The 276,052-nt window shown below is 46.6% G+C and overlaps 3 protein-coding genes, 1 long non-coding RNA gene and 2 pseudogenes across 9 annotated transcripts; 4 read left to right on the forward strand and 2 right to left on the reverse strand.

The window, feature by feature from the left end:
- Positions 1-11,801: 11,801 nt before the first annotated feature.
- LOC125390269 (tRNA-splicing ligase complex subunit RTRAF pseudogene) lies at positions 11,802-13,931 on the forward strand (annotated as a pseudogene).
- A 14,581-nt stretch (positions 13,932-28,512) lies between these two features.
- LOC125390268 (protein SET-like) lies at positions 28,513-29,605 on the forward strand (annotated as a pseudogene).
- A 17,791-nt stretch (positions 29,606-47,396) lies between these two features.
- Positions 47,397-159,624, forward strand: Ppargc1b (PPARG coactivator 1 beta). 4 transcript variants are annotated; one of them, XM_087896022.1, is made up of 12 exons: positions 47,399-47,725; positions 125,643-125,816; positions 132,253-132,468; positions 136,055-136,171; positions 136,797-137,886; positions 138,621-138,657; positions 139,189-139,250; positions 140,236-141,022; positions 143,997-144,072; positions 145,363-145,487; positions 151,335-151,489; positions 152,436-159,624. In XM_087896022.1, exons 1-12 carry the CDS (start codon positions 47,648-47,650, stop codon positions 152,534-152,536), a joined length of 3,018 nt encoding a protein of 1,005 aa, XP_087752148.1. In that variant the 5' UTR covers positions 47,399-47,647; the 3' UTR covers positions 152,537-159,624. The 4 variants fall into 4 exon arrangements, with proteins under 4 accessions (XP_087752150.1, XP_087752148.1, XP_087752151.1 ...); XM_087896023.1 differs by having other exon boundaries at positions 47,402-47,725; positions 145,366-145,487; XM_087896024.1 differs by lacking the exon at positions 136,055-136,171 and having other exon boundaries at positions 47,397-47,725.
- On the reverse strand, positions 132,726-136,888 carry LOC148119979 (uncharacterized). Its single transcript, XR_015734694.1, has 3 exons — positions 136,775-136,888; positions 133,627-133,803; positions 132,726-133,102 (listed from the first exon to the last, which is right to left on the reverse strand). It is a non-coding gene; the product is annotated as an uncharacterized LOC148119979 (long non-coding RNA).
- A 2,633-nt stretch (positions 159,625-162,257) lies between the features above and the next one.
- Pde6a (phosphodiesterase 6A) lies at positions 162,258-225,203 on the reverse strand. The gene is made up of 22 exons (XM_087896026.1): positions 224,422-225,203; positions 216,122-216,274; positions 215,277-215,366; positions 214,409-214,549; positions 209,637-209,711; positions 204,032-204,096; positions 199,671-199,737; positions 194,173-194,220; positions 193,557-193,706; positions 192,931-193,074; positions 190,142-190,207; positions 189,864-190,010; positions 188,883-188,990; positions 185,796-185,905; positions 183,359-183,446; positions 183,093-183,193; positions 182,453-182,560; positions 168,777-168,840; positions 168,465-168,539; positions 166,402-166,485; positions 164,759-164,906; positions 162,258-163,043 (listed from the first exon to the last, which is right to left on the reverse strand). Exons 1-22 carry the CDS (start codon positions 224,893-224,895, stop codon positions 162,967-162,969), a joined length of 2,583 nt encoding a protein of 860 aa, XP_087752152.1. The 5' UTR covers positions 224,896-225,203; the 3' UTR covers positions 162,258-162,966.
- A 17,259-nt stretch (positions 225,204-242,462) lies between these two features.
- On the forward strand, positions 242,463-266,188 carry Slc26a2 (solute carrier family 26 member 2). 3 transcript variants are annotated; one of them, XM_087896028.1, is made up of 5 exons: positions 250,566-250,679; positions 254,535-254,655; positions 255,212-255,338; positions 257,751-258,473; positions 260,033-266,188. In XM_087896028.1, the coding sequence occupies exons 4-5, from the start codon at positions 257,775-257,777 to the stop codon at positions 261,551-261,553; spliced, it is 2,220 nt and encodes a 739-aa protein (XP_087752154.1). In that variant the 5' UTR covers positions 250,566-250,679; positions 254,535-254,655; positions 255,212-255,338; positions 257,751-257,774; the 3' UTR covers positions 261,554-266,188. The 3 variants fall into 3 exon arrangements, with proteins under 3 accessions (XP_048275276.3, XP_087752153.1, XP_087752154.1); XM_048419319.3 differs by lacking the exons at positions 250,566-250,679; positions 254,535-254,655 and adding an exon at positions 242,463-242,638; XM_087896027.1 differs by lacking the exon at positions 254,535-254,655 and having other exon boundaries at positions 250,565-250,679.
- Positions 266,189-276,052: the final 9,864 nt, after the last annotated feature.

Genomic DNA, 276,052 nt, shown 5'->3' on the forward strand with positions numbered 1-276,052 from the left:
TGATTTCCCCAGGAAGGCCTTGCCTGGTCAGGTTTGGTCTCACCACACACCGTGTTTTCCACTTTGTGGACTTTAACAAGGTGCTCTTGAAATACATGCCAGAATCACTCTGTTACGCTCTGCAGTTCTACCCGTAATGTAAGCATGAACTCACGAGAGTATTCACGCAATTGAACCCATCCCCCACCCCCACCCATAGTAGGTGCTCAGTAAGTACATGCGAATGAAGGACTGACTGTGGGAGCCAAGGATCAGTTGAGCACGAACTGGATCTGGCTGGTGGGAAGCGGCAGCCGGGTCGACAGGAGTGAGGGGGACCAAGGAGACTGCTGTGAGAGACAAGGAACAGGAGAGGACTGAGCAGTCTGTAATGGACTAGACCACTCTAAGACCCCCACTGGTGTTGCAGAAGTCAGGGTCACACTCCCTAGGTGCCCTGCCCTCCACCTCCTGTTATCCCTGAGCTGTCAATCAAAGTAAACTTCACAGTGGTGGGGCAGCAGCTAATAGGATTGCTTTGGAATGATGCCGGTAAATTCCTGCATTCTCCTTTATTCTTTGTATATTTCCATAATGACTCCTTCCTCCTTCCTCTCTTTTTTCCATTCAAATGTATTCTTTCTTCTGTATAAGGCGCTCTTCATAAAGTTATGACATAGCCGTGGTTCCCCTATAAGAACTTGTACAGAAAGGAGAGAACAAGGAGTATGGGTGTGTTTGGCTGAGCTAAAGCAACGCCATCATTGCTTACTTCTAATTGTCTTTATCTTTTCAACTAGCATGCAGTGAAATTGACTTCTTGTGCTTACCCAGTTCTATGAGTCTTGATACAGGGTGTAGTTTTTGTAACCTCTACCGTAATTGGAATATAGATCTGTTTCTGTTAGCTGAAAACTCCTACAAGCCTTTCGCAGTCCTACCACCGTGAGATCTTCATTCATCCCTCTGGCTTTACCTTTCAAGGTCGTTTTGTACAGCTGGGTGGTGATGGCTCTCTATGTAGCTCTGACTATCTAGGAACTTGCTTTGTAGACCAGGCTGGCTTCGAACTCACAGAGGTCTGCCTGTCTCTGCCTCCTGAGTGCTAGGATTGAAGGCGTGCGCCACCATGGCCTAGTTAGAGTTCTAATTTTGATGAAGACGATTTTAGTCGATTTTTTTCCTCTGCTAGAGTATGACTTTGACGCCATATTTAACAGCTCACCTGTTATCTGTCATGATCGTTTTTTTGCCTGCCTATATCACATGGCCAACTAATAGTTACTATAGTCCTGGGAACTTGGCACTGTTTCTCTCGAACTTCAAATACTCCAGGTGGTAAAACAGAGGCACAAAGAGCTGAAATCAATTCCCCAAGGCTCACCCAGCTTTTACCAGCAGACCCTGGGGCTCAAGCCTATACTCCTTACCTCTAGATCAAGATGAGATAGGGCAGTAGTAACTCTCCTTGGGAACACATGAGGGCCAGAACCCAGTGACAGTCATTCCTTCTGGAGTGCAGTTCTTAGCTTAGATGTTACCGTGTTACCACCTCAGGGATCGTCCCTGCCTGCTTCTACCAAATCATTCCTTTATCTCTCCTCTCCACTCCTCGCCTTCCCTCCTCTCACTCCTCCTTAGGAGAGTATGAACGTCTCTGGGTGCGGCATCCCCGTCTGGAATTGGTTAAGTCCGTCCTGTTACTCATTCTCTTCTGCATATTTTCTTTCTCCCTCACTGGAAGGCCAACAGGGTGAGGGCAAGAACCTTATCTTCTCACCTCTTTATCTCCAGCCTCGAGCCTTGTACCTGGCACAGGGCGAGTGATCAATGAGTCCTTACTTGTTTGCAGACGTTAGCGGGCAGATGAATGGGTGCATGAGAGGGTGGGTAAGGTTCCTTGTGGTTGGGGGTTGGCTTCTTGAAGGAGTTGTAGCCTTGGAGCTAAGTCAAACTGGAAAGAAGGAATGGAAATTGCCTCACACTCATCTACGCGAGTGCATTTGTACGATTGTAAAGATAAGACATAGAGTATCTACGTGAAGTTCTTTGAGAAATCAATTCCAGAAGCTATAGCACCAATTGTTTTCCAGAGGAAGAACCAGGCTAGGATACTGGGAGAGAATGAGACCACTTTTCGTTATATAACCTTGTGATATTTGAATTTCTATCATGTGCGTATCATCCATTCATCCATCTATCCATCTATCAATCCATCCTTTTTATTTCCTCTCCTTTCCTTTCTTCTTTTTCCCTTCTGCCCTCTTTTTATTTCTCTGTTTCTCTGCATCTCTCTGTGTCTCTCTGTCACACACACACACACACACACACTACCTCAAGGCTGAAAGTGAAACCCAGGGCCCTGCATGCACTAGATAGCTATACCGCTGTGCTATAACCCAGCATCACATATTTCTAAGATAATAACAATTTAAGGTTTCTTTTCTCGAGGAGCTGAGCAGCAGACCGAGGCAAAATGTTAATCAGGAAGGCACTGAGAAAGCAGTTAACTCCTTTCACCCAGGCCAGAATTTGTAGGGACTAAAGCAGGGCAGGAGTGAGTGCAAAGGTTTCTCAAGACTGGCTGGGTAGAAAACACTGTAGCCATTGCCAGCTGACCACGCTTATTGGCAATACAGTCTGTACTCCTTGCAACAACTCAAACTTGAAGGGGAATTTGAATCCCATCAAACTCCTCTTACACTAGAGGATTTATCAGTTACTAGAAAATTTATCACCCTTATTTATCTTTATGTGTTCAGGGTGATATGTTGTTATCAAACCACAAGTATCCCGTCGCTCTGTCTCTGTTTCTCTCTTTCGGTTTTTCAGAGATAGGATGCATCTTTGTATCTCTGGTTGTCCTGGTACTCACTTTGTAGACCAGTCTGGCCTCAAACTCACCAAGATCTGACTGCCTCTTCCTCCAGAGTGCTTGGATTAAAGACCTGCGCCACCACCGCCTGACTACTCTTCAACATTCCTTTTCCTTCAGGTGTTTTAGTGATGACCTTAAACTAGAAAGCATGGAACTACCCTATTTGTTTTAGTAGCTACACAATATACAATAGGATTGACAGAAGTTTGGTCTTTTCTTGCTATTACAGAGATGTTGCAATGCATATAAGTCCTTTAACTATTCATCATCCATTTATCTACCCAGCTACTTACCTACCTACCTACTTACCTATGAACCAGTCTATCATTTATCTGTTATCTATCTACCATGTAGATCTATCTTCCATCCACTATTTGCTTATGATCTATCTGTCTTTGGATTGGTCTATCATTTATTACCTATCTTTGTATATAATTACTTCTATTTCTGAAAGTTGGCATGCATCCCTGGTCCTCATACATTTTTTTCGTGTGTGATGATATTTTGGAAAATTTTTGTAAAGGTTAGAATGTTTCACAGCCTAACAATGGATATGTAAAGTTATTTCATGCTGCCATCAGTCATAAATGTTGCCATTTTCCCTCTTGTGAGTCTTAGAAGACGTACATGAGCTCATTATTTAAGTTCTGCTTATTTACCACTCATTTTCTTTTTTTGTTTTCTAGTTTTTATTACATGTTATTGTTTATATGTGTGTGCATGTGTGTTCACGTGTAGATACTTGCACGCAGGTGCCACGGCACACAAGTGGAGGTTGTGGGACAACCCGTGGGATTCCGTCTCTCCTTCTACTGTGTGCATCTCAGGGATCGTATTCAGGTCATCGGGCTTTGGTGGCAAATGCCGTTTCCTGATGAGCCATCTTGCCAGACCTGTTTGTTTTTGAGATAGGGTCTTGTGTATCCTACATTGGCCTCAAACTGAAGATCACCTTCAATTCCTTATCCTTCAGCCATCGCTTTTGGAGTCCTGGGAATATAGGTTTGTGCTACAGTGCTTTGTTTCGTGTGATGGTATGAACTGAACCCAGGACTTGGCTGGGCAAGTGCTCTACTAACTGAATTAAAGCCCTGGGACCTGTTCTTCTGTGCAGTTGAGGCTGGCCTCTACTGATACTCCCAAGTTTCTTGTGTCCTGGGATCACATCCAGACTTGCCACCCCTATGCTTGTTGCCCATTTTTATTTCTTCTTCTGAAGACATTCCACAGTCTTTTTCCTATGCTCCCCGTGGGCCATTCATGGTTCTTCCATTTATTAAGTTAGAACATGTTCATACCAGAGTAGTAAATCTTGGCCATATAAAGTTGAAATATCTTCTTCTGCACTCTGTTTTATCTTTTCGACTTGTTGGCAATGTCTTTTGCCATACAGAATGTAATCAAGTCTTTTTCCTTTACAGTTATTAATAGTCACAGATGTTTGTGTAGTGCAGTGACTTCCACACCAGCCGAACCTTATGATTTAATGGAGATGAATGGAGATCTATGGTGTGGCGATTGGGGTACGGCTCACACTAATTCTCTGGCCATTGATCTTGTACTTTGTATTACCTTCTGCGCCTGAGTAGAGGAGGGCCTAGCTCTGGAGCTGGAGTAACTGAGCCAGTCACTGAGGTTCCTAGGCTTTGGTTTCATCTACAAAATGGGAATTTAGGATAACGTCTGCCCCAGGATTATGGCTAGGCTTCAGTGGCAATGTGTGTCCATGTATTTCTGCTTGGTCCTTCTGGTTCCTGTCTTCCTGAGAGGCCAGCATGGTCATCTGTGCTTTAAGGAGGAAACTTAGGCTAGACGGGTTAGATAGAGGCCTAAAAGCATGGCAGGGAGATAGCAAGTGATGGAGTTGAGATTTATAACTTTTTCTCTGTGTTACATCAAGATCATCATCTTGTGTGTGTTTGTGTGTACATGATCTATATGTGGAAATGTATGCTATGCCATGTGTACAGTGGTCAGAGGACAACTTTGTGGGGTCAGTTCTCTCCTTCCACCTTTGTGTAGGATCCCGGGATGGAACTTGGGTTGCACCTTTACCCTCTGAGCCCATCTCCCTGGCTCTGACTTCAGACCCTTGGTGGTTATCTGATCCATAGTCTTTGCCACATGATGCTCACTGGGTACCTTCTAATGTGCCTGCCCAGCACAGGTGAGAATGGCAGTCCCAATCTGATGCTGTCTCCTGGGCAACACAGCGATCAACAATCACTTCTAGTTGTGGTTGAATGCCTTCGAGAGACATTAGTGGTGATGACTGCTTCAGATTGCCTTTCTAAAGCAGCTTCACTGACCTCAGACCTAAAGTGTGAGCAGAGCAGGCCATATGGAAACTGGTGTGTCCAGTTGGTGGGTTTTAGGGCAGAGAAAGAGCTCGGCTGTCTCCAAGACTGGGAAAGTCAATGTGAGGGCTTAAGTATGAAGTGCCCTAAAGGTTCATGTGTTGAAGGCTTGACCTCAAATGCTAACACAGTTATTGGGCGATTATATAGGAAGGCTTGAAGAAGGCTCTGACCTCCTCCTTGGATTAATCTATTGACCTCATAGGCCAATGGGCATCAGGAGGTGAAGCCTCGTTAAAGGAAGTGCGTCGCTGGGGCTGTGTCTTTGAAGGCTGTGTCTTATCCCCGACTCCCCTCACCCTCTGCATCTAGGCCACCAGGAGGTGAACAGCTGTGCTCTGTGATGCCCTTCCCTATGCCATGCTGCTCACCGCAGGCTCCAAGGCAATGGAGTCTACCAACAAGAGACAGACACTATGAGCCAAAACAAACCCGTTCCCCTTTAACTTATTCCTCTCAGATATTTGCCACAGCAGCAACAGCAACAACAAGCTGACTGAGAGAGTCAATATGGCTGTAGGAGGGCACAGTTTGAGATGGGGTGGGGTGGGGTGGGCATCAGTGGGACAGGCAGAGACATTTTCGGAAGCCTTGGATCTGGGACAGTTCGCAGTGACCAGAGACAATGATTCTAGTGGTATCCTTGTTCTTACCTCCTCTGGGGAACGTAATGGTACCTCTCTCTTGCTACATTTCCTCAGGACTCTCCCCTGACCCTGAGGTGAGAGTTTTTAGTGTAGAACACTACATCAGGTCAGGAAGGGTTTGTCAACTCTACTGCTTTTAGCCATTGGTGGATTCTATATTTAAACCTCGTGAAACTTTCTGCCCATTGGCTGCCCTAATTCTTCCTTATTTCTAGCTAGAAACAGGCTTGGTTCATCCTGGCCTTCCCGGCATCCACCTACAAGCCTCAGCTTTCAGGAAGGTTTCATAGAGCAGGGTAAGCCACCAGCCTCACATGACCTTTACTCTTGCCCTCACCTATTCTTTGGCTGCAAGCCCAGGGCAGAGGGGACTATGTGTGCCTTCACCCTCATTGCTCCCCTAGCACTGGCCGGGTGTATTGAGGGTTGATCAACTTGTCCCCTGAGCTCACAGCCCTGCTCCCTGGAGTCACGTCAGATGTGTCCTCTGAGCCATGTTCCTTCTCCATCTGGACTAAACCCATGAGTGCCAGCCAGTGACCATCCAACTTTGTCCATAGCATACACTCAGCAAGACCAGAGTCCACTGGGCATTTAGGGACAGGCCCCATGTTTACGGAATCCCTTGAAAATCCGCGTGACCACAACTGACCCCACACCTACTTTTCAGCTGAATTTTGGGCACAGATACAGGCAAATCAGATACCAAATCTGCACCCTTCTCCCAAAGGACCAACAAGGGTCACACACAGCAGTAACTCAGTTTAAAATGATGTCGCTGCTTGAAGGCCTGAGGGAGGGAACAGTCACTGGGCATGGAAAGCCATCAGAAGCCTTTCTATGTGAATGTCTTTTGCAGAACAATCCCTGCCTAGGAAATCATTCTAATGGAACAACGTGAATGAGCGAAGAAGAATTCAGGAAGAAGTCTCCAAAGCGCTGCCCAGTACAGTCAGCATTCCCAACAGCAGGGGATTGACCAACTATGGAAATCCAGACACTACCCTCCTGCTTATAGAGAATTATGCAGTTATAGTCATGGGCTTAGGTCCACAGCATGCTGTGCACCTGCTAGGAGCCCCCAGCAGCAAGTGGCAGGTATTCTTCTCTGTGAGGGATGGTTTGATGGCACAGGGAATCTGAAGGCAAGTTGGAGAACCAAGGAGGAGGAGAAGCCCAGTGTTACCAGACCAAAAGAACGCTTAAAATCCAGGGCTTTCCAGGACATCTTCTCCATCAGCTGTGTTTGCCTCTCTGTGCATGCTAGCCCCCTTTCCTTATGGCAGACCACAGTGTCCATCAAGGCTGGAGACAGCCAAGAGCATCTACCAGAAGCTCTCTCTAATAATGCAGACTCCACAAGTTCTAAGTGAGAAACACACTGACCACCTCAGGTTGAATACTGACCTGTGAGTGGAGAAGTCACGAGCTATGATTGGCCCAGTGTGAGTCAAGACTCTCCTCTGTACCAATCAACTAAGACCAGGGGGTGGGGCTGCTTTTACCTAATATGGGAGATCCTACATTAAACCAAGAAGGGGAAGGACAGTCTCTAGGAAGGTGACTTGGGAGATCCTCATGATTCTTCTGTTCCAAGGGCTCTCAGAGCTCCCTCTTCTGTAAAGAGGTGAGTATGGAGGGAGATGCTTAACAGGAGCATCTGAAATGGTGTCCTAAAATATTGAGTGCTTTTCCTGAGTGAGATGCTCAGCTGGTGAATGCTTTGCTGTGCAAGGCTGGTGACCTGAGTCAGATCCTTGGAATCCACAGTGGAAGGAAAGACCGGATTCAAGACTGTCCTAGGACCTCTACAGATGCACCCTCCAATAATAAATAAAACAAAGAGACTGTGACTGTTATTTTCTCCACAGTGAACATCAATTATTTGGGAGACTAAATACTTGGAGTGTTATGTGGGAGCACCCTCTCAGACAGCGACCTGCAGGTGGAGTCTTGTGACAGCCTGTCTTCAGGCAGCCATTTAACCAACAAGTGGATATTCATAGGGGCCAAGTAAGTAACAGGAGGCACCATGCACTGGAGACATAAGGAACAGCAAAGCCAGGCTCTTCCCTTTAGAGACTCATGACGTGGTGGAGATGGAGCACACAGGCAGCCATGTTAGAAGACACTCATAGCATACTGGACAGTGGTGACACATGCCTTTAATCCTAGTGTAGCAAGTTTTCTTTTGGACCACCAACCAGGCCCCAAATCATGACATGGAGACTTATTATTAGTTATGGATGCTTGGCCTTATCTCATGCTTGAACCACTAGCTCTTATGACTTAATTTAACCTGTTTCTCTTCATCTGTGTTTTGCCTCAGGACTTTTTACCTTTCTTTCATTCTGTGTGTCCTACTTTTTTGGCTTCTTCCATGTCTAACTGACTGAGGACTGCCTGGCTGCCTGGTCCCTGGAATTTCCCTCCCTTCTCCTTTGTTCTCTCTCCTGAGCCTAGATTCCTCTTCTTATTCTCTCTGCCCACAGCCCCGCCTATCCCTCCTCTGCCTAACTATTGGCCATTCAGCTTTTAATTAAACCAATCAAGTGCCTTAGGCAGGCAAAGCAACTCATCTTTACATTAGCAAACAAATGCAATATAAACAAACAAAACACGGTTTTGCATAGTTAAAATAATATTCTGCAACATAAATAAATGTAAAACATCTTTACACAAAGTAATGTTCCACAATATTTGCCCCTTTTGTCCGAATAAGAAGAAAGGTTTTAACTTTAACATAGTAAGACTATGTATAATAAGAACAATTGTCAACAAAGAATTACATTTACAAGCTGGTTGGTTGTGGCACACACCTTTAATTCCAGCATTCAGGAGGCAGAGGTAAGCAGAGCTCCATGAGTTCAAGGCCAGCCTGGTCTACAAGAGCTAGTTCCAGGATAGCTAGGACTGTTACACAGAGAAACCCGTCTCAAAAAACAAACAAACAAACAAAAATAAAAACAAAAACAAACCAGAAAACAACAACAACAATGAATTACGTTTACAATATCCAGTCCATTTGTATTGGGCAAGTTCAGAGAAAATACTCCGTTATTTATTAAACAAAAATTCTATTCTACAATATCTCAGCACATGGTAGGCAGAAGCAGGCTGATTTTTGTGAGTTCAAGTCCAGCCTGGTCTACAGAGTGAATTCCAGGACAGCAGGGCTGTTACACAGAGAAGCCCTGTCTTGAAAAATAGAAAATAAACTCAAAAGCGGAGTGTGAGCACTTTACCAGGAAAATACAGATCAAAGAATAACATTCTCCATTTAAGGGGATCTGGCAAGATGGTGTTAAGATGTTGGGTTTTCAATTGGGCCACGAACTTTGAATGTGCACCTTACTCAGTAGGAGAGACAGTGCATGCAAAGGAGAAGAGGGCTCCCCAGGAGGACTTGGAGTTGACAGGTCGTTAGTATGCAGCAAAGCATGATGGGACATGTAACAAGATTCCACTCATTGACCGTTTGGTGAGCATCTGCTATGTGTTAAGCTAAGGACTGGCTTAGGGTAGGGAAGCATTGCCATTTAAATCCTAAGGGCCTTGAATTCTGTTCTATCTGTTTTCCAATAAAGCTGAGATTAAAATGTAGGTTTATTGCTGGGTGTGGTGGTACATGCCTATAATTTCAGCACTTGTGGGGTGGAGGCCAGAGGATCAGAAGCTCAAGGTCCTCAACTATATGAGTTTGAGACCAGCCTACATGAAGTCCATCTCAAAAAACAAAAGAAAAAAAATAAAAGAAAACCTAAAACAAAATAAAACAAAACCCAAACAATTAAAATGTGAGTTTCTTTTAGAAGAGGTCACTGTCTTCCTCATGTACAGTTCTGCAGGGCCTACAGCTCACACATGTGTGTATTTAAAGAGGAGGCAGGAGACAGCGAGTGTCTCAACACCTTACTTCCTGGGTTCACAACTGTGGTTTGAATGTGCAATGTCTCCTATAGGCTGACGTGCTTGGTTCTCAGCTGTGGTGCTTGGTTGTATAACCTTTCAGAGGAGGAGCCTAGCCAGAGGAAGTGGGTCACTGGAGGAGGCCCTTGAGAGGTTTTGTTTTCAAATCTGTCTGTCCCTGTATTCTACATTCGTGTACTTACCATCAGAGACCAGAAGAGGACATCAAATACCTGGACAGGTGGTTGTGAGTTACTGTGGGTGCTGGGAACAGAACTCAGGTCCTCTGGAAAAGCAGCAAATTCTCTTAAGTGCCAAAAGTCAGCTCTTGAGAGTCTGGGCCTCGAGTCTTTATAACCTGGTCCCATTTCCTGTCAGCTCCGTTTTCTGGCTGCAAGCACAATATGACCAGCCATCTCTTCCTGTTGCCGTGCCTTTTCCGCTATGATGGTCTGTATCTTTCATAAATGTTGGGAGCTGTAAACCCCCAGATCCTGAATTTCTTGTAAACAATGAGTTATGCTTGCAGCTGCTCTGAGCACGAGACCCTCAGGAGTTCCTGATAGCAGGAGAGTGGTTTCTGGTGGGCTTGGCTGGGGCGTGGCTATCAGTTAAGGATTGCTATATAAGCTGCCTCTGGCTACAATAAAGGCGGCATTCTTGGGGAATTCCTATTTCAAGGATGACTCGTGTCTCTGTCTGTGTGTCTTTGTGTGTTGCCCGGCTGGCGAATGGTCCTGTAGTGCAGACTCAGCACCACAGGAGTAGTACTGTATTGTCACGTAGTAGTACGGACACCACACATAATCTGTGGTTCAAAACAAACCTTGGTATTGGTTTGAACAAGACATGTTCCCCATAGGTTTGGGTATTTGAACCTAGTTGGTGTCGATGTTTGGGAAGGTTCTAAAATCTTGAGGAGGCACAGGCTTGCTGGAGGAAGTACATCAGTGGGGGTGAGTTTTGAGAATGTGTAGCCTTGGCCCACTTCTAGTTCAGTCTTCCTGCTTCCTGTGTTTGCACTGAGATGTGAGCTCTCAGCTTCTTGCTCCTGCCTCCCTGCCTGCAGCGTGCTGCCCTGCCTCCCTGCCACTCCTCTCCCTCTGGAATTTTAAGAATTCTAAGCCAAAATGACCCTTCTATAGTTGCTCTTAGTCGTGGCATTTTGTTATAACAGCAAAAAGTAACTAATACAGTTCCCTTTCCTGTTGTTGTGACCAAACAGCCCGACAAAACCAATTTATGAGAGAAAGAGTTTATCTGAGCTCACAGTTCCTGGCTGTATAGTCTGGCGGAAGGGACCGGAAGAAGCAAGTCAGGTCCATAGTTAGGAGCGTAGAGTAAATGAATGCATACCTATGCTCACATTCACCTTTTTAAATATAGCCCATGACCCAAACTAAGGGACTAGTGTTGCTTCCCAGTTTTAAACTAACCCATTGCACAGTAATCAGCACAATCAAGAGCATTTCTCACAGATATACAGGCTGGCCTGATCGAGACAAGTTTTCATTGAGCCTTTCTCCCCTGGTAAATCTAGATTGTGTCATGTTGATAATTAAAACACCCTTCCTCTTGTGCATTAGGAGCTATTTGGTCACAACAAGAACAGTAGTTTAATATAGAAAATTAGTACCAGGAAGGGGTTATTGCTGTGATAAATCTGACCATATGGTACTTAGGTCTTTGGAATTGGTTTGCCAGAGGAATGTGAAAGAATTTGGAACTGTAGGCTAGAAAAGATCTGGAAGACTTAATTGGCCATTCTGGTGGAAGTTTGGAAGACCGGAATAGGGAGAGAAATATGGACACTGAAGACCTGATTCATGAGATTTCAGAGAGGAACAAGGATTATATCAAGAATTGAGCTAGAGTTATTCCCACTGTATTCTGGGAAAGAATATGGCTACATTCTGCCTCTCTACTGAGAACTGGAATGAGGCTGAATTAAAAGGTAAGAAATTGACTTTTCCTGTCTTGGCATCTAGGTGACCAGTGTGAACATCAGGGACCATACTCTGATGCAATCTCACAGACCTGGACTACCACAACCCTATGAACTTCAACTACAAAGATGAAACAGAATTTAGAAACTGTATTGTTTGGCTTGAAAAACTGGAAAATCAAACAGATGGAAGATAGGAGTAATGAGAAAGAGCCATAACAGTGACTGCCAAGTTCTCTGAAAACTGTCCTTCAAGATTCGGGATCTGCAGTGAGTTGACTGGCTGCTTAGGTTAGCTGTGAAACTTGAATATGGAGACCATACTGAAAAATACAAAGGCTTAGCACACGATAATACAAACAATATTGACACAGAGCTAAACATGCAGAGTCATTGATCAACCTGGTCGTAAATAATCCTGATTTTAAGTGGGTGTAATGACTCTAGCTAACAGGGTCAGATTAATTACCTGAGGATGCTTAAGGAAATTTGCATTTTCGTTCAGGGGTGTCTAACACAGAATGTAATGGCCAATGCACTCCAACAAAAGAAGACTTACCTGTTGTTTTAGACAAACACATTCTTGGTTTTAATGCAGGAGCTGCCACGGGGGAACCTTGGAAGGTGTCACCTGAATAAGACAATGGGAACTGCGTACACCAGCAAATGTTTGGAAATCCCATGTCACATATTCACGGGAGGGATCCCAGAAGATGGACTAAGTTCTGGAAGTTGACCAGCGTTGCTTTATTTCTTAAATAAAGTTTGGGAACACAGGCGGCGAAAAAGGAAGGCACTAATTTGTTTGGCGGAGGAACAAGATACGAGAGCACGCAGACTGGCATTGTCACCGCTCTCCGCTCTTATCCATGCACACAACAGAAAGAACAACAAATGGGGTAGAAAGTTATGAAAGATGCGCAATTTAGCAGGAGAACGAGAGATTTTAAAGTTCCAAACAAGTTTGGTTCAGATTTAAAAGCAACTCTACTTGCTGAGGAGGTTTTGCAATGTCAGGGATAAAGCTCTCACTCCGCACTGGGGCAGTAGGAACGCTGCCTCGAGGGCGCAACTTTACAAGTTCATTTGAGAGGAGAGACTCAATTATCCCTGAAGGGGTCCTTGATCAAAATGCAGCTGTTAAGGAAAGTATTTTAGATTCTATCTCCAAAGGTAAACAAAAGCCACTAAGGTGTAGGCCCAAGGGAACACGGGTACATCTCCATCCAGCAGCAGAACTTGGCGACACTGTCTACAGGGTACTACTGCTTTTGTTGGTACGAAAGATGGAAAAGTAAGTGGGCCATGGACCAGGGAGCTGTCAAAGCCAGGCGATGTGTGGCAAGGCCGGAGTCTCTGCCAGGAGGCTCCATTGTATGAAACTGTGAAGGTAAAAAGTTGCAACTCCAGCATGTTGGAGATGCCAAGACTATGGAGCATCAGCCGAGGAAAGCAAGCTGCAGGCATGGAGTGTCTGTTGCTGGTGGTAGAGCTGGAGGGAGAGGACTTAGGTAACCCTTTGGAGCCCAGATGATTCCATCACAAGTCCTGGCTGCTGGACATGGAGCCGAATGATTTAGTATTGTTGCTGTAGGGTTGTGGTCTTGCTTTTCACCTGAGTTTTCCTTTTGCTCTTCATTTTCAGAATGGGAATGATACTCCTATGCTATATAATGAACGTATGTAACTTGCCGTTTGATTTTACAGGGGCTTACAGTTGATTGGTTTGAATCTCAGAAGAGACTTTGGGTTCTTGAACAATGTTCGGACACTATAGGAACTTTTGAAATTAGAGATGCATTATGAGATGGCCACGAGTCTATGGAAGCCAGGAGTGGAATGCTGTGGTTTGAACGCAAAACGCCCCACATAGATGTGGGCTGGCAGATGGTGGCACTGACTTGGACAGTTGTGGAACCTTTTGGAGGTGGCGCCTTGGTGGATGAAGTGGTTCACTGAGGGGTGAACCTGAGGTTTTATAACAAAGCTCCAATTCATGTTTACTCTCTGCTTCCTGAATATGGACACAATATGGCTAGCTGTCTTACTCCTGCCTTCATGTCCCCCCACCACTATGGGCTGCATCCTTTATTGTTATTAATTACTGTGTGCATATGTGTGGGCATGTGGACATGAGTGCATATGGCCATGGAAGCCAGACATGTGGAATATTTCTATGCTCTGTGTGAATATATGTCGCTGGGATGGGTTTAATAAAGAAGATGACTGACCAATAGCTGAACAGAATAAGGTTGTGGGGGGAGAGCCAAACAAGAGAATGCTGGCAAGAAGAAGGGGTGGAGTCAGGGGAGTCACGAGAAGCAAGATGGGTCTGCTGTACTGAAAAAAGTACCAAGGCACATGACAAAGCACAGATTAGAAATACGGGTTAATTTACATATAAGAGTTAGCTAGTAATAAGCCTGAGCTATTGGCTGAGCACTTGTAATTAATATTAAGCCTCCTTGAGAATTGGCAGGCAGAGAAGGAAAGGCATCCGATGAGATCCCCTGGAGCTGGAGATACAGACAGTTGTGAGTTTCCCAAAATTAGTGATGAAAACTGGACTCAGACCCTCTTCAAGAGCAGCAGGTTCTCTGAAACACTGGGTTATTTCTTTAGCAACTGTATCCCTCTTTAAAGTATATTTTATTTTTATTTTTGGTTATGTGTGGTATGTGTATGTCTGTGTGTGTCTATGTTGAGGTGTGCACGTGAATACAGTGCCCGCAGAGGCCAGAGGCTTCAGATCCCCCTAAAGGTGGAGTTATAGATGTTTGTGGGTGCTAGGAACCCAGGCTTAGGTCCTCTGCAGATGCAGTATGTGCTCTTCGCCACTAAACCAAATCTCCAGCCCCTTGTATACCTTTTAAAAATGCAAACCAAAGTAAGCCTTTCCTGTTTAAGTTGCTTCTTGTTATGTGGGTCACAGCAGCAAGAAAATAAGCTTGGGGGGGTGACAAGATGGTTCAGTAGGTCAAAATGCATGCTGCGAAAGTCTGATAACCTGGGGTCAATCCCTGGAATCCACATAAAGGTGGAAGGAGAAACCTGCTCCACAGAGTTGTCTGGCCACCATGGAACATACTTATCATAACCCCTCCCCAAGCAATAATTTAAAAAAATGTAAAAAATGACTAATGCAATAGCCTATTCAGGTTCCATGGCAACAACAGAGGAAGAGAGGTAACCTCCCAGGGAATGCTGCATGACTTTGCAGCGAGGGCCAGAACCATCTTGAGCACGCACGTCCCTCCCCGTTCTCTCTGAAGGGTCCCCAGGGAAGGGGATCACTGGTCGCTCAAGTGTCTTTGATGAACTAAGTTCAATGACCTTGGCCTGGATTGCTGAGGGTCATGTGAGTGTAGGTAGCCACTTGGTCAAAAATAGCTTTGCTGTTGACTCCAGCTCAGAGAACAGCATCCTAGCAAAGGGAGCTAAGCCCTTGAGGGGCAATCCCCTCCTTGCTTCTCGTCAGTGGACAATTATTTCAGCATGCTAGGGGGACACAAGGTGCTCTTCTGTCTAGCTGCAGGAAAAAAAAATGCATTTTGCTGCAGCACAGACACCAAAGGGACTGTGAAGATAGAAACGCCGAGGAAAACATTAGAATAAATGTCAGCTCGTAGATGGAGCAAGGAGGAAGGAGTTGTTCCCCTTGTCGACACTCCAGGGCTAGTCATACTCATTTCTTCAATTAACCAACAGGGAGCAGCCGCTGTGTTGACAAAGACCATGCTGCCATTGGAGATACGGAAAGGGAAGGTACTCTTCCCGCCCTCATCCCTCATTGGTCTGGGTTGCATCCTAATGATTACTTTTACATGTTATGCGAAATGCCCCAGCCTGGGTAATTTATAAGACATGAAATCCACACAGTAAACAAGCCAGAGAGTTCCTGGCCCTTTGCTGCTTGCAGTCTGGAAGGAATAATGGACAAATGACAGACAGAACCCAAAGTCACAGGCAAACTGTCTTGGCACTAAGAATCCCAAGTGAAACTGGATGAGGGTCCTCTCAGGCCTGAGAGGAGGCTGCCTCTGCTGATGAGGAATGTCACTGCCTGCTTAGACTTCCTGGCCAGTGAAGCAGCGTTTCAGGGCTCCCAGTCTGTAAGTGACATTGGGGGGAAAAGGTATCTGGGTTCTGCTTGGGCAACAGGCATCTCCAAATGCTGTTCAGAGAAGGTGATGTTCGGATATTTTTTGAGAAAAATTTGGAAACATTCATCAAAGTTTTAAAAGAATGTCTCTCCTTTGACCTAATAAATTGGGTTCTGGGAATTAATCCAAAGGAAATAATTAGATAAGAGCACAGGGATGTACATTAGCAAGATACTCATTACAGCCTTATTTCTGGTAGTTTAAAATTTTGAAGTGATCAAGATAGTTAATTATCAGAGATTGTTGAAACTAATTGTAGTACATCCAGTGAATGACATAAAACGGTCCTTTTCCTTCTTTGCTAATATAGAAAGATGGCCATTATCAGCCCAGTAAGAAAATGCTGGTTGAAAGCACTGTATAGAGCACTGTGTAGAGGAACACCCTCCACTCTAGAGGCGGAGACAGGAGGATCACAAAATCATCCTTTGCTACACTGTGAGTTTGAGACCAGCCTGAGGCACATAAAATTCTGTCTTATAAGCAGCAAACAGGCCAGGCAATGGTGGCGCACGCCTTTAATCCCAGCACTCGGGAGGCAGAGGCAGGCAAACCTCTGTGAGTGATGTCAGCCTGGTCTACAAGAACTAGTTCCAGGACAGGTTCCAAAGCTACTGAGAAATCCTGTCTTGAAAAAATAAAAAAAAAACCAAATAAACAAAAAACCCAAAAAAAGCAGCAAACAAACAAACCAGCAATTTAGAGTCCAGAGGAAATGCATGAATGTGTGCAGTTGTGGTTGCTTGGTCTTCAAGCAGGTACCTCTGAGGCCACAGAAGAGAGAAAGAGGAGTTTCTTCAACAAATAGTGATAAGCTAACTGGATAGCAAAAGCAAGAGAATGAAATTGGACCTTACCTCACACCATACACAATACCAACTCAGGAGGCTAACTGAAAATAGAGACACTCTTAGAAGACACCAGAAGAGTAAATCTTGATGTTGGGCATACTTTCTTAGACAAAAACCATTCTCTCTCTCTCTCTCTCTCTCTCTCTCTCTCTCTCTCTCTCTCTCTCTTTCTCTCTTTCTCTCTCTCTCTCTCACACACACACACACAGAGAGAGATAAATCAGACTTCATCAAAATTTAAAATTTTTGTGTATAAATCACTTCTATTTCAAGGAAACTCACAAAGTGGAAGAAAAGTATTTGAAAATTGTGTGTTTGAATAAGAAAGCTCTAGAATATAGAAGAACTTTTACAATTCAACCAGAAAATGAAAACAACCAAAGGCTTGAATAAATATATTCTCTAAGGAAGATAAAAATGGTCACCACGGTTGTGAAAAGACGTTGACTGTCATGGTCACCAGGGAAGCACAAATCAAAACCACAGGAAGACACCACGGCCTGCCATAGCAAAGGACAAGCAGGGCTGGCAAGGAGCCCTGTGCATTGCTGACAGGAAGACAAAAGTGGCCCAGCCATTGGGCTGACTAGTCTGTGGCTTCCTCAGTAAGTTAAGCATAGATAGACCATTCCAGTCAGGAATCCCACCTCCACTGTAAACCCCTAGGACTAAAAATGGCATTCCAATAAAAGAAAAAAAAAGTATACAAACATGTTTGTACAAACTATTCACAGGAGTTCCAAGGTGAAAAAATGTTTCAGATGTACCTCAGCTAATGCGTGGAGCAGTGCAACGCGCTGCACCCACACCGCGGAATATTCACTGGCTCTAAAAAGGAACAAATAAGAACCGACTCTTGCTGTAGCAGGCCTTGGTGGTGAAGACATTACTCTACGTGAAGGAAGAGAAGATGCAAAGGGTCACTCATGTGAGACACCCAGCACTGTGATCCATGAAGACAGATAGCAGAGGGATGATTGTCAGGAGCTGGGGACAAGAGGGATTGAGAGTAGCACTAACAATGCAGTTTCTGGGTGGTGGTGGTGTGTGCCTCTAATCCCAGCACTTGGGAGGCAGAAGCAGGCGGATCTCTGTGAGTTCGAGGCCAGCCTGGTCTACAAGAGCTAGTCCCAGGACAGACACCAAAACTACAAGAAACCTTGTCTCGAAAAAAACCAAAAAAAAAAAAAAATGTAGTCTCTTCCTGGAGTCCCGAAAAATATGTCTAGTCTAGAAAAAAAACAACTGTTAGCTGACTACATGTGCCGGAGTTGCGGCTTCTCACCCTTTTCTGCAGTCTGCGCAGCTGACAGTAAGTATGCTTTGCATTAGTAATCAGAGTCGAAAAGAAGACATGACAAACTTTTTATCTTAAAAAGCTAGAACAAGGCATCAGGAAGGTGGGACCGTGGGCAAAGAGCTTGCTGCGCCAGCCTGATGCCATGAGTTCAATCCCCAGAACCCACTGTAGAAGAAAAGAAACTCCATCCAAATGCTGTCTTCTGGCTTCCAAGAGCATGCCCCCTCACACATTAATAAGAAATAAAACAAAATAAGAAAGGTCAAGAACAAGTGCTGGAGAGATGACTCAGTGAGTGAAATGCTTTCTGTGCATGAGGAACTGCTTGGATTCCCAGATGTTAGCAGCTGGCAGGACGCTCCTTGTCTTAGTCACCAAGACCACAACAACTTTTATAAAAGAAAGCATTGCACTACAGCTTGCTTATGTCTTCAAAAGTTTAGTCCATTACCCTTGTGGCAGGGAGCATGGCAGCTGAGAATTCTACATCGGGATCCAAAGGTGTCAGGAAAAGAGAGATGCTGGACCTGGTTTGAGATTTTGAAACTCCAAAGCCCACCCCAGTGACACACTTCTTCCAACAAGGCCACATCTCCTAATCCTTTTTGGTAGTACCACTCCCTAGTGACTAAGTATTCAAATATATGAGCCTATGGGGCCATTCTTATTCAGACACTACACTCCTGTAATACTAGTGCTGAGGAGGCAGAGACAAGAGCCTCCTGGAGATTTGCTGACCAGTCACTCCACAGAGAGAGCCAGCTCTAGGCAAGAATTCCTGTTTAGAAATATAGGGTAGATAGCCACTTATAAGAAGAGAAAAACATTATCTGAATGAAAGCTTCATTTATGTATTCTGTTAATTATTTAAGTTGATCCTAGAGAGAAAAAAAAACCTTAATGGTGAAAATGGTACAAAATAGAAATCATGACTTTGGCAGGTAAATGGAACAAGAAAATATTACATCAAGTGTGGTAATCCAGATGCAGAAAGACAAATGTCGCGTTTCTCCCTTATTTGTGGTTCCTAGCTCCAAATCTCCAGGTGTGAGTATATGGCCTGGAATAACCACAGAAAACAGGAAAGTAAAAAGAGACCATGGCGGGAGGAGTGAGGGGACCTGGATCTGATGGCAGGGTCGGGGATGAAGGCTAGGAAGGGGGAACGGTGAAAGGGGTGGGATTTTACCTGAAGAGGGGGAAAGGGAGGCAATACAGAGGGAGAGGGGAAGGATAAATAACACTAAAGATGTTTGAGAGACCCACAGGGAATCATATTGTTTTATATTTACCTAAAATTACATGTAAGTGTATGTGAATTACATGTATGTGTACGCCCACACCCACTCCACAGTTTCAATCAAGTTATACCACATACGGCCATAACGATCCCCTCAAGAGCCATGGGCTACCTAACCAAACTCTGGGTACCAAGGCCAAGAATCATCCCTTTGAGTTGTTGGTCAGCACCCTCAGTTTCCTCCCAGAATTTGAAGGTAAAACCGACCCTATTGCTTAAAACACCGTACGCTTCAGACACAAGAATCAAACTGGATATGACCCCGGAGCTGCCTCCCTGAACTAATTTTCATGGTACCAGAACATGAAAGAACACAGGGAGGAAGCTAACCAGTGTGCTACCCAGCTGTGACACCTATGAGCTACAACAATGACCAGAATATCAAAGTATTAGCAAAGATGCCGTATATTTTGGGGGTAGTCAAGAACGGTCAAACTGGACTCAAGACCCCGCCGCAGGAGGGAATCCATGCCTGGTGCCGTAAACAGAGCCAGCTGCTCCTGGCTGGTGAGGTCACGGCACCTAAAAGAAAACCTGCCACTGCCAGTTTGCAAAGCAATTTAATTCCCAGATGCATTCTAAATGCTTATCCTTACACCCACAGAGCAGCGTAGCTCTCACCCCTCATCAGAGAAGCTCCTTCTCCGCAGCAGACAGAGGCCATTACAGAAAACCACAACAGGTCAAAATACAGACAACCACTGACCACGGGGGTGCCCAGCCCCAACTCATACATTTACAACACAACCCCTACTCTTAGGGCTCTGGCAACATCTCCGAAGAAGAGGCAGAGAGATCGCCAGAGTCAGAGGACCAGAAAATCTCCGGGGAGACAGTGTCTTCTATAAATGACAGGAGAACTGTGCCCATGACATCTCAAATATGACTGTCTATGTAAGACCTGAATAATGACAATACCGGCTGACGCGCCAATGTGGATGAGAAAAATCTCACAAAGCCCCACTCCTAGACGAAAAGCTACAGGTAACTAATGACTACTGAGGTGGAATTGGTCTTCCCCAGGGATGAGCCCCCTACCTGATTATCTGCTACAAAATAATCAGCCCTAAAAATGTGTGTGTGTGTGTGTGTGTGCAACACTAAATGGACTCAGCAGGTTGTATTTATATACTTATTAACTTATATATAAAGTTAAATATAATAACAAATAAGTATAAATAAACAATTATTTTTAAAAGGCCATGAATTTAAGAGGGAACACACAGGAGGGGGTAGAGGGAGGAGTGGAGAAGTGCTATAAACATAGTACACATATATGAAATTTTAAAAATTAATTTAAAACTTTTAAAAAGGAAATGAAAATATAGAAGGTGACAGAGAAAGGCTGTCACTGGTGTTGACCTCTGACTTCCGCATGTACACAGAAGGGTGAGCACTCCCTCACGTGTGCACACACACATACATACATTACATACGTAAGAAAAAAGAAAAGCAAAAACAAGAGAGAAAGAAGGAGGGAGAAAGAAAGAAGCCAAGAGGAAGGAAAAAGAAAGCCAGCCTTTGAACTGCACCCCACCCCATCCACAGAGAGATGAAGGCCTTGCTGATGGCAGGCTGGGAGCTGTAAGGGTTTTTGATAGCACCAGGAAGGACTCTAGATCAGCAAAATGAATTCCCAACCGACACAATTCGACATGTCCTATGGAAAGATGCCCCAAGATACATGTTGGCATAACTCAGTGCCACAATTAATGAGACCCACGATAAACACGCAATTGCTACAGAGCAAACATGCATGCACTTACCAATGCAAAGATTCTCTACACATGTGAATGAAAACCACCAAGAATGGTTTTCCCAGGCTGGCAAGGCAGAGGTCAGCGGGTAAAGGTGTTTTCCTCCAAGCCTGACAACTTAATCCCCAGAACCCACAAGATAGAAGGAGAGGACCGACTACTGCAGGCTGCTTTCTAACCTCCGCAAACGTGCTGTGGTACACACACACACACACACACACACACACACAACACACTAAATAAATAAATAAATAAATAAATAAATAAATAAATAAATAAATGTGAAGAAAAGGAGAAAGAGGGGAAGGAGGAAATAATAGTAGTTTTCCCAGGGTGTGATGGTGTCTTATCAATCCCAGCACTCAATAGAGGCAGAAGCAGGCAGATTTTTGCGAGTTTGAGGCTAGCCTTATCTACAGGCCAGCCAAGGCTACACAGAAAGACTGTCTTTAAAAACTTTCTTTTTCTTATTCTGGTCTGGCAACTGGGAACAGAGAGGCAAGGCCAGCGTGGCGGCCCCATGGCCCTAACGGTATTCGTGTGGTAGTGGATGCTCTGCACACATAGCTGCTAGGATGAACCCAGTCTTTTCAAACAGACTCATTCTTTGCCAGAGCACCTGTCTTATGTAATAAAACGAGTCTCTCACCCATAAGATCAAAGCGATTTAAGTGAAAAATGTTTTTCTTGTCGCCGCCCTATTTCGCATCTGCCAGATTTTTATAAGACATTATTTAACACACGGAGACAAACAAACAAACTGTTGCGCGTGGAAACAACCGGGAATGTTTGCAGTAAAAACAGACCGCTCTGCCCAGCGTCACATACAATATGCCAATTCAAATGTTCTTAACAGAGAATCAAATATACATATAAAATAAAGAAAAAATAAGCTATTAGGGAAAGCCCTCCCACCATGCCTAAATTTTCTACAGACAGACTTGAGTTCCAGGCGGCTGGCAGGGCAGTGCCCGGCTGACCTTGACCCCTACCAGTCCCCTCTGGCCCCGATCTCTCCAGCCTCCTTGGCACAGGCCCCCACAGTCTCATTAACCTCCTGCAGCTGCACAGCCTCCCTGGCAGAGCCCTGGGGACCCCTGTGGAGTTGTTTGGGCCTTTGGACAGCTTCACGGTCTTTTTGGGGGTACTTGGGCTGTTTCGAAGCTCTGTTTATCCAACAAATACCAAGCTTGTGTTTTGATATTGTGTATAGATCAGAAAAATGATGGTTTTGAAACAAAAAAAAATAACTTTTTTTAAAAGGGTTGGCAGAAGGGTGTGACTCACTGGTGTGACCACCATGGGATGCGCCTGTCCATCAGCCTCTCTGTGTCCAGACATGTCACGGAAACCTACCTTGAACTCTCCTGTGACCTAGACCCTGCGGTATGTGTCATGTCTCCTGGGATTATTTTCTGAACTTTCCCTCAGGTTGCTTTCTCTATTCTGCTGCTCCTTGCACACAGCAAGGGAGACTCTGAGTGAGGTGGGGGTGGCCAGTCAAAGTTTTCTCAAGTGAGAAGGTGGTGGCCCACACCTTTAATCTCAGCACTCCAGAGGCAGAGGCAGGTGGATCTCTGTGAGTTCAAGGCTGGTCTGGTCTACAGAGTGAGTTCCAGGATTGACCCCCCGAGGGTCCCACTATCTGAGAAACATTTTTTTTCTTTCTTTCGTTTTTTTTGAGACTGAGTTTCTCTGTGTAAAAGTCCTGGCTGCCTGGAACTCACTCTGTAGACCAGGCTGGACTCGAACTCACAGAGATATGTCTCGTCTGCCTCCACCTTCTGAGTACTGGTATTAAAGGTGTGCACCACCACTCCCTGACTTTATTTTTTTAAATAGAGTTTTAGGAGGCTGCCTAAGCCATCTCAATGATTCTCTTCCCCAGCCTCTGAGCCCGGGGGTAGTCACGCCCAGCAATTTCTATCCATTGTTTTACAACAGGAGACAATGTTGCTCTAAGTCTGCTCTCTGGTGTGCTGTAGCTGTAAGATCTTGGGGGAATCTCTTTGGGCTGTTTTCTTATCTGCAAAATGGGGATAATAGCTGTGTCTACCCCCAGAACTCCTGTGGGGAGCCAATGTGATAAGGCAGGCAAACTGCTTCGCCAGCAGTCTAGGGTCATAAACGTCAATATTCCCCTATGCTGTGCTGAGTTTGCGTTACAGGATGTGCAGATAATTCCACATCCCTATCCCTTGTCCACACTGAAGATTTATTCCTTACAAGAGGTTCCCAGGAACAGAACTGCTGAACGCAAAGGGTCCGGATCGTTCCCGAATTCTAGCCAGGGGAGGCAGAATCCTGGCTTTTGGTGTCACTTTGTCTTCTGGGGTAGGACATTAAGTCTTGCTATCCACAGCTTCAATGGGTATGAGTTCAGGAAGCTTCCTGCCCAGAACAAGGACTCTTCGCATCTTCTGGGGCCTCCTGAAATAACCCTGAGACGTCAGTTTTGCTCTGTAAATCTGAAACAAGGATCTCGCTCAAGGTGTGGTCAGGAACGATCAATAGCTGATGGCTGGAGCTGACTTTTGTCCCCTTCATCATGAAAGACCTTTGAGTTGCTTGGCCACTTCTGAGATTCTGAGGAAAATGATAACATGAGGCCAAAGTTCATACCAGTTGGCCAGGCTCCCTCTCTCCAGGGCCTGTGAACTGCAGGGCGGGAGGGAGTGACCAGTCCCATGAGTGTAGAAAACAGGTTCACTGGAATTGGGGTCACTAGGGGAGAAGCCATCTCCCCACTGACCTTTCCATGCACCCCCACCACAGAAATGCCCCCGTGAGTTGTTTGTCTCCTATTTGTTTGTCTGCTAATTGTTGATCTGATGACATGGGTGAGATCTGGCACCCAGTGAACAGAAGACCCAGAGGTACAGTGAGGGAGGCGATCTTCGGCCAGACATGACAGGAAAGATGCAAACGAAAAACAAGAGTCGCCCTTTGTGGTCCCTCTCCAGCATCCCACAAGCACTTTCCCAGAATGGCTGACTTGAAGTTCTCTGTCCCTGAGTCTGGACGTCTGCATCGTGTCCTCGGAAGATTGTATCATGAAGCAAATCAACTGAAGGAACACAGGGATCTACACGCCAAGTCTTATCTGCTCAGCTTTCTTCTGGGTTCAAACACAGTCCCCTACAGCTCTGCCCTGCAGAGGAGGGGAAGCCTGAGGTCCTAGTGTGGTGTTCAGGCCTCAGTTTACTTTTGCAGACATCCCTTCCCCCAGTTTTCCCCTACTTACAGTCTACAGCAGGCTACGGGTACCTGAATAGACTAGAGGCCTTGCTTTGCGACTCTGGTAACTTTGTGAAAATTCTTTCTGCCATTTAAGGTCCAGCATGAAGGTTCCAACTCTAGGAGTATTTTGTTTCATTTACGCAGGTTTGTGAATTCCCCAAGTTTCTCTCTATCATTCATTTCTGGTTCCACGCCATACTTATCAGAGACTATACGTTGCATACTTTGAACCTTTTCAGTTTATCGAGATTTCTTTTATGGCCTAGCACTCGGTGTATACTGCAAAACCTTCCTTGGGCTCCAGACAAGAATGTGTGTTCTGCTGGGTGTGGTGGCCCACCTCTCTAATCCCACTACTTGGGAGGCAGAGACAGGCAGATCTCTGAGTTCGAGGCCAGCCTGGCCTACTGACTGAGTTCCACGACAGGACAGGCTACACAGAGAAGTCCTGTCGCAAAGCAAAAATGAAAATAAAAACTGAGGTTGTATGGAAGCAGAAAAACAATTTCAGTCCTTCCATGAAGCAGCAAGCAAACACCTCCTTTGAAAGCTGATGGCGCTGCCATTTAGAGGTTAGCTTTGGAGGCCGATCTATTCCAATTGACCTGGCCCCCAGTTTAATCCCTGCATCTCTGTGTGTATACATATGTGCAGGGGCCTATGAGTACTTGTACATGCATGCCTGTGCACATATATGTAGGGCCCAGGTGTCAATCTCAGATGTTCTCAAGCAATGTCCACTCTCTTACACTTTTAGGGGCCAGGGCCTCTCAAGGGCCTGGAACTTCAGTTGACCAGTCAGCAAGCATCAATGATCCATGCGTCTCTGCCTCCACAGCATGGGAATGGCAAGTGGGCACCATGATACCCAGCTTTTTAGTTTCTTCTTTTGAACTCAGATCCTTGCACTTAAAGAGCAAGCCCTTTACCAACTGCGCTGGTTCCTTTGTCACCTTGACACCAACCAGGAGGGACTTCGGTTAAGGAATGGTCTCCACTGGACTGACCTGTGGGCAGGCCTGTGGGCATTTTCCTGATTACTGACTCACGTGGGAGGGCCTGGCCCGCTGTGGGCAGTGTCCTCCCCGGGAAAGTGGCCCTGGGGTACATAAGAACTCAAACTGAACAAACCCTGAGGGCAGGCCTGTAAGCAGCAATCCTTCATGGCCTCCGCTTCAGTTCCTGACTCCAGGTTCCTACTTTGAGTCCCTGCCCTGACTTTCTTCCGTGACGAACTGAAATCTGTAAACTGACATAAACCTTTCCCTCCCGGAGATGCTTTTGGTCATGGTGTTGTAGTCATAGCAACAGAAGCCAGACTAGGACTTCAAGGGAGCGATCTCCTCAGCCTTCCAAAGTTACTCCTTTTCAGATCAGCAGACTCCTCGTGCTTCTGACAGCTCCATGCCTAAACCACCCTGGGCACGTGACTCTTTCGAGGGGTTCTGGATGAGTCAGCTTGACTCTGTTCAACCAAGCAGTGGTTCCCCTCTCATTTTTGACTGAGCTGCTGTTCTGTGTAGCCCCGGTTAGCCTTGAATTGGCAATCTTTCTGCTTCAGCCTCTCGCGTCCTGGGATTCCCGGCGGGCCCATCACACTTAGCCCTTCCTTTCCTCTCTATTTCCTGCTTTCTCTTACTGCCTTTTTTTCTTTCCTACGCATCACCGTCCTTCCATCTAGCCATGTTGTTCTTCTTTCTTTCATCTTGTCCGTTAATTTGTTCCCTGCTGACTTTTCTTCTTTCTATTCAACCGTTCTTTTGTCTTTCCTCCACCCCTTCTTTCTCACTTCCATCTATCCATTTACCTCCTTTACTGCTTCCTCCACTTCCTGCCAATCCCTTTCCTGTCTCCCCTTTATCTACCCACACCCACCAACCAGGCTCCAACAACCTAAAAGACTGGAACTCAAAGCAAGCATGTTGAGAAAGGCCTTGTGGTGAGCTGGAGCAAAGGACCCTTGTTTCCCGTCCCCACTTTGGCTCTCCAGGGTGGCTAAAGATGTTTCTTTACTTAAATATTTTTATGAAATACCTGGTGCATTCTATAGACAGTGCTACGTACCGTAGGGGTTAGGGTGGGGAAACCCGTTCTTCACAGGCCTGGAGACTGACACCAGGAGCCTAAAGGGACCACAGTACAGAAGCCTGCGGTTTTGAGAGCAAGGGTTCCAGGAGGTACTTTAAATGGCTTCATGGAAAAGTCAATGCTTGGTTAGGTCTTAAAAGACAAGCATTTGGGAAAGGGGGTGGATTTCAGAATCAAATGTGAAACTGTGACAGAGATGGGCAGAAGTTTATTGTTAAGATAGCCTGGTGAAAATGATTTAGACTAATTACAATGATTTCAAAATGATTTAGGCTAATTACCATTGGTCCAAAGCAGTGGCAAATGTCTCTGCAGGCTTCAAGACTGCAAGCCGGTTTTCTGTAGCTGGAATCTCGCACTCAGGGCAACCCGCAGAGTGAGGGCTTTGATGGGAGACCAACTTCGCCCCAAGTCCTGCTGCCACTTTGCTGTCTTCATACTCCTCTGTGGAAGAAGGGTGCGGCCAGAGAGGATTATGTCAAAAGGCACGCCGAGAGGAGGATGGCCCATGGCGTGTGCAGCTCCGGCTGTGCTGGGGAGAGGTGGTGGTGGCACAAATACACATTTTTCTCTGGAAAAGATGCTTCTGTTCACTGTGAAATAGCCAAATGTGTAACCGTAAGACAGGTATGGTCTTAACATGACTGTAATCCCAGCACTCAGGAGCAGAGGAAGAAAGATCAGGAGTTCAAGGCTGGCTGTCGCCTCTTCCCTTGGTCTGCCCTCTTCTCTGGAGGCTGCACTTTGCTTTTGCTGTCTTGCCTCCTAAAAATTAACCTCAACTATTTTCCTGCTCTAGAGAATAAATTCAAGGTAATTCTCAACTGTATATTAAGTCTGAGGCCAGCCTGGTCTACATACAGTGTTAGTACAGTGGGCATAACTCGGTGAGACTGTCTCAAAAACGCAAAACAAAAACGAACGATGACAAAGCAAAAATTTTAAATATAGAATATTTAGGATACTTGTTGGATGGTGACCAACAAAGTCTTCAGGGAAATGTCTGGTGTCTGCCAGCATGTGGGACTATATGCATTTGGAGGGTGAACTGAAGCCTGGAGAGTGACCTCAGCTAGCGAGAATCAATGGGCATCCAATCTCATCACAGTACCAGAGTGTAGATGGGAATGTAATGACCCGAAAAGAAGGTCACAATATATTGTGAAATAAAATAATTGGAAGAGGCAGTGCAATGTCAACCACAAGCTAGTGGAAACAGAAGGAGCACTTGCTTATCGTGTCCTGGTGGCGAATCAAGGGAGTTCCCCCTTGCTTATTTGTGCTTTGTGCTTCCCTTTCATCTACGTCTACTGCTTGTACCATTGAAACGGATGCGAGATGCTGGATGTGCTTGAACTGAACTTAACTGGATCTGACCAACTGCTAAAGGAACTGAGTTAGAGGTCAAGCAGCATTGTCAAGGTCTAGCCGAGCCCGGGCAGTGCATGGAGCATTGATTTATGGCCAGGTCCACGACTTTTCCCACTTGACCAGAAGAGAGCATCTCCCTGGCAGTGTGTTGAGTGCCTCTGTTAGAGCGGTAGAGCCTTGAAAGGCTGGGCCTTGCTGTCAACCCCCTGCCTTCTCTCACTCCTTTTTGCTGTTTACAGAAGACAGGCCCTGGCTATAAAAGAGTTCTGCCCCTCTCCTCCCATCTCAAAGGCTATTCACTCACCAGGATTCTTTTGCACCTGAGGTCGGGACCATGAGGGACCATGACCGTGGGGCTGCTCTAGACAGAGAATCTTCTCAGCAGAATGGGCAGTGAAGCCTCCTGCAGATTGAGCCAGTATAATCTGTGACTCACGCGTGCAGATAACAATTTTGTGTAAAGGTGTCTGTTGTGTGATAAGGGCACATAGAGGAAGAAGCAGACGCAGCAGGAGGTGTCAAATAACACCCAAGGAACTGAAAGGGTGCTTAGAGAGCACCTGACTGGTGCCAGGTGACCTGGGAAACTGAGGCATCTGTTAGCCAGACAGGACCAGAAACCAGGCGCCTTTCGTTTTTTAAGAATTTCTTCTGTGTTCCTGTGAGTTTCTTCCTGCTGTGTGCATCGTGTCTCTGGCCTCTGGCTTCTAGCCATTCCCCTTGTGCCATGGCCCTGAAATGGCAATCTTTGCTCCTGCCTCAGTCCAAGAAACCCAAATTGGCTCCTGCCCGGAAACTGGAGGACAAGGTGGCCTCTCCCTGCCTGCTGAAGGGAGAAAAAGAACAGCAAGAAGCAATTGAACACATTTGACGAAGTACAAAATGAAACAGACAGACTTAATGAACAAGCCAGAGAGGAAATTTTGAAAGTAAAACAAAAATATAACAAACTCCACCAACCATTTTTTTCAGAAGAGGTCAAAATTGATTGCCAAAATCCAAAAATTTTGGGTAACCACTTTTGTCAACCATCCACAAGTGTCTGCACGGCCTGGGAAGGAAGACGAAGGGCTCAGCATCACCTGCCCAGAGTGAGAGAGTTTGAAGACATTAAATCAGGTGACAGAATAGATTTTTATTTTGATGAAAATCCTTACTTGGAAAATAAAGTTCTCTCCAAAGAATTTCATCTGAATGAGAGTGGTGACCCGTCCTCAAAGTCCACGGAAATCAAATGGAAATCTGGAAAGGATTTGACAAAACGCTCGAGTCAAACACAGAATAAGGCCAGCAGGAAGAGGCAGCAGGAAGATCCAGAGAGCTGCTCTACCTGGTTTTCTGACCACTCTGATGCAGGTATGGAAGAATTAGGAGAGGCTATCAAAGACGACATTTGGCCAGACCCCTTGCAGTACTATTTGGTTCCTGATAAGGGTGATGAAGAAGGAGAGACAGAAGATGAGGAGGAGGAGGAAGAAGGTTTGTAAGGTATTGATGAAGAAGGGGAATGAGATGAAGGTGAAGATGATGATGATGATGAAGGGGAAGAAGATGAAGATGATGATGAAGGGGAAGATAAAGATGATGATGAAGGGGAAGGAGATGAAGATGATGATGAAGGGGAGGAAGGAGAGAAGGAGGAAGGCAGGGATGACCAGCACAGAAAACTGATGGATTCCGACGCTCTTTTTTACTTGTTAAATTTCTCCAGTCCCTGGGAGCAAGTTACAATCGTTTCCCCACCTTCCCAATCCCTCCTGTGCTCAGTTGCCCTGTTTTTGAGGTCTCCTCAACACCATGGTTCTCAACTTATTTTTTGAGAAGTATCTTGAGCAAAATACAATGGGAAAAGAATCTCTGCTATTCTGTTCTAAATTCATGTTTATCCTTTTTTGTCTCAAACTGTGGGTTCAACACCACCAGCAGCATGCTCTGTGAGAAAAAAGAAAAGTCCTCCAGCCCCTTTGGCTGTGCTGGAGGCTGAGGGGTGCTAGGCCCCTGTGTAGTAGTGAATAGAATTCTAGGTTTTTCCTTTCTCTGGATATTGGGCTCAGAGATTACACTGTGTCTATGTGAATACAGCTAGCTAGCATTAACTAACAAGTATATTTCTACTTTCTCTTGTTTATAGAAAGAAAAAAAAGAAAAAAGGAGGGTATAGCAGGTCAGCAAGGGTGGGTTTGAGGTGTCTGGGGGGGTAAGTGGGCACTGTGACAACATGGCTTCTCCTTTGGCATGTGTAATTGTGATATTTAACGGACATCCTTACAGTTTAAGATGACACTTTTAAAATAAAATCTCTCCTAATGATGACTTGAGCCCTGCTCTCAGTGGCAGAATCAGCAGAACCTGTAGGGTTTTATTTGGAGTTGACATTCTCTGTTGTAACTTTATTCTTAAATTTTCTCTCTTTCTTTTTTGTTTTTTACTGGAAAAAAAAGATTCTCATTTTAAATGTTGACGTGTACAAGTTGCTACAATAAAACCAATGTGTACACAAAGGAAAAAAAAAGAACTTCTCCCTTTTATTCTTTTCTGCTCCTCCTTCCTGTTCATGCCTATGGGATACTACACATCCCTAGCTGATCTTTCAATATATGTTACGTAAGACCAGCCCCTTGAGCCATCCTGAGGACTCCGGACTTTAATATGAGTCCTCGAGGCACCATGGAAGAATGGTGAAGTAGGAGCACACAGCAAAGGATCTGGATCTCAGATGCCAACAACAACCCTCTTCTGCTGCATGCAGAGGGAACCAGAGGCAGTTAGTGCTTCCCCAAGGAGACCACCAAGGAGGCTGCTGTGGCTGTTCAAGCAAGAGGAGGTAGTGGGCCTGGACGGAGGCAGCTGCAGCAGACGCGGAGGTCATCAGGGCTAGTCCCTATGACTTCCTTGAGTCACATCCAGCTCCTCCTTTGCCACCAAGTCAGGAACCATCTATATAAGGTAAGGCCTAGCTTGGGCTTGCGTCTAGTAGGATTCTTTTAGGTGCGGCTGTATGCAACTCAAACCAGCTCAGGCTTAATTCTCTTGTATAGTAGCAGGTGTTTGGGGGATGAATGAATGAACGTATGAGTGAATGGCTCTTGACTTCTGGACCATTGCTCTTTCTACCGCACATAATACTGGCTTTGTGCCTAAATTCCATAATCTTGAATGTTTTAGAGGCCATCTATTCTCATTTGTCCCCAATTCAGGAATCTCCTATATGATATACTTGGCAAATACCCATTCAGACTCTCTTTGGAATTCCCCCGAGACAGGAGAATTGCCTCAAAGAGGAATTCAGGGCTGGTGCTGGTGAAATGGTTCCTCAGGTGAAGGTACTTGCTACCAGCACTGACCACCTGAGTTCCATCCTTGAGATTCACATATAGAAGAAGAAAACTAACTCCTGGAAATTGTCTTTTGACCTCCACGAGTATACCCAGTCCACACATCTGAAAAATAAATAGATGTGATAAAAAATTAAAAAACAATTAATATATATAAGCAAAACAGCAAACAGGTACTATCTGTATTTTAAACATTCGTTTCACTGAGGTTCAATTTGCATCCAATAAGATGCGTCTGTTTTATTGCATTGGCGTTTGACAAGACCAGACAGTCCTACCACTCACACAATGCAGCTTTAGAAGATTTCCATCATATGAGAGATTCCCTGGGCTACTCTGCGGCCAATCTGCAATTTATTTTTCATTACCATAATACTGCTTTTCCTAAAATTTCATTTAAATAGAATTATGCTCTATATAGTCCTCTGAGTCTGGCATGTTGCGCTTAGTGTCATATATTTGAAATTCGTCTGTGCTGTTGTATGTGAGTTGATAGTATGTTCTTCTATTATCGCAGGATAGTATTTAATTGAATGGACATGCCACCATTTGTCTACTCATTCACCAGCTGAAGGACTAGCTTCCAGTTTTTGATTATTATTAATTGGGTCGCAGTGAAGGTTCTCACACACATTTTTTTTTTTATGTAGACATTGTTTTAGTTTGCTTTCATAAATACCTAGCCTGGGATTTCTGTGTCATATAGAAGATAGATATTTAATTTTATTAGAAACTGAGAAACTATTTTCCAAAATGTTTATAGTATATTTTCGTTCCTACAAATGTTGCACGAGAGTTCAAGTTGCTGCACAATATCACAAACAATTGGTGTTGCTGGTTTGTGATTGTATTCACCACGGGATATGTACGCCGTGCCGTACTGTGCTTTTTCAAGCGTACTAACGATTTTCCCATGTACTTATCCACCATTCATATGATGCGTGCTGTAGTTATGTATACAGGTGTGCATGCGTGTTTGCAGATCTGTGAGTGGAAAACAGGGCCTCACTCATGCATGGCAGGCAAGTGCTCTGCCACTGAACTGTACTCCCAACCCTAAGTATAGTTGTAAAGTAGTGGCCTTTTCTGTGAGTCACACTGCAATCCCAACACTTGGGAAGTGGACAGAGGGTCAACCATGGCTTCAAACTTAGGAAGCCAGCCTTGGCTACATGAGACACTGCCTCAAAACAGAGGGAGGGAAGGAGGGAGAGAAGGAGGGAAGGAGAGAAGGAGGGAGGGAGAGAAGGAAGAAGGAAGGGAGGAAAGAAAGAAGCAAGGGAGTGAGGATGTGAAGGAGGGAGGGAGAGATGAAGGGAGAGAAGGAAGAAGGAAAGGAGGGAGGGTGTGAAGAAGGGAGGGAGGGAGGGAGGAAGAGAAGGAAGAAGAAAAGGAGGGATTGAGTAAGGGAGAGAAGGAGGAAAGGAGGGAGGGAGGGAGGAAATTTTCAAATTTTATCTGGACATACAGGTACACTTACCTATAATCCCATCACTTAAAGACCAGCCTGAGCTGCATGAGACACCACCTGAAAAATAAATAAACAGGCAGATGAGAAGGTTGGCTCAGCAAGTAAAGATTTCGCTGCTCAAGCCTTAGGACCTGAGTTCAATTGCTAGGAAAAAAATGCAAGGAGAGATCTAGTTTCACACATGTACAGTATGGCAACACTCCCTCATCTTCTTATACACCTCACTATTTACAGTAATAAGAAATAAAGTTTAAAAATAGTAAACAAATAAACAAACAACAAGAAGAAATCTCTATGCCCTGTCTAGTGGTCCCTTTCAGTCGCCGTGTGTTTACAGACAACTTTCCCTGTCCTGCATCCAATACTAGCTGAGAAGCCTGATGCCAGCAGTGCTGGTCTTGCTGTTTTCACTTCCTGGTGGGGAATGGATACTTTGAAAGGTTTCTCTCGGACTGTCTGGACATAGGAGGTAAACCCAGACCAAAGGGAAAATGAGCAAAAGCATCTACCTAGCCAGGGGTGATGGTAGGTATTGGAGGTTGGGGTGTGACTCAGTCATGCTGGGATTTGTTCATTGAATGCTCGCTCAGTACCGTCTATGAACCAGGGAGTGCTTCATGGTGGGCCTCCATGACCTATGCAAATATCACCACTTGCTTCCTTTCCTTGGGGTAACTTGTGGTTTTGCTTTTGTTTTTTCATTTTAATCTACTTATTGAATCGTTACAATTAAAAAACACCTAGACAGGTTTATGTTGCTTGTCCATGCTATCTAACTTCACATGGATGCTTCACTGCGATTTTTAAATCAAATATGCATTTATCCAGTTCTCTCAGGGGTTACCTCACTTGAGTTGCATGATTGATGACAGAGGTCAGGATCACTGTCTTCGACTCTGAGAGCCGGGGAGCTAAGATCTGGCCCAAAGGCGCTGAAAGTAGATGTCTGGCTCTAAATCCACTGCATTGTCTAAGTACCACTGGTATATTTTTAGCACAATTTTAGGATTAAAGTACTAACCCTAGTCAGTTAAAATTAAGGTCCAAGGGATTGTGGTTTGGATTATTACCCAGGCTTTTCTAGAAATCTACTGAATCCTGCCTTGGTCTGGGAAAGGCTCAGCATGAGTCAGAACCCAGGCTGAGGTTTCCTGACTGAGGCCCTGAGAGCAATGTCTCTGGGCACATTTCAATTGTTTGATCAATCCCTGTTTATTTATTGGGTTCCCGAGCTTCGGGAGCAGCATTCACTGCTCCAGGCCAGTGTGTCAGGGTATAAACCTCAGCTCTGTCACTAATCTTCCAGGTCTCAGTTTCCCCGTCTGTGAAGTGAGGAAGAACACCGGCACCAAAACACAATAGAAACGCCACAAGCACCATTGGCTGTCTAGGAAGGCGCCCCTCGAACTCTGCCCTTTACTATTTATGAGATTACGAGGAAACATAACTCTTCGTTCCTTGTTGATGCTATAGTGTCACTGGGCAAATTACAAGAGGGCTGGTGTTTCTACTTAGTAATTTCACTAAATAGAAGATTTTTTTTATCATGAAGATCAAATTAAAGGAAATTTTTAGCAGAGAACATTATCTCTAAAATCTAACCTCAAATATATTGTTTCTATTTCTCCATCTTCTTTTTTAATTCATAAGATCACCCTCATTTGGGAATTTCATTAAAATCATTTATTATTAAGAAATTGACAACATTGTGAGTACATTGAGTTGGGGATTTTTTTAAGATTTATTTATTTATTATGTATACAGTGTTCTGTCTGTATGTATGTTTGCAGGCCCGAAGAGGGTGCCAGATCTCATTATAGATGGTTATGAGCCACCATGTGGTTGCTGGGAATTGAACTCATGACCTCTGGAAGAGAAGTCAGTGTTGTTAACCTCTGAGTCATCTCTCCAGTCCCGATTTTTTTTTTAAATTTAAAACAAGCTCTCACCCTGTAGCTCTGGTTGTCCTGGAAATAGATAGGTGACCTGGCTGGCCTTGAACTCACAGAAATCAGCTTACCTCAGCTTCCAGAATGCCGAGACTAGAGGTGTGTGCCGCCGAGCCTGAGAGATTACATTTTATGCAATCCGCAGAACCACTGAAGGTTTGCTGTGTAGACTGATCATCACCACAATGAAGTACTACAGTTACCTCATTTTGTAGACGAGGCCCCGAGGTGCAGCTTATACCAACACCTTGCCAACATCTATACAGCCGGCACTTCTGTTATCTATCGCTTTATTTAAAATATTGCCCCCAGTAAAGCTGTTACCATGAACACACAGGAACTTGAGTTTGAATCCCCAGAACCCACGTAAACCTGGCCAGGGTAGTCCCAGGGCTCCTGCAGGTGGGAGATGAGACAGAACTTCTAAAAGCAGTCAGCTGGTTTGGGGGCCACGGGTAATGAACAAAGAGACCCGGTCTCAAATAAGGCGGGCGTGAAGGTTGTCTTCTGAGCTACACTTGGATACTTTGGTACACATGTGTCCACATTCACAACACACACAAACAACACACACATATGTGTGCATGTATATGGACAGCTTGCTCCCAAATTAAGGGGTTTAAAAGCCATCGGGCTGGAGGTATATAAGCACTTGCTTAACATGTATGAGAGCCCGTGTTTGATGCCCAGCACTACTAAATAAACAAATAAATAAAATTATTTTTCGGAGCCACGATAACCTCTTACTTGGTTTGAGCAGAGCTCAGGGGAGTTGGTCTCTATGGTACTGACGGGCTCTGATAGGGTAGCAGGCCCTAGGCGGGAGAACCCATAATGGGCTCAACCAGATGCCTGCGCTTCAGCAGAAGGAGATATGGCTCAAGGTGCCTGTGTTTTTCTCACCTTCCCACGGTGGCTGACTTCCCAGAGAGTAAAATCACATGTAGCCCAGGAATGAGCAGAACACACCTTCTGTTGCGGTCTTCTGATCAAAGCAAGTCATAAGGCCTGCTTGGAATTATAGAGGCAAGAAGCAGAGCCTACTTTCGATGCCTAGAGGAACAGCACACCCTTGACTGGGGACAATGGTGCTGTGTCCTTACACCTGGAAAGCCTTTTCTCTCTCACACACTTTTAGGGTAGACTCCTAAGAGCTGGAAGAATACCAAGAGACATTGCTTCTGTGACGGCAATACTCTAAACACCTGCATATATAAGTCTCTTTTCCTCTTTCCTTTTCCTTTCTCTTTGCAAAGGAGGCCCAGCTTTAATTTTGCCCACTCTGTTGTTGTTAACTCAGATGGTTTAGTAGGAGAGATCTCGGCTAGCGGGAGGGGGCGGCGAGCGCGTGCTCGGGACTTCTGGGTAAATAATAAAGTCAGCAGACGCTGGTCAGCAGTCTCAGGAACACGTGGAGAAAGCGATTTGCTACATCTGGCTTCTCACAAGACTTGGAATAAGTGAAAAGATGGCCATGTTTAGTGTTCTCTCTGACATGCAACCTGTCTTTTCTTGTTGTGCCTGCTTTTGCCTACTGTCCCATGTCCGGTTCAGTTTAGTATTATTCCGAGCATGGATCCAAAATTGGAGTACACTCCAAATTTATGATCACCTTTCCTGACACTTGGGCAAACAGTTTTTCTTCGCAGAGTCTCAGCTTCCTCATCAGGACCCAGGGTTTTCTGCTTCTATTACAGACATGGGGTTCGCTCTTCCTTCAGCCTCATCTTCGCCATTGCAGGCCCTGGGCTGTGCCCCGAGAGAGACTGCAGGTGGCAAAGCAAGTGGTCTCTGGTACTACCACATTGTTTGTCACACGAATAAACCATCAACGTCTTTTCAAAGATTTAATTTATGTCAGCTGGTCAGGGCAGATACCTGAGGACATGAGCTCATACACATACACATACACATACACATACACATACCATACACATACACATACCATACACATACACATACCATACACATACACATACCATACACATACACATACCATACACATACGCATACCATACACATACACATACCATACACATACCATACACATACACACACACACACATACACATACCATACACATACACATACCATACACATACATACACACACACACACACACACACACACACACATACACATACCAGAGGATGAAGGATATGAACAGGCTATGAGGGGTTGTGAGGAAGAGCATTCCAGGTCAAGGGAACATGGAGCACAAAGGCTACAAGACAGGAACAGGTTAACCCTGGGAACTGAATGGTGCCCATGGGTGAGGCCATGTTCTACCCCGGAGAAGCTACAGACAGAGGAGTCTTTATAATAAGCCCCCTCCAAGTGGTTGTGAAAATAGTCTCACATTCTTTATCACAAATGATCCTCAAAATAGCGGCAGAAAGGTTGGGGACATAATGCAGGTATCATATTAATCTTGGTTTATGAGCCAAAACTCCTTATGAACTCTCTTTGCAGACTTTCCCAAAATGGTCCCACTCTCCTCCCAAGCTTAAATGTAGTTGGATGTCTCTATTACCCTTTATTGCTTTTGATGATTGGAATCTTTTGGGAATCGACGACATCTTTACACATACATATCTATCTATAACGATATTTATCTCCTGCTAATTTATCAGGTGTTTTAATTTTCATCTGTCTTTATAAGAGGCATTGGTTTAGACTTGTTACGTCTTTGTCTTGTCTTGGCATCCGGATAAGGTGGCCTGAGAATGAGGTAGCAAGTGTCCCCTCCTATTGGCTCTCTTGAGGAGGCCATGAAGAGTGGTTGTTAATACTTGACATGTTCAGAAGCGTTCACCAGTGAAGCTATGTGGATCTGAGCTTTTGTCAATGGATAGATTTTATTTTTAAAGTGTGGATCAGAAGGCTGTGTGCATGCCGCAAGTGTTATATGATAAGCTGCACCCCAATCCTGGTGTTTTAGGTGTGGGGGAGTTGGCTTTTTTTTTCTTCTGAGACAAGGTCTGATTGTGTAGGTCAGACTGGCCCTGAATCTGTGCCCCCCACCCATTGTCTCTTCCTCCTGAGAGGTAGGATTATAAGGAGGTCCCACCATGCCCAGCACCGTGCCCAGGACTTTGTGGGCAGGCTTTTCATTACCAGTTGAACCTCTTGTTTCAGGTCTATGAAAAATTCCATTTCTTCTCGAGTCAGTTTTGGTGGGTTTTTTTTTTTTTTAGGAATTTGTCTATTTTATTTGTTTTCTAATTGCTACAATCTTCTTAATCAGAGTTAAATTGGTAGTTGTGTCCCCTGTCGAACTTCCAACTTATCATGAGTCTCTTTGTTTTTCTTGATCAGTCTAAAGCAGTGGTTTTCAACCTGTAGATCATAATCCCTTTGAGGATTGCATATCTGATAGCCTGCATATCAGACATTTGTATTACAATGCATAACAGTAACAGTAGCAAAATTATAGTTACTAAGTAGCAAAGAAATAATGTTATGGGGGGAGGGTCACCACAATGTGAGGAACTGCACTAAAGGGTCACAGCGTTAAGAAGGTTGAGAACCACTGATCGAAAGTTTTGTTAATTTTGTTGGTTCTTTCGAAGCATCAATTATTAATTTTGCTGACCTTTCTCTATTCTCATTTTTACCAATGTCTTCTCAATTTTCAGTTACTACTACCCTTCTCTGTTTTAATTTGTGCTTTTTTTATTGTCTTAAGGTAGCTAGCTCATCAATTGGAACATTATTTCTTTTTTTTTTTCCTGTTTTATTTTGTTTTGTTTTTTTGAGACAGTTTCTCTGTAGCTTTGGTGCCTGTCCTGGAACTAGCTCTTGTAGACCAGGCTGGCCTCAAACTCACAGAGATCTGCCTGCCTCTTCTTCCTGAGTTCTGGGATTAAAGGCATGCGCCACCACTGCCCATTTTTTCTCTTTTTAATTAAATTTTTTCAATATATTTTTGTCTTTTTATCCCTCCTCTCCACCCCAGCTCTTCCCAGATCCTCCTCACCTTTCTATCCATCCTGCTTTATGTTTCTCCATCTAAGTTAGCAGTCTGTCTTAGGCTGAGTTAGACATGGAAAGAGACACCATGACCGTGAAGATTCTTTTTTTGTTTGTTTGTTTGTTTTTTCATGACAGGGTTTCTTTGTAGTTTTGAAGCCTGTCCTGGAACTAGCTCTTGTAGATCAGGCTGACCTTGAACTCACAGAGATCCACCTGCCTCTGCTTCCTGAGTGTTGGAATTAAAGGTGTGCACTGCCACTGCCCAGACTGGCAATCTGGCAATTCTTATAAAGTGGTCTGAAACACTGGGCGTGATTTGAGCATATATGAGACCTTAAAGCCGGCCTCCACAGTGACACACTTCCTCCAACAAGACCATATCTACTCCAACAAAGCCACACCTCCTAATAGTGGCACTCCGTTTGGGGAGCATTTTCTTTCAAACCACCACAAACCTTGGTTTGAGTAATTTGTATAAACCCTCTGAACTCCTGGATTTAGAATGCATGCAACTTAATTCTGGCCAATCAGAGCAGGGTTTGGCTAAACAATGAGCTTTTGCGCCAGACTGACACAATCAGTGAAGTCAGCCCAGAGTGGGTGGGGGGAACAACCCAGACGGCTCCTTTGCTACATTGCTAAGAGGACTAGACCTGGACCTGAGACAAAACACCTGGACATCCACAGTGGCGAGCACATTGAAGCACAGCTGAGGAGCAAGCATCCACTCTTACTGACTGTTCTCCCTTGGGTACGCTTGTTATGTTGGTAAGTAAGTTATCCGTGGGAGCCAGTTTGTGTAGGGTTTCCTGCTCACTGCACTGGAAGAAGCTATAGCTAGTATTTTCCCACTAAATAAATGTAGCACACCACAGAGTAGCCTGTTTACAACAGGATGATGAATAAACTTCAAATAATGCATCATGGTTAACGTTTACTAGACTCTTCTATCAGATCTCGCTTGACTGTGTATTAGAACACCGAGGCTCAGTATAAGCGTCTCACAGGCCTTTGAAGGTTTAACAAGTAAAGGACCTCATCCGTTCCCACTGTTTTCTTAACCAAGTTTACATATTCTTTAGTAATGTGTCTGGGACTAAAATGTCATCTGGAGAAAATAAATCTGGTATCACAAGGGATCCATGGTTACAAAGCAAGTTGATGACACATTTACATGGGGCAGTGAGTGTCACAGCACTTGTGTATGGGTCACAGGAACTCTTGCGAGAGTGAGTTCTCTCTTTCCACTACGTGGGTCCTAGGGATTAGGGGTAATTTAAAATAGTGTACAATTTTAAAGTGAAGCAATGAAATGAACATGGATGCTCCCTTTCAACTTGTCCACCCCCCCTCCCAGTTTACTATGGGATCTGAGGGATTCTTGAGGAAGCTGGAGAGAGGCCAGTATCCACAATACTGCTGCACTGAGGACCCACCATGCTTTGCTCCTCATGATGGTGTGTCATGCCTGGAGGCCATGCTCTCCCTCTGGATCCTGTAATCCTCTTGGCTGCTCCAGGGCCGAGGAGATTCCTTTTCATATAAAACACTCCTGGGGTGGCCTACTGACCTGAATTCTCCTTTCAGCATCCTGACTCCAGCTGCCTTTGCTGCCAAACTATACACGACCCAGATGACTTCTCCCATGAGCAGGAGTTAGAACATCCGGGGCCGAGGCCCTGGAGAAGAGCCTGAGGCTGGTCCAGCTCAAGACCATCATTGTGCAGAGTGGGAGTCGAGGCTCCATAGAGGAAAGAAATTTGTCTGAAGCGGTCCTCAGCCCTTCCAGCTTCCAGGGAAGAACTGGTTATTTCTCCTGACTTGTCTGCCAACTCCTCACCCCTGCACACTGTCGAACCCAGAATATTGAAACTACCTGACAGCAAAAACTGAAAGTGGCCGCTATTTATGGTCCCATAGCAAGATGCCAGGCACCCAGAAGGATATAGAAATTTTGTTGAATCAAAGTATATATAAACATCATGTTGTAATTTCCTGTCTTTTGAATCAAACTTAAGGTCTCCTATAGGAGCATTATTAATTACTCAGAGCCATTAGTATTGAGTTCAAAGCCTTCTCTAGTGTGAACTCGATTCACACAAAACTCTAGAACACATCGGAGACTTAGAATAATCTTCGAGAAGTGATTTCCCCAAGACCCCAAAGCCAGAAAATGACAGAGCACTCAGTTATCCTTTTTGTCTGATACATACATACATACATACATGCATACATACATATATATACATATACATATATATATCAAGCCAGATGTAAACTCTGTTGCCTTTTAATGATTTATTTTTATTTAATGATTTATTTTTATGTGCATTGGTGTTTTGCCTGCATGTATTTATATGTGAGTATGTCAACATCCCCTGGAGCTGCCGTTATAGATAGTTGTGAGCTGTCATGTGGGTGCTGGGAATTGAACTTGGGGCCTCCAAAAGAGCAGCCAGTGCTCTTAATCACCAAACTATCTCTCCAGCCCCATCATGTTGCCTTTCGAATATTGTCTCTTTAAATGTCACTATTCTGATGTATGCATATATCATTCTAATAGTTGTATAAATATAGATATTATGTATATGTATATATGTATTTGGTTAATTTGTTTGGTTGTTGTTTATTTTTGGTTTTTCAAGATGGGGTTTCTCTACATAGCAGCCTTGACTGTCCTGGAACTCACTTTGTAGACCATGCAGACCTAAAACTCACAAAATCCCATTTGCCTCAGCCTCCCGAGTGTTGGGATCAAAGGTGTGTGCCACCATTGCCCAGTTGTATTTTTTTTTTTTGAAACAAGTTCTCTTTATGCAGCCCTGGCTCTCCTGGAATTTTCTATTTAGACCAGGCTAGCCTTAAACTCTAAGAGATCATCCTGTTTTAATTGAGTGCTGCAATTAAAGATGTGTCACCTGTGCCCTACTGGACTAGAGTACATATTGAATAATAACCTAGGAAGGACACCACATCTTCTGTGCCTCTGTTTCTTCACCTATTAAACAGGCATAGGAAGAATCCTGCTGAAGACTTTTGCCCTGTAAACAGATAAGAGAAAGCAAGTTTCTACCTCTTCAAAGTTTTTCTACCTCCGTGTTTAGTTTTGTTTGTTGTTTGAGATTGAGGGTGGTGAAGGGCAGCCCTTATAAAGTCAGGAAGCAGTAAGAAGCTTGACAGCTACTTAACACTGCTCACCTGGTGATCTGAAGTCACTTGCTGCCCATGAACAACATGAACTGTTGTTTCCGCCGGTGGCACCAACGAAGTCACGGAATGCACTGCCAGAAGACAGTGCCTTGTTCATCCTGGGCCTTCAGTGAAGCAGCAGAGGCTCCCACCCTCAACCCTAAGACCTTGAAATGGAAACATCCAGGTGATTTCTGGAACTCTGACTTCCGGTCCTGTCTCTGTCACAAGGGCTTTGTGACCCAGGTGACATCTTTTGCCCCCCTACAGTTCTGAACTTCTGTCACTCAGTGGAAGACAGAGATAACGGGTCCTGTCCTGGCTTCCTTCAGTGAGGGACTACCTTGTGGAAGTGTAAGCCAGATAAACCCTCTCCTCCCCTACTTGCTTTTGATCATGGAAGCAATAAAAGCCCTAACATAAATTGGTACCAGGAGTGGTGCTAGCACTGACCATGTTTTTGGAAGGATTGTGGAACTTCGGGTTGGAAAGTCATTGAGTGTTGAGATCTCAGTGAGGCATTTTTTTTTTTTTTTTTTTTTTTTTTTTGGAGTGCAGACAACGCAGGCCTGGCTTGGGAGGTTTCAGAGGGAAGTTTGAGAGTCTCTTAATGACTCTATCAGGATTTCTTGCTATTTTGAGTTAATAATCTGTGGTTCTGGTCATCTGGGGCTGAAGAATCTGCTGTGATTAACAGGATACCAGAACCACTGAAGCAAAACTTTTGCTTTTCTGAGACACTTGCTGGTCAGCTGGAGCCGTGAAATCAGTGGCAATTCAGAAGAGACCAGCATCACTGAGGTAAAATCTTTTGGAAAATCTTTCCTCTGGATCTGCACACACAAGCTGTGCTCAGAGGTGACCCAGGTTGTACCTTGCGTTTGCAGCCAACTTGGTCACGTGTAAGAGCCTCCCAGGTGGTACTGGTTTTGAAGGCATAAAACGATCATAAAAAAACAGTCGAGGCTTGGTACAGTGAGAGGCCAGGAGAGGCCCTTGGTGAAGGCACAGCTGGAGTAATAGTGGTGGAAGCCCCAGGATGGAAAGGGTCATTGAGAAAAGAGAAACCCATGGGTGGTCTCTTCATGGACAACATGAAGAGAATCCAGGAGAGGAGACCTCCATGGCCTCTGCATCAGGCTTCTGCCTCTAGGTTCCTGACCGGTTTGAGTTCTTGTCCTGGCTTCCTTTAATGATGAACTACAATGTGGAAGTATAAGCCAAATAAACCCTTTCCTTCCCAACTTGCTTATGGTCATCATGTTTCAGGCAGCAATAGAGTCCCTAACTAAGATAGGGACTTGAAGGATCCACTGTACAAAGGCGCTGTCTTTTAAAAGTTCATCTTGGCCTTGGACACAGAAACTGGGACACAGAGCAGCATGTAGCTATGTGGCACCATAGCTTTGACCATAGGCTTCCAGAAAGCCTTACTGCCTGTTAAGACCCATGTCCTTGGGCTGGAGAGATGGCTCAGCGGTTAAGAGCACTGCCTACTTTTCCAAAGGTCCCGAGTTCAATTCCCAACAACCGCATGGTGGCTCACAACCATCTGTAATGAGATCTGGTGCCCTCTTCTGTACTAAAAATACTGCATATATAATAAATAAATAATTTTAAAAAAAGACTCATGTCCTCCCTCCCTCATTGAACAATAGTTTGCTTAACAGTTGTGTTGGCCAGTATGTGGGCAGGAATGGCAGATGTTCTATAGGCACTGGCTTATGTGTACACCAACTGCAGTAGCTGGTACCTAGCAGGTGTAACTTAAATATCTGTTGAATGATGGACAAGCAGAGTCACCCAAGGGACCCTGTTAAATCTGGGCCCACTTCAGACCTACGGAATAGAAATCTCTGGTGACAGAGACCAGGGGACTGTCATGTCCTCAAGACTTTGGGAAGCAGAGCTGCAGGGTCTGAATAGATCTCTCTCCTAATATCAGGAGAAGAAATGCTGATGGTCTCACTTGGAGTATTTGCAGGCGGGAGAGAGGCTAAAATATTCAAGTCCAATCAGATAGGTTCCTTTTCCTCGAGCTACATCCGAGGAGCCTGGAGTGCTCTTGGCTTTGGGCTGGGTTGGACTTGCACCACGCTCACTTTCACTACTTCCCAGGGAGGCAAGGCCAATAAAACAGCAGAGAAGGTAGACGTGGAGCCTCGTGAAGTCCAACTCTGGCAGGATTATTGCCCTTCCCTTGAAAGTCATAAACCAAGAAATGTGCCACCGTTCTGGCTTCCTCCAGGTGGCCAGCTCTTAGGAGCCACTTCTAATTCCCTTCTAGGGGGCTGTCACTTGGACATGTACGCACCTAAGCTTGGTCTACAGCTAACCACTTCTTCCCTCTTGCAGAGAATACTGGAGGTTTAGCCTAGGACTCTTAAGTGTGCTAGGCAAATGTTCCACCACTGAGCTAGATCCCCAGCATTAACCCCCCTTGAATCTTTCATTTCCCTGGGGATAAAATGGATAAATTCATCCTACTGAAGCTTGTGGGAAGGATTAGAGATGACGCAGCTGAGATGCACAGGAAAGCTGGGAGGTTCCGCCAGAGCCCGAGATGCTTACAGTACATTTGGGTCAGGGACTCTGTCTGCACAGCTTGATCCAGTGACTTTTTCATTAGCTGGGCAGAAGACCAGCAAACAACCTGAGATGCTCCGTCACCTTGGGTTTCTTGAGGACTTTTCGTCTCTTTTTTTGAGAGGAGGTCTCACTATGCAACCTAGGGTGGCCTCAGACTTCCTTTGCAGTCCTTTTGCTTCAGCCTTCTGTGTGCTGGGGTTGCAGGCATGAATGGTCACTCAGCGGGCTTGACGACTTTCTCAAGGAAGAACTCCACACTCCTGCAAGGAAGCAAGAGAGTCACGGGGCCCGAGATTGTGAGTGCCTTTAAGGAAAGAACTCCTGAAAAGTAAGCTAAGCTGCTCAGGTGGAGGTTCATCCTAAATGTCTTGGCAGCCACAACCCAGTCAGAGGGTCAATGATAAAGTCCTTAAGACTGGGCAATGGGTAGTAATTTTAACAATGCCAGAGTTTTAAAAACAAAGTCTCTGAAGGAGTCTCTAGCAAGGCAGTGAACAGTGCAGTCACTGTGCACAGCCATGGTCAGGGACGGCTGGATGGGGAGGGGATCCAATGTGTAGCCCTTTTGCTCTAAAAGGCACAACAGCAAAGGGCCAGACTAGAATGGAAACAGTTCTGGAAACCGTTTCATAGGACCCCTACCTGGTCCAGGAGCAGCAGCCTTGGAGCATTCGAGTCCTTGGTGAGGATGAGGATGACAATGACGGTGGTGGGCACTTCCTGTCTGCTGGACCAGGGCCAAGCAATTTATTTTACACGTACTATTTCACTTGACCCTTACAAGGGCCTACGTGAAATAGCGCCACTGCTGTCCCCATTTTGTAGATGAGGAAACTGAGGCTCCAAGAGGTTAAGCAAGTGACTTTGTTGTTGTTGTTGTTCTGTAAGTCAGGGTTTCATGTAGCCCAAGCTGGCCTCAAGCTTGCTACGTAGTCAAAGAGGACCTTGGACATCTGCTTCTATGTCCCCAGTGCTGGCATTATAATACACGCTGCAATACCCAGTTTTATTTGGTTCTACGGAACCCGGAACTTCATGTGTGGTAGGTAAAACATTCTATAAAGTGAATTATGTTCCCAGTCCTTGCTTCATTTTTTTTTTTTTTGAGGCAGCACTTCACGTACTCCAGGCTGGCCTATAGCTCCTTATATAGCCAAGGATAACCTGGAACACCTGACCCTCCTGCCTCCCCTTCCCAAGTGTTAGGATTACAAGCTTACACCATCATGCCCGACTCGCCCTTTTACTTTTAAGTAACACTAGCACACAGTTGTTGGTATTAGGATTCAGACCTGAACGGAGTACAGAGTCTGTTTAAATTGGAGGGAAGGTAAGTCATAATGGCCAGCGCCCGTAAGGGTATTTTCTCGTATTGGCCCTGTGCCAAGCACTTTACATATTTTATCTCCTTATCTTCATAGCATCTTTATGAGTAAGGGATTTTACTATCCCCATTTGTAAAGATGAGAGACCAAAGCCTGAGATTAGATGACTTGCTGGGGTTCAAAACCAGGCAGCGACCCTGACTGGAACAAGGGACAGTATGAGCTGAACCAGAACCCAGGACTCCTCTGAGGCTAGCCGTACGTTCTCTGTTGGCAGCATTGTTCCTTAAAAGCATGCTGGCCTTAAGCCCAAAGAGTGAAATCACACCCTGCGGTTCTGGGAACCTCAGACTGAAGAAGAAGGAAGCTGTTGCCGTGTGGCTCAAGTCTGAGCAGGTGTGCTGCGGCTCTTCCTTCTCTGGCTGGAAGGAGCCCACTGGCCGGGCAGGGTGGGGCAGTCGCTTGCCAGTACCCTGTGGGAGGGAGGTGGCAAGAGGCAGGTGTGCCCAATAAACAGGTCCGCAGTCTTTCTGCCTTGCAGCCTTTATTCAGTCCCAGCCCCCGCTCCCCCCACACCCCTCCCTTGCCCTCACACACCTAGATGCCTGCTTGGCGAGCTCGGAGCAATGAGAGTTCAAGGTTGAAGTCAGAAGGTTTGCTTCCTGGCTCTGGTTCAGGACTCTCTTGGAGTGCAGTCCTGACCTACAGTTCCCTCATCTGGTCGAGTATGTGGTGGTGGTGGTGGTGGTGGTGGGGAACAGAGTCCTCCAGACTTTTCAATGAACACATTATTTATTAAATTCCCCTGGTCAACCGAAATCATAACAAAACAAGATTTAAGCCTGGTTTCATGTGTTAGACTCTAGCAAGGACAGATTGACTCAAATCACTTCTACACCGAAGCCAAGGTACAAGGGCCGCTGAGATATCTCTTAAGGGAAAGGGTTGCATAGGCTTGGGGTTGGGATGCAACAAATGGGTTGGTACTTACAAGGGTGATGGAAAACCGGGCAGTGGTGGCACGTGCCTTTAATTCAGCACTTGGGAGGCAGAGGCAGGAGGATCTCAGTGAGTTCGAGGCCAGCTTGGTTTACAAAGTGAGTTCCAGGACAGTCAGGACTGTTACACAGAGAAACCCTGTCTCGAACCCCCCTCCAAAAAAAAAAAAAAAAAAAAAAAAACCACAAAACCCAGGATAATGGGTAAGTGTGCCCTAAAAATACCCTTATTCGGTGAATGACCGATCAGCATAGTGACTCCTTTCCAGAAGGTTCATATTAAGAAAAGGGAGAAGGTCAATGGACCTGGGAGACAGGCAGAAGCCTAGACAATTCAAGACACTGTGGGCTATGGTAAAGGGCATGATTGGGGGATGGTTAAGCTTAACAGGAAATGGGGAGCGGGGAGGCCTCAAAGAAAACATACTAATGCCGCCCTCTCAGAGAAGCCTTCTCTGATTTCTTTGCCTTTGACCTGTGCCTGCCTTCTTCCCTCTCTGGTCTTGAACTCTGGATAGAGAACTTGGGAGACCTCCGAAGCTTTCTCTTTTGCTGTTGTAGCAGACTGCGGCTTCAAATGCCGTTCCAAACCTCCTGGAGCCTCAGTTTCCCCAGCTGTGTAGAAACAGGAGCCTCAGTTTCCCCAGCTATGTAGAAGCAGGTTGTCAGGCAAGGGCCCGCCCAGCGCTAACGCAACGTGATTCGCTCTAGCAGTAAGGAGGGGGTGCCCGCATTGCTGCGCAGGCACCGGGCTGCTGGCCCGGGCACCGCCACCTGGCTGCCGGCGCTTTTTATCCCTGCGGGGGGCTGCGAGACCTGGTCGCCGCGACAGACTCTGAGCAGGGAAAGTGGGGGTACGACCCCAGGCTCACGCGGCCCCGCCCCCGCAGCCAGCCGGCCTGCCGCAGCCGGGGGCCCGAGCTCCGCCCTCCACCCGCCCGCCGGGCTGCCTCCTCCCTCCTCCTCGCTCGCTCCCTCCCCCGGGCGGGCTCGGCGCTGACTCCGCCGCACGCTGCAGCCGCGGCTGGAAGATGGCGGGGAACGACTGCAGCGCGCTGCTGGATGAAGAGCTCTCGTCTTTCTTCCTCAACTATCTCTCTGACACGCAGGTACGGCCAGCGGCCAGAGCAGGCCAGACACCAGGGTGCAGAACCGTGGGGCTGCAGCGGCAGCTGCGGAGCCAGGAGCGCAGCGGTGGGCGTACCGGGGCGATCGGGGGGTTCAGGCTGCAGAGCCCCCCTTCCACGTGCCTTGCGCTGCGCTCCGTTACAGGCGTAGCGAGCTGCAGGTCGCCGGCGCATGCTGTAGCATTGGGGGACACAGTCATCCGGGAGGGTCTGGTCAGAGCTACCTGGAGTCTATGGTTCCCCCACCGGCAAAGTTGAGGGGTACTGCGATTCCTTGGGCAAGTAGAGTCTAGCCAGGGTCGGAGGGACCCCTAAGGCTGGCTCTGGGTGCTGTAGGCGCGTCATCGGCGCCCAGCACTTGCTGCCGTACTTTCACGTGCACTTGTGGCGGGGTTAAGGGAGGCGGCCCGCAGCCCTGGAGTCCCCTCATTCTCCAGCACCGGGTACCCCAAGTACTGCCACTGGTTTGTCCGCAGCCCCCCACCTGCTCCCGCAGCGCAGAGTTTCCTGTCAGTTGCCGACTAGGGGAATTAAGGGTCTGCGGGGCACGTGGACATGCGGGCGGAGACACTGTCTATCTGCTTTCGCTATCCGGAGGAGACCCTCTAGGCAAGAGCAAAGCTGAATCGGGGCGGAAGGACTATCTGGGGGGTGTCTGGGTCCCCCTGCGGCGCGCGGCCTCGGCGCGCGCTCCACGATGCAGGGGGAAGGGAAGGTGAGGCGGCGTCCCGGGTTCTGGCTGAGCCTGGGAGCTTCACCGGCTACATGCTCGTGACAGGAGTGTGCTTTGGTGTTCGGGAGGGAGGAGGAGTGAGCTGCTGGCTTGGAGACCAAAATGGGGATTGCTGCTGGGGCAAACAGTTGCGAGGAAATGTGCACGCGGCGTGCGCGCCCCCAACTCCTCCGTTTCCCCCGGCCCATGCCTGTTGCAAGCCTAAAGTTTGGCTCCCGAGTTAGGGCTTTTGCTCTCGGCTCTTGGCTGCGTGTCCCCGAGAGGTTGGGGATGCGGTGGAGCCTGGGAGGAGACCCCGGATGCGGGGACACGCCTGGGTACGGAGCCCGGCTGACGGACGGAAACCCGCGGGACTCGCGGGGACGGACTGAGTACCTGGAGTGGAAGCGTTTGTGCCGGTCCGTTTTGCATAACACTGGGAGGGAGGGGAAGGCGGAGTGGGGAGAGGGGTGGGAGGAGAGAGGGAAACTTTGCTTCTGGTTAGAATCTACCAGTCTTTGGGCGGTAGCAGCTGTCATGGGACCGGGTGGGCGGGGAGAGGCTTGCAAGCTGACTCCTGGCGGTGAGACGCTACTCGGAGGGGACGCAGCGGCCGTCTCGAGACGTTCTGCTCCGGGAAGACTCCTGGTGGCGACTTCAGTCTGGCGATTAGGATAGGCGGCCGAGCGAGGTGTCGCCTAGCGGCAACCCGCCACGCACGGGAGACGGCGGGCCGTAGCCCTCTGCAAACGCCGCTGCGTCCCGGAGCTGCGGGGCCGCGTGGTGCGGCTGGAGCGCTCGGGTGGGTTCGCAGCAGAGGCCCAAGGGGACTGTCGCGAGTGATCGAGTGATCGCGCTTCCTCAGGTTGGGAGGGGGTGTTAATGATTGGGCTGTGCGCGCGCGCGCGCGCGTGTGTGTGCCCTGCGCGTGTGCACACGCCGCGCGCGCCGGGCGCGTACCTTTACCTCTGACGAAACTGCGGTGGAGCTCCCGGCAGCGTCGCCGGTCTCGGTCACACGCCCGGTGTTTGTGTCTGCCGAAGTCGGCCCTAGCCTCAGCACCCCAGCAGTAGATAGCCTGGGACCAGGACTGGAGGTGGTGGGAATTTGGTTTGGTGGCCCCCCGAGAAGACCTGCACCCCAGATCTCTATTGCCTGGAGTCGTTTCCATATTTCTACACTTAAGAACCTAGTAGAAGAGACCCAAAATAGCTAGTGAGACTTCTTCACCCATACCAAGGTTGTTTGCTCTGGACGTGACCCTGGCCTTTAACTTTAGCTTTGGTGTTTGGCTCACCAATAATTAATTGTTTGCCCTTTTAGCCGCCAGCCTAGCTTACTTAGTAAGGCTGCTTCACCAAGGAAACTAGAAAAAAAAATTGAGAAAGCAGGTGTCAGCAGAAGCAGTGCAGTGAAAGTTAATTTGGGACGTTTGCGCCCCCCCCCCAACTTAACCACGTGACAGGCCGAAGATCTCTCGGTGATCTTTGCCGGGCCAACTTGGGAAATGTAATTGATACCAGGAGCTTTGCAGCCGCCCCTAGAAGGATCAGAGCTGAGCGGGAATGGGCGGGGCAGCCCGCCGCCTCATTTTACAGTTGAGGAAGAGGCTGTGAGGGGTGAGCTGCTCGTCCACGACCACTCAGCCAGGGGGTGACAGAGCCACCCAGGACTCCTGACTCCAGGTCCTGTGTGTTACCTCGAAATAGCACTGGACTTGGAGTCAGAAGGCCTGAGTGGAGTCACCTTCCCCGCTCTCTGGCTGGGTGATCCTGGAGCAAGCCATTTTGACTCTCCAGCCGGGTTCCTCCATCTGTCCAATGGGGCCGGTGGTGCTGCCGGAGAAGCCAGAGGCCTGCTGGTGGGGTGAGCCTTGTTTGCATGTGAGATATCTGGCTGTCCCTGCTGTTGCTTCCCCATAGCCCTTCCCGGACCCTCCCCTCCCCCCAGCTCTCCCCTTGGGAGGGTTGGGGAAAGTGGATTGTCTTTTGTCCCCAGTAGTTTTCTGGTTGTCTTTGGTGGCTAACCCAGGCTTAGATTAAAGAGAACTTCTGTTTCAGAGACTTAACTTTTCTCCATTGTTGCCAGAGTAGACGTTTATCAGAACTAGGGTTGTGGCAGCTTCTTGGAAATGTCTGAAGAACGCATCTGAAAAAGCTGTGTGCTGGTTTCAGCTTTGCCTAGACTGTCCCCCTTGCCTGGTGTGCCCATGCCCACCATCCCGCATGGCTTCCTCCCTTAGTACGCCCTCCTGCCAGCTTGCCCTGCTCTCTCTGCTGTCTCTCATAGGGAGTTATAAAACCAAGCATTGTGTGTCTGAGTCTATCCAGTAGGATCTAAGTTGTGCCTTTTATCTCTTTGTGCCCGCATGGCACCTGCCAGCATGCTGAGCAATGTTCCTTTGCCCAGTTCTTGATGGGGTACATGGATTACACAGAGGGGTACAGTTGAGCCTTGCCAAACAGAAGCTCCTGGGCTGACAGGGGAGACAGCTGGGCAGGGAATACGTGAGAGAGGGATGTACAGGGTTACAGCTGCTAGCAAAAGCCTTAACTCCAATGGCCACGTGGGAAGCTCAGTAATAAAGGGGTTATTTAAAAATCACTCGAGTGCTTGGAGTGACAGTCATAGCATCAGAGACGACAAGGACGTTATACGTGGTCTAGTCTAACCCTTATTTAAAATTTTTAACATTGTTAGAAAACATCACCAAGCCTCATGGAAAAAGGTGACATATCTAATATCTCAAAATTGTTTAGTTTTGTATGAGTGTCTGCATGTGTGTGCTATGGTATGTGTGTGGAGGTCAGAGGACACCTTGCAGATCTCTGCCACCAATTGGGACATGGAGGATGAACTCGGGTCATCAGCCTTTCCCTGCTGAGCCATCTCACCAGTCCAGAAATCTGTAATTTTGTCCAAAGAGAGCTACTCCAAAGTCATCTGTATCTCAAAATCTTTCCTATTCATATAGATCACTTATTTTGGGGGGGGGAAAGAACAAATGGAGTTATTCTGTTGTACTAATTTGTAAGTTGGAAGCACACTGTTTTGTAACTTGCTTTTTTCTCCTCCTCACAATATGCTGTGAACATCTTTTTTATCAATAAATATTGTGCTTAATATCTTAATGGTTGTATAGTATTTCATGGAGGGTTGAGCCAACACACATCAATCAGTCCTTGGTTGTTACTTGGTTGTTTGTATCTGTCCTACTGTCAGCAGTGCTGAAATGAATATCTTCGTGTACATGTGTTCTTTCCTTCGTTTAAATTCCTAGAAGTAAAATTGCTCTATCAAGGGAACCGTTCAGGCATTTGGTAAACACATATCAAAATTGTCTTCTAGGGAGATTGTATTCCTTTACACGCTCATTAACATTGTGTGGGAATGCCTGACGGGTCATACCCTAGTTGTTCATACTATTTTCACTATTATCAGCTCGGTCAATAATACACTCTGTTACTCTTGCTGTTCAATGTGTATTTCTTGGGTAACGTGTGAGGTTCACTGCTTCCCCCTTGCATGGCTCTAGGGACCTGACCTGACTAGGGCAATGGGGGTATAGAGAAAAAACAGACACATGGAGACACAGCAGTAACTGGGATGGGGTATACTGGTTAGGGTTAGTGTGGACTGGGCACTCTCTGATGGAGAAAGCCTCAGATGCTCAGTGTTTATTGTATACAGTTGCACAGGGGGGTGGGGTTATTGCACACAGATAAAAAAAAGGGGCAGGATTTAAGTACTGCTGGACAAGGGGTTAAGTTTAGTTAACTTAAATAGGAGCCATCTCTGTAGGGGAAGAGTCTTCGGTCTATAAATATCCAGGGGAAGAAAACTATGGTGGACATTTTCTGCCCTCATTGTTGGCAGTCACACTTGGACTCCCAGAAGGCTTTGTGATGTCTCTGAGCTTCACTTTGGTGGTGGTGGTGGGGTAGGACTCTGCCGTTTTCCTGTGGGTCTGAAGCCGTGCCCAGGCCAACACTGTCCATTCACTCAGGGCTTTCCTGGCTTCCTATGCTCAACGCCTTCCCAAAGAGAATCACTTAAGCTGGTTCCATACAGCACCATGGTTGTGAGCTTGTCCCATTTTACAGCTGGATCTTCGTCTCCTCGTCACTGTTAAGCTGGAACTGAGCACACAGAAGGGGCCCTACACGCAGGGAGAACTGAAGAAATGACTTAAAGTCTTAGTGCCCCTTGATGGGTCTGGGACACTCCGTTGCCCTTGAAGCCAGGGCCAGCTGCTGTCCAAGTCAGAATTGCAGCTGCGTCCAGCAGGTGCCTCTGCCCACCTTTGGCCTGCATGAGACCAGGGGAGGGGGGACAGGGTCACTTTTTCATACGAGTACATCTGGGCACATGTTCCCCAGAGGCCTGAGCTTCACTCTCTGGCCTCTCTGACTGATGCTGGTGGTGAGCATGGGTATAATACCCAGGAAGGGCAACAGCCAAGCAGTTGGGCCCCTGGGGCTCATGTTTCCCCTTGCCCTGGGGCCTCTTCTCCCCAGCTGGTGTAGGTCAGCCAGGAACTCCACTATGCTATCCTATGAGTCATCCTTTTCCTTCCCTCTCATTTGAAAGGAACACTGGCTTGAGTCAGAAGCAGCCCTGCAAATGGGGCCTCAGGCTTGGTCATGACAAGAGCATTGCAGGGCGAACAGCTGCCTTCCCTTCCCAGGCAGCAGCAGCAGCGGCGGCGGTGGCTGCTGCGGCGGCATTTATAGCCTATCCCCCAGGTCACATGTTCTTCGCTGAGCCTCTGTTGGCACCGTTCCATTCCTCCCTCACGAAGATCTGTACAATCTAGGTGGTGTTTTACAGTTTTCAAGATTCCGTGGTCCCTAAGAACTCCCTGGCTCGCTACTCCACTTACACTGCTTTGGAGTAAAGGAGGAGGTGGGGATGGTGGTGACATGCCTGCACAGCCTGACTCTTAATGCTGCCTGAAGATGGACTGTCCTCTGTGCTCACGGTTGTTCCTCTGGCACCCTGCACAAATGATGACCCGCTGAGAGGGAACAGAGTCTAGAGTACTTCTGGTGCTTTGGGCCTCGCTTTCTCAACCTGTGAAATGGGGATAGCAAAGCCTGTCAGGAATGAAATAATGGACTGTAAGCTGTGCATTGACCTGCTGCCTAGACAACTTGGAATTTGCTCACCAGAACACTTTTATGGGACAGGATTAAATTTAGAGCTGGTTCTATGTGTGCAATCTTTGGTTTGTGGTACTGGGGATTGTGCTCAGGGCCTTGTAAAAAGGCTAGGCAAACATTCTACCACTGAGTTCCAACCCAGCCCTCTTTTTACATTTATTTATGTATTTATTCTCATTTTATTGAGACAGGGTCTCTCTATGTACCCCTGGTTGTCCTGGAACTCAATATGTAGACCAGGCTGGCCTTGAACTCCTAGAGATTTGCATGCCTCTACCTCCAGATACTAGGATTAAAGGCATGTACCACCACCCACCCGTCTGTAGTCATTCTTATATAAAAAAGAAAGGAACATTGGAACTATGTGAAGGTGACAAGAATCCTCACAGCCAGTCTCTGCCAGTCTCTGCCAAGGCAGCGGACTCGCTCATATCCATCCTGGGGACACCTCTAGGATGTGGAATGCATTGTGCTGGGTTGACCTTTCTGTGTCCTCTCCTTCTTGCCAAGGTCCTTGTCCCAGCCCCAACTAGAGTCTTATACCTGCTACCCGTCTTTGCCACACTTAGACATCGCCTTCTCTCATTTGTCCTTGGTCTTGGGCACACAACTGAGAGGAAGGAACAGACATTTTTCCATATAATCTTGCCCCCGACTTGCACAGCCTCCCCGTTATCAGTACTCCTCACCAGAAATCCACTGTAACAGTTGATGAACCCACACACACCAGTCATGATTGCCCAGAGCCCCCGGAGCTCCCCCTCCCCGGTGCACAGCGTGGGTCACTCCTAGAACTGTGTGTTCTGTGGATCGGGACAAGTATGTAGTAATAGTACGTTATAGCATTGCACGCCTGTTCCGTGCCCCAAGAGCTCTGCGCTCTGCCCTTCCACCCCTTTGCCCTCGTTGCTGCCAGCTACTGGCATTTTTTACTGTGTCCATAGGTTTGCTTTTTTCAGAGTATCACGGAGCTGCAGTCATGTGGTATGTAGGGTGTATTTAGGTAATAATGCAATTTAAGATTCCTTCATGTCTTTTCTTAGTTTGATGGCTCATTTCCCTACTACTTTTTAATTAACCCCCAAACTTGAAGTTTGATGTGCAGGTATTGGGTCCTTGAAGTTGGAACATAGTCCCCGAATTTATCCCGAGTTGCTTGCTTTTCCTAAGTTTGAAATCAGGACTTAGAAGCTCCATGACCTTGAGCAAATGTCTGATACCCTCCCCCACCCCCCACCTCAGCTTTTTTTTTGTTTTGTTTTGTTTTGTTTTTCAGGAAAGGATTTCTCTGTGTAACAGCTAGCTCTTGTAGACCAGGCTGGCCTCGAACTCAGAGAGCTCCACCTGCCTCTGCCTCCTGTGTGCTGGGATTAAAGATGTGCACCACCACCACCAACCCGGCACCCTTAGTTGTTTTTTTGTATATATAAAATTGGGGACAGCCATACATTCTTTTGAGGCTCATCCCAGAATGTGCTGTGAGGTTTCCTCCTGGGACCTAGGTTCACGCTGTCTGCTGTTGTCTCCTTATCTGTCTTCCACCACGTCTGTTTACCTGCAAGAGTCAGTTCTCCTGGCTGGGCTGTGTCTGGACTCTCCCATCTCTAGACCCAATGGCTCCAGTCCTGCTTCACAGTGTGCTTGGCCTGCAGAGCCCTCTCTGTAATTAACCTCTACTGGATTTGACTCCTGATCTGCAGTTTGTCTGCTGGGAAACCTCCCCAACCCCTGGAGGTCACAGTCCCACAAGCTTCCATTCTTTAATATTATTTTTTTTTCATACAATATGTTTGATCATGTTTTTCTCCTCCCCTAGCCCCTCCCAGATCACTTCCCTGCCTGTGCACTTTTGTTCTTTCTTTCTATCTCTCTCTCTCAGAACAAGCATCTACTGTAAAAATCAAAACAAAAACCAAAAGGACAAAAATAACAAAACAGAAATGAAACAAAAAGTCCACAGATGCAGAAAAGAAAATGGGATTATGTTGTACTGGACAGCTACTCCTGGACATGGGTCCAGCTCTGGCGTGTGGCTGATATGCCCAACGACACTCTGTTGGAGAGAACTGATGTTTCCCTGTGCTAGCAGGTCTTGATTATGAATCGCTTGTTTCCGGGTGGGAGACTGTGTTCTCCCTCTCTGTGCTGGGACCCCCATCGGGCTTGAGGCTGTGCGGGCTCCGTGTGTGCTGCCACAGTCTTTGTGAGCTCACGCGTGCATCAGTCCTGCTGTGTCTGGAAGACACTGTCCTTGGAGTCACCCATCACTCCGACTCTTACACTCTTTCCGTCTCCCCTCCCACATAGATCCCTGAACCTCGAAGGGAGGCGTTTGATGAAAATATCCCGTGTAGGACTTAGTCCTCTAAAGTCTCTCCTGCTCTGCATGTTTGGCCAGTTGTGGGTTTCTGTGTTAATTCACCATGTCACTGAATACAGAGAAGCTGATCGGGTGCCCAACTCTAAGTTGCAGTACTACTGACCAGCCAGCACTCATGGTGCTGGAATGTACTCTGCATGCCACTGGAGAAGAAGGGTAATCGTCAGTATTATGTAGCCACAAACCCTGTGACCTACAATCTGCATGGAAGATGCACTGGTGCAATAGTGTTACAAGTGCCATGGGGAGCAACCACTTTGTGATCGGACTTAAGGCCCACTGCACGAGACAGAACCTGTACCGGACACTGCCAAAGTATCCAAGAACCTGGATCTAGATAGTTCATAGGCCTTGTGGGGAAAATCTACTATTAGTCTGTTTTAAAAAATAGCAATAAGATGGCTCCGAATGACGTATTACGCCATACCCACAGATCAGTACTCTCATTAGGCAGCTTCCATTCTTATAAAGGGTAGATGCAAATCAAACGCCAGCATGAGTTTACAGCACCCGCTTGTCTGGGGGACCAGTGCTCAAGTCCCTTATAGAGGTCACAGGCAGTGTTCCTTAGGAGATTGTTCCTGGATAGTCAGCACTATGAGGCTAGAACTTTTTGTTTCAGTTACCGTTTTCTTCCCGAGAGAACAGGCAAGCCCAGCGCACAACAAAGATTAGTGCCCCCGTGAGTGGATGCGCTCTTCTGGGAGCAGGGCATCCACTGGTTGTCACTGTGTCTTAGAGTTTGGAGAAAGGCCATGGCCCTTGCCATCATCTTAATGTCTCTATAGCCAACCTGACCTGTAAGTCCTTGCCCGAAAGCCTGTCCTCTTTGGTCAGTCATTTATGCCTCGTTCACTGAGGCACAGTTTGCTGGCTGCCGTGGTACCTGGACCTGAATTCCTCCTTGCAGCATTACTGAGGGTTCTGGGAGGGTAGGAAAGAAATAATCGCCTTCGATGGGTGGTGGTGGCGCACGCCTTTCATCCCAGCTCTTGGGAGGCAGAGGCAGGCGGATCTGTGTGAGAGCCTTGTCTACAGAGTGAGTTCCAGAACAGTCAGAACTATTATATAGAGAAATTCCATCTCAAACAAAACAAAACAAAACAAAAAACAAGCAAACAAAAAAGAAATCGCTTCCTCCCAGGTCACCGGTGTAGTCATCCATGATGAGATGATGAGAGGAGTTGAGGCAGGGTCCCCCCAGTCCTCAGCACACACTGGTTCTCTTGTCAGCAATATGAGGTATCATTTCATATCCTGCACACCATGTCTTTCATGTGAGTGTTTCGGGTTTCTCTGGACAGATGGTCATGACCGTGGATGGACTTCCTGTAGAGATGCTGGAGGTTGGTCGCGTGTTCTCCATTGGGTGAATTCTGAAATGGAGGCACAGAGTTGGGTCAGTCCCTCACCGTCTCACAGCTGGTCCAGGGGCTGGCCCAGAATTTGAACTTTGAGCAGGCTTTGGGAGGGCCCTAAGAGAGCATCATATCCAGCCTGCATTCCACGGCAGAGGGGGGCCTGAGGTGCCCAGAGGTTCAGGCTCTTCCTCTTCAGCGGAGTCTTGTCTAGCCCTAGGACTTGGTCAGGGGGAGGGGCTATCTTGGCTCAGAGGGAGCTGAAGGCAGGAAGTTTTCTCAGGAATACTACTGACTGAACTGCTGGCCTCAGAGTTTCTGTTGGACCCCGGATTAGGATTTTCTCCCTGTTTTCACATTCATCAATCCCCAAGACCACATAGATCCTCTCACTAGATAGCTGGACCCTCCAGTGAGGGAGGCGAGGAGAGCATGAAGAGGCATGCGGGAGGCTCTGGTTCACAGAGCTCCCACAGGCAAGTCTTGCCTTGAGGTCTGGTCTGCAAGCTTTAGGTGTCAGCTGGACTCCAGAGACCCAGCTCTGCCCTTTTCTAGGACACGGAGTTGCCACCTGATTAAGAGAGAGACTTATACATGGGAAAGGTAAAGTCACTGGTTAGTTAGCACCACAATCCCGCAGTATTTAAAACAGGGCACTAAGCGGGCTAGAGAGATGGCTTAGGGGTTAAGAACACTGACTGCCCTTCCAGAGGACCCAGGATCAATTCCCAGCACCCACATGGCAGCTCACAGCTGTCTGTAGCCACAAGATCTGACACCCTCACACAGACATACATGCAGGCAAAACACCAATGCAAATCAAATAAAACATGAATAAAATTATAAAGTCAAACACAAACAAACAAACAAACAAAGAATAGGCCGCTAAACCTTTGCTCTGATTGTTCCAGAAGCGGTGTGCTCAGAGTTCTGGGATTGAACTCTGTGGACAGTGGGCCCTTCGGCCTTGGCAAAAAATTTCTTTTTGTCAGCATTTTCGTCTACAGAATGGGGTTGGTAGTAGCAGGCAGTCGGGTGCTTAAGTTAGTCTCTGTGCAAATGGCCTGAGGCCATACCTGTGAGGTGCGCAGAGATGTTTAGGATATAGATTACCTCCAATGAAGAGACAGACCTTGGGATAACCCCCCCTCTTCCTCTCTCTAGGTCTTTGGTTCTGCCTAGGCCTGAGGTTCTTCTGTCTAAGTAATTATTTTCCTTCCTCAGTACTAAATCTAAAGGAATATCCCATGGTGCCTTAGCAACTGTTGCCATGCTGGCTTGTATATCTTTAATTTCAGCACTCAGGAGGCAGAGACAGGTGGATCTCTGAGTTCAAGGCCAGCCTGGTCTTCAAAGCAAGTTCCAGGTCAGCCAGGGCTACACAGAGAAACCCTGTCTCAGAATATGAAAAAGAAAAGAACAAAACAAAACTAAATCTAGTTGGATGCCACTTGAAGAGAGATGATTGGAGGAATATTTTACCCTGGCTAAGAGCTCTTGGCTTTGGAGTTTAGCTGCATACGTTTTAAATCTGGGCTTTCCCACTTCTTAGGTTCATGGCCTCAAGCAAGTGTTATGATCTCTCTCAGCCTCATTGCCTCAGCGGAGGATCAGGGAGGGGATAATTGTTTGGCCTTCTTAGGAAAACATGACATAACTGCACCGGACCCAGAAGGCTTACCGCACTGACATAGTGAGCGCTTGATAAATGATCGCCGTATCAGCGATGGCAATAGCAGTGATAGAAATGTGAATTATACAAATGTCATCTTGAGCTTTGCGGGGAGTTCGGCGTGCCTTGGGGATCACCTTGCTTAATTTTCTTTCCTCAGAGTAAGGAAACAGTCTAAGAAGAGATGACATGTCTCCAGGTCACACAACAGAGACAGGATGGGGCCCTGAACTGTCTTCCTCCCATGGCTAGCTCCCCAGAGCAGGGATTCCACTTCCTGGGACCCGCTGTCTGGACACTTAGCTGGGTAAGCCCTGCCTGGCTGAGATGGATGCTCCCCGACAGCTCTGCAGCCTTGTTTTTTCCTTGTGATTGCCTGGCAGAACATAGTCATTTAGAACCAGGCCCTGAGCAGTTGCAGCAGCCGGCCCACGAGTCCCTCCCTGATGTTGCCATGGCAAACAGCCTTGGCAACGTGGCTGCTCAAGTCTTTATTTCTGGTCTCGGGATCCTTGTAGGGAAATGTGGTACCCAGAGCAGTGAGAAAGGCTCTGCTGTGGCTACTTGGCACTGAGGGGAACCCAGCCTTCATGCTGCTGGTGACCTCAGGTCGTAGCATCTTCTGATCAAAAACCTCTGCAGCCGTGTGTGTTTCTGTATGGCCTGCAGAAACAGACCTCTGGATATGACCTTTAAGGTCTCAAATGCCCATCTAACCTCCTCTCCACCTGTCAGTCAGCTACTGCATGTGTGACCGGCTGGGATAAGCAGAAAAAAACTGGTATTTGGAATGTGATCTCTGGCTTTAGATGCTTCTAGACTGGCCTCATCTTCAACCCTATCCTTCAACAATAGAGAGGAAGAAGAGAGAAGGCACTAACTACTGTCTCATCCTTCTGAGAGCTTATTCGGCCCTGCGCTGAATTCTGCCCAACCAGCTAACCTCTGAGGAACCCCATGAAGCAGTCTCTACCAAGCTCCATTTCACAGTTGGGTAGACTGAGGCTGACAAAGAGTCGCCCTGGTGTTGTTCTATAATTCCTCCCCCCAGGTTGCTTTGGAGAGACGCTCCCATGAGGGGTCTGCTCCTCCTCACTGCCCTCATCACCACCTACATTCTTTAGCACCCGGCTCAGATGCCACCTGCTCTAATTCCCACTCTCAGAAGTGACCTTCCCGTTGTGACCCCACAAGCTGTTGTACTTAATGTTCCTTGGTTTTGCGCTGTATTCTGTCATCCTGAGGAGTTTTTTGTTTTATTTTGTGTTTTGGTGCTAGGGGTGGAACCTAGGGCCTCAGGCTTGCTAAGTAGACACTAACAGTGAGTTCCACCCCACCCCCACCTTTCCACCTCAAACATCCCACATGAGGAGACTGACTAACTAGGAAAGCTTTGACTGTCTAATCCACGTGAGGGGTTTGGCTGTGTAGGCCTTAGAGTCAACAAAGGGGTTCACTATCATTGTTATCATTATAATGGTCATAAAACAGCAACCACATAGACTGCTTGATATGCAGGAACCCAAGCTGGGACCTTGAGGGGGGGCATTATCCTTTTAATCCTTCAACAGTCAGTGAGCTTGGTACTCTAATGCCTGAGAAGGGAATTTAGCCACTTTCCCCAGCTTACTTGATTCTGGCTCAGGTTGACGGGGCTGGAGGAGGAAACTAGGTATGTCTGCAGTATAGCTAATCCAACTGGACACAGGAAGCATTAGAATAGAGGGGGGTTGGAGGCTTCTGAGCAGGCAGTGGTAAGGTCAGGAGAATAAATGAGAGGGGACTTGGCTTGAGAAATAATTTCTATAGGAAAGAAGCCCTTCAGGGCCCACTGTGTGCCACTCTGTCCCTACTCTTGGCCTTGCCCAGAGCCCTGGTTTCTGCAAAAAGGTGGCCTCCACCAGCTGCGGCCTTTGTGCTTGGAGTTGTGCTGTGATAAATAGGTGAGACCTACAGAGATAATGCAATAGCCCTTGCAAGGGACCAATGCCCTCATCACCAAAGATACGCCTTGTACACGGAGGCCTCTGGAACTGTGTCAGAACACACCTTCAGAGGGTAGGTCCCCATGGAATGATAAACCCCTAGTAGGAATTCTTCCACTTACAGGGCATGGCTGTGGTCCACCAGGGAACATAGGGATTCTGAGATCTTTGTAACTCAGGCAAGTGGCCTCACTCTCCGGACAATACAGTATGCTTGAGGCCAGATTGGGCCTATGTGAGCCGCTGTCTCTTCTCCCAAAGGAGAAGCAAAGATGTGTAGTACAATTTGACAAGGTCTTTGAAAATAGGAAGTCTAGCTGGGCAGTGGTGGTGGTGCATGCCTTTAATCTTGTTCAAGGTTGCCCTGGTCTACAGAGTGAGTTCTAGGACAGCCAGGACTATACAGAGAAACCCTGTCGTAAAAAGAAAAAAAAAAAGAAAGAAAACAGAGAGAGAGAGAGAGAGAGAGAGAGAGAGAGAGAGAGAGAGAGAGAATAAAAGTCTGTCTAAGCCAGTCAGAAGTTTTAGGCTTCTTGTAACTTTCCTTTGGTACACACCTGTTGTTCTTTGGTGCTCCAGATGAATAAGGAGCTAGGTTGGCTGTAACCCTTTCTTTGAGAATTTATGTGGTCTGAAAATAAGGTATCATCTCTCATCTTTCCAGGGCTCCTGGGGATTGTACAGAGAACACAGGCTGGTTGATAGGCAAGCACTGACTGCCCCCAAGACATGGTATAAGCTTGGGGACTCATGGACTCGGGTCAGCCTTAGCACTGTGCCTTTTAACTGTGTGGTTTAAGAAGTTAGACAGCCACTCTGTGCCCTTGTCAGCGAGCTCCTGCATAAGCATATGTACAGATAGGGTTTACCTTACAGGCTAGGAAGCTCGTCACTGCAGTTAGCCACGTTTGTGCACCAGAACCAGCTGATCCGTGAAAACATCCTAATTACACATTGGCCACTGTGTGTGCAGGCCTCAGGCTTCTGTGTCTTTTATTCCTTTTGTTTGCTGACGTTTCTCTGTGTCTCTCGTCTTTTCTCTCTTCTGTGTCTTAAGAAGCTTTCTCGGATGACGTCCTTACTCCTGTCCTAAAAAGTCAAATACTGTTTGAAGCGCGTCTGGCACTAACTAGGTGGTCTTCCTCCACACTATCTTTTCTTGCTTCTGTTCGGAGCACAGGGTACTTAGCACTTCACGTACAAATGGACTAAGGATTGGCAGAGGGCCCACTGTCGTGGTCTGGCTTAAGCACGTTGGCTTCCCTAGAGTAGCGTCTCTCCTTACTTTTCACGCCCGTTCCATTTTGTGGATGGGGGCATGGAGGGCTGGTGCCTGAAGAGAACTTGCTAGAATGCTGCAGTTTAACCAGTTTCAATATGCATCTCCTGGGCCTGGAGAGGTGGTTAAGAGCCCTGACAGCTCTTCCAGAGGCGCTAGACTCAGTTCCCAGCACCCACACGGTGTCTCACAACTAGTCATAGTAACAGTTCCGGGGAATCGAAAGCACACTTCTGACCTCCCTAGGCACAGACATGAACAGGGTGCATAGACATACACGTAGGTAAAATACACACATAAAATAAATCTTGGGGGAAAAAGTTAAAACAAACCCCAAATACCCTGCATCTTTGCCCCACATCTGCTCCCCTCTATCCTCAGGCACACCCCCACATGTGGGACAGCTCAGAAGGTAGGGGTTATTTTAAGAGATGAGTGGGTTGGAAAGGAGGAAACCAGAGGAAATGCATGCTCTCTGCAGCCCCTCTGCCTGGGGCTTCTTTGATTGTCAAAACCCTTAAAGATCGTAGGATGCTGGTCATGGTCACAGCTATACAACAGTTTAGGGGAACTAGGGATCAGACTCCACATCTGGTGTCCGGTGCACTATCTTGCCAGCCCTCATATGCTGCTTCTGCCAGTGGGCATGATGGGGCCCAAGTCAGGACTGAGCTGTGGGGCTTTTGTGCCCACTGTTCCCTCCCCCTGAGTGGTCGGTCTTCCTGTAAGTCTTTCTTATCCCTAGGCCCCCAGGGACCTTGTCAGGTCGGCTGTCTCAGACTCTACTCTTCTTCCCATTGATACCATAGGACCCTGTCTTTTCTTTAGGGTATGTGGCACCTGGGGGCACTCTGATTTATTAATGGTATCTTCTTTTTTTAAAAAAACATTTTTTTTCCTCATGAATATGGGTGTTTTGTTAGCATGTGTATATGTATGCCACATGGTGCCTGGTGCCCACAGAGTCCAGAAGAGGGCGCTGGATCCCCTGGAACTTGAGGTACAAAGTGGCTGTTTGTCACCGTGTGGGCGCTGGGAATACAACATGGATCCTCTAGAAGAGCAACCAGAGCTTTGTAGCCACTGAACCATTTCTCCAGCTCCAGTGTATACCTTCTTGCCTGCCCAGTTACTGCTCTGGAGCATGGAGGGGTTTACAGGATTGATGTCGCCAGGGTGGATCCCTTGGACCTAGACTAAAGCTTGACACGTGTTCCACACTCACCCAGCGTTTCTTTCTTCCTTCTCTTTCCTCCTTTCTTTCTTTTTACTGTAGCAGAATACAGCTAAAATTTAACTCTCTTAGCTACATGTTCAGTGACATTAAATGCTTTTTTAAAAATCATTTTTGTACAACCCATCTGTCCACCTCTGTAGTTCTTTTCATCTTGTAAAATTGAAACTTTGTACCCAGTAAACAGCAGCCTGCGACTGTTGTTTCAATCCTCTGGATTTGATTACTGTAAGTTCCTCATGTAAGTGGGTCAGATAGTATGGATCCTTTTCGTGGGACTGATTGTTTCACTTGGTATGATAGCCTACCCTCAGAGTTCACCCATGCGTGTCAGAATTTGCCCTTTTTAAGGCAGAATAATATTCCGTTGTACGTGTGTGCCCGCATTTGGCTTCCCCCCCTTCGTTTGTTGATGGCTCGTTGGACTGCTTCCCCCGCTGTGGCTGTACAAACGATGGGGCCGTGAGCACGGGTATAAAGATAGCTGCTTTTGAGAATGTGCTTTGAGTTCTTTTGGGGAGATACAGAAATGGAACTGCTGGATCCTGTGTCAATTCTATTTTTAATTTTTGAGGAACCGCCACACTTTTCACAGCAGCTGCACCGTTTTCCATTCCCACTGACAGTGAGCATGGGTTCCAGTTTTCCCCCAGGCTGCCCCACCGACTGTTTCTTGGATTTTGATAGTAGTAGGCATACTAGACAGAGTATCTCCTTGTCATTTTGACTGTATTTCCCTCCCGATTCAGCATCTTTTTGTGTGCTTATTGACTATTCAACTATCTTCTTTGGAGAAGTAGTATTCAAGTCTTTGTGTTTTGGAAGAAGGGTCCCTGTAGCCCAGGCTGGATTCAAACTTACTACCTAGGCAAGGTTGACCTAGAACTTTGATCCTGCTGCCTCTCCCTCACAAGTGTTAGGTTGGTAAGTGCACATTCCAACAGCCAGCTCTTTTCAGATCCTTTGCTTGCACTTGAATCAGATTGGTTGAAGTTTATCGCCTTCGTTCGACTGTTTTCAGAGTATTAATCCTGAGCAGACTATGGTGGAGCATGCCTTAATCCCAGGAGGATCTGTGAGTTCCAGGTCAGCTTGGCATATATAGTGGGACTGTCTCAAACCAGATCCAAAACCAAAGCAAAATATTAATCCCTTATCGGGTATATAATTTGCAAATATTTCCTACTTTTGGGGGGAGCTTCTTTGTTCTGTTGGAGTTTACATGAGATGCAGTTTGTCAGTTTCTTTTCTGCCTGTGGCACTGTGGAAAATAAATTATGGTTACTCCAAATCCAGGGCTTTTGCCCCTGTCTTTTCTCCTAAGCATTTTGAAGTTTTAAGCCTCACCTTGAGGAAATTGATTCATTTTTAGTTAACATCTTTATGTTTGGGGTTAGATGGAGAAACGCCTTCATTCTTGTAATAGTTCTTGAATGAACGAGGAAAAATGAATGAATGAATCCCTCAAGTCACCCTGGCCCGTGTGGCCCATGAGCTCATTCATTTCTTACCAGAAGCCCTAGTAATAAATACCTCAACCTTGTTTTTGTTTGCTTGCTTGCTTGCTTGCTTGCTTGCTTGTTTGATTTTGCTTTTTCCTATGAGGGCCTGGGTCTAGGATGAATATCTCTCTGGAGATATGCAGCGCCTTTGTTGATTGAGCCTTCAGGGCTCATTAAGTAGGGTGGCCAGAGCCCTGCCCCAGAAGTCATGCCCCAGTGCCCCAGTGACCTCGGGCTACCTTCTCTCCAGGGTTAGGCCACCCCCACCCCATCCTATGGGCGTGGCTGTACCTGCTCTGCAGCGCCTAGGGCTTTTGGCCTTCTTTAGCACTTGCTCTTTGTCCTAGTCACTGAAAGAGAGGCCACCTGGCTGATGCTTCCTGGTCTGTCCCTCAATAGGAATGTGGCAATGCCCCCTATAGCTTGTGACTCTGCCTCCGTGGTGTTGTATGTAGGGGGGTGGTGGGAGTGGTTGTGGGCCAGAGGTTCCCCCTCTTAGAATCAGAGAGTAGATTCCATATAGGCCTATTTCATGCTCAGACTGGCCTCTGAAGCCTGGGGGTCACCATGGGTGTGCTGTAGTGTGGGGTGAAGAGACAGTCAGAAAAGGCAGTGGGGTAAGAAAGCTCTGCTATGCTCAGATGATCTGTTAGTTTTAACAGTGTGATTGCCAGGTAGTCAGACTAGCAAAGGACCAGTATAAGCCGGTTCCTGGGGAGGAACCCAGCCTGAAAGGCAGCCTAGAACTGATTCCGAGCAGGTCTGAGCTGGGTGAGTCCAGGATCTGTCATTTAGTGGTCAATTAACTTGGAGCATATTGCTTGTTCTGCCTGGGTCTCAGTTTCCTCGTCTGTGGGATGTGGTAACATTATACATGGTAACTGAATTGCTTCACTGACAAGGGCATTTGTCAGTGACTTGGTTCGATGACACCTTGGTGAAGAAAACTGTTATGGAACTGTGGACAATTATTATTAATTATCTTTTTTCTCCGTCCGTGTAGCAGTCATTCTCACTATAAGCTGGGTTACAGATTTCAGCAAACTGCACTCTTTGCTCTGGAAACAGGTCTACCTACAGAAGGCTCTGGAGAGCGGTTCATGGGGGCTTTGGAAGCAGAGGGTTGTGGAAGGAGAAAGAGTTGTCTGACGTGGTGGAAGAAGCCTCTTAGGGCAGAAACAGCCTGCCCTGGTGTGACAGATGCCCTAGTGTGACTGGGTCACATATGTGAGTGGCCACAGGCTATGAGTTTGCTGAGGAAGGTTCTGGAGATCCACAACAGGCAGGATGAAGGCATTGTCTGCCCGAATCACAAGTATCTGGAGGAAGCCCAAGGAGGAATGGCAAGATATCTAGCAAGGAGGACGAGCTGCAGGCTACTCTGGAGTAGACAGGCTTGGGATGGTTCCCGAGGGAAGGTGGCTTTGGGTGACTCGATTTTCCCAGGGCCACACAGCAGGGTGGAATGAATGTTACCATCTGTGGTCTGCACAACTCAGCCCCAGGCCTTTGGCGTGGAGGAAGCACGTGGGGATTTGCAGGCAGGAAAGGCCAGGGGATAGTTCTCATCTTAATCCGAACTGGAATCCTTGTTCAGTCAGGATTTTCTCATGGCCTGGACCCACCAGGTACCTACCTGACGGGCAGCTTTGTGGAGTAAGCCTGCAACAAATTTAGCAAGAATGATGATTATTGCCATAATAATTATTACCCCTCTTTTACTGTCAGGCCCTGTAGCATATTGCTGTGACAGACCATCTCACATCCAGAATTCACATCCTTATAAACATTTTCATCACCATGTGCAGGGTAGCCCGAAGTCTGGGGATGTGGAAGTGACTTGCCCAGTAAGAACACTGGTACATGAACTTGGCAGGAATGTGTGACTTGTAACTCCCACCCCTAAATCTGCCTAATGAGAAAGAATGGTGTTTGAAAGGGGCAGTTTCATGTCTGTGCCTTGTCTAGACTGAGTTCCTAGATTCTCTTGAATTCTCAGGGACGATTCCCAGTCTTTTTGAAGTTGCAACATCCACCTATTGTGTGATTTTGCAACAGTTGCAATGGAGAACCTCCCCCAGAAAAGCATAACTTCCATTGTTTTCTCTTTAGTTGTGAGGTAGGGAAGGGGAAACACATTCTTAGCAATTATTGCTCCTGCTTGGTGATTGGAGTGCTGTAGAGGGAACGTGGGTTCCCTGGAGTCTGGAGGCAGCCTCTTTTGTTTGGTAACTTTGACTCGATCTGGACTCCTCTTGGGGCTGGTATGCCTTGATTTCTCTTTTCTCTACCAGCCTGTATCTCATAGATTTTCAATTGTGAGGGGTTTCCTTTTAAATATCACATACAGCAGGACCACCAACTATTGAACAGAGCCTGAGAAGGTTCTAGACACAGATGGAGCTAGGGCACCATCTCAGGTGGGTGGTGTGTGTGTGTGTGTGTGTGTATGTGTGCTCCCCACATTCCCTTGCAAAGCCAATTGCAGGTGCTTAACTCCCCAGATTGTCCCGGGTGACAGGGACTGACTTCTCTTTGAATTGTAAGTTGGAAGAAATGTGTCATAGGATCGTGTGGCTTAGTGAGTGGGTGGGAAGGAGGAGAAGGTGGAGGAGGAACTCCAAGCTAGAGAATGCCTGTTCCCAACCTCCCCAGCAAATCACAGAACATTGGATAAGTCATTAACGGGGGTGGCAAGGTTGGGTGAAAATTGGGAACTTTGGGTCAGATTTTTTTTTATTTAAAGGAACAAATCATTAAAAAAATCCTTTACTGACAGATGTGTATACACACACACACACACACACACACAATTTTATCTATCTGGAATCATTTTTTTTTTAAAGCCCACAGACAAACTGCTTATAGCTTTGGGATCTGGTTTAACTAAAAAGTGTTTTAACAAGGGCGCTGATGCAGGAGAGTTCCTGGATATCCTGGGGTCAGCAGACCTCACTCTGGGTGGCCTCTGAGTCCCAGCATAGTCATTCTTGGGTGTTGGTTTCTGGTGTGTCCCACAGAGTTGCAGCTGTTAGCATGAGGTCTGTAATTATTTAAAGAAAGCTCACATCAAGTGGAAAAAGAGCGACCGTAGTTACCATACCATGTGGCCAGTAGGCAATTCAACACCAGAGTCACCCAACTCCCTCTGAGCCTCTTCAGCTGCCGATCGGGTAGTGCAGCCAGTGGATAAAGTGACCAAGGAATGACAGACAGGACCAAGTGTGCACAGTGGGAGCCCTTGTGGGCCCAGGCTTAAGCCAGGAAGACTAGGATCGCCTATGCCTAGGGAGACTGTTGCGCTTGGAGTCTCACAGACCGAGACAAGGCAAAGCCATCTTGTCAAGAAAAAAGGGAGCTAAGGATTATAAAGTTCAGTGTGAGACTGTTATTGCAAAAACTCAGACATTAGTTTAATTGGGCTGAGTTGTGTAGCATTGGTTCCAAGACGTTTTGGAGAAGTCATTTCTTCCCTTAGATTCCTTGATTTAATTAAATAGTTAGTTTATTAAGAGATGGTCCTGCTATGTTGCCTAGACATGCCAGGACCTCTGGCCCCTGCTTCTCCAGCCTCAGTCTTCCTGAGTGTTGCACCATACTGCACTCCTTTGAAAAGTTTATACACTTTTAAAATTTTATATTTTGATTGTTTTGCTTAACAAGTGCTATATATATTCAAATTGCCATTTAAAGACATTCTAAAAGTTGTATTTTAAAAATTGTCAGCATTAGGGACTAAGCTGTCGGAAAAAAAAAATGAGGCTGACTATTCATTCCCACAGTGTCTTCTCCTTGGGGGAGGGGAGCTACTCTTCGTGGTTTGGTCTTCAGAAGCCTATCAGATGAATATGTCATTATCTTTCCTGTTTTTATGTAAGGTGTGTGTGTGTGTATACAAGGAATTGTACTTTTGAAGCAAGTCTTCATCCCCCCCCCACTAAACTGTATATCTATATAGTTTTCTTTTTAAAAAGTAATACATGTGTGAGCTGCAACAATGCACATGTACAATCCCAGTACATGGGACATAGAGGTAAGAAGCTTGTGAGTTTGAGGCCAGCTTTGGAAAATACAGTGAGACTCAGCCTTGAAAGTGCATGGATGCATGCGTACATACATACATACATACATACATACATACATACATACATAAAATAAAAGATGATCATTATTAATTTATTGAGAATGAAAATAGACAAAAGAAAAAGAGGGAGAAAATGACCCATCACAAGCAGTACTCAAAAAATATACACATAAATAAAAGCCCCATTGTAGGCTCCACATTTGCCAAGCTTCCCTCCTTGGGTGTGCACACTTGGTCTTGCCTCCCAGGCTACATTTATGGACTGACTTCTGCCTATGACCTTGAGAAGGAAAGCCATAGTTTTAACTGTAGCTTACCTCGTGACTGCCTGAGCCTCCACTTCCTACTTTAAAAAAAGTGGGAACAGCTCCTCCCTGGGCAGGAACATCCACAGTGGGCCTGAGAGCTGCGTCTAAGCCACCCTCTCATGTGGAATGAGCCGGACACAAGCCTCTGTGACTGACTTCACAGGCCTGCACACCCCTGTGCAGCTCCCTCCCCACACATTTTAACTCAGTGTTTGATCATCTCCAAGTATTTCCCAGGACCTCCGGCCATCCTGTTGGGTTTTAGTCACCCCCAAGCATCTGTTAATGTGTACGGAGCAGGGTAAACACCTCTGCTGGCAGGAAAGACATTTACACCCAAGCTTCCTGACTTAGACTCTATTACTCAGCCAGGCCGGTGGAAGTGCTAACTGATCTGTCTTGTGATTCAGGCTGCAACTGGAGCAGCCCCGTGGGGCAGCTGCTGGGGAGGGTCAAGAGAAGTCGGCCCCTCGCCTCCAGCTGCCTGGCGAGCTGGCTTCCACACTGCTTTTGTGCCGCGTTGTGGTTCCGTGAGGAAGAAATAAATGGACTTCCTTGTGGATGTGTTTAATGTAATAAAGGCCATGGTTTAACAATGGCAAAAGTTATAAAATGGAAGCCCGTCCTGTGTTTCCATCCTTGTGTTTGCCTCCCCAGAGCAATTCTGACCAATTCCTCCCAGAAGTGAATGAACAGCAGTAGATGGTCTGACTTCCTGCCTCCATCCCCCCCCTTTTTTTTTTTAGCACAAGCAGCGCCAAGCTAAGAACACTGTTATGCAACTTGCATTCCCCCCACTTAATAGTTTTTGAAAATCCTTTCATGTCAGTGTGCAGAGATCGACTTCATGTTTTGACTTGACCGGAGCTTTAGTTGTCTGTCGTATTTGGGGTATTCCTGATGGAGCGTGCCTGGTTTGAATGTCTCTGCACGGCTGTTATTCTGCACACGCATGAGTATACGCACAGCAAGAACACCTTGAAGGGGACTTGCCCAGGATCAAGGGGTGTGCAACTTTCAGTTTTGGGGTATATCGACACTTTCCTGTTCTTAACTAAACTCTATCCATTTGTTTTCACAGTAATGAATGGAAGTCTTTTGTTTCCTCATCCGTAACACCAATATGTGATGCTATTAAACTTTTTAAAGGTATTTATTTTAAATAACATTATAATAGCACCATGTAATTGATAATTAAATAATCACGTTTTATTTGGGTGTGTATGATATGTGAGTGTGAGCCTGTGTGCTTCGATGTGCACTTAGAGGCCCTAGGACAATTCTGTGGAGTCAGTTTTCCCCTTCCCCTTTTATATAGGTTCTGGGCTAGGTCCTCAGGCTTGTGGGTAAGTGCCTTTCCCCTGCACCATCTCACTGGCTTGTGTGGCCATTGTCTCACTGGCCCAAACCAGACAGATGTTTGTCTGGTATCTCTTAGGGATTTGGGGCCTCCATCCTTCTCAGGATTGAGGCTTACCTGTTTCCATTTTGGGAACCTGCCTGTCAGATGACTGGGTTTTAGCCATCATTGTGGAAGAGCTTGCTGTTCCTTGCATTTTCTAGTAGGATCTGGGCCATTTTTGTACTCCCCCTTCCTCTGGCAGCTTGGATTGAAGGAGAAAGACTCCTCTGCTGGCTATGGGCTGCCGGCCTGCTTCTGCCTTCTGACTGCTGTGGGAGTGTGTCTAAGTCACGTGACCTCTCTCACTCACTGTCCCCTGCTACGTATGTGTGTTTGTTGGGTTACGAGAGATAACCGATGTAAAAGTATTTTTATAAATGTCGGGAACGGTCACTCATAGCATCACACTTGAAGTTACTTGGTTTCAAATGAGCGGTAAGTAAGGTTTGAGGCCCGAGAGACCAGTGATCTGGTTAAACAGGTAGATAGACAGCCTATGGCCTTCTGCAGCTGCCTGTGAAGGTTGGGGCTGACAGGTGGCCACTTGGCCTGGCTTGCACCTCGGAGCCATCACGACAGGCAGCTTATTAGGAGCTCCCTTAGTTTACATGAGAAACAGCTCACCTCCACGAGGCCCTTCCCCTTTGGGCTGAGCCTTCACAGCTGGAATTTCTTTCTCTGGTGTTAGCTGTGGGCCTTAGACAGGGGACAGCTCACACATGGCCTACTCCATGGAGGACACAGGGCTGTAGAGAAGGCCAGAGAAACTCTGGCTCTGTGTGGGCTCTTGGTGAGGCAATCTGGGTTCAAGGCCTTGCTCGTCCCTCCCTTGCTGCTTGAGTGTCCTTGGGCACAATTCCTGCCCTCAAGGATAGGAACGGGAGTCTTGCCTATTTAAAGTCCCATCACTAGATATGGTGGTTCATGACTGTAATCCTGGCATTTCGGGTGGGAACCGGGGCTGAGGCAGGAGGACTGCCATCAGTCAAGGCCATCCTGGGCAGTGAGTTCTAGTACCGTCTGGGATATAACCTAGACTATTGCCAACAAGCACAAAGTCACTGGGCTTTGAATAGAGAGGCTTTGAATACAGTACTTAGGAGGTACATATGAATATGCTATTTAAGTAACCCTCACTGAAATGCTAGTTAATAGAGAGGCAGGATCTCTAGCCTTGGAAACCAGTGTCCATCTGATGTAGATTCTGCTGTGCCGCTCCTGTGAGCTATAGAACACATCCTGAGGAAGTTTGGGGTGTTTTCCAACTCCACAGACCCTGCAGATTCCTTCCTGTGAGCTGTTCTTTTTCTATAACCCTAGGAAACCCCACATCCGGCTTTCTTCCTCCCCTCCAGGGTGGGGGGTGGGTTACCTGGCTGGACAGAGCAGAAGTTACTTCCTGAAATGGGCTGTCTGGTGGCTTGTCCCAAGTTCCATGGAGGATAGATCTGGCTTCTGGAATATCAGTCTTGAGTTTCTCTAGCTTATACGTTCTTATGCCAAAAGGACTGCCCTTCTCCATCAATGTAGCCCATGGTTAATGCCTATTTTCTGTGTGCCAACCACTGGGCTTGGACCGGGGGACCCAGGAGGAACTTGACCTGGGACTACCCAGGAAGGCAGAAAGGTCAAAAGGGGATTTCAGAGGGTGACAAGCTTGAGAAAAGCTATCAATCTGCAAGGGTGTGTGGGAGACGGGGTGGGGGGGGGTGGCTGCAGCGGAGAGGGTGATCCGGGCCACCCTTAGAAGATGTTCGTCCTGGAGGGTGCTCATCTGAATGCTGAGAAGTCGAAAGCCTTTTGGGGAAAGTGCCAGCCAAAGGCTTTGAGTTTCAGCCATTGTCGTTCTACTCTAAGTGTACACACACACACACATACACGTACACACACACGTACACACACATGAGAGACAGGAGACCATACAAAAGACACACACACACACACACTAGGAGACTGTGCAAAGACACAAACAACAAGAGGTCACACAGATACACACAGACATACAAACACACACACACACACCACTGAGCCCCCCACATGACAGGAGACCATTGCAAAGACACACACACACACACACACACAATTTGCACACACATACACACACACACATAACACCACCACCACCACCATCATTACTATCACCACACTTACAATACATACACACACACACTTGACAGGAGACCATTGCAAAGACACAAACAAACACATACACACACAACACACTGACCCCCGCATGACAAGAGACCATGCAAAGACACACACACACATACCACACTGACCCCTACACACATATGACAGAGACCATGCAAAGACAGACCCCAGGCTAGAGCCGCATGTGCTGTAGTTACTGCAGGGCCTCACACTGAGAGGATGGTGGCCATAGTGAGGTGTGCAGATCAATGCACTTTAGGCCGCCGCTGGAGTTACAGATTCTACTAAAGTAAGGACATTTTTACATCCTCTCTTAAGTTGCAGAATCGTGGTTTTCTGAATTTAGTAACCCTGGCAGACTGTCCTGACGGACGAAGTCTTCCTTACTGGCCCTCCGTCTAATGGTGTCAGCATCCACAGCCACCGTTGACATAAAGTCAATTTCCACTTTTGGATCTCCTATTTAACGCCCGGCTGCTTGGAGAGCCGCGGAGAATGGAGGTCAGAGGGGCTAATTGGGTTGCTTAATAAACGGGCAGCTTCTCCAGCTGGAATAGCCAGGCCCCAGGCTGGTTCAAGGTGCAGGGAATCCAGCATGGCCAGACAAGGGACTAGACTTGGGGTGGTGGTGGTAGGGCCTGGGCTGGAGTCCTGATCTAGGGAAGTCAGTCACCACCACCACTACCACCACCACCACTACCATCACCAGAGAGGCAGGGACCAAGAGCCACTGCCCTGGGAGGGAGACCTTGTCTCACTTTTTGGGCAGCTTAGCGTATTTCCTGGCTTGGATTAGTATCTCCTGCTCATAGTCTGGTAGTATACATCTCTCCCGTTTTCACTTTAATCATGACCTTTGCCAACCAGTGCCTCATGTGTGGTCAGTGCTAGCATGTGTCTGTGATAGCATGATGACCATATGTGAGATACGGGTAGAGTTCATTCAGTCAACCTGTGGTGCTGGCTGGCTGGCTGGCGAATGGCTTTGAACAAGTCTAGCCCCCGCCTTGTTTCAGATCAGAAGTCACAGGTTTATCCGTTCACTACTCACTGTTCAGACAGAATCGGTTGTACACGCTCCTTCGTTTGTTTAACCAGAATCTACTGGCCCAGTCTGAGCTGAGCTGCGTGTTTTCGTTAGAGGCCAGACCATTCCTGCACCCTTAGGGCTCCCTCTGGGAGGAGGACAGTAAAGCCTTAGGAGTGATGTGCTTGGTAGTATTAGGATTTTATTTGTCACCAATACCGTGCAAAGCAGTCCCTGTTGGCAGACGTGTCCTTACAAATGTGTCCTGAAGGCGAGCTGTGGTCAGGAGTCTCATAGACCTTCCATGTGACCTTCTTTGGGAAACAACACTTAGGTTTCCCAAAGCCAGGAGCCAATTACCAAGGGGTTGAAGATGGTTTAGACTTCTATACCCACACTCTGGAACCTTCCATCCAGGCTTGTAGTGTGCTCTTTTTCTACTTTCTGGTTGTATCTTGCTTTATAGTCATTCCAATAAACACTTCTTATAATTGTCAATTTTTTAAAAAATATATTTTGGAAGATACAGTGTCGTAGTTACTTTCTCTGTTGCTATGCCAAAATGCACTGATAAAACCAATTTAAGGGAGAAAGATTTGTTTTAGTCCACAGTTTGAGGATACAGTGTTTCATGGTGAGGAAGCTAAAGCGGCAGGAGCTTAAAGTGGCTGGTCACAATGTATTCAAGTTTAGGAAGGGGAGCTAGATAAATGAGAGCTTGTGCTTGGTTCACTTTCAGCTTTTCATACAGGCCAGGAGTCTAGCACAGGGAACTGTCCCCACCCACAGTGGGTGAGTCTTCCCACATCAGTTAACCTAATCAAGGTAAACCCCGCCCCCAAGGCTTGCTGGAAGAGTCCTGTCTCCTAGGTGACTCCGGATCTCATCAGATTTGACAGTTGAGAGTAGCCATCACATGTAGTTCAAGAATCAGTCGTCAATTTTATATATTTGAAATGTGCAGGCATCATGAATATCTTTTCCTGCTTTCTTTTTCTTTAAAAAGTTTTTTGCTATCTTTATTTATTTGAGACAGGATCTCTAGGCTGGCTTCAAACTTCTGTAGCTTAGAATGACCTTGAACTCATGACCCTCTTGTCTCTACCAACTGTCATGATTTGTTTTTTGAAATAAACTTTGTTTTTAATTTTCCTACAATGTTTATTGAAGAAAATTAAGGAAGTTCAGATAGACTTTTCCAAAGGAAGCCTGCCTACTCTGCCGTCATTTCGCTGTTGAGAAACATCACCTGAACACATTTTCCTTCCCACGGCCATTTTCCCTCTGGAAAACTCTCTGCTCATTTCGTCTTTGTGACGTTGCCACTTACCACTGATGGTGACTGGAAGAGGTGCTTCATGACCTGGCTCAAGATTGCTTTGTGGTTTGTTCTTGTAAGCTACCAATGTCTCACTCCTGATTCTGGCAAGGGACTGGTTCTTGTCTCCTTAACCGGTGACACGGGGAGACAGCTGTCCTTGTGTTGTGGACCTGGTGTAGTTGCCACCAGGGAAAGGGCAGAGGTGCTGTCATTTTCTATTCAAAGACTATGGAATGGCAAAGAAATGAAGACTGGGCAGGGTGGGTTATGGTGTACTGCAAAAGCATCCTTCTTGTTCTTACCAACCAGAGGATGTGAGGATTTTGTTAAGAATGGCCCCCACCATCATCAGGCATTTCTAGCCAAGGAGCTAGGGAGGAGCCTGGCGGCATATAGCTCTCAGACTGGGGTCCCTGCATACCTGGTCATTGAGGCTCAGCGAGGTCAGATCGTGTCGGCAGAATGGCGGCGCTGGGATACGGAGTGAGGCTTTTCCACTGCATTCTCCATGTTCATGCTCGCACAACCGGCTAGAGTGTGCATCGTGTGCAAGGAGCTCCGAGGTAGACCTGACCAGGGAAGGCGAGGGAAAAGACGGCGTGCAGTGTGGAGAGACTTCAGCAGCCCAGGCAGGAGTAAGGCTGTCCACATACTCACCTCTTCAGCACGCACTCTGCATCTGTGGCTGCGGGCAAGATGATCACGTGGACTAGCCGACAACACTGTTGGAAGTTCTAGGCTGTCTGGTCCAGTGGGTCCAGTGGAGTACAAACACTGCTGAAACTTGGCACGCACTTGGTCATACTATCATGTGCCTGCCATGCAGCAAGTGAGCTAGGTGTGAGGCCCCTGGGGAGAAGAGGAGGGTGTTTTTTTTCTTCAGGGTGTTGCAGAATTCCATTCCAACCAAACCTCTGTGCATTCAAGTAAAAAGGACAGATTTGTGGTATGGAAGACAGACTACTCGGGGTTTCATCCTGCCTAATATTTTCTTTTTCCAGATTTTTTAAGGCATTCTTTATTTGTGTGCATGTGTATGCACACACGCACATGCATGTATACCATGATGTGCTTTTGGAGGTCCGAGGGCATTTTGTGGGAGTTGTTTCTCTTCTGCTATGTGGGCTTCAGGGATTGAACTTAGGTCATCAGGCTTGGTGGCAAGGACCTTTATATATTAAGCCGTCTTATTCATTTTGCTACTAACAAATCAAAGAGTAGAGACTTAAGGCCCATGTAATGACTTGGTACATGTACATACTCTAAGATGATCATGATCAAGATAATTAATATATCATCAACACAGTTTTGTGCATGTGCACACGCACGTGTGTGTATGTGTGTGTACTAGGAATATGAAGGTCTTTCCCTGAAGAATACAATCATGTTTATTAAAATCACATTATTGACTTTATATCTCTAGAACTTAGTCTACCTGCCTAACTGAACCTGGGTCCTCTAGCCAGAATCTCCCTATTTCTTCATCCTTGGACCCTGGCACAACTGTCTACTCTCTGCTTCTCCCATTTCCGGATGCATAGCTAACAGAAATGAAGCAGGCCCTTGAAGAGGTAGCTGCACTCCTGGGGTACAACATCATCATTTACAGTAGTAAGTTACATAAAGAACCCGCGAAGTCGATGAGTAAAGAAAGTATGATGTACACTAGGAAGGAATGTTCCTCAGCCGTGAAGAATGACATCCTGGCATTTGAAACAAAATGTGATATGCCTGGAGATCCCAATGATCGTGACATAAGTCAGATGCACACACATACTTCATGATCTCACACAGAGACTCTTGCAGAACAGCCCCTGACATTCAATTGACAGACTGTGGGTCCCCATTGTCATAAGTCTCCTCATCTGTAACCTAGAAGTCTGTGAGAGACCACATGGCTAAGGAATTCTCAGATTGTCATGTGGATTTCTGCCAGATCAGTGCTGGCCCTGCTGTCTAGAAGCCCGAGGTGCTGCCTGGCCTCCTCTCTGACAGGATGCTCCTCCTCGCAGGCTCACATGTGTATTTGAGAGAAGGGATTTGAGGCACAAGGGAGTGAGTGACAGCAGAGAGGCGGAGCAGAAGGCTTGTAGAACCCGTGTGTTGGGGCTGGGTGAACTGGCCAGCACCCTCCCAAGCCTAGCTTTCTCTTTGTCCTGAGGGATCATTCCAAGGTGCTCAAGAATGGAAAAGAGGACCTGTTACCCAACATTCTTTCTGGTGGGCTTGGATTATCCACCTACTGGCGGCTGTGTGTCCTGGCCCTCTCTGAAAGTTGGCCATCTGACTGTGTGTGGAACTAAATCTGGTTCCCATCTTTTGCTGCTCCATTTTACAATAAAGTACTCTGGAGAGACACTGCTATTCTCTGTGCTGTCCTGGTCCTTTCCCTGCCCTGGTCCTGCAGGTCCCACTACGGAATCTGCATCAAAGTCCCTGAGCAGACGCAGTCTCTTCGAATCATTCTGATTCTTCTATTGAAAGAATGGTATGATTGGCCTCTTCTTGCTGCCGGGATGTTGGTGAGGCAGGGTGCAGTTCAGGGAAACAGGGGTGTTTGAGTCCCTCTTGGTGATCTGAGTTGCTCTGTCTGGGTGTGGCCGAGTGGAATGTGTGAAATGGGATTGCCAGAAGGGCCTTCAGATGTTGCTTTACCTCCGCTTAGTTATGAGCCCCTGAAGGGAGATTCTGAGATAGTTGTGGACCCCACACGGAGGGATACCAATTTGAGAAAGGTTGCGTGTGCTTTCACAGAACCTGAAAGCCAGGCACAGGCCTAAAGTAAGGGCTACCATTCTTTCCTTCACAGATAGGGAGACAGCCCTAGAAACAACCTGTGCTCATAGTCATGAATGGGAGGGCAGCTGGGGCCTGGGGGAAGCTTGAGTAGAGCAAGAGCAGAGAGAAAGAGAGAGAGAGAGAGAGAGAGAGAGAGAGAGAGAGAGAAGAGAGAGAGAGAGAGAGAGAGAGAGAGAGAGAGAGAGAGAGAGACTGACTCACCATTAATTCTTATCTTCAGGGTCTCCCAACCCAATGCTCCTTTTGAAGGCTGGAGAACAAGCCTGGCCCAGGGCCTTAAAGCCTTGTGTGGGATTGCAGGAGCTTTGGCCAGCTAAATTCTGAGACCTAGGGATGCCAGGACTCGGGCTAAATGACTTCAGACATGCTACTTTTATAGTATGTGACAGAGGAGGAAACTGAGGCCCAGCCAGGACAGGTGACTAGAATCGGGTCAGTACATGTGAACGGCTTAATCAAAGCCTCCATGTGTGGCCTGGGGAGTATGCTTGGTATTTGGGATGGAAGTGACTTAGTTTGTTTTGATACTAAATGTTTATTTTTATGCTCGTGGGAGAATATACTGCTAGAAATATCTAACTTATTGCCAAGGAGAAGTTTAAGAGGAAGAACTGAGTAAAAGGCCTTTTTTTAAAAAAAAAAAATTAGTTAATTTACTATGTGTACCAATGTACTACGGCGTGTATGGAGGTTTTGGAACTCGCAGGAATTGATTCTCTTTTTACCATGTCATGGGGTTGGTAGTTGGCACTTTTATTCCTCTGCCCCACCACCACCACCAATAAGTAAATAATTTTTTAAAAAGTCCATCTGAATTCATGATAAAATTAACCCTGGCTGTTCCCTGAGTTCCCATGGTGACTTTTCTTAGGGTTGAGGTACACAACCCAGACACTCTTGTTCCCTGCATGCTTATCGGAGTGGGCCTCCTCCCTGGGACAGGGCAGAATAGGAGGAGTCTGGGAAATGATGTCACATTCCAGAGATGGTTGTCCCCCGGGACTTTGCTCAGACTCCAGCGTAAGTAGAGCAGCATCTTCAGCCTAGAAACACGTGGGACCAATCTCAACGGTCTCAACTCTAGGCTGTTTCTAGCTCTGTGCCTGGGAGGATGGAGCAGACTGTGCTCTGCCCCTGCTGATCTGCAACAGATGGCGGCTGTGTGGCGCTTGCCAGGTGATGGGCCAGGGCTCAGGGGGTCCTAGGGTGTCTCTGTCCACCCTCCTGAGCCTCCTTTCCAATATAGGGGAAATACAGCCCACGCCTTTGAGAATAGCCTTAGAATTGAGTTTAAATGTGTCGGTATATTTAAAGCCCTTGACAATACCTTGCACACACTCAGTTTATTTAAGGCTACTATTTTAATAGGGCTTTTTTTTTGTGACTCCTTATAGAAGTTCTGAGTTCTGTGTGACACAGCACAGATGGTGTGACACACCTGAATCTGCAGAGCTTCTCTTTGACCTGCCACCAAGCAATCTGCCACCTGGTGGCAATTTGCCCAAATTGCAAGCTCAGTGTTTTTGTTTTCATTGTTTGTTTCAAGACAGGATCTCACTATGTACACCAGGCTGGCCTGGAACTGAACTGATTGTCTCTGCCTCCTAAGCTGGGATTAACGTCTGGCTAGTCCATCCCCCCACCACAAATCTTGCCTTCTTTAGGGTGATGATGATGATGGTGATGACGATTGTTACTTGCGAGGATGAGGTAGTCTGACATAAGGAATCAACCAGAAAATTTAAAAATTATGTAGTTGTGGAGTAATGTTAAGCTGAGTGTCTTTCTAGGCGACAGAATACCAGTCCTGGTGGGGCTTTAATGGCTAACGATCCATATATTCAAAGTTATCACCTCTTAGGCATGTTCTATACGCCAGACAATTTGGTTGGCACATTGACTCTGTTCTTTGTAAACCACTCTGCGTAGCAGGAACTACTTGTGCTCTACTTCAGAAGGAGAAATTTGCTGGGCGATGCTGGCGCACACCTTTAATCCCAGCACTCAGGAGGCAGAAGCGTGCGGATCTCTGCGAATTCAAGGCCAGTCTGGGCTAAGAGCAAGTTTCAGGACAGCCAGGGCTACACAGAGAAACCCCATGTAAATCATCATCGTCGTCATAACGAAAAGAAATTGTGGCTTAGCAATAACTCGACTTTCCTGATGGCGCCCAGCTCGTAGGTGTGACACAGCAAGAACCTGGGCCGGACGGGATTTAACATTTTAGTAAATAAGTAACTAGGTAACCTTTCACCAAGTCCAGGCCAAAAATCTGCCCCACTCCTGGGCCCCAGAGGGTTCAATGGGTTATGTGTGCTCTTGGTCTCTGCTGCAGGGCTGGGTTTGTGCCCTAAGAGCCTTTTCTGTGACTGTTACGAAGCACAGTGGCATCCACGTGATTCCTTGCGTCCCGCCAAATTTCTGGGATGATTGACTTGCCTCTTCCCATCCAAATCCACTCTCTTGAGCAGTTCTGAGGAAAGCAGGGGTCTGACATGCCCTTAGAGATGGAAACACCCCAGAGAGCGGGAAGGAAGGAGCAGGAAGCAGAACCAGCAAGTTCTTTCCAGTCCTTCTGACCCGGTGGTACTTGCCCGGTTGGCTATCATGAGATGAAGACCCAGGTCCCTTCACTGAGCGAGGACAGAGCTGTCTTGTCCTTGGCAAGGCTGTCCTCTGATGCTAGGGGGGGAGTTTTGTCTTGTACTGGAGCACAATAGCCCTCTTTCTGGAAAAGGGGCCATCCTAGCCCACTTCTCACGCTGGCTTTTTTGAAGGGATGGGTGTGGGGTGAGAGGTGAGCTCTGGGGTCTGGGTTGGGGGTGGCATCGTGCAGGGAGATGCCAGTTCCCCACACCCGTGTTTCTCTGCCGCTGGCCTTCTTCCCAGTTCTAGATGATGTTGTGTGGTGAAGTAGGCTAAGAGACCTCATGTTATCAAATAATTGTTCAGGAATGGTGGATTATTCAGCCCCGTGCCCCAAGGGAAGTCTGGGTCCAAGGAAATACTAGAGGGCTCTGAGGAAGAATGGCAGGAAGTCCTCATATGCTCACAGGCATGGGTCTGATCGTGATAGTGTCAGGTTTCGAACTAGTGAGGAAACTAGCGACTTGCTCTAAGTGTAATTGAATTCTACAAGTCGCAAATCATGAGTTTCCAGCTTTCTCTTGGCCTGTCTTTGCTTCCCTTACACGAAAGCTCCCCCCACAACATGGCCTCTGTGGTTGCTGCTGTGAATCTAAGCATTACAGTTCTGGGTGGGGTTGTTATGACCACATTATGGCTTCAGCGTCTCCCTTTAGGGAGCTGAAATGACTCCCTCTGGCCTTTCTCCCCACTTGAAGGCCCTAGCCATCTTTTTCCTGCTGCTGGGACTTCCTATTGTCACGTTCCCAGCGAGCTGGGGTTGGGTGCGTTTTCTGGTGTTGCTGTAATAAGCCATCATAGACTTGGTGGCGTTAGGCTGGTGTTGTTCGTTCAATGGTAAAGTCTTTCCTTGCCTCGCATGCTTAAGGTCCTGGGCAGGTGGGAGGTGGGAGTAGGGGAGAGATGGGTACCATTTTTAACTTCCATGCATCAACCTGACTGGCCTTGAGCAAATTTCTCCTCTCAGACTCAGTTTCTTCATTTGTTAAATGCGAGTGTTAAGACTCTTGTGTTGAGAGGAGGAGTAGGCGAATATTAGGAAGACATAAAGATTCATTGGGACAGTGTGGGGATTCCTGAGCAGCACAGAGGCTGGGGCTTGGGTGGTTTGGTGTTACACAGCTGTTTCTGGCAAGGCTCACTGAGGGTCCGTGGGAGGAACTGCATTGGAAGCGATCAGACCCTGTAGTTTGAAGGCCATCATCTACCTCCTCCAAAATCTATGTTCTAGAACTCTGAAGGCACTGGGTAGTGACTTTGTGGAGCCAATGGCAAGGGTTCTGGGGCCTCTAGCCTGTGCATGTGCCTTGTTGAACACACCATGCCGTGGATATTCCCAACAGGGCCAATTTCTGTCACTCCTGTGACGCCACTGGATGACACAACTCTCTTCAGCGCCTTGTCTGCACAGTCTCGTCACAATCCCTAGGCAATTCTAGAAATTATGTTGTGTATTGCAAGGTCCCATACAAGACCATGGTCAAGCCAGCACCCTGCTGTGACATATCACCCTTATTGTGTGATAAGGGTGGGCCTTATATGGCACAGATCGGGTGTGGAGTGGGCAACCAGACCAGGCAGGTCATACAGCATGCTCTGCTACACTTTGGAGGAGGAAAGGTGCCAAGGGACACGCCATCCTTCAATAAGTGACCCTAAGAGCACTTTAGGTATGGGGCCATGCTTGACTTTCACAGCGTCTGTGGTGAAAGCTTCCCTGTGAGCTCACTGGGCAGACTAAGGTGACCTGATGCTATGAGGTGTCTGGCAGGGACATGCTAGTGCCATGCCGATAGTGGGCTGGGTGTGATGGCATTGTTGGTGGCCTGGTTGTTGTGGGATGTGGTTTGTATGAACCGTGCAGCCAGACATGATTATTTTGGTAGTGGTGACGGCACTGTAGTACTTAGAAATGTATCTTCTCACCCTTCTAGAGGCTAGGCAGCCATCAGAACTGGTTTCCCAGTCTCTCTCATTGGCTGTAGGTGGCTTCTCTCTGTGAACTTCTGGCCATCTTACTGTGTTCTTGAGTGGCTACTGGTCATGCTGGCCACCGTTGTGTGGCCTTCTCCTGGGGAGATAGCAAACACCCGTTTACTCTAGAGAGAGGACTGATCACAGACCAAGGCTCCTTGTGTCTAGCTTGGTGGACCAGTGGTTCTAATGGGGTTACTAATGAGCAGCTACACCATTGAAGAAAACGTCTCGCTCTCCCATCAACTGCCCATAAATCCACAGAGACGGGCAGGGCTTATGGGAATCTCCCCAATTCAAGATAAATGAGTGAGCCCGATTGTGTGTCATCGTAGCTGCTGACAGTTCAAAGAGGGCACCAGCGTGTCACAGCCAGGGACTGCCTAACCTTAACATCCCCCCTTGAAGACCCTCTCCAATACTTCTGAGGAAGAATTTAGCTCTTTAATATGAGCTTGGAGTGGTGTAGGGCTGGCCTCATGGGCTTTGCTTTCTGTAACTCTAACTGCTGTGATGGTGGTGTTGGGAAGGTGTCCAGTGACCTTGTGGAGCAGTTAGCATGTTCAGTGTGGTGGCTTCCCATGAGCACACTTAGCTGTAAGCATGATTGGCTCATGGAGTGATGACTGGCTAGGCTGAAGTGGACAGCTGGATTTGGTGCAGTGGTATTTTCTTCAAAGGATTCTATACTACCTACCATGTGCTGGCAAAGCTTGCCCTTGGTGTTTCTGACTTATGCCTTCTTGGTGTTTGGGATGACGGCATTAGTTAACTGTGTGACTCGGCCACACTTGCCATAGGCGAAAACACACCTTCGGCTCTTGCAGGCCAGAGGGCAGGGGTAGGACAAGGCACCATTTAGTCCACAAGGTTGCACACTAGCCTGGCCCTTGCCTAGGTACTTCCCGTTCCTTTTTGCTGGGCACTGTGGCAGCCTGGATACCTCCCCTTCAGGCACAAAGGAGGTGCTCGGCAGCACATTCAGTCTCGATCATTTGTCCATTTGAACCCGGAAAAGAGCATCGGAGGCACTTGTTTGGTGGTATCCTCTCAGGGGTGGCCTGAGTGTTCTTTTGAGAGAGGCCATGGTGATATAGGCTTTAGCTTTAGGAAGTCTACAGGTAGTGCTTTAAGGTCAGGAGTATGGTAGAGCCCTGTACCTGTTTTGTGGGGGGACACTGTAGTAGAGCCCTTCAAAGTAAGGACACAGGACCTGTTAGTTCTGCTGTGTTTTCACTGTGTATGGATCCCATTCTGTTACCTGGGAAACAGGGACAGTGATGCTGTGTACCCAGGGACCATGAAATGCAAGTGAACTGGGACAGGTCACACTTTTAGCTGGGTCCACAGTTAAGGGCCCGCCAGAGAAAGGCTTGCTGTTTGTAGTCTCTTTCTTGGTTCTGATTCTGTGTCCACCACCTGGACAGAATTTTCACGTTCCTAGTGTCAGAGTGGGGGAAGTTAGGGAAAACCCTCTGTCTGGCCCTCGTTCATTCGGCATTCAGGCCACGTCTGCTAAGGAGCAGGCCCTATTGGGGGATCCAGGCTTTCGGGGATGAGTGTCATGAGTTTCCTGCCCCCATGTGTGATCTAGCTGCTGGACTAGACCTGGATTTTGTCCCTCCTGTTTCGGCCCCTCTGCTGACTGTGGATATTCCATTTGCAGCCAGGTCCCTTTGGGCCTGAGTGACTGGGATTCTCCAGGACCTGCTGGAGGAGTCATGGAGACCAGATGAAGCTGCTGGTTGGGACTTGAATAGTCAGTGACTGGGCTCTGTCCCTTCTGGGATTAAGCTGCCTTCTTCTGGGACAAGCTCCTGCTGTCAGAGAGCAGGCATATTCACCGTGGGTGCTGGGACAAGTCCCCTCTGTCAGAGAGCAGGGATATTTGCCGTGGGTGCTGGGACAAGTTCCTGCTGTCAGAGAGCAGGGATATTCGTCGTGGGTGCTGGGACAAGTCCCCTCTGTCATCTCCAGTGGCTGTTGGCAGGTGCAGATGGTAGGACTGTTCTCAGCTCCACCCAGAGTCACTTCCCTGCCTTTGGTGGGTGTGTACCAGGCTCCTAAGGTGTGTGAAAGGGGTGTGTAGGGCGGGTCAGGACACAGCCCAGTGGTGAACTCTTACCTCTTTGGGTTTACTGCATAAGCCCTATCTAGGGTAGGGAAATACGCTTCTGAGTTATGGGAGGAGTGAGGGAATCAGGTGTTTGTCTCAGTCTGCAGCCTGGACTCTTGCAAACTTTCTCCAGTCCCTTCAAGGGGGCTCACTCACCTGGTTCCCTCAGAGGACACAGCATGGCTTGGCCAGTGGTGGCTTTATGAACCCTCGCCCATAAAGGTGGGGCTGAGGTGGCACAAGGACCCATGGCAGACAGCCTATCAGCTACCTCACTTTCACCCCTGAACTTGGATAGACCTCGGGCACTTACAGGGCTCTGATGTTGCTTATAGGTGGATTAGCTGGCATCTCAAAGCACTAGTTCCAGGTCTGGAAGGCACCTGGGTATGAATAACCTGTTGTGACAGCTACTTCCCTTCCTCTGGCCCAGGAGTACCCAGGGGTACTCAGGGGTGTGTGTGTGTGTGTGTGTGTGTGTGTATGTGTGTGTGTTTCGTGTAATCCAGGCTGACCTCCAACTCACTGTGTAGCTGAGGAGGACTTTGGACTCCTAACCTGCCTCTGTCTTTCCGGAGCTGGGGTTTTAGACATGTGCCACAACACCTCCTCCATATCACCCTCTCCCCACAAAGCCTTTCTCCCAGGCAACTCTGGAGGAGCACTGAGCTGTCTGTAAGGAAAGTAAATCGAGAGAGACAGAAATCAATATTCAATACAGTCTTTTCTATTTCTGCTTTTCCTCAGTGGCCTCCTTTTGGCGTTGTTCCAACATAACCAAGCTGTCTGAGGCTAGCACTGCCCCCTGGTGGTTAGCTGTCAAGACTTTGCTGCTGCCCTTGGCTGTTGGTTCCCATTAGCTTCCTTAAACAATTATGTTTCTTTTAGACCCTTTCTGTACCATGCTCTGATTGTCATTCATAGGCAGTACTATATCTATATCTATACACGTTTATGTATATATATGTAATGTATACATAAAATCAGTAGGGAGATGGTGAAGGCACCAGTCTAGGAGTAGAAAGCATTGAGCTATGTGTAGCTTCATCTCCATTTCCAGGTTGTCATGAGATGGGGCAGATTCCTCTTTCTCTCTGGGCCTCAGTTTCTCCATCTATACTATGAAAAGTTGGCCTGAATGAGATGTTCTCCCAGTTGGATGGTTTTCTGTGGTGTGGGATTATCCTCTTTCAGACATTAGTACGGAACAAGATTTCATTCCTAATGCTTACTGACCATGGCATTGCCTGTGGCTGGCAACCCTGGGCTTCCTGAGACTTTGAATGATGTACATATTGGTTGGGGAGAGCTGGGTAGCTTGTTGGTGGCAGCTGTCTTGGGGTTGAGATGCAGGCCACCAGTGACATGTCCCACCCAGAAGTCACACTATAGAGTAATGGAGGAGCCCCTGTGTTCCATCTCTGCCTCGCCCCTGGCTAGCTCTGGACTTCAGACAATTGAAGCACGATGGCCTATGTGGCTCTCTGCTAGTGGTGGCCCAGGAACCTTTTCCCTTTGGCAGTACCTTCAGATTAGGGTGAGGCCAGGCAAGCCTCTGAACTCCACACGGAGGCACACACGTGTGCGCATACCCTTATGTTGCCCCACCTGCTTCCTTGGAGGCCCGCCCTGCCCCCTCAGCTCTTCCGTAATAGTGGTAGACTTTCCCTGGCTGGTAGAAAGAACATTTTTTGTTGTTGTTGTTGTTCACAAAAGGGAGACTGTAATTTTCATTTTGCAAATGCCAGCCCGAGACTGAGACAGGGGCCATGTCTTACGCAGAGCACTAAGACCAAGGCTGGAGTCTGTGTGAATGTGTCCTGCATCTTGTTGCAGAGGCAGGTTTGTGGTTTGTTTCATCTTCAGTTCATCAAGTACTTAGTATGTGCCCTGGACAACAACAACAACAACAACAACAACAACACACACACACACACACACACACGCACCCCAATTTACAGATGTAGAAACGGTTCTTCAGAGAGAAATCCAGAAACAGATATCCTAGCTATATACCAGAGCTTCCTTGTCTCCAGAGTCTGTACCCCACCTACCTTCCTAACCCCTTTCAAAGGAACGCCCGCCACCGCCCCCGGGTCATTAGCTGCCCCTGTGTAGTAAGGAGGGGCCTAAGTAGTGCTGACAGCCAGGAGTGGGAGGGGGCCCGCCTGGCTTCCAGCCCAGGAATGTGTTGGGAAATTCCTCTATCCTCCCACACTTGCATGCTGGGCCGGAAGAGTTAAGTGGCTGCCTTGTGCCCATGGATCACAGAGGCCTCTTCACTCCTTTTACAGCCCGACTCTTCTCAGGAAACTGCTGGGCAGTGTCCCCTCCCCCGCATCTGGACTTATTGCCTTCTTTGGTCCTCTTTCCCCATGAGAGCCGCAGAGCCCTGTCCTCCTCCCCGAGCCTCCAGCTTCCCAGGAGGGGACCCTGAGAAGTAGACATTTTAAAGCTCGCTTCCCAAAACGTGTGCGTCTTGCCCAGCCTCCCACATGTCTCAACCAGCATTAGGTTGATGCCTGCAGGTGACTTGTGTTTCTAACCGTGTTGAGGACCAGATTGCTGGCCAGGACCTCAGCCTGTTTATCTGTTTCCCCAGCCTGCAGCTTGGCAAGAGGGCCAGGTTGATGAGTTTCCCTGACTTTGTCTCCATCTCCAGTGATCAGAAACACCTCGGAGAAGACGAGGAGACACCCAGAGTAGAAGCCAGGCTCTTGGACTCGCTAGGGCTAAGCTAACTGAACGGCTGTGTTGTGGAGAATGCTGGCCCACCAGAAAGAGCCTGTCTTTGCACACGCCACACCACAGAGCCTCCCCTCCTCCCAGGCTGCCTGTGACCATCTTTGGGAAGTTCTGACCATCATCCCAGCTTCTACCCAGGCTCTGGGCTCAGTTTTGTGGACTTTCATAGACTGGGGCTCACCTTCCTGTTCTGTCAGTCACAGCCCCATTCCTAGTTACCTCAGGAGCCCTGGGGACGGCCTGGCTGCAGTGGAGCGGCCTCAGTTTCTGCGTAGAAAAGTGGGAAGCTTGACAGACTGTCTGATCATGAACCATCCCTTCAGTTCCCAGGATTTAAGGAAGGAGATCATCCAGAACGTTTCTGAATTATCTCCTAGGGGCCATCCATGGCCTTTGGGGTAGCTCAGCCAGTCTTTCAGAGAAAAGAGGTCCCTGAGAGTCATTGCTCCCAGCAGTACTGGATTTATGAGCATTACAAATATGAACTACCCCCCCCACACACACACACACATCAGTCCCTCAGGTCTTCCTAGAGTTTCTATAGGAAACCAGGCTGGTTCCAGAGTCATCAAGACCAATATCCTCTTACCCAGGTAGGTTGCTTACTGCCTGCTCAGTTCTCAGTGCAGCCCATGGGGACAGGGGCAGCTTGGCAACCCAGTTCAGACAGATCCCTGACAAAGCCTTTCTGAATGGGTCTTCTCCATTCAGTTAAAGTGGCGAACGAACAGCTCCGTGACAGAGCATTCGCTAACACGCCTGAGGCCCTGGCTTCTATTCCCAGTTACTAGGAAAACAAACAGACAGACAAACAGCCCTTTGGGGATCATGAACTTGAATGTGTATATCATTCACAAATTCGACTACAAGCTTTGTTCGGAAGTGGGGTGCCTCTCCTGTCCTAAAGGTCAAGTTTTAGTGCCTCTCACAATCCCCAGTATCCCTGTACTGCCTCAGGCACCATGGCAACATTGGTGTCTTCAGGAGGTTTTTATTGAGCATCTATTGTATACCAGAAGTCAAGGGTCTACTGAAGACCAGGAGCTCTGGCGGCAGAGACAAGGAGGCGGCAGAAGATGGCGGCAGGCTGTGGAGAGACAGGGAATGGAGGCACAGTGAGGAGGCGCTTCAGGAACACTGGCACCAGCTGACTCCTGAGACTGCTTGGCAAGAGAGAACGCTGAAGAAGCCTGGGGGAGTTTGAGAGAGTCTGGTGTGGTGAAGGACTAGAAAACTATGGAGGACAGAGAAGGCTGGGGTACAGCAGGCAACAGATCCTGGCTGGGCCTAGAATGGGATGCCAGTGCTCGCTCTGTGGCACTTGATAGAGAACCAGAAGGAAGCCTTTCTCAAGCCCTCCGTGCAAGTTGGCCCAGCCAGATTGCTCCCATGGCATGGCCGTGTTTCCTAACACCCTCTGCCTGGCAGGAGCCACTGCCCCCAACCGGAATAGCTGAAAGGAGATCTGGGTGAAAGGGTGCCTGCCCATCCCAGGCTGAGTGGAGGGGTGGGAACCTGGGATGAACTCCCTGGGTGATGTTAACAGTTAACTGCCAGGTTAACTGTTCCCGCTGCAGAGTTTGGGGGCAGCTGGGAAGCAGAACTCTCTGAGGAGGAGCCTTGTGAGTAATGCACACCAAAAGCTCTTGCCCCTCCCATTGCAGGAACTACTGTGGCCAAGGCCTGGCCTCAGGCTTTAGGGTCCACATTTCTCTCCTCACTCGACACCAAGATTCAGATGGCCTCACTTAGCCTTCCTGACCTTGAATTGGGTACAAGACTTCAAGGCAGGCATCTTCTGGTGTTTGATGGACAGAGTCAAGCCAAGCAGGGAAGAGGCTGCCTGGGATCTGGTCTGGCTTCACTGTGGCCCCCTTGAGACTGACAGGATTTTCTTCCTGCACAGTCCCACATTCCCCGTTTGTACAGCGAGAGGTTTGAACTAGGGTCTCTATGACAGCCGGTTCTTTCTGCTGTCCTATTTTGGAGCTCTTTGCCAGAGGAGTGGTTTGGCCGAGGACAGGTACAGGGAGCATAATGAACCCCCAAAAGGGATCAGTACTTCTAACACTGGGCTGCATTAGTAGACGTTTGGATGGAGACCTAGGCAGAAGGGGATTCTATAGCCAAGACAGATACACCCTCTCAGAGTATCTGCGGGCCATAGCTGTAGAGACGCGCAACCCAGAGGGCACAAGCTTGAGGGGGCATGAAAGCCACCATCTAAAAATCTCTGGCATGGAAAGGGGTAAATGAAGATCTTAGTAGAGATTCCAGTGTGGGCTTGAAGGGTCTTTTCCTGGAGCTGGCTCTGGGTGGAGTGATCTGCCTGTCTGGAGTGGTAGTTTCTCTCCAAGGAAGGTATGAGAAGGCACATGGATGGACACCTGACAACTGTTCTTTGTCCTCTCGGGCACTGGACTGGGTGATTTCTGCTGGTTCTGGATATGTGCCATTCTGTGAATTGACCTGTGGGCTCCAGTGCCAGCCTGGCAAATAACATTGGGACAGTCATGTGAAAAGGAGACAGAATGCCTGTGTGACTTCTTGAGGGACAGACGGTAGAGTCCTCATTGTGTTCAAGGGAAGTGACTATCCACATGCCACCATGCTGGTACTTAGACGGTATGCACCGAAAGAGGGGAAATCTATCTTTTCTGAGCTTACGGCATCTATCTGGTCTAGACAGCCAGATTGTGGCTTTCAGAACTTTAGTTTTGAGAACGGTGATGTAAAGGGTAGATACTAAAGCAGAGCTGGCCGTAGTGGTGCATTGCCTTTAATACACGGACTTGGGAGGCCAAGGCAGGAGGAACATGAGTTCAAGGTCATCTGGGACATGTAGTGAGTTCTAGGCCAACCTGGGGTACAGAGCAACTTAAGGCAAGCCTGAGATACATAGTGAAAGTCTATCTTAAAAAAAAAAAAACAAAAAAAAAAAACAAGGACTGGGGATGTAATTCAACGGTAGAGCACCTGCCTAGCATACCCAAGATCCTGGGTTTGACAGCTAGCATCATAAGGAACAAACAAACAAAGAAACCAGTGAGCAAGCAGGGATAGCCAACCTAGGCATGTGTGGGCAGCGAAGGCATACCGTCAGTCCATTGCTGTCCTCTCCTGCTGGCTCTCTGGCCACATACTCCTCACCTGTGACAGCTACTACTTACTGATAAGATTGACCTATGAGGTAGACTCTCTTTGCCACTGCTGAATAAAGGAAATAAGCATGGATGCCAATCTCGGTCAGCATTAAGCAAGTGACTCAGCCAGTCAAGGGGAGTGTTCATGTGTTGGCAGGGAGTGAATGGGGTTTGGGGCAGATGTGAGCTGAATTAAGTTAGGCTGGGGTGCTCTGTCTCTTGATGGAGGTGGTCATAGGACAAACCCGAGAAGGGGAAGGAGGGAGGCTCAGGTTTATCGCTGCTGTTTTTGCAGAGACCATCACCACCAGCCATGCTCGTGTGCGTACGCCAGATTTCATTCTCCTAAGCACCAGGCTAATGATTGCTGTGGAGGTGGCAGTCTGTGAAAGCGAGATCCAAATGGCTCAGAAATGTGGGGGCTGGAAGCAGCAGCGACACCAGCATAGTTACTGAGGAAAGAAGCGAAGATGTGGGCTACAGGGGCCTGCACGCCTGACAGATGCCTGCATTTTTAGAGACTAGAATCACCCCCACCCTCGGGTCTGGAGAGAGTTTGAGCCCGGAGCAGAGCAGCTGGCATCCAGGCCTATGAGCCACCACAAGGCACCCTTTCAATCCCGTGAGAGGGAGGGGAGCCGATATGGGCAGGGACTGACAGGTTCTCGTATATTTATAGCTGGGATTTGGGGTCATGTGGCCCTGGGTACGGACATGGCTGAGTGCCTCACCTTACAGCCTGTCCAGGATTGCTGGCTTCGGTGGCCTGCAGATTAGCAGGTGCCCTAAGGTGAACCCACGGGGCAGAACTGGATTCCTCCCCCTCACGAGTACTCCATACCCCAGGAGGCCAAGAGGCCCTCTGGGACAGAGGAGGGGAATACAGGGAAGGAAGGGAAAAGGGGCCTGCATGTAGCAGCCAGCAATCCTGAGCCTACAGGGCAGAGTCCCTGGGGTGCGCACTGACACACCCAGGCTCTGAAGCCACACCGGACTCAAAGAAAGAGAAACTGTTGGCTCCTTCAGGTCATCCTCATTTTAGTGCACACTTGGCCCTTTGTGACATACTCAGCACCCCAAGTTTGTTACTTTCCTGAGACATGCACCCACCAATGAGACTGTGCCTTGACCCGCTAGCCCACTTGTCCTATTTGCTCTGTTGAATCTCAGCTAAGGCTGTACAGGTTTTTCTTCTTCCTTCCCCCACTTTCTCCTTCCTTCCTTCCTTCCTTCCTTCCTTCCTTCCTTCCTTCCTTCCTTCCTCCCTCCCTCCCTCCCTCCCTCCCTCCCTCCCTTCCCCTTCTTCCCCTTCCCCTTTCCCTTCCTTCCCCTTCCCCTTCCCCTCCCCTCCCCTCCCTTCCCCTTCCCCTGTCCCTTCCTTCCCCTTCTTCCCCTTCCCCTTCTTCCCCTTCCCCTTCTTCCCCTTCCCCTTCTTCCCCTTCCCCTTCTTCCCCTTCCCCCTCCCCTCCCTTCCCCTTCTTCCCCTTCCCCTTCTTCCCCTTCCTCTTCCCCCTTCCCTCCCCTTCCCTCCCCTCCCCTCCCCTCCCCTCCCCTCCCCTCCCTTCCCTTCCCTTTTCTCCTACCTTGAGGCAGGAGCCACACTATGTAGTCCAGGCTAGCCATAGACTCATGGTCTTCCTACCCCAGCCTTCTGAGTGTTGAGAGCACAGGCATACCTTCATGATCACCATGAAGAAAGTGTCAGGCAAAAGGGGTCGGACAACCATGACTACAAGAGGCTAGAGAGACCAAATGGACGGAAGTCATGAGCTTGGTGGATAACTCTTTTGGGTCTTGGGCTCCTTATCTGTGCAGTGGGGAGAAAAGAGGCCTCCCAGGAAAGTTTGGTGTTTCCGAGAGAGAGAGAGAGAGAGAGAGAGAGAGAGAGAGAGAGAGAGAGAGAGTCTATCGTGTTATATAACAGGGACATGACCAAGGCCAGATTCATCATTGTACCATGCCCTCTTGTCTACCTGTCTCTGCTGCACACATGCATGCGAGGCAGCTTAACCTGAGCAAGGTGAGTGTGAGATCTTCTGGTGTGGCTGCTAGGGCTGATGGCTCAGCTTGCCTATGTCTAGGTCCTTCTGCCCCAGCCAGTCCAAACTGGGGCTCCTCAGGGCAACCCCCACCTAGGTTGCTGCATGCCTAAACCAGAGAGCTCTCCTGATTTTTTCCTGCCCACAGATACATCATGAGGAGACTCCACCACCTCTCTTCAATTTACTCCCCTCCCCCATGCCCCGCTGTCACATACTGGCCTATAGAAAAGCCACCTGATTGGGTCGTCTGTTGTTTTGTTCCCTTTCTGTGTGCCAGTCAGATTGTAACCTTCCTGTCTCTGTGCTGCATACCCCCTCTGTAGACCCATGGTATTAGGGCAGCAGCCAGCCTCACCACGACCTGAATGTAGTCCTTAGTACTTGACCCTCATTCCCCAGGCCCCTGCTGTCCTCTCTAGCAAGGTGAGTTCCTCACAGTTCCTTCCCACGGGTCCTAACTGCTTGGTCTGGTGGCTTCCTGCTCAGATTAGATAGCAGGGTTATCTTTCTCCGACTGCTCTTCTTTCATCTAACCTCAGATAGGGCCTGACATTGCTTAGCCTCAAAGCCATGGTTCTCACATAGAAGAGTTCACATGCTCTCAGGCAGCCTTGGCCTCTAATGACAAGGAATCATTGCATTGACATTCAGGATCGAGGCCATAGGAAAAGATGTCTTCCCTGGGGCAGTGGGTGCCCTGAGTCCCAGGTGGGCTTTTTGTTTGGGGTTAGCTCCTCTCTGGTCTTTCATGTTTAATGTACCAGAGATTGGGCCATCTGCTGGCATCTAAGGGACCCACTAGTTCTAAAGGTAGCATAGGAAAGAGGCAAAGAGGCTGGGTTATCTTGGGCCTCTAGACCCCTAGTTTCTTCATCTGTGAAGAGGGATGAGATAGTTGTGTTTCTTTTTCAAGGTGCTGGGACAACCAAATGAGACAACATGCTGATACTTTGTAAGCACAAGAAGATCGTACCCATTTCTAATCTGGTGATGGACCAGGCAGTCCATATGTCTCCTTTGTCTTGATTAGCATGGCTGTTTTGCTCTCCTCCCCTATCTTGTGGTACTGGATGCTCATAACTGCCTGTCAAGCCATTTTTCTGACTCCTGAGACTCCAGTCTCCTATGTAAAGGCAAGATCCTTTTTGTCTTTTGAAGGTGCCGCATGACTATTCCAGGTACTTCTAGGGGCCAGAGCTGTGACCGTCTGGGAACCGATGGGACTCCAACCCTGGATGTCACTACTGGGACCAAAGAACTTGCTTATTTTTCCCCACATCTATATGGTTAGCTCCCCAAGGCTTATGCCATGCTGGTTCAGAGCAAAGGCAATACGAAGGTGTAAGCCTTAGGAGAATGCCTGAGGCCGGAGCTGCTGGGCAGAGGCTGGCGTCTACACACTTGCTGTCCCACACCTGCTTACACCTTACAACAGGACTCCTATTGGTCCCTGCCGTGTGCATGCTGCCGACCATCTGCAGAACTGAAGGTTGAGGGTTTGGCAGGACTGCCTTTGGTAGCAGCAAAGTGGACCCCTAAGAATGGGGACCATCAGACAGCAGCAAACGATGGCGAATAAGTGAATATCTCTTTCTCATAGAAGCAAAAGTCTCTCCTATGCCTGAGAGCAGAGCGCTAAGTCACTTGGCATCCAGGGTTACTAGTAGACAAAACTGCATTAAAGGTAAACCAGTGGGTTAAGGTCTTTGATTCTCACGGCTCTTCTTACATGCATGTTAACATGCATGTTAAGGAGCCAGGCTTGGGGACTAGGTGGCAAGATGGTGAAGTTGTTGAAGGCTCTTACCTCCAAGCCTGACAACCTGAGCACAGTTTCCGGAAGCCACACGGGAGTAGGAGAAAACCAACTCCTGCAAGTTGACACACGTAATAAATTACAAATAAATGTAGGGAAAGAAATAGATTTAAAAAGCCAGGCTTTCTGGCCTGGGCATCAGTGGCAGGAATGGAAGAAGCCATAGGAACAAGTGCCCATATTGAATTTCTTTCCCTCCCTCATTACAATATATTTAGCTGTCAGGTCTGTTTTGGTTCTCAGTGCCGGGGCTGATTCATAGCCATCTCCTTCCAGAAGAAACCAACTGATTCCTATAATTGAAGATGTGGATCCATTGGATGCAGAAATACCATCTCCCAAACCTTCTTTTATGGCACCTTTGTTTTTCCTCTGACTCCCCTAGTCAAAGGAGAAATGGCAAAGCATTCTTTCTTTTTTAAACTCCTGGTAATAGGGGATTGAACCTAGGGCCTCACAGATGCTAATCCTGTACACTCTCTCATGGCTTTCAGTTTTTATGTTGAAACAGGGTTTCACTTTTTAACATGCCACTTAGTCCAGGATAGACCTGAATCCCGAAGCCCAGGGAGGTCTTGAACTTGCCCTTTTCCTGTTACTGGCCTTTCCTAATGGTGAGAGCCCCCACGGGGTTTCTTTTGGGTCAGCTTGGTGGTGGTGGAGAGAATACTTCTTTTCCAATAACATCTGCCTTCTTTCCTGGGTTAACTCTCATTGTTTAATAGGTAAGCCCCGAACCCACCATGGTAGCCGAGAAAGATGTTTGCTCAGGACCCGTTTGCACACCACTAGGCTAAGAAGAATGTGTCTACGGCTCGGCTTCTCTTGACACAGCAGTCTTCAGCTAGGAGGGTTGTCTATCAGAGGGCTGATGAAGAGATGAAGACCCAATGCCCGTAGAGACTCCCCAGCTTTAAATATCGCAATCATCTTCCCAGTAAGGACTTCCCTACTAGTAAGTGTGTCTGTTGACAAATTACACCCTGCTAGTGTCCACAGCCATGAGGGCCTTGCTGATGCAGAATGCTGAGAACACCTGCTGCTGTGGCTTGATAGTCAGGAAGGTGAGGTGTCGGTGTTGAGCAGTCAGGATGTGGAGGAAGGATGCCACTGTGAGAGTATTCTACAAGCAGGGCACTGTGATTTGCCGTGTGTTCTGCAGGGAAGGTTAATGTATATAGGAATATGGACAGGGCTATATGGCCATCTCCTTGTCATAACTGGAGACAGAAATATCCTGAGTTCGGGGGAAAAAAGATTCTCTCTATGGAGTGGAGAGGTTTGAGTTTGATCATCTTCCATTTGTGCTTGATTGAGAATAGCAACGCGTGAAAAAGTCAAAGCTGTGCTCTGGCTGAGCAGCAAAGGGGCCCCTAATGTTGTCGATTAGTGATGTCTGCAAGGGCAAAGGCACTAAATGTGGTGGGTGTGTTCATTGTGCAGGAGCCATTCCTGTGCTTGCTTCCAGATCTTCCACTTTAGACATAATCAACAGAGCAAAATCAAGAATCGCCTCAGGGCTCAAAATGTAGGGTAGAGGCTTTCTTGGTAGGTGACTTGAGAATTCCAAGTTCTACCAACTGGGTGTGTGTCCTTGTGGAAGGCATGTTCCTCGATCAGTTCCTTTTCCTCGTCTACTGAACGGAGCAAACCATTCCTTATTGTGAACTAAGCAGGGTCGTTAAGGAGAATGAAATGAACTCATAAATGGGAAGTCATTTTGTCCTACTTAAAATAGCAGCCAGCAGTTTTATGTGCTAGCCTCTGTTCTAGGCGTTTGTTTATATCCTCGTTAATCCTCAAAATAACCCTACGAAGTATTTACTATTGTTCTCTTTGGTTTGTAGAAAACGGCACCTGGGCATAAATGCCAAGTCACATGCCCCAGATCAGACAGTTTATAGAGCAAGGTCTGGGTCCAGGTAGCCTGGCTGTGGAGTTGATGTCCTGGACTCCTTCATCATGGTGCTCTTCACGACAGAACCATGCTTCTAGAAGGGTCGTGCCCTTTCTTGCTCAGGAAATGACATTATGAATTCAATCATTCATTGACACCCATGAAATTGAAAATGGTTTTTCTTTTATCTGTGCCTACCTTGCAGGGCTTTAATGACACTGTTCCCAGACTTCATGGATAGTAAGAGAGGGGACACAGAACAAAGTTAAGGATCTGCCTGATCACCAGTCACACTCCCCAGGTTCACCAACTGGGTCTATGCCTTCCTAGCAGGGTTACCTTGTACATGTTACTTAAGGTCTCTAAGCATTAGTTTACTGTCTGCGTGTGAATGGCCATCCTATGTACTATCCATGGACCAGGACCTGGCAGCAGCATTGTTTGTAGTCAGCCGTGAGCAGATTTCTCCTTTGTTGGGAATGGGAGGAAACTACCATTCTCCCAACCACAGATCATGGGATTGCTGACCCCTGCCGTCATCATCTGCCACCTGGATCCTGTCTTACGTCTACAACCCCAAACCAGTCCAACCCAGAATGAGCTGGAGGACAGTTTGCATGTGCTTCCTGGAGGCCTCTCATGCTTAAAAGATTGTATGGTGAGGGGCAGATTGAAAGGGCCTGCTCGTGGCTCTGGTGTGAGGAGCTCGCAAAGTGCTTCTGATTGAGCAGAGACAGATGATAGCACCTCGTGGGCCCTTCTCCCACAGGTCACAGTGAGTGCATTCTTTCTGTTGGAGATCACAGGGAGTCCGACTGTGTATCAGGGTCTGGAGTTGTGTGTGTGTGTGTGTGTGTGTGTGTGTGTGTGTGTGTGTGTGTGTGTGTGCATATTCACACATTTACAGTAATTGTTACTTCACTGCTTAGGGGCTTGGATAAAGTACAGATTCTTGGACCTCCTTGAGATGAATTCGGCACCTCTGGGGTCCATGGAATCCCTGATTCTGGATCTTTGTTCCCCAGGAAAACTCTGCAATGAACGGCTAGGGACCAAACTTGGAGGAATACTGACGGAGTCAAACCTTGTCGAGCAAGCCTGCCGAGGCAGGGAGATAGAAAGTTCAAAGCCTGCCTGACCTGTGGAGCAAGTTCAAGTCCAGCTTGGGAAATTTAGGGAGACCCTTTCTCAAAATGAAAAGTACAAAAAGGGTTGGGGGAGCCAGCTCAGTGGTAGTATGCTTGCCTAACAGGGTCGGGTCCTGAACTCAAACCCCAGTACTGCGCGCGCGCACACACACACAGAGACACTCACTGACCGGGTGTGGTGATTTCTCCCACTCTGTGTAATCCTAGCACTCAGGAGGCAGAACGGGAGGCTCACAGTTTCAAGGCCAGCCTAGCCCCAAGAGCGAAGGACACAATGTCCAGCAGTACCTGCCTGCCTTCTTGTAATGGTTTATAGATTAAGATATTGAGGGCCTTGTCCCAGGGCTGCGTGCCTTTTCCTGTGTGTATGTGAAAGGGCTTTGCTCACTAAGTAAATACAGGACTAATGAGCTTTTCCTCAGCCCAGGGTACATATTATAAATCCCTGCCTTGAGTCCAAAGCTTCCTCATGGGAAAATAGTGCTGAAGCCTCTGGAGGGGGTACCAACAGGGCACAGGTGGCAAGTCAAAGAGAGAGGACGATGAGGAAGTGCTGAGAGCAATCACCTGCCAGGACAGGGTGGGAGGGAAGACTGAGCCTGCTGGTATTTGGAGTCAAGGGTGAGGATGCTGTAGAATAGGAATGGCGAGTAGACTTTGTGTCAGGAGCTCCCACAGGAGACCCATGGTCCTTTGGGAGCAGAGTGGAGGATGAGAGATTAGAGTCTCTACCCTCCCCTCTGCACAGCATCTTCTCAGAGGCCAAAGGGGCCAAGTAACAGCAAGGACCTTTTCCCGGAGCCAGGTTATTCCATGTTGGGGCCTGGCCCAGGCAAGGTGGCAAAGAGAGAGCCAGAGCCTCGGTGTTGTTTAAGGAGTGGTATTCTATTTATATCTGTCTATGAATGACAGGATCTCATGTAGCCTAGGCTGACCTTGAACTCTGTGTAGCTGAGGATGATCTGAAATTCTGGTCCTTCCTCCCCTACCTCCCAAATTTTAGATTACTGATGGACACCAGCACACCAGTTTGTATGGTGCTTGGGATGAAACTCGAGGCTTCAAGCGAGCTAGGCAAGCACTCTATTAACTGAGCTTTGTTCCTCGCCTCTGGACTGGGTTTTGTGTGGACGCTAATGCTTGAGGGCTCCGAATTTGATTGACGAAGATGGCTGTCTACTGTTCCCTTTGAGTTTTGGCGTCTGTAAGGTGGGCTAATGCTAGCTCCCACCTCGTGAGACTGATTAACGTGAGCCAGAGCAGATACAGAGGCGCTTCACTGCGTAGTTGTACTTTCTCATTAGATGTGACTATGCTGCTCTAGTCACAGGTGCCATGCCGCCACCCTTGGGATAAATCACAGCGAAAAGGAAACAGCTTGAGTTTAACTTCCTCCCTCGGGAGATTAAAAAAAGGTGCCGGTCACCCACTGATGTCCTGCGTCCGCCCTTAAGACCCCACAGCAGAAGTCTTCCTCTTCTTGAACTGTGCTGATGGCATGACAGGCCAGACATCCTTAGTCACCCTCTCCAGCTCATCTTGCCATGGTTCTCTATGTCTACCCTTGGCGGGTCCTTCGTTCTCTCTGATTTCCGGGGTGGCCGCTACTGTTCTTTCCTCCTGGCCTTCCTGGGGACAGGTGAGGGTGCCATGCCCTGCGTAGGCTGGAGTGTTGCTGCCCGCCAGGAGGAGTCCCTGACTCAGAGGAAAGGAGTCCTGCCAGCAGGGAGAAGTAGTTCTAGGGGAAAACCAGAAGGACGTTGGCTCATCCGGGCAGCCTCTGTTTCCTGAAAGATCTAGCATGTTGCTTAAAGTTGTGCCCAGCACCACCCTGCTTAGCAATCAGGCCACAAGTGTTTGTGGGAAGACAAGGCACACCCCAGCTTCCCTACATGTCCCACACAGCAGCCTTGCCTTCCTGAATCTAGTGAGCCATTTTGTTGGGACCATCACAGAGACCCTAAGTTGCTGTCCCCAAAGTGATTTTCCTTCAGAGCCCAGAGACTCTCATTTTAGATTCAGCCTCTGTTTTCAGGGGCGGTGGGCCAGTCTCTGCAGGCCAGGGATAGCACCTAAGCAGGGAACTGTGGCATTTCCGGAAGACAGTGGCCTCATTTCAGAGATGTATGTTCATTGGAAAAATTGTAGCTAGAAGAAGCTCTACCAGAGTGGAAGTAGCCGCCCTAAAGACCCGGTGCCTGGAGGGCAATGCAGGGCAAAGAGAGGACCTACTGTGTGTAGAGAGATTAGCACGATGGTGATTCCAGGGGCTAGCAGACTTCTTACAGCCTTGTAGGCTAATGTCTGTCAGCAGCCTGGTTTTGTAAAGAAAGTTTTTTTTAAAAAAAAATTATTTATTCATGTATTTTATGTACATGAGTGCTCTGTTTTCATGCAGCCCAGAAGAGGGCATCAGATCTTATTATAGATGGTCACAAGCCACCATGTGGGTGCTGGGAATTGAACTCAGAACCTCTGAAAGAGCAGCCAGTGCTCTTAACCTCTGAGCTCCCCCTCCGGCCCGGTAAATAAAGTTGTATTGCAACCCGCCACACACATTTCTTTATGTGGAGTCTGGGGCAGCTTTTACCACACAATGTGGAGTAGTTGTAAAGAGACCTTCTGGCTTAAAAGTCTAACCAGAAAAAACATGTGAGCACCTTTTGATAGAAGCTATCAAAGGGAGGCCAACCGTCAACTTTGGGTAAAGACGGCTGAGAAGTCTCTTGGAGCCTTCCCAGTGTGCCATGGGAAGCCTGTCGGGTTCAGTAGAATTAGCAAACTTTAGGTCAGAAGCGATGATAGGCAGTGCCTAGTTTGACTCTTGCATATTCATGTGGAGAAACTGAGGCCCGTGGAGGCAACAGGATTTGCCTGGATCATGTCCAGCAAAGCTAAGTCTCGGAGAAACCATTTCAGAGCAGTTTGCTCTGAATGGCTGTTTTATTGTACACATGCATGGATGCACAGGCAAGCAAGAGAGAGAGAGAGAGAGAGAGAGAGAGAGAGAGAGAGAGAGAGAGAGAGAGAATTTTAATCTGCAGTAAAATGGTAGCGATATGCTTGCCTCCAAAGGGCAGTGGCCCCTTTTGTTTCTTCCGCGCTTATTGCCTTTGTGCTAGCAGAGTGGGCACGGATTCCCACTTTGCCCTATATAAGGCGGCTGTTGTCCTGGCCAGGGCTGCCCCATGGCAACATGGCTAAAATGGTCACAGGCAGTTCTACTGGAGGCCAACTCCTGCATAGCAGCTGCCCCCTCGACTGCTGGGGCACACTGTCTGCCCAGCACCTGCCCTCCCTGCTGTCACCATGTCGGAATGCAAGCCCTATCCATTAGGCCTGCTTTCCTGGAGTGTGACCCTCGTGGGGCCAAGTGCCCCAAGGATGTATGACCCCTGTGTTGCCTTGACTGTGTTCAGGGCCATGGGGACACACGAGGTAGCATAATACAGCTCAAAGGAATGTCAGATACTCCATCAAAGATTTTCTCAGCCAGGCACCGTGGCACAGGTCTTTAATTCTAGCTATTCCAAGAGACTGAGGCAGGAGGACCACAAGGTCAAGACCAACCTGGGCTACCTAGCGAAAACCCCTAAAGAGCTGTTTCAAACCAAAAAAGACAAAGAGGGCTATGGCTATGAATTAGTTGTAGAGCATTTGATTAGCAAGCGCAATGCTCTAGCTTCAATTCCGATTCAAACAAAACAAAACAGAACACATCCACCACCAGGCCTCAGTTATTTCCTACCTTCTGAGTTAGACCTATTGAGGCAAAGGTTTCCTCTCCCTCGCTATTCTGTAATTCTTCCTCCTGGGCGTCCCTGGGAACAACTCTTAAACAAGAAGGGTTTTGTTTTATTATAGAAGAGAGGTTAAATGTCATGGCGTAGGGTGTTAGATGTCTGGTTTCCTCACCTAGTTCAACCACCTCCCTAACTGGCATTTCCAAAGGAAGTTAGTGGACCTCCCTGGAACTCAGGCGCCCTCACCTGTGCCACAGACATAAACGGCTCCTCCCATCAGCACCTGCAACTGCTGTGGTTCTAGCAATAGGTAGAGGCTGAACCTCCTGGGACTCAGCAAGTATCTTTCCAGACCCCCAGGCTCTCAGGCAGCCTTAACTGGGCAGCTTCCCAGGCTGAGGACACTTCAGAGCTCTGGAAACCTGACCTGGAGATTAGAGGCCTGGAATGAAAAAACCCAAGGAGCAGGGAGCAGTAGGAAATTCCCACGGCTCTACATGCAAATGTGAGTCTAAGAGTGGGTACCACAGCCCTGCCAGCTCCTCTGAGTACTGTGTTCAGGAGGCAGTGGCGTCTGAGCAGGATGAGGTTGTAAGCCTGGAGTGCTGTCCCTTTAGTCCCATCCTTCTGCATTTTTCCGTATGATTCCCCTTCCTTCTCTTTTTAGGATTGGTGTGTATGTGTGTTGAAAGCAGAACAATACAGTGACTAAGAACCTGTGTTTGAAGGCAGACAGGGGAAACTCAGTTTCCTCCTATACACAATGGGCATGATGCCAGGTAAGGGATTAAGTGACATCATGGGTGGAAGGACTTAGCTTGCTTTCCCACACACAGTCAGCCCACTCAGTAAAACCCGAAGAGTGCCAACTGTGTGTCGAGTAGGAGTTCGAGGGAAGCAGACGATGTTTAGGGGCTTCCATTTCAGTGGGCTTGGAGAAATAATAACTGAACACAGCGATGTGTCTCTGGAAGAGAGTAAGTCTCAGTCAGGGTCACAGAGTGTGACAGAGCGGGAACAAGTGGCCACTGCAGAGCCAGCTGTCAGGAAAGGTCCCTTGAAAAGGGTGTCATTTGATGTGACGATCAAGGAGGAGTCAGCCACATACGTACAAGTGGCTTGTGCAAAGGCTGTGGGACAATGACCAGCAGTTGAGTTCGACATGAAAGAGTTGGCACTGTTAGCAATGCCTCGCGAGCCTTAGATGCTTGGGCTCCTAAGCGCAGTGAGGGTCTTCAGACAGTTTTGAGCTGCAAGTGAGGGGCTGTCATCTAATACGCAAATTTTAGAGAGAATTTTGGCAGCTGTGGGAGGATGGTGGGCACATGGGAGACATGGTAAGAGTCTTTCCCCCTGGGCTGGAGAGGTGGCTCAGCGGTTAAGAGCATTGCCTGCTTTTCCAAAGGTCCTGAGTTCAATTCCCAGCCACCACATGGTGGCTCACAACCCTCTGAAATGAGATCTGATGCCCTCTTCTGGCCTGCAGGCATACATGGAGACAGAATGTTGTATACATAATAAATAAATAAATATTTTTAAAAAAACGCTGTGTACCACTAAGCTCAGCTTTGTTTAAAAAAAAAAAAGTCTTTCCCCGACTCTGTAGGGGACGAAGGTGGCATCAGACCAATGTGGTGATGGAGACCACAGGATGTCTGGTGTCCTTGTCCTGGAGGGAGGCGCCATGGGGGCAGGATGCAAAGGGCTCTTTCCTTGTTTGCAGGTGTAGGCAAGGGCATGGCTGCTGCGGCAAAGGGTGCAAGCTGTTCTTGTAAAAAATACTTTATGAGCTGGGCATGGTGGTGCACACCTTTAATCCCCAGCACTCGGGAGGCAGAGGCAGGCAGAATTCAAGGCCAGCCTGTCTACAAAGCAAGTTCCAGGACATCCAGGGCAACACAGAGAGACTGTGCCACTAAACAAAATTGCTTATTTACTTATTTATATTTGTCAAGGCAGGGTTTCTCTGTGTAACCGTGGCTGTTCTGGAACTCACTCTGTAGACCAGAGGCTGGCCTTGAACTCACAGAGATCTGTCTGCCTCTGCCTCTGCCTCCAGAGTGCTGGGATTAAAGGTGTTTGCCACCAAAGCTTTATTTACTTATTTTTTAAGACAAGATCTCACTATGATGTAAACCAGCTGCCTGGAACTCAAGAGAACCACTTTCCTCTGCCTCCTGAGTGCTGGGGTCAAAGGCATGAATCACCACACCTGAAACTTTTTTTTTTAAAAAATGTGACAAGGTCTTCTGTAGCCCAGAAGACTCAAGAATGGCCTTGAGTTTCTGACCTTGAATTCATCTTCCAAGTGCTGAGACTCTAGGTACCTGTGATCATGCCCACCTTATGTAGCATAGTGTTTCAAAGCCAGGGCTTCACACGCGCTAGGCAAGCACTTCCCCATCTGAGCTACACCCCAGGGCAAGAATGCATTTTTTTCTGTGCTCAGAGACAGCTGTGCCGATGTTTAATGGAGGCTTAACCCTCTTCTGGCCTAAGCTTCTGGATTATCATCTTTGAGGCCCTTACCCAGCCACTTCGTATTATAGCCCACATCCTACCTTGAGCCCTTAGGACCCAGAGCCACACAGCATTCCCCTGTACCCTCACTCCCTTAGAAGACCTCTGTGGGCATGAAGGTGGAACCTTGGGTCCCGTTAGGTCTAGGAGAGTGCCCGCCTTTCTGTAAAATACTAGACGATCTCATGCTTAGGAGGTATGTGAATCTGGATGAGAAATTATCTTTGTTTAACATGTACTTTAAATATGAATGTAGGTGGCAGAAAAAAGTAGTAGTGGTGCCTGTGATTTTTGTCACCCAAATCACAGATATTTTCATATCACTTTATAGTTGTCAACGTTCTCTAGAAATATTTGGGTTTATTGCTAATTAGAAGTTGTAGATAATTACTAGACTTGCCACTAGCTGTTATTACTTAGTGTGTTAATAAGGGAAAACACCATTAGGGTAGAAATTCACTCTTTTAGATATTTTTTTTCGATTTTAAAATCTGTGCATATGTGATGTATATGTATCTATGTGTGCTTGTGTGCATGCAGATGCCCATAGAGGCCAGAAGAAGGCATTGGATCCCTGGAGCCGGGGTTACAGGCAGTTGTGCACGACTTGGCAAGCTCTTCAAGAATAATACATACTGTTAACCACTGAGCCACCTCTCCAGCCCACCTCCTCAGTATTCTATAAATGTGTGTGCTGGTTTGAAAGAAAATGGCTCCCAAAGGGAGTGACACTACTAGTGGGTGTGGCCTTGTTGGAGGAAGTGTGTCACTGTGAAGGCAGGCTTTGGGGTCATATATATGCTCAAGTCACACCCAGTGAGAGAGTTTGCTTCCTGTTGCCTTTGGATTGAGATATGGGGACTTTCAGCTCTAGTACAGTATCTGCCGGCATGCTGTCTTGCTTCCTGCCATGACAATAAAGGACTCAGCCTGTGAACTGTCAGACAGCCACCCCAGTGAAATGTTCTCCTTTCTAAGAGTTGTTGTGGTCATGGTGTCTCTTCACAGCACTAGAAACCCTAATTAAGACAGTGTGTTTTGATAATTAACTACTTTTCTTTCTAATCTTGTATTTTGTTTTTTTTGCTTTATGCATTCACAGACATTCTGAGGAATTTATTGTATTGTACTAGGGGCCCGTGGCTCTTTCCTCTAAGTCATGATCTCTAAGTCATGGACGAGCAGAGCTGAGATGCAGAGATGTGAAGATCTCATCTTGGTGACATTCACAGAGTTGGGTGAATATGCCCAAACCTACGAAGCTCTTTCTGTTTCCAAAGTGCTCTGTCTTTGTGCATGCAGGGATGTATACCCTCACATACATGTGGAGGGCAAGGGCAGTTAGTGGGAGTTGGTTCTTTCTATCATGTTGTGGCAAGGATTGAACTCAGTTTGTCAGACTTTGTGGCCAGCCCCTTTACCCACTGAGTGAGCCATATTGTTGGCCTCAAAGATCAGTATTCTTAGCAGTCTGTCAGTGCTTCCCAGTAGCCCCATCAGCTAAACCTACAAGGGCTCTGAGGAGAGTCCACACCGTATTGCTTCTCAGCCTTTAGGCTAAGATCAGTTACAGACTGCGTACCAAAAAGGAGGATGGGAGGCTGATGCCAGAAGACACATGCTTATACTCCCAGTGCTTGGGGAGATGGAGACAAGACCATCTCTAATTGGTGAGCTCCAGACCAATAAGAGACCTCATTTCAAAGGAGGTAGGCAAGATTCCTGAGGATGATACCTAACATTGTCCCTTGCCTTTACACATGCATATGAGTGCTTGCAGTTGAACACACACACACACACACACACACACACACACACACACACACGCTCATACACACACATACATGTGCACACTCATGCATGCACGTAAGCACACACGCTTCCCAGACATCGTGGTTTGTGCCTTTCATCCTCATACTTTGGGGTAGCAGCAGGAGGATCATGAGTTCAAAGCCATCTTTAGTTACATAGTGAGTTCACAGCAGCCTGAGCTACATGATACCCTGTCTCAAAGCAATGGCAACAGAAAATAATAATACAAATGAAAAGGAAAGAGCCAAAGCAGCCTTCTCCACATCCGATTCTGTTCCCTGTAACAGAGGAATGCTTTCCTTCCCAGGGCAAGGGTCTGCCTTTTTGCTGGGCATGTTGTTGGCACACACCTTTAATCCCAGAATGTGGGAGGCAGAGACAGGTGGATCTCTATGAATTCAAGGACAGCCTGGTCTACATAGTGAGTTTCAGGTCAGCCAGGGCTACACAGAGAAACCCTGTCTCAAAAAAATCCAAAGAGGGAGAAGGAGGAGAAAGAAAAAGAAGGTGAGGAGAATCTCTCATTCTGCTCTGGCGGATCTCAGAGTGAAAGGAGATAGAGTATTTCTTGCCGCTACTTCGTGCCCCTGTTGAGTGTGTGATTAGAGAGAGAAAGTAGCCTGGGCTGAATACTTTCAAGCAAGCAAATAAATAGAATGAGGTTATGGGTCCAGCCTACAGTCCCACAGCTCTGGCCAGCAAGCTCCAGTTCAGGCCTTTTGCTGGTTTGGTCCAATCCTGAGCCCGGTAGGATTGTAATCTTGAGCCCATTATCTCCTGTCTCTAAATTCCAGATCATCCCAAGATGAGCAGGACACTCTATCTGCCTTTACTTGACTGTCAGGTGGTACAGTAAGGCGCCTTGTAAGACACCTCAGACCAAGGGGTCCTACGAGGACAGTAGTTATTATGATGAGATGGTCCCCCACTCTCCCAGCTCTCAGGGAAGGGATGGACGCCTCCTTGCTGGAGAGGACATAACCGTCAAGCTCCTGGTGAGCCGAGGAGCACTGTGGACGAGCCATCTGGAAGGACGGTCCTTCAACCCTGTCTCTGTCCCTGCCCCAGGATGAGTAGTGGTGGCTCTATTTTACGCACTTTCTATTTAATAAGCAGGGCCATGATGAGTTTTGGTGACTGTCTGTTGGCAGAAGCCACGCTTGAGTCATTGCTCGGGGAGGAGAGCTGGGCTGGTTGCCAGCAGTGGAATTTACCTCAGATTCTCTGCTTTCTGCCTTCCCTTCTCTCCCCAGGCTCCATTTTAGTGCTTCTGACTTATTTGGCTTTGCTAGGCTGTCGGCCTAGACAGAAAGCCAAATGCCTGCCTCATGCCCTACCCCAAGCAGAGGGGGATGCAAGTCCTGACCCAACCACTGGATGCCTGACTCCCACTGGGGAGGGCCCTAAGATTTGTCCATACAGAGGAGAGACTGGCCAGCCCAGATGACCAGAGGAAGAATAAGAGGAAGGACAAGCCGGGGAAGTCGGGGTGGCTATATGTGGGTCGTAGGAACTGGGTTTCAGAGAATAGATTGCAGCATATATATGAAAGCCTTCCAACTGCAGAGGATGTTAAATGGGAGGAAAATATTCTCTCTGGCCTCCCCCTTCTTCTAAGCAATCCTTCATTGCCATTCTCTCAGGCTCTTAATATTTCGGTGTGTCCTGCTATCAGTCTTATGCAGTACAAAGGGCTCGTCCATGCGTCCGTGTAGAACCACAGGCGGAATCATTCAGAGCTGGCCCTCCTTTCCCACAGCTACTGTGGCAATGGCTATGCAGATGGAAAGGGTGTTTTGTTTTTAAATGGACTGCATCTTAAAATTGCTTATTTATTTTTATGTATATGGTTGTTTTGTCTGCATGAGTGTCTGTTCACTGCTTGTGTGCCTGGTGCACTAGGAGACCAGAAGAGGGAGGTGGATCCCCTGGGACTGGAGTTACAGATGGTTGTGAGCCACCACGTGGGTGCTAAGAACAGAACCCGGGTCTTCTTCAGGAGGGACAAGTGCTCTTAGCCACGGAGTCATCTGTCCAGCCCCGAAGAGGGAATGTTTTTTTTGATCAGTAGTACAGGAATGGTGGGGACCATTGAATGTGGCTAGGAGGGTGTATCCAGGTATTCAGAGACGTGGGGAACCCCTACAGTGTGCAGAGGAACTTGGATGGAGCTAGGAAGGAACACGTTGCTAAATGGTGTGGACCTGGTTTTTGGCACTGGAAGATATGGTGTCAAGTCCCAGCTCCATTCCTCTTCGCCGCATTTCCCAGCTGTGCCACTCAGGACGAGTTTCTGTCTTCCACTCTTCTTTTCTTTTCTTTTTAATTTTTCAATTTTACTTAATTTATGTATATGAGCATTGTATTTGCATGTCTACCTGTGTGCCAGTGTGCCTGGTGCCCTTGGAGGCCAGAATTGTGCAATAGATTCCTTGGGACTGAAGTCACGGACAGGTGTGAGCTGTCACATGGGTGCTAGGAATGGAACCTGGGTCCTCTGCAAGAGCAGCAAGGGCTCTTAAACCCTGAGCCATCTCTCCATCTCTAGGCAAGTGTCTTTTTTACCTGAGCCCATGTCTGCACCGCTACAGCAATCTTCCCTTGGGGTTGCTGGTGTGTGTGTGTGTGTGTGTGTGTGTGTGTGTGTGTGTGTGTGTGTATGTGTGTATCAGTGAAGTCCCCTACTCCCCCCAGGGACACCTGAGCCACAAGAACAGCCACCTTATTTCTGCTGTTGTCATCCGTGACTGGTGGGTGGGGTTGGGGAGCTGACCCCTGCCTGACAGGTAGGCCAGGTGAGTTCTGGGTGTTTCGGGAGTAATATTTGGAAGGAGGAGAGCCAGCCAATTGATCTGCAGCTCAAAATAGCCTGGAAGTGCAAGAACAACAATAAATAATGGGTTCCGGATGCTTTTAAATCTTGGCATTTCCTGATCTTGGCTCAGCTGGGCCAGACAGCTTCATCAGCGTTTACTGTCGTGGCCGGCAACACACGCCTCCCCTGGCTATCATCCAGGCCCGGACTGCTTTCAAGAAAATCAGATCTAGAAATGTTTGAACCTCTGGCACAAAGCCTTTGGGTCCTGGATGTAGACTAGAGAACAGGCAGTGTCTGGACTTGTGTCCTGGGTGGGACTAGAGGATAAGGTGAGAAAGGAGCCCCAATTCTGTGGAACAGTGAGTATGATGGACAGGCTCCTGATTTCTCGGAGTATTTATTGAACACGTACTATATATTAGGTTCCAGGGATACCACACAGATATATGTTTAATTTCTCATTATAAGTTCTAGAAGCTTCTGGGTCCAAAAGGCTATGAGAGGATACAGTTGGGTTTTGAATGTGGTCTGCAGGTTCAAGGAAAGCTTCCTAAGGAAGGAAAACTGATGGGCGGAAAGGAATTACCTGGCTAAAATGTCCATGCTGGAGCTGTGTTCCGTGGAGAGAGGATGCCATGTGCAAAACGTTATGGGGAGAGATCCTGGGGCTTGTCAGGGACAGAAAAAGTCAGCCAAGGCTGAGATCTGAGGCAGGGGAGTGCTACAGCAAAATGACCCAGGAAAGGAATACAGGACCCAGACCCTACAAGGTCTCTCCAGACAAGAGAGGATTTGGTCTTTCCCTGAGAGGGCCCTGGGGGTGATTTGGTGATCTCAAGTCTTCATCGTAGGGTGATGAGGGCAGCTGCCTTATCCAGCAGCCTGGAATTGCCTTAAGCTTCTTGAAGGAGCCCAAGTGGAGGCAAGAGGCCATGGCTACTCTGCGGTGTGAGGGGACTCTACTGCAGACCGGGCTGGTCTCAGAACTGCAGGTTAGCACCATGCCTGTGTGGTGAGCAAATTGCAGAGCCATCCGTCACACGTAGCTGCAGCTGTTCCAGCAGTTGCTTCAGGACGGTGTTGTGGTCTCACTAATGACCACTGTCATTTTTTTTTTAAGCTTTAGAAAGCATTAAGTATGTGTTTGTATGTGAATATGTCTACACGCGTGCAGGCCCACAGCGATGTTGGATCTCTTGGAGCTGGAGTTACAGGTGGTTGTGATCTGTGTACTCTGGACCTCCGCAAGAGAAGCATTCATTCTTAACATCTCTCCATCTGTTCTATCTTTACAGTCCACGCCTTGCCTTCTGAGCACTGACTTTGGACCAGATACCACACAGCAGAGTCCTTCTCATTAAATTCCCATAAGGATCTGAGGGCACCGCGTAGGACTGTTAATACTCTGGAACGTAAGAGGGGTTAAAACAGCTGGCCAGAATTGCAATGCAGGACCTCTTATCCCATTGACCCTGCTTGGGGCGTGGCCCATAGCCCCAGGGTTGATCTGTTGATCTGGTTGATATCTACTGACCCTTGGTGTTACGTCTCCTCTAGCCACCAGAATCCTTTCAGAGCCCAGCCTAGAAAGAAAGGCATTATCATGTATAGCGTGAGGGAACAACAGCCTTGTGGTTCCTCTTGATCCTTGCGCAGGCCTGCTGGCTTCTCTGGCCGTGCGCCTGCTTTAGCGTGTGAGCCGAGCAACGGTGTCTCTGGGGATTGGATGGTCTCTGGTGCTTGTTTTTCTTGCTGACTTCCTGTCCTCTTTCCTCTCCGCTCCCACCCTGTCCCCATCTGTTGCTGCCCGTGGGGTCTCGGCCTCGCCTCCCAGATGTGCAGGCAGGACTTGGAATTAAAGCAGAAGCCGCTTTTCTTCTGGCCCCGGAGGAAGGAGAAGAAAATGTAATAGTTTGAGCAGCTGTTACCTGCCAGGCTCCTGGTGCAGTGGTTGGCCTCTGGGGTTTTACCAAGCACTGGGCCGGACCTAGAATTACCATTATCTTTGCATTATCTGCTCTCACTAGACGGGGATTGCCAGCCGGGAGAATTTAGAGGTGGCATTCAGTCACGGGCTGGGGTCACTTCCCAATTTTATTTAACACGTTTGCTTCCCAAACTTGAGCGTGCATGTGTGTTACCAGGGGAGCTTGTTAACTGCAGGGTCTGATTCCTGAGGTCCGGATCAGCATGAAAGGCGGGCATCTCAGGTGAGGCTGTTGCTGCAGGGACCCCACAGTGAGGAACCAGTGAAGAGATACCAGATCTCTTACCCTTAACCCATGATTCATCCCATGACTCTTGGTCCCTCGGTCCTCATGCCCTTCCTGTCTTCCTCCTCACGAGGAGCTGTTTATGGGACTTCTGAGGCTTTCTTCTGTGCCCAGGGTGTCTCTTGGTGACCCTCCATGTACCAAGACCCAGGTGACCTCTGGTCTCTGAGGCTGGCCAGTGTTGGGATATGGGAAACAGGCTCAGAGAGACAACCAGTTCAAGGTCCATGCCACTGCACAGAGAATAACAGTGTTCCTGGCTTCCCCCTTGCTGTTCTCTGACTGCTTCAGGTAGAAGCTGGAGGTCGAGAGGATGGAGTCCTCTTCCTTTCTTAGACTTGCTATGTGGCTTTACAGCCGTTGCTTCACCTCCTGGCACCTCAGCATCATGACTGGAAAAATGTTTTAACTTCTACCTTGTTGGAATAAGCAGAGGGGAGAATGCCCGCTTTAGAACTAAAGAATCCTTGCAAGCTCTGCAATCCCAAGCCCTGGCAAAGAGACCAAAGGGATTTGCTCTTACTGCTGTGTGGTGTGTACGAGAGCTGCCAGCCTCCTTTTTCAGGCCTGAGTGGCTTCTGCACAGCATGGGCAATGCCACCCCTGCCCTGGGTCACCTGCTTCTTAAGAAGTCAGTGGGCACCTGTAATTGAGTGGCAGATCTCTTGATCTGTTCAGTTCCTCCCCCTCCCGCCCAGGACGTTCTGCAGAAGGCAGACCCCATTATGACTGAAAACCCATTATCAGTGGAGCCTACGTAGCCTCCCCGGCAGAGCAGCCTGCCTGGCCTCTGGCCCTCCCTAGCCACATGACCAAGGAAAGCCTATGGGACCAAAGAGAATCTCTTTTTCCCACCAGCTTTATCTGGGAGTCTGTGGGTCTGGATTTCTCATCTGACCCACTGAAAAGGAAAGAAGTTTCCATGGGGAATAAATGGATAGAGAAGCCCCCTTTCAAGGGGGAGGGGGGAATGATGGATATCATAGGAATATGAGACTGAATTATCAAAACTGGCCAGGGGAGTGGTGGCTCTCTCCTCAGCTCCCCTCTACCCTTCTACAAAGGTTGGGCACCATTCTAGGTGCTGGGAACTATCCCAGAGAAGACAGAGCCGGGACCATGTTTCTGTACAGTAGAGACAACCAGGCCCTGGGTTGGTGCTATGGCCAAAGTACAGCTCCATAAGCCTCAGAAAAATGCGTGACTTGGAATGTCAGGGCTCTCCCTGAGATTGAACGGTAGGGCAGTAGCTGAGACATAGCAGAGGTCCAAACTTCAAGAGCTGTGTTCCAAAGGAAGGAAGACCACTGTCCTGCAGTCAGGGAGAGGTGGAAAAGAGAGGGCTCCTCTGGGCAAGCTAGGTTGGAAATCCTATGAAGCTTTGGTCCAAGTAGGATTTTCAGCCAGATAGTATGCCCAGCCTGGCTTGCTGGAGTGCTGGTAAGTCCTGAACTCCCTACCCTGGGTACATTTCTCCCAGGTGTTGCCTGGGTTCTGAATCAGAAAGGCTCAAAGGAGTCAACAGGCACTGGGAACGTGCCCTCTCTCCAGTGCTTCCAAAGCTAGCAGCCCAGAGTCAAGCAGGCCTTTCTCTGCACTGCCAGTCATACTGTGGGACAGCCCTATTAGGGCGACATGCAGTTCGGGCTTAGATGGAGACGCACATTCCTGCTCAGCAAACCACATTACCCTCAAGCCTCAGATTCTTTCCTCTCTAATGGAGCACACCCACTTGGCTAGGCTCTCATGGGCCACTCAGACCCAGTGATGGAGAGAGTCCTTCGGGAGTGGTTGCTTAGTATGCAGTCTGGGTCAAATTAGGCTCATAAAGCCTTTAAGTCACCCTCAAAGTGTGCTTGTGAGTAGTGTGGGTATGTGTATGTGCAGTCAGACCCCAAATGCAAAATATGTACCCCATTTTTCAAGTATAGAAAATAGAAACGTGGCCATTTCGTTTTATTTTAGGGTCAGGCATATTGTGTTGAATTCACTAAGGTTAAATACTGAGATTGCTTGCCACTGTATAGCTCTTAGCTAATAAAAATGGAAAATCTAATTAACTCCCTCGGAATTCCTTTCTCTTCAAAGCCTAAGGCCTTACTGGGGCTGTGGGGGAGAAAAAGAACAGGCTGGGGGTTCCCCAGGGAGCTCAGCATGGGAACCACAAGACCAGATGGGCCATGTGGCCCTCCAGCTCCCACACTGTGTGCAGCAGGGGCACTGGTGGGTTAAGCACTGCCTTAGTCACACTCCCTGGGTGGGTTGAGTGGAGGGCTGGCCAAGAAGCCTGGGCTGGTGTAAAGACCTGGCTGGTTCAGTCTGCCAAGGCTCCAGCCTGCTAGGAAAGGGGCACTCCTCGAGGGTCCAATCGCAGCTCAGAGCCCCCAAGGAGTCGGCCCCCTCAGGGCTGTCATATTAGGCAGGTCACAGCAAGGCCTCATTCCACCTGGGCAGATGGGCTAAAGATGTGAGCATGCACCTTGCTGGCCTGTCGAGTATGACATTTCCTCAGATGCTGCATGGGGCTGCCTGACCTTCACTCTTCTGCCAGAACCCCTTTCTGGTTATTTATAACAGTGCTAACAGGCAAAGGGCTTTTCAGATGAGCCCTGGTCAGGCGCTGCCATCTCTGCTGCCAGCTGGGGCAGGAGACAACATGAACAGAACCAGAGAAAATGGACTTCCAGGACTCCAGTGAGCCTTCAGATGGGGTGTGTGGCTCCCCCACCCCGCTTCTTGGTCTTTTTTAGTCTCTGAAAGTTTGTAACATTCTTTCTGCTTTTATTGTAGTAAAACAAAACACTATTGCATACAAAATGTATGCAAAGGTGTATACTAATGTATACAAAACAGAGGCATTAAATGCATTCGCCATGCTGTACAATCTCCTCAGTCTCTATCTCTAAAACGTTTGAGTTTTTGGTTTGTTGTTTGTTTGTTTTGAGGCAGGGTTGGTCCTTACTCTGTTGTAACTCTGGCTGTCTTGGAACTCACTGTGTTGACCAGGCTGGTCTCGGACTCACAGAGATCTGTCTGCCTTTGCCCCTGGAGTGCTGAGACTAAAGGCATGCACCACCATGCCTGGCTGGTCAGAATGTTTCTGTCATCATCCCAAACCAGGTACTTCTCAGCTGTCTAACCCAGGAGGCTCTAGCCGAGCCCCAGATATACTCTTATTTGGGGAACTCTCTTGAATGAGGGAAAGAGCGGTACAGAGTGTTGTGAGGATTTCAGGGGTCGCCACTTTCAGCTGCAGGGGGGTAAAAAGGCGCATTTCCCAGTTCCAGCAGTATGCCTAACTTGCCTTATTAGTAAGTCAGAAGGCGAGAGAATGCCTTGGTTTGGGGAAAAAACAGGAATCTTCTCTCATCTCTCATTCTATCCCCTCCAACCAAAAAACTTATTTACGTATTTGTTTATTTTGAGGGGTAGGGTTATCTGCCAGTGCCACGTGAAGGTCAGAGAACAACTTTAGTAGTTTTCTCTCTTCTACCGGGTGGGTATCAAACTCGGGTCCCCAAGCTTGGCCGCAAGATCCTTAATCCACTGAGCCATCTTGTAAGGTCTCTTATTCTTCTTAAATGAACGCTAGTCATTTGCCAGACTTCATTCCTTTCTAAACAGTGAGTATTTATTTCACAGTTCACTTAATGACAGACAGCACACCCTACTGGTGCAGGCCCATAATTCCAGTTATTCAGAAGGCTAAAGAGGATCCAAAGTTCAAGGCCCACCTGGGCTACAAAGCACACTCAAGTCTAGCCTGGGTAGCATAGTGAGGCCATTTCTTAAAAACCAGACAAACAAGGGCTAGCGAGATAGGCAAGATGGGTGGGGGCTGGGGGAAACACAGTGTCATGCAAAGGCCAGACATAGAAGTGGAGGGGGAGAACCAACTCTGCAGAGTGTTCTCTGACTTCCACACATCTGCTGTGACACACATGCCTACAGAATACGCACATACAGTACTAATAAATATAAACACAAACATATATGACTATAGATATGTAGATGCATCTCCATGGTAGAAGCCTTTTCTAAAAGTGTGGGCTGTATCGAGAAAGAGACAGAGATAGAATAAACAAACAAACTTCTGTCGGCCAGATGTGGTATCGTGTGTGTGTGTGTGTGTGTGTGTGTGTGTGTGTGTTTATATACATAAAATGCCAGTCTTCAAGAGGCTGAGGCAGGAGACCAAGAGTTTGAGTCCAATCTGGGTATGTATTGAGGACCTGTCTCAAAACCCAAGCCCCAAACTGAACGGTGCTTACTACTCTAGTTAGTCCTTTGGCTACTTTGAGAAGAATTTAATAGCATTTCCTATGAAGGGCATTTTATAGCTTCCTCAGATGCTTTTCCACACCAAACAGGCTAGGGCAACTCCACAGCCAGGGAAGGCTTAGAGGTCCCATTGCAGAGAGATTGGAGTGGGGAGGTCCCAAGGCTCAGCTAATGACATGGCCTAGGGCACAATTCCATTTTAGTCTCCTATACATACAGTAACTCCTTCATTGTATTCCGCCAGGGCCAGGGCAGGTGTAGCCAAGAAAGCACTTACTACTGTGCAAATGATTCAGTCATCAAAATAAATTGTATTTCAGTTCATTGTTTTTAAAAAAATCATCATAATCTGTATAAAGACACCAATTTTAAAATAAGGGCAGGAATTTGGGAGAGCCAGGGTGGTTATACCAGGGGCAAAAGGGTAACACAGTGAGACCTACCCCATCTTTATCTAGAGTGCTGGTATTTTGTTAGCCATGGATGGATCGTTTGTCTCTTCTTCTCCCTCTTCTTCCCTCTGCCCCTTCTTGAATTTTAGAATATGATGGCCTTGGCTGCCTGGCTTTCTGATGCCTACGTTACTCTCTTCTCAGCTATGGCTCTGCCTTCCAGTTTCTGTACGCTACTGTGACACATCCCCCGCCCCCCAACCCCTGCCAGCCCCGTCACAGAGCCTCCAAGGCCTTTCAGCCGCTGGAGTATCAGAAGAGCAGCTCCGAGTGGCATTTGATCCTAGCAGTTTATTTTTGGGCCTGCCCTTCAGCCACCGATAAATGTTGCGTTGGGCAGAGAGGCTGGTGCTGAAATGGTGAGTGTTGATGCCAGCTGGTTTGTAGGATCACATATCTTGATTCTTGACCTCACAAAGGAGCCTGGAACCGGGAAAGAACAGGAGCATGGGGCAGTTTGCCCCCCTCCCGCCCCCCACCCCCCACAAGGTTTCCCAGACATGAAATTATTATGTGGTTAACTGAGGCTGTAAGAGCAATGGAGCTTTGTTTGGGAGTTGTCTGGGAAAAAAATTAACACGTACTCTTTGGCTCTTGCTCGCTGCCCTTCACAGTTCACAAGACACTTGTTCCGTTTATTACACACATCTTTATTGAGCAGCTACTGCATGCCAGACATTATGCTGTGCACTGGGGGAATGGCGGGGGTGGGGGGAGCAGGTCAGGGCCCTGCTGCTGGGGAGCGCCTAGTTAAGGAATAGATACATTTAAAGTAGGGGAAAGTTCAGGAAGTGGGTGGTGTGATGGTTGCACAACAGCGTGGATATAGTTAATGCCTCTAAATTGTATGCTTGAAAGTAGTTAAAAATTATTCCAGAAAATGAAGTGCTTATTGAGAGAATCTCGGCACGGCGCTGGCAAAGCGAGAGTCACGGTGGTCTGGTCAAGTGGCCACAGGTTAGAGACCACGAGGGAAGCAGCCGCTGGCAGGTGAGGAGTGCCGGCACAGAGGGCCCCAGGTGGGAGCCCACATGCTCCCTCCCTGCTGCATGCCGGAGACTCTGGAGATGCTCAGAGGCACAATGGCTGCCTATGAATAGCAAGACGCGGCCAGGGCCAGCTCTGCCTCTGGATGTTCATACACGCATCACTTGGCAGTCGAGCAAGTGTCTTTCCTGCCACTCTCGTGGGAATTCAAGAGACTCTTGAGTTCAAGTGCATGCAATCAACTGCAAGGACAGGCCAACACAAAGTACATAGCCCAAGTCACAGCATACACTAAGCTTCTATTGTTTAAAAACAAACAGTGCCTTCCTGGGCCTGGGTATTAGTGTGCCTGCTGAGAGGTCCTGATGTCACCGACCAGTATCCCTGCTGCCCTGGGTAGAGAAGAGAGTACCACCCCTCAGACCCAGGTGCCAGACAAAGGGAGTTTGGATTCCAAAGGCCTGCCTGCATCAGGCCCTGCGGAAAGTTCCCCGCCCCCAGGTAATCCCATCCCGCCCAGCAACCCAAGCTCACAGATCTCAGAGAGATAAGGAACTGTTTGGAGGCCACAGAGAGGAGGGAAAATGAGGACGAAGCAAGATAGCACCTGCCCTGTGGACTTCTGCTCCCTTTCCCTTCTCTCTGCGTGGCAGGCAGAAATCTGACCCGGAATTTCCACGGCCCACAGCTGTTGAGGAAGTGACCTGTCATTTTGCAAAGGGCTTAGACAGGGAGATCCTAGTTGTCCGACCTTGCTAGGAGCTAGCTGTGTGGATCTTGAGAGACGACCCCTTGTCCCCTTTCTGTGAGTCCCTTGATTTCTTCACATGCAAGATAAGAGAATCATCTGGAAAAGTGAGGCAAGGGACCATAGCAACGCCCTACCTGCTGTGGTGCCCCTTAGCTGATACAAGGCTGTTTCTGGGACAGTGGAGGTGGAAGAGGTGTACAGCAGTCACGTGTTATCTGATGGTGGAGAGAGGGGCTGTGGAAAGGGCGGAAATTCCTAGGAAAAGGCCAGACAAAGCATTGAGTCATGGAACATTGTATATACCCTCTTAAAAAGCCCTGTGTTCTGGGCCTCCATCTTGCCTCTTTGACTAGAGGACTGTGGTACTGAGAGTCCCCATCATTCCTGCATAGCTCCCACCCCAGGGCCAGAACCCCAATGTCTTGCTGGGGGAGCCACCCAGTTGGATCTGCGATGCCTGCTAGGCAGTCAGTACGGAGGCCTTGCCACTGTCTCCTCACCTTTGATCGAGAGAGATCTCCTTCCTCATCAATGTCTCCTCTTTGATCTGGATCTCATCCGCATCAAATTTGACAGCAATTCTGTTTGTTTGTTTTAGCAACTCAGACTTACTGGATCCTTCCACAGCCCACACTTAAGTTTTCCCCAAACTCTCTTCTTTTCTACAAACATTTTCTACTTAGGAACTCTTTCAAGTTTGTAGGGCTCGAAACAAATGAGTGGGAAGAAGTAGTCCCTAGCAGAGCAGAGGCTCAGGGGAGCAGGTGGATGAGCAGTCAGGGTATGCAGGCTAGGAGCATGCCAGCTAACCTGCTTGGCCAGTCAGCTGGAGACTGCATAGCAGACCAAAGGCCTGACAGGATTAGGTTTGCCTACAACTAGCAGAAACACTAGTGTGGTAAGAAATTCTGCTAGGACACAGAGGTTGCTGTCCAGGGTGCCCCTGGGGCAGAGCTGTTGTCCCAAGCACACTGCTACCTCGGCTCCTTTCTCGGCTCCTTTGCAGCTGACAGGAATAGACTCATGGCCAGCGCTGCATACTGGACCGGTGTTGCTCTCTGAGCTGGAGGATCCATTCTTTTTTTTTTTTAAATATTTATTTATTATGTATACAATATTCTGTCTGTGTGTCTGCCTGAAGGCCATTCATCATTTCAGATGGTTGTGAGCCACCATGTGGTTGCTGGGAATTGAACTCAGGACCTTTGGAAGAGCAGGCAATGCTCTTAACCACTGAGCCATCTCTCCAGCCCTGGAAGATCCATTCTTATGAGACCTGGAGACCTTCTCTGAGGGTCCCTGACCGCTTGTTTGGCTAGAGGTTGGGGGCCTGGCTGTAAAGGGCTGAGCATCGTGTTACAGTCAGTTGACCCAAGGCCAGATACTTCCATGGTTGCCTGGCCTGAGGCTTTAAGGCTTGAGTGTTTCGGGGTAGGCCCTTCCAAGGATCTATGATTTCAGGCAGTTCTGTACTTTTCAGACTGGGCTTCGAGCGCCTTCATTTCATCTATTTATTCTTCCTTGCATTTGTACTGTTTGTGCGTTATTTCTGATGATGCTTTAAGTATTTGGGGGAGGGGAGGTAAAGCTTTTTTACGCTCTTTACCATTCTTCTAGACTCCTCTTTAGGAGTTTTGTATTAATTTGGAAGACAACAAGAAAATTGGATTTTTTTTTTAATGTAAGAGAGATGAATTAGCCATCACTTTGTCATTGATAAGTGAGGCAGGCTCCAACGCGCACGCAGTTTAGAAGGGGGATTTATTCACTTGCACAGCTGGACGGTGCAGGGACTCACTACCTTCAGACCCAGCTGGTTTCAGGGTGTAATTTATTTTGTTAGGATCCCTCTCTCCTGCTTCACCCTGCATTGCCCTAGCTTGCAGCAGTCCCGGCTGCTGTTCTTGGGCGCCGGCAAAGATGGCTGCCGGGCTGTCTAGAATAGCTGAGCCCTCTTAACCAAATGCTCCACAAAACCTGTATCCAATCCTTCTTACTTGGGCATTCTTGCTTATTTTAATCACCTGGCTTTAGGGGAAGAGCAGGTTCCCAAGGGTAATCGGCAGACTTCTCTCCCTTGGGAGGGAATGGATTAAGAGGCAGACCAAAGGAGGGATGTCAGAGAAGAAGGAAACACATTTGGGAAAGGAAATGGCTTTTGTGGGGAGCTTGTGTGTATTTCCTTCCTTCCTTTCTTAGAAAGGAGCGGAGGCTCAGGATCATGGTCTGGACTAGGCTAGTTGTAATGGATTAGTAATGGCTGCTAAGGCTTTCTGTCCTAAGGACACTAATCTCACTCACAAGAGCTCTACCCTAGGTATGACCCCGTCACCTCCCAAGTGCCCCATCCCCTGACGTCATCATCCTTTACCTTGAGGATTAGGATTTCAACACACAAATTTGTGGGGTCACAACGTTCAGTCTGCAGTAATCAGAGATACTCACAGAGAGCCTGGCATGTGCCAGACACTTGGCCTATCTTCCTTCCTTTTTAAGAGGCCTGGGAGGTAGGACTCTCCTTGCTGGCAGTGTTCGCCTGTAAAACCAAGTGGGAGTTCCTGTCTTGATCTCAGAGGCGTACAGGCAGCAAGGCCAGGTCAATCATGATTTTTGTACTTGTGTCTCTACTCTGAAATTCCTTCTTAATTCACTTGCTGATATGTTTATTCACTGCTGAGTTCAGAGCTTTTGTAGCTCTGAGACATTTGATAAATTCAAGAACTATATGAAAGATTTTGGCAAGAGGGGCCAAATCTTTCTGTGATCTGTCCAGTCTTGAGTTCTTCGAATCCACTGAGACACAAGGTACTGCCTAGGTCCAGTACCCAATCCGTCCCTGCATCTACCTGCCATCCCTCCTCCCTTCCGCTCAAGGAATTCTGAGAATCTGCTCTGGGCCCTGGAGTAAGCCAGGAGATTTGCTGATTGCAGGTTGGAAAACTAGACTGGACATTTTTTTTTTTCTCCTGAAGATGCATTCTTTCTGAAGCAGGGGATCGATTTCCAACAAAGATACACGGGCTTCCAGGGAAGCCACTTCTGTGAGTCTGAAGTGAAACCTTGCAAATCCTCTGCCAGGGTCATTTATATCCCTGGCTTGAGGAAGCCACAACCCTTCCAGATGAGGGGTGTGGCGTTGCCAGAGGAAGGGGCTTATGGCACAGCAACTTGATAGGCGAGCCAATGGGAGGGGGGCGATGACAAGTTGTGCACAGAAGGCTGGGAGCATGGTGTGGTATTGCTGTCCCCTGACCTGTCCTTGCTCAGCCACGCGACTTGGGCCATTCCCAGCTCCCATCCTAAGCCACACTTCCCATCTGCAAGTGGGAATGAATGGTCTTCAGTGTTCCTCTCACGCTCACCAACAGTAATGGACGGTAGCACCGGCTTTTGAGAGGAAAGCCTGGGCTTTGACTTGACCTCACCTCTCTGGGACCTTGGGTGATTTAGAGATAAGGTGTTTACAGAAAAGACCCGGCTCAATTGAGGTCAGGTAGGTAGGCCTTGATCTAAAGGGGAAATGTAAGAGAAAGGGAGGATGGCTACCTGCAAATAGAGAGTGGACCGAGAGGGGGGGACCCAGATGGCAGCCTGATGGTGGCCTGCTAGCCTCCAGGCTGATTTCCTTTTCTGCTGTTGGTGCGCCATGCACAGGTAGTACGCTGTAATAGCAGCCATAGCGGTAAACTCAAGTGACCCCTGTGTCCCAGTCTCCTGCCCCCTACTGTGGGGACACTAGCATCTACCCTCCTGGGTTGTTCTAGGACTCTAATGAGAAGGCATATATATGAGGCACTTAGCATGGCTTTTGGCATACAGCAAGCCCTCAATAATAGCGTTAGCTATTAGTCCTGTTCTGTGACCTCTTGACTGTCAGCCGAGCTTGCAGAAGGCAGGCAGTCGGGACAGGGCCAGAAAGCCCCAAGTGAGACCTTTCCCAGGGAACTGGGTCACATTAGGAACCCCTTCAGAAGCCTCTAAATGTAGAGAGGGCCAAGAATGTCCCATTAGCAGAGCGCCTAATGGTTTTTAGCTGGAGAGCGGTCTTGGGCCTAATTGACAGGACTACTAAGCCGAGGTTCTTTATTTTTATATGCTGGCTATGCTCTGAGTATGTTGAGCTGCTGTGGGGATCAATCTGTGCAGCCATCATGGGCCTTTATGGGCATTTTTGCGAAGGAGGTGGTGTGGCTGCCAACGAGGGACACTCCCGGATGACCCTGAGCAGACCCATTATCCCCCTTGAGCCTCAGTTTCCACATCAGCAAAGGGAAGGAGGCAGAGCAGCTGTGTGAAGACCTCAGAACTGCGTGGATTCTATGTGCATGTGTGTGTCTTGGGGAAGAATCTTCACTGTGCTACTTTCCTGTTGGCAGTACTGGGGACCAAACCTAGAGCTTTGCACATGCTAAACGCAGGTGCCTGCCCGCTGTGCCACACCCTGCAGTCCTTTTAGCAGGTTCTGCATAGCGTCTCTGCCTCCCAGGTTATCCATCACCTGGGCCACCTTTCAGGACTGCTGACTCCTGGCCGAGCTGGGGTTCTGAGACTTCTTCGATTCTGTGCTGACTGCTGAAGGCTCTGCCGGTCAGCAGGCCCCTGCTGTCTCGCACCCCCTTCTGTCTCAGCTTCAGGGCCTCCTTCCTGTCCTCCAGGCCCTAGGTGATGGGTCTCCAGCTTGCCACCTCCTGCCTCCTGTGTGCCTCCAACAGCCTAATACAGTTGCTGTGCTGATCCTACCCCCATCACACTCAGAGTAAAACCCAAATCTCCTGCAATCCCACCTGATCCGGCTTCCACCTGCCTCTTCACCCACTGCCATCGCTTCCACCCCTAGCTCCAGACAATGAGCTGCAGCCTGCTGACCTCAGCACCTCTGCGGCTCCACGTCAGCATTGCTAGGCTCGCCCTCGCTGAGGTCTTCGCCCTGACTAATGCCCTCCTTCCTCCTCCATCACCTGGCTTCTGTCTGCTCCCTTAGGAAGCCTTACCTGCCCCCACCTCACCCCTTCAACACTCAGCTCCCATGCTCCAAATGACCCAGTAAATTCAGACCTAATATCCATCCCAGAGAAATAAAGACAGATGCCCACTAACAGACTTAAACACAATTATTCCAGACTTACAATGGCCCAAACATAGAAGCAAAGCAACTGACTGTCCACAAAAGCCAAAGCCATCTGCATTGCCCCAGACCGACTGGGTACAAAGGGAACAGAAGTGCCAAGAGGTAGCTGGGAGAACCTACCCTTACTGGCTGCAGTGACCGAGCATAGGTGATTCGGAGCTGGCATTCGGAGCTGGCATGACTGCAGGAATTCAGAGTTGGGGCAACATGTCTCCTGTCACCTTCAGACTCCCAGTAAGGCCCAGAAGCTTCTAACTGGCCTCATCACAATTCATACAGTGGTCCTTATTCTTGAAGTTTGTATTCGAGTTCCCAAGTAGGTACCTGAAACCATAGATAACACCAGACCCTGAATACTGTAGGGTTTTTTTCTATGCATACACACAAAATCTGAAGCCTTTTCCACCTTTACTAAGCCCCACTCTGTACTGCAACCTTAACTGTAAGCGTTTGAGGTATGTTAGCAAAACCAGTTTAAATTTCTTATCCCCCTCCTTTTTTTGTTTTTTATTTTGTTTTTTAGTGTTTTGTTTTGTTTTTTAAGACAGTGTTTCTCTGTAGCTTTGAAGCCTGCGGTGGAACTCACTCTGTAGTCCAGGATGGCCTTAAACTCAAAGAAATCTGCTTGCCTCTGCCTCCTCCTGAGTGCTGGAATTAAAGGTGTGCGCCACCACGGCCTGGCTCACAAATTCTTAGATTGCTTCTTAGATCTTAACCCACCTTGTCACACGATTCTTGTCTATTCGGCTTAGAACGCTTGCCTGCCTTTGCCCCTATGAGGAGTGCATCATGGCTCCACATTAGCATGCCCTGACAGCAGCATTGTTGCTCTTGAACTTGGGGACATTTGCTCTGAGGTACGAGGAAACTGAACATAGCATCGCCTTGCCACAACAGTCTATGTCTGGGAGTGAGGATGACTCTGGAGACCCTAATGGGTGGCGGTACACACCCTGTGGATACACTGGACACATGGACGACTCAGTGACTGGGCCTGACTACTTAAGACTTCATCATGCTAATCCGAATGATGCATAATTACAAACTTATGAATTGCTTACATCTGGAATTTTCTGTACCGATAAGTAGCGATGACTCTCATCATACTTTCTGTGTGATCCCTGCTCAGCCCCCAGGGGTCCATCTCTGAGAGGACAGTGGTCGCTTTTGTCAGTTCCCACCCTTGGCTGTTGCATGTTCTCTAATATGAGGTTGAGTAACTTGCAGCTCGATACTTAGGGCTACTGGGTATCCGTGTAGTGGGGAAGATGGAGAGAGGGGACGGTGGGGACTTGTCCCGGAGCACATTTGCTGGCACAGCTGCTTGGCCTGAGACTCAGCTGGGAATGGCTGTGTGCAGGGTCCTGGTTCCCATGCTGCCCATATAGGCAGGATTCTTGCAAAATGCCAATTAAGATATTTGACCCAAATTTGGGTAAAAGCCCTTTTCCTGTTTCAAGTTGAGCTAATTATATACATTTATTCATAATTTATGAGGCCTAGTAAGTGGGAACAATTAGGAAAAGGCCAGGGGAAAGCCTATTTCTCTTAAGTGTCCTGCTTGCCTTGCCTTCCTTTCTTTCTTTCTTTCTTTCTTTCCTTCCTTCCTTCCTTCCTTCTTTCTTTCTTTCTTTCTTTCTTTCTTTCTTTCTTTCTTTCTTTCTTTCTTTCTTTCTTTCTTTCCCCCTGAGGCCAGCCCTGCCCATCTACCATAGAACACTGCTACTTTTATTATGATCATTGTCTTTCCCTGAGGTCACTACCCTGCCCTTAGCTGACATTTATCAAGTACTTACTGAGCTGGACTGTAACCTCAATTGCCTGTAAGCCTGGTGCTGTACCCATTTTATAGTGAGACAGTTGGATTTCAGAGGGTCATGCAAATGGCTTTCCCTATCAAGCCTATGGCTGATGAGTAGAAATTTAGACTCTGGATAGCCAGGCCTTAGCTGCCTTCCTCAAATCTGTGGTGTTCCACTGCAGTCCTGTCCCGGCTGCCTCGAGGGTTGCTGAACATCAGGGCAGTCCCATAATTTATTAAATAATAATAAAGTGTTAGGTGACCTTGGGTACCAGTGAGAAAGTCAACAGCTTGCTAGAGGCAAGAGGTGGGCCGGCCTGAGGATCTGCATTGAAAAAAAAATCCTCCAGATGGTGCTAGAGAGATGGCTCAGCAGTTGAGAGCACTGGCTGCTCTTCTAGAGAACCTGGGTTCAATTCCCAGCACCCACACGGCGGCTCATATTGTCTGTAACTCCTGTTCCAGGGGCTCTGACACTCTCATACAGACATACCTGTAGGCAAAACCACTGATGTACTTAAAATAAATAAATTATTTTTAAAAAGAGAAAAGAAAAGATCCCCCAGAAAATGAGGATGCGGCTGGCCGTTGGTCCGGGTGGTGCTGCTGCCAGAGTCCCCTCAAACTTCCTCCCGCCCTCACCTTGCTGCAGATGAGTGAGGGGCTCTGCAGACCTCTTCCTGTGAGCTTACATGGATGTTATCCTACAGGGGAAGCCTGCAGCATGGTTGCCGTGTCCTCCCCTACGCATGGGGATTGCCTGCTGCATGAGTCTCTTCTGCAGCTTAGGTTTTTCTCTGGCACGTCTCCAAGACGATCCCTAGATCTGCCTCATTCCTTTCAATAAGACTGGTGTTCTGTAATAGAGGCGTGTTACGGTTTTATTTCCAACTTATCGTCTAGGTGGTCTTCCACACTTCAGACATTATCAATAATCCCCCAACACGCTTGTGGACTTAGGCGTCTCATGAAAGCTTGGAAATCACTCAGTGTCAAGACATTATTCGCCCCTTGTTCTGTTCTGTGATTATTAAAGAAGGACACTAGCCATGAGGCATTGCGTTCGAGGTGAGGGGCACTTATATAAAATGGTAACTGGTTACTGGCGCTAGTAAAGTTTTCAGCGAAGCAGTCCTTGTAAGAGGAAAGACAAGTTGTGCGGGCAGGGCCTTGAGGGATGTGTAGGAATACAAAGGGAAAGGAAAGAGGGCAGCGGGGCTTTGTGCTGCAGGGCCCACCTTACCTTCCCGTAGGCTCAGTAGTTTTAAGGAATGAGGCAGATCTTTACACTTACTGGTTATCTGGCAAATTTGGGTCTTGGTAGAGGGTCCAGATCAACAGCCCTTATGAATGAGCAGGTTCCTGGCTGGGCATGGCCACAGTCAGCTCTGACTACACTCTGACCACCTCTTTCCTTCCTGTCTCCTCAGGGTGGGGAATCCGGGGAGGAACAGCTGTGTGCTGACCTGCCGGAGCTGGACCTCTCCCAGCTGGACACCAGTGACTTTGACTCAGCCGCGTGCTTCGGGGAGCTGCAGTGGTGCCCGGAGACCTCAGAGACAGAGCCCAGCCAGTACAGCCCTGATGACTCCGAGCTCTTCCAGGTGGGCCCCGACTCTCGCCAGTCCCGGGCTGTGCCCTAAACAAATCTTAACAACAGCCTCAGAAATACAAAGCCGACCTGCTTCCCGAGCCAGGACTTTGTGATCAGGCCTCTGGGATGGGGCTTGTGGTATACTGAGCATCTCTGCAGTACTGTTCCTGCCTGTGTGTGTTGCCTCACTCTGTTCTCCCAGCAGCTCCTACCAGAAAGAGCCCCCAGAGGTTCAACCAAACCAGCCATTCTGCAGAGTACTCTCAGTCCCTGTGGCTTGGGCGCCCAGCCCCAGGCACATGATGGCTAGCGTTTCTTTTAAGAAGGCTTCTTCAGGAGACTAAAAGCATGAGACGTCTGGGCTGTTCTGCAAAATAACGCAAGGTCTACAGACATTTGCTTGTGTGTGTTGGTTGAGGCAGGGGATGCATTGCATGGTTAAGGATGAAATAAGACTCACCATGTTGAAGCTGAGGCAGGTGCCTAGGCTCAGTGTGCCTCTGTGGTGCTTAGGCAGCACTATACCGCACACATGTGGGCTTGTAAGCCATTGGGCGTCACAGATACTCCTGTGGAGGGAGCTAGTCTGTCCTTCCAGAGCTGCCTGTCAAGCCCCTTGTGTGTCAGGAGCTGAGGTCATCAGTAAGTAGACTCAAAGTCTGGAGGAGGAGACGTCCCTAGATTAGCAAACATATAAGCCAACAGTAGGGACTGCCAGGGCACAGGGCAGAGGATGGCTGGAGGCTGGTGTCAGGAACGGGCCTCTTGTGTTTAGCCGGGGAGGGGAGAATGGAGGGCAGAAACAGTGATCCTGGGGCAGCCCCTGGGAGCTTGCGGTGCTGGGAAGGAAGTATAGGCAGGCGGGACCTCACCATGGAGTCTTGTAAAAAATAGTACGGGTTTTCCTTGAGAAGGTTCTAACCTATAAATTGCATATTGTTAATCACTCATTTTATAGGCAAGGAAAATAAAGCTCAGAGAGCTGGAGTGATGGGTTCAAGGTCACACAGCGAGGAAGGATCAGGGCAAAGGTTCTAACTTAGGAGCCCACAACCTGCAACCTACACTGCTATATGGAATCCCTTTACCAGTCTTGTGAGAGCTGGGCCCTGGGCCTGTCTGGCTCCATCCAGGATCTCTCTGTCTCTTTGACTCTCTCTCTGTCTCTCTCTGTCTCTCTCTCTCTGTGTGTATGCATATGGAGGTCAGAGGACCACCTCGGTCGTTCCTCAGGCACCATATACCTTGCTTTTTGTCTGTGTTTGTTTTAGAGACAGGGCCTCACCATGTATTGCCTAGAAATCACCTGTTTCCACTTCCCAATCCTGGAATAAGTAGATACTGCCACCCTTTCTTCTTTCTTTCCTTCCTTCCTTCCTTCCTTCCTTCCTTCCTTCCTTCCTTCCTTCCCTCCTTCCCTCTCTCCCTCCCTCCTTTCTTCCTTCCTTCCTTTCTTTGTTTTAAACATGAGTCCTAAACTCAGTCCTCTTGCTCACAAGGCAAATGCTTTACTGTCTCCCCAGCCCTCTTTATTAAACAAACAAACTCTAAACTTAAACACGGTGCCAAAACAATGTTGCTCCCCTCGCTCTTAGGGGACAGATGTTTTTCAAAAAGGCTTTCAGATTGCAGAGAGCTAATGTACGAGTGGGGTCAGCGTGCTGCTGGAGACCAAACCCTGGAGACTACACAGGCCCCACACTTCCTGTTCCTAGCCAGAGCCTCAGCAGTCCTCAGGAGAAGTCATGTCATGGGTGCGATGAGCTCAGAGTTGAACGAGCCTGCGAAGGCTCCCAGCTCAGTGAGCAGTCAGTCCTCACAGTGGGCTTAGCGCTTACGCCAGGACCTCTCCCCTTCACACTCACTTCCCTCGGGCCGTTACACACAGCTGCACCTGCTGCACGGGTGATAATGTGACTAGAGTCTGTCACCGTCATTGTCTGTGTGGCATCCCCTTCGTTAACTCTGGGGCTGTGTTCTCAGTTTGCACATTGTACCCCAGGACTTTATCCTGGCTGTGTCTAGCATTGTGTCCAGCCCTAATAAATACTCATCACATAAGTAAAGCCATGCCCCCCCCCCCCCGAGCTGTTTGATCTCTTCTGCTCCTGGACACTCATCTTCTGTCTGTGCTCTCCCTGAAGACAATAGTTTGCTCATTTCTGAAATCTTGGCACATGGTAAGGGTCCAGTTAGCAGGTGGTATGACCTCTTCCAAAGCCATGCACTGAGACCCAGGGTCCACTGGCTCTGATCCTCCTTCTGCCGTTAACTTAGACAGCTTCATCCTGTGAGGGGGGCACAATGGATCACAATGCTGTGTCAGTGCCCTGTTCTGACAATCTAATGGCACCATTGCTAGAGAAACAAAGAGAAAGGAGAGCAAGCTATAGCACTGAGGGTTGACAAGCTCTGTGGACATGGCATTGCTTTCCGGTTTCTGTATGTCCCAAAGTCTTGGGGCCTGGGTATGACAGGCACTTAGTGATCGCTCTAGAATGAGCAGATGATTGGTTATTTCATGCTATGCAGCCTTGGCAAGCTAACCTTTACAGGGCCTCAGTTTCCCTGTGTGAGGAATGAAGAGGGAACAGGGACTGTATCACTATTTCCTGGTGTGGTAAGGCTAGAGGACGTCACCAGTCCTTAAAGATGCTGGGAATTTGTGGGCCCTCATAGAAGAAGGGCATGCTGGGCCGTGGGTGACTTCCTCGGTGTCTACAAACTCACGACGGCTTTCTTGGACAGGCAAGGATCTCTGCGTGTTCTTTTGGCTGTCTGCGCTGCTCTGTGCCATTCCCTCAAGCCACTCCCGTCCCCAAATGGAGCGTTTCACTAAGGTTTCTGCAAGGCTCCTTTTCCTCCAGCCTGAGACGAGCCGGGGAAGGCTGGGGGCGGGGCAAGTCTATTAATATCCCTTTCTCAGCTGATTAACTCTCCATTAATTTTCACTCCGTTTCTAAGCCGAGCAGGGGGAGCAAGCTAATGGGCCCAGGCAGGATGAGGTGGCCAGCTCCAGTGATATCGAAAGGCGCCAATAGGGCAGCCAGGAGGCCTGGAAGGAGCCACAGCAGTGTAGGGAGATGGCCCTTCTCCTAACCCCACCCAGCCGTTCCAGAGCTAGGCAGCTCAGGGAGAGGGGTTGGGAACAGGTCTTTTGTTAGTGTCTGTGGCTTATATCCATCCTCGTCATGGTCTCTGCCATTTTGCGCTCCTCTCCACCCCATGCTTGTGCTCGGTAAGTTAGGATTCTTGCATCTGTGGCCCTGCCTTGGCTTGCTATGTGACTTTGGCAGGTCTTTGTTCTGGGGCTTCAGCCCACCTGTGGAAAGAAAGAATGGCAGGCAGGCTTCCCAAGGAGCCCTAGTTGTAACTGGTTGAAGTTGTTGCCTAGAGCCCGCCTGTGTCACCAGGGCTCTGGCATGAAGTCATCCATGCAGCAGATGAGCTAGAACACGCATACCGCTTGTCTGACACCCCTGGCCGCTGGAAAGCCCTTACATTCTGTTATGTGTGATAATTTATGGCACCCTGGGAATTCTCATTCCTCCCAGTACTGATGACGTCATTCCGAGTGACTTCTCTAGAACCCGAGAAACTGAAGTCAGACAGTCTCCCTCTTGCTCCCCATCTGTTTCTCTTGCTCAGCAGTTTTGCTGCTTCTCAGACCCCAGGCTTGGAACTAGGAGAGGCCCTGGGGTTATGTCTCCCCTTGTGCAGGTTCAGGGCCACCCTGGTGGTAGAGCTCCGTGTGGTCATCCCCCAAATATCACTGGGTCCAAGTCCCAGGTTCTTAATTCCCCATCGAGCTAGCAAGTGTTCTGGAAATAGAGCTTTGGGAAGTCTTGCCTGAGGATTGGGGGAGTCTTTCAGGTGGGGGCCAGTCACTTGAATCCTCATAGCTCCCTAGGTCCAGAGTCCACAGAGCCCTGGTTCAGGTGCACTAACAACTTCTTTTGACTTTTACTTATTTATTTTTTTATTCTTAGCTCTGTTCTAAAAATTACAGACACGTTTATTCTCCTCTCCCCGAGGCCCCGTTTGAGTTACTCAGCTGCTGCCCTGAGTGTAAGGTTATAGTCTAAACAGATTCAGTGCAGCCAAAAGGCCACCACGAGATGTGTATTTCAGATGAACTTCCTGAAGAAAAGATAAACAGATAGGCCCGGGATGGGAAAGCGTGCCTCAGAAGGGAGCATGTGACGGCATGTGCCTCTGCCAGCGCAGACCCAGGGAATCAGGGTTTCTGACTACTTGGCCTAATCTAGAAGCAATGTGGTCTGTGGCCTTAGCCTCAAGCTTGGGACCCAGGCGAGGCACCTCAGGGGTAGGAGAGGACAGGGAAGGTGGGGTTCTGGTCCATCTGTGCACCAGTTTTCTCTGCAAAATGGAGATTAGAATCATGCTCCCCTCAAAAGGGTGTTGTGTGAGCTCCTAGATGCTACCAACAGAGCTTTCCAGTCCCTGTCAAGCCTAGGCCATTACCCTAGGTCTCCCCTTAGCCTGAGTCTTGTTTTCTCAGCCTTTTGCTTTAAGTGTCGACTGTTCAGAGAAAGTTCCTGGCCGCTCTAGGCAGCCTGCAATCTCCTTGGGTTTTCTGTTGTTGTTGTTGTTGTTGTTGTTGCTTGTTTTGTTTGTTTGTTAGTTTGTTTAGCTATCCCAGCATCCCCTGGCTTCCTCCAGCCCCTCTCCAGCTCTGAAATGTACTCCCTTGTTCTCCTGTCCAGCTCCACTCAGCAGCAAAAGCCAGACTCTAGGAGGGCAGGGGTGTGGCGTTCTGGGTGTGCTGGATGCAGCGCAGCGTGTGATGGGAAGGGAAGGAAGGGCGTGAGGTGGGGGCTGACTCCCGTGGCCGTCACTGGAATGGTGGCTGTGTGGAATATTTGTTGAAGATGCGTTACGTTCATTTATGCTGTGGAATGTTTGTTTAATGATTCAAGGATGGGTTGCATTCTTTTTGTCTGGTTTTGTTTTTGTTCAAGACGGGGGTTTCTCTGTGTCACAGCCCTAGCTGTCCTGGCACTCGCTCTGTAGACCAGGCTGACTTCAAACTCACAGAGATCCGTCTGTCTCTGCCTCCCAAAGTGCTGCGATAAAAGGCATGCCCCACCACTGCTCAGATCTGTTGCATTCGTTAATGTTGCATTTGTTTATCTCTGTGAAGCTGTGTTGCTTTGCCTGTCTAAAACACCTGATTGGGCTAATAAAGACCTGAGTGGCAAATAGCTAGGCAGGAGAGATAAATAGGTGGGACTACCAGGCAGAGAGAATAAATAGAGGAACAAGAGAGAGGAGCTAGGAAAGGAGAGGGCGAGGACACCAGGAGCCAACCACTAAGCCACACTGCCAGCTACAGAGTAAGAAGGGGAAAAGGGAATAGAGAATAGAGAAAGGTATAAGCCTGGAGGCAAAAGGTAGACAGAATAATTTAAGTTTAAGCTTAAAAAAGAGCTGGCTAGAAAAAAAGCCAAGCTTAGGCTGTGCAGTGGTGGCGCACGCCTTGAATCCCAGCACTCGGGAGGCAGAGGCAGACAGAGCTCTGTGAGTTTGAGGCCAGCCTGGTCTGCAAGAGCGAGTTTCAGGACAGGCACCAAAGCTACACAGAGAAAACCTATTCTCTAAAAACAAAAACAAAATAAGCCAAGCTAAGGCCAGGCATTCATAAGAAAACCAACAATAGGTGGTGATATAGTTAGCAGGTATAGCATAGCAAGGTAAGTGCTTGCTTTGTGTTAGGCACGGCATCTAAGCACCTTACCTGTAACCACCCCCCACCAGCCCCTCTTTACCCCCCCCCCACTCCTCCATAAGAACTCCTCGGAGTGAGTCCTGTCTGGTATCTATGTGGCAGGTGAGGACTAACTTGCCCAAGAACCCACAGTTGGTAAGTGTGGTCTCTGTGAATGAGTCAGCAGCTTCAAAACCCAGCACCCAGGTCTCTCCCTGAGCGAGCCAAGAGAACAAACCCCAGGACCCCATTGAAAGCCCAAGCAGGCTTCCAATGCTGTAGTTATGACATCCACAGTTGAGCTCTGGGGTATCCAGTCTCCACCCAGTCTGGACCTCGAGGGTCAAGGGGCTGAGACCCTGCTGCCAATGAAGGAGGGGACCCGAGTCTCTGACAGAAGAGGCAGGTATTTTCAGGTAGGCTGCCTTCTGCCCAGGTCACAGCTCAATGAGCAGCAGAGCCAGGACTGAGACTCCAGGCAAGGCCCTTCCCATAGCCTGCTTATTGAAGTCTGTGGTTCTCGGAGTTGACAACCTCTTTACTGAGTTTGTGATGTTCCAGGAATATGGAACAGATTTGTCAGGCTAAGGGGTGGGGTGAGGTGGCAAGAAGGCAGTGGTGGTTTATCGGGGTACACAGAACAGTTGGGTCTCCCACAGCGGCTAACCCTGTCCTCTCCCCTACCCCCCCCCCCCGCCCGGTTGTCTCTTCCATCCAGATTGATAGTGAGAATGAAGCTCTCTTGGCTGCGCTTACTAAGACCCTGGATGACATCCCCGAAGACGATGTGGGGCTGGCTGCCTTCCCGGGGCTGGATGAAGGAGACACACCATCCTGTGACCCAGCTTCTTCACCTGCCCCCTTATCTGCGCCCCCCAGCCCCGCCTTGGAGAGGCTTCTGTCCCCAGTGTCTGAAGTGGATGAGCTTTCTATGGTGAGGACTGTGACCTCGGGCTGCTGTCAGGTTGTCGCACGGTGAGGGTTGCGCTGTCAGTTTCAGCTCAGTCAGGGTCCCTGAGCGCCAGCACATGGCTTCTGTGGAGAGCCTGGAGCGCGAGGTCTCGCTGGGCCTTCACCCTTCCTGCCTGGACAGTGGCGTTAGGCTTGGTTCTATTTCTGTTTTAAACCTTAAAATTACACGCAAACTTTTTCACAGCGATAGCACACAGAGGAGAAAAACCCAGGCAGGAAACAGAAACGTGGACAGTTAAAAGCAAAACCTTCCTAGTCCTCTCACAATTGCCTTCCCCAGAGGTAACCATGGTTACTGATCTGTTACATGACTTTCCTCTTCACCTTTTTTTTTTTTTTTTCCCAAACTACAAAACCAGCAGAGCCTACGTTATAAAATGCTCTGCACCTTTCTCCCTCGGAGCAGTGTGTCCTGGAAAGCCTTCAGATGAGGGTGTGGAACTTTGCCTCCTCCTGGGTGGCTGTGTGGTACTTCCAGGTAAGGATGTGCCATCATGTAACCGTTCCCCTGCTGACCGATGGACATCCGTTGTCGACCGCGCCATTGCCGCTCTCAGTACTGCAGGCCTTGGTTGCCCTGTGTGAGTCCGTAAATTCTAGAAATGCAAATACCGGCTCATTATGCTTTAAAGAGATTGTGCCAGTTTTCACACCAACAAGTGTAAATTAAATGCTTCCCGTATGAGTGTGTAGAGTGTATATGGAAATGCGGGAGTAGAGACCAGCGCTGACTGGTCTTGCAAGGGTCTGGACCTCCCAACTTACTGAGGACACTTACCCTGGACTCTTGGCTCAGGCTGCCAAAGCCCGGGCAGGTAATTGGCTTTGTATGAATGCGGGGCTTCCTTCCACTCTCTGTAACTGCAACTTCTAGTGTTGCTGAGACTCACCTGGAGATCTAGAACCTGTCAGAGCTGGGAGGGCTCTCAGATCCTGAGCATAGAGTTCTGCTCTGGGGAAAGTAAGGCCTGGGGGAGGAGTCTCATGGCAAGTTGGTATGCCAACCAAGTTAGACCCCGCATGTACTGACTTGTGCACTAGGGTGCTGTGCCTTCTCTTCTGCAGCCTTTGGGACCCAGGGCACTAGTGGTGGTGGTGTGTGTGTGGGGGGGGTATTTACCAAGTGTCTGCTATGGTCCAGCACATACTGTGTTCCATCTCCCATTATGGCTCCCTCTTGTGGGGTCCCGCAGCCTTCCAGCCTGAAAGAGACCGCTTCGATTTGAATTTCAGCCTTCCAATGAGAGCTTGTGGGTCCTTAGGCACACACCCTGTCAATGACTCAGCTTTCTGATCCCTGGAAGTAGATAATAGGGCCCAGGTCAAAGGCTGGCGGGAGAATTACAATGGGTAATGCCTGGGCAGCATTTAGAATAGTGCCTAACGTATAGGCCCACCTAAGACACACTTGGCTGACTCAGAGCCTGACTAGGCCATTAGTAGGAAGAATTCTCAGTGTTATTTCTGTACCAGGCCACTGCAGGAAACCTTGTGAAGGGAGAGAGCAACCCCTGCTGGTCACAGGTTGTCCTAGCCCTGAGCCTTCCATTCTGCCTGCATCGCATGCTGGTTGCCCGACTGATTCTGTTTCCCCACACTGGGTTAGGCTTATGGAAAGCAGACTAAATGTCAAGACTTCTAGTATAATGATAGTTCTGGAGGGGCCCAGAGAAATCACACAGACCCTAGGCCTTGCCTTGAATTCCAGAGAACTAGCTTGTGTGGACTTGGGCGACTAGTGAGCTTCTCTTATAGATCCTCATATCATGAGGTCGGCATGTCTCTCAGGGTCAGCGGTTGGACTCTCAGAGGTGTTTTTAAAAAGTGTCAGATCCTGTGGTTTTGGGTGTGCCCCCCCCCCCCCCGCGCCGCCCCTTGTATCAGGGCAGAGAAGAAAAAAGTTGCTCAGGGTGTTGCCTGCAATGGGGCTGAAGTGACTAGAACCAGATCTTGTCCCTCTAGCAGGGGTGCAGAGTGGTGCATGCATGCATGTGTGCATATGCGCGTGGTGTTTGCAGTCTAGGTAAGGTGTCAGTAATCTCTAGCTACTTGGAGTTCAGAATGTGGCCTTTCTCTAACTCTTGGGTCTTTGGGGCTCTCTGCTGGGGTGCTGGGAAGGCATGCTCCCTAGGAGACACCTGGTGCTATCGTACAAGACACTTCTCGCCTTGTTCTCACCCGTGGTTATGGTGGAGGAGCTGGAATTTCCTTCAGCCTCTGCACTCTTGAGGTGGCTATACTGTGCCCCTGCCAGCAAGAGAGCTTCAACAGTCTTTATTTCAAACGCTGTCTGAGGCCTAGAGGGTAGTTCAGTAGGTGGGGTGCTTGCCTGGCACATAGGAAGCCCATAAAACTGGGTGTGGTGGTTTATGCATGCCTGAAATCTCAGCCCGTAGAAGGTAGAGGCAGGAAGCTCACAAGTTCAAGTCACCCTTGACTATAAAATCTGAGGCCAGCCAGGGATACACGTGACCCTGTGCAAACTAAACCTTAATCTTATGATTTTGCTAAAAAAGACTCGGGAGTCAGGTGCCGAGTTGAAAACCTGCTGGTTCAGAGAGGCCAGGAGCTGATCTTCCTCCTTAGCTGACATCCCAGAAAGAGAACTTCTCTTTTGCCGTCCCACACCAAAAAGGCCGCCAAGCTCAGTCTCTCCCTACTACTCTCTGTGCATTTCTCTGTTCATTTTCCTGACTCCCTCTTGCTCTCTATGGCCACTTCCTGGCAACTAGTTGCTGGCTCCGGCTCTTGACCCAAGGTTGATTTTACTTAATTAGTGTAATCTCAGGGTTTACAGTGTGCTCAGGTATCCCAACAACACTGCCCCCTGCATACATGCAGATGAAAAAAATAGGTGAAGAAAGGACAAACTAAAATTTAGCATTCTTTTACTTGTATGGAAACAGTTGAGTGTGTTGGAGGTAACATGCACTGTGTGTGTGTGTGTGTGTGTGTGTGTGTGTGTGTGTGTGTATGTGTGTGTATGTGTATTCTTGTATGATTAAAAGCCCACCTCATGAAGGTTCACAAGAGAGGAATGGAAGTTGCCTCTAGGTCAGAGAAAGGACCTTGAGAAGGAAGGAGATTTGCTTTTAATTGTCTACCTTTTAGTATTTCACATACACACACACACACACACACACACTCACACCATTTATAAGTACTGTGTATTTAGTTGAAGAAATAAATTTTTAAATGTCATGGACAGAGGAGAATCCTATATTGAGCATCGTTTTGGTCTCTAACCTCTCCATCTGCATGTCTATGTATGCATACATGTGTGTCTATTACGGGCACGTGGAATGAACTGACATTGTCCTCACAGTGAAATGAGCAGGCAGCACCCAGACCTGCTCTCCTGGGCCACTGACTTTGCTCTCTGTGGAGTAATGGTGTTTGGGAGTTTGGTAGACATCAATTTGTTTTCTGCATTACCTAGTCTCCTTGGGGCCTCTGGCCCTGGCCTGGGCATAGTCAGCTGACATGTGGTGCCCTGTGTCTCTGAGTGTGCTTGGCCCTAGTCTCTCCCCCTCTTCCCCTCTTCCCAGCTGCAGAAGCTCCTCCTGACCACATCCTCCCCAACAGCAAGCTCTGATGCTCTGAAGGAGGAGGCCACCTGGTCCCAGGCCAGCCTCAGGTCCAGAAGCCAGCGGCCTTGTGTCAAGGTATTTCTGCCTATGCTCAGAGATGACCTGGGCCCCCAGGTGGCTGTCAGCCATGGCTAGGAGTGGCAGATTCAGTCTACCTCAGTTTCTCCCTCTGTCCTCACACAGCCCTGACTGGGTCCTACTCCTTGGAAACAGCATAGTTAGAGGCTCTGGAAAGGACCCTGTGCTTTCCTACACTCGAATGTTTTGGCCTGTGAGGTTTGACACAGATCTTGGCACGCATTAGAGCAGGGGACAGATGGGAACAGGATCATCACTGGCTGTAGAGGTCGTTGTCCGTTTCATACTGAGTTTTCGGATTTCTTTTCTGAGGAGCTGCAGGCCACTTTAAAACTTGGCGCACCAAAGGTGACACCCATACCTGTCCTCACCCTATTTTTTGGGGGGGGAAGGATCTGCAGAGGCTCCAACACTGGGAGCCCTGTAGAAGTCTAGCGGCCATTTTCTTCCTCAGCAGTTCAGTTTGCCAGGTACCAGCCCTGCTGGAGGCTGGGGGTGAAGTGAAGGAACAGGCCATTCCCACGGTCCTGGGAAAAGATGCTGGGTCTGCTGGCTTCCAGAACAGGCAGAGGGAGAAGCATTGTGCCCCTCCCTGCTCACCGTGGCGTATTTCCTTCTCCAGGCGGATGGCATCCAGGACAAGAAGATCCCCATGCCGCGGTCTCAGAGTCGGCCTTGCACAGAACTGCATAAGCACCTCACCTCGGTGCTGCCCTGCCCCAAAGTGAAAACCCCAACCCCACGCCCAAGTACTCAGCTCCTCTCCAAGGAGGATGAGGAGGTGGGGGAGGATTGCCCGAGCCCCTGGCCAGCTCCAACCTCTCCCCAAGACTCCCTAGCACAGGACAGAGCTAGCCCCAGCTCTGCCCAGGCTCCCCAGGAGGATGTAAGGTCCATGGTACAACTCATTCGCTACATGCACACCTACTGCCTGCCCCAGAGGAAGCTGCCCCAATGGGCTCCAGAGCTGGTCCCCCAGCCCTGCAGCAGCCCGTCCAGGCAGGTCCCACCCCGGTCCCGGCATCCTCAAAAAGCCATCTGGACTGAGTTCTCTATCCTAAGAGAACTTCTGGCTCAAGATGTCCTCTGTGATGTCAGCAAGCCCTACCGCCTGGCCACGCCTGTCTATGCTTCCCTCACACCCCAGTCCAGGCCCAGGCCCCCCAAAGACAGTCAGGCCTCCCCTGCCCACTCTGCCATGGCAGAAGAGGTGAAAATCACAGCTTACCCTAAGAGCACTGGGCCTAGACCCAGCCTGCGCCCTCTGAGGCTGGAGGTGAAGCGGGATGTCAGTCAACCTACCAGGCAAAAGCAGGAGGAAGATGAGGAAGAAGAGGAAGAAGAGGAGGAGGAGGAAGAAAAAGAGGAGGAGGAAGAGGAGTGGGGCAGGAAGAGACCAGGCCGTGGCCTGCCATGGACCAAACTAGGGAGGAAACTGGACAGCTCTGTGTGCCCCGTGCGGCGTTCCAGGAGACTGAATCCAGAGCTGGGCCCCTGGCTAACATTCACTGATGAGCCCCTAGGTGCTCTGCCCTCGATGTGCCTGGCTACAGAGACCCACAACCTGGAGGAGGAACTGGGCAGCCTCACAGATGATAGTCAAGACCAGCAGCTCCCCCAGGGATCCCAGATCCCAGCCCTGGAAAGCCCCTGTGAGAGTGGGTGTGGGGACACAGATGAGGACCCAAGCTGCCCACGGCCCCCTTCCAGAGGTAGTCTGTGGTCCACAAGAAAGGGTGGGGTGGGCATAGCATCCCCACTGGGAGCTGGGATCTCTGCGTTCTAGCCGTCAGTTTTATGTGTTGGATGAGGGTTCTATCTTCTCTCCACTGCCCCTTCTATACAGTGGAGTGTTGGGCAGATCTGCTACACCTGCTCTTTGAGATTTTCATCATGCCTATCAAAGCACTGCCTAGTAAACAAAGAACAGGAGGCCTGCTTCCATGGGGTTAGGGGAGAAGGTCATTAAAATAGTAAACTGAGCTAGGCATGTTGATAAACACAGTACTTAGGCAGGGGCAGGAAGATACAGAGTTTGAAACCAGCCTGGGCTACATATGCAGATCTGTTCCAAATAAAAAGCAGAGACTGAGGACCTAGGCTCAGAGCTCTTTAGTGAAAGATCCCTCTCCAAAACCATCTAGAATCAGCTTGGGCCCTGGGGCCTCAGGCTCAGAATGCCTGGCCATTGTTTGGTCACCAGGGGTTGCCTCGCTCATCCCTATTTCTGCAAAGAAAGGAGATCTACTGTCTGGGAGCCAGCAATGCAAGGTGTATTTGAATGACCATTCCCCTAGATGGGCAAGGCCATGTGTCATGTGAAAGGGCAGCTGTGCATGGTGCCCCTGGAAATGTGAGGACCCCCCCCCCAGGGGAGAGTGTTCATGATGATGTATGTGGGGAGTCTTACCTCTTTTTCTTTCTTTCTTCTTTTATGTCTTTTCAGACTCCCCCAGGTGCCTCATGCTGGCCTTGTCACAAAGGTAGATTTTTTTTTAAAAGAAATTATTGGTATATTATTCTGTGAGATTAAGATGTGTGTGTTTGGGTGGGAGGTCATCAGCCCCTGAGCCCTGCCCTGATCGCCATCTCGAGCCCTCAAGATCCAGACTCCTTCCAAATGGAGCGTGTTTTAAGGAGGTAGCCTCCTCAAGTTGAGGGGAAAGATGGAGGGTCAACCCGCTTCCTAAGCTGTTGCCTCCAGGACTCTGAAAAGTCTTCTCTGGGGTGGGGGTACTGGAGGCTGCCAATGCTGTCAGATAGGAGCAAGTCCCTTCCCTTTCTGCGTCTCAGTTGCTCCATCTATAAAGCAAGGAATCTACACCAGTCTTTGCCTGTATTTCCCCCAAACTGCAACTTGAGTTTCTTTAACAGCCAGGATAGGGCCCCCCAGCAAGTTCCCTCTAGGCCCCTTCCCATGATAGAACCAGGGTCTATCACAAAGTCCTTTGCTCCCCCCAAAAGTCTGGGGCTTGACCAGTCTCTTCCCTTTCTGTCCCCTCTGCCTCTACCAGCGACCCTCTTGGCAAGAAGAGCTATGAGGAGTCCTTGACGGTGGAGCTTTGTGGCACGGCAGGTGAGCTAGGGGTTCAGCTGGTGGGGTGCCTGTGGGGAGCGGGTAAGGCCCTGGGCAGGAGCACTTCTGACCACTGCCTCATGAGCTACCCTAGCATTGAGATGTGTGGGGAGCATGCTGGGAGGAGGATTAAGGCCCAGGGTCAGCCCTTCACTGCTGGTACCAGCAGCTGAGGTGATGCTGAGGTCAGGAAACAAAGACACAGCTCTGGAGGAGACCATAGTCTGGTGAGGGTAACCGCTCAGGAGCATGGTTTGCCATGTGCTTGTTTCAAAGTATGAGCAGGAACTCTGCTGGCGTAAGAGGGCCAGTGTGGCCTGGTCAGACTGTGGTGTACCCAGCACAGGGGGCCACTGAAGGGTTGAAGGGCCAACAGGCATTGGGAAGACTAGCCAAAGAATTGGTGTAAGTGAAGGCGTGGTAGAAGAGAAGTACAGGGTATAGTTGTGGTCCCCTGGTCTAGCCAAAAGAAACAAGTGGGGATGAAGAAAGAGCATCCCCAAAGGACCAAAACATAGAGGTGTCTGATGCCTACCTTATAGGCTTTGGAAGAAAGGAGTCGGCATTTTAGCAAGCCCCTGGTGCACTGGGAGGAACGGATGACAGAGTCAGAGCCAGTAGCATCAGGGACACTGAGGATGTGGTTTTACCAGAGGCACCTGCCTGTTCTGTGTTGGGGTACTCCTGAGGCAGGGGTATTTACACAATTAGCTGTAAGACAAGGACAGATATCTCTGACTGGACACATTAGCTGCCATTGCCAAGTCTCAAAGGGATGGCCGATGCCTCTCATCCTAAGAACAGGAGGACTCTAGGCCTGCATACAGGCTTAGGCAGCAGCGTGGTGACCAGTTAGAGACGCCTGCCATCTACCTGTAGGAATGTTGTAGCGGACAGCCACTTGTTTGCCCTCTCAGACGGAGCTCTTACTGTCCTCCGAGGCGACCTGCCATTCCCTCACCTGTCTCTCCTCTTGCCTGGGTAGGACTCACTCCACCCACCACACCTCCATATAAGGCCATGGAGGAGGACCCCTTCAAGCCGGACACCAAGCACAGCCCAGGCCAAGACACAGCTCCCAGTCTCCCCTCCCCTGAGGCTCTTCAGCTCCCAGCCACCCCAGGGGCCTCCCACAAGCTGCCCAAGAGGCACCCGGAGCGAAGTGAGCTCCTGTCCCACCTGCAGCATGCCACGGCCCAGCCGGTGTCCCAGGCTGGGCAGAAGCGCCCCTTCTCCTGCTCCTTTGGAGACCACGATTACTGCCAGGTGCTCAGGCCAGAGGCTGCCCTGCAGAGGAAGGTGCTGCGGTCCTGGGAGCCGGTTGGGGTCCATCTTGATGACTGGCCCCAGCAGGGTGCCTCCCTGCCGACTGAAACAAAGACCCCTAGGAGGGAGGCAGAACAGAGCTGTGACTCTACCCCTAAGGACAGCATGCAGCTGAGAGACCATGAGATCCGTGCCAGCCTCACAAAGCACTTTGGGCTGCTGGAGACCGCTCTGGAGGAGGAAGACCTGGCTTCGTGTAAAAGTCCCGAGTACGACACCGTGTTTGAGGACGACAGCAGCACCAGTGGCGAGAGCAGCTTCCTGCTGGAGGAGGAAGAGGAGGAGGATGAAGGAGAGGACTCGGGGGTCAGCCCTCCCTGCTCTGACCACTGCCCCTACCAGAGCCCACCCAGTAAGGCCAGCCGGCAGCTCTGTTCCCGCAGCCGCTCCAGTTCTGGTTCCTCATCCTGTAGCTCCTGGTCACCAGCCACCCGGAAGAGCTTCAGGTATGCTTGATGGCCCTGGGGAGAGGGGTATCTGAGCAGCCACAAGGTGCCAGAGGGGGAGAACCCTAGGAATTGGCTTTGAAACTGGGGTTGCATCTCCACGTGGGGCCGTAGCCCTAGTCAGAAGCCCATGAGATGGGCTTCACAAGAACCAGCCTGTCTGAACCAAGTCAAGGCTGGCAGGGTCTGTGGGAAAGGAAGAATTCTTACCGTCTGGCCACCTGCTGCTTTAGATCCTAATGAGCCTGAGCCTTGTTTTTTGTTTTGCATTCGTCAAGAGATAGTTGGGGTTTTTTTGTTTGTTTGTTTGTTTTTATGCAAACACACACACACACAGCCACATAGTTGAAAAGCAACTTGGTGTTAATGTGCTGAAGAAGGGTGGGTGTAATTTTAGCCTATGCTCTGAAAAACACCCCGGGTGAAAGCAGTGCTGAAGTTTCTCTCCAGCTTGGCCTTGCATTATTTGCTGCTGTGAGCCGACCCTTTAAAGACCCATGGGAGCCATGGAGCCTTAGGAGCCCTTTTGAGCATCCTGTCTTTGAGCCCTGGACCTGGAAAGGGTTTCTATTGCTGTGATAAAACACCATGACAAGCCAGGCGGTGGTGGGCGCACGCCTTTAATCCCAGCCCTTGGAAGGCAGAAGCAGGCAGATCTCTGTGAGTTCGAGGCCAACGTGGTCTACAAAGTGAGTTCCAGGATGGCCAGGGCTGTTATACAGAGGAATCTTGTCTCGAAAAAACAAAACAAACAAACAAACAAAACAAAACACGTCACAAGAAGCAACTTGGAGAGCGGTAAGGGTTTAGTTCACTTTCCAACTCTCAGGTCATACCCCAATCACCGAGGGGAATCAAGAATTCAAGGCAAGAACCTTGAATTTGGCAGATTTGAAGGAGAGCCGCTCCTGCTTGCTTTGATCACAGCAGGTAATGGGACCAGCTCTGTCTTTGGGAGGCTCTCAGCTCTGTGCTTGAGGTTGCCTGGATGGCCACTAGATGGTAGTCTTCAGCCTGGAGCAGAGCCGTGGAGTTGGTGGGGGTGGGGGTGGATTTGTTAAGATGTTGTTGCTGCTGCTGCATCAGGGATATGCTGAGTATCTGAGTCTGTGGGTGTGGCTAATTTGCCTTCCTAACAAGCTTTCAAAGCCCTGTACTCTGAGGTCAGAGTTCAGACATAGATGCCTCTTTCTGGATTCAGCTTTATGTGCATACATCTCTACCAGCTACACTTAGCTCTTCGAGGACCCCAAGAAAGCTAAAGCCACTCTCCTCATCAAACTACGTTTTAGAGGGTTCATAAAGAACGCCCCGCAAACTGGTGTGAAGAAGCGTTGAGTTTAGGGTTAGCTACAGATGGCTTCCCCAAGGTTTCACTTACAAGCCGCCAGCACAGTGGTCTTGCAGAACCCTTCAAGGCTTGCTAGCAAGTTCTTTTATCCTTTCCTGGGAGTCTGCCGAGACGTTCCTTCACCCTGAAGGTTTGTTCCTAATGCCACCGAAGTTTCCCCAGTGTTGAACCCATCCACCAGGGCCAGCCCTAGAGTTCTTGAGCACTTCCTTTCCCACCTGGCCCATAGATTTGAACAGGGTCTGCACTCCAGAGCCCCAAAAGTTGAGACCAGACCTTCCTTGAGACTACAGATTCCCTGTTTCCTCTTCTCAGATGTATGCTTGGTGTAGGTCTAGCCATTTCTGTTCACTGAAGAGGGTGACTCAGTTTCCCCAGTTCCTGCTCAACTGCCCATAGAGCTATATATCTGAGAAGCCTGGAAAACCACCCCTCAGTCTTCCCTAAACCAACTTTCTTTCCCTTGGCTATCAAGAAGTGTGTGGAGGCTAGCTGAACAGTGCCAACTTAATCCCCTGACTCCCAGTCTTCATCTAGAAGGGAAGGCCCGCCAACTGTAATCTCAATGAATAATAATTCTTGACCGAAGAGCGCTTGAAAGCATTGCCTTCTGTTATCCTATTTAGTTAAGCATCTCAGAGGCAGTCAGAGGACACACATGTTTCTTATCCCCATTTTATAAATGAGGAAACCGAGGCCAGAGAAGATAAATTTAAAAAAATGAGCGGTACTAATCTAAGCATTTAAGTGAATTTTATTTACTGCTCACAAACGACCGAGGAGGAGGGCACAGTTGGGTTTATACCTATTTTTCAGATGAAGAAGTGAGTCAAGGGGCTGGAGAGATGGCTCAGAGGTTAAGAGCATTGCCTGCTCTTCCAAAGGTCCTGAGTTCAATTCCCAGCAACCACATGGTGGCTCACAACCATCTATAATGGGGTCTCCTCTTCTGGCATGCAGGCATACACACAGACAGAATATTGTATACATAATAAATAAATCAATAAATATGAAAAAAAAGATCTATTTTAAAAAAAAAAAAAAAGAAGTGAGTCAAGAGGATTTGTTGGCTGACCCAAGGTCACCCTCCGCAGGGAGGTAGTGGAACAGGGCTTAAGTTGTGTGCTTCAAATGCACACATCCCCTTATCCTCTATGCTGTATTTTTTAAAAAGACTCATGGGGAAGGGCAGGCCATGGGTGGAGCTGCCTCCCCATGAGGACAAGAGGAGATGGTGAGTTTTACAATGGACGAGCCTGTTCCAGAGCTGGAGTAGGAGCCATCAGAGGGCAGTGGCTCTAGAGTAGACCTGATGCCAGCTCTGGCTTCTCCCATTTCTAGTTTTGGGCAAGTCTAGCTGGACTTTGAACCTCACTCAGACTTTGTTTTGGAAAATGGAAATATAAAATAGAAATATAAGACTTGGGATTTTTTTTTTCATCCAGTCAGTAAGGCAAGGAAGAGAAAGGCTTTCTATCCCTAACAGTAGAGAGAAAGGTGAGGCCCAGGACTCTCAGCCTGGGAGCCAGTGGAGGACGCCTGACCAGTGTTCAGTCCCACAGAGTCGGGCTGGGTTTCTGCAGGAGTGAGACTGAGTACTATATCTGGCTTGTTTACTGACAGACGTGAGAGCAGAGGTCCCTGTTCAGACGGAACTCCACGTGCCCGGCATGCCAGGAAGCGGCAGGAAAAGGCCATCGTAAGTAATCTGGGGGTCTCTGGGCCTAGAGCAGATGGGGGCAAGCCAGAGACATCAGGAAATGCTAAGCCCACCAGCCTTCCACCTCTGCCTAGGGAATAACGGACCGTAGCCTGCATGGAAGTCTTAACTAGGTATCTTATTTGAAAATAACAAGGGTAGGCAAAGCTGCTAACGTTAGCACCACGCAAAGCCAGCACTTGAGTGACCTTGGTATACAGTGGGTGGTCACTCCACTTAGCCTGAGGGACTCTGAAAGGATCAAACAGGTGAAGGTCAAGTAGAGATAGGCTGGGCAGACCAGGTCACAGACTGCACCTTTTGTGTGACCTTGGACAGTGGCCAGCTTCCTTGAGCCTCAGTTTATTCATCTGTACACAGGAGAGTTGGGTCCTTATGCTTCATATGGGGTCCCTCAACAGGCCGATTCCATCTTTCAACCACCTGGAGGATCCTTTTAGAGCCTGTCCCTAGATACCAGGGCTGCCCACAAAGCTGTACTGGGAGCCTGCCAGTTACATCATAGCCCTAGAAAGGAGGGAGAGAAGGTATAACAGAAACACAATAGGATAAACAGCCTCCCTGGTTGCCATGCTTCGGAAGGTGGGTGTGTGGGTGCACAGCCTGTGTAACAGGTACTTAAGACGACAGGTAAAGCCAGGCACTCAGGAGGCAGAGACAGGCAGATCTCTGAGTTCAAGGCCAGCGTGGTGTACAGAGCAAGTTCCAGGACAGCCAGGGCTGTTACACAGAGAAAACCCTGTCTCAAAACAAAGATAAAAAACAAAAACAAAAACAAAAAAACCCAAAAAACTACAGGTAAAGTCAAGCATGGTGACATATGCTTTTAATCCCAGCACTTGGGAGGTAGGGCTCTATCCACAGAGGCAGGTTGGTTTCTGTCAGTTCAAAACCAACTGGTTTGCTGGGTGGTGCTGGCACATACCTTTAATCCTAGCACTCGGGAGGCAGAGGCAGGCAGATCTCTGTGAGTTCGAGGCCAGCTTGGACTATAAGAACTAGTTCCAGGACAGGCATCAAAGCTATAAAAAACCCTGTCTCAGAAAAAAAAAGAAAAAAAAAAGAAAACAAAACCCAAAAGAAAACCAACTGGTTTGTTGGGGTCAGAGTACACCAGAAGGGGAGCTAATGAGACGACCATTAGGCCATAGGAGCCACCATTTTATCTTTTATCCTCTCTCTGACTCCAGCAATGTTGCTGCTCAGCCAGGCCTAAACAGAGACTCCATGAGAATAATAATGGGCTTCCTCTCCATCCTCTTCCTTGAGCAGGGCGAAGGCCGCGTGGTATACATTCGAAATCTCTCCAGCGACATGAGTTCTCGGGAACTAAAGAAGCGCTTTGAGGTGTTCGGCGAGATCGTAGAGTGCCAGGTGCTGAGGAGAAGTAAGAGGTGAGTTAGGAACAGCTGTTCTGAGTGGGAGAACACAGGGGGCTGGGAGGGATGTGTGGGTAAGAGGTGAGTTAGGACCAGCTGTTCCAAGTGGGAGCAGGCAGGGGCTGGGAGGGGTACAGGTGGGAGAAGGACCATGATGAATCCCGCTGACACGTGACCCAGTGCCAGCTCATTTCCATGCATTCTGTCATCTCAACATCTGGCACTACCAAAACCCAGCCATTCTGCTTTCCTTTCTGGAAGATCTCTGCCAATTTAACAGGGAAGAGAGCTGAAGCCCCTGGGCATGTCAAGGCTTTTGTGTAGACAACCACGCGGCCACAAAAATGCCCTTAGGCAGCTTGAAGATGCCCTTGTTTGACGACCTCACTGTGACACATCTCTACCTTACTCAACAGCCTCCCTTCCTCTGCAGCAAGTCCTGGGGCTGCAGTCTGCTAAGCAACCCTGGCTTGTCCTCATGAACATAGGGGAGCAGATGTTTATCTGTAAGGGAATCCACCAAAAGTTAAGTTGTCTTAAAAAAAAAAAAAGTTCGCTATAGATGCCACTGATTGAAAAGTATTTCCAAATTATCTGCTATCATGCCTGCAAAGTAAGTTATTAAGGAGTTTTAAATCCTGATTTAACAATAATCATAGTAAAAAGTGTTAGCCAGAAAGTCTTCTCTTGTTTAATGGTCATTCCATATCTCGTCTCCATTTTGACGGCTACTGATATAGTTCGCTTTCCCTTGCTATGCTAAACACTGTGACCTAAAGGAAAGGGTTTATTTCTGCTTACTGCTTACTCTATCATGAAAGAAAGTGAGGACAGGAACTGAAGCAGAGGCCATGGATGAGTGCTTCTCATTATCCTTGTTCCCTGTGGCTTGTTCAGTTTTCTTATACAATCCCGGAGCACCAGCCCCTGAGTGGTACCACCCACAGTAGGATGAGTCCTCCCACATCAATCATCCATCAAGAAAATGCCCGACAGGTCAGTTTGATGGAGGTGGTTCCTTCATTGAGGTTCTCTCTTCCCACATGACTCTAGTCGACAGGAACGAACCAGCATACTACTATTAAAATTGAAATAAAGAAGAGCTGGGAAGGATGTGGGAAAAATGAAGCCCATGTGTCTTAATTCAGATTTCTACTGCTGTGAAGAGACACCATGACCACAGCAACTCTAATAAAGGAAAGCTGACTTACAGTTTCAGAGGTTTCATGGCAGGACATGGTAGCATGCCAGCAGACATGGCGCTGTAGAAGTTGAGAGTTCTACGTCTGAATCTGCAGGCAGCAGGAAGAGCAACTGAGGCAACATGGTCTAGCTTGAGCCTCTGAGACCACAAAACCCACCCCAGTGACACACTTTCTTCAACAAAGACACACCTCCCAATAGTGCCACTCCCTATGGGCCAAGCATTCAAACCCATGAGTCTATAGGGAGCCATACCCATTCAAATCACCACATTCCACTCCCAGGCCCCCATAGGCTTTTATCCATAACATAATGCAAAATGTATTTAGTCCTACTTCAAAAGTTCCCACAGTCTATCATAGTCTCAACAATATTTAAAAGTCCAAAGTTCAAAGTCTCTTCTGAGATTCATACAGTCTCTAAACTATAATCCCCTATTGAATGAAAAAATCAGAAAGGGATCACTACTTCCAAAATAGGGTGGCACAGGATATACATTACCATTCCAAAATGGAGGAAAGGGAGCATAGTAAGGAAATACTGTAAGTAAGCAAGACCAAAACACAGCTGGGCAAACTCCAAACTCTGCATCTCCATGTCTGATGTAGAAGCACTCTTCAGACCTCCAACTCCAGTCAGCTTTGTTGACAACACACTTCTCTCTTGGCCTGGTTCCACTCCCTGTTAGCAGCTCTCTTTGGCAGGTATCCCATGGCTCTGGCATCTCCAACATCTTGGGGTCTCCAAGGCAATCCAGGCTTCATCTTCACAGCTTCAGCACCATGGCCTCTCTAGGCCTCCATGCAGGGACACCCCTGACACACACCTGACCTTGGGGTTTCCTTAGTCATGGAGGGAGAATCCATAATCCCTTTCTTCTGTCCTTGACTCTAAAGCCAGAACTGTCTGGCTGAAGCTACCAAGTTCTGATGCTTGCTGGGGTTGGAACATTGCCTCCTCATTCAATTACATCTTCACTAATTTTCTGTTTTTTGATGATTTACTTCACTGCCTAAACTTGGCTATTCTGGAATTTGCTCTGTAGATCAGGCTGGCCTCAAACTTAGAAATCTCCCAGCCTTTGCCGCCTTTTGAGTATTGGGCTTAAAGGTGTACAGCATCACACCTGGGCCTAAGGTGTTCTTTAATTCCTTTTTGCAAGTTGGAATCTTAGCTGGATGGAATCTTGCCCTGAGGTCACCATTCCCTGTATTCCATTTCTTAATCTGTTTATCTCCTTGGACACAGTATTTAGCTTCATTTCACTTTCTAGTATTCCTTTCTTCCTCAGATTGTACATTATAAATCTTTATAAGTGTTAACACTAGTAACCACACGACAGAGTCTAAACTAGGCTGTTTTGAGATTCCCTTTGCCAATGGAATTAATCCAAAACTTTAGCCTCAGGCAGCGTCTTCAGATAAGGGCAAAACCAGGCACATTCTTTGCCAAAATATCACAAGAATGATTTAGGCAACACACTAAAATTCTTCTCCTTTGAAACCTCTTGATCCAGGCCCCCATAGTTCAAATCACCCTTAGTACCACTGTCTTCCATGTTCCTAATGTTGGACTCTAGTGTCCAACCCGAGAAGGAGTCGCCCCCAGAGACCACCTCATACACCACAGCCGATGCAAAAGCATGAGGATTTTATTAATCCTGTCATGACAGGGTCCCTCAGCATTCGGGAAGCCGAGAGACCTCAAATAGCTGGTACAATCTACTTTTAAAGGAGAAGGCCCCATAGAAACAAGAGGGGTTGTTCCTTGACCATTATGATGGGCTTGTTCGAGAAGGGCTAATACCAATAATTGGCTGGAGAGCTATTGTCAGATCAGATGAGGTAAGAGGTCATTTTGACCCTGTTTCCCAGGGGACTGAGTCAAAACATACGTGTATGGGTAATTGTTCAGGAACTGGGTACGTGCATGTGTAGCTGTTAGGTCCTCGGTTCCCAGGGGAGGAGGGGAAGCACTGAGGCACAGAAGCTGAGAGGGTTCAGAATTGTCTTAAAGTCTTACACTACTAGGATGGGTTCATTAAGCAGCATTCCACTGCTTTCCTAATCCAAAGTCCCAAAACCATGATCAGGCCTAACCCAACAACACCTTAGTCTCTGGTACCGACTTTTGTCTTAGTTAGGGTTTCTATTGGTGTGAAGAGACACCATTACCATAGCAACTCTTATAAAGTTGACATATAAGGAAGACATTTAATTAGTGATTGTTTGGCAGTGTGCAGGCAGACGTGGTGCTGGAGAAGGAGCTGAGAGCCCTGCATCTCGATCCACAGTCAGTGGAAGGGAAAACTGTATTATACTAGCCAGACTTGAGCGCATAGGACCTCAAACCCTACTTCCACAGCGACACACTTTCTCCAACAAGACTATACCTTCTGACAGTGCCACTCGTTATGAATCAAGCTTTCCAATGCATAAGTTTGTGGGGGTTACCCTGTTTAAACCACACCATGTAAGGTATTAGAGGAATATAAGGTGACATCACTAATACTGGAAAACATTATAACACTTTTTTAGAATAAGTGTAGAACTATTATGTGATCTAACAATTCTACATATGGGTATATAGTAATATATTTAAAAGAATTACAAACAGGATTGCAAAGAGATAGGACACCCATGTTCATAGCTTACAACAGCAGAGAGGTGAGAATAATTCAAATGAAGTATGTATGCATAATGGAGTATTATGCACTCCTAAGAAAGAAGCAAAACATGCTTCACATAGATGAATATGTGTGGATATCCATTAAGACAGTATGATAAGGGAATGGGCTAGTCAGAAGAAAACCAATGGTGCTATGCTTACACTTAAATACTTAACAGAAACAAAGCATGAAATGATTGTTGCTGGAGGTGCAGGGGTAAAATGGAAATACTACTTAATGGATTTTCTAGGTTTACTACTTAGAAGATGAACTATTTTCTGTAGATCACACCAGGTATGGCAGTACACACCTGCAGTCCCAGCCCTGGAAAGCTGGAAGGGTGAAGACTGAGAATTTGAGGACAGTGTGAATTACAGATCAAGTTCAAGCCTAGCCTGGGCTATCCAGTAAGGTCTATCTCAGGAAAACAAAGCAAATGAAACGTTTTTCTAGAGACTCGATATACAACAATGTCTGTCTACTTAATAATATTCAACTGTCCAGTTAATTGTCCAGTTAAAATGGTAACTTTTATGTTATAAAGTTTGGCCACATTTTTTAAGTCACTACACAAACAGAAGTTTGCAAAGTTTTATGCAGTTTTCATGATTTCGTGCAGACATAACACAGAAAAACAAAGTGATCTCCAAAGAAAAGCTCAGTTTGTTAGGATTATTCAAGTGTATAGACTCCTTCAGGGGAGTCTGGACAGATAAGTATTTTCAGACATTCATAGAGGCAGAAGGGTTCAAGTTTGGCCCTGAGGGAGCCAAGCGTCAGTACTGATGATTCCTATAGATGTTTGTTAAGACTCCCCTTGTTGGCCTACCCTGAGTCATAGGGGCTCAGGCAGTTTGGGTGTCAGAGGACCCTTGGCTGCTTGGTTGAGCTGAACTATCAGTGCATTGCTGGCTGGTGGTCTGCCTTGCCTTGAATCCTCCCTAGGCAGGCTTGCTTCTAGAGCTCTAAGCTCATGTCTTAGCAGCACCTGGGGAGCAGAAATCACTCCCGCTGTTCCAGCAGACATCTGGGATAGGCCTCTGGGATTTAGCTTTGGCTGTTAGGTTCATCCTTGAGCAAATTACTACATTCAGGAAAGTACTGTCCTGTGACTTGATGTTCTCTCTCTCTCTCTCTCTCTCTCTCTCTCTCTCTCTCTCTCTCTCTCTCGAGGTAGGGAGTGGTGACTGGACAGGCAAACTAACAGGTGCCATCAGTACCAGTTAAGATGGGTCAGAAACATCAACAGTATTAGATAAAGTGAAGGACAAGTTGGCAGTCAAGGAAACGAAGGCTAAAGCTGTCTTTAAAGGGACTAGAATAATGATTCTCAACCTGTGGGTCACAACCCCTTTGGGGGGTCAATGACCTTTTCACAGGGGTCACATATCAAATATCCTGCACATCAGATATTTGCATTATGATTCATAACAGTATCAAAATTATAGTTATGAAGTTGCAATGAAAAGAGTTTTATGGTCACATAAATAATTTTAGGGCCACGACATGAGGACCTGTATTAAAGGATCGCAGCATTAGGAAAGTTGAGACCCACATCTAGAGGATGGCAGAGTGGAATGGATGGGGAGGAGGCATAGCAGAAGCAGAGGAGTGATGAGGGGGATTGGGGAGTGTTAAGAGCATCGGCCTCATGATCAAGAGATTTGTGAGAGTCCCTGCTGAGCTACATGCCATTGGGTGGAACCCTGAACTTCACGGGCCCTGTTTTCCCTGGGGGAGGAAGTCATGGCAACACCCCTTCACACAGTCATCTGAATATGTGACAATACACGGTGTCCAGCAACATTCAGCGGTCCCACTGATCCTGTTGTCATCACATTGCAGAGGCTGGCCTGTCAAATGTCATTGTCCCTCATCGGTGAGAAGGCATGCAGCATGGTTTTCCACTCCTCATCCTATGATGTGTGCTCTTTTGATGTCCACCAGACTGGCCTAGAAACACCCTCTCTTATCCTATCCTCTTCTTCCAGAGGTGAGAAGCACGGCGTCATCACCTTCCGGTGTTCGGAGCATGCTGCCCTGTCCCTGAGGAACGGCGCAACCCTGAGGAAGCGCAATGAGCCCTCCTTCCACCTGAGCTATGGAGGGCTCCGGCACTTCCGCTGGCCCAGATACACTGACTACGGTAAGAGAGCAAATCCTAACTGTATTCTAACGAGTCCCAGAACATGAGGCACAATGCCTTCCTTTAATGACACCTAGACTGAAGACCCCTCTGGACATGGCCCTAAGTCAAGCTCCTGCCCGCTGTTACTCTGCAGTCCCTTTGCCTGTGGCTGCCATGTTGCTCTTGTTCTGGCCTCTGGTCCTGTGAGTGACTCTAACCACACAGTCACCTTCCTGCTCTTACAGGAAGGTGCAGTCGGTGCCCTCAGCCGCTCAGCAGCACCATGGCTGTCCTACTTTTTTACATTCACTCCGTGATGACCCTTGAACAGGCAGCAGCTTTGCCATTAATAGGTGACAGTGTTCCTGCACCGTCATCATGCCCTTGCTGTTTGTGTCCAAGTTGGTCAAATCCCAAGAAACACGACCTGTAGAGGAGAGCCCATGGTAGCCTTCAAGGTACAGCGTTGAGTATCAGGAGAGCTAGGTGGGTCCCAGGTCAGGCGACACTCCACCTGACTACAGTCCATTATGAGACTGTTGCCCGTCTGCATGAGATAGGTTTATTAGCATTCTTCTGTGACTGACTAGCAACACTGTATCGTGTTACTAATCCGTTACTAGTTGGTGGGAAGGAGTAGTAACAGTGTTGCTAGCTGGGACTGAGAACTCACAGTATTACTAGTTGGTGGAGGGTGTTGACGTAAGTCCATTTCTAAGAAGTTGGCTGGAAACGAGTTGTAGGGTGTTCTGTTCAGGGACCCATTGCTCTACTGCAGGGCTACTCTTGAGATCTTGTCAACATGGTAGAAAGGTCACAGCGGGATGACAGTTGATACCATGGTAGTACCCATTCCTGCACTGTGACACCCTGGCCATCCCAGCTCTGTGAGGCCCGCCCTCAGTGGCAGGTTTGCTGGTTGGGACTGAGTTTCTCACCGACCTTACCTCTCACCGACCCACAGATCCCACATCAGAAGAGGTCCTTCCCTCATCTGGGAAAAGCAAGTATGAAGCCATGGATTTTGACAGCTTACTGAAAGAGGCCCAGCAGAGCCTGCATTGATATCAGCCTTAACCTTCGAGGAATACCTCAATACCTCAGACAAGGCCCTTCCAATATGTTTACGTTTTCAAAGAAATAAGTATATGAGAAGGAGAGCGAGCCAATGCGCAAGCGTGAGAGAACACACGTGAGAGAGAGAGAGAGAGACTTGAATCTGCTGTTGTTTCCTTTTAAAAACAAATCAATGTTTACATTGAACAAAGCTGCTTCCGTCCGTGAGTTTCCATGGCGTTGATGTTCCACTGCCACATTAGTGCCCTCGCTTCCAGCGGATCGTCCTGGGTGCACCTCCAAGTGCTGTCAATCATCCTCTGCCCCTCCCGCCCGACTGACTTCCTTCTGTAGACTTGAGCTATGTTCCCCATAACATCTTCTGTCTGTAGTGTGTGATGATGAAATTGTTACTCGTGAGTAGAATCAGGATTAGAAACTCATTTTTAATTGAAGAAAAAAAAAGTATATCCTTAAAGCAAATGTATTTATGGCTCAGATATACTGTGCCTGGGGTTATCGTATTGCTTCCTCGATTGTTTAACTATGCACTGTCATGAGGTGTTTGCTACTGAGCTGCGCTGCTCCCCTGGTCATGTAGTCCTAGAGGTGCTGGGTGGCCACTACATCCCCCAGGAAAAATTGGCTTGCAGTCACAAGTAGGAAGAGTGGAGAGAGGTATCCAGGTATGCTCTACCAAGCCCTGGTTGGTATCTTTTATTTTGAGTGAGTTCCACTCAAGTTGTGATGAGAATCCCTTTCCCCTGTCCGACTCACACTTGGAGAGTGTCTGTCTGGAGAGCTCAGAGCCGTGAGTGCCTGTAGGGAAGGTGGAACAAGCTGTGTTAGACCCATTCCACAGGGAGAGAGGACAGCGCCCTGTGAGGGGAAGTATCTTGCCCAGGGTCCCATGGCCAGAGAACATACAGAGCAGTGTCCCACACCAAGCCTCCTGACTCCCAGGCTCCAGCCTCCTGCAGCAGTCAGCATAAAGATGCAAGAGCCAGAGGTTGGAAGAGTGGAGTTAGCTGAGGTGAGCAGCCTAGCAGCTTGTTGGAGAATTAGGTCAACAGTTGACTCACCAGCATTAAGGCAAATCCAAGGTCCATTCAGCGTTGGTCCTCTGTGTCCTGCGACTTGCACTGCCTGTGGATACCCCTCAAGGCTTTGAGACACCTACAAGTGGTACACAGACTTCACCTAGGAGCAGTCATTTGGGGCAGGGAGGGCAACTGGTAGACCATCCCCTATCCTGCTGCTGCCCTTACTGTCCCTCCTCTGTAAAGGTACAGAGTGGGGGGTGGGCAAGGCACTCCCATGGGGCGTTCATGGTGGGCTCCTCTTCAAACTGTTATGACTACTGTCAAAGTCATATCCTAGGGGCCCTTCATGAGGGAGAAGCAGCTAGGCAGAGTATCCATTCTAATGCTTCATTATATATAGATCAATTCCTCCTTGGTCTTGTGACATTTCTTTCTTTCATTCTCCCTCTCCCCCAATGATCTGCCAAATAAGAAAGTTTGAAGGTAGATAACTCATCAAATTCACCAAACTAAATTAATCTGCTGCTAATGCCAGGCTTATTCCTTTGAGAATTTGTGGTTGATTTTTTTTTTTTTTTTTTTTTTTTTTAGATTTTCAAATACCTCAGTAAAGAAAGTGAACCCTGATCTTAATACTTGGTGTTGGGAAAATTCTCCACCCATTGATAAGGCTGGAAGAGACTAGCTTTAGCAGAAATAGGAAAACAGGATCTGGGTGTCAAATCTGTTGGCCTCCCTAAACCCCAGTTTCCTTTTCTGTGAAATAGACTGAGGGGTACAATTGGACAGCAGATGTCCTAGCTTCGGCTTCAACAGTGTCTAGTCACAGTCGTGATTCCCATATCCTTGGTCAATGCAGACATACTTAATTGATCGTAACACTAATTTTTTTTTTTTTTTAGCCTGGTTGTGCAATTAGAATCTTCAACAGTGTTCTCTCTGGTCAGGCATTACTAATTGGTTGATGTTTCATTTGTCTGACATCCTGATGTAGTGGTAGTCTTTGGAAAACTACCATTGTAGAGCCATATGCTGGCTGGTTTTTATGCTGACCCATCCTTGTCATGACTTGATCCCTGAGAGGAGATATGCCCTTGAAGCCATTGCTTGGCAGAAGACTTCCCAATACTGTTGTAAAACACAAGAGTATAGAGAGGGGAAGGTGAAATAGCAAACAGGAATCTAATTGGTGGCTCCTAAGGATAGATACAAAAAGGGAGCAGCTTGAGCGGTGGCTCAGCTCAGCGGCTAAGAGCGCCTAACGCCCTTGTGCCAGGGGACCTGGGTTCGAGTTCCTTTGGCGCTAATAGCAATCAATTCATCAATAGATCAAAACAGGACTTTTCACAGCACAGGCCCAAACATTCTTTATAGCTGTGCATTGCCCAGCATATGGTGGGCACGTGGAAAATGGGTATAGAATGGTTACTGAGGTAAAAGAACAAATTCTTAGCAAACAGTTAAGTCTCTCTTTCCCCAGCCAGGGTTAACTGAGCTGCTCAGTCTGTTCCCTCAAAGTCACTTAGATGTCGGCTCTAGAGCAGAGCAGAGCCTTGAACCTGGCACTGATGCCCGATATACCACAGGTCAATGCTGGGAGCTAGTTTCTAGTATTCTCCACTCACCCTCTCATAAACACAGGCTCCCAGCTCTGCAAATGACCAGCCCTGTAGATGATCTCTCTCTGGAAGATTCACTCGGTGCTGCATATAATTTACCAAGGAGATGGTCAGGCCCCCTCCGAGACCACGAGACCATCTTGATCGCTTTTCCATCGAATCAAGGAGGAACCCAGAGGGAGCAGCTGCTACTTACTGGCAACCATCTCATTGTAGCTGTCCTAATGCGTCTCAGTGATGTTTATGTGTGATCGCCATACAGCTTCATATAGATTGTGTTGGCAGTCGCCCGGCGAGGACAAGCTCCATGTCATCTCTGTGCTGTGCTGGTATTTTTCTAGAAATGTCCAATCCAACCACTAAGTGGAATTCTTCCATCTCCTTCCTCGGTCAGTATAAGGCTGAACCATAGTCCTCTGGGGTAGGGGTAGGGCACAACTCTGGTTACTGAAGGAGAATGCGTCAAACAGGTGATGTGAGAGGAAGGAATGCAGCTAAGGTCCCTACTCCCATCCCCCCTGACACGCATTGTGGCCCCCACTAGAAAAATGCTTTGAGTCAGGGAGTGCCCATCCTATGCCTGTGTTTATCTGTTGATCTTGTATCATCTGATGGATAACAAGCCTCCAGGAGTGGGAGGAGCGCTCCAAGCCCGCCACAAAGACTTGACCCTCAAATCCTAATGTGAGAAGACTTTTACAGTAAGATGTCTTTTGTGACCTCAAGCCTTAGAGGTCAGTGTTTTGGGGGAAGCTGTGAGGCCAAAGGCCACTGTGCAGGTAGGAAATGGAGAGAAAGTGCAGACAGCTCTTTTGGCATGCGCAGCCAGCTCTAGTGGGGGGGCGGTGTCTGTCCCAGTCCTTGAGTTCAATTTGCCTCTCAGCTGATCCTACTGCTGCAGAAGCAGGGCACCTCTCTCTGAACCCGGGTCACCCTAAAGGGTATGTGATGTGATTCACTGAGGTCAAAAGTATTTTTCTTGACATTTGTTCTTTAGTGATTGAGATCACTTTGAGAAAGCCATATCCCAGGGTCATGTGTGGAAAGGGATTGGGTGTGTAGTCGTAAATAGAGTGAACCTGTTGGTGTCATTTGCCAAAGAAAAAGGGATGCCTTCATCCTTCCCACTGGGGCAGAAGGAAACTAACTAGTACTTATGTGCAATATGTTGACGATGCTGTGCTCGAAATTCCTGAGGGTTTTGCACTCAGAGGAGCTCCAGGGCTGTTTGAAGAGTCTGGGGATACAGGGTAAGCGCAGGGAGAGCCTGGGATAAAAACTTTCACGTACAGAAATGGCCTTGACCTAGAACAGATGGGAGTGTGGGCGGGGTGTTCCTGATGCTAGCTGCTGGCCCGGGACATCCGGGAAGTAGCTAATCAGGCACTTGCACTAGTTAATGAAAGCACTTTCAGAAACCTGGCACTTCCGCCTTGTTCCACATTCTCCTCTGGCAAATACGTGTATCCTTTATCTGTGTGAGGTGTTGTCCTAAGGCTGGGTGAGGGGATAGGGACGGGGCCAGCGTGAGGGAGAAAACGGGCATCTTTCAAGGCAGTAGCTTTGAGAGAGTCTGCACCTAGCCAGTCCTTGGCCGTCCTCTTCACTGGAAGCCCGAGAAACAGAATGATATGGGTTTATATCTTGGTACCCACTTTTGTAAAGAAAAAAAAAAACAGCCTAGCCAATTGCAACAATTGCAACACTTTGTGGCCCAATCATTTCACTCTAAGTTTCTTACTTGCTGTCTGACCTTTGGCTCCTGTTCCCTGAGCTAGCAAATGAAACTATCCAGTGGTAAAAGCATTCTCACCCTGAAGCCAGGGGAGCCCAGAGTTCCACTCTCTGTCTAGCTCAGGGTATGTACTGGGGGCAGGGGTGAGACACTTTCCACAAGGTCGTCAGCCTTCAACAGGATGAGATCCACATAGTCCTGGCTGAGGTGCCTAACATGAAGAGGCTAGCTTACCAGGACAGACCCAAGCCATAGTTCCTTGTGGGGATGGTAAGGAATTAACCCCTCATCAGGCTCGTTGACAACTTCCAGTCTTGCGTTAGCCTTGTCGTCGTCCCCACCGAACAGCTTTTAATCTGAATGTTGTGACCACTTGGCCGTCTCTTGCTTGCTTGCAGACAATACTAGCAATACACTTGTTTCCCCAAACAGCTCAGCTTAGACAGTTTTCACACATTGCTTTCAAATGATTGTAAAAACACATGGGGCAACAGGAGGCATGGATCACACTGCATATGTTTTCGGGCAGCTTTTGTTTTTTGAATTTTAACGGTAAAGCAGCAGTGACCAAGCCTTTGGGATTTGGGGAGACAGATCTTCACAAAGCCATTTCATCAGGATGCCTTGCACGTCAGAAGGAGTACGGACATCCAAATACCCAAATGGAGGGGCTTGCAACCTATGATTTTGTAGATGATCTGTCTCTACTGTACAACAGCTCCTCTGAAAGGTATTCATGTGACTTCAACCCCTCTGTGCCATATTATTTTTTTTGTCAAAGGATTCTCCAAGGAAGCCTCAGCAAGCCTCCTTGCTCCTTTTCGCTGGCCTTGGGTAGTGTCCTTGTGGAGGGGATTAGCCAGCACTTTGCCTTATCAATGTGTGGTCACCAGTCTAGTGGTCAAAGACTGGTGTCCACTGGCCACCAAGATGGAAGGCAAAACTTAAGGTCTTTTGATCAGTCACCATGGCGGCCAACGTTAGCTTGGCAATGAAACTCAATGATACAAATGAGTTGTTTTACGTGTTCAGTACCAACTCGGAACATCAGCAACTACCTAGATGCCTATACAGTGCGAAAAATGCATTGGTTATCCTGTGGTAGAGGAGATGGGGTTGAACCCTGTGTCCAGGTGTCCGGTGTGGTTTACTCTAACTGCAATACTGGCAGCCAAGCTGCCAACCCTGTTAAGTGAACCTCTGCTAGGTAGCTTACATGGTACCTTTGGGGCAAGCGAAGAAATTGGGTATGAGGATTAGGGGAGAAGGGGCCCTGGCCATGACCTTTGATATGGTCCACTGAATAGCCAAACAGGTTTTTTGTTGTTGTTCTTGTTCTTGTTTTTGTTTTAGGGTTTTTTTTTTTTTTTTGTATTTTGTATTTTAAAATCTTGTCAGGCGTTTTTGTGTTAGGAATAATAAGTCATAAATTATTCCCACCTTGGTTTCTGAAGGGGTGTTCTGATTCCAGTTGAAACAGGTTGGAGATCTCATGGGGAGCATGGTCTGGGGAGTCCATGGGACAGGGCAGTGGAGCGCTTGGGTTTCCAGGTGGTTGCTGGGGAAGATGACCCTCCGACGGTCTGCAGTGCTGTCAAGTACAGAGAGTCACGCTTGCCTCCTTGGCTCCTGAGTCCTGTTATCATGGGCCTGAGCACAGGCTTCTAAGAGAAGCAGCTGCTGAGGTTGAAGACAAGACTCCCTAGCTCCCAAGCCCCAGTTAGCAGATGCAATCAGTAGCTAGCCTTAATCGACTGGGCAAGGTAGTTCCTGTGCTCCCTCCCCGCAGTTCCAAATCTTGGACTCAAAACCCTTTTCTCTTAGTGTGACCTAGTGTGACCAGCAGCCTAGAGAATTTTGAGCAATAGGGAGCCAGGGCTTTCCCTGGCTCTGTGACAGGGTCAAACCAGGGAATGGCTAAACTTGAGAGGTTTTTGTCATACCCAGGGTTCTACTGTAGGGGGCATTATGTATTAGGGAGCTCAACAAGGTAACTGTAGCCTGGAGTATGTGAATGTAAGGTTGTGTTTGTGGGTGCGGGTGCTTGTGCGTGTGTGTGCGCGCGCGCGCGTGTGTGTGTGTGTGTGTGTGTGTTGTATTGATGCATTTCTTGAGAAAGGTGCAAGAATTTCACCTATACAGAGGGACACATCTGCTTTATTATTTATAATAGAAGCTAAAATTTAATTTTTTAAAGGACACTGCTAATGATTGAAAATCGAGTTTTTAGTTTTGCTATTTTTTTTAATTGGTAGAAGATTTTTATATATTTTTTCCCATTTCGTTGGGTTGTGTCCTTATTTATATAAATACTTTATCCGTGAGCGGCGAGGAAGAAGACTTCTTTGCTCTTAATTATTGTGGTTGTCATTGTCCCTATTTTATTTCCGGTGTGATTTATCTGTCTTACCTTCTAAATGAGAAACTGTTTTCCTGTCTTTGTACATTGTCAGAGTCTATAGTTTCGTAGATAATTTAACCAAATTGCTCTACGTATTATTATTCTGTGACTATAAAGTTCTATTTTAACGTCTGTAAATACTTCAGAACTGGTTTCTTTTCTCGGCCCCTGCTGGGAGCTATTGTTTACATCACAAAAGACTGTAGAATCTCTATGCTCATGTACTGTAAATAGTGATGTGATCTGCTTATATATAAACTGAACAAATACACTATGGAAATTAAAAAACACCACCCACAGTCCTGCCCAGGGGTGTCTTTCTTTATTGGTCCTGTGAACTAATTGTGGGGGTTGGGGCGGGGGGGGGGATGTTGGGGGGATGACGGGACAACAACACTCTATTCACCAAGTGAAGGAGAGAATCCAGATCCAGTCTTGCCTCAGAAAAAGTCCTGGCCGATGTTGGGTTTGGGCTTTTTTGTTTGTTTGGTTGGTTTTATGCTGGGAATTGAATCCAAGGTCTTGTGTGTTGGTACCATGGTGTTAGACCGCTATACTTTCTTATTTTCCTCTTGAGACCGAGTCTCACTAAGTTGCCCAGTCTAGTTCAGAACTTACTGTGTACCTCAAGTTGACCTCAAACTTATAATCCTCCGGCCTCATCCTTGTGACTAGTAGGAGCATAGTTAGAATCATACTGGGTCTCAGCCCAAGGCTGCTCTTCCAACCTCATCAGATATAGTGACAAAAATCAAGTCCTTTTAGTATCTATTAACTTAGGAGAACACTAGCTTCCAGTAGCCCTAAAGCCAAGAATGTCGTCAGACGGCGTTTTGTCCTGTAGAAAAGATGCCCTCATCTTGTACCTGATTCTCTGGTGTGTTTTAAACTTGCCTTGACTTAGGACTCTATTTATTCTGTAACACTTTAAAAACTTTGTAAAACTGTTTCCACGCTGGAACATGAAATTTGGAGTAACCTAAAAAAAAAAAAAAAAAAAAAAAAAAAAAAAAGCAAGCCCAGCAGGACTGATGCTGTATGCTCCAGGGCAACTTCTCTTCCAGTAGAGACATCTCTCTTCTCCTTGCCACTTAGTGCTTAGTGACTAAACACAGCATGCTTAGGGACAAGCCTCTGCTGGAAAAACCAGTGTCCTTAATGCCACTTACAACAGAACTGAAAACACAGCTCAAGGTTAAAAGATCGGAGTCCAGGCACATCCCGCCCTAACAGGACAGGACGCGTGCTCCCGAGGCCCAGAGAGATCAGCAGTGGAAGTCACAGCCTGTCTGTGCCAAAGGCAATGTTCTCTGATCTTGAACAACTTCTGGAAGAAGTCCAGGGACCTGGGCTGGAACTTGAACCCTACTCCTCCACTCTCTGGCCTTCAGTTTCCTGCTTTATTTAAAAAGGGCCTTTAGAGTAGGCTTGTGGTCCATAAACAGTTTGGAGGGAGATATGTACTTCCTTCTTCTTGAGGCAGCTTCTGCAGAACCAGTCCCTCAGTTGGGGAGGAAGAGATGTTTGATAGAAGGCAGTGGGGTGTTGTGGGCCACACCAGGGGATAGAAAAGATTAACAGAATAAGGGGCAGCGACCCTGTCTTTGCAGCAAGTCACTAATAAAAGGGACAGAAATGGGTGCTGACAGGTTACACCAGCTGCCTGTGCCAGCACACAGTGGGGGTGTTGACTAGCCCAGCTAATCTCACAGCCTCTGGGTAGAGCAAGGCATCTCTCTAAACCTTCAGTTTGGCCTTTGTTAGAGCTTTTAAAAAGCTGGGGGCGGGGAACAATAGAAACAAAGTTTCAGTGTGAGTGGTGGATGGCAGATACTTTTGACAGCTGTTTGTACTTGGTGGGTGAACAACTTTTAGGATCTTTTGTTGATTTCACCAGTTTCAACTGTATGGATGCTAACTCTGCCAGGCATTGCTGGCATACTTAGATTTGGTCCATTTTTAAGTCAAAAGGGCCTGTTGAACAGAAGATCGCCAACCGAAATCAATAGAAAATTCAAGAATAAAAAGTAGGCCTTAAGTAAAAAGAAAGCAAGCAAAAAGAAACAGGACAACTAAATTCAATATATAAAAACTGGATTAAGTTGAAGCACACCATCACTTTATTTGCTGTTACGTATGTAGTGTGTGTGCTTGTGTAAGTAGGTCCTAGGACAGAACTCAGGTCATCAGGTCTAGGAGGAGGAGCCTTTACCTGCTAAGTCATCATTTTGACCCCCAAACTCTTACGATTTTTGTCTTTGTTCTTTGGTTTTGTTTGAGACAAGGTCTCTCACACTTGTAGCCCAGCCTGGAACTTCCTGCGTAAACCAGTCTGTCACTGAATTTAGGGCAATGTTCTTGCCTCTGCCTCCTGAGTGCTGGAATTAAAGGGCGTGGTCCACCACACCCAGTACAAATAGTGTCTTACAGAGTTGTGACCATAGGGGGGGACATTGGTTCAAAGAAACAGACTCTAAATTGATCTCTATGTATAAAGCATTGATATAAGACTAGCAAGGACCTGGGGGGGGGGCTGGAGCTAAATAGCCTTGCACAGTGGACCCATGCTAGGCAAAATGGCAGGCTTTTCCACCTCAGGCATCAGTTCTCTTGAGAAATGCAGAATATCCTGCAACTGCAGAAAACCCTGGAGGAGCTGTCCGCTAAAGCCCCCACTCCTCCATTTGCAGCTCGTCAGAATATATTCCACAGCCAGTATGAAGCCTTCACCTTCTTCATGTGACAGTGTCGTGTTAGGAAAATGCTCTGTCCCTTTAAGGGTATGTGACTTTCTCCTTGAGATAGGGTCTAACTGTCTAGACCAGGACCTCTTAAACTCCTGCTCTTCCCATTTCTTTCCTTAGTGTGGGGATTACATGGGACCTTTAGAGACGCACAATTCTCCTAAAGACTATAGCAGAGGGAAATGATGTGTGTGGAAGTCACCTTTAATATTCCAGCTAAGTCGTGGGTAGGAAGGCTGAGAGTTTAACGCAAGCCTGAGCTACATGGTGGGATCCAGGAAGAAAGGAAGGAGGGGAAGGGGGAAATTTGGAAATGAATGTAAAAACACATGAAACAAATAGAACCACAGCTTGATGTTCAAATCTGGGGTTAAGTTTATGGGTATTTGAGGTATAATTCTCTGTTTTTGGAAATTAGCAAAAAAATTATGATAAACACTAAATTATAAGAACTTATATGAATTAAAGCGTTATAAGAACAAAAAATAAAGTAAGTCAAAATATGAAGTCTGGAATATAGGGCTAAACTCAATAGACATTTCAAGATTAAAAACAATCTCTAAACCCAGGCATGGTGGTACATGCCTTTAATCCCCACACTAGGAGGCAGAGGCAGGTGGGTCTCTGTGGGTTCAAAGCCAGCCTGGTCTACAGAGCGAGTTCCAGGACCGCTAGGGTTACACAGCAAGTTCCTGTCTAAAACAAAACATAAAAATAAAAACCAAAACTGCAACAAAACAATGTCTAAAACCTCTTGATGATACAGATGCCTGCTGTATTTCCCATCAGTTCTCAACTCCTGATTCTTTAACTTTCCGAGAAGATGTATGGCTTTCCACTGGCCTGGGCGATCCCTTCCTTCTTGAGGGCTGTGCCCCCTGCCAGCCGTGCCCTCAGCTACTGGATGCAACAGGACTTGGATGTAGGTGCGCCCCCTGGGTTGGGGTTTCCTCCTGCCTGGTTCCCGGAAGCAGCTGTGAAGGACAGGAAAGCCCAAGGCGGGTCAGCGGGAGCTGCAGCAAACTCGCTTTTGACCTGTTTGGATGAAGCTCAAGGCTTGGCCTGAGCAGAGAGCAGACCGTGGGGGTGGGGTGGGGGTGGGGTCAGGAGAGGCAGGGAGACCAGAAGTGCTTCCCCGCTGAGAAGTAGCACAGGGGGACACATGGCAACCATGGCTCGGATGCCTGTGTGGCACAGGGAGCTGTGGGAACTGACATGGGGGAGAGAACACCAAGAGAAAAGTTATTGTTTAGCTTCAGCCACGATCATGGAAACATGTCTACTGGTGTGGCCAGATCTGAACTTTTTAAAAAGAAAAGTTGGCAATCTGTTTTTGTTTTGTTTTGTTTACATCTGGGGTGTCCCAACTTTAAAACGTGGACAAAAACTTCATATTTTAAGGACAAGCTCCTGGGCTAGAGGCATAGCTTAGGGACAAAGCACTTGCTTAGTATTCATTCATTTAGACTGTTTCCTTGAACCAATGTCACCCTATGGTCACAACTCTGTAAGACACTATTTGTTCTGGGTGTGGTGGACCACGCCCTTTAATTCCAGCACTCAGGAGGCAGAGGCAAGAACATTGCCCTAAATTCAGTGACAGACTGGTTTGCACAGAAAGTTCCAGGCTGGGCTACAGTGTGAGACCTTGTCTCAAACAAAACCAAAGAACAAGGACAAAAATCATAGAAGAGTTTGGGGGTCAACATGATGAATTCCCAGTCCTGCTCTTTTTAGAAAGGAAAAACTGTAGGGCCCTGTATTTCCACAAACATAGTTTTTGCAATAGCTAAACCCACCCATGAGGGCAGTGTTATATAAGACACCCTGGAGAGACAGCAAGGGTGTCCCCAATCTTTGAAATTGTTCTTTTTAAATCACCCCCAGCCTACCCATAGAAGAACTGGGGACCAACAGTGTCTATGCAGAGAACAGAGGATCATGTGCTCAGACACTCAAACATCGTGTGACAGGGGCAAGAAGCCAAGTCCTATGAGGAAGTAGAGCACACAAAGAAATGGCAAGCCTGGCGGAGGCGGAGTGCCTTGTGCGGGGAGCTGGGACAGACAATTCCATCTGAAGCTAGGGTCAGTTGTATGCTCTGGTTTCCTGATGTCTCTGCTCTACCCTGACTAACTTCTCTTCCAGCACACAGGCTGTTTCTCTGTCTCTCTATCTCTCCCTCTTTGCATTTATTAGTTGGAGGGCACACATGCCACAGCTCATGTGGCAGTCAGAGGACCACTTTTGGGAGTCAGTTCTTCCTTCCACTTACTGAGGCAAGGTCTCTTGTTTCTGCTGGGATTACAAGCCTATGTCCCTATGCTCGGCCATCTTTCACTAGTAGTATACAAGCCAAACCTCATGGTGGCAAAGCTGGGATTCAAATAAACAAGCAACTGTAACGTCAGCTTTTAAAATTCCTTCTAACTGAAAATTCTAGGCAAAAACGTCTGCAGGCTTAGAATTAGAATCTACCTTACGTTCTACGGTGGGATCCTAGCATCCCTCAGCCTCTCTCTAGGGACCAGATTCTGCCATGCATCTGACTGCGTGATTTGACTGCCATATCTTGCCTCCAGCAACCTCAGTACCCTCCCACACAGAATGGAGACAACAGTCCAGGCCCAAATGGACTGCACGCTGACTGTGTGCCTGGCCGGGACTCCACCTTGCCTCTTCTGCACACCTTGCTTGGCCGGCTCCTGCTTCTGCTTCTCCTCCTCCAGTGCCTTCATCTTGGCCTCGTACTCGTCAGCCAGTGCCTTCCATTCCTTGCGGTTGTTGGTTATCCCATCCAGCATGGGTGTAATTTCCTCATGAAAACGGGAGAATTCCTGGGAAGGAGACGTGTGGGAGGGACAGTGCAAGGGATGGAGGAAGCGAGAGACAGAGAGAGAGCAAGACTATAAAGCAGGGGCATTGCTCTAGGACCCTGGCTCAAGGTAGGGTGCATTCTGCCTGGCACTGGCGTAAGCTGCCCCTCATACCTACTGGCACTAGGGAGCTCCTCCTTCCCCTGTTTGAAGCCTTCCTCACGGCCGTTCCTTCAGGGTGAAATGTGAGTCTTTGCGTGCCATTTCCTGATCCCCTTTCACCATCCAGAAGCTCCAGGCACCCCAAGTCTCACTTCATGAGTGTTTCCTCCCACCTGTGACTTCCTACAGCTGTTCTTTTTCTGGAACGCTCTATCCTTCCCCTTTCCCTTGAGCTTCCTACTTCCCTAATACTTTCTCAGGGAAACCTTTTCTAATTCCCCTAGGTAAACCGAATCCCCATTGGATGTCCCCAAAGTCCTCTCTAATCAACTCCCACTTCCTTATAATGATTCCCTCTGCCTGCCTCTTCCAGAGAATGAGACCTAGAGATGGAGGAACCCTGGCTGCCTCGTCCCCTTGGCTGGTTCTGGCTTAACAGAGCCAAGGTCTGGACACATAAATATGTCATAAATATTCACTGAGTAGAACTGGGTTATTGAGATGATTCGTGCAAACTCCTGTAACTCTAGGGGTTGAATAACACCTTGGGCAGTTTATTTCCTTGGGTCTTTTGAGTCCCTCCACCCCCCACTCCATGAGAGATGTCTCATCACTGCTGCATTTGTAGGTGAGAGAATGGGTTGCAGATTGGCAAAGTAGGATTGCTGAGCTGAGGAAGGTCCATTGCAGTAGGGGGCAGTCAAGGTCTAGTGTGCCCAGAGATGCCTAAGCTGTGGTCTAGGCTCTCCCAGAAGCGATGTGACTTTGGGACAGTCATTGCCAAAGCTCACTTTCATCTAGATAGAAGGGGAGTAGCTGCACCTATCCAAGAGTAGCTGGGATTAAGTCAGTAACATGAAGCCCAGCATCCCCATTGCTAACACTACTGCTGGCAGTGTGAGCATCAGCCATGCTGTCTGGTTGACCAGAAGGCCCTACTTGGTCTGTATAACAAGATAGATACTTGGCCCCTCTGGGATCATTTGTTCTTCTTCCTTATAAAGGAACTACAGCTCATACTGTAGAAAGCCCTGGCCTGGGTGGTAGGTGCCCCAGCTCCAGTCCTGCTGCATAGGTGACTTCAGAGATGCTTCTCTTTTCTGACCTCTCGCTCCTTGTGTATAATGTGGCCAACAGAAAAATGACATTGTGTCATAAAAGCATGCTTAGCCATTTGTCCTGCGAGTTTTTATTGAGCGAGCAGGAAGAACCAAGCTCCAGGCTTCAGCCAAAAGTACCTACCATCTCCCTCTTTAGAGTTGTCCTGAGAAACAAGTGCCACTGGAGGTAAAAATTTTCCTATGCTTTCCAGGGTTCGTTATCCCTGCTGTCCCCTGGACTCTAGGAAGCCTACCTTATAGACGAAGGTGCACACAAAGTCAATGAAGCCAACTTGAAGCTTAGGGAGTTCATCTGCCTTGTTTCTGTCCATCATGGGCTGTCATGGGAGAGAAAGAGTTAATGACATGGGGCAATAGTAGGGATTCACACAATCTAAGAAACAGTCTTGCTTTTAAAAAAAAAAAGGAATGGTGGTACAAGCCTGTAATCACAAGTTCAAGGTCACCCTACTAGATACATAGTGAGTCAAAGGCCAACCTTCGATGTGTGAGACACTATTTCAGAAATAAAATAAAATAAAATTCTAAACTCACCAGGTTTCTAGATTTGACTAGCAATTTGGAGAAAATATAGAATACACAGGGGAATGTGTTAATGACCCTAGCATATCTAGTATAAGTGACCAAGCCAAGAGTGTGGGAAGTACTATACAAACACCTACTATCTTTAACAATGGTGTGAAGGTGAAAAGAGGTAGGGGGAGGGAGGGATAGAGGGAAGAGGTAGGGGGAGGGAGGGAGAGAGGGAAGAGGTAGGGGGAAGGAGGGAGAGAGGGAAGAGGTAGGGGGAGGGAGGGAGAGAGGGAAGAGGTAGGGGGAGGGAGGGAGAGAGGGAAGAGGTAGGGGGAGGGAGGGAGAGAGGGAAGAGGTAGGGGGAGGGAGGGAGAGAGGGAAGAGGTAGGGGGAGGGAGGGAGAGAGGGAAGAGGTAGGGGGAGGGAGGGAGAGAGGGAAGAGGTAGGGGGAGGGAGGGAGAGAGGGGAAGAAGAAAGGAAGGCTAGGGCAGCCTGTTGCTGCCTCCACGAGACTTCAGAGTTGGAGTCACACTGTCTGGATTCTGATTTGGGCAAATCAACAGAATTCTTTTTCTCTCTCAGAGAAAATGAGCAGAGACTGGGAATGAGCCACTGGTCAAGCATTGCTGTTGGTGTTGTAAGCATGAAATGGTGATGACTCTAGCTATGGTTTTTGTTTTTTGGTTTTTGTTTTTTGGTTTTTGTTTTGTGGTTTTTTTTTTTTAATCTGTAATCAAATCTTCTCTCTTAGTGATAAAGCATTTAGGAAGAAATGGCCGAGTCTGGGATTCACATCAAATACCCGAGTCCAAAGGAAAGGGGTGGGAGGAGCATTGGGCAGAGTGGGTAAAACAAGAAAGGCAAGTTTTGTTAATTGTTGACTCTGGCTAATGGTACAAGGAGATCGCTAACTATTCAGTCTGCATTGTAAAATATTAAAACAAACAAAGAAGACAGTGGTGCCGAGAGCAATGTATGTTATGACAGTTCAAGGGGTTTCAGAGGAGAAGATTAGTAAGTGGTCTAGAGGCCATTCTTAATGATATTTTGGCAAAGAAGGTGACTGGTTTTTGCCCTGATCCTAAACATCTGCCTGAGACAGGAAAATGCAAGCCAAGAGAGGATGGAGGAGAGAAGACAACAAATCTTTGGGGTTCTTAGCACCCCTTTCCACACTCTCTGTGTTCCACCTGCCTTTCCCTCTCCCTGGACTCCTGCTGAGGGCTGATACGGTGATCCACACACCCTAGGCACTCTAGAGTTCAGTCTGTCTCCCGTCCGTGTTTTGTCTTTTTTACTCACCCTCCCCAGGCTTTCTTCAGAACTCCACGCTTTGGAGACAGTTCCTAACTGTCAGAAGCCAGCTGACTGACCCGGTCAAATCAGCTCTCAGTGGTGAGATAAGTTCTCAGGTAGATAGGCTTCCCCTAGCTGGTTCTGTACAGCTAGAACAGAGCCAGGGTAAGTGATCCTACACTCCTGTATCAAGAGCAATCAGTTTGGTGTCCACTGGCCAAGCTCCAATTAGCTGAGGGTGCTAAGGACCCACATGTTGACAGCAAGGCCCTCCAACTGCAGGCGGGTGAGTAATGGTAGCTAGCGCACGCATTTCTGGTCCTCGTTCTGTTCTCAAGGAATGAGGTTGAATGCAGCCTATGTACCATCTCAGAGAACCACTATGCTGGTGAAAGATCATCCCGAGGTAAGGCCACAGCCCTGTGTCATTAATCACGTCTCTGGGTCGGGAAGAAATTGTACTGGCTGACACCCCCTCTCTACTCACAATGGGATTCTGTTGCAGCACCGTGCGCTCCAGGTCACCTTGCTCCCAGAATTCAGCAGCCACCAGCAGAGCTACCTGCAACAGATGGACCCAGTCACATGTGCAGAACCCAAACCCTCCTGCCCCCATTCCCACCTCACTTGTGTTTCAAGCTCAGTGAAAGGGGAACCCCCCCCCCCCCCCGCCTTCCCTGGTACTCCTATCTGTCATTGGAGTGACCAAGAAAGTAGAGTTGGGCTAAAAGGGTCCAGCTTCGTTAACTGTGGTCAGCAAACTGAGCCCCCTCTCTGCCAGGATAGAAAGCGTCCATACCTTGCTTTGCACCTCCCAGGGTTTGGTGATGGCTGAGAGGTCACAGGCGGTCATCATCATGGCCCTGAGCACAGAATACTCTCTGTCAGTCCAAAGCCATTTAAAGCTACAGATGCCGACGAACTCAGTGTCCCTCATTTTCCTCTGCCCCCTTCCCAGTAGGTAACGTCACCATTTTGGGCTCACTCCCCTCCCTGTTGCTGGAGTTGAATCCTGTCTCTGTATATAATCAGAGATTTGCCATTGGTTTCACCTCCCTAATCCTCTCTTCTTATCTGTAATGATCATGGTGCCTCTATTATAGAGTAGATACAAGACTAAATGAGATAATGAACTTGAATATCAGCCTGCAGCACCCAGATATGGTGTGTATGTGTGGTGAACACACTGGGTGTGTATTACTGTTGAGATCAGGCTGGGCCCTGCTCTAAGTTTACCCTATATTATATAAACTGATTTCTCAGAGTGGACCTTGTCCTGAGTGACTCCATCTTACAGAAAGACAGGATGAGTCTGCACTTTGCCGGACACACAAACACCACTTCCTATCTGGCATTGCTTATCACGCACAGATTAATAGATTATTTCCCAAAGTAAAAAGGGTGTCAGGCTACAGAGATGGTTCAGTCGCTAGAATGTTTGCCCTGCAAGCATAAAGACCTGAGGTTTGATCCCCAGCACCCATACACAAAGTCAGGTGTGGTGTGATATCCCTATAACCCAAGCCCTGGAGGTAAGGGAGTGGGGAGTCAGGAGGACCCATGGGGTTCATCGGCCAGCCGACTAGCCAACTGAGAACCCCAGGTTCAGTGCAGGCCGTGAATCCCTACACAGTGGATACAGTAGAGAGTAGAAGGACTGGGACTGGGAAGAACTGGGGCCACAGAGGGAGACCCTTTCACAGTGAGCAGCCCCGGGCTTTGAGGTTAAAGTTCATGTTGAATTGTAAGTGTGTGTGGGACGGGGGTGAGGGGAGAAGGGACGGCTAAAAGCTCAGAGTCTGAAGTCATCTTCTCAGAGCTGTGCTGCAGGAAGGAACCACAGAAGAGAGGAGAAAGGGGCTCACCTAGAGCCATGCTGGGCACAGATGAAGCACAGAAAGCAGGCTCAGCCTGACTCAGTGAGACCCACGTGCAGGGACTGGAGGGGAGCGAACAGTGGGGAAAGGCTGGGCTCTGAACCAAGTTTTCAGCTCAGAATTTTTGTTTTAAAGACAACTTTCCTTATTTTTACATTTTCTTTATTTGAGTGTGTGAGTTTATACTTTGTGTATACACATGTAGGTGTGTCAGCCGGTGCATGTGTGTTGCGTGTGTGTGTAGAGGACAGACTTCTCCAGTTGCTTTTCTGCTTTATTTTATTTATTTATTTTGAGACAGGGTCTCTTGCTGAACCTGGAGCTTAATTCAGCTACACTGGCTGGCCAGAAAGCCTGAGAGATCCTCCTGTCTCTGCCTCCCCCAATCTGGGATTACAGTATAATTCAGTGCTTTTTTTTTTCCTTTTTAACATGAGTGCTGGGGATCAGAACTTGGGTTTTTGTGCTTGCGCGATAAGGGCTTTACTGTTGTCTGAGCTTGAGCTCTCCCCGTAGCCTGATTATAACTGACCATCTGTATAGGGAACATTTTACATCAGCTGGTCTAGGAGGCCTCTTGGGTCACTCATAAAACATTAACAAGTTTAAATGAACTCTTTAATTCCGTGATGTGACTTTTAGTCGTTAAGTCTTAAGCGGATAAACTTTCAGAAATGCGCATGTTTCATAGAAACGCCTTCATGCTTGGTAGTAACCTCGGAATGCGTGCCCTGTGTTTAATGTTAGGTGTGGACACGTACAAAGCTTCTTAGTAAACAGATCAGGCAGATAAAGTGTCAGCTGTGCAGCAAGAGTTATCACCTCCTAGTCCTTGCCATTGTCCCCAGGTTAAAACCACAGGTGTGGCTTCAGAAGAGTACAAGATATTTGCTTTACTTGGCTGAAGTGTCATGTGGAAACGCGCCCGGAGACTGGGAAACACGTCCACGTGTTTTATAGGCAGACTTGGTATGTTCATGGACTAGAAGAAGGCCACGTAGCCCCAGAATAGCCAATCCAGACCTCATGCCCTAAAGATGGTGTTGCGGTCCGTGTCTGTCCCCACCCCCCACCAGATGTGTCCTAGAGTCCCAGGTGCTGTACAAGGCATGGGGTTGGAAGGCTCATGGTGACTAGAGGAACACAGAGAAAAACACTCACGTGCCAATACAGTGAGTAAGACAGTAGAGTCCAAGGCACCGAAGAAGACAAGAAAGAGAAAGGAATGCCTAAAAGTGATAGCAGCTAGTGCTGCCTGGGTCGCCTAAGATATAGTAGGAGAGCTGGGCCAAGAGGAGTGCATAGGAACTCTCTGGTGTGCACCAAATGCTAATGCCCCTAAATCCACATAACGGTATTAGAAAGTAGGGCCTTCAGCAAACAATGTCAGATGAGGTTAGGATGCAGATGTTAATTTGGTAAAGAAGGCAGTGGGAAGACCTGGCACCAGAGTCCTGCTAACAGGAAGCCTAGTACATTGGGAAGGCTGGGGCATGGGAGGGAGATCCTTGGGGAATACTTGGAAGCCTTGTTAAGAGAAGCCAAATCGAGCTGGGCACGGGGACACACACCTTTAGTCCCCGCATTCAGGAGGCAGAGGCGGGCGGGTCTCTTAAGTCTGAGGTTAGCCTGGTCTACTAAGGGAGTTCCAGGACAACCAAGGCTACACAAAGAAACCCTGTCTAGAGAGAGGATAAGAAGATTTGAAGGAAGAGAGACTTCGTCAGAGTTTCGTGTCACAGAGGTTTCCTTGCGGAGACCCCAGGAAGGAAACCGTTGTGGGAATGGGCACAAAGTGGGAGAAATCGTCAAGAAAACGTCCAGGGAGAGGGAGGTGTGGAGATGGAACGGAGAGAAAGAGGGCGTGTGTACAAAAAGAGGCAGGAAGATCTGAGGCCTCAGGAACCCCGCGCCTTAGCCTCTTGTTAGGTCAAAGCCACCAAGGGAAGGGGTGGCATTTAACGCTTCCATACAGGGCTTTGGAATCAGACTCAGCAGAATCCCGCCCTTCCATCTTCGCTTGCCTTGCAATGGCCAGAACAAGATGCCTAAAGTCTTGCAGCTGAGTGTGTAAACCTCAATGTGTGACAGTCATACCAGGTTGTGGATCAAAGGAACTCAGTCATCTCATACGGTCACAACCTTCCTCCTGAGGGGTATTACGATAAGCACAAAGCAGGGTTTGTAAGAGCACTGATTGCCATCGCCTTATCAAATTACCATACAGGAGGGCAGCTGCACGGAGAGCTCAGCTTGCTTTTTATCTGGTCCATCCTCAAGGCCCTGCAGAACTTAACTGTGAGGCCCAGAGACCTTCTTCCTGCCCTCTGGCTGACTCTGCAGGATGCTGGCACCGACACTCCCAGGGAGGCCTTGCGGCAGCATGAGAGTAGGTGGATACACAGGAGCAGATCCTTTCTCTGGGGCTACAATCCTGGGGTCACATAGCTTGTCACCAGGTAAGTCGCTTTTCTGTCTCTTGGATACTCTCTTTCCTCCTTTGTAAAATGCTGTACCAAGCGCTGATGAACTTTGTGTAAACGTCCTGGCAAATGATTGGGTTCTGCAGAGGACACGATCTCGATTTTATCCGCTCAACTTCGTCAGGAATGCGGGAGCAACCAGACATACTAAAAAGCCGGGTCAACTTATCTATCTGTTCAGCAGAATGCAAAAGGCACACATACTATTAGAAACTTATGAAAGTACCGTAATTTTACTTGCTTTTGATAGAAGAAAGGCAGATATGGTGATTCATTCCTATAAACCTAATACCCTGAGAGACTGGGGCAGGAGGATTGCTGTGACTTCCAGGCCAGCCTGGGCTATGGAGAGAGCCTCATAAACCAGTCAATAAAGTCAGAATTAAAAGAGAAATCATAACAAATTTTTCCAACCTTATCTTTTTACCAATAAAGTAATAAAACATAATTTTTATTTATTTGCTAACTAACGTAATGATTGATTTTTATAGAGGAAGTTGTCATAAAGGCAAAGGAGCCACAGCCCATAAAGTCAGAAAATGACTTTCCATAACTGGATCATATCTTATTTATGGACATGAAGGTTTTAATTTATTTTTATTTGTCATGAAATGATATTTTTAAAAAATTCACCCAACCACTTAAAAATGTAATTGGTTCCAGGCTTGGTGGCACACATCTTTAATCCCTTGGGAAGTCTGGAAAGACAAATCTCTGTGAGATCAAGGCCAGTTTGATCTACATAGTGAGTTCTAGGATAGTCAGGGGTATATAGAGAGTCTGTCTCAAAAAACAAAGCCAAAATGTAATTAGCTATTCTTAGGTCAGAAATCCTATGAAATCAAGCAGCAGGTCCTACAGGCCAGCCCTGAGCATGCTCAGGGCTCCCAACTCCTGGTTGGGTCACAATCAAGAATGACAACTGAATTAAAAAACAGAAAAGACTTGATAAGGAATGGGAAGTCACACCCTTGCTCAAGAGTTGATGGGACATCCTTAGATTAAATAAGTAGAGGGCAACACAAAAAAGAGCTAGGCAGGGGCCTGAGACAATGATGTGGCTCAGGACACAGCAAGGGGTTTGGTGTAGGTCTCATACCACAGGAAGCTCACAACATCAGCACCTCCAAGACCATCAAAGCACCGGAAGGCAGTGCTGGGGTTTTCTTTAGGTTGAGCTCAAACTCTACAGACCAAGGGATGTTGTAAATAATGGTTTATGGAGCCATTATAGATGCTAGCCAGAAAAGTAGAGGGCCAGATGCTGGGACAAAATCTCGCAGTTGCAGCTGCAGGGTGGGAGCAGTTAGAAGATGCCCACAGCACCTGAGTTTTGGGGGACGAAGGCACAGTAACCTACAGTGCAGAGGAGTCGGTGGGTCTGGAATAAGAGAATAATGCATAGGAGAACGGCTTGTTCTTTCTCAGGTGATTGGGGTCCTAAGCGGACTGTGGCGGCACTTTGGTGGCTTTTGCCTCTTGTGCCTTCGAGACAAGGTTTCACCGTACATTTCGGAAGGTGAAGTCTGGTTTTTCTATTTGTTTGTTTTTTGTTGGTTCAGACTAAATTGTTAGCCAAATAGTATCTCATCATCTCTCCTCTCTATTTCTCCTCCCACCCACCCCCACCTTCTAACTAGCTTTAGGGCATCTCAGAATTTTCCTCTCTCACAATTCAAGTCAGTCACTTGCCACCTAGAGTTAGTCCTGGTTCCTCAGACATAACAGTGGGGTCTCACAGCAGGCCCTCACTTCCTGCATTAGCCACTTTTCTGTCTGATTTGGTCTAAACCAGGTGTGCGGATACCCATAACCTCCCTTCAGGTTCAATGATTTGCTGGGTCAGCTCACACAACCCAGGGAAGCGATTTGCTTACATTTGCTGTATGTTAAACAACTGAGAAGCAGATGAAGAAGAAGCATGGAAGGGTTGGGAGTAGGAAGGTCCCTTAGGCCACACAAGACCGCCATGTGGCCAGCAATCCAGAAGGTCTCTGAACTCCCACATCTAAACAATGTTATAAAGGTTTTTTATCTTCTAGGCTTGATGAATGAAACCATGAGTCACTGGTCATTAACTTGATCCAGGCCTTCCCCACCCACCTCATTTACAAATGAGGCTAAAAGTATCAGGCTCCTTATATCGGGGTGTCTCTGGTAAGCAGCCCCCATCCTGCAACTATTTAGGCTCCTGCCGAGAGTGACTTCATGAGAACAAAAGATACCATAACCGGTTGCTCAGGAAATCCCCAGGCTCTTAGAAGCTCCATGTGAGGAACCGGGAACAAAGACCAAATCTATATGTCGTTATATTACAGGAAGTGCCCCAAAGCACCGCCTACCTAAGCCGAGTTGTAAAGCGTTTCACTTACCGCCAGCCAACTCTGGGAGAATGAAAAAACAATAGACACTATCCTCATCCCCACTGAGCTACAGAGGAAACTGAGGCACAGAGAGGTGACGAAACCTGCTCAAGTCACGCCAAGACTCGAGCGCAGACTGCCTGGCGCTAAGGCTCCAAATGTCTAACTGCCCCACTCTGCCCGGGTGGGAAGTGGTTCTCATACAGAGGCAGAAGTCCATGGATGGAACGGAAATTGCCTCATGGCTGTGCTTCCTGGCCAGGGAGGCTTCTGCTCGGCAGCATCCCTGCTACCATCTGAAATAACTTTTAGTAGTTACAGCTGGGGTGGAAAGCATCAGGCAGGTAAAGTTGTTCAGCATGCCCTAGGGCACAAGAAAACTACACAACAAAGAGTTGACCCTACACATCAGCAGGTCATCAAGCCCTGCTTTCCAGGTCTTCAAACCATGTTTACTGAAGGTCTCCATACATAGTTTCAAAAAAATGTGAACCTTCCCGGACAGCTGAAACTGTTTCGTCATATGTTTAATTATCTGCAAGGATCTAGTTTGCACTGTGTTATAAATACTGACGGTGAAGAACGTTGCTACTTCACTCTTCCAAATCCAAAGGAATGTAGAGTGTGCTAACTCCGTATCAGCCATCATCATCTGGGACAGAAAAACACAAGTTTCTCTCCTTAAACTTAGATTTCTACTTTACTTCTGCAGAACTATATCCTCATATTGTATATACATGGATACATATGTGGATATGTTTTTTATCTTTGTACAGATATAGGCACTTTACAGTCTTTCCTGATCACCCATTCATAACCAAATACCTTGATTAGCTTTAGTTATTTCTGATTTTTTTTTCACTGACCATAAACCTTTAAATGTTAGTTTTTCCCCTTTGGATTAAGTCATACAATTAGCCCAAAGAATAAAACATATTATCTATTTTTATAAACAATTATTTGATACTTAAAGTGACTGATTTTGGAACTTCATCTCAGTGAGATAGGGTAGGAGTTTTTGCTGTTATGGTTTTTTTTTTGGCTTTGTTGTTTTTTTGAGTTTTTTGTTTTGTTTTGTTTTTCAAGACAGGGTTTCTCTGTGCAGTCCTGGCGTGCGCCACCACTGTCCACCTGAGTGGGATTTTTAAAATCAGATAACGGGTGAATACTTCTTACTACTAGACTGCATCTATTTTATGTGGGGCTTTCATTGTTTATAAATTCCCTGGAGATGGAAAGTGTTCCATTACAAGAGACCATTCATTCTTTGAGGTTTCTCTGAGTTAACCCTGAGTGACCCTTCTGCTGACAGTTACACTCTGCTTCCATCTCATTGAAAGGCAACACTAGAATCTCAACTTCTCTCATTCCCGGGATGCGTGCCAGCAAGAGAGAACAAAGCGTTCTCAGAGGACTACATCTTCAGAAGCACTGTGTTAACCCAAGATACTGAAAATGGCCAGGTATATTAAAACATTATCAATTCTGGTACACCTTTCCAGGGCTATATTTTTATAAAGGGATTTTATCTCATAATGAGTTTCAATTTTGCTTTCAGTGAAACTTTGAAGCTTCAGATTTAGCTCATTTAACTTATGGAAATGTTTGTCATATAACATCACTGGAAATGGTAGGCTTTTGCCGTCAACTGAAGCAGTCACATCAGAATCTGACCTGGAATTTTTCAATTCAGTAAGAACATTATAATGCCCCCCAATGATATCTACTTAGCCCTTTATTTGTATTTTTCCCTCTTGTTTTTTTCATTTACTCTTAATTCTAAGGAAAGTAGAAATAGATAGATGTATATATATAGGCAGATGGAAAGATGGATGGACAGTTGGATGGATTGATGAATGGATAGATAGACAGACAAATAGTATTATGGATTTGATCTTGAATACACCCTTAAAACCTATGTACTGAAGGCTTGGTCTCTGACCCACAACACTCTTGCAAAGTAGGGGAACCATTAGGAGGTAGGGTAGGTGGAAAGAAGTTGGGTCAGTTGGCCATGCCCTCAAGTTTCCTGCTTCCTCTTTCTTTGGCCACTATAAGAGAGCAGGCCAGGCCTCCTATGCCACATGTTATACTATGCAGCTACAGACCCAAAGCTATAGGGCCAAGTAACCTCAGACTGAAGCAACCAAAACTGTGACTCACAAGAGAGCTGCCCCTTTCAGGTGTCATAGACAGAACACTGTCTAGCATAAACAGGTGACCAGAATTATGACAGACTGATCGATGACAGGCAGGCAGGCAGGCAGGGATACAGACAAGCAAGGAATAGGCCATAGGATAACTCTGGAGAGACCTTACCTAACATCATATGAATTGATCCCCTCACCAATTAAAAAAAAATACTACATATCAGGGCCAGGCAATGGTGGTGCACACCTTTAATCCCAGCACTCAGGAGGCAGAGGCAGGTGGATCTCTACAAATTCGAGGCAGGTCTGGTCTACAGAGTGAGTTCCAGAACAGCCAAGACTACACAGAGAAACCTTGTCTCAAAAAAACCCATAAACAAACAAATAAATAAAATAACAGAATCTGTCACTTTGGTGCTTCCTAAGGATGTCTTTGTTCTAATAACATGGTCCCTAGATAGTGGCACATCCTCTGAGGAAAGTCATGATTATTTAAAGGGACATACCTTAATATTGCCTATGTGCTAAATGGCAAAGAACAAAACCCTCCATTTCTAATGCCTTGCTTTACTTTTTAAAATATTGCATATAATGGGTATAACTAGGAAATATAGCTGGCCTTTGTCCTCAGGTCCTTGCACACAGCTCCTAAAACCTTTAAATCCTCTGAATGGTGGGAGTGTCTTGTTTGCAGTGAGCGCCTTATGATTCCCCTTATATTATGCCAATGAGGTAGCATAGGATGGGATCCCCAGACAGCTTTGGATTGGAGCCGGAGGACCGACTGACTTCAGAATTGAATATTTTATCTCTGTTCACTGACTTCTGAGAGGGGAAGGCTGGCTACAGACTGAACTATATTGTAAAACTTTTGAGCCAGGAGGAGTTGCCATATGCCTTTAATCTCAGCCCTCTGAGGACAGAGGCAGGTGGATTCTGTAAGTTCTAGTGATGCCAGCTTAGTTGGAGTAGCGAGTTCCAAGCTAGCCAGAGCTACATAGTGAGACTCTGTCTCAGAAAAAAAAAAAAAAAAACAGTAACAAGCACAAACAACAACCAAAAAAACCTTTTGAACAGTTCTGGGATGAGCTTCCAGGCTAGCAGACACCTGTATGTTGAGAGGTTGGTGGCCTTCCAGACTGCTCCTATGTACTCTCCGTCTGGTTATCTATCTACAGCCATTCCATTTTCCAATACAAACTGGCAACTGTGAGAGATTTCCCAGAGTTCTATAAGCCATTATGGAAAAATCAAAAATTGAGGAGGAAGTCATGAGAATGCCTGACTCACACGTTTGTTAAGTATGAGAAGCCTAGACATGTGATTTGCGTCAGAAACGGAGGCAGGAGATTGCACCCGTGGTGCAATTGGCTAGTATGCAGCTCTTACACAGGAATGGAGGCAGGGATGGGAGTAACTCCAAGGTGCTCCAGCATGTGCCAACACCCTAGACCCTGAGTTTCATCTCCAGCAGAGAAAGACACACACTCACACACACACACACACAGAGAGAGAGAGAGAGAGAGAGAGAGAGAGAGAGAGAGAAGCATATCTCAAAGAAAGAACCCTTAACTTGTTGGGTTTGATTCTAATAGTTCAGATAATAGTTGTAATAGGCAGATAATAGCTCAGCAGTGAATTGGATGTAAGATGCCCCGCTAGGGATCACAGAGAAAGAAACCTGCACACCCTATGTCAAAAGTGCTCTTGTGAGAATGTAGAGGAATCTCTAAGACAGGGGAGGCCTATGGCTCTTCCTCAGGCTTGGAACAAGTCTATCAGAAGAGGCTTTGAAGAGTCTACCAATACTTCTAACATGTTGGAATTCAGATGGTTCGTCTCTAGAGGATCTTGCGCCTGGGCCAAAGTCCTGTAGGCAGATCAAGACAGGGAAGAATGTGGCTTTACTTTGTAAACCAGTAGAAGGGTGGGAATGCCTGGTTTGTTTTCAGGAAGATTAGTATTATGAAAGAGAACACGGATTACCACGCCCAGACGTGCCTTGGAAGGCTTTGGCTTCCCTGCAGGGTAAAAGTGCTCAGCCTGGAAACTGCTTGGTAGACCATTTTGGCTTTTACAATAATCAAAGTCCTGTCCATGTTTGTTTGTTTGTTCGTTTATATCTTTGATATGATATTTCTTTGCAAAGCTTGTTTGGTAATCCATTGTGTAAAAGCACTGTAAGCGTTTATCCTGAATCCTCACTGGTGGGAGCATAAGTGGTTCCCAGGCTTCTCTGTGACTAGAAGTCACGTGGCAAAGACTTTCGTACACCCTTGGTGCACCTGTGGGGGAGCGTGTGGCGATGAAATCTTAGAGGTGGGGTTTCTGGGCCAGAGCAGCGGCCTTTGCAAGGCTGACAATGTTAGGGCTTGGATGTGAAGTGTCCTTCACAAGCTCAGATGCTGACGTAGTCCCAAGCTGGTGGTCCTACTTTGGGAGGTTCTGAAACCTTAGGAGGTGGGACCTAGCTGGAGGAAGAAGGTCACTGTATGTGTCCTTGGGGGCTGTGGCTTGCTCAGAGTCCACTGCTTCCTGTCTTCCATGATGTGAAGAAGCCTCTCTTCCATTCTTTCCCACTGCCATAGTGTTCTTCACAAGCTCCCCGGGGGCTGAGCAAGAGACCACGTGCAGAATAGTCCCTTTCCCTTGTTGGTGGTTTTAAGGCAAGATCTTGCTATCTAGCCCAGGCTGACTTCAAATTTATTAAGTAGGCCAGACTGGTTTTGAACTTGCTACAATCCCATCTCTGCTACCCAAGCCTGGTATTAACAGCCATATTCCTCTTGCCTTTAAGTTGCTTTCTTAACTGGCTCAGTCAAAGCCATAGAAGAGAAACTAGGGGTGGTACCAGGGGTGAGGGCATTGTGACATAATGGAACACTGGGGAAGCAGGTTGGTACACCTAGGATTTGGTCAGCACAGCACGGTGCCTAATTTCAATGGACACTCAGAAGACCACAATGTTGATAAAGTATGGATAGGACAGACAATGTTCTCAAGGTTTCAGGTAGAAGTGAGGAATCCATTAGGAACTGGGTTATATATAAGTCATCTGCATTCTGCCTGGCCAATACTTTGTGTTCTGGATTTAAAAGTAATGGTCTAATTAATCTGGTGGAGGAAATTTCAAAATGGCATAGATATTGTTGAATGCTTTTTGAACTGGGAACAAAAGGAAGCATAGAAGGATTTGAAAATGTGTGGTCTGGCCAAAACAGGAATGCACTGAAATTCATGAACAGGGAAGGCGTGGTTGTTAAAGAGATTAGTGCGTTAGAAACCAAGCCACACCGAAACCAAAAACAAGCAAACAAAAAAGCAAACTGAAGCCACACGCTTTTCACTGAGACAATAGTGAAGATGTCTTGATATATCTATCAATTGACCTTGCCGGTTCCTCCCTGCCCCGCATCCCCCTCCCCTCCAGCCCCAGTTTTATTTGAATTGGAGACAGTTAAGGTGTTCTCTCAACTTTGGGGGTCACAGCTTCCCCGACAATAGTGCCCCACTGTCCTCTGTAAAGATTGTACCTACTTGTCCTCCCACACTGGTAAAAGAGAGTGCCTGCTCTCCTCACTCTGGCCAACAAGGTAGGAGGGGTAAAACACTGTCTCTCGCTGTAGTTCTATTTCTTACTTCTCAGTATGTAGTATGCGGTCCACCATCGTCCTTTACAGAGCATTGGAATTCCTTTCCTGGCAAAGTCTGCCTGTGCGCCCTTGTCTTTTTTCTGTTGACTTGGCCCTTTTCTTGAACTGTACTAACATCTACTGAGGGAATTCGCTGCTTTTCTGTTAGAAGTACCACACACACTTTCTCTTTGCATTCTGTCTTTGGCTGAGTCTGTGTGTGTGTATCTAGTGTCTATGTATGTATGTGTGTGTATCTAGTGTCTATGTATGTATGTGTGTGTATCTAGTGTCTATGTATGTATGTGTGTGTATCTAGTGTCTATGTATGTATGTGTGTGTATCTAGTGTCTATGTATGTATGTGTGTGTATCTAGTGTCTATGTATGTATGTGTGTGTATCTAGTGTCTATGTATGCATGTGTGTGTATCTAGTGTCTATGTATGCATGTGTGTATCTAGTGTCTATGTATGCATGTGTGTGTATCTAGTGTCTATGTATTGTATGTATGTGTGTGTATTTAGTGTCTATGTATGTATGTGTGTGTATCTGGTGTCTATGTATGTATGTGTGTGTTGTGTATCTAGTGTCTATGTATATATGTGTGTGTTGTGTATCTAGTGTCTATGTATGTATGTGTGTGTGTCTGGTGTCTATGTATGTATGTGTGTGTTGTGTATCTAGTGTCTATGTATGTATGTGTGTGTTGTGTATCTAGTGTCTATGTATGTATGTGTGTGTATCTGGTGTCTATGTATGTATGTGTGTGTTGTGTATCTAGTGTCTATGTATGTATGTGTGTGTTGTGCAGAGATTCTTGATTTTCAAATTTATCCAATCATTTTTTACAACATATGGATGTCAGGTCATTCTTAGAAAAATTTATCCTGAAATTATTCCTTGTAATTTTCCCATCACCCACCCCCCATTATTTAAAAATTCTTGGCTCATCTGGAATTTACTTTGACGCATAGAGTGAGACAGGGATCTGACTTTGCAGCCATCCTGTTGTCCCAAGGCTGTGTATGAATGTACACTTGCTAGAAAATCCTCTCTTAGAGCACACAGTCCTTCACAGTAGACCTTCCCTACTGACTTCAGCACCTACTTAGGATTAAGGCTGAACTGCCCTTATCCTTCTGTTTCAGACTTATCTGGGTGCTCTGTGCAGCAGGATGAGTGGGGGCACACACATTCCACGGCACTGGTGAGGGGGTTAGAGGACACCTTTCAGGAGCCAGTTCTCGCTTTCCACCTTGGTGAGTCAAGGTGTCTCTTTGGTGGTTGCATACTCCAGGCTAGCTAGTCCATGAACTTCTGAATGATTTTCTTATCTCTGCTACCCATCTGCCATTGGAGTGCTGGGGTTACAGATGCTAAAGTGTGTGTGTGTGTGTGTGTGTGTGTGTGTGTGTGTGTGTGTCTAGAAAGAAGAGAGCACCTGTGAATATAGCTTTCAGGAGCCATCTACCTTGTTTTTTGAGATTGGGTTTCTCATTGACCTTGAGCTCAACAAGGCGAGGCTGGGTGGCCAGGTCTGTGAGCCTGAGAGATCAAACTATCTCCACCTCCCCAGTGCTGTTATGTCTGGCTTTTCTAATGTGTTTTCTGGGAATCACACTTGGGCACTTGCATTTGCTCTCCACCATTAGTACACGCTCTGTTCAAAACTTGGGGATACGGTTACCCCTTTGCTACTCGAATTCTAGAGTTTATCATTGAAATACTTCAGATAGTATGCTCTTTGCGTGCAGATATATAAACCAGTAACAATGCGTTCTCTTGTGTTTTCAGTGCTAAAATCAAAGTTAGACATATATGGTCGCTTGTGCCATCCCATTGGGACACAGCGTCATGCTTTCAAAGGTGAGGGGCCTCTAAAGCGGCAAGTGTCCCAGGGCTCTGCTGAGAGCAGCAGTAGCTGTGGGCGGACCCCAGGCAGGTGAGGGTCAACCCCGCCTCCACTCACATAACGATTTCCTTCCGTGTTTGCTCCAGCATCATGTACTGGGTCCACTCCTGGGGGCTCTCGTATGTCTTTGACTGATCCACAATCTTCTGGAACATGGTCCTTTTCCTGCAACACATACCGTCTTGTTAAAGAGATCAAACAAGGGTGAGACAGCAGATGGGCTGCTAACACGGGCTGGGCCAGATGGGGAAGTTACTGCATTCACATAGTTAACAAAACAGCATGGGAAAAACTATGGCCTTGGAATGAAGGCTTCATTCTAGATGCCATTGAACTATGTGATTTTAGCAAATCTGTTTCCCTATAGGACGCATCCACCTTGCGTATAAGAGCATCCACCTTGGCTGGGCGGTGGTGGCGCACGCCTTTAATCCCAGCACTTGGGAGACAGAGGTAGGCAGGCGGAACTCTGTGAGTTTGAGCACAGCCTGGTCTACAGAACGAGTTCTAGGACAGGCTCCAAAGCTGCACGGAGAAACCCTGTCTCGAAAAAACAAAAAAATGAAAACAAAACAAACAAAAAACATCTACCTTACAGGGATGACGTGTTGGACCTGACACAGAACAAATATTGGCAGGAACGATGGCATTTGCTGCTATAATCATTGCTGATATGAAAGTGAGGAGCGATACCTACTTGAAATACAAGGCCAGGTCCGTGGCGATGATGGCGATGTCCATCATGTGGATCGCGTGCTCATGCTGCCGGCGATTCAGGTTCTGGAAGATATTCAAGCTCTAAAGAAAAGAAGTAGACAAGTTTTGAGAAATGGTGCTGGTAGTAAAGTCTCACTCATCTTCTGGTGGCCACCCTAACTGGTGACAGGACGATGACAGCCTCGGCCAAGGGCTAAAGGATGCCTGTGCTGCTGCAGGCTTCCTGTGAGACGAGGGTCATCCTACCTCGTCTCTCAGAAGTGTTTTACCAAACTCCAAATGATGCCTTTCCAAGATGGAGGACCCATGGAGCTTGGCCAGTGGGTTCTGGGATCTAAATGAGGGAGGGAGAGAGAGAGGGAAAGAATGGGAGAGAGAGAGAGAGAGAGAGAGAGAGAGAGAGAGAGAGAGAGAGAGAAAACTAATATGAATATCAACATAAAATGTTCAAGATGGAGACTAAAGACATTATAACCCAGTCCTGCCACCTCCTATTTCTGTAGACAGATGCTGATGGGGAAGGAGCAGGAAGGGTTTTGCACAAAACAAAAATGAGACGGTGAAAGTTGAGAAGCAGATGTCAAATATCCTAACTTTGTCTCTGCCTTTCTTCACAAGCAACTGAGAGCCTCTTCCGGATCATGGACTCTTTAGACATTGTTACGCCGGAAAAGGACACAAGCGTATGCAAGGCCAGGCACTGTTTTAGAGAGCTATTTATCTCCTAGACACAAACACACACACACACACACACACACACACACACACACACACACACAGTGTACACACACATGGGCGCACACAGAGGACCATGTTTTGAAGATAGTCAAGTTTTAGGGGATGTCGCTGAGTTCCCATGAGAAAAATATTTGTCCTTTTTTTTTTTAAGTCAACAAAATATTTATTGAACACTTACAATGCTATGCCTACTGCTCAGAGTCCCACAGTGTAAAACATGACATGAGCCTTGGAACACCCTAGGATAGTGAGAAGATGGGGGAGGGGACCATGGATTCTAGTCTTCAGAAGGTCCGATAGGCCGTGGGCCCCGAGTGGAATCTAGTGGAATCCCAGTGTTCTCAAGTAGTACGAGAGAGTTTTTGTCAACTTGACACAGGCCAAGGGCATCTGGGAAGAGGATGACCTCTATCAGATTGGCCTGTGGACAAGACTGTGGGGGGATTTTCTTGATTAATTATTAGTGTGGGAGGGCCCAGCCACCCCTAGGCAGATGATCCTGGGAGGTATAGGAAAGGTAGCAGATGGAAGCCTGAGGAACAAGTCAGTAAGCAGCATGTTTCCACGGCTTAATAGAAATGGGCTGATTTAAGTTGTAAGCGCTAGTTAGTAATAATTGGAAGTCTCTGTGTTGGCTCTTTGGGAACCAGAAGGTGGGAAAGAAAAATCAGCCTACAGTTCTGCCTTGCATTCCTTCCCTGACTCCCCTCAGTGATGGATGATAAGCTATAGATGAAATAAGCCCTTCTCCTCTAAGTTGCTTTTGGTCGTGGTGTTTACCACAGCATCAGAAACCTACTTAAGGCACGGAGGTAATAACCTGTGGTCCATCCAGCTCTAAGCCTAAATGCGACTGTGCGTCAAGGACAGTGCCTCAGAGGCCACGTGGAATATGAATTTGGTTAGGAGGGGGGCTGTCTTTTTGTCATCATTATCATTGTTGTTATTACTATTTGTCTTTTTTTAAAATGCAGCTCATCAACCCGGGAGTGTATAAATGCAAGCCGAATGAATGAATGAATTTTTCCAACTACTAACATGTCTGCTCAAATTAGTTCCACACATAAGACAGGGAAGGGGGAAGAACGATAAAACTTTTTTTTTTTTAAATTTCTCAGAATGATAAGGGTTGGGGTTTTTTTTTTGTTTCTTTGGGGGGGTGTTTTTCTTCTTTTTCTTTCTTTTCTTTTTTCTTTCCTTTTCCTTTCTTTTTTTTTTTTTTTTGTGTGTGTTTTGAGACAGGGTTTCTCTGTAGTTTTGGTGCTTGTCCTGAAACTTGCTCTATACACCAGGCTGGCCTCAGACTCCCATAGGTCCACCTGCCTCTGCCTCCCAAGTGCTGGGATTAAAAGGCATGCACCACCACTGCCCAGCGAATGATAAGGTTTTAATGTCCTATTGCTACAATAGCAAGCTGTCACTGACTTTTGATGTAAAACAATACAGTGTACCTCCTTTCAGCCCATGAGTTCAGAGAGCTAATGTGGTGCCCAGGATGCTCTCCTTCTGGAGGCCCTAGAAGGGAGAGTCTCTCTCCATGTTCTCCCATCTTCTAGAGACACTTTGCATTCCTTGCTGGTAGGCCCTTCTGACATCTTCGAAGGCAGCAGATGGAACCTTAGCTCTTCCTAACTCCCTGCCTCCTCACCAAAACCCTGTGGACTGTGACCCTGCACACCATCCTGGTTCGCATTCCATGCTTCTCAACTCTCTTTTGAGTGTCAGCCAACATTCCCCGGCTCCTGGATTTGGAATGTGGACATCTTTGGGAAATCATTATTCCATTTACTGTAGATCTAAACCTAGATCCAGAGTGGGGAAAGTGGGAGGCTTCGGACAGTGGGGCTTTTCCCTAGAAGCCAGATCAGGGATTGTACATGTATGGGTAATGAGTCTGGAGGGAGACTGGGAGATAGGGAAGTCGGGGTGGTAAGAGCGCACTCACTTCATCTGGTAGAGATTGTTTGTGCCTCTGTGGTCAATGTCATGACAGAAGGCAGCAGTGACCATGGCCAAGGCCTCCAGATCCGTGAAGTACCGCTTCAGCTTTCCTGTCTGGAAGGATATTAGAAGGATCAGCCACGAGCATTTATTTAGTGGGATGGAAGCAAGGTAGAGAGGCAGGTGGAGAGGGCACAGCCAGAGCCCACACACAGAAGTCTGCTTGTTTGCTTTTAGAACTCATTTTAAAAAATTTTGTTATACGTGTGTGTGTGTGTGTGTGTGTGTGTGTGTGTGTGTGTACGTGTGTGTGTATATGTGTCAGAACACACATGTGGAGGTCAAAGGACAACTTTTGGAATCCGGTTGTATCCTTCTGCCATATAGTTCATGGGGATAAAACTCAGTTCATCAGGCTTAGCAGCAAGCACCCTTACCCACCAAGCCATCTTGTAGGCCCTGTCCTAGAACTCTGTATGTAGCTGAAGATGACCTTGAATTTCTTTTTTTCCTTTTTTCTTTTCTTTTCTTTTCTTTTCTTCTTTTCTTTTCTCTTTTTCTTAAAGACAGAGTTTTTCCGTAGAGCCTGTTCTGGAACTAACTCTTGTAGACCAGATTCTCCTCAAACTCACAGAGATCTGCCTGCTTCTGCCTCCCAGGTGCTGGGTTTAAAGGCACACATCACCACCAACCTTGAATTTCTGATCCTTTTGCTTCCACTCCTGAGTGCCAAAATTACAAGAATGTGCCACATGCCAAGATGATGCAGTGCTGGGGATCAAACCCAGGGATCTGTGCTTGTTAGGCAAGCACTCTACCAAGCGAGCTACGTCCCCCGCCACCTCTGATCTCATTCTGTTTCCACTCCATGGGGTGACCAATGATTCGCTCTACTCATGCTGTAGAGCTCCAATATCAAAACTGAGACAGTTCCCAGGTAACCCAGGTAAACAGGGAGGCTGAGCACCCTACTCCTATGTCATCCGAATTGGACCTCTGCATCTGTGCCCTGGAAGGGGAGGGGTTGGACATAATGATCATTGAAAACCTGGCAGCCATTTTGTCACTGGGAGGTCTTTGAACGTGGCCATACTCGTGACGTTGACTTTCTAAACCTGGTCTACCAGTCAAGGAGTTTTCTCTGGTATTCCTTCAACTATTTCACTCTTGTTTATGCTGAGGTTGAAGTAAAGGTGGGGAGAACTCTGTAGAGCTGATAAGTCAAATTGACGGGCGTGGTGATGCCCGCATGCCTGAGACAATGGAGGCGGGAGAATCTATAGTTGTAGGTCATCTTCAAACTACATAGAGAACTTAAAGCAGGCCTGGGCTACATGAGACCCTGTATCAACTATCAATACACACACACACACACACACACACACACACACACACACACACCAAACACACAGGTAGGGGTAGGGGGAGACCGAAGGGAAGGGAAAGGAAGAAAAACCTAATTTAAGATTGCCGTCATCACTTTCTGTGGCCTAGCTAAAAGGGTTTCCAAGCCCTAGGGCTTAGGTATTGCTAGTCATGAGGGTAAGGAATGCAGACAGGGAGCATGAGGCCAGCAGGTGTTGCAGCATGACCCGTATGGAGCAACACTCGATGAGATATGATGGACTCTGAAATGTATGTGTCAAAAATACTGACACAAACATACCAAGGCCACCCAAAGACATTGTAGCAATGCTTGTCATAGTAAAAAGATTAGAAAACAACCTTCATCTTCAACAATAGGGAGTTGAGTAAAGAAATTATAGGACAGCCCTCTTGTGCATGGGCTCCATATCTGTGGGTCTAACCAGTTGTGGACCCAAAAGATATTTTTTTTTTAATTGACTTCAAGGTGGAACTGACCTACACTCCAAGACCCTATCTCAAACAAGAATATACAGGAGGCGTAGGTTACATACAAATACACTGCTGTTTTATATTAGGGACTTGACCACACACAAAGTTTTGGTATGAGGAGGTGTCCTAGAACAACCCCTCCACACACACACAGGTTGCAAAGGACAACTGTTCTGTGCAGCAAGAAAAATGTAATGGGATGAACCTTGTAGACACTGTGTTAAGTGAAAAAAGTCAGATACAAAGTCAGGCCAATGCTTTGTGGTCCCACTGGCAGCAATGTCTAGAGTGGTCAAGTTTCTATAGAAAGAAGGTGACGGGGTGGCCTAGGAGCTAGAAGAAACTGGCATTCTTGTTTAAGGGGTACAGAGCTACTGTTTGAGAAGATGAATGAGTGCCCTAGAGTTGATCCTGGCAAACACAGCACAGCATTGTGAATGTATTTAGTGTCACTGGATTATACCCCTAAAAATGACTTCAGTGGTAAGCTTTATGCCTCATCTAGTAAGAGATGTGTTTTATATGGGTATGTGTTTATATATTGAAAGAATCTTGGGGCTGCAGAGATTGCTCAGCAGTTGAAAACACGGGCTACTCTTCCATAAGACCTGGGTCCAGTAGCCAGCACCCCCAACAGCCTGAAAATCCAGCTCCAGGGGATCTGATACCCTCTTCTAGTCCCTCTGAGCACTGCCCACATACGATGTACTGCATGGACAAAACACTCATCCACAGAAAATAAAAATAAAAAATTTAAAAATCTGATTGGCATATACAATGGAAGAACATACCATTATATGATATATTTTCAAATTTTCAAATAAAATATTATAGATTATTCCATTGGTCATAAAAATAAATGACATGTATGCTATGTGTTTATGTGTGTCTGTTGTGCAAAAAGAAATTTGGTAAGATTTGTATACTTCTCTGTTCTTGGAATTTTGTTGTTGGTTTTGTGTTTTGAGAGAGTCTTGCTAGGTGGTGCAGACTAACCCGCTCTGGCCTCCTGAGTGCTGTGATTACAGGATTGCCCCACCAGCTTATTCATGAATCTCCTTTTACGCTTGTATTACTTCTGCAATTCTTTTTTTTTCCCCAGTGCTAGGAACTTAACCTCCTAGGCAACTACTCTGTCACTAGCTACACTCCCAGACAGAATTGTGCAATTCTTTAAAGTCAATAAATAAAAACGGCCATGCTGTGTCCACCACACCCCCACGGCCCTCCGTACCACCAGCAAGGAGAACATGGTCTGCCCCACGTTGAAGCCGTGCCTCCAGTTGTGGTAGGTGATTCTCCGGTAGCCCTTGCTCAGTGAGTACATGAAGCGCACCAGGGCCTGTGAACACACACGTCAGTGAGGCAGCATACACCTGCCCAGGTGTCCAGGACCGCCCTCAGGAAGACCCAAGGTTCTCCAACCCCATCGTTGACCCAGACAGTGGGAAGTGTCCCCAGATGCAGAAGCATTAGGCACGCAACCTCCTGCTCGACACTATGACCATAGGTGTTAGAGACAAGATAACCATGAACCGCCCACATCCTTTCCAGGTTGAGCTTCACCAAGGATTCCTAAACTGTCCTAGGAGGAAGGATGTTTAACCCTGTAGTTCTCAAGCTGGTCCCCTTAGTGTCAGGTTTGTTAGAGCTGGTGGCATGCTGCTGTGTCTGGGTCTGTGGGGTGGGTGGGTGTGTAACGCCTGTGGCCAGCCCGACAGCATCTTGGGCAGTACTGACGTGGTCTGGGGCAGGCTTTGAAAGGCCCTACTTTAGTCAAAGTCTGAGCGGTTTTGTGCACCCTTTTTTTCACACACATCTCCCACAGTGCACCTTTGTCAGGAATTCTGCAGTGGAAAAGGCCTGTTCCCATGAGCTTAACTAAGATCCCACATGAGAGTTTCAGAACCTTGGTCTCAATGAATAGTGCCTTCTCTAACAGAATCCAGCCGGGCCCTAGGCACATATTCTGAATACCAAATGCACATATTCCTTCTACATGTTCTATAGACCAAACTGTTCTTTTAAAGCCAGGAAGCGGGGAGGGAGGGAGGGTCAGCGATCTGGGTGTAGTAGCTCCCACCTGGAGTCCCAGCACCCAGGAGGCTGAGGCAGGACCAATAGTCACAAGTTCAAGGCCAGGCTGGACTACAGATTACGCTCTGAGCTAGAAGGGGCTGCAGAGTGCAGAAGGGCGAGTGGCTGTGGGCCTCACCTCTTGCGGGATGTGGAACTTCTCCACCACTCTGAGCTCGTAATACATCTGTATGCCGCACTTCACCAGCTCAAGCTCCGTGAGCGGCAGGTCGCTGAAGTGAAACTTATTGATTTCATATTTCTCGGCATCTGGAAGTTCTCCTTGCTGGATTGGAGTGGAGTCCAGCGGTTAAGGAGCATAGTGTGCTCCCGGGCCCCTCCCCGGGTCTGCTGAGAGAAGCCAAGCAGGGTGAAGGGATACTCGGAGTCCTATTGCACCAGGGTCAAGCTGCTTACCAGGATCTCTGCCAGTTCCTCCTCCTCGCATTCCCACGGCTCTTTCCCGTACACCTCTCTGGTTTTCTGTCATGCCCCCAAACAGCAGAGAAAACACAATAGGTTATTGCCTCAAGAACCCAAGGAGACCTCCACATCCCACTTTTGCTTTGCCCTTCTTCCAACTGAAGCACCCATTCAGAGACTGCTGACCAGCATTCATTGACGAATGAGTCCTAGGTGTCAGGGCTGTGGAGACCTCCATTCAGACTCAGGCTGTAACTTTCCAGTTGTGTTACTAAGTACCTTTGAACCTTAAATCTGCCATCTAGTAAATAGGGATAATAAAAGCCTATAACTAATCATTTGACTGTATAGTCTTTGGTTTTTTTTTTAATATTGGAACCCAGGCCTTACCCATACAAGGTAAGCACTTTAGCACTGAGCTATACCCCCAGGATTTTGCTTTTAAGACAGGGTCCCACTGTGAAGCCCAGGTTAGCTCAGATTTGATGGCCTGCAACATTCTATCATCCTCCAACCTTAGTTTCTTGAGTATTGGGATTACGGGCATGCTCCACCATGCCTGGTTCTTGTTTTTAAACAAAAATGTGAACTAGCCAGACATAGTGGAACATGTCTACAATCCCAGCACTCAGAGGCTGTGGCAGGAGGTTCTGAGACCTCAAGGCACCATAAACTACACAAAGAAGCTCAGACCAGCCCAGGCTATACAATAAAACTGTCCCTGAACAAACAGAAGTTCAACTAATGTAAGTTTGCAAAGTGTTGTCACAGTGTAGTACTAACAAAATAATATTGGTGTTTATATTTTTATTGTTACTAATGATTGAGAATAATCAGGGTTTTGGCCACAGTCTTGGTTCATTCATTTGCTGTGCAACCTGAAGCAAGCTCCTTCTCTCTCTGGGTCTAATTTCCCTTGTGCCAGATGAAGAAATCCTGTTAATTGTTTCTTGATCCAGAATGAAATTTGTCAGCTTCCAACTGGGTTGCTGAGGTTCCTTCTGGTCCACGTATCCAGTATTTGGCTGGCCTTATAGCCTGAGTCAAGCAAACCATGAGGTATTTCATCTAAATTTAGTGTTTTCTTCTGTGAATTGACCTTTAATGGATAAGGGATAATAAGATTTTCTTTAGCATTCTTCTAAGATTAGGAACTGGCCTTGGGCTGGGGATATAGGTCAGGGGTGGAGAGTTTACCCAGCATGCGTGAAGTCCTGGGTTGCTGCATAACCTAGGCATGGTTGTACACACCTGTAATCCCAGGTAGAGGCAAGAGGATCAGAAATTCGAGGCCGTTCTCAAATATAGAACAGGCCTGGGCCTAGCCAGGGCTGTGTGTCTTCTTTTCTAAAGAAAGCAAAGCAAAGAAAACCCAGAGTGCAATGCAACCCCACACTGGGCAGCAGAGATAGGAGGATTGTCTAGCCTGGACTATTTATGTCTCAAAAAACAAAAGAGGGAAAGGAAGGGAAGGGGAGGGAAGGTAAAGGAAGGGGAGAGAAGGAAAAGGGAAGGGAAGGGAAGGGAAGGGAAGGGAAGGGAAGGGAAGGGAAGGGAAGGGAAGGGAAGGGAAGGGAAGGGAAGGGAAGGGAAGGGAAAAGAGACCTCTGAGAACACTGGTTTGGGATGTTTCAGTGGGTGATGTATATAACCAAGGCTATGGGATCTCAACTGGATATCACATCCCAAGTCATTTGACTAACTCACTTTCTTTGTAGGATCTTGGTTTATTTATCACCAACCTCTCCAGGAATGCTGAACCACTGATCCTTGCATACCCATTTCACCATTCACAACAGCACCCTTGATACATGAGAACTTCTATACTCTCCCCATGGGGTGCTCCCCACCTCTCAAACCACCCATTAAGAAAAGTAGTTCATTTTTCTGACGAAGGTTAAGTGAGAACTCTTCTCATACTAGGTGATTTAAGGCCACATCCTCTCCCTCTTCGGAGCCTCAATTTCTTCATCTTTGCACTAGGTAAGAAATCCTTCCCTGCTCCCCATGGGGCTAATGCATGTGAAGCCTCGAACATATCAATAAAAGGGAATTTGCTGTGTGGACTGTATTTTGCTTTGAGGCAGGGTTTTCTGCAGCTCAGGCTAGCTTCAAACTCACTATGCAACCAAAGATGACATTGAACTCTTGACCCTCCGTGTCTGAGGTGCCATGATCACAGTGTGCTCCACCATGCTTAGTTTGTACAACACTCAGGATCAAACCCAGGGCTTCATGATGCAGGGCAAGCAATGCACCACTGAGCCTCAGCTCTGTCCCTAAACATAAAGTGGTATAATTATGGGAAGGTCTCATACTGTCTCTGAACTCCTGCGCTGCTCATCAGATATGTGCGGGACTTTTAAGTGAGTGGCCCTGTAGAAGTGAGACTCTGAGAAATGACTCCATAGGTTTGCCAAATGAAAGTGTCCTGCTTAAAGTAAGGGCTGAAATTGGGTGTCCCTGTCTCTAGTGCCCAGTGAGTCTTGAGTCAAGGGGAAAGTGGGGTTTCTAGCGCGGTCAAGCCAGGGTCACACCCCAAGATAGAGGTGACCCTGCAAGGGATACTGCTCCTCAAGCAGTCATTAATGGCTACTCTCTGGTGCCCACCTATCTATCCATTCCAGGCTTTAAGGCCTGTTGCATCTCTGTGCTAGGTGGGAGAGACAGGGATGAACCCAATCAGGCCAGGCTGTGCCTCCTGGGCTTCACACCAGGTCTCAGGCTGGCACAGCTCCACAGCCTACTCTACCAGAGTGAAACAAGGGAAGATTGCTACCCACCAAGATCTTCTGGATTTCCTCGTTGTCACACTTCACATGATATTTGACGATGTCCTGGAAGATGTCCTTCCTGTTTTCAAGTCTGTTCATGGACTCGTAGGTGTCAGGGTTCAAGACTGACCAGCCCAGGAACTGAGTCAAAGACTGCACAGAAGGAAAGAATTAGAGGCAGCGGCAACTTGGGTCCCGGTGCTGACCGGGAGCGAGACTATCGAGACCTCTGTTTTCTCAGCTATAAAGTGGGTTTGCAAAGCTATGTGGGGCAGGCAGGCAGTGATAAAATAATGGAGGTCAATGCATTTCAAACGAAGGTTTATAAAAAAAAATGACGGCACAAAAGTAAAAGTGTGGAGCTAGCAGGAAGTACACAGGACCTCTGCGCTTTCTCATGAGTTCTCATGTTAACCTGAAACTGCCCCCAAACGTGAAGTGTATTAACCTTATGGGACAGTGAGGAATGGACATGGAGAAAGTAGCTCTCGAGTCTCCTCAGGACCATGTCCCCCCCATCCCCCCTTCTGGTCAGGCAGTTACACCCTAGGATCCCACCATGAAGTTCTGGAGTCCAAGCCTGAAGTTAGTGGACTCTGAACCCCGCCAGGCAAGGGTCACCCAGCATCCCGCACCTCCATGAGGGTCTCGTCCATGTCGTCAAAGGGCTTCCCATCTTTGCGGTTGTAAAACGTGGCCACGCCGACGATCTCTTCCTTCTTGTTGACGATGGGCATGGAGAGCACATTTTTAATCATCCACCCAGACTCATCCAGGGGCTCCTTCTGCAAGAGAACGGCAGGGCTTCAGACTCCACCCGTTCCATGCTGCACCGGTGACTGAGATAGACGCGGGGCTGTGGCTGGACCTCAAGGACCTGGCTCAGCTGAGAGGACAGAGCTCAGATCTTGTGTGGGCTTAGCGGCTCAAACACACTGTGAATTAATTCCCTATGCCGGGAACAATGGTTCCCATCCCCACAATGTCAGGCCTGGCAAGTGCCAGGCATAGTGTTAGATGCCAGGATCAGAAACATCCCAGACAGGGAATAAGGAGCCTAAGCCCCGGTCCTGAGGTCAGAGGGTGACGAATGTGCATTGTCTTGACACTGAAAGGGACCTTGGGATATAACCAATTGGCACCTTCTTCCCTTCCCAAGAAAGTAGGCCGATCCTGGTGTATTCTAACATTCTTTCCAGAGAAAGAAAGAAAAGAGCCACTTGGCTAAGAGAACGAATAAAAATGGCTTACCTGGAATGCAAAAAAGTCCTCTGCCGGCGCATTCATTATATTGCAGATCTGCAAGCCGGGAGGGGAATAAAGCAGCTGGTCAGGGCTGAGTAAGAGCCTACAAGTCCCCTCACTATTCAGGACACAGGTCCTTGCCCAAGGTGGCGCTGTCCTCACCAGGTGGACAGATTCAAAATGGCTCAGGGTTGATAACTGAGGGTACCAGATAGGAAAGGTCACCAGGTAGAGTTTCTTTTTACTGTTACACTCTTGAGGCATTTCTAGGCTTTAGAAAAGGCCAAGCGTACAGCTGTCATTATTAATAACTACATAGTATCCCATCCTGCGGTTCTTTTGTTACGTATTTGCATGTTCAGGTGCCTGTGTGTACGCGCGTGGGTGTGCATGAGTGTCCTGTTTTCTTATTTTTATTTTATAGGCTTTGTTGTTTTGCCTATATGTAAGTCTGTGTGAGGGTGTCAGACCTTGGAATTACACGCAGTAGGTAAATGCCATGAGGGTGCTGGGAGTTGAACCCCGGTCCTCTGGAAGAGCGGTCAGTGCTCTTAATCACTGAGCCAACTCTCCAGCTATGTTCTGTTTTCCTTCGGGGATTCGATCTCATTACATAACCCTGGCTGACCTGTGTGGAGCCAACCTTCCTATGTCTCTTAAAACTACTCTAAACATCTCTGGCTCAGTTAGAGTTCTGTTTTGTTTGTTTGACAGGAAAGAATTCTTTCCTTGGGCTGTAAAGTAGACTAAGAAACAGGAAGTGTTTCGACTCTGATTCTATATTGCTAGATTTCTCTCTTGAAGACTAGGTCAATCTGATCCCTCTGGAGCACTGACAGTGGGGCCACAGTGTGCAGCTGTGTTGTGTACACTGCACAAAGACATCTGGTTGAGTGCTGCAATCCCCCCATGGAGGGATGTCGTCTTTCAATTCTCAAAACGTTCCCACGTGGGCCATGACTGCCCATTGGAGAGGTAGGCTGCCTGGTCTCACAGGGACAGCTGTCTCTGTTCCTTTCCAAGCACTGCTGATCGGGGAGTTCAGCCAATCACATTCTGTCCATGGGGCGTGTTGCCCTAATGCAAAAATTTACCTATAGACCTGGCAGGTGCGCTTCCCCGCCCTCTCTTGGCCCCTTCATTCTCGGATGGACCATTGGGACTCTGGTGTAAGTTTTTCTTCTGTTTATTAAAGCTGTATCTTTTATATTAAGCTTGCCTGGTTGATTTTTAATTACCAATCGACCTTGCCCCATCAATTGGCACCTGAACGTGCGGTTTTTTAAATCTATAAATTTGCTTTGCCTTTCCCCACATCTGTTTCTGTCTTTATTAATATATATGTCTGTATATGTCTTCGTAGATAATGTTTAACTTTCCCATAACAAACAATAAATTTTCCTGCATAATCTTTAAAGTTTCTAGGATGAAGATGGGGCCCCACAACATCAATTCCACCTGGTTACTATGACGTCATAATGTTGATAGCGCTACTTTTAGACCTGTTTTTTGGTACCAGCTACACAAAACAGTTCCAGATGATGCACAATTTTTGACAACACTCTGGCCAGACCTCCTCAAAACACTCAGAGACTATTTGCAACTTTCTCACACCAAATGTTAATATTGGAATTTTACCATCATTTATTTTCACAGGACCCCCTAAGAAAAACGTCACCCCCATGACAGCTGGAAGCAATTTTAGAGGACGACATCCCCTCTCCCAGTAGAATTTGCCCTCAGGTTTAGGAACATCATTTAGGGGTTGGTTATAATTGATATAGGGATGAGGGGATGGGGGAGGTATTTTATAGGCTCAGGGGTGTTTATCATTAATTTTGAAAAAAAAGGGATTGGTAATGGGTTAATAATATATTGGTATTTGTGAGTTATTGTTTTTAGAAAATTGTATTGGTGTTGATTCTTGTACATTGATATATTGAATATTGTATGTGAGTATGCTTCTACCTCTATTTATTGTATGTGAGTATGCTTCTACCTCTATTCATATTGATATATATATATACATACATTTACATTTCTACCTCTGATTAAGATATTTATATATTGTCTATGTAATGATATGCATTGTTTACATTTGGAGGTCATTGTCCTCATTCATTACACAGTTGTTTATTCTCTTAGTCTTCAAGTTAGATATATATATAAATCAATAGTCATAAATGTTTGTCATACTTATATTTAGGCTAATCAGGTTATTTAGGTGCATAGAGATCATATTTAGTATAGATAGTATAATCTTCAACCTCTTTGAAGAGCTGTAGAAAATGGCCTTTAATCTAATCTAGAGCTCTGTACTAACGAGACACAATTATACTCCTGGCAACACCGCTCTACTCCCGAGAGAACGTTGAGCACCAAAGGCACTCCATTTAGAGCATGTCTTCTTCCTGGCAAAACTGGCCTTTGGGCAAAAAAAAAAGCCCATACCTCGACCACTGACAGAATTACAAAATATCCATAAATGGATAAAAACAAGATTGTCTTATCTTGCCAAGACAGGGTAAGAGAGTTCTAAAAGGTTTCTTGCCTTTGAAAATGGCATGTCAGTTAGGTTATTCCTTAGCCAAAGTTGGTTGACTCAACATTGCAAACGAGACTTTGGGTGATTGCCCAGGTATTCAGTTGTCTCTTCCATTCGTTGCACATTTCGGAAGTTTCCCGCTTGTACTTCCAGGCTGCTTGAGTAAAATTATTTCCCTTCTCAGATTTTGATGGAGTTGAAGATTAGATAGTTGTAGTTACCCTCTACATTATTTAGACTCCCTGAGATAGAATGTTTAGTAAAACTTTTGTTATATGTTTCTTGCTTAATATTGTTTGTTGTTTGTAATTTTATATTTATTATGCTTAATATTGTTTGTTGTTTGTAATTTTATATTTATTATTTGTTTCTATTGTATATAGTTGTATTTGGTTTTGTTCTGTCTTATTTTAGAAAACAGGGGGAGATGATAAGGGAGTTCAGCCAATCACATTCTGTCCATGGGGCGTGTTGCCCTAAGACAAAAATTTACCTATAAACCTGGCGAGTGCCCGCCCTCTCTTGGCCCCTGCATTCTCGGATGGACCATTGGGACTCTGGTGTAAGTTTTCCTTCTGTTTATTAAAGCTATATCTTTTATATTAAGCTAGTCTGGTTGATTTTTAATTACCGATCGACCTCGCCCCATCACACTGCACATACATTGTAGCATCCTCCCAGCCTCTGTAAGGACCATGTCCATCAGATACCCTTACCTCCCTCCTCATTCTTGCCCTCTCCCAGGGCTGTTCCCCCTCAGCCCAGGGCTGTTCCCCTCACCCCAGTGTGTGCTCCAATCCTCCCACAGCCTTGCTAAACTCCCTCCAGCTGACACAATCACCATAGCAACCATCCAGGCAGGCTTTCTCTTCCTTTCTCTTACAGTCTCCACCTGCTCATTGACCACCATCCCTCAGTTGCCTTCTTGCTGGCGTTTGTCTCCACTTTGCCACCAAATCTATTTTCACTGTGGCGGGCAAGGGCCTCACACTATGGTGGGACTCCCGCTTCTTTCTCGTCAGATCCCTGTGCTACACACATGTGATCCATTGCATTGCTTCCTTGGTTACCCTCGCACTGTCTCTCCTGGGTCTCCAAACATTTTTGATCTCTCGTGTTTGGATCTTCACAGAATCCTCTTTCTCTGCCTGCCCCAGAAACCCTGTCACCTCTGGGTTTTGTGCCAGATGCCCTCTCCCTCAGAACCTTAATCTGAACCCACAGTTTCCCGCATTGCCTGACTCCGAGGCGGGATGTCCCTGTCTCAGCACCACTCTCTCCATGATATCTGAACTGTCTCGTCTGTCATCCACCTGCTGGACGCCGTTCACGCTCCTGAGAAATGTCTCTCCTTCTTGACTGAAAGTGACTTGTCATTGGATACCCCAGCTCAACAGCCACAGTGTCCAGCCCACCCGGAAGCTTGAGATTCCCTCTGTCTACTGCTCCTCTGCCCTCTGATGTAATCATCAAGTCCTGCCAGGTTTACCTTCTCCGTGTGAGACCCGACCCTGTCTCCCCTTCTCTGCATCTCATTTCTGTCGAAGTTATATTAAATGAGCACATTTACCTGGGGCCTGGGTCACCGTCGGTTCCTAATGACTGTCTGCCTTCATCGAGATTGGTTTTTGTTTGTTTGAGAGTCTTATTTAGCTCAACTGGATTCAGACTCACTATGTGGCCAAGGATGAACTTGAATTTTGATCCTCTTGCCTCTGCCTTTTGGGAGTGGGCCGCCGCAATTGGTTTAATGAAGGGCAGAGCTTTAAGCATACAAGGTAGGCACTCTGTACCTGAGCCACATCTCCTACCACCTTCTTTGAGATTCTTATCACCTCCTACTTGAACTGTACTCTTCTGTCTGCCGCCAGTCACCTATGAATTCAAGTCCTAGGCTTTAAAGTAGCATCCAAGGTCCACTAGATCTGACTCCTTCCTCCCTCTCAAGCCACCTTGAAATGTCTTCTTGTCTCAGACCTAATTAATACTCTTGTAACTCTAAGCACATACAGCATGTGGCTCCCAACCCCTGTACCCAGTTCAGCATGTCATAGATTTTGGATATGGAAGACCCCCCAAAGGCTCATGGATGAAAAGCTTGGTCATCAATGAGACCTTGCTGGGAGGTAGCAGAAAGCTTTAAGAGGTGAGAGGACCTAGCAGGTACTCCTCCACTTATTGGCACATGCCAATTGAAGGAAGTATTGGGACCCACACCTCATTTCCCTGTCTCCATTTGGGTTTCTGGCCACCTGATTGCCATGGTGACTGCTTTGCCATAGGCCAAAACACCACGTAGGGGTGATGCGTAGCTACCAGACATGACCCTGCTCTGGGATACAGGAGACAGCACGCCAACACTCCACTCTCGACCCTGAGGGGGTGGGACGTTCTTTAGTCTAAATATGGAATGTCCCCCACAGGCTTTTGGACTAATAGCTTGGTCCCAGATGTCGGTGCTGTCTTGGGGGGCAGGGTCTAGCTAGAGGGAATAGGTCACTGGGCTGTGATTTTGGAGGTTGGATGAGGTCCCGGGGCAGGTGTTTTGTCACACAGGCATGGCAGGAAGTAACACACGGGTGCTCTGCTGTGTTTGTGGGTAGGAGGGGAAGGCTGGGAATGGCAATTAAGTCTGGTGCAAGAACTTGGTTCTCGGTATTTGGGGATCCTGGTAGACCAGCCTGTCATGACGCTGTCCCTGGTGTATTTGTGCCAGTTTCTATTGTTGGCGACACTGTACACCTTTCTGTGTAAGAACGATTTCTCTGTATTTGTTTATTTCCCTAAATGTCAATTATGTGCTCTTCTCTGTGGGTCAGCTGCTGAGTAAACTAGACAAACAAGAGACTCTGGCTCAAAAGAGCCGCATGGACCCTCATTTCCCTGCCTCTCTTGACTCAACAGCTTCTTGCTGTCCTACTCATTCAGACTCCTCCCCCTTCCAAGTTGTGTCGCTTACCAGGCCATTTTGGGCCACGTAGGTGGGGAGACCACTCACTAGAGCCCAGTGGTCAGCAGGTGGGTTCCTGTGAAGGCCAAAGACAAATAAATGGTGACTTTCAAGTCGGGGGACTGTGCCTTCCCTCTTCCCACTGGACCAGTCCCCCACTTCCAGTCACAACAGCTGCCTCAGCCCCAAAGACTGATCAGCCATCTACTGCACATCCAGAAATGGAAAAGAAGGTCATGAATAGAATATTTTCATGATTGTCCATAGAGTTAGACTATCCAAACACTCAATCCACCCTGTTACTGACTGCAGAGCAAAAACCCTGTCATCTTCCCCCGTGACGTGGAGAGGCTTAGTCACGCCACAGACTGAATGTGAAGCTAACACTTTAATACTTATTTCTAGGAGAAGCAACACTACAGCTCCTGGACTTACAGTTACGTGCTGTATAGCAGCGCTTCAGCCAACAGTGGGCCACATATATGTCAGTGATCCCATAAGATGTATCACCCAGTGATATCACAGCCTCTTTACTGTGTATTGGTACAAAGACAAAACCTGGCAACGTCTTTCTCCAAATGTGTCCCCTTCCTTGAGGAGACACATGATTGTATTGCCTTTGCTTGGTTATAGTAAGAATACATACAGTCAGAATATAGTAAGAACATATACATTCAGAAAAAGGCATACCAATCATCATCACTCATGAGAAAGTGAATTTGGGGCTGGAAAGGTAACTCAAAGGGTAAGAATACTTGAGCATAATCTGAGGACCTGAGTTCAGATCCCCAGAACCCATGTAAAAAGCTGAGTGTGACTGCAATTATCTGTTGCCATAGCACTGGTGGTGGGGAAAGGGTAGAGACAGGAGCGTGACTGGGGCTTGCTAGCCTCCAGCCTAGCTCCAGGTTCAAGAGAGACAGCCTTGAGGGAATCATACAGAGTGTGACAGAGAGGTACACTCGATGTCCTCTGGCCTTAGAATGTGCACATGTGTGTATGTACACACAAACACACACACACACACCCCTGAAAGTGAACATTTCAGAAATCCCACTCCGATCAAGAACAGCAGTGTCAGCACTTTGAAAGCCCCAGCCCCTCTCAGCGGTGGCCCTGACCCAGAACAACTGTTATTGTGGTATAATTCCATTGCTTCTCTACCGCATTTTCCCACTTGGCTCCGCTCCCTGCACTTTCTAACCCAATCAGCCTGTTTCTTTTCTTCTCACCACAGTAGCACAATTATCCGTTCACACGTTGCCGATCACCCCTTAGTGACTCCTTTCCCAGTTTGAGATGAAACAGCACCGCTAACTCAGCTCTGTACGTCTCGAAAATATTCAATGTATGTCTCCAAAATATTGAGTGTATGTCTCCGAAATGTTAAGTGGTAACATGAATATATTTTTAATTTATGAAGTATCAATTTTACACCCATCAGTGACATGTTATAGTTCCTTTTTTCCATGTCCCTGCCAGTACCTAGTGTGTTCAGACTTTTGAATTATAGCCTTACTGGTAGGGCCTGAAAACGCCATCGCTGTGGTCTTCCTTCTAACAATGTGTTTGATATATGGGTTGCCTTTGTGGACTGCCTACTCATGTCTTTCTCTTCCTTTTCTGTAATGCTCCTTTTTAATTAACTTTGGCTTCTTTGCAGACTTGACATGAGGCAGGCATCTGTGTTGTAAGCATCTCATTTCACACCATGACCCTTTTCACACTTTATAATAAACCAGTGTTCTAGGTATGCTGAGTAATTTCCACCTCCTCATGGTTTTGACCTAGTGAAAGAGATGCACAATGAATCATGACCGGCCTGTGTGATCAGTAGAATATGGTGGAGAAAAATATGTTATCTTTTAAGACTTTACATTTACGTATACATGTGCTTTTCTGTTTAAGCATGTGCCACACGTACAGGTGTCCACAGAGACAAGTCTCTTCTTATCCAGCCAGGCAATCTTTGTCATCTAGCTGGCTATCTAGTTAGGTTTATCTTCCCTATGGCAGTGTTAGTGAATCTTGCAAGGATCAAAACGGTGTCCGTTTTGACAGCTTTGGGCCATACTGATGACAATCTTTGTAAGATGGTCACCACCACACACCCTAGCTGGCAGTGGGCAAGTGGTAAGGTGGTTGCTCGTACCATAAGCCTCAAGGGTGTGCTACTACAATGTAGTCTGGCTTATCCTGACTGACTCAAAGGTTTGTATTAGAAAAAGTCGGCCTTCTTTCTTTCTTTATTTCTTCCTTCCTTCTTTCCTTCCATTCTTTCTCTCTTTCCTTTTCTTTTCAGAGTGGATTTACAGTTTTAATATAGGTACTGGAAAACGAGAACAAGTTTACACTAGACCAGCAGGTTTTCAAAAAAATCTAAAACAGGTGACACAGGAGAGGGTTATGTGGAAGGAGAAAGGTGACTGTTATTTGAGCCTGGTGAGGTGTGTTGGGTTAGTAAAACACTGGGGATGGGGATGGGGCTGGAGAGATGGCTCAGTGGGTTGAGCACTGGCTAGTGTTGATTGCAGCGCTAGGTGGAGACTGGATCCCCAGAGCAAGCTGGTGAACTCTGGGTTCAAATGAGAGAGCAAGAAGATACGCAATATTAACCTCTAGCCTCTACATATGCACACATGTGTGTACATTCACATCCTGTGGACATGTATGTACACATATGCATACACACGAGAGAAAGAGAGAGAGAGAGAGAGAGAGAGAGAGAGAGAGAGAGAGAGAGAGAGAGAGAGAAAACACATCCAGGAAAGCTGTGACTTGTGCTAATGCAAAAGACACACGATGAGTTTCATAGTGTAAAGGTAGGAAAGGGGGTGGAAGATAGGAGGGGTGGCTCCTGCCAGTAATCCAGGCACTTGGGAGATCAAGGCAGAAAAATCAGAAGCTGAAGGCCAGCCTCTGCTATACGGCCAGCCCAGACTGTATGTGACTCTGTTTTTAAAAAGGGGAGAGGGTAGGGGATAAAGAAATAAAGAAAAATTAAAAGGAGAAGAAAAGGAGGTTAGAGAGCAGTGTGTTTGAAAAATGCACATTAGAAAATCTAAAAAGGAAAAAAAAAATTGCTCAGGAAAACTCAGACCTAGGCGTGGGTTACACACCTGTAATCCCAGCACTCAGGCAGGAGGATTATAAATTGGAGGCCAGTCTTGGATAGTAAGACTTTATTTAAAGTAAAGAAGAGAAAAAGAGGGAGCGAGAGAAAGGGAGGGAGAAAGAGGGGGTGGTGGCAAAGAACTGTTACTTTAGCTATTTTTTTTTTTTATGTGCATGGGTGTTTTATCAGTACGTCTGTCTGCGCATCATGTGAATGTCTGGTGCCCTTTGAAGCTGTGGCGTTACAAGTGCACCATGGGGGTGCTGTAAATTGAATCCAGGTCCTCCGGAAGAGCAGCCACTACTCGTAACTACTGGGCCATCTCGTCATCCCCAGAACCAGTTTTTATCCAAGCAGGAATGTGCTGGAATAGAGAACCCAGCAAGAGGGGAATGGGAGACTATTTCTCATCCTCAGCTAGCAAAAGACAGACCTGAAAACTGCTTCTCTGGGTGACAGAGGAGTATTTTAGGATTTGACCTGGTGACTAAGACTGAGTCAGCGTTTCCAGTTATCTCTACTGTGTGGGCATTAGGGCAACACATGGTAAATCCCTTCAGCTTCCGGGCTCTGCAGGGAGTGGGCAGCAGCTGAAGGTGTGATCCTCTCACTGACTGCCGTTTATGGTGCCCACAATTAAGGCAAGAAAGTGAGTCTGTCTCCAGGAAGAGCTCTGGGTGTGGCTCTTAGAACAGGAAGGGATTCTGGGAGATAAGTTTTCTGGAACACTCTGCTGACCAAAACAACTTATCCCAAAAGGGGTTGTGACTTTTCTGCTCCTGAAGTTGTCCTCTACAGGCACCTGTAGCACCCTTCCTTTCCTACCCTTCTCTAGATGTGGTGTTCCTTGGGGCCTGAGTCATTTTCTTTCCCAGCTTCTTATTTTTGCTCTTCCCTCTTATTGAACCCCAGAAGCGGCTCCGCAGAAGTGGTGGAAAAGCCTCCATTTGAGACCATCATCTTTTGGGGTGGGTGTGGAGGGGAGATGATGCTGAGGCTGCTTGTTTGTTAACACAGGCTACTCCTCCTGATAGGAGGTCACCCCAGCATGCTTGCCTTGGATCTAGCTCTTCCCTTTGGGAAACTGGTTCCACCACCTTCTCAGTCCCATTGTTTGTCACCCTCCCCCTGCTCTCTCTGCCTCCAGCCAAGGACGTGACTGTTCAGAGTGTGCTCAGAGTTCGGTTTCAGGACCCACAGACTTAAGGTATTGGAAATATGCCTGAAGTTTTTCGTGTCTGGAGATGAAACTTACGGGATTACTTTGATGTCTTCTTTGCCGTGCAGGATGTAGTCAATGACCTTGTAAAAGTTAATTTCCTGGCAAAAGAGGAAAATTATACATTGAGTCATGTCAGGGCTTCAGCAGAGGTGCCCCGTGAAACTAGCCTGATTCTTCCTTCTCTGTTTCTTAAAAAAACAAACAAACAAAACAGGGAGGAGCACACACAAAGTTTACCCATGCCTAAGACATGGCCCCATACCCCTAACCCCGTCCTTCACTGCATCTGCCCTTGTTTTTCAGGGGCTCCAGGTTTGCCCCCCAGCTCCCTCTAAGGTCAGCTCTGCTGCTCTCCAGCCTTCACTGTCCTTAACTGACCCTCAAAGAGGGTTATAGGCGGCCATGGACCTTCATAGGACCAGCTGGCAGGCGGCTCTAATCCTCTTGCTCTCCATGAAAAATTCTCTTATCTTATCAGGTCCTCTGTATGCCTAAGAGTGATAGGCAGTTTAGCAACCGTCTCATGGATGAGAGCTGAAATGCAGGAGAAGGAAGGAGTACTGTATAGTGAGACATTGCAATGAGCCAGCACCAGAGCCTGGGTCCTTGATTTCTAGACCCATTTAACTATGTGATTTAGGGATAGAAGCCTTAAATGCCTCTGCAGTATCACTATGGCCCGGGACACAGCCACCCAGACGATGACCACTGGACTGTTGCCAGCCTTCAGTCTAGTTGTTACTGAAAAACACTTAGCTGCCTTTATTATGAAGCCTTGACTCCTTACTCAAGCCTCTCCCTCAGCTATTAGATCTCTTTTCATTTGTAAAAACAGTGTGGTGACAGGAGTCTGGCTGATTCGTTTGTTTGGATTGTGTTTGTGTGGGGGAAGGGTGTATGTGTATGCACAGGTTTGTGCTGGCAGGTGTGTGAACCTTTGTGGGTGTGGGAGAACCAGCCAAAGCTGTCCTGTGCTTTCCTCCACCACTGTCCACCTTATGTGCCTTTGAGGCACGCTGGTCCTACAGGCAAGCCCAAAGGATTCTCGTTTCCCTCTGCCTACCCTCCCCATCACGGTTGCATAGGAAATAACCACTGAGCTATCTCTCCAACCCATTTTGTGCTGTGCGTGCGTGTGTGTGTGTGTGTGTGTGTGTGTGTGTGTGTGTGCACATCACAGCAAAGGTAGGGAGATCAGAGGACAACTTGTAGGATTTGATTCTTTCTTCCCATGATGCGGGACCTGAGTTTGATGAGGGATCAAACTCAGATCATCAGTCTTTGTGACGTGCACCGTTGCCTGCTGAGTCATCTTACCAGCTCTGTTGGTTAGTTTTTTTTGAGACAAGATTTAATGTAGTCTTTTCTAGCAAGTCTCAAACTTGATATGCAGTCAAGGTTGACCTTAAGCTTCTGATCTTCTTGTCTCGACCTCTCAAATGCTAGAATTACAGGCATGCACCAAACGCTAGAATTACAGGCATGCACCAAACGCTAAAATAACAGGCTCGCACCAAATGCTAGAATTACAGGCATACATCAAATGTTAGAATTACAGGTGTGCACCAAATGTTAGAATTACAGGCATACACCACCACCTGGCTCAGGAATCTGGATCTTGAATCTGACTCCCAAAGAAAAACTACAGAAGGCACTCACTTTCTACCAGTCAATGAAATGCAATTACAAAGAACTCTGCCAGGCCCAGAGTACATGAGAATCTTCCATCCTATAATCCTCATTCTTGTCTCAGTATTTGCCACAGCAACAAAAATCTTATCATTCTTAATATCCCATCCTACCTATGAGCTTCAGTTGCAGGTGGTGAGTTAGCAGGATGTCTCTAGGACCAAAGTGCACATATTTTCTGACTCAGCATCTCCACATACAGACATGCATCCTATAGACAAAGTCTCAAGGATGCCTGCCATGTCCACAGGTCTCAGCCTCATTACTTTAAAAGGCCTTGCAACAACGCCAAACCTACTCTGTGAGCAAGTTATGTCAGAAGCATAGATTGACATGTCTATGTCCTTCTACAGTGTCAGAATTTATTGAATAAAAAGTTCACAGCTATGTCAATTTCAAGGGCTTAAGTTCACCAATTACTATTGATTTCACTTGGCATTTGTGGTTTTTGGTAGTCCTGGTTTCTTTTTTCCAATCTGATCTTAGATATAAATATTAACTCTCAGGTTGTGTATTACACTTCACATAGTGGTGTGTGTGTTTGAGTGTATGTGTGTGTGTGAAGCATGCCATAGAAGAGTTGAGAGCTCAGTACTTATTGATCCATGACTCATGCATAGGCTGGTCTGAAAGGATTGGAGAATGCTGCAGTATCCAGCATTAGGTGTCCCTTATTTTCTATGATCCAGGTACAGGGTTGCATCATTCATTCATTCAATAGTCACATGTGGTCAGCAGGCATCATTCATTCATTCAATAGTCTCATGTGTTCAGTGGACTCACAGGTCTGGTTTTTCTGACGCAGTTTTGGTTTTTTTTTTTTTTTACTTTTTGAGACAGAGTCTCATTATGTAGATTTGGATAGCCTGAAACTCACTAGGTAGACCAGAGTAGTTCTCTGCTTCTGTCTTTGCCTCCAGAGTGTTGGGATCAAAACCACGTGACCTGGGTTCTAATATAGTTTTGACGCATATATCCATATGTTCCTTATCTAATACGATACATTCAGAGGGAGTCATTCTTTCTTCGCATAAATGAGTTATCAGTATGCCTCATGGTTGGTGCTGGACAGATGGTGGTTGTTTACTTGCACAAATGACAGACCAAATCATTCTTAATCAGTACTTGCGCTCGAAATTGAACCAACTGCTGTTTTATAATGAGGGATCACTCAGGGCAAGGCACAACACGGAAGAACTTTGAACAGGCCACACCTGATGGCGGCTATCCCAGGGAAAATGGTTGAACAGACACAGCCCGCATCTCCTCCATGCACAGCGGGTTACATCCCCACAAACCCGTTGTAAGCTGAGCTACTGTAAAGCACCGGGCTTAGTGGCTCATGCCAGTAGTCTTAACGTTTTCAGAGGCTGAGGCAAGAGGACTGTGAGTTCCGGACCCACCTGAACTATACTGAGAGACTCTGGGCCAGATAGTAGTCACACCTATAATTCCAGCAGTCAGGAAACAGAGACACCTGGGCTACATAGTAAGTTCCGAGCTAGCCTGGACTACAGAGTAAGACCTTGTCTTTAAAAAAAGAAAAGAAATAGTTCTCAAACATCCCAGCTGAGAAAAGCAGGCTGTCGTGGAGTCTAGGAGGTGAGCACGTGGCCACTGCTACTGCCAGCGTGGCTAACAGAGTAGTGCCACGCACAGTTGCCATGGGGCTCTTCTGAAAAGTTCCTAGGATGTCTAACAGGTTTGGTTAGTGTGTTGGATTTTTATTTATTTTTCTTTTTCTGACGCCTACTGGAGAATCAATTTGCTTTCAGAAAAAAAAAAAGCAGCAAAATAGAATCAGTGTGTTAGGCAAAAGAGGACTTTTTCTACACACTGGAGCTGTGTGTGGCCACATTCATGTATGAATTCCCAGATTCTGGAAAACCAAACCAGAGCCATCAAGGGCACCTTTGTTACCTTCTGCTGAGCAGCAGACACTGTGACACCAGGATCTCTGAATGAGTCACCAGTACATTGGTAACCAAATCATGAGGCCTGGAAGTATGGCAGTTTGAAGACAAGCAATATGTTGGTTTTTTTTTTTCCATGAGGCCTAATTAGGCTGTACAACTTTTCATACTTTAGACACACACAAGACGTTTTACTTTCTGAAGGAAATGAGATGAAATACAGCTGGCTGTTAGTGGGCTTTGGACCTAGGATGGGGGGAGGGGTAGTTAAAGTCAAACACCGTATTTTTTAAAGTGTGTTTGAATTCAGCCAATATAGCATGAGTCACACTGGGAGGCAAAGGCGACCACAAGAAGGCATGTTTATGATGGCAGTCATCTGAGAGAAAAGCATCCAGGTTTTTAATCTGTACAAATGATTTGGCCTTACCAGATCTCCTCAAGTGTCCAATGGGAAAAAATAAAAATAACTTGTTCATAGACATATTAAAAAGAATACATGATAGCCAGGCCTGCTGGTGCAAGGCTGTAATTCCAGCTACTGAGGAGTCTGAAGCAAGAGCATTGCAAGTTCAAGCACCTCCTAGGGTAAATGGGTGAGTTTGAGACCAGTCCATGCACTCTGTCTCAAAAAATAAAGGTGATTTAAAAAAAATACAAAAAAGGCCCAGGAAGTGGCAAAACACTTGCCTGGTATGCATGGGGCCCTGGGTTCAAACCATGATACTACAGAAACAAAACAGCTCAGGTACAGCACCCGGCAGACAACGAGATGCAACTGGCCAGTTCTTATTTGATACTAGAATGCCGACTGCGCGTTGGTGGGAGATTAGCACCAGTGACCTAAGTCCTATGGACAGGTTGGCCTGCCCCAGGATGACAGAATAGGAAGGGGGCTTCTGGAAATATCCCAAGCCCACACAACTAGCTAGTGTCAGAACTCAGAAGTCTCCCACTGTACCCACATTCATTAAAGAAAAACATTTTGAGCCAGGTGTAGTCCTATGTCTTTAATCATAGCACTCGAGAGGCAGAGACAGATCTCTGCAAGTTCAAGGTTGGCCTGGTCTACACAGAGAGTCCCAGAACATTCAGAACTACATAAAGAGACTGTATCTGGTGTGCTCCGATGTTTTCCTGTATATACTCTATGTGAAGGTGTCAAATCCCCTGAGACTGGAGTTACAGGCAGTTGTGAACTGCGATATGGGTGCTGGGAATTGAACTCAGGACCTCTGGAAGAGCAGCCAGTGCTCTTAATCGCTGAGTCATCTCATCAGCCCATTGTTTCCCATTCTTAAATGAACAACAATACAAGGCTGACCAGTCTTTGCCAAGGCCATTTTTTGGTATATCTGTGGGTTTTGTGGGCTTCTCTTGTGTTTCTTTGTAGTGTCCTAGAAGGCACACACTACCCAGCCACCACACTGAACTTCCTGTCACAGGAACAGCGGGCACACTAACTGGTTCGGAAACTCAGAGTCAGTGTTGACTTTCTTTTCCCTTCCCTCTCCTGAGCAACCATAGCATTTGCAGGTATAACCTGCTTACATGATACCCTGTGACCCTGAATTATGGAGGGGGTTGGGGGCAAACAGGAGCACCCAGACTCTGAGGGGTGTAGACTGTGGCTGACTAGGTAGCTCATGCTACTTTCTAAAGATGTAGCCGTGACATAGCTCCAATCAAATCTATCCTGTGGGCTTAAATTCTGGATTAGATCTGAAGCCTCTTTCTAGCTCCAAACTGCTTCTAACTTCCTGCCAGGAAGACCCTTGAGCCAACTGCGTGACATCTCTGGACTCATTCTTGTCTGCTGAATGTGAGGATCGATTCCTGCCTCATCTGATCCTCTGGGTCCCCTCAACACTCCCACAAGTTATTAAACATTTGTAAGTGACAGGGTCAGAAAGTTGTGAAGAATTACCGTCGCACGGGAGAGACGACAGAGTGACGATAGAGACAAATGGCGGATGAGTGTCCTTCAGCAGACCCCACCAAGCCTTGCCTATAGAAAACACGATGAAGCGACTCACCCTTCCATCTGGAGTCCTGGGACCTGAGTAGGCTGGAGCCTCACCCATCAGAACTGGCCACACATCAAAAAATTCCTAGGAGTAAAATAAAACAATAATCACATGTTCTTATAAAGAGAAGCCTATATGAGCTGCCTACCACTGAAGTTTGAATGCGGAAAGACCACTGAAACCTGAGCTTGCCTGGAAGAGTGAAGACAGAGAATATTCTTTTTTTTTTTTTTGACAGAGAATATTCTTATTTGTTAAACACTGATAAACAGGATCTGTCTAAGAAGCCAAAATATAGGTGATGAGTAGGGGTGTCCCCAGTGTTGTAGGACACTAGATGGGGAAATGAGGTCTTGGGGCTGAGGAAATGGCTCAGTAGGTAAAAGCTCTTGCCCTGCTAGTGTCAGGATGTAAGTTCAAATCCTGAGATCCCGGGTAAAGTAGGACACAGTAACACATGTCTGTAATGTCAATGCTCTTAGGGCAAAATGGGAGGTGGAGGCAGGAGGATTCCCAGAAGCTCTCTATCCTGTCTCATACAATAGCAAACAATAAGAGGCCCTATCTCAGTCAACCTAGCAGGAAAGGTTTGACACCTAAAGATGTCCCCTGCCTCCACACATGGTGGCTTGTGCATACCCATACACACATGGAAATATACACAAACCACACACACACACACACACACACACAAATACTTTTTTACAGAGTAGGGTCTCTATGGAAAACAATCGAAGCATCTGGATGAGACCTAATAGAGTAATGAGGCCGCAGTTGTATAATCACATTGCAGTAGTGTCTGCCCATTAGAAAGGCGTCATGACAACAGCCGCCATGAGAAACAAGGGGTCTCAAAATAAATCACACAATGCCATTGTCAACTCTAGGAATGCTGCGATTGACTGTTAAAAATGTTGTGAAAAAATCCAAAAGCCCCTGAAAGCTAGTAAACGCAATAAATAGGGCATGCTCCTGAGCCTGACCTTGTACTTGGACTCCTGCACTCCAACATACATCCCTCCATAACAAACAAAAGCTGGGGGGCAGGAGCTGGGCTGGCACTTAGGCATTGCATTTGATTAGCACGTTCAAGGCCCTGGGCTCCCTCCCCAGCTCTGGAGTAATAACCGAAGAGACATGTTTTTATTACAAATTAAATTTTAGTCAGTCACAGACAGCCAACCGATCAGATTACACCTACATCAGACAAATGTGTGGCTGCTGCCAATTAAGTTTTCTTTATTCCATCCACCCTAGAAGAGTTCACTGCCCATGTAGAGCCGCGCTCTTGATGGCTTCCTGTATGGGGGCCACCTGATTCATGACTCATCTCTTACTGAACTTAGTTTATCATGAGTTTTTCTTTTTACCATGACCCAAGACACAAGAGAAAGATAGAGAAAGGAGGGTGGGGGATGGAGTTCAGTTGTTAGAGTGCTTGCCTCGTGTGGCAGTCTGAATGTTATGGGGGGGGCATAATCTCATAGGGAGTGGCTCTATAAGGAGGTGTGGCTTTATTGGGGTGGGTATGGCCTTGCTGGAGGAAGTGTGTCACTACAGGGGTGGGCTTGGAGGTTTGCTATGCTCAGGATCCTGTCCAGCAATGTCTCAGTCAACTTCCTGTTGCCTGCAAGATGGAGGACACTCTGCTATTTCTCTAGCATCATGCCTGCCTGCATGCCTCCATGCTCCCTGCCATGGTGATAATGGATTGAACCTCTAAAACTATAAGCAAGTCACCCCAATTAAATATTTTCTTTTAATAAGAGTTGCCATGGTCATGGTGGTTTTTTTTTCACAACAATAGAAATCCTAACTAATACACCTAGCCTGCCTAAAGTCCTGTGCCCCAACCCCAGCACAGAATAAAACGAGTGTCGAAGCATTTGCCTGGAATCCCAGCACTTGGGAGTAGAGACAGGAAGATCAGGAGTTCAAGGTCATTCTTGGCTACATAGCAAGTTCAAGACTAGCCTAGGATCCAAGAGACCTTATCGCAAGAAAAAAAGGAAAAGGGGGGAAAGAAAGAAAGAAGCAGAAAGAAGGCTTAGGAGAAGAACCCACTAGGGCTTCCCAGGCTTCCATCTGTGGCTTGTCCGCCGGTGTTCTTTGCATGCAGAGATACAAAGGTTGTGTTAGATCAAAGTCCGGAGAAAGTTTTCCTTGTCCAGGGCTCTCTCTGATCATTGAACTGTTAACACTTGGGGACAAACAGTGACCTGTTAGCCCTGCATTGCTGTGTGTAGATGCCACCCTTCATGCCTTGTTCCTTTGAGCACACTCCTCCTGATGGCTGGATTATGTTAATGTCACCCAGAAAACAAACAGAAGGGAGCTCACAGAAAGTTCAGATGCCACACCCTCAGCCTTCTGTCCAGACGGACTCTTTTGCTAGACTTCTGACAACAGAAAGAAATTCCAGCCTGGGTGACCATATGAACTGGGGACCTACTGGTGTGGGAGAATTGTCTGTATTCTGTCAATCATGTATTTTAATAAAACGCTGATTGGTCAGGCAGGAAGTATAGGTGGGTCAACCAGACAGGAAGTGGAGGCAGGGCAATGAGAATAGGAGAAGGCTAGGGAGGAGGAATCCTCCTCTGACACTCCTGCACAGACCACCAAAGAGGCAACATGTGATCTGACAGCTGAAAAAGGTACCAAGCCACGTGGCTAACATAGATCAGAATAATGGGGTAACATAAGTTATAAGAGCTAATAAGTAGCCTGACCTAATGGGCCAATCAGTTTAGAATCTTATGGAGTCTTGTGTGTGATTTTTCCTTGGGAGTTGCTGGCTGTGGGGTACTGGGCGGGACAGAAACCCCAACAAGCCGGCCCTCATGTTACAACCTACCAAAGCCCCATGTCCTGTTTGCAACTTGTTTGTGGTGCATACAACACATTACAGACTTAGAACATGGATTCTCAACCTTTGGGTCGCGACCCCACTGACAAGCTTCTATCTCCAAAGAAAGATTTACCTTACGATTCATAACAGTACTAAAATTACAGTTATGAAGTAGCAATGCAATAATTTTATGGTTGGGGTCACTACAACATGAGGAACTGGGAGGAAGGTTGAGAACCACTGCCCTAGAAGAACTTAGTATCTCCTGAAGAAGATAAGCAATAACTCGGTTGCTGCTAGGAATGGCAGGTGAAGAGAAAGAAATACTCAATTTGAAGTCCCCAATTATGAAAGGGTAGAAAAGACAGGGAGAAACTACAAGAGATATAAAACATAGTGAAGAACTCCAACATAAAGTGCCAAATTCAGAGATCTCCTCACAAGTGGACATCTTGACATTGAACACGCAAACTGAAATCAAGGCAGTATGACACTGTAGAATAATAGAAAAGCAACCAGTGCAACAGAGCAGAGAGTCCAGAAACCAAGCCAGGGAAAGATGGGCTTTTCAATGGGATCGCGACAACAGGTGGTCTTTTTGTTAGAGCAATGGGAAAGGGCGGGTTTTTTCCAGATGAGGTAATGGTAGGTTGGGTGTCCACGTGAAATAGTAATATTTATCATATATCATAGTATACATTAAGTTTTTCTAGTATACTGTAGAGCTACATGTGAATTCCATAAAAACAAAACTTACACAAATTGGCATAAGTAAATACCTTTCTGATCCTGGAAACTAGAAAAAGACTTCTTAAATGGTCTAGTAACTTCATAAAAGTCACTAGCCATAAGAAAAACTGATTCCTCAAACTACACTATGACTCCGATTTATATTCACCTAAACAAGCTTTTAAGAAAAAGAAAGCACCAAATTGGAGAGGACGTCTGTGGGACAGCGGGGACGTCTGTGGGACAGCAGGGGACATCATCTGAGGGACAGCGGGGACGTCTGTGGTACAGCAGGGGACGTCTGTGGGACAGCAGGGGACATCGTCTGTGGGACAGTGGGGGACATCTGTGGTACAGCGGGGACGTCTGTGGGATAGCGGGGGACGTCTGTGGGACAGCAGGGGACGTCTGTGGGACAGCAGGGACGTCTGTGGGACAGCGGGGGACATTGTCTGTGGGACAGCAGGGGACGTCTGTGGGACAGCAGGGGACATCTGTGGGACAGCGGGGGACATCGTCTATGGGACAGCAGGGTCGTCTGTGGGACAGCGGGGGACATCGTCTGTAGGACAGCGGGGGACATCATCTGTGGGACAGCAGGGGACGTCTGTGGGACAGCGGGGGACGTCTGTGGGACAGCGGGGGACATCGTCTGTGGGACAGGGGGGGACGTCTGTGGGACAGCGGGGGACGTCTGTGGGACAGCGGGGGACATCATCTGTGGGACAGCGGGGACGTCTGTGGGACAGTGGGGACGTCTGTGGGACAGCAGGGGACATCGTCTGTGAGACAGCGGGGACGTCTGTGGGACAGCGGCGGACATCATCTGTGGGATAGTGGGGGATGTCTGTGAGGCAGCAGAGGATCCTGGTCCACACTTGCAAAGCCATCAGTAGGATGGCTCCAGGGTAAAAGCACTTGCCAGGAGAGCCTGATGACCTGAGTTCAGTCCCCCAGAATCCTCGATGGAAGGGGAGACCTGATTACCAAAAGTCGTCCTCTGACGGCTACACCCGTGCTATGTCTGGCCTGCTCCTCTTCCATCGGTTCTGGGAGTCAAACTCTGGTCCTCGTAGCTCTGAGGCAAGCACATTACTAACCGAGATGTCTCGCTAGCTTGGTAAAATCTTCCACAGCCATGCAGACTCACCCAGGCTGTGTCCTGTGCTAGGTGAATCTGGTGTCCTTGAAATTGTCTTACCTTCTGTTTGGTCATGTCTAAGAGGCCTATGGAGTATCTGTCACAGTTGAGGAAAGCCCGGACTGTGTACAGGGCTTTGTGGAACTGTCTCTCTATATCCGTGAGCTCTTCAAAGACCTTGCTCCCAGACCACAGCAGTATCTGCAGACATTTGAAAAAAAATGATCAGAGTTGTTGAAAGTTTCTTAGAAAATAACAATTCTGCAAAGTTTTCTAGTTTACTCCATTTAACTCTTACAAATATCTAGAGAAATAGGCTCATTTGCCCCATTTTATAGGTGGAAAAACTGAGGCATTGGGTCCAACTTTTTCCATTTATTTTATCTCACGTGTTATTAATAATATATAATAAGCACAGGGTTTAAGGATGCAGGTCAGTAATATAGGTCTCGAGTTCAATCCCCAACTGCAAAAACCATACAATAAAATAATAACAAGTAGTCAAAGTACCCTACATATGTCCTCTTATTTATTTTGATAACACTCTTTTGAGAATGATATATAATTATTTCCATGTTTTGTTTTGCTTTCTTTGTTTGTTTCGTCAGGGTCTTGAGTAGCCCAGTCTGACCTCCACATTCCTGATCCTCCTGCCTCCGCCTCCAGAGTGCTGGATTGCCACGCTGCACCACCACGCCCATCTTACGTGTCCACGTTATCAGAGAGGCTTAGCAACTCGCTTAAGGTCTGCCAGCTCGTTGGTGAGCAAACATTCAAATCCAAGCACAACCACTCTAGGATTACGAGCATCCGCCACCTCCTAATACAGGGCATTCCCGCTAGACACAGCTTGGCTTCACAGTACCTTCACACCTACTGCCCTGACGACATCAACGCTTCAGCAGAAGGGCTTGCTCAGGCTACTCACCTGGCCACGCCGAGTCTCACAGCTGTGCAGGTAACTCAAATGGTACACCTTCATGATCAGATTCACGAAGTTGAGGTACTTGAGAAGAATCTGTAGATGCAAACAGCAGATGAGACAGAGAAATCCTTCCTCGGGCCGCTTCTGCCACCAGCAAATGTCTGACCATCGTGAAAACTTGCACAGAGGCAATCTGCACAATTGAACCATGAATGGCCGCATGAATGGAAACTCACCATGCTTGTTGATTTATTGAGAGTGTAATTAATAAAAATAGCTAGTATTTATTGAACTTGGTGGCCCTATGTTAAGTCACTGGTGTATGTTACCCAATCATTACAAGCCACTCTGAGGTAGATACTGTGAAATCACTGACACTTTACAAAAAAAAAAAAAAATAATAGATTCAGAGAAGATAAGCACTTTGTCCAAATAAAACAACAAGATTCTGGAAGGTCCAGAACAAATACCTCTCATTCCTAACTCCAAAATCCAATGTCTGGACAGTCATAGTCCCCTGCCTCCCTCAGAGATTAACATCTGGGCCCTGCCCCCTCTCTCTTTTGGTTTTTGAGACAGGGTCTGCATGCAATGCCCTAAAACTCATTATACAGCCCAGGCTATACAATTATAATTATAGTTGTGCACCACCACATTGTGACAATACTCCTGCCCCAGCTTCTCAGTACCGGAATTACAGGCACGGGCTGACATACTTGACTTGTCCTCCTGCTTTATATATATATGTATGGAAACTAAAGCCAAACCAAATGGCAAGATTGGGGAATTCCACGAGCAGGAAGAACCGGCTAGCGTGGCGTCCTCAGGAGCATCTCAAGCAGTCTTACCTCTTCGTCTCTCTTGGTGAAGTGGGGTCCGTCTATTTTATTCACAGCCATGATGATGGCTACCACGTCCTTCCCATTCATGATGGGGCAAGCCAGGATGTTCTTGGTCTGATACTCTGTGAGTTCATCCACAAAGTCACAGAAATGCTCATCCTGAGAGATGGGAGAGACAAGCAAATGACCACAAGGACGGGGGAGCCTCTCAGAGCCCCTGCTGTCCATCTGCTCCCCCTAGGCAAGGGCAGAACAACTTGAGGACTTAAGGTGATCATGTACACCTTCAGCATCCACCAAAAGAGGAAGGACTGAGAGGCCACCCACCAAGGGCCACGGAGGACAAACACTTCAGGGCAGTGAAGTCCAAGGTGGAAACTTAAATGGGAACCGTGAGGACATAACCATGATGATGCCAGTGGGCGTTGCCCATGGCACCCTATCGCATCTTTCCATCTTCATCCTCCCTGCAGCCTAAGAGAGAGGGACCAACAGCCCACCTCACAGAAAGGGGATCTGCAACTCAAAGTTAACACAGCTTGGGAGCGTTTAGACCCTGGCCTCAACTCTGCCCTGCTCGCATAAGCCCCGGTGAAGTTACACTGGGGTCCACTCAGTGGACCAAAGACTTTGTTATTTTCAGCCCCCACTCCCATCCAGTCTCTTATTTATTCAGGCACAGTCTCCCCATATATTCCATGCCAACCTTGAACTCTCAGTCCTTCTGCTCCAGCCTCCCACAGGTGCTGGAATCGTAGGCAGATATGTTCACCTTTTGTAACAAGCTGATTACAATTTACGTGGCCATTTCTCTTTTGTTTGTTTGTTTTTGTTTTTTGAGACAGGATTTCTCTTTGTCACTTTGTTGTCTGCCCTGGAACTAGCTCTTGTAGACCAGGCTGGCCTTGAACACACAGAGATCCTCCTGCCTCTGCCTCCGGTTTGCTGGGATTAAAGGCGTGCCCCACCACCGCCCAGCTTTACATGGCCATTTCAGTGGCCATCCCCACCCCAGAACTCTCTACGAAAGCGCTACTACATGTCAGGCCTGTACCAAGCGGCTGAGACTAAAGCTCCCCACTGAGGAGTCCCTAACTGTAATTCTGACTGACATCTTGATTAGGTCAAGAAGTTCCTTAGGAGACTAGTGAAGCAAACCTCTGGGCATGTCTGTGAGGGACCTTCCAGAGAGGATCGCTAAAGTGGGCCCTACTTGTAGGTGGCACCATCCCATAGGCTGGTGGGCCAGCTAGAGTAAGCTGTGAAGTGGGGAAAGTCAACCTGCTCCACGGCCTCCATATGAACTGCCCTGTCCTTCCCTGTCCCGAACACCTTCCCCATGCTGGACTCCTAGCCCCAAACCATGAACCAAAGCAATCTTTTTTTCCTTCAAGTAAAAACATTATTTATTGTCATTATGGGAGAGGCATGATGTTTATAGTGAGGGATGTGGGCTCACTGAGGGATTGCTCGTGTGGCAATCAGAGGAGAGCTTGTGGAGTAATTTCTCTTTCCACCTTTACACGGCTTCTGGGGATCACACTCGAGTTGCTCCTGAGCCATCCCAATGGCCTCCTTCTAGAGTTTCTGTCAGGTAATTTGGTCATAGCCGCACAAGAGAAGTTAATGGAGTAATACAGACCCTAAGGGCTTAGCTGAAAACCGCAGACCTTGGAGGTGCACACACCCTGACTCCCAGCCCTGAAGGCAGCCTGGCAGGACTTTCGAGGCTTTGATACAGTCCACATGGCCAGGGAAGGGAGACAGAGACCGGATTGTTTAGAGTCAGGAGAATCCACCTTTCTGTCTCTGACACTGTGGTAAATTTCCTGACTTCCCCGTCCATGGGACATGAGCCAGCACAAATATGTCCTGTGTGTGCTGTTCTGAGAAGGGCGATTCAGCCGCACAGCCGATCCATCGACTGTCTCCAAACTGAGGCGGCAGAATTTTCCCTACCGCTCGTATTCCTGGTGTGATGCCCTGTATTTTGGGATTTCCCTCTGGACAGAGAGAGATTAAACAAATAGGCAGTGGCAGAAGGTCAGCGAAGTTGGCTCAAACGGGTGAAGGGTAAAGGAATTAAGATTAAGCCAGTCATGCTCCACTCGTATCAGCGGTTGAGGATTAATTAGAAAAAGCTGTAAGACAGCAGCAGCTCAGGGGTTTTCTGTGTCATTCTTGGCAGACACGGCTGAGAGACTGAACTGCTCAGGGCTGGGCTGGGCTTGCTCAGATTCGTTTCAGTCAGTTCAGCTATGCAATACTTACCTTCATCCAGGGAAAGCCAGTACTTGGGCCTCATCTACCTCTGAGACAGATGTCTCTGAATCTACCAGCACCCTCTTTCTTAGTGGGTTAGTCACTTTTCTCATTATTATGTTCAAATACCTGACAAATGCAACTTCATGGAGAAAGGGCTTATCTTGGCTCCCAGTCTGAGGGGGTACAGTCTACCCTGTCCTGGAAGGTGTGCTGACAGGAACACGAGCAACCGATCACATTACAGCAAGCCGCAAGGAACAAAAGGCAACACTCTGTTTGCTGTCTTCCTTTTATACTGCCTGGAACTTCAGCCCATGGAAATGATGCTGCCCACAGTTAGGGTTACGCCTTCCACTTCAGTTAATCTGATCACAATACTCGCTGGGTGGTGGTGGTGCACACCTTTAGTCCCAGCACTCAGGAGGGAGAAGCAGGTGAATCTCTGTGAGTTTGAAGCCAGCCTGGTCTACAGAGCAAGTTCCAGGATAGGCTCCAAAGCTACAGAGAAACCCTGACTGGAAAAACAAACACAAAAACAAAAAAAAGAAGAAAAAGATAATAATCCCTCACCGACAGGCCCAGAGGTCTGTGTCTGAGGTGAGTCAAATCACTGAGTTCTCAGCCAAGGAACTCTTCACAAACACTCCAGCCCCCAATGACTGAAGTCTACCTATAGCCATACCATAATAAATAGCAAGCAACCACAACATAGGCCGTCAGTGGACCAGACGCAAATGGATTTGGAGGCATTTCCACTCAAACAATTTATTCTAATGTTTGTTTGTGTGTGTGTGTGTGTGTGTGTGTGTGTGTGTGTTGTATGCATGGGACTGAGGCGGAGGCCAGAGGGGGACATCTGCCTTGTTTCCTTGAGTCAGGTCTCCTATTGAACATGAAGCTGGTCAGTTTGGCTAGACTGACTGGCCACTGCACGCTAGGGATCTGCCTGTCTCTGTCTCCCAGTGCTGAGGTTGCAGGCACAGATAGCCATACCTCACTGTTGTGTGTGGGTGCTAGGGATCTGAACTCAAGTCTTCACATTTATACAGCGAGTTCTCTTACCTCCGCATCATCTCCTCAGTCCCAAACCATTGACTTTAAAGCCAGGCACAGGAGACACGGCTAAGGACGGCCCAGTGTCAGCATCCATTCACTCAGGACTGACTGAGTACTTTCTGTTTGAGGCACTGCTGTGACCCCTGGGGCTACAGCAGAGAGTAAAAGATTTTTAATCCTGGTCAAACTGTCAGTTAAATAGAGGAGATAGAAAAAAATAAGAAAACAGTTCAGCACTCTCTCGGCAGCCTGAGATGATGTGCTCTGAAGGAAACAAACCAGAAATACCTTAGCGGTGAGGGGAAGGGTGGCAGCCTGAAGCTGTTTGGGTTTGAGTAGGAGTCTGGAAGCCTTCTCTGGAGACACAGCCCTGAGCTGGAAGCCCAGGGCAGAGGAGTGCATTCATTCCAAGGAGGGGCAAAATGACTGCAAAGTCCAGGAGGTGGGAATGGGCTTGGAAGACTTGAAGAAAAGAAAGATGAATGCATCTGAAGCCTTGGGAGGGAGGGAGAGAATGAGGGGGCACCAAGTTGAAGGAAAAGCCTCAGTGTTTATTAATTCATTTGTATATTCATTGTTTACCGTGCAGCAGAGTCTCTGTGGATCTGAAACTGGCTTATAACTTACTGCGTAGCCAGTAGCCTCAGGCTCACCATCTTCCTGTCTTAGCCTCCCGAGTGCTGGGATTTCAGGTATACACCACCATGCCTAGATTTAAAGCACAATGCTGTTCTGCTTCTCATTCCTTATTCCCCAGTTCCTCCTTCCAAACACTCACAGTATTGGTTCTGACGGACCCATGGTGGCATCCGTTACTTACTGAATAATAGCGATGTGCTACGCTCAGAGCCAGATGGTTTCCATACATAATAGAATTAAGTCACATCAGCCCTGCCAAACAGCTACAGAGCTATCCCTTCTCATTCATGGACAAGTCTCAACAGATACAAGAAAATTGAAATAACTCTCTGAACCTGCTGGATATCAACAACAACCGAAGCAGGATGCTAGGTTAAATCTGAATTTCAAGTAGATGATAATTATTTTTACTTGTAAGCATATCTTAAATGCTGTGTGGGACATACTTACATGAGAGCATTACTCTTTGCTTATTTAAAATCCAAATTTAGCCTATCATCTTCCATTTTATTTGGCTTGCTGATCCCAAGTCTTTTAAGAAGAAGAGCAGAAGGGTGAGCAGGGATTTGCCAGGGATGCAGAAGTGCAGGAGAACCCTGGGAAACTTAGCTTGCAGTTTCATGTTCCAACAATGCAGTTATTGCAACCATTCTTATATTTTTTGGACAATGAAGGCTCAAAATACAACTTTATAGAGTTTCGGAGAACACTTAGAGCCCAGTCTTCTCTCCAACATCTTCTTTCTCCACTCAACCTCTAGTTACTCTTAGTAAGATCATGTCCGTCCCAGAGCCTGAAATTGAATGAGATTTCCCAAGTAGAACAAGCAAGCAACATGCAAATGTTGAACACTCAGAACTTTCTGGTCTTTACTGGACTTACAAGCAGGCCTGAGTCACTCACAGCCAGGGACGCTGCCCCGGACTCAAGGGCTTTTGGTAACGGATGGGTGTGGCTGTGAGGCTGACCTTTCAGAGCTGAACAGAAAATAACAGATCAGCATGGAAGTTCATCACCCTTTCAGGCCTGAGTCTTCTGGAATCAGAGGACCTTCTCAAATCCTCAGTTCTACAACACCAAGGCCTACAAAGGACTCAGCGCTTCTAGAGACTAAAAGACTCTAAAAGGAAAATTCCAGAAAGACAAGGTTAGAATCTTTTCCCTACTCTACAGCAGTGGAATGGATCTGTTACTTAGGATAGATCTTTACTAACAGTAATTGAACTGAAACAAGGAACAGGGACTGCCCATGTAGGCCTTGTGCCAGGAAGCTGGCAAAATAACTCAATGGATAATACACATATCCTACAACTCTGGGCTCAGAATTTAGAGCCCCAAATCAGTGTATAAGCCGGGTAGTTATGGCAACCCACCTGTAATCTCAGCATGTAGGAGGCAGAAACAGGGTGCTATCAATGGTTTATAAATTAAGTAGTGAGCCCAACCAGGCTAAATATTTGCTAAGGCTATGTTCTTAGGAAGTGACAATATTTGTGCCCAGCGCTGATCTCAAGGCATAAGGTCATAACTCTTGAAATATGGTTGGAAATAATCTTTCTTAAACAGCACTCCATTCCATGACCTCATTCTACAGATAAAGAGACGTGTGGCCTAGCAGAGGGTTGAGAGCACGGGCTCAAGGCCAGAGAAGCTGAGTTTAGATTCCACCTGAACTTTATGACTGTGTGACCCTGAGCAAGAGTTTCCATGTAGCACATGGATAGAGATGGCACATGGATATCTGATGGCACAAGATAGAGAGAGCTATTGCGCAAGACTGTGTCTTCACAGTCTTGGGAGAATGTCCCAAAGTTTGGAGGGAAGTGAAAGGAGGCACACTGTATCCAGCAAGACTCCTTCCCAAAACTCTAGTCCTGGATGCCAAGTAGGCATGCAGGGGAGACATGCTATCTTAGAACTCTCAGTGACTCTCTAAACTGCTGGAATTTTTAGGAAGACAACCAGGTAATCACTGGTTTTCATGGCCCTTTTGAATTTTTATGCCAGATTGGGCTAATGCTTTGGTGGCCCAAGACCTCCAGATCCCGTTGGATGAGGGGTGTGTGTGTGTGTGTGTGTGTGTGTGTGTGTGTGTGTGTGTGTATTTAGTACATTTATGTGTTTAGTACATTTATGTGCATTTGCATGTAGAGGGCAATGGTCAATCTTGAGTGCCATTTCTTAGATTGCTGTCCACCTTGTTTTTTGAGACAGCCTCTCATTGTCCTAGAGCTCAATGATTTAGCTAGGTTAGCTAGTCATTAAACCTCAGGTTCTGCCTGTCTTTGTCTCCCCAGATCTGGGATTACACGTATATGTCAGAGTGGTTGGCTTCTTCTATTTTTTTAATGTGGGTTCTAGGGGTTGAACTTTGGTTCTCATGCTGACTAGGTTATTTTCCAGTCCTTCCTCTTCCCCCTTTTAACCTTAAGACTATTTATCTGAAATAAATACAGAAGCAAGGGGAAGATAAAGTCACAAAATGTTCAGGAGGCCAGGTATATGGCACATGGAGGCAAGAGAATCTCTGTGAGTTCAAGGCTATCCTGGTCTACAAAGCAAGTTCCAGGCCAGCCAGGGTCACACGGTAAGACCCAGTCTCAAAATAACCAAACAAATAAAAATAATACAAAATGTGCAGGGGTTGGACCTTGAAAATAGTTAAATTGGATTTTTTTTTTTTTTTTTTTTTAGTTTTTCGAGACAGGGTTTTTCTGTGACTTTGAAGCCTGTTCTGGAACTAGCTCTTGTAGACCAGGCTGGCCTCGAACTCACAGATATCTGCTTCTGCCTCCCAAGTGCTGGGATTAAAGGTGTGCACCACCACCGCCTGGCCTTAAATTGGATATTTTAGGATGGCTGGTGTACTAGTAAATGAAGCCTCTGGCATCTAAGGATTAGCTTTCCGTGAGTGAGTAGGATAGCCCTGAAAAATCCCTGTCCTTTAGGCTGTGTTCATTAATCACTTGCTTTGTGCCTGACATTGTACAGGATCCCAGGATAAATACCTAATAAAGAAGGTCCTTGACGCATCACTTCAGGAAGGGGACCAGCTATGACAGAGGGTGTTCCCAAGGAAGTGACTGTTGAGCTGAGATCTGAAGAGTGAGTGGAGCTGACTTAGGCAGGAGACCAAGCAGACCTGCTCTAGAGCTGTCCAAGTTAATAACCAGCAGGGGAATTGGGTGGCTCATGGGGATCTTTGTCAGAACTGCCAGTAAATTTCCACAAGCTGCAGGATTTGGTTGGCTTGTTTCGGTTTGGGTTTTTGAGGCAGAGTCTCTGTAGTTCAGGTGACCTGTGACTGGACCCTGTAGTTCACTTAGGCTTAGATCTCTCACAGACCTTCTAGACTTCTGGATTTTTAGAACAATCAGGTAATCACTGTTAGCATTTTCAGTAATGGGACAATCTCCTGCTAGAAAATCTGAAGAAAAACATTGCATTAGTAATGCTTCTGTGAGGATGTGGAACCAAATCTAATTGTGAAGCCATAGTAGACAACCAGGCGTGGTGGCTTGCGTCTAATTCTGTCACTTGGGGAGCTGAGACAAGAGAATTGCCAAGAGTTTGAGGTCATCCTGGGCTACCCCAGGGACTTCTAGGCCATCATGGGATGCCAAATGAGTCAATCAGTCTGTCTATCTCTCTCTCTCTCCCTCCTCCCCCAGAGTATAGTTAACACAATTTAGCAAACTCATGGGGAGGATTAAATAAGTTAAAATGGAAAGGCATTTCTGTAAAATATTTGTGGGTTTGTCTGATTTTCCAAAAATATATTTCTTCAAATCCACCAACTTTCCAGAAAACAAAGACAGACTGAGCAGCGGTCTCAGCTGGGAGCGGACTAGAGAGACAGAATTCCATGGGTGTACATGAGACACCTGGAAAACACCGCATCTGAACTGCTAGGTGATTGTCTTATGTGGGCGTTGTGCTTCTCAAATTCCACCACTGTACTGTGGATATGGAAGAAATGTCCTGTTCTGGAAATACAGAATGAAGGCTGTATGAACTAAAGGGCGTGCCTGAAACTTCCTTCTAACAGGTCACAGAAATAGAGGGAGAAGCAGACGCAACAAGATGTTACTAATTGGTGAATATGACTGAAAGGCACACGTTTTTTCGTAGTATTTCAAACTCCTGCTAGTTTTGAATATTCTTTTTTTTCTAAATAAAAAGTGCTAATAAATTGTCAATAAATAATAAGATTGACAATAAAATAGAGGGCGATTTCATGCCATGACTCGCCCAGGCTTGGTGGCCAACAGCGACTCAGCCCACTTGGACCCTTGAACCCCAGAGAGCTGTATACCCCCAGAGCCTCTCATACAAGGAGAGCATACCTCCTCTGTGTTGGGGACATTGGCGATCTTTTTGGAGTGTGCGACGTGACCCACCACACCCATGTCCAGAGGGAAGACGATCTCGGAGTCAGGCACCACCAAGCAGTCCTCCAGGACGGCATCCTTGTGGACATTGAAGAGCCTGGTGGCGAGCTCTGCGATGCCATTGCGGGTCCGGTACATGAACAGGCTCATGCGGTCAGCCTGCAGGAGGAAGCAGAGCTTCTTCATGACGTTGAATGTGCTTTTCTCAGCCTGGAGGTTCTCCTGAAAGTCCCGCAGCAGGTCAAAGATGATTTCACTCTCCTCCACGCTATTCACCGTGTGGTAGTTGCTGAAGTCCACCGCTGCCTCCTTGGCCCCGAGGAGGTCTGAGATGACCTTCCCCCGGTAGTGGTAATTATAGTATTGTTTGGCAAAGCCAATGTTTGAGTCCAGGAACTGCTCTACCTCCTCAGCTGTCACCTCACCCATGGTTGGGACTCCCTCTTGCTGCTCCCAAGGAAGAGTTCAGGCTCAGGCCTTTCCAGAGCCGTTTCCCAGCAAATTGAATTCAATGTGCCCCGTGTCGGTCTGGACCTCTCTGGGTCTTGTCTGTAAATCTCACTGAGAGGGCCACACGGGAGCCGGAGCAAGCAGAGAGATTAAGTCATTAATACTTCCTAAGAATAAAAATTATGAGGCTCAGCATGTTCCAGATGCCAGTGGGCTCTGGGAGAGAGAACAAGAGTGGCCTTTTCATCCTGGTCCGATAAGGGCTTAGAGAAGACATTCATCTGCACAGCACTCCTGCAGAGGATGTTACAGGCAGCTCGGGAACAGCCTGCTACCTACCCGTAAATGCGTCCTCTCTGCCCCCAGTGGCTTTCTTTGGACCTGTGACACCCACGCCTGACGATTACTGTTTAGGAGACTGGTTTGGCTTCTTGGTCAGTCAGAAGAGCTAACAGGAGTATCTACAGTCCTCCACACTGGAAGGGTTAGCACTTTGACATCGCCACCTGCGAGCCTCCCTACCCGTTCCTCCAACCCGAACCTTCCTCTCTTTTACTGTGATAAAATGCCCTGACAAATCGCAGCTTAGGGGGAAAAGGGTGTATTTGAGTGCACAGCTTCAGGTTACAGTTCATCACTTGCCGGGGTCGGGGGTCATAGCAGCAGGAGCCTGAAACAGCTGATCACATCGCATCCACAATCAAGAGCAGAGAGAATGAATGCAGGCACTCCCGCTTGCTCGCTTGCTCATGGTTCGACTTACCCATTCTACAGTTCAGATCCCCTGCCTAGGGAATAGTGTTGTCCAGAGTAGGCTGTCTTCTACATCAATTACCTTAATTAAGACAACCCCCAATCCCTCATTGAGACCGTCTTCCCAGGTGACTCTAGGTTGTGTCGATTTGACAGTTAAAGCTAGCCACCCACACTCACTCCCTCTTTCCCTAAGCCTCCCAAGTGTGGGGCTTCCGTTGCCATGGCTGCTCCAGGCTGCTTGTATTGTACACAGGTATATCATGGTCTAACCGACTCTTGGCCTGATTTCATAATTTCTGCACACAAGGCTTTCTTGGGTTTGTATTTCAATGGTTTCTAATTTTAGTATTCTAAAGGCCCTTGTAAAAAAAATAACACACCTTCCATAGTTTTATTATAAAAATAATATATGTTCTCTGTAGAAAATAATGCAAAAGGACAATTAAAAGTCCATGTGAACCTACTGCTTGGAGGTAACCTCTAGTTCACAACTGGTCCTTCCAGAGAGACTGACTTTTGAAAGTCTATTTCCTTTCAACTCAATCTTTTTTCCTGGTTGTCCTTTCCTCAATGCGCTTTCTCTGACTCTAGCCTGTGCCTCCTTGGGTCGTTCATCAGAAATGCACACCACAATCTGTGGGTTATCAACTCCAGAGACTCTAGAAACACCAGCATTCTTCTTGATGCGCCTCTTCTGCACAAAGGGAGAAGCACGCGCTCTTTCTTCATGAACCTTACCTTAGGTTCCATGACAGCCCTGTGCTGGGAGCAGTGCCTTGTCAATGCTGTGGAATGCATGACTGTAAGCAGTAGTGGCCCTTTGAACTTTGTAAAGGGACTTTATTGTAAAGTGAATTATGTCCTTCCTTGTAAAATGTAATAAATTCTTGGACCCATTTAGTACTATGTACAAAGGTACCCCTCTCCACCCAATGGTAAACCATGACTTCCGCACAGGTTAGTGCTGCAGAATTCTCAGCTCAGCAGATTTGTGGTTTTCATCGGTATCGTCATGTGTGACGGTAGTTCAGAATCCTCTTAGTGGGATGAACAAGTCACAATTTATTTATATATTATTTTTAAGGGGGGGTGCTCCTTACGCTGATAGTCCACATGACCGTCTGAACTTCTCTAAGCCAGACGTCTTTCCCAGTTCTACGCAGTCTGCAGACGGTCAGGCTTCAGTATCGCTCGTCATGTCTTGTTATCTTAGCCCAGAAAAGTTCACCACCTTCCCCCAGTTCCTGCCAAGCTTCCCATTCTATTTCCTTTACTGTGTTTATTCTTTCCAGAAATTCTCTTGGTTTCTCCCCTTGTTCTCCTCTCTGCCTTCCCCCATTGGACTGGGAGCTTCATGAGGACAGAGACCTATCATTGTTTGTTCCCTAAGCCTTCTTCTAGGGCTGTCTGGCACATCCTTGGGGTACAGCATTGTTTTGTTTTTATTTATAAGTTTTAAATGTTCTTGACTACTGAACCTTATGCAATATAGAAAGGCAAAAAAGAAAATTAAAGATGAAATGTTTTTTCATGCTTAAAGGTTTTTGAAATACTTGCATATGCCAAGACTAATGTGGTTTTCCCATCTTTGTCGGCTATCATGAACATCTTTCAAAGGTACTTCTCATCCACTGTAATGACTGCAGAATATTCCTCTATGTTGTGGCACCGTCTTCAACAGCAAGGGCTCCTCACTTCAGCCCCATTGACACCTTGAGTCCAATAGTTTTTCATACACACTAAAGATACTTATCTCAGTTTCCAGCCACTAAATGCCAGAGAAGTCCCTTGGAATTGCGATAATTAAGAATAACGTGGACATTTCCCTGTGTCCTCTGAGAGGTAAATGGGTCTCTATGGTTAGATATTTGGGTTTCTGTGCATGTGGGTGCTGGTGCCCATAGAGGCCAGAAGAGGGCGTTGGATCACATGGAGTTGGAATTACAGACAGTTGGGAACACCTGATATGGGTGCTGAGACTCGAACTCTGGTCCTTGACAAGAGCAGCAAGTGCTCTTAACTACTAAACCGTTTCTCCAGCCCCTATAGTTCAGGGTCTGATTTTTCTAGTACTACAAATGTTATAATCAGTATCCTTATTTTTTTTTTTATTAAAAGTACCTGTAAATAAAATTCTAGTCCCAAGAGCTTGTAGGTATCTAAGGATTTGAATAAATAATGACTTTTCCCTAAGGCTGTAGCCCAGTGAACAAAAGGCTGTTTCCACCGTCTGTACCAGCCTGTCGCCGATTTACCTGATATGAATAGTTCTACAGAATAGGACCCTCGTAGTCATTCTAAAATCCTGTATTATAGATACTAATTTTGCAGGCCAGTGGGTATGAACATACCATGGTGTCTGTGTGGAGGTCGGAAGATAATCTGTGGGAGTCAGCTCTCTCCTTCCACTGTGTGGGTCCTGGGGACTGAAATCAGGTCATCAGTCTTGGCTGTAAGTGCCTTTACCCGCTGAGCCATTTTGCTGGACCCTTTTATTGTTTTTTTTCACAACTTCCATGCACATATTCTAAGGTCCATTCTAATATTTTTTTTCATCCATTTGGGGATTTGAATTTTATTCTTGCTGTTCCCCACCAACCCTGAACCTTCTACTCAGCCTAAGTGCCACAGCCTCCAAGTATTGTTCTTTGATGTCCCAATACATTATTTTGGGACCCCCTCCCCAACCCATTGATTTCTTTCCTTTTCAAGGGAATTTCTACACAGGTTGTGCTATATCTGTACTTTCATACAGTTCAGTTCCTTGAGCATAAGACTAAAATTCTACTCAATCAATTAGGTATTTATTTTATTTTTTGAAATAATCTTGGTGCTTTGCCCAGGTTGAGCACAAGAGATCATCCTCAGCTTCCTGAGTACCTAGAACTTCGGGTGTGTATTTTGGCTTTAAACTAGGTCTAAAAGAGTGTCCCAAAGAGGCCAGCCCAGGACCTTTCCTATAGTGTGACACTAAGCTCGGTTCTGATTATGAATATTGACCTTGTTTTATAGGATGATATATTTTTACCACCTTTTTCAATGTACCAGAATGAGCAAAGCAAGGCTGTTGAAGAAACGTGGTCTTCAGTGGCAGCATGAGGTGGTGGATACTTTAGAAGGTAGGGTTGGAAGATATCAAGGACATGGAGCCTCCACTCTGCTGAAAAGATAGTGTTGTTGCTAGAATGTTCAACTTATGGGGCTCATCAACTGCTCTGAAGATGGAATGTTACAAGCAAGCCTACTGGATTTGGTTCTCAGTTTTCAGCACACAAAAATGACTGCTGAACTTGCCTAAAGGTGAGATGGTCCTTCGGGGTTCCTGCTTCATGAAAGAGTCTGCCAGACTTTCTGCAGGACACAGAAGAAAGTGACTGACAAACTGCCAATATAAGCAAAACAGTCTTTTAAATTTCCTGCTTCATGAAAAAGTCTGCCAGATACTATGGGCCTAGAGCTAATGATGGATGCCCCAGCGTTACAGAAGAACTTTTGGTGACTTTCCAGGCAATGAGATGTCTCTGTCAATTCTAGAGTTTTGGAGGTTGCTTATCATGCACTTTCTGTTTACTTAGGTAATATTATATCCTTCTGGGGTCTTTGATGAAGTTGAAGACAGATAGTTGTAAATATAGTTTTCCTTAGTTATGATAAAGGATAAATTAGATATAAAAATTAAACTCACAAAAAATATTGTAACCGTTATTCTTGCTTGATACCTGTTTTATTATATGTAATTTTACTATGTTAAAGTTTAAATTTTCCTTTTTATTTAGACAGAAAAGGGAAGATAATGTAGGATTCCCCTATGTACTCTGTGAATATGTTTTATTCCCATTGGTTAATAAAGACGCTGCTTTGACTTATGGCAGGGTAGAATATAGCAGGGTGGGAAATCCAAGCAGAGACAGAGAAGGAAAGAAGGCAGAGTCATAGAGACATCATGTAGTCACCCAAGATGCAAGAGGTAACAAACCAAGAGCTTTGTGGTAAAATTTAAAGTAATAGAAATGGCTTAATTTAAGATATAAGAGTTAGTTAATAAGAAGCCTGAGTTAGTAAGCCAAACAGTGTTGTAATTAATAAAGTTTCTATGTGATTTGGGTGGCTGGGAAATCAAATCAGACTCTCAGCTTACACAAGGCAGCTCAAGTCCTCTTCACAGCCCTCACCACTTCAACCAAGTCTCCAGCAGGAGATAGCATCTAATGTGAGCCAAGCAAATGTCAGAATAACGTTCCTAGACCTCCAGGAGTATGAGCTCCATAAACCTCCGTGTGTGTGTGTGTGTGTGTGTGTGTGTGTGTGTGTGTGTGTGTGTATGCATGTGTGTGATGTGTGCCTGGGCGTGTGCATGTATGCGTGTATGTGCATATGTGTGCACAAGTGCACATGTCCATACCTGCACCCATGAAGCCCAAAGATTAGTGTTGGATCTCTATCACTCTTCACCTTAATTTTTTTGCTTGTTTGTTTGAGGCAGAGCCTCACTATGTAGCTCTGGTTGACCTGGGACTCGCTTTGTAGACCAGTCTGGTCTTGAGCTCACAGAGATCCTGCCTGCCTCTGAGCACTGGGATTAAAAGCATGCCACTATGCCCAGCTCACTTTACTTTAAAAAAAAAAAAAAAAGACTTGTTTATTTATTTATTTAATGCGTAGTTTTTTATTCGCCTAACCTTTTGAATGTGTACTGTGTGTGCAGGTGACTGTAGAGACCAAAAGAGGGCAGCAAAGCCCAGGGAGCTGGAGTAAAAGCAGTTGGAAGCTGTGTGGTGTGGGTGCTGGGACCTGACCCCAGATCTTTTGTGAGAGCAGCAAATGCTCTTAACCACTAGGCCATCTCTCCAGACCCTCTACCTTCTTTTTTGAACTTGGGTCTCTCACTGAACCTGGAGCTCACTGATTGGCGAGACTGGATAGCCACTGAGCATCTGAGATCCTCCTATTCCTGCCCCTTTTCTCAGACTACACCACCCCCGGTACTGGAATTACAAGTAACATGCTGCTTTGTTTTGTTTTTATGTGAGTGCTGAGGATCGAACTCAGGCTTGCCAAGCACCTTATCCACTGAGCCATCTCCCCTGCTCCAAACTTCTTTTCTTAACAAATTACCCAAATACACAGGGCAGTTGATGGTGCACACCTTTAATCCCAGCAGTCAGAGGCAAAGGCAGGTGGATCTCTGAGTTTGAGGACAGTCTGATCTATAGATACAGAGCTCCAGTACAGCCAAGGCTATCCAAAGAAAACCTGTCTCAAAAAGGGCAAAGCAAAAACAAAACAAGCAAACAAAAAACCCAAATTACTCAAATGAACTGATGTTTGCAATAGGTTGTTTCTTAAACTATCTCTGGTTTCAGATATTAGGTAAAACACTGGAAAAGCAGTGCTTTGGAAACAAGAACTTCTTAAACCATAAAGGAAAGTCTTTTTGTATAATTCACTCAAAAAAATAAAGTGCTCCCAGGAAGAGAAAAAACAGGTTATGATAAGTCCAACATGACACTCACTCATTCTGTGACTTTGAGGAAGTCCACCTTGGCCAAGTCTTCAATTTCATTATCATCACACAAAAGAGTTGATTTATCTCTAACCTGCTAGCCTCAGGGTTCCAAGTGAGTTCAGCGTGAGGGGAGAACTGGCCAGGAACAGTTAATCCCTCCATTCCTAGCCCATAGCCTTGCTAAAGGAGTCTTCTGAAATAATAGCTGCAGAAGTTTATTTAGAATGACCCCTACTCCACAATCCAGACTTCAAAGATGAAAAAACGCAAAACAGAAACCTTAGCTGACTCAAACCACAGGTGATTAAAGTAATTTCTAAAATGAGACAGGATGTATGTAACATGAATTTCACCATTTGAAACATGCCATCTTCAGCACTTGGGAGGCAGAGGCAGGAGGGATCATTTATGAGTTAGAGACTGGCCTAGTCTACAAAGTGAGTTCCAGGCCAGCTAGGGCTACACAATGAGAACCTGTCTCAATCATAGTCATAATCATAACAATCATCATTATCATAATGATGATGATATACCATCTGATACAATTCCTGCCTGTGCAGCCATTGCCACCAATTGCAGAATCACACCAAGTCTCTTGTGTGTCTGAAGTCACTCCCAGCGCTCCTCCCTGCTCACACCCAGGCAAACACCCACCTACTTCATTTTCTTTCCTGTATACTTCCTAGGACATGAATTGTGCAATGTGTGGCTTTTGTGTTGGACTTTTTCTTTCATTTTCTTCCTTTCTTTCATTTACTTATCTATTTATTCATTCATTTATTGTTGAGGAAGAGTCTCCCGTAGCCCAAACTGTCCTTGAATTCTCTGAATTGATGTAGAAAAGGAGGGCTTTAACACCTGATCCTTCTGCCTCCACCTCCCAAGCAGTTGGGATTGTAGGGTGCACTCACACCTAGTATAACTTCTTTCAATTAGCATAATATATTCAAGGTCTCCATCCATGCTTGATTCCTTTTTATGTATGGTTATACCACAATTTACCTACTCATTCATCAGACTGAACGTTTTGATTGTTTCCACTTGTGGGCTATATGTTCAGTTGTTTTTCTCACTGCTCTGACCAAATACTTGGCAAAGAGCAACTTACATGGGGCAGGAGGGTGGAGACTATGAGGGTCTATCCTGGTGGGGAAGCACGGCAGCAGAAGTGTGGGGCAGGTGGTCACATTGTGTTCCCAGGCAGGAAAACGGACACAAATGCTGGTGTTTGGCTGGATTTTTCCTTTCTGTTTAGTCCAGAACCCTGGCTCAGGGAGTGGAACCCTGGCTCAGGGAGTGGGAGTGGTGTTGCCCATCTAGAAAGGTGGATCTTCCCTGCTCAATTAGACATTTCTACAATCACCCTCAAAGAGACGCATCCAGATGGTTAATCAACTGTCAAGATTAACCATCATAGCTGTTGTGAACAGTTGTGTATAGTGTTTTTATGAACATGTCTTCAATTGTCTTGAACATATTCAGGAGTGGAACCACTGTGGGTGATTTTAAGATTCCAAGTTTTAGGGTAAAGAAGATGAAATCAAAGGAAGGAACAGGGAGCACACAAGGCAATACACAGGGCTAGGAGAGGTGTCTGTGGGTGTAATGGTCTGTCCTGTCCCTTTAAGAGACAAGCCGCCCCCCCCCTCCAGGCAGATCTTCCTTCCTCTTCCAGTCTGAGTCCTTTCCTTTCTGTCTCTTTTCCCACCCCATTCTGGTTCGTTCTCTCTCTCTCTCTCTCTCTCTCTCTCTCTCTCTCTCTCTCTCTTTCTGCCTTTCTCTATTCTTTTCCCTTTTCCCCTTTCCCTTCCATAACCCACTAAATAAATATTCAACTTCACTCTGCATGGCGCGCCTATCCATCTTGGTCTCTCACCTGCCATATGGCTCCCTGCCTGGGACTGGCTGCCTTGGTGGCCCGCTGTGGTCTTAGGACCCACTGTTCACTACACCACTCATGGACCTGCAGCGTTTCTGCTGCTGTGCCCCTTGGGGAACTGCAGAATTTTTATTTTAAACCATAACAGTGGGAAACTGAAGGGTTAAGGGCAGTGGGGAGCAAAATCATTTTGGAAAGACCGGGACTCTGAAATCCGAGGTCTGACTGAACAAAAATGGGCTGGTCAGCATATTAGTAGTCACCACACATTGTAGTGCTGGGTGTAAAGTTTTCCACAGACAAGGGTGAAGAGGCTGGGGGTGTCTGAGCAAGAGAAATCTCTGAAGATCTGTCGGGAGGGTGCCAGCTTGTTCAGAAAGGTTCCTGAGAGCAGGGTGATCTACTAAGACAAAGGTATAAGTTACTATAATCAAAAGGAGGAAACTGGGTGTGGTGTGCATAGCAGTAATTCCATAACTCAAGGGGCTAAAGAAGGAAGATTGCTATTTAAGGCCAGCCTGGGCTACATAGGAAACTTTGAGGCCAGAAAAACTATCCAGTAAGACTCTGTCTCCAAAAACAGAAAACGAGACAGAAGGAGGCTAGGCCTGGTGCTGCACACATGCTATCCCAGGGCTTGGGAGGCTGAGACAGGGGAATGAGAAGAAAATCTGTCAAATGCTGCATCAATTATTTAAAATCATTTTATGTGACTATTGTGAGGGATTAAATGAGTAATGTTTTATTACTCTATAATATAATACAAAGTCGTGAATGTGAACATTAAACTGAATCATAAAACTGACAGAAATTTTATTTCCACACACAAATGGCAATGTGTTAAATTTGATGGTAGTTATTCAGTTATTTTTCATTTATTTTAACTATAAAATACTTGGTTCATCGTATGGGTAGTAAGCTCCATGCCGTTGGTACCAACTTGTACTTAGTCATGGTTCTAGTACTGTGAAGAGATACCATGGCCAAGGCAACTCTTACCAAAAAAAAAAAAAAAAAGCATTCAGTTGAGGTTAGCTTACAGTTTTAGAGGGTCAGTCCATTACCATTATGGCAGGGGGGCGTGGCGGCATTCAGGCAGGCCCTGGAGTCTGGGTCGTCTCTGTCACTGTGATTCTGTAGGATCAGCCTGTGTCCCTGTACAGGACATTTCGCTGTCATTAAGTGCTGCTTTAGCTCTCATTTCCTGATGGAAGGAAGACCTTTCTCTCCTAGGCTTGCCAAACCCCACCTCCTCCAGAAAGCCACAGAGGCCAGTGTCCCTGACAGGACGGCTGCTTTAGAACTGCTAGATAGCCTTGCAGGGCCCCACCTTCATTTTCCACACATCTTGGTTCACTTTCATATTTTATTTATTCTTACCCTTGACCTAGAGTTGGTGTCAGTTCCTGTCTGACTACCTATTGACTATTCTTATTCAGCTAGATGAATTTCCTGTTGAGTTTGGAAGATCCTTTCTGGTTTTGGATGAGGATCTAACCTGGGGTCATTTGTAAAACTCGTCAAGGTTTGCCGTTATCTTTACTTTGCTTCACGTTTTTTTATCCTTTAGGCTCAGATTTGATATGGGATTCCCCTCTGTATGCTGCGAATACCATTGGTTAATAAAGGAATTTCTTTGGGCCTATAGCAGAGCTATAGGGGAACAGAGTTAGGTGAAGAAAACTAAACTGAATGATGGGAGAAAGGAGGAAGAGTCAGGGAGAAGCCATGGAGCTGCCCGCCAGAGATAGACACACTGAAATTTTGCTGGTAGGCCACAACCTCGTGGTGATGCTCAGATTAATGGAGATGGGTTAAATTAAGATGTAAGAGTTAACCAATAAGAAACTAGAGTTAATGGGCCAAACAGTGATTTGATTAATATGGTTTCTGTGTGGTTATTTCGGGTCTGAGTTGCTGGAATGCCAGGAAACAAACAAGTGGCCCTTCTAACAACAATTCTTTTTTAAAAACACAATTCTTTATTGATTCTTTGGGAATTTCATATCATGCACCCCAATCCTGCTCTCCTTCCAGTCGATTCATATCCACCCCTCAACTCTGCATCATTTTCCCCTAAGAACCCTCCAAATTAATAAAAACACACACACACACACACACACAAACCCACCTCGCTCCTCTGCCTTTCCAGCACCTCTTCATTCATCCTAGTGGCATAGGGTGCTGCCGTGTGTCACAGTGTACCCTTTACTCAAATCAGCCCAACCTACAAAATGTTCATTGCAATGAGTCATTGGTCTGGTTCTAGTCCTCTGGCCTCTGGCACACAATCATCACTGGACCCTCATCAGAACTCCTCTCAGACATCCTGCTATCGCCCTGAAAGAATTTTGTTTTAGCTTCTTTTTTATTTTATGTGCATGAATGTATTGCCTACATGTTTGTGTCCAGTGTTCACAAAGCTCAGAAGAGGGCTTCAGATTATCTGGAACTGGAGTTAGGGACAGTTGTGAGCCCCCATGTAGGTGCTGGGAATTGAACCTGGGTCCTCTATGAGAGCAACAACTGCTCTAAACCACTGAGTCTTCTCTCCAGCTAGGCCCAAATTCTTAACAATGGGTTCTGTAACCTTTTTTTTTCTTTAAGTTAGGAACTTTGGGTATATCATAGTCTGGTTTCTAGGACTGCATGCAACAAAATACTCGAGACTAGGACTTACAAAGAACAGAGGTTTATTTAGGTTAGGAGTTCTAAAATTTCACAAATCCAGTGTTGTGGTGAAGGCCATCATAGTTCCTGGCCATCATGGGAGTGGACAAGATCACATGGCATGGCAGGACACCAGAAGGTTTCAGGAGCTTAGCTAATTTGTTTCGGGTGATCTGTTGCCTCAGTGTACCTCAAAAATGACATTAACCCCTTTTATGAGGAACTTCCCAGTTATCTGTGCCCCCACCCTTACCCCTTCAAGGTCCCACAACCTCAGCCCCACCACACCAATGGCCAGTATTCCAGCACATGAAAAACGTTAATAGAAAATCAGGATCCTTCCAAAAGGTTCAGCCAAATCCCATCTTAAGTGCGGCTTTGACAATGGCATAGAAAGGCAGCAGGAGGGCACACACATTTAGGCGCCAGAGCCAGAAAGAGTTCAGTTTAAACCCTGTTCCTTTAATGAAAAAAGTTTTTGCCTTAGGGGAAATTATTTAAACTGCTGTATCAATTTCCTTATTTGCAACTTATTGATAATGATATTTATTGACCGAACTGCTGGGAGGCTTACACACTGAACAACTGACAACTGGGTCTCAAGAAGCATAGCTTTTAATTAAACTGATAACACAGTTCAATTACTAGGCAGCGTTCATTTGCTTTTGGTTTCTGTGACAAAACAGCTCTGACCAAAAAAGAGCTTAGAGGAAGAAGGGGACTTATTTGGCTTCCATTTCCAGGTCAAAGTCGGCCCACCCTGCAGGAGCTCAAGCAGAAACTGAAGCAGAAATCACAAGGAACACTGCTTCCAGGCGCCTGCTCAGCGACTTTGCTTACACGTCACGGTCCCACCTGCCTGGGGATGGTGCTGCCCATGGTGGGCTGGGCCCTTCCTCAGCAATTATCAATCTAGACAATCTTTGCCAGAATAGCCACGGGCAAGTCTGACCAGGTCAATGCTTCATTTGAGGTCCCCTCTTCCCAGCTGATTCTAAGTTGTATCAAATGGAAAGTAAAAGTTAATGAGGACAGGCGGTGACAGATGTGCCCATTTCCCCATTATTTCCTGTGAGGTAGGATCTCATAACACAGCCCAGGCTATCTCTCGTCCATCTTCCAAACGCCATTGGGCCTGGTTCTCCTTCTCCTCCCTTCTCTCTTTGACTTTTTTTGGGGGAAGGTCTCATATGCCTCAACCTCCTGAATTCTGTTACTATAGCTATGCACTAGCATGCCTGGCTCCTTTTGTTTAAAGAAACTTTTTATTATTTCCTCTCTATATTATAGAGTACATGAATACACATATAGGTACACTTTTATAACGTTGAAAACTGAAAAAATTGACAGGAAAATAAAAATAACATAGCAGTTATCACTCAGAGACACATCTTCCTTCTCTTCCCTTCTGCCTCTTTCTCCTCCAACCCTTTTCTTTCTTTCTGAAAGTGTCTCTTCTTGCCCAGGCTGGCTTCAAACTCTCTCTATAGCTGAGAATTCTTTGACTTTGATTCTCCTGCCTCCAGTGCTGGAATTGCAGGATGAGCCAACATGCAGTGCTGGGGACTGAACCCAGGACTTCGTGGGTACCAGGCAAGCACTCTAACAACTGAGCTACACCCCCAGTCCCCATCTTTCTTTGCCAAACATGCAATTAAACAAAAAACCTGATGTTGTACAACGCATCCTTCTATGTTTGATAAATATGTACATATATTCCTGTACCATGAGATATTTTTTAGCAGATGATTTTTAATGGCGTCATTGACTTTCACTGGGTGGTTGCATCATAATTTAGTTGACATATTTTCAGTGGTTATTTGGGCTGCTTCATTTCGTGTGTGTGTTTTGTTGATAAGCGTCTTAGTTTCATTTTCTGTTGCCGTGATGGAAATCCTGACAGAAATGACTTAAAGGAGAAAGAGTTTATTTCACTCACAAGTCCAAGCTACAGTCTATCGTTATGGGGACCAAGGAGAAGAAAACTTAACACAGCTACTCCCATGTGTCTACAGCCAAGAGCGCAGAGAGCAATAAATTAATGCATGCCTGCTTGTTCAGCTCAGTTACACAGTCTAGAATCTGCCTAGGGAAGGATATCATCTACAATGGGCAGATCTCCTCAACTCAATACATTTAATTAAGAAAATATTTCACAGACATAGCCAAAGCCATGACTGTTAGATGATCTACTTCATGTGAAGTTGATACTTAAAACTTAGCATCACAGTGTCTTTATCTTACATAGGGTTTTATTATGTAGTTTAGGCTGACCTCAAATTCACTATCCCCATGTCTCTACTACCATTCAAGTGCTGGGGTTATGGGAATGTGCCACCATACCCTACTTTTTGTTGATGTTTCGTAGATTTTTCATTTTATGTGCATGAGTGTTTTGCCTGTATGCATGTGCATCACATGCATGACAGGTGCTCTTGGAGGTCAGAAGAGGACATGAGATTCCCTCGAACTGGAATTACAGATGGTTGTAAGCCAACATGTGGGTGCTGGGAACCAAATCCAGGTCCTATGAAAGAGCAGTCAGTACTCAATCGCTTAGCACCTCTCCAGCCCTTGTTTTTAATGAACACTTGTATACTTAAATGTCTGTTTATTTGCTTGATCGCTTTCTTATTTTCTTAACCAAACTCTTGACCAGAAAGAGAACAAGTACATTTCTAATCTTTAAGACCTTGTCTTGGCTATCCATCAGAGTTTAAACAAATACTGCAAAAGTCAATATTTTATTGCCAAGATCACATTTCATTTTGAGTGTCCATTTCCCACAGTTCTTAGCCTGTGTTCTTGAAAGCAATCTGGACACTGTGCCTTGTGACTGCCTACTTTCTTTACCTAAATATTTATAACAAGGGATGTGTGCTCCTTCACACTGGGTGTGAGAATCACATTTCTCTTCTGTCTCCAAATCAAAGTTTACATGTTCCAAGTACCCACCCCACAGTGCTGGAAAGATATTCAATCCCAATTGTTATAACCACTAGCCTAACATCCGATCTTGTGAAAATCTGCTTGGCTAGGCCCGTAAGAGCCTTCTGGCTATGACTATACTTGGCTACCACATGCATGTCTCTCATTCGAGATGACATGGCCCCCAAATGCACTGAGTCTTCTCTCAGATGGAGCTCAGGAGCCTTGCTGTACGTGACCTTCATGACACAGGCGCCCCTTCCCTGGGGCACCAACAGCCACTGCGTAAGAGACTCAGCTACCTCTCCAGTGAAGGAAAACCCCAAAACTATTCACTCAAAGCCTAATTCTTGTCTCCATCTTAGAGAAGTTTCTTTAATTTTAAAGGTCTTGGATTTTGACTAGACAGCTGGTTTTTTTTTTTTCACTTAATAGCAATTTCCTTCCAAGACTAGCCATGGGAATGACTGCTTTCTTGAGACTGAGAAAGTTGCTTTCTACCCTATATCCAATAGCCCTGAGTGGTCCTGAAAGGCCACAGCCCTTCTAGGGATTAGAGGTGAGGGGGTGGAGGAAAAAAATACCTGTGTTATATAAATAATCCTGGCAGAATAGGGATATAGGTGTAACCCAGTACCCTGGCTTAGATGCCCAACACCAAAAAGAAAAAAATAACCACTCATCAATTAAATCTCTACTTTGTCTTTTAAAAGTTGCCCCAACAGAGTCTAATGTATAGTCTCCACTGAGAACTGGTGAGGTAAAGTGAACATGGAAGGCCACAGAGGAAGCAGCTGTCGAGGGTGTCTCCAGAAGGGGGCAAAACTGGATTGGTAAGAAAGAATGTGAGAGACACTTACTCTTCACTGGAAACCCTTAGATCAGTTGGTTTGGCGGGGAATGACCCCAGGGCTTTATACATCCTAAGCACATGCTATCTACTGAACTACATCCTCAGATTCCCACTAATCGTTTGAATTTAGCTTGACTCTGTGCCACTTATTTTTAAAAGCAATGAAACTGTTTCTTTTTCCCAAAAAGTAAATATAGACGACTAGGAATATGTCGTTAAGTAGCGGGTCTGCCCAACATCAGTGGGCTTTAGAGCCAGTAGCCTGTTCCTCTGGGGAAGAATGTGTGGCTAGAAAGGGCTGAGAGAGGAATCCTGATGTGGTCCTTAACCCAAATGATTCTTTGCTTGCTCACAATGCCCCTGGCTAAGATACATCATGTTACTCTCTGATGGAGATGTCTAGGACAGAATAATGGCTAATGTGTCTGGCTCTCAGGCTGCTGCTCCAGCTCCCATGAACTGGAGACCAGCAAAAGGGAAAATGCTCACTTTGGCTTAGGCAGGTTAAAGAGATCTAGGGGCTGTATAGCCAGCCTGCTAACCCATTTTTAAAATCGATTACCAGGCAGTTCAGCTGCAGTCAGGAAACTGGTTATCTTCCCCCAACCTGCTATTGTTCAGAACCACAGCAACCACCAGCAAGGGGAAGACCAAAGTCCAGTTCCACAGAATGTTTTGAGTAGGGAGATTCAACAGGAAGCGGCAGTGAGGAATGGCGAAATGGGAGAGCAAGCCTAGGGCTTCTCTCTGGTACCTTCCCTGGCATTGGACATAGCTGAGAGTCCCTAGGTTTGGGCATCTGATAGCTTCCATTTCAAAAATTCATTTCTGTGTTGCTGCGCACTGCGCCCCAGTCTGCGCTCTATGCGCTACAATTCAGTTTGCGAGCTTTGGGCAAGGGGTTGGAGGTTGAGGAAACACACACAGAGACAGCCAGACACACGGACCTCCAATCACTGGTACAAAGCCCTTCTTTAATAGCACCTTGGAGGCTTAAATACCCAGCAGTCAATGGCCAACAGATGAAAATCCCATCCTCTGATCCTCTAGGCAAAGCACAGCTTTTAGTCACTTCAGTTAGAAGGCTCTAGCAGGGAAGAGCAGCTGAAGGCCAGGAACCCAATTGGTCCCAACACTGTGTCACCACTACTTCTTGGTGGCATCATCCTGACAAATAATACCTTGATGTGTAACATGAGGGCCGGCTTGTTGGGGTATCTGTCCCGCCCAGTGCTCCACAGCTGGCAAGTCCCAAAGGAAAATCAACCACACAGAGATCTCTATAAGTTATAAAGCTGATTGGCCCATTAGGTCAGGCTTCTTGTTAACTCTTATAACTTATGTTACCCCATTATTCTTATCTACGTTAGCCACATGGGCTCAGTACCTTTCTCAGTGTGACAGCTTACATGTTGCCTCTTCGGTGGTCTGGACAGGAATCGCAGAGGAACCTTTCTCCTCCCTAGCCTTACCCTATTCTCATTACTCGGCCTCTACTTCCTGTCTGGTTGACCCACCTATACTTCCTGCCTGGCCAATCAGCGTTTTATTAAAATACATGATTGACAGAATACAGATAATTCTCCCGCACCATTGATGAAGACCATGATTCTCAGTTTCTTCATCTGTAACAAAGGTTGATACAGACTGAAATTTGAAAAAAGAAAGAAAAGAAGACAGACAATTGTCTTTACTGAATTTGTCTAACCTTTATAGATTTATGTCATGTTCAGGGAAAAGAGGAAATGGAGGTTCTTATTCACTAATGTGATTCAAGAAAGTAGGCTTTACCAGGCAGTGGAGGCACACATCTTTAATCCCAGCATTCAGTGGGCAGGGGCAGGCAGATCTCTGTGAGTTAAAGGACAGCCTGTTCTACAGAGTGAGTTCTAGGACAGCCGGGGCTACACAAAGAAATTTTGTCTCAAAAATCAAAAAGAGGGAGGGAGGGAGGAGAGAGAGAGAGAGGGGGGGGGGGCTTTGCACTCAGGTGTGACAGGGTTAAACACATCCTGTCACTTATTGCCTGTAGCCCACAGTAACTCACCTGTTTGAGTCATATTTCCTCACTATACAAAGAGAATCACAGCCAGGTGTGTGGTTTACGCCTTTAATCACGGCATTTGGAGAGCTGAAGCAAGATTACTACAAATTGAAGAACAGCTTGTTCTGCAGAGACCTTGTCTCAAAGCGAAACCACCAGCACCACCCCAGTTAAGTGCTTGCTGTGAAGCCTGATCACTGAATTTGATTCCAGGACCTACAGGACCACATGGCAGAAGGGGGGAGAGAACCAATTAGACACCCACACATGGAACCCTCTACCTCACCCCCACAAATAGATGTAATAAAGAAAAAACTTTTGAAGCATTAATTATTTTAAAAGGAGAAAAATCATAATGCAATATTTTCTCAAGCTCTGAGGATCTCTCCTTTGTGTAGCAGAAATGAACAATGGTGGTCGTGCCAGCACAGAGACCATTTGATTTTTCTCCCTAATGCTCATGAAAAGCCAGGAAGGTGTCAAATAACAGTTGGGGTGAAATTTCATATCTATCTTTACTTTTCCATTGACACCCTTTAAAAGCACCTTCTGGTTACTGGGCTCTACAGAGAACGGAAAAAGTCCTGGGGCAAGAGCCTGTGGCCATTTGAAGCCTTCGGAGACGAGCTTGGGCTTGGGGAGGGTTCCTGCGAGCCCCGGGATCTTCTGCAGGCTGCTAGCGGAATCCCGGCTGGAGCCCAGGGAGTAGACGGCGGGATCCCCAGATAACTCACAGACCTTTGACGCGTGGCAGAGGGTCCAGAACAGCCAATCGCGAGAAAGCGAGCGACCGAGGGGCGGGGCGATCGCCGACCGGTCGGGGTGATTGGCTAGCAGTCGCGCCGCCAAGCCACGTGACTGCCACGCCGCTGGGCTCGCTGGGCTCCTTCCGCACCTTTCCACCGGTGGCAGTGGTGGGGGGCCGCCTCCTCGGGGCCGGGTAATGGGCGGGGACGGCGACCCGGGAATTAAAAGGAGGCTCGCAAGCGGCCGTGCCGCCTACACCCGCGCGGCAGCATCTCCGCAGCCCAGTCTTACGGGAAGACGCGCCTCGGAAGCCCGGGCTCGGCAGCCCGAAGCCTTAAGGTGAGGACCGGAGACGGGAGGGGAGCGCCGCTGCCAGCGGGGCGTCCGCAGTCAAATGGGACAGGTACTGCACTCCTCGCACCTGGCATACCTGCAGTAGGCTGGTATCCGTCCGGGATGGACGGAGGAGCCATCTCCACCTTCCACTCCTGGTTAGGTACAAAACTCAGTACAGAAATCCTTTTAAACTCTAGACTAGAGTTGGGATTCTTTCAGTGCTTAGGTGGACAGACACACTAAGAAGTCATCTAAAACGACCTGGCAAGTCTCTGGGAGAGCTAGTAAGTGAACCCCGCCTTTACTCCATGTGCAGCGTCAGGCTGCGTCCTTTTCTTTCATAACTTTGGGTTCACCAGTGATTTAGAAGCATCCACAGTCTAAGTTCTCTTTCTGACACTATACTAGTGTTAGTTTTCTTCCTCTTTGCCTCACGGTTCTTTTTGGTTATAGGGTTGCTGGGGATTGAACCTGAGGCTTCCCCCAAGTGTGCTTCTCAGCTATGCTCGTGGCCCTAACCCCATGATTCTTTATGGGGCATCCAGAACCAGTGTGATATACTGTGTTGGATATAAAAGAAATTCTTGTTTTTGAAAATTAGATCAGTAAAAAAAAAAAAAAAAGAAAGGTCATTTAAGAATTGCCGGAGACATGGGCTAATAACTATCATGTATTGCATAATACTTCTGACCTGTGTACTGTACTATTCTGAGATCTTCACTTGTACTGTACTATTCTGAGATCTTCACTTGTGTGAAGTACTGGTAATCTCTCCATTCTACAGGTCAGGAATTGATGCCGAGTAGGTTTTATCCAGTACCATAAAGCTGTTGAACAGTGGCTGGGATCCAATGGTTATCCGATCTCTCCTATTGATTTGCCAGCTTTGGTCCCAGACTCATTAGCTCCGCGTCACCCAGAATACAGAGGCTTCTGTTTCCTAGGATGTGCAGGGGCAGGCCCAAGAATCTGCATTTTTATCGGCAGTCTATGCAGAAAATCACCGTGTAGTACCGTGCTGTGCTGCCTCCTAGAGGAAAAGCGAGAGGTGACCATATGCAGGGCTTTGGAGATCTCCAAATTGTATTCTAGGGTAAGATTGAAAAGTCGATAGTATAAACTTTGAGTGAGCGAAAAACCCAAGTAGATGCTTAACGAACTATATAGAATGTTGATACAGTCTTGGTTATAGTATCTTGTACAAAGAGGTGCACGCACTTGGTGAGTTGGGTGAGAATAAAGGAAGTAACTCCCCTTTCTTCCCGGCAAAGCTCTATAACCATCATTCATCCACTTTACAAATACTTGTCAAACACTTACTAGGTGTTAGACAAACAATCTGAGATTACAGTTTAACATAAGTATAGCTGGAAAGGCTGGAAAGGCAGCTCAGTGCTTAAGAGGATGTACTGCTCCCATAGGGGACCTGAGTTAGGTTCCCAGGGCCTGATGGGTACCACACAACCACTTGTAACTGATAAGGGTCTGATACCCATTTCTGGACTCCTAGGGCATCCTCACTCACGCTCACATACACTTGTGCATGCATGCACATGTGTGCATACACATAGTTAGAATGAATTTTTAAGTCAATATATATGGGGGAAAACATCAAGCCAAAGAGAAGGGGGTGGCTCCAAGAGGCAGAGCTGGAGATGGCGGGGTGCTAATTTACATACTGTGTTTAGTAAGAAACTGCTTGGTAAGGTGACATTTGAGAGAAATAAAAAAAAAAAACGAGGTGTGAATTTAATTGAGGAAGGGCATTCCAGCTAGAAGAAAACAAACGAACAAACAAAACTATGGAAAAAGCGAGATCTTGGTTGGTTGAACTCATCTGGGATGCTATCATGTTAACCAGATTATAACACAGAGATAAATTTTATACTGTTGTTCCTACTGGAAAATGCAAGAATTTTAATGGTGCGTGCATATAATATAAAACAAATGGAGGGCTGAGACGATGGCTCAGTGAGTAAGAGGGCTGGTTATGCATGCAGGTGGACCATAGTTCAAATCCCCAAGACCCATGTCATAGTTAACTGTGACCACTGCAAGTGTCATTGGAGGCAGAAACGGGAGGATCTCAGGAGCCCACTGGCCCACCAGCCTAGTTAGCACTGTGAGCTTTGCGGTCAGTGAGAGCCCATTTCAGAAAATAAAGTAGAGGGTCATCAAGATCGTTTAGTGGTACAGGCAATTACTGCATAAGTCTGATTAGTGACTTCAACCCCCAGAACTCATGTAAAGGTAGAAGGAGGTAGAAAGTGAGAGCTGATTCCACAAAGTTGTCCCCCAGCCCACATACTCATGTGCCTGCACATGTACACATACAATAATGTTTAAAAAGGCATGTACAGTATAGTATGTATGTACATATATACATACACATGTGACTATAAATTTATTTTAATTCCTAACTAAAATATAACTGCATCATTTTCTCCCTTTGATTTCTTCCCTTCAAACCTTTGAACGCCCCCTTTACTTCCTCTCAAACTTTTGCCCTCTTTTTCTTTAACCGTTATTGTTACATAGATCTATAAATGTATAAACACAATGTACTCAGTTTGTTTAGTGTTACTTGCATATATATGATTTCATGGCTGGCCATTTGGTATTGGATAACCAATTTGGAGGCTCATCCCTGGGTAGACTAATTCTCCTTCCCTTGGCATTCCTTAGCTCCCTGTTGTTCTTTGTCGGCTCTTGTTTGTTGAGGTATTGGGTTCTCCATCATGTCTATGAGACAGTCACACAGCAGACTTGTTAGTGCCCTGGCTCTTACGGTCCTTCTGCCCCCTCTTCCACAATGTTCCCTTTGGTGAGGGGCGACAGCCACACTTCTCTGGACATAAGGATAAGTGTTTAGAATGAAGTTAGGAAGTATGTGGGATTAGTAAACTGGCAAGGAGATGCTGCTCTGAGATTCATGACTTTACTAGCCCTAGGTAGTTAGCTAGGGTGCAGTATCAGGCATACATTCCCCCTGCCAGCAGGCCTTGAGTCCAATTAGACGACTGTTGGTTACCACCAAGATATAAGTGCCATTATTGCACTTTTAAGGAGAGTGTGCTGTACTGATTGTGGTTGTGGGTCACAGGCCTCACAGCTGGGTAGGACTGGTTTCCCTCCTTTGGAAGCTTGCATGGATCCCCTGGGTCCTAGGTCTGAAGGACACAGTGTCTGCAGCAATAGGGACTTAACCTCCACTTTCTGGGATGCAACCAAGGGCAACACTTACATCTGTAGGCTACTGCCTGTATTTCCTTCTAGCAGGTTCAGTATTTCAGGTTTCACATTGAGGTCTTCAATCGTTTGGTCTCAGGTTTTGTGCAACATGACAGATATAGATCTAATTTCATTCTCTGGCATGTGGAGACTCAGTTCTCCACACCATTTTTGAGGATGCTGTCTTCAAGGTGTGTCTTGTGTAGGGCACGTGCTCAGTATGTATGAGGCCCTGGGTTCAAATCCCTACTCCACTCACTCCCCTCCCAAAGAAAATAAATGGATATATCAGGAAAAGGTTGCAACCCAGCAATGGCTAATTAGTATTTGTGGACTGCTGATTGGAACATGGATGCTCTGGGAAAACAAAATAGAGGCCATTGGATTTGCTCTTAGAGGGAAGACATTTAGTAGTAGACAGAAGCCTTGGCAGAATTTGGAGAAACGTATCCAAATTGTTGACCTCATATTGTTAAAAGACTGTCTCTTCCAGAGAAGCAGATCACACAGTGGTCATGAAATGGAGGGTCGTAGCTGTGTGTAGTGCCATAGTCCCAGCATTTGGGAGGCAAAGGCAGGTGGATCTCTGAGAGTTGGAGTCCTGCGTGCTCTACATAGCAAGTCCCAGGCCAGCCAGAGCTACATACTGAGACCCTGTCTCAAAAACAAATAAATTGATAAAATTTAGATCTAGGGTCAGTGAAGTGTTGAAGGTGTGCATATCTACAGCCTGTGAACGTAACAAAAACCTGAACTATTATCACATTGGTGCTATGTAGTCATACAGGTATTTCACATACTTTTTCATTAAAATTTCCTGTGAAAACTAAAAAACAAAAAGAATTATTTTGAGAGAGGGTGCATATGGGCGAAGGTTCTGGAGATCAAATGCCAGTCACTATATTTGGACATGACAATAGGGATAATAGTCTTTCTGTGCTATTCAGTTACCATATGGTTTACAAATTCTTCACCAAGGGGGCTCACAGGATATCTCAGTGGTTAAGAGCACATCCTACTCTTGCAGAAGACTCAAGCTTAGTTCCCAGCATCATGTTAGGCAGGTTGTGAGCTGCAACCACCTATAACTCCAGTTCCAGGGAGTCATATAGACTCTTCTGGCCTCTGTGAGCATCTGCCCTTGAGTGCACACACTCCCCACAAACACACACATATCTTTTAAAGTATTTTTAAAAATTCTTCATCCACATTGCAATGAAAAATATTAGACCTTTAAGCATTTTTAGTAGCTTAATCCAATACAAGACTATACCACATTCTGTTTACCTTTGCATGTATTGGTGGATAACTGAGTTATTTCCACCGTGGCTATGCTTTTGTGAACAATGATGATTAAAGGTTGGCAGGAAGGGTTCATATTTTACATTTTATACATTTATATATGTTTAGATATTTATATTTAGTGTTATTTTATGTTTAGTTAAACACTGCATCTTGAAAGCCCTTTCTCAGTTTCAAAGTTTTGAGGGTCTTTTTTTTTTCCTGCTCTTAGGTTAAGAATTTATGATTCCTGCCTGGCAAGGTAGAGCACGCCTTTAATCCCAGAACTCAGGAGGCAGAGGCAGCAGATCTCTGTGAGTTCAAGGTCAGCCTGTGTAGTGAGGGGCTGCAGGGCAGGCCTGCTTTTCGCCTCACCCGGCTCCCGCACGGCTAGCTTAGTCCCAGAAATAACAACACACAAATTGTATTCATTTAAGCACTGCCTGGCCCATTATCTCTAGAGAGTTAGTTACTGACTAACTCTCATATCTTGATATTAACCCATTTCTATTAATCTGTATCACACCACGAGGTGTGGCTTACCGGGAAAGATTCATCATGTCTGACCTGGTGGCTGGCTCCATGGCGTCTGGCTCATAGCCCTCTTCCCAGCATTTTGTTCTGTTTACTCCGCCTACCTAATTTTCTGTCCTATCAAGGGCCCAAGGCAGTCTCTTTATTGACCAATGAAAATAACACAATAGACAGATAACCCTCCTCCATCATTTCCCCTTTTTCTGTTTAAACAAAAAAGAAAGGCTTTCATTTTAACATAGTAAAATTACACATAGCAAAACAATTATCAAGCAAGAATTACAGTCACAATATTTATAACTATATCTTTATCATAATAATGGAAAACTATAACTATGACTATCCATTCTTCAACTCCATCAAAGACTCCAGAAGGATATAATATTACCTAAGTAAACAAGAAGTAAGCAACTTCCAAAACTCTAGAAATGACAGAGACATCTCGCTGCCTGGACAGTCACCCAAAGTTCCTCTGTATTGTTGGGGCACCCATCTTCGACCTTCAGGCCCATAATATCCAGAGACATTTCCATGAAGCAGGAAATTTCAAAGGCAGTTCAGTCACTATCTGCTGTGTCCTGCAGAATGTCTCGCAGACTCTTTCATGAATCAAGAACCTCGAAAGATCATCTCACCTTTAGGCAAGTTCAGCAGTCCTCTCTCTGCGGGTTCTGTGTCCAGTTTATACAACAGTCCAGGCAAGAGCAGTTTCTTGCCCAAAATGGCTATCAAACTCCATAAGGAGCCTCTTCGATGCCCATCTTTCTCTTGAAGTAGATTGGTGCTGCCAGGAGCAGACGTGTCTCATTGTCATGAAAAGTCCTAAGTTATTAAAACATTAAATGCCATGTTCTGTAGTCTTTGAAAGATATGGAGAATGTCTCTCTGAAATATATCTATGCACATCTAGAAAATCAAACTAACATTACTACAAGCTTGACTATTATCAATGATTATCCATTAACAACCTATATTTTTAATTATACATTGCATTTTTAAATGAACTATACAATCACAATACATCAATCAAGATCAGAAATATATATACATATAACAAAATTGACCTTAAAATCCATACCAATGAAATTATTCATATCTATACCATATCCCCCTTTAAATGTAAAAGAACATTTATAAACAATATTTGGGAATATGGACGTAGTTATTTCTCTCCAAACTTCTTCCTGCTGTATAGGGGCGCAGTTAATCAGGTCTTTCATGGTATAACCTGTCTGCCAGGTTCATCTCAGTCGGCAGTTGAGTGAAGTAATTTTTTGAGGGTGTTCACAGCAACCTTTCAGGAGGGCGTGATCTATCATACCATACTGGGATAGAAGCTATCCACAGGGTTTCATCCTCTGTGAAAACAAAAGAAGAACCTCCTTTCCAAAGTATCATATCCTTAGATCCAAATTCTGAAGTCAAGCTATTTTCAACATATCTATCTTGGATTAGTTCAGCAGCATTTATAAACAAATATCTTTTAGCAGCTGTTGCTCCTTCCTCAGCATTCAAACAATTCAAAGAGAGCATAATAGCATACAGTATCAAGATTCTCTGTGTATTTTCCATCTTTATGCAGCTTTATTTTTAACCTCTATTTTTTATTTTTACTTTTACTTTTTGACACAGATTCTCTGTATATCTTTGTCCTGGAATAACTCTGTAGACCAGGCTGTCCTTGAACTCACAGAGATCTGTCTGTCTCTGCTCCCCAGTGCTGGGATTAAAGGCGTGTGCTGCCACACCTTGAACTCAAAGATCCTTCTGTCTCTGCCTCCCAGGCATTGGGATTAAAGGTGTGTACCACCACACCTAACTACTCTCTTTTTAGTTTAAGAACTTTAGCTTTTATCCTGCATTTATTTGTAACACACTATAAACAATTTAGAGGTTTTCTTCGTCTTTGAATCTCTCTTTACTGTATATCTCTCTTTTTTTGACCACATGAGTCTTTAATTTAGCAAGCAATATCGGTAGGACTAAAGCCGTGGCTTTGACAGCTAGATCCAGTCCATTATTTTGCTTTCCATCATCATGGCTGAGGTACCAACCAGAGCTGTGTTTACTGCCACAACTCTATGGCGTTTCAAGGTCCTTGCCAGCAAGCAAGCTGCAGCATTCTGCTCACAGACCACACTCAGTCGGACTGCCTGCCTGAAAGAGTCAGAGTTTGCCCTGGCAGGACGGCCCAGAAAACCGGCATTTTAAAACAGCGCAGCGTTTTTCCTGCTACGACTGAAAACCGAAAAGCGTGCGTTCAGCTTTTCATCAATACCTTTTAAGTGTTTCACGGCAGGACCTCTTAATGTGCTACAAAGTTTTGCAGCTAAAGCTGAGTCAGGAAGCCTCTCTTAAATGAGAGCATTGCTTGCCTCTAGCAAGCAGAGCAGACCCGAGATATTGCTGCCACCAAGAAAACATGCTTTACTCTATTCTTTCCCAAACTTTCTCAAGCTTTCTGTGGATTCAGTTATCCACGTTGGCGCCATCTGTAGTGAGGGGCTGCAGGGCAGGCCTGCTTTTCGCCTCACCCGGCTCCCGCATGGCTAGCTTAACCCCAGAAATAATTACACATAAGTTGTATTCATTTAAATACTGCCTGGCCCATTATCTCTAGAGAGTTAGTTACTGACTAACTCTCATATCTTGATATTAACCCATTTCTATTAATCTGTATCACACCACGAGGTGTGGCTTACCGGGAAAGATTCATCATGTCTGACCTGGTGGCTGGCTCCATGGCGTCTGGCTCATAGCCCTCTTCCCAGCATTTTGTTCTGTTTACTCCGCCTACCTAATTTTCTGTCCTATCAAGGGCCCAAGGCAGTCTCTTTATTGACCAATGAAAATAACACAATAGACAGATAACCCTCCTCCATCAAGCCTGGTCTACAGAGCGAGTTCCAAGACAGTCAGGGCAACACAGAGAAACCCTGTCTCGACAAACCAAAAGCATTTTATAAATATATCAACATGGAAATGTAAAGAAGCCATCGTGAGTATCTGAGTCTTAGGTCTAACAAAAATGGCATTATTTCTGTTCTTTCTATGCCCTGTACTTTGTGTCCTCCTGAATCATCCAGGATTTGGTTAATCATGTGTGGCCAGTGCTGTAATGCTTGAGCTGCATCACTTCTCAGTGTGCAAAGGGAGAGCTCAGAACCTCGTGGTCTTTATACTTTGAGGGAAAAAAAAGTAGAAACGTGTTGTCTTTGAGAGGAAACCAAGTGACCATATAAAGGACGTTTTAAGAAGATGCTTCACGAAACTAGGCCTGAGTACTCAAAGAATCTGGGTCACTGTGAATCTCTTCTAGCTTCTCTTTCTCACCTTCATCAATGGTTTTCTTTGCAAGTACCTTTAGACCATTGGATCAGTACTGTAGCTCCTACCGCTAGCCTACACAGTCGAAGGGTTGCAGCTTTATAGCTGTTGGAAGAAGACCACTTGTTGGTTCCTGGCCGCTTAGCCCCAAAATAATCACACAGAAACTATATTATTTAAAACACTGCTTAGCCAATTACTTAAATATATTGGTATCTAGCTCTTACATCTAGAATTAACCCATCTCCATTATTTTATATTTTACTATGAGGCGCATGGCCTACCGGCAATGCTCCAACATCTGTCTTCAGCAGGGCTACATGGCTTCTCTCTGACTCGACCTTCTTTCTCCCAGCATTTAGTTTAGTTTTCCCACCTAGCTCTGTTCCCCTATAGCTCTGCTATAGGTCCAAAGCAGTTCCTTTATTAACCAATGATATTCACAGCATACAGAGGGGAATCCTACATTACCTCCTCTTTTCTGTCTAAATAAAAAGGTTTTTAACTTTAACATAGTAGAATTACATATACAAAACAGGTATCAAGCAAGAATTACAGTTACAATATTTATATCTACTTTATCTTTTATCATAACTAAGGAAAACTATAACTATAAATTCTTCAACTCCATCAAAGACTCCAGAAGAATATAATATGACCTAAGTAAACAGGAAGTACATTGTAAGCAACTTCCAAAACTCTAGAAAGGACAGAGACATCTTGCTGCCTGGACAGTCACTCAAAGTTCTTCTGTACCATTGGGGCATCCATCTTCAGCCTACAGACCCATAGTATTCAGCAGACTTTTCCACGAAGCAGGAAATTTCAAAGACAGTTCCAACAATATTGGCAGTTTTCAGTCACTTTCTTGTGTGTCCTGCAGTATGTCTAGTAGAGTCTTTTATGAAGCAGAAACCCCAAAGGATGGTCTCACCTTTAGGAAAATTCAGCAGTCATCTCTCTGTGGGTCCTTCATGTTTAGTTCATCAAGCAGTCCAGGCAAGAACAGTTTCTTGCCCAAATGGCTGGCAAACGCCTTAAAGAGCCTTTTTGATGCCCATCTTCCTCTTGAAGAAGTTTGGTGCTACCAGGAGCAGATGTGCCTCATTGTCATGAAAAGTCTTAAGTTCTTAAAATATTTAAATACCATATTCTGAATGTCTCTGAAAGATTTGAAGAATACCTAACTAGCTGAAATATATCTCTATATATCTAGAAAACCTAAGTAACATAACTACAATCTTGACTATTATAGATGATTATCTATTAACCTATATTTCTTAAATATACATTTTAAATGAGCTGCACAAGCATAATACCTTAATCAAGAACAGAAATATACATATAACGAAATTGACCTAAAACTTGTATCAATAGAGCAATATCCATACAAATGCAAATCTCTATAGCATATCCCCCTTTAAATATAAAGAAACATTTATAAACAATATTTGGGAATATGGGCATGATTTTTCTCCAAACTGCTTCCTGATGTTTATTGGATGAAGCAATTTTTTGAGTGTTCAGTTTTTTGGGTGTTCAAGGTGACCTTTCAGGGGATCTTGGTCCATCAAGCCTTATTAGTCTGGAATGATTCCACAGGTTCTCATCCTCTGTGGAAACAAAAGAACCTCTTTTCCAAAGAAACATATCCTTAGACCCAAATTCTGGAATCAAGATACCTATAAAAATATATATGTAGGTTTAGCTTAGCAGCCCATACAATGAAATTTCTCTCTGTACCTATCTCCTTTGCAGTCAAAAATTTTAAAGAAAACATAATAATACTCATAATCCAGACTCTGTGTGTATTTTCTGTCTTTATGTGGCTTATTTTTTATTCTGTTACTTTTTAATATTTTACTTTTTAATATTTAAATAGTAATATTTAACAATAATTAAATATTTAATATCTTTACTCCTTTAATTTATGACTGTCTGTACTGTCTCTTTAAAGACTTGGTTTTTTTAAACGATTTACTTCTTTTCCAACTCATACTTTTTTTTCTTCTCTCTTCCAAGCCTACGTATATTTATCCAACACTGTGATCCATTTAGAGGTCTTTTTTTTTTTAAATCTGGATTTGTCTTTGTTGCATATCTGTAATTATTTTCTGACCAGTAGCACTTCTTAAAATGCTAAGCACTTAAGAATCTAAGCTGCGACATTGCTAGAGTATATGGTACTTTCAGCTCCCTTGCCCATTCCAACATGGCAGAGCTGCTTACTGCTTCTGAGAGCCATGCACACCTCCCCACTTCCAGGCAGACAGCCATCAAGCAAGCCATAGCATGTTGCTCACAAACCCCATCCAAATATTCAGTCTCCTAAAAGAGCCAGAGGTCGCGCTGGCAGCACGGCCCAGAAAGCCAGCATTTCACAGTGGCTGTGGCTTTTTTCCTACTACCGCTGAGTCAGGAAAACCTCTCTTAAAGGAACTGCAATATTAAAGCCTTGCTTAACTCTGTTTTTTTGTTTGTTTGTTTGTTTTGTTTGTTTGTTTGTTTTGTTTTGTTTTGTTTTTCCTAGAATTCTGTCCCAAACTCTCTCAGGCTTTAAGTGGATTTTAGTCCACCACATTGGTGCCAATTTGTTGGAAGAAGAAAGAACCACTCATTGGTTCCTGGCCACTTAGCCCCGAAATAATCACACAGAAACTATATTGTTTAAAACACTGTTTGGCCAATTACTTAGGTGTATTGGTAGCTAGCTCTTACATCTAGAATTAACCCATCTCCATTATTTGATATTTTACCATGAGGCTCATGGCCTACCAGCAATGTTCCAGCATCTGTCTTCAGCAGGGCTACATGGCTTCTCTCTGACTCCGCCTCCTTTCTTCCATCATTCAGTTTAGTTTTCCCTGCCTAACTCTGTTCCCCTATAACTCTGATATAGGCTCAAAGCAGTTCCTTTATTAACCAGTGATATTCACAGCATACAGAGAGAAATCCCACATCATATAGTGTCATTTTTTGTTCTAAAAGAACAACTATCAGGATTTGATTCTCATGTCTAAAAGAGAGAGCCTAGAAGTTAGGAGCATTGATTGCTCTTCCAGAGGATTTAAATTTAGTTCTCACCATCCACATAATGACTTACAAGCTTCTGTAATCCCAGATTCAGGGGATGCAATGATGTCTTCTGAACTACTCAGGCAAGTGATACACAGTATACATGCACACAAAACACATGTACATGAGATGAAATAAAAATTAAAGCTGGGCATGGTGGTATACACCTTTAATGCCAGCACTTGTGAAGCAAAAGCAAGTGGATCTCTATGAGTTTGAGGTCAGCCTGGTCTCCATAACAAGGAACGTTCCAGTCAAAGCTACTATGTAATGGTTAAATTAAAAAAAAATTTTCCAAAATTGGTATATTTAAAGTTGAACACCATTCTAATAGATCTTTTTAATTTTAAAATCTCCCTATGGGGAGGGGGTGTCAAGCACATGAGTTCCTGCATGTGTGGGCACACGCTGATCTGCTGGCAATAAATTCAGTTGTCTTCATCTTTTAAAGGATTTTTCTTCCTGAGTGTGGATTTCTGGGTTAAAAGTTACTGCTTTCAAGAAATCATTTCCTGGTTCCATCAATTCCATCGATTCCAGGACATGTACTGTAATCCTGTCTCTGTCCCTGTGTAAGTGGTGTATGTCTGTCTTTTAAGTGTCCTCTGAGCAAGAGTGATAGATAAGTGCTGGGTTTGTCCTTCTGGGTTGTCTCGGGGTTCTCGGACCGCTCCTTCAGTGTTCATGAATGTTCAACAATTCTTGGCCATTAAACATTGAGATATTTCCTCTGCCCATTCTCTATCTTCCTCTAGATACTTTAATTCTGTGTTTAAATAATTTGATGTGTCACTCTTGGATATTCTGTTATAGTCAACTTTTTTTTTATTTTGTTAAATTGTTTTAAGTTTGGGTAAATTCTGTTGAGCTATCTTTCAAGTTGAGTCCATTGATTTTTTTTTTCTTTGATTCTGTCAAATTTACTGGCAACCTGATCAAAGGAATTCATCCATTCTATTGGCTTTCTCATTTTTATCACTTCTATTTGATTCTTAGTTTGTGTTTCTTAGATTTTTTTTATTTGTTTTTATTTTCCTTCTCTGTAATAGACATAGAGGTGACATTTGGGTCTGGTTGTTATTATTATTAGTAGTAGTAGTGTTCTAACATTTCTTTGTCTTATCTTAGGGTTAGAAAAGCACTTTGACCAAAGACTGCCCCAGACAGAAAATCACTCGATCAAGCTCAGGAAAACAGGAAGTGAGAAGACAGACACCGCATGAGACCAGCTCACTAACCATTTGACTTGCTCAGGGTCAGTAATCTTCTAAATCTGATTTTTTCTCCTTCTTTACTTCCTAAAGACCATCAGAATAATTATTGCTTTTCTCTTGTTCAACCTAAGTTAAGCAAATATGGGTAAGTTTTATGTATCTTGTGTTCTTGAATAGGGTATGGGCTCTTCAATTATATCATCTTGGTAATGACAGGTCTTTAGAACCTGACAAAGGTCCCTTTTCCTTCTGTCAATTCAAAACTTCCCAAGTCCTTCACCCATTTTCCTCTATTTGGGCATGGTCACAACGTATTCTTTGATTGATTTGAATGTGTCAGTAAACCTGCAATCTCAGTGTTACACTTGGTGGTGACCACATTGATGGACAGAATGGCATACCTTTCCTGCAGGAGCTTCATAGGGTCCTGCTTGATTAACAGATACAGACTGCCACAGGACCCAGAGGGAGACTGATTGATTTGAGCTAAAAGGATTGTTTGCTGCTGTTAGTAGCAATAGCATTTCAGCTGGATTTTACAAAATTGTTAAGTTCTTGACAGAGTGTGTATTGGGGGGGATTGTTGTTATTGTTGTTGCTTGAGACAGGATTTCTCTGTGTAGCATTGCCAGCTGTCCTGGGACTTGCTTTGTAGACCAGGCTGGCCTTGAAGATCCACCTGCCTCTGCCTCCCAAGTGCTAGAATTAAAGACATGACAGCACTACACCACCCAGCTCTAAGCTTTTCTTAGCTGGTAGGATCTTGCCCTGAAGTCATCACTCCCTGTATTCCATTTCTTAATCTGTTTATCTCCTTGAACACAGGATTTAGCTCCATTCCACTTGCTGGTCCTTTTTCTCCTCAAATTTTACATTTTGTATTTTTCCTTATTCAGCTTGCTTTTTTTCATTATAAATCTTCGTTAGAGTTAGCACTAATTACCACATGGCAGAGTCTATGCTAAGCTGTTTTGAGATTTCCACTGCCAAGGGAATTAATCTAAAATTGTTCCCTTTAGCTTTAGGTAGACTCTTTGGACAAGGGCAAAAAGCAGCCTCATTCTTCATCAAAATATTATAAGACCAGTCTCTAGGGCACATACTAACATTCTTTCCTCTGAAATATCTTGATCCCCACAGTTATTTGAACACCACTGTCTTCCATGCTTCACTAGGATGGCCCATTAAGCAGTGCTTAAAGCACTGTTTTCCTAACCCAAAGTCCCAAAGTCCAAATTCCTCCAAACAAAAACATGATCAGGCCTATCATAACAATACTCCAGTCCCTGGTACCAACTTCTGTCTTAGTTGGTGTTTTTATTGTTTTATTTTTTATTGTGAAGATTTCTTTTATTACTGTTGTTGTGAAGATATACCATGACTATGACGGCAACTCTTACAAGGGAAACATTTGATTGGGTTGGCTCGCTTACAATTTCAGAGGCATTATCATCATGGTAGGGAGCATGGCAGAGTGCAGCAGACATGGTGCAGGTTAAATCTGATCAGAAGGCAACTGGAAGTCAACTGAGACACTAGGCAGTACCCAGAGCATAGGAAGCCTCCCAAACCTGCCCCCACAGTACACACTTCCTTCAATAAGATCATAATCCAACAAAGCCAAAACTCCTAATAGTGCCACTCCTATGAGATTATGGGGACCAGTTATATTAAAACTACCATACTAAGCTAAGCTCACAGTTGATGTGGAACTAATTTGTGGTATAGTCATTGACAATTCACGATGCTCCTTCAGAAACCTGGTTCTTTTCCTATTGCTGTAAGATCTTTTGTTGTCTTTTTGTTGTTGGTATTTTCATCTTTTCATTTTGCTTTGTTTTCGTCTATTTTATAGTGGTAGATCCTTTGGCACTAGATTTGGAGTTTAGGGCCCAAAGATCTAGGTAGGGTCACTTGTGCATCTGCCAAGTGAAAATTCTGGGAAACATTACTTCTGTACCCAGCCTGTGAAGACCTTGGTAGCATATGGAAAGGAGAAAGGCTGCCCTGATAATATTTTTTGAGAAAAATCTTCAGGGAATCCAGGAAGATACAAAGGAAAATATTTAGTGTTCTTGAGAAGTTTTGAACCAACCCAGTGACTTTCTGTTTATAGTCTACTTCTGGCCTTTCTCCCTGACCTCTCTCGGGCCAGGACAGATGAGGCTCAGTAAAGGAGAAGATATTTGAGATATTTACCCCCAGGCTGGACATGATAGCCCATGCTTTTAATTCCAGTATGAAGGAGGCAAGTGATCTCTGAATTTTAGCTAGCTTGCTCTGCATAACAAGTTCCAGGTCAGCTAACACTATATAGTGAAACCCTGCCTCAAAAGAAAAAGCCTACCCCAAATGGAATTCTTTAACCCCCCAAATGGATTAGTAGGACTGCTAATATATGTGAGCACTGAGAACTAGTTTATAAGTTAACGTATATATTTTCTCTGGGGTAGGAAGTAAACCATCTGACTCCAAAAATGTCTTCAGAAAATAAAGAGCAACATGACTTTCCACCGAGAGACTTACCTGAAGAAGCCTTCAGTCTTCCATCTGAGGTCCCACTGGAGGCTCAAAGGGAATCAAGCACTGACTTCAAGCAGTTTGAGACCAATGATCGACGCAGACCTTATTGTAGGATTCACATGGAACCTCAGGAAAAGCCAGATATCAACATCAAAAAAGTTGTCATCAGAAAGCTGCAGAAGAGCTGCCAGTGTAGCCCAGCCAAAGTCAAAAATATGGTTTTTGATTTCATTCCTATTTTGCGGTGGCTCCCAAAATATAATCTTAAGAAAAACATTTTAGGCGATGTGATGTCTGGACTGATTGTGGGCATACTTTTGGTGCCCCAGTCTATTGCTTACTCCCTGTTGGCTGGCCAGAAGCCTATCTATGGTCTGTATACATCATTTTTTGCCAGCATCATTTATTGCGTGTTTGGTACCTCTCGCCACATCTCTGTGGGCATTTTTGGAATACTGTGCCTTATGATTGGTGAGGTAGTTGACCGAGAACTACATAAAGCCTGCCCTGACATTGCTGATACATCGTCTTCATTTGCAGTGACTTCAAATGGATGTGTGTCAGTAAACCAAACATTAGATGGACTTTGTACCAAAAGTTGTTATGCAATTAAAATTGGCACCACTGTGACCTTCATAGCTGGAGTTTATCAGGTGAGAAATGGCTGGGTGTGGTAGCCTAGCACTCAGGGGGCAGGGGCAGGAGTATCTCTGTATTTGAGGCAAGCCTGATTTCATAGCAAGTTCCAGGACTCCATGGTGACACACTCAGACACCAGGGAAGGACAAAGAATGAGGGAGAGACTTAACAATTGGTTATTTCTGGCAAAAGTAATCAATATACACAAATCTCTGGTGTGGGGGACTGTTAGGGTTGTAAAAAAAACCTACCATTTACTGAGTGCTGAAGATACGAATAGTAGAACCCAAAGGCAAACCGCACTGGTAAAATAGGGCTGGCTTTCCTGCCTGTTCCTAGGCAGCGACCAACAATCAGATATTTTTTCAATTAAAAAAAATATAGACCAGAACGGGTCCTCAGACCAACTAGTACAATTTTTAACTTTCTATGTTAGAAACACTGGGTTTGCTTAATATCATGTGTGGCTGATTATTAGCAAAATTACCATGAGTAGTCAGACAAAAGGGATAGATGGGGGAGGGATGGGGAAGGGGGAAGTGGGATGCCAGAGTCATTCAGATTACTGCCAGCTCCCCTCTTCCTTAAGAATAACTACTCTGTATAGCTCAATTTAAAAAGAAAATAAAAGAATAGCTACTCTAGTAAGAGACTTCTACTAAATTTAGTAGTTATCTTGGATTGATGAAGAGGGAGAGAAAATCTTGAGGGCCACTATTTGAACTAGCCAAGAGAAATGATTACAAAGTAGAATCCTCTCAAGTCTCCTATGGAACCTGATAATCTATTGATACAATTATGCCCCTGCCTTTTAGCATTAGACCTGTTCTGTATGTAGGCTTTGGAGCCAGGAAGAATAGTTGGCTTTCGTTGGTATGGATGAGGTGGGAGAAACAGAAGGAAGGAGGTGATGGTTGTCTTGCCTAGAGCCCATGTTGGTTCTCTTAGTATATCTCACCAAGGTGAGGAGGGGTAGTAGAATTTTGCGGACTAGAGTAGTATTGCTAGTTCAGAGGCATGACAGAGCATGATTCAGTTTTAATGTGAACTTAATTTTTCTAGCAGCTAAAATTTTACTTTCATTTGTATAGTGGTACATGCCTGTAATCCTAGCATTTGGGAGGGAGAGGCAGGAAGATCAGGAGTTTGGGGTCATCAAAGTTCAAGGCTATCTTGGGACCATGAGACCTTGCCTCCAAAAATAAAAATTAGAAACCTTCCATTTTATGATAATACTTTTTAATTTGGAGAAAATGTTTTCTTAAGTAGAAGAATTTCTCCAATTTGAGTTTGTATACATTTGTTTGGAACCTTGAAAGCAATCTGAACTATGTCCCAGCTTCAAATTATTGGATAAGGTGAAACCCCAAGTCCTCATTATAGGGAGGCTAGTGAGTGTGGCTTTAGGCCTTCCTTCCCTGCCTTGTGACATGAAAGAAAAGTCGTGTATGGTTGTGTTTCTTTTAGCTCTGACACTTTCTGGTCCTCTGGTTCGTCACAGTAGAGGAGGGCCAGGGTGGTAGGAGGCGCTCGTTCCCATCTCTGTTTAATGCTTGCATATGCTCTCTTCCAGGTAGCGATGGGCTTCTTTCAAGTGGGCTTTATCTCTGTCTACCTCTCAGATGCCTTGCTGAGTGGGTTTGTCACTGGTGCCTCTCTCACCGTTCTCACATCTCAGGCCAAGTACCTCCTCGGGCTGAAGCTTCCTCGGAGCAGTGGTGTAGGCTCGGTCATCACTACCTGGATCAATATCTTTAAAAACATCCCTAAGACCAATATCTGTGATCTCATCACCAGCCTGTTGTGCCTCCTGGTCCTTTTGCCAAGCAAAGAACTCAATGAACGCTTCAAGGCCAAGCTCAAGGCACCAATTCCAACCGAACTCATTGTCGTCGTGGCAGCCACATTAGCTTCTCATTTTGGAAAACTAAATGAGAATTACAATTCCAGTATTTCTGGACATATTCCCACTGGGTTTATGCCGCCCCAAGCACCAGACTGGAGCCTGATTCCTAATGTGGCTGTAGATGCAATAGCTATTTCTATCATTGGTTTTGCTACCACTGTATCTCTTTCTGAGATGTTTGCCAAGAAACATGGCTACACGGTCAAAGCAAATCAAGAAATGTACGCCATTGGCTTTTGCAATATCATCCCTTCCTTCTTCCACTGCATAACTACTAGTGCTGCTCTTGCGAAGACATTGGTTAAAGAATCAACAGGCTGCCAGTCCCAGCTGTCAGCAATCGTGACAGCCCTTGTTCTTTTGTTGGTCCTTCTGGTAATAGCTCCTTTATTCTACTCCCTTCAAAAATGTGTCCTTGGTGTCATCACTATTGTAAATCTCCGGGGTGCCCTTCTTAAATTTAGAGACCTGCCCAGGATGTGGAAGGTGAGCAGAATGGATACGGTTATCTGGTTTGTTACTATGCTGTCCTCCGCTCTGTTAAGCACCGAAATAGGCCTGCTTGTTGGGGTTTGTTTTTCTATGTTTTGTGTAATCCTCCGTACTCAGAAGCCAAAAGCTTCGCTGCTTGGTTTGGAAGAAGAGTCTGAAACCTTTGAATCCATTTCTGAGTACAAGAACCTTCAGACCAAGTCAGGCGTCAAGATTTTCCGCTTCATATCCCCTCTCTACTACATAAACAAAGAATCTTTTAAGTCAGCTTTGTACAAGAAAACTCTAAACCCAGTCTTGGTAAAGGCAGCTTGGAAGAAGGCAGCAAAGAAGAAACTCAAGGAGGAATCAGTGATTTTCAGTGGGGTCCAAGATGAAGTCTCGGTGCAGCTCTCCCACGACCCCTTGGAGCTGCACACGATCGTGATTGACTGCAGTGCGATTCAGTTTCTAGACACCGCGGGGATCCACACGCTGAAAGAAGTTCGCAGGGATTATGAAGCCGTTGGCATCCAGGTTTTACTGGCTCAGTGCAATCCTTCTGTGAGGGATTCCTTGACCAGAGGAGAGTACTGCAAAGAGGAAGAAGAAAGTCTTCTCTTCTATAGTCTGTCTGAAGCAGTGGCTTTTGCAGTGGACTCTCAGAAGCAGAAAGGGTCGCCTGCTCTCAATGGTCTGAGTCTTTCTGGTGACTGAGAAAGTAAATAAAAGGAAGAAGAGTGTCTTGCCCGTTTCAACATGCAACATTTTCTACCGTGAAAGGAGAAGTGGTACACACTTGAAATAGTTCCCCTTTGAAGCTAATAGCCTTTTGATATTCTCACGTGTGGTAGAGCTTAGAGTTGGGCAGAATCAAAAAGAAGAAAATGCTGTGGCTTCAGACTTTGATGCAGATAATCATTCTTGGGGTACAATATAAATGGGATGGAACTATAAAGCAGCCCCCAAACTTGGTCACCTTGCTTTAGGGACTGTACATCTGAACTCTGTCCTCCAGGAGGCAGAGAGCTGAAGTTGGGGTTTGCTTTACACACACTCGAGCCTTCACATGGCTCTGCGGAGCAGGGAAGAAAGACAGCGCCACTGGTCCTCCCTAGACGAGTTCCGTTCTCACTGTCTTTCTCTGTGTAAGATCTCTGGCTGGTAGTGGGAAATCGCATTTCTCCTCTCCTTCACACAGGAAGTGTGGCATAGTCTCCTACGAGAAGCTGGTCCTGACAGCCAGCCTGACACTGTACAGACCTCTACTGTAAACACTGATGTTTTAGTCATGCCTTTTTATTTAGAATAAGTAGGTAAGGAAAGAGTTCAAAGTGAGAGAGACAGTGGGAGTCTTTGTTCTTCAGCTCCATCTTTGTTTCTGAGAATCTGTCTTTACCGTAAGCTGTTTCCTCTTTGACTTAGCCTGGTGCTTTCTCCTGAACTCTGTCTTAAGTTGGTATTTCAGAATCAGTGGCAGTCTTGTCAGACAGACAAAGCAGAATATTGTCTCAGCAAGTTCTTGCAGCACTGTAAATGGACTTAGTAAATAGTCAAGGAGAGATTGAAAAAAAAAAAAAAAGAATGGCGGTTCCCCTTAGGAAATGCCACCACCAACAATAGTCCACCACACTGTGGTGTATTAGCTGGGCATTGGTAGTCTTTCGTAAGTGGCAGTAGCTGCATGCAGAAGGACTTGGAACTTTCACAGAATCTTAGTTTTACTGGTGTTTCATTCTTGGTGGCCACAGGTTAGGAATTGAGTAGTTTCTTCAGAAAAATATTTTGACAGGTGAGAAAAATAGTTCACCCAAGCAAGGCATACAGGACTAACCTTTGTGCGATTAAAGCACTTACTACCCACGTCATCAAAGTCACAATTGCCAAAGTACAAAATCGTATTTTAGCCTGTTCTAATATGCAAAACAATTTAAAATATTTAGGAGAAGCAAACTCTATATAACTAATGTATTGAGGTAGAATGCTTTTAAACATTACACACACACACACACACACACACACACACACACACACACACTCCAAAAACTGCTTCTGTTGTTTTTCTGTTGCCGTTACACTCCCGTTTGCTCATGTGAGAAATACCTTTCTGTTTTCCCAATAGAAGTTTTGAGTTTCTATCTTAGAGGTGTTTGTGCTGATAAAGACCACATTGTTGTGGTGTTTGATGTCCCTTGTGAACGCTCCCCTAGGAATTCAGAAGTGTTAACAGCCGCTTGCTTGTTCTTTCGCTTGGCTCTCTAGCTTTATGAACAATTGTAAGATCACAGTATCCTAGTCACTTTTTAAAAATCCCTCTTGCTCTTTCTTCAAGCCAGGTTGGAATTAAGAGTGTTACAGATGTTTAATTCTCAGTGAGAGACTAGTAGGTACATGTTAGTGGCAGCTGGAGAGATGCTCAGTAGTTAAAAGTACTTGTTACTCTTGCAGAGGACCCAAGTTCAGTTCCCACATTAGGCTGCTCACAGTCACCTGTAACTCCAGCTCCAGGGGGATTTCATCTTCACCTAACCCCTGTGGGGAACACACACACATTTTTTAAAGCATATGTTTAATCTGACTCTACAATCCATTCAGCACCAGCATAGAAAAGGAATTTAGTTCAGTGTTTAGAAAGTGTCTGTCCTTTGCCTGCATGTGAGTTTATAGTGTGGCTCTAATAGATTCTGGAGCCTTACATATGCATTAGCAAATTATTGAGTGATGTTCTGGTTTGTGTTTGTCCCACAAAAGCAAACAGGATCCTGCTTTTAATAGCCATTTTAAAAACATGATTGCCCTAGAATCTGTTGTAGCCATCTTTGGGTTGAGATCTTCCTAACATCAAGCATTAAAATTGATTTGATTGCTAATAATTGAAGGAATCAAATCTAGAACCAAAGTCTAATTTACCAGCAGCAGCAACAATAAAAAAAATTTTCATTTGCTTTTTGATGCTTTAAACCATTCATATAAGTTGTCTTGTTCACTCAGAACATTAGAGTATAACAGAGATATAAAACCCTGAATGTTGTTAAATGGCTGTCACTTAATTGAAATACAGAATGTACGTGTGTCTATTTGTATTTTATGAGAAGGCCTTATGTAGCACAGGCTGACCTCAAACATGCTAAATAGCTGGGGTGATTGTGAGCTTTTGGTTCTCCTCCCTCCTCCTCCAAGTGCTGGAGTGACAGGTGCATAGAGATGGAGTAGCTAGTGCATACGCAGACTTGCTACACAGAGAACACAGCTCAGGGGAGTAAAAGAGTAGATCACTGAAAACTATCTGTCTAGAAAGGAAGAGACCTGGCTAGACAGGGTCTATGTCCTGGTAAACCCCACATTTTGGATCAGGATTCAGAAGCATACCTCTAAGAGCAAAGTTAGAAAGCAGTTCTGTTTCTAGAAGGGGAGAGGCACAGGCTCACCAAAGCCCCAAAGAGCTAAGAAGCATATTCTCAGGTTGTAGCCAGAGTCTGGGCGGGCCTGCTCAGGAGTAGCCTGCTCAGGAGTAGCCTTCCCGGTGAGCTGAGTGGCTGCAGTGCTGTCTGTGCCTTAGACAGGGTAAGACTGGCAGGCGCCTAGTTAATTTTAAGCAGGGTCAATGGAACAGATATAATTTATATAAAAGCTTCCAGCACAGCAAATTGTGGACTTGGAGACTGCGTGGAGATGCTAGATGATCCATTAGACTAATGCTCCTGGCTACATTCTAGCACAAACAGCAGTCGTCTGCAGGCTGTTCCTGGCAGTGCGACATTGGAGAACACATTGCCAGTGTTAACCCCACTTTGCAAAGTACAAAGAGGAATGAAGTGGGTTTGGATTCGGGCTCTGAAGCCCCTATTAATATCCTTACTGAAGCTTTTCTTGTAGGTAATGACAGAGATGAGCTGAGGGTTCTCTGTATGGAAGTAAATGCTTCTTCAGATATCCCCAAATATCTGGGAGGCAGGTGTCCTAGATGGGACTTGGAGATGCTCTGTGGAGAGTGCCTGAGCTGAGATTCTGCTGAGGCTGGAGCAGGAGGCAGTGCTCGCCCCGCAGTGTGTTCAGGAAAGAGTCTATAGAAAAGTGGAATTCTCGAGTTGAGAAGCTTTATATTTTTACCCAGTCTTTTGATCTTTTTGTTCGTCCCCTCTTGGAATCTCTTCTTAATCCCAGCGATCCTTAATTTGAAGTTCGCTTTAAATTAAATTGCAGAATGGACGAAATGCTACTCAGAAAGCTGCTAGACTCTGTGGGCATGGTGGCCTATGAGGCACTTGGAGGCTGAGGCAGGAGGATTGTATCTTTGAGGCCAGCCTGAAATTATTGGTGAGACCTTGCCAAAAAAAGAAAAAGGAAAACTAGCTAGCATCGGAGACTTTTTGTCCTCCAATCCTTTTCTCTAAAATTTTAGATATTCATGGATGACAGTAAATTTGGGGGCTAAGTTTAAGCATGAAAATTACAATGGGACAGGATAAACAGTACAGCAGCTGGCTTTTTATAGACGATATCATAAATTAGAATACAGATGAATCACTTTGAGTTAAAAGTAAAAATGTAAGGCTTTTAAAATGGTAACTTAAAAATGGAGGCTTTGATGTAGAAGGGAACATTTTTAATACAGAAATTTTCATCATGGTAAGAACTATTTTTTTACTATAAGTATTTTGCAAATGAAATTTTAAAGTAAACCTGTTAAATACAATTAAAAAGTCAAGCAATACACTAGTTGATCTTTTTAGTATGTGTTTTGTACCTTATGACTTAATTTAAAATAATGTATTGAAGACTGCAGACTGGGCAGTGAGGGCATCAAAGCTTTGGATTGGAGACACTGCTTCTAAGTCTGTTGAAGCTGCTGGTCACAAAGGGTTTCCATTTGACACTTGAATAAACTTATCCTGCACTCTGTGCCTCATCTTCAGGAGGAAACAGAATCAAACAGCTCTTTCCTCTTCAGCGCAGTTCATTTGGGAAATTGGAGTACTCCCGATGCTATCATGGCTTCTGCTTCTCAGACGTGAGTGTGACTATTACCAGAACAGCCTACTTTCCCGCTTTGTACATGTTTACCTGTGCAGACAAATGGAGACAGCTGAATGCACCTGAATTCTCAGTTTTTACCCAAAAATGTTTAGCTGTCACCATCCTTTACCATTAGGGTCATACTTTATAGTAGGCTTTTTTAATTCAAGTAAGTGCCTTGATGTTGTTATTCATATATCATTGCTCAACCATCCTTCAGAACAAAAATAAGGTATTTCTTGTTGGAAGGAGGGGTTGTTAATCATTTTGTAAGGGCTACATGTTTGAGATCTCAAGTGCCATTTCTTTTGTTAATAAATTATCACTGTAATAAAATATTACTGTGTCTAAATTATTTTGGTGCCGGGGGTTCTGACTGAAACATTTAGATACTGGTGAATTTGATTTAAAAAATTTTAACTTTTATGTTTTGGGATGTTACCAGCATTATATATTTGTGCTATAAACATGCACTGCCCACAGAGGCCAGATGGGGGCATCAGACTTAAAATGGTTGCTGGGCATTGAACCTTGGTTCTTTGGAAGAGCAGCCAATGCTCTTAACCATCTGAACCATCTCTCTAGTCCCAGGTACCAGTGAATTTGAAAGTGCTATCTTTGTTATGGTGATGCAAGCTTGCTTCCCCAGCACTTAAGGAGATAGAGGCAGGGGCAGGTTGATAGAAAGATCAAGGTTGTTGTAGTAATTCATTCTGCCAATAGCTTTGGGGTACTGGCCTTAGGGCGTGGCTTTTTGTCTGCAGATGTGATCTCTTCAAAGGAAAGAGACAAGTTGCATGCTCTCTTGGGTTGTGAAGACCTCTTTTAGGCTGCTTGAAGCAGTGTGTGTAGCTGGCTCCTGGCTCCCTTGGGCAGAACAGAAGGACTTTGCAACAGATCATACCTTGTCCTATATCCTTGAGCCTGTTTTCCCCATAGCATCCCCTAATAAATGTATAAATATATATATGAATATATATGTGCTTCTCGTAACAGTTATCTCAATAAATAAATTACATTTGGAGAATGAGTCACTCAGTTTTTCCCAACTGCACAGAAGTATCCAATCATTGACTGTAAATGGAGGCTGCGCATTTGTTTCCAGCCACCCAGACTTGAATAATCACACAAACTATATTAATTACAATACTTTTTGGCCTATGTCCCAGGCATATTTCTAACTAGCTCTTATATCTTAAATTAACCCATTTCAATCAATCTATGTATCACCACAAGGCTGTGGCCTATCAGTAGGCATTTTTCTCCTTTGGCAGCTACATGGCGTCTCTTTGACTCTGCCGGCTCTCTATATCTCTGTTTGGATTTCCTGCCTGGCTTTATTCTGCCCTGCCATAGGTCAAAGTAGCTTCTTTATTAACCAATGGTAATAAAACATATTCACAGCATACAGAGAGGAATCCCACATCGTTTGACAAGGCTCAGTGCTTTTCCTTTGGGAGCTCAGTTTCTCCACTAGTGAAGACAACAGGAGGATTAGACTGCTTCAAGACCCCTCCGCTCTCACAGTGCAACATCAAAATCAGAAGGCCCAAATCTGGTTGGTCTGAGCAAGAGATGCTTAAGCTTCATTTCACATCATAAAAGAGACAAAAACACCCTATGATGGCAGAGAACTTAGTGAAGTTTCTAACTGGAACACATTTAAACATTAGTTTGTTTGAAACAGGTCCTCGCCATGTGGTCCACACTGGTGATCCTGCTTTGGCTTCCTCACTGCCAGGATTATAGGCATAATGCTGCCATGTCTGGCAGCAAGGCACTTGGTATGATCACTTTATGTACCTTTCCTGCAGTCTCTGCCAGGAGGTATTCAAGTCTTCTAAAAGGGCTACGGTCAGTTTCTAGTCCTTTTGCAGCAGCTTGGGTATTTTGTTCTCAACCTCATCCACACTGAGCAGAGTGAGTGAGTTAACTGTTCTAACCATCTGCACACAGTGTCTGTATCCTGGACCCCATGAAGAACACTTAGTCATTCTTTGGTATCTCATTCTGCTCTACCCCTCCATATGTCCTTTAATGCTTTGTGTTCTTACCCTCTTCATTTAGAACCATTGCTTAAGTTGTTTATTGCAGGTCTAGTAGAAACTGAACCCATGGCTCTTGGAGAAATATTCACATGTGCAAGTATAAACACAATTGCAATAAGGCGGCACAGGGATGCATGCTTTGTAATCCTGGCACTTAGGAGGCTGAATCAGGAAGACTGCAGGTCAAGGCCAGCTGGGTTACAATACCATGAGACCATATCCCTACAAATATTGGCTCATAATTCTCTTAAACGCTGTTAAGCTCTCTCCATGTGTTTACATCGACAACTACAGCTTCAGCCACCTTACTTCCCTTGTTAATGGTGTATTAGATTTCTCTTGAGGGTGGAAAGGTGGCTCAGCTTAAAAGCATTTGCTGATTTTGAAGAGGACCTGAATTTGGTTCTCAGTACCCACATTAGGAAGCTCACAAATGTCCATGACCCCAGCACTGAGAAATCCAGTATCTTCTTCTGGACATGGATATCTGCACTCATGTACACCTACACCCCCCACACACATAAAATTAAATTAAATATCATACAATTCTCTTTTAAAAAAGAATTGCAGCCTAGCCTTAACAGTAACTGCATTTTTTAGACTCCTAAGTGCTCGGATTACAGGTATAAGCCAGCACTCCCAACTCTAGTTATGAATTAAACTTGAAAGATTACAACTTTAAGTGTTAATCTAATTAATCTTAATCAATACAAAAGCAAAAGACAAATTGGGGTAAGAACCTGAAAGAACAGGGAGCAGCCACCAATTGCTTCTTATACCTCTTCAGTTCCTCCATCCAAAAGGGCTGAGATCCTCTCTCAGCCCCACCCTACTACTTCCTGTCTCCTCTCTCTACTCTCCTCTAATCCTCTACAGTCAGCTAGTGGCTGGCCCCGTCCTCTGACTCCAAGCAAACTTTGTCAGAACATAATAAAAATATCACACAACTTATCATAGTTCTCCAGTGTTTTCAGGATAAGCTCAAAATAGAGGCCTAGATGACAAGACCTTAAAAACTCTAGCCTTAACCAGGTGATGGTGGCACATGTCTTTAATCCCAGCACTTGGGAGGCAGAGGCAGATCTCTTGAATTGGAGGCCAGCCTGGTGTACAGAGCAAGTTCCAGGACAGTCAAGGCTACACAAAGAAATCCTGTCTCAGAAAACACACACACACTCAAAACAAACAAACAGAACTCTGGCCTTAACCAGGCATGGTGCATGTCTGTCATCTCAGCATTTATCATGGTGAAGTAGGATTACCAACTCAAGGCCAGTCTGTGTTACATAGCAAGACAAATCAATCTCTCTCTCTCTCTCTCTCTCTCTCGACAGTGTTTCTCTGTAGCTTTAAAGGCTGTCCTAGAACTCGCTCTATAGACCAAGCTGGCCTCAAACTCACATAGATCCGCCTGCCTCTGCCTCCTGAGTTCTGGGATTAAAGGTGTGCACCACCACCGCCCAGCAAAGACAAAAATCTTTCTTGAAAGCAAAACTCAAAAACAATCTCCCCATAAGAGAGAGAAAAAAGAACCCCAGCTCTGCCCTCGATAACACCTTTAGCCTGTGTTCTACCACAGGTTCTCTGCCACTCCCCTGTGGTTAGTGGGCCAGATAAAACAGCAGACATCCCAGCCTTTATACTGTTCCACCTTGAACTGCCTCCCAGCCTCTTCTGCCGACTCCTTGTTCCTCCTTTCCTGAAAGTCACTACTGTCCTCTGCTCTTAGCAATATTTTCCATAAACTTCCCCTTTTCTCAATAGTGGGTCCTTTGGGCTCCAACATCTCCATTCCCTTGTAGCTTGTGAGTAGCGATGGTTTTCGTTCATTTCCCCAGCTTCTACTAGCTGAGCCTCTTGAGGGTAGCCCATGCATAGAAGGCCAGCAATGCCTATACTGTAACGTAAAATAAATTACTATTGCAAGCACGGATATGTTTTGTGGGCAAATATGTCTTCAGCAACAATTCATTTCTGGAACGTGCCTATCATAAGGCAATTACATTGACAATAATATCCATAGGTTGAAAAATACCTTTAATGAGATTTATAATGGCACAGTTGGTCTCAGGCACAGTTAGTTCCATTTTTAGTCATTTGAATAAATCCCACATTCTGTGTCTCCTTCTCTTTGCTTGCCTTCCCTCTATATCTACCATATCAGAGCAACTACAGCGGGATGCACCTAAGGCTTTTTCAGTTCATCAAGCTTTCTCCCTTATGAAGCCCACCTTTCCCTCTGGTGGCAGGAATATGCAACTACACTCTAAGAGAAATGCCCAGTAGCGGGGATATTATTCATTCAGCTCTCTAACTTGAAGCTGTACTTGTGCACTGATTTTCTAAGAAGATTAAACGATAACAAATTAAACAGTACTAGATATAAACGGGCAAGCAGTAAATCTTAGTTTTCTTCCCTTTGATGAAAGAGCCCAGCAAAGGAAATTTCTGGAACACTGATCCCAGGTCTGTGTGTGGGTGTGGGTGTATACATGCGTGCCACGGGGCGTGTGTGGAAATCAGAAGACAACATTGAACACTGGGGAGTGGGTTCTCTTCTTCCCCTGTGGATTCTGGGAATTTATTGAGCACAGATGACCAGGCTTGCACAGCAATTATTATTACCCACTGGCTCTTTGCTTTTCTGTTAAGTAAAACAAACAAAACAAAAAACAAAGCAAATTTAAACACATATCTAATTACATTCAGGGCACTGAAATGGAGCCTGGAGCATTTCTTATTAAACTCCTGCCTAATAAACAGAGGCAAAAGTCTTAAAATGATTTTGGTGGAAGAACACAAGATTAATGCTGTATGTTAGAACACATCATACAATAGAATGTAACTTGGATTGGGATACAGAATGATACAGAAACTTTGGCCAACCCGTTTCAACTGAGCACAGACTGTCCCCGCAGTCCCAGGCAAGACACCATTAAGAGCTAGCTGGTCCTTGCTCTCTAAGTAAATGCTACAGAGCACTGGGAAAATATAAAGGAACAGGATGAAGGGTCCGCTGGTGACAGAAACTTCAAGAAAGCCTGGAGGAAAGGACTCCTGTCACATCTTAAAGACTGTGAGTGTCTAGCTCGAGAGAACAGGTGAGGCGCTCAGGGATGGGCACACAAGCGGAAGTGTTTACGATGAAGGAAGACAAGACCCATTCAGGGAGCATCATAACCCTGCATTCCAACCACGTTGGAAATGAAGGTTGAAGTCAACTATACAAGGTGAAAAAACTCAAGATTTTGTCTTCTTGTGGGCATTTGAGACCCAACCTAGAAACTTGGGCCAGGGAAATGGCAAGATCCCCAAAGAGCTAGCAGAATCAGCAGTGTGGACTGCAGGGGAAGGGTGGAGGAGGAAGGATGTGGAAAGCTCCAGGAGCTAACCAGACACAGTCACAGGATCTAGCCAGGAGACGTCGTTTTCACCCACCAAGTGTTCAAAATCTAAAACATGTGAGACAATCATCAGCATGCACACTAATAATCTCATAACTCAGAATGTTGAGGCAAGGGCACTCAAGTTCAAGACTAGTCTGAGCTACATAATGAGAGCCTGCCTCGAAAATTAAGATACATTTAGTAGTTTTATTTCAAAATTTCATACCAGCTTTTTAAGGATAAAAAAAGAACTAAACATCTACTGTATTTTTATTGACTTGTTTTATTCAATATGGAAGTAATTTTATAATTAATCTGCTTCATATGTCTGTTTCAATTAACAAACTACAGAAAGAAAAATAATTGCTGTGTGCTTCTGAAAAATCTACAAAATTACCCAGAAGGCAGACTGGCAAAAAACAACGACAAAAAATACCACTACACCAAGCTGCTACATCAAGATGGCTCAGTGGGTAAAGACACCTGCCATCAAGGCTGATGACCTGAGTTGCGTCGTTGAAACACCAAGGGTGGAATGAGAGAACTGACTCTTGCGAGTGGTCCTCTTACCTCCATACATGTGCTATGGTATGTGTGTACTCACATGCACACAATAAACAAATGTATAAAATTCAAAAGTAAAAACTAGCAGGGCCAGCAAGGTAGCTCTGGGATAAAAGCACTTGCTGCATATGCCTAATGGAACCTGAGTTTCATCCCCTGCAGCCACAGGTGGGAGGGGAGAACTGAGTCCCAGAGATTGTTCCTGACTTCTATGCACACAGACCCATGAATAAAATAAAATAAATTTAAGCTACACCATAAAGGGGTGAAAATATGACTCAACAGTTAAGAGCACTTGCTGCTCTTCCAAAAGACCCAAATTTGGTTCCCAGCACCCAGGAGAGGCAGTCATAAGCATCTGTAACTCCAGCTCCAGGGGATCCAATACCCTCTGGCCTCCTTGGATGGACACACACACATAAATAAAAATGTAAGAAATAAATCTTTTTTTAAAAAAACTACACTAACATTTTCATAGGTACTGCATATGTTCTCTAAAAAGGAATTTATTTCTCTTGATATATTTATTAATAATAACTTAATAATAATAATATATACTAAAGATATTAAGAATACCTTCTATGTATGGGAAAATTATAGTATAAACATGACTATAAATTTAAATAGTCTTAAATAATTTAAATATGGTCCCTTTCTCTGAAGGAGATGCATAGAGAGAAGAAGGTGGCTTATGAAGCCAGTTTACCGGAGGGCAAGTGTAGCATGTCTTCATATTGATTATATGGTACAGACTGGGTTACTCAGAGGCATTGAGGAAGCAGTGAACCGAATTCAATCATAGCATTATCAACCCTCTCAAAGGAGTCCACTCTTGCCCTTCCTGGAAAGTGAGAGGCAGGGTGGGTTGATGTGGTCCTACTGATAATCAATCCTTCCTTCCTCCATCTACACATGTACATTAATGTTCTTTCTTTCTTTGTCCCCATCCAGCTCCCTAGCATAACTCAAGTGCTACATCTTAAGGCCAGCTATTAATTTATTGGGCAGAGAAGTGTACTCTCTACCCAATACTTGCATAAATGTCAGGAGCATTCAAGAAGATTCTAGAGTTATCAAGTTGGCAGAGGGGAGATGGGAATCAGTAAGTCTAGAGTGAAAACAGCTTCTGCTTTTTACTTTTTAAGCAAGTAACTGACAGAGAATACATTCAATTGGCCATCAAATGGCTTTGGAGCCTGTCCTGGAACTCACTCTTTTGACCAGGCTGGCCTTGAACTCACAGAGATCCACCTGACTCTGCCTCCCCAGTGCTGGGATTAAAGGTGTGCACCACCGCCGGGTAAAAAGGTTTATTTCATCTACAGCTTGTAGTTAGAGAAGTGTAGACACTTCTCTTGTCATCCAGAGAAGTGAAGTCAAGGGAGGCACTCAAAGCAGAAACTCAGGTAGGAACTGAAGAGGCCATGAGGGAGTGCTCCTTATCAGCTTGTTCCCCGTGACTTACACACCTCAGGACTACCTGCTCAGGTTTGGCACCACCCACCATTTGCTGTGCCTTCCCAAATCAATTATTATTCAGGAAAATACCCCCTACAGACTTGCCTACAGGCCAATCTTATGGAGACGTGTTCTCAATTAAAATTCCCTCTTCACAGACATATCAAGGTTTGTGTCAAGTTGACAAAAACCAACCAGCACTGTCCCCTTCAGCAGAAGTGTGTGCAGGGGAAGCAACTAGGAGAAGCCAACTCCTGCTACATCAGATAGTCAGCAATCATGTCGCTCATTAACCTTATATATTCATTTTGTTCCTGGCCTTTCTGCAGAATGCTTTCAAAGCAGTTCTATGGACATCTATAAATCTGCTCAGCCAGCCCACAGTTGCTTGAAAACTGTCGCAGGCAAGCCAAGTTTAATACCTCTTTCCCATTCATAGAGCCAGGGATGAGAATGGTTTTGGTGCAAATTTCTTGAAACCATGCAAAGAGCCTCTATCGGTGCCATGATAGAGTGCATTCCTCATCCTTTCCCTCTGGGGTTCCACGGATGCCCCTGGCACTTCCTCTGCATTTGGCATGACCATTTGAGAGAGCAGACAGGGTGGCAGTGATGCCTATGGCTTCTGCAACTTTCATCTCCTCCTCCAGGGAGGACACTACTGAAGTTTCTCATTCCCCTTCTTCACCATCTCTAGGGATGAGGACTGGGCCACAGCTGAGAGGGCTATGTCTGTTCCTCCTTCTAGCTTCTTCTGCCACAAGTGTGGGAAAACAAGAAGATAAACTTAAGTGCTTTGCAGAACCCTAAGTGAGGGTGTTAAGATTTCTCGTAGGAAAAATTGTGAGAAGATAGGATTCATGACGCTGACTTTGTGTCAGTGTGAGACTATCGGCAGACTCAGAACATGTAAGACAGAGAGGGCCTTGAAGAAAATCTATTTACGTAAGCTTCCCAAGTCTGGGAATAGTAATGTTTGCTTAGGCTGCTATGACAACAGATTGAAGTAGGTTGCAAAAACTTGCAAATAGCAACACACTATAAACTCAGAGCTGTTTTGTAGATACAGAAACAAGCCAGAGGAAGAGCCTGGCCCATGGCCATGAAGGTTTCTCAGCTCAGATCACTGATGTATCTGGCATGCCATTGCCCTGCTCAAAAGTCCACCAAAATGAGAACTTCAAATTCTCTCGCCATCTACCTGAAGAAGGCTTTCACTACAGGAAGCTGTTCCGGGTGTCACACATTCACTTAATAAATATTTACAGGGTCTAAGCAGTAAGGATTCAGTGGTGAACAACAGAGTCAAGTTATATGCCCCCAAGAAATAAAAAAAATGGGGGGAACAGTAAATTAACAGATAAATACGGCAATTATAGAGTACAACCAGTGCAGCGCAGAAAGTAAAGATGAGGGTACAGAAGAAAAGCAAAAGATCTGTCTGGCACTGGGATTGTGAGTCTTGTAATCCAGCTATAGGGGAGGTTGAGGGAGTAAAGTCAGTTGGTGGTCAGCCTCAGAAAATTAATGAAACTCTTATCTCAAACAAACATTTTAAAGGCTGGGGATGTAGCTCAGTGGTAGAGTACTTGCCTAGCATGCTCAAGGCCCAGGGTTCAAGCCTCATTACTGCAAAGGCTGTAGGGTGGTGGTGGGGTTATTTACAAAGTTACAGAAAAGAAGGTATTTAAGCTGAGCTCTCCGTGAAGAACATCAGAAAGGGGCAGTGAAGTCAAGGATAGAGTGTCAGCCAAATCTTAAAAGCAGGAAAGAGTTAAGTGTTCTGAAGGATTTGTATGGCTCCAAGTGGATTCAGATGCTGTGGTAAGCAGCAGACACTTGGCTCAGTGCCTCAGAAAGTTTCTCAAGTTTCCCAGGGAGTTTGCAGACAAAGGCATCATCCATATCCATTCTCATTCATATTCTCTGTCTCTCCTCTCTTGCTAGATAGACAGCAGGCTAACCTGGACCTGGAAATCCGTTTTCCCCAGTCTTCCCCAGGGCTAGGATCACAGTCATGAACCACTATTTTCTGCCTGCTTTGCATTTTGGGTTTTTTTTTAAATCAATTTGCACTCAGGAGGCAGAGGCAAGCAGATCTCTATGAATTCGAGGTTAGCCTGGTCTACAGAGAGAGTTCCAGGACAGGCTCCAAAACTACAGAGAAACCCTACGTCAAAAAACAAAACAAAACAAAATCAATTTCAACAGGCAGTGGTGTCACACACATTTAATCCGAACAGAACAGGAAGTAGAGGCAGGTTGATCTCTGAGTTCAAAGTCAGTCTAGTCTACCGAGGGCATTCCAGGACAGTCAAGGATACACAGAGGAACCCTATCTTGGGAGACAAACAAATAAAAGCAACAACAACAAAATCAGTCTCATTATTTTGTGGGAAATGGATTGGGATGTTTGGATGCTATTGCTGATGGTTTGGGTAGGAGATGATGGCAGAAGTAATGGGTGAATCATAGCACAGTCCTTCTCTGAGCTTGTTTTCTGCTTGAAAATGAAGTTAGGCATGATAGTGCATACTTGTAATCCCAGCACTGGGGCTGCTTAGGCAGGAAGACTGCTGAAAGTTTAAGGCCAGCCAAAGCTATATAACAAAGACCCTGTCTCAAAACAACAAATAAATAAACAACAACAACAAAACCTTTAGACTCGACAAGGGAAGACACGTCACATCTGATATGCAGGCATGACCTAGCACCTGCTGGATGAAATCTCCATGGGGACATAT

This window comes from Myodes glareolus, chromosome 13, assembly GCF_982192425.1.
Source record: "Myodes glareolus chromosome 13, mMyoGla1.1, whole genome shotgun sequence".
NCBI lineage: Eukaryota > Metazoa > Chordata > Mammalia > Rodentia > Cricetidae > Myodes > Myodes glareolus.

Coding starts and splice junctions, on each gene's coding strand:
- Ppargc1b (XM_087896022.1), top strand. CDS start 47,648: ATGGCGGGGAACGACTGCAGCGCGCTGCTGGATGAAGAGCTCTCGTCT. Junction 132,469..136,054: donor AAGTGGATGAGCTTTCTATG/GTGAGGACTGTG, acceptor CCCTCTTCCCAG/CTGCAGAAGCTCCTCCTGAC. Junction 144,073..145,362: donor AGCGGCAGGAAAAGGCCATC/GTAAGTAATCTG, acceptor CTCTTCCTTGAG/CAGGGCGAAGGCCGCGTGGT.
- Pde6a (XM_087896026.1), bottom strand. CDS start 224,895: ATGGGTGAGGTGACAGCTGAGGAGGTAGAGCAGTTCCTGGACTCAAAC. Junction 216,275..224,421: donor ATGTCCCCAACACAGAGGAG/GTATGCTCTCCT, acceptor CCCATCTCTCAG/GATGAGCATTTCTGTGACTT. Junction 183,447..185,795: donor AACAATCTCTACCAGATGAA/GTGAGTGCGCTC, acceptor TCCCTCATTTAG/ATCCCAGAACCCACTGGCCA.
- Slc26a2 (XM_048419319.3), top strand. CDS start 257,775: ATGTCTTCAGAAAATAAAGAGCAACATGACTTTCCACCGAGAGACTTA. Junction 258,474..260,032: donor TCATAGCTGGAGTTTATCAG/GTGAGAAATGGC, acceptor GCTCTCTTCCAG/GTAGCGATGGGCTTCTTTCA.